Genomic DNA, 288,358 nt, shown 5'->3' on the forward strand with positions numbered 1-288,358 from the left:
TGTCTGGGCTGAGGCTCTTAGACTTCTAGACTCTTTTTTAGTGAATAGAACAATCACAGTGAGGTGTGGCGACTTTAGAGCTCGTCCATTTCAACTGCCCTGTGGGGTACCACAGGGCTCACCCCTCAGTCCCACTTTATTTAACCTTCATGTCGCTCCCTTGGCACAGCTGGTACGCTCATGAGGCTTCATTTTCTTTTCCTATGCAGATGACACCCAAATTATCATACCCATGGTAGATGGTTGTGACGAGGTGGCTGAAAAATTCAGGTCATGCATGGCAGAGGTCAGCACTTGGATGAAATAGAATTGGTTAAAAATGAATGGTGAAAAGGCAGAAATTGAAATTTCCGGAATAGCCGTTGGTGGCCTGACTCGTTTGGGTCTCTCCCTGCTCCGGTGAATGCAGCACAGAATTTGGGTATATTTTTGATAATACTCCGACCTTTGACATCCAAGTTAATAAAACTGTGAGCTCTTTCATTTGGATGATCAGGACTTTGAAAAGAAAATCCTTTCATACCGGAGGTGCTCAGAGTGCCAGTGGTCCTAGTGCTCATCACTTGGCACTTGGACTACTGTAACTCCCTCTATTCAAATACTAACCAGCACTATCTCAACACACTTCAAGTTATTCAAAATGATGCAGCATGTCTAGTCTTAGGCTTGGCCAAAAGTTGTTTGGTTAGGTAGGGCTTGAGAAATCTCCACCGGCTTCCAGTAAGCAAGTTAGTTTTAAGGCCTTATGTATTGTGTTCAAGGCCCTCTATCAGCAGGGCTCTCACTTCCTTCAATTGCTGCGCTCCCAGCAGATCGTTGAGATCAACAGGGCACAGAAATGTGAAGGTTCCCAGGTTGAGGAGAGCAAGATGGGGGAAAGAGCCTTGATGGAAGTAGCCACCTGGCTATGGAATAAGTTGCCGGACTCCATCAGAGGAATTGATTCCTACCTGACTTTTCGGAGGCTGGTGAAAACCTGGTTGTTCTCGGCAGCTTAATGGCTGGTCAGACTTAGTTTGGTTTTAACTTGCATCTTTCTGTTTCTGCCTCTCTCATTTCACCTGGTTGCCTTAGAACTTTGATGCCTTTCTGTTTTAGTGTGCTTTATAAATTCATATACAAATGCCAATACAAATAAATCCAAGTCAAAGTAGCAGTAGAACCCTTTGTATAGAACATTTGTTTATCAAGACGAACCCTTCAGGTTTATGGTGCGCCCAGACAACTATATTGTGAGCATTGGGCAACTGAAATCAAATTCCTAAAAAACTGAATATGATGAAAAAATAAATGAGAGCATTATGCTGAGATATTATAAAGCCATCATGTCTCTAAATGGCTTAAATAGACCGTTTGGTTTTAAATGTATGTGTATCTATTCATATGCATGTTGGATGTGCGTGTGGGTGGATCTAGAGAGATCCTGAACGAATAGACAAACTTTTGTGCCTCCCGTGCTTCAAATCCCAGGTGAACTCTGACGCTGACATAACCATGCCTGACTGAGAGTCCCTGGACCCAAGTACCTAATTGAAAATACACTTTTAAGGGGGAAGAAAAACTCTATACCCCTCCACCCTGCTTGGAGTTTCTATTAAAAATAAAACTCCACTTGTCAGGAAACCACAAGCCCACCTAGTGTATAATGCAAAATAGCAAGCAGCAGGATGAAACCGGTACTAGGTTCCTTGTGTTCTGGTTCAGGGAGGACCCGGCCTGGAAGTTCAGGCTGGACTGTTTTCATGAGGAGCAGGGTCAAGACTGATTTCCATAAGGCTGTGTCTAAACTGAGGTGGAATGGTGGGCCAAAAAAAACGATGGATTGGGATGTGGCTCGAACAATTGCCAGTGGCTGAGATTAATTCAAGCATTCCATCCATCAACCTGTTTTTATATTTGTCACCCAAGTGCACTGGGTATGCCTAGACATGGGTCCAGGGCTCACTGCGCTACTGGAACCAATCTATACCTAACTGAAGAGCCATAGCTGGGGCAAAACCAGTCTTAGGTTGCTTGTGTTCCAGTTCAGATAGGACCTAGCCTGGCAGTTTGGGCTGGACTGTTCCCATGAGGAGCAGAGTCAAGACTGATTTGCATATGGCTAGGTCCAAACTGAGGTGGCATGGTGGGCAAAAAAAAACGAAGGACTGGGATGCAGCCGGAGCAATCACCAGCAGCTGAGATTGATTCAAGCATTCCATTCATCACCCTGTTGTTTTTGCTTTTGCTGCCCTAAGTGTGCCAATATGCCCAGACTTGGATCCTGGGCTCAATGTGCCACTGGAACCAAGCTATATCTGCCTGAAGATCCCTAACTAGGGCAAAACTTATCCTAGGTTGCTAGTTTTCCAGTTCGGGGAGGATCCGGCCTGGAAGTTTGGGCTGGACTGTTCCCATTAGGAGTAGGGTCAAGACTGATTTGTATATGGCTGGGTCGAAACTGAGGTGGCATGGTGAGCAAGAAAACGATGGATTGGGATGCAGCCCTCAGCGATCACCAGTGGCTGAGATTCATTCAAGCATTCCATACATCACCTTGTTGTTTTTTTCATTTGCTCTTCCTAAAACACACCAAGCAGTAGTGCAAATGACAACTTTTCTTCAGAAGATGGGTTTCAAACTGAACACTCTCAAGTCTCACCTTCAGCCTCTCCAGCAGAGACAAATAATTGGGGCAGTGTTTGACACACAGAAAGCAGCTGTCTTTCTTCCATAGAACATAATCAACACTCTCCTGACAAATGTATGGACTCTGATACTTTTCCATTCAGCCCCGGCCACATTTAGGTTGAAAATTAAAGGTCTAATTGCAGCAACTACAGCGGTGGTCCCATGGACCTGTTTTCATCGAAAACCAGTGATCAATCACCTGCTATGAAACTGGAATCCAGCCTCAGACAACTATGAGACTCAGGACCCGGTGACACCGGCCATTGTCCAGGACTCAAGTTGGTGGTTGCAGAAGCCAAATCTAGAGAAGGGTATCCCGTTTTCCTGCCCTTCTCCTCTGCAGCTCACAACAGATGTGAGTCTCTGTGGTTAGGGTGCACATCTGGGGACCTAGAAGGCAAGGGTCAGTAGTCAGAGGAGGACAGGTCCCACTTTTCAAAGTGGACGGAACTTGCGGCAATTTGGGAGGCTCTCCAGTTTTTTTAATCCCACTTACAGTATACCAGTCGTGTAGTCTATATGGACAATCAAGTTACATAAATCGCCAAGGAGGGATGAAGAGTTTCCGGTTGAATGCATTGGCAGCCCATATTTGTGCCTGGGTGGAGCGGCATCTCTTGTCCTTGAGAGCAATTTATCTACAGGAGGATCTGAATTTCCAGGCATACAGTTTGAGTCACAATCCCCTCTCATCTATCCTCTATCACCTGTCCCATCCTCTCCTCCATGAGATCTACCATCGGTTCAGGGACTTGTGGATAGACATGTTTGCCTCCTTGCCCATGCAATGGTTATGAGTTTTTGCACAGAAGAGAACTGTTGAGAGGCTTGGCCTGTGGATGCTTTAGTGATCCCATGGCCCCTGGGTCTTCTTTACGCTTTTTCATTGATTCTTTTCCTTCTGGGTGCTTCAGAAGATTTCAGAGGAGAGGGTTTCGGTGATCCTGATAGCACCTTTCTGGCCGAAATGCCCTTGGTTCCCCTTGCTAATGAGTCTTTCCAAGGGCAACTTCTTCAAACTACCCCTCATTCTATCTCTTCTCCAATTTTCAACTCTGCAGATCAGTCATCTTCACCACCTCAAACTGACAGCTTGGAGCTTGAGAGAAGGGCCTAAGAACAAATGGGTTGTTCTAGAGGGATAGCAAGAGATATTCAATTATCCCCCCCAAAAAAAGTTAATTTTGTCTTATAGAAAAAACTGGAATTCCTTTTCTAAATGTCCTTCTCTTTATGGTTTGGATCCAGTGGCATGGGAATCCGTTCAAAATTGTTGAACGTTTGAAGAAAGGTTTCATTGAGAACCTGCATCTTCTAATCTGGCTGCTCAGTAGGCAGTTATAAAAACTTTCAGAGGTACTAAAAGGGAATTTGATAGCTTGGCCCCTTAGATTTCAAGGCTTTTGAAGAGTTTTCAGCTACACAAATTGGCTACTGAAGTGGCTCATCGGGATTACAGGTGGCACCTTTTGAACCTGGGTTCATTCCAAAGGTCAACTCAAAAGACCACTTGGGGAACAAGATAATTCTTTGGTTTTCCGGGAGGAGGACCTTCAACAGGTTCCTTCTACACTGAATGTGAGAAGGTCATTATTGATTTACCTACAGCAAGCTCAAGTTCAGATTGCAAAATTCACTTTTTTGTTTTTTTTAAGGGAAAACTGTATAAAGGGAAGAAGGTGACTGCGTACACTTTGACCAGGTGGGTCTGTCTTCTATTTGTCAGGTAAATAAATCAGTTAATTCATCACCTCCATCCTAGGCCCAGGGAAGCTTGACAAGATCCGTTTCTACATCTTGGGCTGAAGCAGGGGGTTCCGTCAATGAGACATGAATGGCAGCCACGTGGATGTCTTGCCATAGTTGTGTCGAACCATTACAGGTTAAACATGATTGATCTGGTTTCTGACAATTTTGGAAATATGGTTATCAAAGCAGCAATGAAATAATTGCTGCTCATAATAAAATACTAGTTACAGAGAACAGTGAAAAACTTAGTCTGGTTTCATGCTTGTGATTTCTTAACTACATCATAACTGGAACGAGGAGGACCTAGTATTGGGTAACAAACCCATTACTTACTGATAAACTTCACTACCCCGATTCCGATCCTCCTTGTCCCAGTCAACACTGCTTCCTCCCCTCTCACACGTTATGCACCTCCATTCAAGTATTGTTACTAACAGGAGATGCAGGAGGGAGGAAGGGGCCTTCGCTTAAGGTTGCATTAAAGAGTAAAAGGACTTCTTGTTACCAGAGCTTTAAGTGTGCCAGGTCTGTCCGGGTCTTCAACCTGGTAGTATTTTAGAACGGACTTTGAAACGGGTCCCTAACTGGCCCTATATTCGTGTGCTTAACTTTATTAGCGGAAAAAACTGACAATTTCTGAACAGCGAATGTAATACATGTTCAGGTGATCTGTGTCAGTGATTTACATCCAGTTTATGTTTCACATGTTTTACGGAATCTTGTATTTGTATTTGTATTTGTAGAGTGCATTCCGGCTGAAGCATCGAAGGGATAAGCAGCAACAGGTAGAGAGTAACAAAAAACACCAGGAGAAGGAACTGGAAGCTACTAAAAGAAATAGCAAGAATTAATGTGAAAGGAGCCAAGTTTTCAGCTGCTTCCTGAAAGCCATAAAGTTATGTTCCTTAGTCATGGACAAGGGGAGAGTGTTCCAGCATTTAGCTGCTGCTACTACAAAAGCTTTGTCACCCCACCTAGCCTTACGACTATGAGAGACAGCGATCAGATGGAGTCCTGCTGACCTAAGCTACCGACCCAGCACATACCATTGTAAAGAGGAACGGAGGTATTCAGACGCTACCGAGTGAAGAGCCTTATGCGCTAAACAAAGGATCTTGAAAGTAATGCGCTTCCCTACAGGTAACCATTGCAACTGCTTCAGAGTGCCGCAAGACGAAGCTGAGCGTGGGAGATCTAATATTAGATGGACAGCAGAATTCTGAATCAACTGCAATTTGTCGAGCTAGTCTTTATCAATGTTTAGCATCAGAGCATTACAGTAATCCAGTTTGGAGATCACCAAGGCAAGAGACACAGTAATTCTAAGCTCCTTCTGTAGGTAAGGAAAAATGATCTTCAAGGTTTTGAAAATCGAAAAGCAGGCTTTGGTGGTGGAATTTACTTAGGACTTGAAGGACAAAGACTTGTCAAACATAATCCCCAGATTTCTGGGAGAGGCTATGGGGACAGGCAGGTCGCCGCAAGATGGCGGCCACCAACATGAGCTCCACAATTCCCTGCTAGAGCCCAAAAAAAGGATCTATGTTTTTTCGCCATTTATTTTGAGCCTGTTATGGCCCATCCATTTATTGATCTCACTCATACAGAGATAGAATCTATTTGCAGCTTCCTCCCAGTTCTTGTTAACAGGAATAATTAGCTGAGTGTCATCCGCATAAGAGGTGGCCAGAAAGCCAAATGACCGGATAAGTCTAGCTGATTGGGCAACATAGAGATTAAACAAAGAAGGGCTGAGGTAGGAGCCCTGTGGGACTCCACAAGGTAATTGATATGGGGGAGCTCTGAAAACACCACAGCTTACTGTGGTAGATCTTCGCATAGGAAGTACTTCAAAATACTCAAAGCTTTACCTCTGACACCTGCTTGGTGGAGATATTGTGCCATTAAGTGTGGCGAGATGGTATCAAAAGCAGCAGATAAATCTAACAGCACTAAAATAGCTCCATCCCCTTTATCGACTAGTCTGCGAATAGTATCTGATGTGGTGATAAGGGTGGCCTCAGTGTTATGAGCTTTCCTAAAGCCATGCTGAGAGGGATCCAGGCCCCCTGTGCCTTGTAAAAATTGAGCTAATTCTGTATTAAGATGTTTTTCAAAAAAATTTGCCTGGAAAGGCAGCAAGGCAATATGCCGAAGATTTTTTAGATCGTTCACAGCTCCACCAGGTTTCTTTTTCAAAGGAACAACAATCTGTTCCTTTCATGATGGCGGAAATTCTCCGATGTTCAGAGTCTCCCGATACTCAAGTACAAGGGCCGAGGACATTAACTCTGGAGAAAGCTGCAATATATGATGAAGGCAGGGATCGGTGGGAGAGCCTGATTTATTAGTCCCCATAAGCTCTTTAATCCTCTCCATCCACAAAGGCTCGAAGTTATTAAGAGAAGGAGAGTCGCTGCTTACTGAGCTATATAAGTGCTCATAAGGGTCTAGCACCCCTGAGAATTGAGCAAAACTAGCTTGAATTTGGACATTTTTTTTTTTTCCAATTAGCAACCTTATTGCAAAATTCTTGTGAGTTTTCCAGTTCTGGAGGGGCAGTAGGAACAGTGAGAGAGTGTACCACTCTAAAATGTTCTCTAGGGACATTCTTAGCTTCCTTAATTTTTCCTGAGTAAAACTCGGTTTTAGCTTTATTTATCCCTTCTTTATAGACATTGAGCACAGATCTGAGCTTTTCTTTTTCCTTCGGGTTCTGATTTAATTTCCATGTACTTTCCTGTTGTCCGTATATTCTTTGTAGCTCTTAAGGTCTTCAGTATACCAGGGTCAGCCAGCTTTTTTCCTGACCATGGAGCAGGGTGCCCTTAGAGGGGCCAGATAGTCAATAGCCATTTTGACCCCAAAGGTAAATCTGTCAATAGCTGACAAAAGTTGTTCCTTTGCTGTTCCCCAGCCTAGGGGCAATGCCAGGATAAGGTTCTGTTCCTTTATTCTATTCCAGTGTCTAATGGCCTTTAGAGAAGCGGAAGGTGAGATGGAGACAAAAGCTTTGTCAGCCTAAAGGTAAGAAGATGGTGGTTTGTCCATTCAAGGGCCCTATTCTCCAAGAGGGCACAATTATCATATCGAGCAAATATCCCATCCAATCAATGGCCAGCCTGGTGAGTGGCTGACGTGACCTTAAGCTTCCAATCTAAATTCTCCATGAGGTTCAGAAACTCACCAGTGTGGGGGTTCTGAGTGTCCTCAAGATGAATATTAAAGTCTCCCAGTAGAATGCACTTGGAGGCCATGGTAATAGGCTTGATTATGGCTGGCCAGTGCTGAAGAAAAATGTTTTTTGGTCCTGGAGGGCGATAAATCAACAGACCCTCGAAGAGCACAATGTTTTTCAGACGAATCTTAAAGTAGAACAGATTCCTGGTGTAGCATTCATTGCTTCCCAGTGACAACAGAATATTGACTTCAAGATAATAGCTAAACTACCTCCTCTGCCATTGATTCTATCAAGTCTGGAAAAGGTATAACTGGGTGGGGAGGCTGCTATAAAATCAGGGCCCGAATCTTCTTTGGCCTAAGTCTCGGTGATTGATAAGCAATCTAGATTCCGGCAGGCAATCCTGTCTTCCATTTCGATCCTATGTTTGACCAGGGAGCACGCATTAATCAGGGCACATGTTATGAGTTTAGTTCTAGTGTCCTCTTTCCCATCACAGCTCCTAACAGATCATGCTGAGGGGCATGTATAAGGTCTATGTGAGACGTCACCCCGAGTGCCCAATTACATTTATCACAACTCCACCTGTCTAGTTTATCTGGGGCAGCCCTTACACTGCCCTTACACTTCTGTCTTTCAGCTAGAGTGCAAAGAGATTACACTTGCACTCCAGTAGAGTTAGCTATTCCCAGGATGTGTTTTTGCATTTTTTTTCTCAGCACATTACTCTTGTGTAATGCATACAGCACGGTTGGAAGCGTTGGTGTTCAGGCTCAAGGCAGTCCGAGTTTCTTGCAATGCCTGTGGTTGAGACAAGAGTGTGTTCATAGTACATGGTCATCCAGTCCTGGGCCTCTCTGCAGAGCACACAGAGACTATTGACAAATTGAACAGTCCAGGGTGGTGTTGGGTGTATACCAGTTGTTATCTGGATACAATAAAAGAAAGCTCAGAGAGAAAAACAGGTCTGTGGCCTACTATGAAAATCACAGATGCTTAGTTTAAATGTTTAAGCATGCCTTTAACTACACAGGACACGCCGCTCTTAGCGACCCCCACTTTTTTCATCCCAATTAAAGCCCTGCGTGTTGTGATCCTGTCTGTGAGCTGGTACTAGAAGGACTGAATCGGGGTAAGATATTTCCCTTGAAAGTTCTATGCTCAGCATTGTGCGATTTGTGCTTCTGCTCAACCTTTTATCCTTGTGATGTCGATCAAACGTGGGTCATTCAGTTGGGTAACAATAACATCTTTATTGTACTGCTTTGATACATATGTGATAAAGCGGTTTAGCAATTTGTTATAATTATATGACTGAAAAAGGCCTCTGCTGGGACTTCCAAACTACCATGGTGGTTTCTGCGTTTGCGGGTGTGGCAGTCCCAGGGAACTGCATGGGGCCTGCCAAAGGCTTTTGACTGAACAGCTTCCAGAACGCCCGCAGCGCTTCTCAATCAGTTACTTACATTTTATTAGAGTCATCATTTTATTAGACGTGTATAAAGTACCCTAGAGGTTGACGTGAACCGGTACTCATTTTAAGAGGATAAATCATGACTTATCACCGTGGAGATTCAGAGGACAGATGCAGGAAAATTAGATGCTCTACGAGGAGAAGGTGAAAGGAGGATAAAGCGGAGGGGGAGGGGTGTTCCGTGTTTGGGGGCAGGGAGAGCAAGCAACAGCGGATTGTACACTGGCCCCGCGGAGAGAAACTAGGTGAAGTAGGGAGGCCTTGAGTTGGAGGACGGATGCTGACCACAAAAGAGATGCAGGTGGGTACCGTGGATACAGATGGACAACGATCAGAGAAATAATAATAGAGGAGATCCAAAGCGGAGTAAAGAAAAGGTGGCAAGAGATGCAGCGATGTAGGCAGTAGGAGGAAAAGAAGAAAGAAAATGATCGTGGGCATTAGCAGGGACGCCTAGAAACGGAGGGATCCACCAGTCAAAAACGGAAAATGCTAATATGAGAATAGCAATGCCCTGTCTACATTTTGGGACTGTGACCCGAAGCGAATGGTGTTTTAAGAAATTGAGCCCTCGAAATGGAGAAGCACGTGGGTTATCACATAAATCCCTTATATTTCATTATGTGGCCATCCGTCAGTGACACAGCAGGGGTTCTCCTGACGCTGGTGCAAATATGGGAAGTGGTTACCCTGACTGATGCTTGGTTCGTAAAATACAAAAATAGTCTGGGCGCAGTAAGTTATCTCCTGTCGTCCGTTGCCCCCCCCACCCATTTGTTGCAGAGGAAGCACATTATTTCACTTTATGCAAATGGGCTTTGCTACCTTTGCAAAGGAAGCCGGAGCGCTGGGTAAGGCAGGTAGTGCAAAGTATATGTGGTCAGAAGTAATAACGCCAGAGGCCTTGGGCTGACACCCGAACATCGGTGTACAGTTCAGGGATGGCTGGTGATTGCTGCTTTGTTCCCACCCCATGCCTGAAGTCTGTTCTGCACAAGCTGCTAGTATATCTCTTGGTTCCCCTTGCACCCGGCAGCCGATCTAGACTGTGCTCCTCCCTCCTCTGTTCCTCTCCCCATGTATGAACACTGCCCTTCTCCCTCCAGACACTACGGTTCCTCCAACCTGGAATGGACTCTGTGCTGCTCTCAGCCACCAGACACTGCACTGTACCCGGCTCCCTAGACCTTGTAATACTCTCTTCCCTTTTGAACATTTTCTGCGCTGCTTCGGTTCCCCTTTGGGCCCTCCTCTACTGTTACCCACTTGGCTATAGTGGTGGCTCCCCAAACTCTACCCCACCTTTTCATGTTCTGTGTCCTCCGCTAAGCCCTGAACAGTTCCCCCTTGAATCTGCACTATCACTTCCCAGACAGAACACTGTTTCCGGGTCGTAAACCGGACATTGTTCTCTATGCTGATCCATTCCCCTTTAACCCGTACTCCTCCCACCATCTTGGCCCTTGCTGCCCTGTACCCCTTTGGACCATGTGCTGCTCCGCCCTATTGGACTCTACACTGCACACTTCATTCACCATCTGCTACAGTTCAAGCTTCACTACATGTGGAAAATCATCTCTCGTTGCTGCTATCCCTTTGCCAGTATTACTGAACTAACCATAGAAGGCTCCTTCGCAATGGCGAAGGAGCTTCTCTCCACTGGCTGAGCCAGCAGCTGAAAAATAAAATGATACTTTACTATTGTTTTATTTTTCAAATGCTGACTCAGCTAGCATGTGCAGGGAGGGGCAGGACTGGGAGAGGGGAGGAGGAGTGGAGTGCACTAAATGCGCATGTCAGTTTGGCTGGCCGTCTTAGGCCAGCCAAACTGACATGTGCACTTGGGTTTCTCCAACCCAGCTATATTGCACAGCCGGGTTGGAGAAACTGCACAGACCCCAGTGCACTGTCTGAGAAGCAGACCAAGCGGCTCAGACCAATCCTGACGCTGCTCTCATGTTAGGCATAGCATGAGAGCTGCACCAGGATTGCATGGGGAGCCTGAGCTGGTGTCTGAGGGACTGCTGGGACACCAGGATAGCTGAGGAGCGAGGCAGCAGGCAGCGGCGGCTGCAACAGCAGCAGGGTAAGTTATTTTTTGTAATTATTATTTTATTACCCCCCCCCCCCTCTCTGTTTCCCTACAGCCACTCGCCCCCTTGAGGTTTGCGGCAGCTGCTGCTGGAGCTAACGAACATCTTTTCAATATGCAAGTGCCAAAAGGACTGGTATTGTCAATGCTTTTAAAGTGTGGCCTAGAGACATCTTTATTTGTCTGTTCAACCTCACTTAATCCAACAAATCTTAAAAATAAACACACACATTTTAAGCGGCTTTAGGTCAGGCCTCTCCCTTGGGGCATAGCTTGGTCAGTATGATGGGGGAGGAGGTAAGCTTAACATTTTCAAACAATTTCACTGGCATATAAAGTAAAAACACATTATATGACAAGCAGGGCACATGTGAGGGACTAAGGGGGCAGTAGAAAGAGAGACGAATGCGGATTGGAAGTGGTACTAAGTGAGAGAAAATAATATTTTGTAAAATAACCAACATTTCTCAACACTTTGAAAGAAGCAGAGGGCGAGAGTGTGTGTGCGATTTTGTCTGTGTGTATGCAAAAAGTGCTTGTGAAATCTGATAGACACTTTAACATACCCGACTGAAAGCACCTGTACCCAACTGTTTTCCAGGAAAAGCATAAATGAAGGGGTGTCTCACCCCAAACATCCCACCCCCAAAGTTAGGCCCCTGCCTCTCCCTCCATGGTTTGTTCATCTGTCACTCTCATTTTGCTTACGCCTACCTAATCATAAGGCATGGGGTAATGTGTAAGCCGTTTACAGTCATTGGCTGTCATGGATTTTGATCGACTGCATTTGGTCTAAACATCCACACCAGCCTAAAAAGACATGCACTTCAATATCGAGGATGGTCGGACAATGCATTTTGCTAATGATTTTTTTCTGTCCATTATTTGGTCTGGCAATATGCAAAACCTTTACATTTTACCAAAATTATATATATATTACACAATGCAGCTTTGGAGTAGCCGCCTTCATTCATTGGTCTGTACTGTGTATTTCACAGTTTTCTTCTTCCCACTAAGCAAACAGCTTGGGGCAGTCGCTCAGCCCACTTCAGCCATTGGTCAACTTCACTGTGAATAACAGCATTTGACATTTTAAAAAGAGTACATCCACATGCAAAGTAGTTTCGTTCATTGCCATGGACAACTATGGCAATGTATGTGTTTTGACACAGAAAAATAATTGTACTGTTAGTCATTTTTACTAGATTGATGCGGGACCATAAAGCTGCGCAAAAACCATGGCAAATCAAAACAACGTTAACAAACCCAAAAGACTGGCAGTTAACGTCAGACCATTTGGCTTTGCTAGTGCTTGATTATTTTTGTAGGCATCAGGTAAAAGTAATTCAAAGTTCTAAGTACATTTCTTTGCACCTTTAGGAATCATATTTTCCTGTAATGGTTATTTAAACTAAAAAAGGTTTCTGTGCTGTGCATAAGTCCATCTGCCTGGTAGGAAGAATCCATAGTTTTTTAAAATTCAACATTTTCATTGAATGTGTATGGCTGTGATGTTGCATGTTTTCATTTTTTTGTGGCATGTGCAAACAATAAAAGAAAATGTAGCCATCATTCCACATTGCCAACGTCCCTACCCCAGTAAAAAAAGAATATTCAACCTCTTTTTTCAGGCAGGGTGGGTACACAGGATTGTGACAAGGAGGACTAGAGTTTGGAGTAATGAAGATTACTGCAACATAGACCAAGCATTACTTCCTTTCCCGTCTTCTGTGTCTGAGGATGTACTCATGTCCTGTAGCAGGAGCACAGGACTTACTTTAACAAAAAATATTCAAAATACCAACATTAATGCAATACCCAGTGCATTTTATTTAGGAGTAATACAGACAACAAAAGATCCTAGACAAATTAAAATCCAAAAGAATCCTGGCCATAAATTGTGGCATAGGTCATAAAATCATCCCGTTTGTACAAATTTTGAGACAGTGTTAACAGCAAAGCAAAGCACCCAACTCTCCAAGTCGCTGCAAGTGAACAAACTACCTCTACAAACATTACTTTAACCATGCAAGGAAACTCCCACAAAGAAACTGTGTGGGGGTTAAAACGGACTGTTCTGAAAAACCTTAAAAACTAATGGGAGAGCCTACAATGGAACTAGGGAATGGACCACCAGTCATCTGAGAAAAATACTTTTAAGGAGTCTGGAATCTAAGAGAGCTATCGAAGATGCGTCAGAACTTATAAAAACTTTAAAACCTACAGATTGGAAATGTAAACTAGGGACAGACCATCCAAAAAGACATGCACCTCTAATGAAATCTAGAACCATGGAAAAGGCACAAGATGCTGCCTTAAGACACCCAGCATAACACTAGCAGTTAATGTTTCCCAATGGTGAGCATATACTCTCTGAAAACTTTCATTTCTAGATTCCTGAATCCAGAGGGCAACTTCCCCAGAGCAACCCTGGGATTCAAGGTTCAGTTTCTCAAGCTGCACACCACGTTTAGGCAAAGAAGAGTAGACCCTGGAAGAAGAGGAAACTTCAGCGGAGAAGGATGGGCGGCAAATTTTGAAGAAGGGAAGACTGAAGGATTTTGCAACATCAGATACAAAGGTCTTCTGGGACACTGCAGGGTGACTAGAAGAACTTCACACCTTCCTCCTGAATCTTTAAAATGACCCAACTAACCAGGCAGGTGTGGATGAAAGACATAAACAAGTCCTTTTAGCCAGGAGAGGGACAGAGACCCTAAGATCATGGGAAAGGAGTCAGAGAGCAGAACAGCGGGAGTAGAGCATCCAGTTCGCTCAAATAAACTGTCCAACAAAGCAAGATCAAACATTTCAGAGATTTTCCGAAAGAGAGCAGGACAAAGACATAAGAAGAGAGAGGATGGGAAGGTCCTGTTGAAGCAATACACAGGCCCATTCTCTGACCAAAGCATGTGCACTGCAGAGAGTGAAAGGAGATTTTGCTGCCCTGATCTCTTGAGCTAGTAAAGCTAAACTTGGAACTCTTGTGCCAATTTATAAAGGCTCTGGCCATCTGATTATGTATTTTCACTCAAACAGCTAGGCCTTGCATCACAGGAGAAAAAAATTAGGAAAGTACACTCGATTGCTACTAATTCTCTCCAATTGGAGGACCAGACTGACTCCTCCTTTGACTAAATTCCATGGACTGATGAGTCACACAATAATCGTTCCCATCCTTTGCTGCTGGCATCTTCAGTTAATTCTAGCTTAGAATTCTAGCTTAGAAGAAAGGGACATAAACGCCCACTTTTCCAGATGATTGGGATCTAACCACCACTGGTGGTCTAGTCGAATTGGGGGATCTCTGGAATCATTGCCTTGTAATTCTTAGTCAGAGAAGTCTAATGTTTCAGATAATGCAAAGGCGAGGGCTGAATGCGCAATTGAGATCAGGATACAATTGTCAGAGAACCTACCAGGCCCCCTGAGTCCAAAGCCAATCCCTTGTTGCGGCCTTATTCTGATCTAAGAGAGTCACAAGGTGAACCATTAATTAAATTTTCCTTGACTGGGGAAGAAATCCCTCCCCAAACCTATTTGAAACACTGCTCTGGCAAACTTGAGGGACTGAGATGGTTTTAACTGCATTTTTATTTTGTTCAATAAAAAGCCATGGGACTGTAGTTCTTCACATGCCAGCTGCACATCTTTGCATCCTTTAGCGAAAGAACACATCAAACAGTCATTCAAAAATAGGAACACCTAGACTACCCTAGAATGCAGAAAATCCATCTGAGGTGCAGGAACATTGATGAATGCCCTGGATGCTAAGACAAACCCAAATGGGAGAATGTGGAACTGGAAATGAAGTCCAATGATAGAGAACTGTGATGTTCTTGGAAACAGGATGAACTGGAATGTGGAACTAAGTGTCTAAAAGATCTATGGCTACTAAATAATCTCCCCAAAACATTGATTTAGGATACACTGCAATGTGACCATCTTAAGCCTCATGTGCAGAATGTACCGGTTCATCCATTGTAAGCCCAGAATCGGTGTGAAAGCTCCTGAGGTCTTGCTAATGAAAAATAGGCTGGAGTGGAATCCCTCCCTCAGCTTGCTTATGGGCACAGAACTATCATAGCCTTCTGTATAATTTTCTGAATTCCCAGAAGGGTTTCTCTTTGAAGAGGCGAGGAGATGAGAGAAGAAATTGTCCCTAGATTTTCCAAACCTTTGTAGCAAGTTTTGATTCAATGCAACACCAACCAACATGTAATGGAGGCTTCCCAATTTTTTTAAAAATGTTTTAGCCTCCCAACCTCTGGCAGAAAGTTGTGCCACTCATAGTTATGCTCTAGGGTGAGCAAGCTTGTCAGGAGGAACAGTTTAGGATTTATCAGAGCTGTGGGCCTTGCAGCCATGACCTATTCCTATAACTGGTAGAATTAACCCCCTTGCAGCTAAAGAGGGCCCAAATGCTACCAATGAACCAAGTGTCCTACCCCTATTCTGAGGGTAAGCAGGTGCCAACAGCTTTCAATCCTCCACAGAACGCTTAACCAACTCTTCCAACTGTAGTCCAAAGTTCCCCCTCTGTAAAAGCAGGAAGAAGCAAAAGATTTTTTGACAACTGTCTGCCATACAAGACCTCATCCACAAATGCCAGCGAGCTTCAATTGAGGACCTTGGTGATAAAGCTGTTGTACAAAGGCGGTCGAAGGAGATATCTGACAGAGAGAAAACTTGTTGTTCCTTAATCGAAATAGGAAAGGAACAGTCCATTACCAGCAACATCTCCTGAGATATGGCCTGGAAGTCTTTGAGTAGAGATTGAGCATTATATGCAGCATTAGTTCATATGAAGAGGTTAGAGGCGGAAGAGTCCCCTGTCTTGTCCATCTTATCATATGGGGAGGTGACTTGTCACATAATAGTGCCCTGAGAAGAGTGCCATGAATGAGTTAACTTTGACATTGGAGGGAAACTCATCACAAATTTAGCTAACGTTCTGTTAGGTATCTTAGAAAGATAGATTTCTTCACTTCCTTTAATTCTCTTGTGCATTGCAAATTGACCTGTGCAAGGGTAGGGATTCACGATCCTTCCTTCAATTCTAATGAAAGAAAATCTTTTCCTCTTGATCTTGGAATGGCTAATGTGCCTGTCCATTGTGCAAATCCTTAGAGAAATCAGAGCCTTTGATACGTCTTCCTCTTTGATCTGTATCAGGAGCAAGGTCAGAACCTAACTGTTTATCTCTTACTTGCTTAGAAAGGGGGTATGGCTTTCACAGCTTTAGCCGAGACTGCATCAGCAATCAAATGTTGCTGTACTGCAATAGAAGGAAGATCTAAAGGAGGATCTGAAGGAGTCAGTAGACCTTCTCTACTCAAGAGACCAAACCAAATCAGATCCTAGTACTCTCATTAGACCACCACTCTGAAGAACACAAGGAATGGTGGCAGCCATGCAAAAGAACCTCAGAAAATGGGATCCCAACATTCACACACCTCTCCTCCATTCAGCAAAAGAGTGAACACAAGAGCTTCACAAAGACACAGAAGTGGATCATAAAAGCATCGATCCCACGGCCTACTCCATCAAAACTCATCTCCTCCAAAATAAAACATGAGGATGATGGTAGCATTAAGGAAGCTGTGGAGTAAATACTACTAAAGCAAGTCTACTGCAGGTCAGTCTGCCTAAAAAGGGATGAAAGCCCCTATGAAGGCTATAGTGCAGCCATAGGTACACTAAAAAGTCAGAAACTAAATGCAATAATGATCTTGTTATTTATAATCTTAACTGACCCTTCTCAGGGAAAAGCTTTCTAGTAAACACAAGACAGAAAAGTCAGAGGGTCAGATTTATCAACTTTTTGCACCAGTCCAAAGTCACCAAAAATGATGTAGATTGGCACAAAATGTTGATTGTGATTTACTTCTCAGGGCAAAACGTGTTTTGTGCTTAAAGTTTGTCTAAAAGTAACACTCTACTTTGTGTCAAAGAGGAGCCTCATGGATAGTGCATGGGTATTCCCATGCAACAACCCACGCTGTTTGATGCAAAGCACTACTTACTAACATTTATAGAAGGGACTTTGCACACAAATATGCCTCCTAATGGCAAGCTGAAAGGAGAACATTTTTCTTTTCTTCAAACTTCTCTAACTAGGCAGCACACATACAAAGTGGGAACAGTTTAAGAGAAAGAGCCTGATTATGACCTTGGCGGATGGGATACTCCATCACAAACGTGACAGATATCCCGTCTGCCATTTTACAAGTTCCATTATATCCTATGGAACTTATAAAATGTCGGGAGGGATATCCATCACATTTGTGACGGAGTATCCCATCCGCCAAGGTCGTAATCAGGCCCTAAGTCTAATCATATTTTGTACTGAAAAGGTATACTTCCAAAACAAAATCTATGCAGGACACATGCATATATATTTGCAAAGGTATATTCAGAAGTGTGGGAAAAGGCCTCTTTTGTCATGGTTAGCCACCTCACGTTTTGCCTGATATTTGATGTGGTCTCAAAATTGTTAGTGCCCAGGGCCCCTGCTAACCAGCTTCCCTGGACAGATCTCTTTCCCAAAACTGTTGTGTTGCACTGGCACAATTGGCAACATGTATAGCTGCCACTATAAGTCCCTAGTAAATGGTACTGAGGTACCCAGGGTATGGGGTACTAAGGGTAGGCCCTGAGGGAAGCAGCACAGATTCTGCCACCCTCTAGGGGCATGCATTCAGATGCACCTAGCACTGCCATTGCAGGCTGAGTGTTCTGGTGCAAGCCTAAAATGTAAACTCAACATGGCACACCGCCTGTGTGCCGTGTCTACTATACACTGCATGCAATATAGGTAAGTCACCCCTTTGGCAGGCCTTCTAGCCCTAAGGCAGGGTGCACTATATTGTATGTTTGGGCATAGGTGCATGAGCATGGTTGCTGGCCGGTCTCAACCAGGCAAGATCTCTGTGGTGGGAGATCCTGCTCTCTGGGTCCCAGAACAAAGCTCTTCCTCAGCAGCTCTTCCTGGACAGAGGTGTTATCACACGTCCCCCAAGGAATGCCCTGCTAGCGAGCTTCAAAGGGCTTACCGCCCTTGAAACTCAACCCCCAAGCCTGCTGCTAGCAGCAGATGGCCGCCCCCATTCCAAACCCCCACTTTTGCCTGGAGCAATGGTGGGAAAACACACAAAGGACAGGAGGAGTGGTCAGTCCCAGCTTGCAGGGTGGTGTATGGAAGGGAAATAGCCAGTCAGGTGTAGGGAAGTGACCTTTGCCCACAATAAGTGGTCACTTATTGGGTGTAGCCACCATAAGGTAGATGACCCATTGGTAGCTACTAGGTATTCCCCTAAATGCCCACTAAATACAGTATTTAGTGAGCATCCCTAGACAAGAGAATCAGATTTCAAGGACAAAACAAAGTCCAGCAACAAAGAAGACCCAAGGCTCGAGAACTGAAGCCCTGCTGTACCAAGAAAAGGTTCCAAAACTAGCCTGCTGCACCCAGGGCTCGACAATTGCTGCTGAGGGGCTGCTTGGACACTGGACTTACTCTACAAACCCCCAGAGGACCTCCACACTTTGAAAATCGTTGAAGATCTCCCTCCAGAGCAAAGGCATCACTCTCTTGCAACAAAGACCACATCAAATACCAGGAAAAGTGGGATGGGGGAAGGGGCTAACCATGACAAAAGAGACCTTTTCTCACAATACCCACCTTCTCCCAAAAGAAAGAGGATGAGACTACCCTTTCCCTAGTGAGTCTTCATCATCTAAGTGGAAGAACCTGGAAAGGCCATCTGCATTGGCATGAGCAGTCCTAGGTCTGTGTTCCACTTGAACGTCAATTCCCTGTAGGGAGATGGACCACCTAAGCAGTTTGGGGCTTTCACGTTTTCATCTGTGGTAGCCATCCGAGAGGCCTGTGGTTAGTCTGAACTATGAAGTGGAGAGCCAAACAGGTATGTCACCAGCTTCCACAGGGCACAAACCACAGCAAAGGCTTCCCTTTCTATAGCATTGCGTTTTTGTTCTCTAGGGAGTAATCTTCTGTTTATAAAGCAACAGGCTGGTCATGTCCATCATCATTTTTCTGGGCTAAGACCCCTGGTTCTGAGGCAACTCTTTGGACAGCCTGGAGTAGTCTGGAGTGTGTAGGACTGGAGCAGAGCACAAAGCATTCTTCAGAGAGTCAAAGGCCTTTTGACAACTCACTGTCCAGTTAACCCTTTTGGGCATTTTCTTTGAGGTTAATTCTGTGAGGGTGGCAACTATAGTGCCATAATCCTTCACAAATCTCCTTTAAAACCCAGTCATGCCAAGGAATGCCCTGCCCTGTGTCTGGGTTGTGGAAGCTTCTCAAGCCAGAATAGTCTGAATCTTTGGTTGGAGGGGTAGGACTTGGCCTCCACTAACCAGGTCGCCTAAGTAAACAACTTTACCCTGCCCTATCTAACACTTCCTGGCCTTGATAGTGAGGTCTGCCTTCTGCAGAGCCTCAAGAACCTTCCCTAAGTGGACCAGGTGATCCTGACAGGTGGAGCTATAGACAGTTATGTCATCCAGGTAGGCTGCACTAAAGGATTCCAGCCTAGAAAGGACTTGGTTAACCAACCTTTGGAAGGTGGCAGGTGCATTCTTTAATCCAAAGGGCAGAACAGTGAACTGATAATGCCCACTATGAGAGGAGAATGCTGACCTCTCTTTTGCTGCCGGGGTCAGGCCAATCTGCCAGTACCCTAACGTTAAAACAAAAGTACTCAGATACCTGTCTGCCCCAGGTCTGTCAATGAGCTCATCAGCTCTTGGGATTGGGTGTCCATCAGTTTTTGTCACAGAATTGAGGCCCATGTAATCCACATAAAACCTCATTTATTTTTTCTCTCCTTTTGAGTGAGGTTTGGGGACTAAAGTTATTGGGCTAGCCCAGGGACTCTCTAAGGGTTCAATGACACCCAAATCCAACATATTTTTGACTTTTGCTTGTATGCTTTCTCTGACATGGTCTATATGTAAAAAAAAATTATGACAGGCAAGCTGTCACCAGTGTCCACAAAATGGGTACACCAATCAGTCTCCCCAGGAGTCAGGGAGAATAACTCAGCATACTGGTTGAGGACTTGCCTGCAATCATCCTGCTGTTGTTCTGAGAGGGTGTCTGATGAGACCACTCCATCCACAGAACCATCTTGTGGGTTGCTGGAGAGGAGATCAGGGAGAGGCTCGCTCTCATCCTCCTGTACCTCATCTGTAACCATGATGTTTAATTCTTGTGGGATTTTTCCAGCTGCCTAAATCCACCAAATAGGTGACTTCCTCTTTCTTTTCAAGAATAGGACAGGGCCCAGACCACTTGTCCTGGAGAGCCCTTGGAGCAACCGGCTCCAACACCCAACGTTTCTGTCCTGATGTGAACTCTACGATAGCAGCTTTTTGGTCATTGTAGTGGGTACCAGAGGTACTTACACCTTGTGCCAGGTCCAGTTATCCCTTATTAGTGTAGAAGAGGTGTTTCTAGCAGCTTAGGCTGATAGAAGGTAGCTATGGCAAAGCAGCTTAGGCTGATCTAGGAGACATGTAAAGCTCCTACTATACCACTGGTGTCATATGCACAATATCATAAGAAAACACAATACACAGATATACTAAAAATAAAGGTACTTTATTTTTATGACAATATGCCAAAAGTATCTCAGTGAGTACCCTCAGTATGAGGATAAGTTATATACACTAGATATATGTACACAAACCAAAATTATGCAGATAATAGCAAAAGGAAGTAATGCAAGCACTGTAAAGTTACAGTAGATTGTAGTAGGAGCACATAGGAATAGGGGCAACACAAACCATATACTCCAAAAGTGGAATGCGAACCACGAATGGACCCCAAACCCATGTGAGCTTGTAGAGGATCGCTGGGACTGTAAGAAAACAGTGAGGGTTAGAAAAATAGCCCACCCGAAGACCCTGAAAGGTAGGTGTAAAGTGCACCTACAACCCCCAGAGAGCACAGAAGTCATGATAGGGGGATTCTGCAGGAAGAACAAACACCAGCAATGCAACAACAGTGAATTTCTGGACCTGAGTACCTGTAAGACAAGGGGACAAAGTCCAAGAGTCGCGACAGTGTTGAGAGTGGGCAGGAGCCCAGGAAATGCCAGCTGAGGGTGCAAGGAAGCTGCCACCTGTTGGAAGAAGCTTGGTGTTCTGCAAGAACGAAGAGGACTAGGAACTTCCCCTTTGGAGGATGGATGTCCCACATCGTGAAGAAGCTTGCAGAGGTATTCCCACACAGAAAGACCACAAACAAGTCTTGCTAGCTGCAAGGGTCGCAGTTAGGGTTTTTGGATGCTGCTGTGGCCCAGGAGGGACTAGGATGTTGCCACTTGGAGGAGGAGACAGAGGGGGCACCCAGCAAGTTAGGGAGCCCTCACAGAAGCTGGCAGCACCCGCAGAAGTACCTGAACAGGCACTTAGAAGAAAAGTGAACCGGAGTCCACCTGAAGTCACAAAAGGGAGTCCCACAACGCCGGAGGACAACTCAGAAGGTTGTGCACTGCAGGTTAGCATGTCGGGGACCCAGGCTTGGCTGTGCTTGAAGGAAATCGTGGAAGAGTGCACAGGAGCCGGAGCAGCTGCAAATCATGCAGTACCCAGCAATGCAGTCTAGCGTGGGGAGGCAAGGACTTACCTCCACCAAACTTGGACTGAAGAGTCACTGTACTGTGGGAGTCACTTGGACAGAGTTGCTGAGTTCCAGGGACCATGCTCGTCGTGCTGAGAGGGGACCCAGAGGACAGGTGATGCAGTCTTTTGTTGCCTGCGGTTGCAGGGGGAAGATTCCGTCGACCCACTGGAGATTTCTTCAGAGCTCCTGGTGCAGGGAGGAGGCAGGCTACCCCCAGAGCATGCACCAGCTGGAACAGTCGAGAAAGCCGGCAGGATGAAGCGATACAAGGCTGCTAGTAGTCGTCTTGCTACTTTGTTGCGGTTTTGCAGACGTCCTGAGCAGTCAGCGGTCGATCCTTTGGCAGAAGGTGAAGAGGGAGATGCAGAGGAACTCTGGTGAGCTCTTGCATTCGTTATCTGGTGAGATCCCCAAAGCAGAGACCCTAAATAGCCAGAAAAGGAGGTTTGGCTACCTAGCAAGGAGGATTGGCTACCAAGAGAGGTAAGAGCCTATCAGAAGGAGTCTCTGACGTCACCTGCTGGCACTTGCCACTCTGAGCAGTCCAGTGTGCCACAAACACCTCTGTTTCCAAGATGGCAGAGGTCTGGGACACACTGGAGGAGCTCTGGGCACCTCCCCTGGGAGGTGCAGGTCAGGGGAGTGGTCACTCCCCTTTCCTTTGTCCAGTTTCGCGCCAGAGCAGGGCTGGGGGATCCCTGAACTGGTGTAGACTGGCTTATGCAGAGATGGGCACCATCTGTGCCCATCAAAGCATTTCCAGAGGCTGGGGGAGGCTACTCCTCCCCAGCCTTCACACCTATTTCCAAAGGGAGAGGGTGTTACACCCTCTCTCAGAGGAAGTCCTTTGTTCTGCCTTCCTGGGCCAGGGCTGCCTGGACCCCAGGGGGGCAGAAACCTGTCTGAGGGGTTGGCAGCAGCTGCAGTGCAAACCCTGAAAAGGCAGTTTGGCAGTACCCAGGTTCTGTGCTAGGGACCCGGGGGATCATGGAATTGTCCCCCCAATGCCAGAATGGCATTGGGGGGACAATTCCATGATCTTAGACATGGTCATGTTCGGAGTTACCATTGTGACGCTGTACATAGGTAGTGACCTATGTACAGTGCACGTGTGTAATGGTTTCCCCGCACTCACAAAGTCCGGGGAATTTGCCCTGAACGAAGTAGGGGCACCTTTGCTAGTGCCAGGGTGCCCACACACTAAGTAACTTTGCACCCAACCTTCACCAGGTGAAGGTTAGACATATAGGTGACTTATAAGTTACTTAAGTGCAGTGGTAAATGGCTGTGAAATAACGTGGACGTTATTTCACTCAGGCTGCACTGGCAGGCCTGTGTAAGAATTGTCAGGGCTCCCTATGGGTGGCAAAAGAAATGCTGCAGCCCATAGGGATCTCCTGGAACCCCAATACCCTGGGTACCTCAGTACCATATATTAGGGAATTATATGGGTGTACCAGTATGCCAATGTGAATTGGTAAATTTAGTCACTAGCCTGTTAGTGACAAATTTGGAAAGCAGAGAGAGCATAACCACTGAGGTTCTGGTTAGCAGAGCCTCAGTGAGACAGTTAGGCATCACACAGGGAACACATGCATATAGGCCACAAACTTATGAGCACTGGGGTCCAGGCTAGCAGGATCCCAGTGAGACAGTGAAAACACCCTGACATATATTCACAAACAGGCCAAAAGTGGGGGCAACAAGGCTAGAAAGAGGCTACTTTCTCACAGTCATGCCATAGCTTTTGCAGCTTCTGCTTGACCTGAAGATTTGAGCTTGCTTTCTTTGTGTACTCTGCCATTCTTGAACACAGACCAGGCACATAGTTTACGGTGTCTTGCTTGGGCTCTTTAAGAGGTTTCTCCCAGCCTTCCCTGACAAGAGTTAGTGGCTCCCTAACAGGATGCTCAAACACAAGTGCAAATGGAGAGAATCCTACTCCCTTTTGTGGCACTTCCCTGTAGGCAAAAAGCAGACATGGAAGTAAGAAATCCCATCTCCTTCTGAGTTTTTTAGTGAGTCCTATAATCATGTATTTTAGGGTCTGGTTAAACCTTCCAAACAACTCATTTCTTTGAGAATGGTATGGGGTAGTGAACTTATAAGTCACACCACACTCCTTCCACATGTGTTTTAAGTATGCAGACATGGAGTTTAAACCTCTGTCTGATACTACCTCCTTAGGGAATCCTATTCTGGTAAAAATACCCAGGAGGGATTTTGCAACTGCAGGAGCAGTAATGGTCCTAAGAGGTATAGCCTCAGGATATCTAGTGGCATGATCCACTACCCCTACGATATATCTGTGCCTTGATGATGTTTGAGGGTCAAGGGAGCCAGCTATGTCAACCCCTGTCCTTTCAAAGGGAACCCCAACCACAGGTGGTGGCATTAAGAGGTCCTTTCAGTGTCCACCTGCCTTGCCACCGGCATGGCAGGTAGTGCACGGCTGGCAAAAGTCCTTCACTTTTTGGGACATTCCTGGTCAGTAAAAGTGGTTAACCAACCTACTCCAAGTTTTATCGTGGCCCAAATACTCAGCTCGGGGAATGTCATGGGCTAGAGTGAGGGGTAACTCTCTGAAATGCTCAGGTACTACCACCCTCTTAGTTGCACAAGGCTTGAGGTCTTTGGCATCAGTGAACAGGAGCCCAACCTCCAAATAAACCCTGTGGGTACCACTGACACAACCCTTTTCTTCCAGTGCAGCTTGCTGCCTCAGGCCTTCAAGAGCAGAACAGGTTCTCTGTCACTGGCACAGACCCTGACTAGAGGGTTCCCTTTGGCACAAGAGCTCTGGGTGATAAGGCCCAAGCTCAGTAGGCCCAGTTCCCTCAGGGAATGACAAGTTCTCTTCCTGGAAAGAGAGGTTCTGACGTGTGATCTGATTTGAAGCTGGTTCCCCAGTCTTCTTGCCCTGTCTCTTGGGAGGTTGCTCCACTATTTTGGGATCCAACTCTCCTTTTTCTCTCTGATGTTTACTCTGTACCCTAGTCTTCACACAGCCCCATTCTGGGATCCCAAGCATGGCTGCATTTGTCTTCAGTCTACTTCAGCCCAGGGTGAATGCTCCAAGTCATTTCCATAACAGTGTGCCCCAGTGTTTTTCTCAATTTCCCGCCCAATGCAGGCTCTTTCAAAAGCAGAAAACCATTTCACTATATCATCCCCTCTGATAAGGGAACTCCTTTTGGGAGTTTAAGATTGAAAGGTCCCTCTTTCAATACTTGAATGTTCCACCAGAGATGGGTCCCAGGCCCAACTCTTTTCTCTTTTGCTCAAGTACCAAAAGCTGAGCCTCCAAGGCCAGTCTTTTGATCGGCCTGGCTAAGACCAGGTTTTCCTCTGTCGGTGCATTAGTGCTGGGACTAGAGGAGCTGCCCTCATCCCAATTGTCAACAATGTCCTCTTCTCCCCCAGAGACTTTGTAATCTATTTCATCTGGGGGGTGCTCTTTTTCATGCTGGGCCCTCAGAAGCCTAAGCTTATCTGTGCTGGTTCTTTTTCCAGCACGACTCTGGGTCTCTGTATCTGTCATGTTTATTTTACTAAAGCTGGGACATTTTTATAAATTTGGAACCCCTTTTCAGATAAGGCCTGCAACAAAAACCAAAGACCCAGTGAAGCCCTGCAAGTGTGCTAAGTTTGGTGGCACTCCACCCTCTAGCTGCTGAACTGTACCATTGCCCCTGGAAGTGGTCACTTAATGTCGGACACCCAGAAGGGCAGTCCATTCCAGACTGTTGAAGGACCAAGAGGGAGCCCCAGTTGAGTGACTTCAGAAAACATCAGGACCTCCCACCAGAGTACCCCTGCTGACCTGCAAATGACCATCAATATGACCTACCTCCTGCGTCCAAGGGCACCTAGGTGCATAGCTCCTGGCTCACCGATTAGCTCTGTACCTGGCTGCCCTGTGCCCTGCACCAAAGAACCAGCTCTACCCTAAGGGTCCCCTACTCCCCTGCGACCTTGACACTTCAAGGGGACCTACTGAACTTACCTTCAAGTTCACCTCTGCAGTGCTTTTCCAAGTGGTCCCCCGCAGTGTCCTGGCACCAGCTTCAACAACCTTCTGTAGCTGCTCCCGACAAAACCCGGAGCTGCCCAAACTTCTCCAGCTGTTCCATAGTGCCCACCGATTACCTTGACATACCTGCAAAAGGAGACATTGCCTGATTTTATATACATTTTTTAAGTATTTCTCCATTGATTCTTATGGTGTAACTACGCACAGAAAGACTATTTTTGCTCGACTTTAAAAATTAATAACTTAAAAAGTACATATGTGATTTTGATGATCTTGGTCTTAAAAGTTTTATAAAAATCTGAAGTATGTTTGCAAATTGGTCTCAAGTTATTCTTTTGAGTGTGTGTCTTGCTTTATTGATACTGTGAGTACAACAAATGCTTTGCACTTCTCCAATATTAGCCTAACTGCTCGACTAAGCTACCATAAAAATTAGAGCATTAGGTGGTCTAGTTTTTACCTCTGTAAACCAGCGTGTGGTTGCCCAGACCCTCTACACAGTGTGCCTGGTTTCGCTCACCACATCGAGGGCCAGCCTCCTACAAGAAGCCGCTACCCCAGGGGTGTGCCAAGGAGTTGACCCACTGCCTCACTCTGCCACTACTGGTCAGTGTGTTACATCTTTTACATGCAAAAAACTATCTCACTGATCGTTTGTTTCCATGTAATAGCTGTAATATTACCATGCGAGCAGAAGTGAGCTCCACTAGCTGTATCGTACATGTCAGGTAGGGGATGTTACAGCCCGGCCTCACACAGACACAATACATATCTGGCATGCTACTCTAGCATCACACAGTGCAGCGTGACAGATAATGGAGCTTCAGGGCTTGTCAATCACATGCCCCCTTACAGTATCAGAAGATGGAATAGAGAATAAAGGTCTACCTCTGTACCTCCAACCCTATTCCTGCTTCTAATTTGTTGGAAGCTTGTGGGTCTGCTACTGGTAGGCTTTGTGTTTAAAAGCCTGAATGTGTGTTTGTCTGTGTGCTGGGGAGTGCTCTGCATGTCTGTGTGACTGTCTTTGCATGCGTGCCTGCAACTGTGTGTGTGTGTATGTCTGGTTGTATGCCAGTGTGCATTTATTTAAGAGTATGTGTGTGTACATATGATCTGCCAGCCTGGCCTGGGGTTGGCAAGGCCCAAGACTAGGTGTTGGATGGTACCTTTGAGCTCCTAAGGGTCCCACCACTTCCATGTTCCACCAACTGCCACTGGATGAATGTGTGGTGCTAGGCAGACAGAAAGTGCACCAGTGCTTGGAGGAGAGAAGCAGCGCCAAATCTTTGTAGATATGGTGCTGTCCTGCTCTCTCCCTCTCAAGCAACGAGGCGCATTGAAGTTGTTACGTTGTGTACTTTGAGAAAGTTGAGATGTTAATACATCTTCCCTATCATGTTAATAGGGCATGATGTCACTTTATTACTTCTGTGAGGGGGGCGTAGTACAGGATTCTTTTCAAACTGCGCTTTGATAGCCTAACTTTCATCAGTGTGGGCAGAAAGACCTCAATGACTGGGCGAGGAAGACGGTGGAGAAAGTAATGTGAAGCTGGAATCTGCAAGTGCTTGCAATGAAGCAACAGAATTGATGAAACAAAAAGGATTCTAAAGTCTAAAATAACACCTAGGGTTTGAGCTGCAGAGGAAGAAGACGTTAAGGAGTAAGGGATGGAAGCAGTAGGGAGATGGTAAAGAGGGGATGGTATAGGAAAAAACAGGATTTCCACTTTAGCTATGTTAAGATGGAGAGAATGGGTAGAGACGTTTGAAAATACTGTTGCATAGTTCAGAATCCCGTGATGAAAAAGAGGAAAAGACTAGGGGTGGAATTGGTGCAATTTAGTGACTCTACATTACTCTTGCCAATCCCCGCGTGGTGGAATGTTTTTCCCGCAAGGCTCCAGAAATGCAAGCTGGTGAGCACGAGCAAGATTTGGCGTCCCCTAGTGCGATTTTCTCATGTGGTCGGTCACAGGCACTCACGAATAGTTAGGATCAGAGGGCTGCTTCTCGAGTAAATTTGCTGCCTCTCTAGTAAATTTTGTACTCGAGCCGCAGCAAAATCAACTTGAATAGCAATGCGCTCTTGCTCACCGCATGGTGTGGTTCACACTGATTTGTCAGCGCTGCTCACGCTATCAGTGCTAAATTGCAGCATGAACAGTGTGGCATGCATATTTTCCACCTGTTGGCGAACTTTGCTGAATCCCACAAAGTTTTTTATGTACTCCATGGAATTCCGCCCAGTGAAACTCTGCAAGTTACCCTCTCCCCTAGAAAAGACTTAAGGAGCATAAGCATTGAATGGACCTGCCAATAATAAAAACAAAATTATAGAAATGGGGTGTATGTAGGTTGAGTGTATGCAAAAAAGAGGAAGAAACCCAGGACAGATCAATCTGTACAAAAGTGATGATAATAGTACTTTGTTGTGTAGATAATACTTGCTGCCTGTCCTGTGGCTTCGTTGGACTATAAATAGCAGGTGTTATTGTTACTCAACGTAGTGATACTCATTTTATAGGTGTAGGAAGGAAGGGTTCTGAGCCTGTCCCACCAGGACTCTAGCCTGTGACCGTCCTGTTATACAGAATCATTTTAATCCGAGAAGGAGAGAACGGTGCCACTGCACTGTCGCACTTAGAGACAGCAGCACAGGGTGAGTAAAGGAATTTTAGTTAATGAATTAATGAATGCTATTAAGTGAAAGATTGGCAGTGAGTGAATAATGATAATGATAATGAGTGAAAGAATGATAGTGAATGAATGCCACAGGGTGAATGATTGTTAGTGAGATTATTAATTTTAGTGAGTAAATGAATGAAGGTATGTGACTGAATGTTGATGACTGAACAAATGGTAGTGACTGGATGAATGGCAATAAGTCAACAAATGCTAGCAAGTGAAATAATGATAATGAGTGAATGGCTGCTATTGAGTGAATGAATGTTACTGCCTGAACTAATTTTAGTAATGAATGCTAGCACGTGAATGAATGTGGAGTGGAAACATTTTAGGGAGCAACTGATTGCTAATAAGTCAATGAATATTACTGAGCGTAGGAACGCTCGTAAATCAATAAATGTCAATGAGTGACTGGCTTATATGTCTATTAGTGAGTGAAATATGTTGAGTGAATGAACGATAGTGAGTAAATTAATAAATTAATGCCACCGAGTGAATGAATGTTAGTGAGTGAACTCATTTTAGTGAATAAGTGAATGCTACTTTGTGAATGAATGTTGATCACTGAACGAATAACAGTGAATTAAGGAATGGTAAAGAGTACACAAATGCTACTGAATCGGTTAACGATAGTGAGTGAATGTCTGTGATTGAATTTTAAATAGTGGATTAATATTATTGTGAATAGAGTTTAATGAGCAAATTAATGTATTTGGGTGAATTGGTATTAATGAATGTTAGTGAGTGAGTGAATGATACTAAATGAATGCATGTCAGTGAGAGAGTGAATGCCAGGGAGTGAACGCATGTGTCCGTGAGTGTTCTCTTCCCCGCTCACTGTTTGCAGCAGTGCTGCCCAGGCGCTTCAGACTGGCCTGCGAGCCTACACATCCGCCGCTGGTGAATGATTGACATGGATGAGTTAAAGTATAAACTGCTGTTTCCACTGACGGTGGAAACTCTCGATCAGCCCGGCTCGGGGTCACGTCTTACTCATCAAAAGGGCACATAGTTTAAAACTATTTACCTGGTACTTGAGACGACAAATTCAAGTTCAAAGTTCAGATGCTGATCATCCGTAACATATGTCTGCATAAGGACGTCAGAAGCCCTCTCCTGCAGGAGGACATGCCACCTCAGGTGAACTGAACTATAATGAAACCAGGGCATTTCCCTGCTGTCTGGAGACCTGATAGCCCAGTGCTGGGCGCACAGTAGGCTAATTTTTCACAGTATCGCTAATATATTTTATAATCCCCCCCTTTATAGATCGACATGTTTGGGTATTTTCAAAAGGGACAAAGTTCATTCCATAAGTGGCTCTCCTTTCGAGATTGCCAACAACTTTTCTCGCCCTCAAGTTGCACTATATATGTGTATATATATATATATATATATATATAGGTTTGTTCGTGAAAAAAGAACCTAATCAAAGTTGAATGCGCGCCTTCTAACCTTGGACCCCGGTGACACTGCACCTGCTGCACAATTGATGGCTAAGCCCCTGCCTTGACCTCATCAAGGAGCCGGGAATTGCGCAGGCTCTTTTGTAGTTTGATCCTGTTATTCTCGAGTCCTCGGCCTTGGTTCTGTGGTATTTCGATACACTTTACAACAGGTAGGTATACACTTTACAACAAAGGAGGCAGAATGAGGGGCCTCCGGGCGACATCCAGCGCTTCACCAACCAAACCTAGCATCACGAGGAGGACATTACATCACACAGACACTCTGTGCTAGCCCTATCGGGCCCTCATAAAAAGAGTATACACACCCCAGGGACCTCTGTCCTTGTTTGACCCATGTGGGCGGCTGTCTGGTGCGCTGAGCAGGCTGCTCTGCACAGAACCCATTTTATTTTAGCAGGCTGCTTTATGTCAAAATCCACCCCGGGTCAGGCTAGTTGTGGTAGGGTCTCTGGGTGAGGCAGCAGGCTGTGACGTAGCAGAATCTGCGTGTGATGAGCTGGCATGGTCCTGGTGACTGCCAATGACGTAATCAGACTGCGATGCAACACAACCTGGTCTAGGTGGCAAGAGTATTCTCTTTGAAAATCTGGTTTAGTTGACCAGGGAGCGCTGTGGCAGGATCTGGGTTGGTGCAGCGGGCCTTGTGTGGCCAGAATAAGGTGTATTTGAACATGTTGCTTTGGTTAATAGCATTTTCTTGCTCAAATGCTGGTTTGGTTAGCCGTTTGACTCTGGTGAGAATTAACCTTTAGAAGGTAGCATACCTGCAGATTCTGGCTTGGTTGAGCTGGTTGGCGCTTTTTTTCATTTTGTTGGTAGCAATTAGTTCTCGAGCAGCTCCTGAACTGATTAAATTGCCTGACTCTGTTTTTTTCATTTGGTTTTAATGGATATTGCACATGTAACTTCCGGTTTACTTAACCAGTCTGACTCTGTGAGAATCCGTTTTTAGAAGGAATCAGAGCTGCATTGTTTGTGTACTTAAGCAGCCTGTTACTGAAGTGAGGATTCGTTTTTGGGATTAGTACTGCGCTTGCAGGTTCTGGTTTGGTTATTATGGCTGGCTTTGGAGTTTGATGTGGTTTTAGAAGATAGTGCACGAACAGAATCTAGTATTGTTTCCTCAGTTGCCTCGAGTTTTTGTTATTCTTGTTTACTTGTGCAGTATCATTTTTCGAGCGTAACTAGTTTTTAGTAGGTTGTGATCCTGCGGATGCTAGTTTGGTTAAACTACTTAGGTTTTGTTTCGTGTTTAGCTTGCGGTTTGGTTATGCAGGCTCACTCTGCTGTAAGAAGCAGGTTTTCTGCAGGTATTACAATGGCAGATTTCGGTTTTTTCAAAGGAGATTACAAATTATTGGCCAGGTTCTGCTTTTTTAATATCTTGTGCCTGATTTTGTAATTTCTTTGAATGTTTCATGCAAACTGTATTCCAACTCTGTCTTTGCTTTTCCATAGTATTGCTATGTAGCTTACAAAATCCCTGTATGAGCAGAAGCTGCCAGACCTGGCAACCAGGCACTCGTAGATTCAGAACTGAAATGATCGGGCTGGACAAGGTGGCAAACGCTCTGCGGACACTGAGCATTCCTGTCCCACTGTATCCCAGGCAGAGCGCTAAGATCCTCCACCCACACATAAACTCTTAAAGCACTAGAAACCCTACTGACTGGGGCTGAGGCTACTTTAAATAGAGGTGACTATCAATGTATGTATGTGATGCCTTATAACGGCTTGCCCCTTCATACTTCCAAAGTCAACAGGAAAGAGAAGAGAAGCCAAGGGAGATAAAATGATTTGGCCAGGATCACACAACTTTCTCAATTGGGAATTCCGTGACTCGCACTCAGGTTTCGAGCTTCAACGGGCAGCAACGTTTTCACTGGACCTGCGATCGCATGTGGGCTTGCTTGGGAAGTGCAAAGTCAGTGATTATTAGGGAATAGTAATTAAACCATCTTAAAGTGAAAAGTTCCAAAAATAACCCCCGTGTCTGTCACAGTGGCGGGAAACCACAAATAACAATTTGCTGAGAATCGCAGACGCGCTCCGTTGCCTTTCCTCCTCCGATGAAGAGACACAATGAATTCCTCCTGTGGATCCTTGTTCATACAGAGGCGAGGGCTCGAAATCCTTCTACAAACCATTGCTACACTTCCACGCGAGTCGCGAGGGGAGGCCCCTTCCCCGTCCCCTTTACATCGGAAAGAATAGCCGTGTCGACGTTGAAACTGGCAGCGCCACTTTAGAACATTGTGAATTTGGCTTTTGGGCTTGCGAAGTGCGCCAAATAGCACAGCACCGGCTTTTTCACTGTAAAACGCGTCATGCATGTGGCCTGTATATTGCCCAGCCAGATACTCTGGAGAGGGCTGAAAATAACTCTGTCATCAGGCCTTCGAAGAAACACATGTACCGCAGATGTCCGCTCTCAGCCGCATTGCACGTCTGCCAGTGGTTCAAATGGGAATACTGAAGTGCAGGCACTCACTTGTCAAGGTCCCTGTTTGCCCTGTGAAGTGCTCGTACTCTCCCACTAAATGTGTTGCAGCAGCGAAGGGCAGGTACCCTTCCTCTGAAATCAAAGAAACGCAGGTACTCAGTAATGGAGAGTACCTGCACATTCAAACCACTGCCGTTTGTGAAACTAAGTATCCAAACCGGTTGTATCCTGGTCACAATAGGACTGGTATTTTTACACATGACACGCTGCCGAGGAAACTCTATCCTGGCGTTTAAATGATGTTTGATATACACCGACCATACTCATTGTATCTACCTCGGAAGGATGAAAGTCTGAGACAACTTTGCCAGGATTCTACGCTGCAAATTGTAGATTATAAACGGATTTCTATTACTCTTTCAACCCGTACGTGTGAACTGTACGAAAAGAAGGGAGAGCTGGACCGAAGAGCTGAGCCTGAAACAGCATCGAGGGGGCATGGTTCATCAAAAGCCTTCTCAAAATGCATTAACAAATGCATGAATGAAGGAGCTAACGCACGTGCGAAGGCAGCTCGCCTTCAGAAACTCGAGTGACCTTTAGTCTTGTTACCATCTCCCCCTCCCTACTCCAGCGCCTAGAGGAACCGACTGCAGGGCGTACTCAGGTGCACCTGAACATTACAGCATCAGGCCTCCCTCCCCCTCGCCGTCCCCTCCCATCCTCCAGCTTTGTGTCACTGCTCTCCGTCCCGAGAGGGCCTCCTCCACTCAAGAGGGAAATTCCTTCACCTAAACAATAAAAAAAAAGTTCTGAAGAGGGCTGGGCAGCAGCAAAGATAAAAAGATCCCGCAACAGTCTGCTGCCGTTCCTCCTCCTGACAGACAGCCCAGCTCTCATTTAAATGTCTGGAGCACACCGGCTGCTGGCTCCCTGCGGCTTCCAGCCTGTGCACGGCGGACCGGGGGGCAAAGAGCCGGCCTCCAGCGCGAGGACACTGGGCACATTGGTGCGAAGCCTGCAACTTCACTCTATCTTCAGGGCCAATTGTTTCTGCTGTTTCCCGGGGAAGTACCTATGTAGTTATTTTTTTTACTTTACTTCAGGATAGACAAGCCACAGCGAAAATGGAAAAAAACTGTTGTGCGTTACCTTTGACCTTCAGTGCGTGAAGAGTGCGTCGAATTGAGCAGCGTTGGATTAGGTTGAAGGACAACCTGTAGCAGTTTTAGGACGAGACCAAGTCGGAACCTCTGAGGAGGCAGTGAATGTCGCAGACTGTGTACATTTTTGGGGGAAACATGCTGCCAGGACGCGTCAGGTGGCCCTGACCGGGGACACGGGAGATCCATTTGCCACCCTGTCGCATGGAGGCTTGCTTGACACACTTGGTCGTGACTTAGTATCGGACTCCGTTGACAAGCAGAATTAAGCACGCCGCATACATATTTGGTCTTGACCTAGAGCATCACCTGGATCCTCGGCCCACCGTCGTGGAGCAGGTGGACGCGTGGGCGGGGCTTCTCACGGCGGCTGCCTCGCCCTGCTAACGCAGGCTATGCCGACGAGGTCTGGCGCCTCGCTCCAAGAGCTGTCAACCTGGGCCTTTGACAGGTAAAAGCGGCAGGAGGGGGTCTCGTGGATGGACCGGCCTGAGACGGCCCCCCCATGTCTGCGCTGCTGCTGGCCTGCGCTCTGCTCCTGCGCGCAGGGGTCCACGGCAGCCCGGCCAGAGGATGGAAGTCGTGGAGGCCCTGCACAGGTAAGAAGTGCTCCTCTGTCCCAGGGACCCTGGTTTAGAAGGGCTTGAGGTGTGGCGCCTCCTGTAGCCCGCGCTGCTCGTTTCATTGTGTGCCTGTGCCCCCCTACCCCGACAATGCCAGTGACAACTAATGCATTCGAGCACAAGTCCGAGCAGCCAGCAAGGATAAAGCACTGATTCACTGCCACGCTGATTCTAATTTAGGAACTCGCATAGCACCCAAAAGCATCTTGGTGGAAACTCGGGGCATTGACCTGTGAAGCAACCCAACTCATAACCTAATTTACTTAAGTGTAACATACCGTAGTCTCCCGTAACCGTTCCCATAATATAAGTTAAAGCTGTATGTTATCATTGGTTATCAGGTTTAAGAGCCAATGGTGTGCTCCCCTGCTGGAGTCACAGGTGTGACTACCGATGTATGGCACAGTCTTTAATCCTTCATAGGTTGATACATGTGTACCACACAGCAGGATAAGCGCTAAGCAATGCATTCTCTGTGTAGCTTGCTTTATATGTGTGGTTAATATCGTAATTGTCCTTTCTGACATTTTAATACCCCGCCACGAGATATTGAGTTAATGCAGCAATTCTTTACTGACTGCAGATGATTTCGAGATTATTTTGAGTGCACCTGCGGGGTGAGCGGGGAGCAGCCGTTGAAGAGAACATGCTGCCACTTGAGAGCCTCTTGACTTGGAAAATTGCCTGCACTTCCACATTGCAAAGAGCTCCCAGCAGTTTGTAGACACCTCTGCTCTAACAGCTGGCCCTACAGCAATTTATGCGCCCAAGCCGAACTGCGACCTAACTGGATCAGTCTGGAGGAATTTACTTATGGCGGAAGTGATTCAATACAGAAACCCAGGGACCTTTATAGGAAAGTAGGACAGAACCACCCAAACCCCAAATACGTTTTACTTGGAAAAAAAACCACGAAAAACATGGGTAACAGTTTCCTGTGATAAACAGGGAAACTTTAGTAATTGCCTGACATTTTACAGCTTCCATCGCCGTCTTTCACAGGGTTTTGGTTCAAAATGACAGGCCAAGCTCTCCTTAGTTTGTTTTAAAGACAGACATCATTCCCATATAGTGGTAGTCTCAGTAATGCCCGGGGATGACCAGTGGCATAATGCCACATGATGCCCCCCCCCCGCAGAACGTGGTGAGGGGTCCCTGACTCTCACATATCTCACAGATCGATATCCTTTGAACTTCTGTTGAATGGGCCCCTGTTGGAGGGTTGGGAGACCCTTGGAGGGTTTCCCCCCCCCCTCCACCCTGAGTCGCAGGTGCCTGTGTTATGCCCTTGGGATAGACAGCTAATTTCAGTACATTGAGAGTTACTGCTTCTGAAGAAATAGGCCAAACCTCCCCAGTAGCATCGGTAATAGACTCCTCTATTACATATGGAGACGATGTGTCTGGTGTTGACTTTGGCAAACCTTGTTTCACACTTGGCCAAATTGTGAGATTCATGCAACCCCCTTCAAATCTCTGTGCGTTGATTCCCTTGCCTGTAACCCTTAGTAGAACCCCCTTTAATGAACCTAAAGCCAATTGTGTCTGCTATGGGAGAAACAACAGGAGAAAGGTCTCCAGGGTCATATTGGTATATTTGGAACTTTCTCAACATACTCCGTTTGCATTCACACATTCTCCATCACATTGAAGGTCCAGGTACTCTGATCCAACCCTTTGAGAATAGTAAGACTACCACAGATGTGAGATGTCATCGTGTATCCCAGTCTGCACAATGGTAGCGGGGCTGACTGCATTCTGTCCCAGAGTAAGGCCAGGGTAGGATCTCGGATGCAGAACAGACCTTTAGTCCACAGCAAGGGACGTGCATCTTTTTTTGTTTCTGGGATGAATCACGTTTATTTTTAGAAAACTTCCTAAACTGAAGCCTGAGATGTAAACTGTTACTTGTGGGAGACGGACTGTGACTAGAAATTCTCTTTTTACTCTGTTTTGCCAAATGGGCCTGTTTGGGATTACCAGGGAAAGAGGAGCCAAGTGCGAAACCTTCTAGATGCGCAGCACCTGCTTGTCTGGAGCAGATTCAAGAATGCGTTACAGGATAAAAGACTCATGCCTCCCCAGACAGCGCTGGAAGATTTCACCTGCCAGAGTTATCATTTATCAACGTGCAGGTCGAAAGTCACGGATTTTTTGTCGAAACATCTCTTTCTAGTTTTATGTCGGTTTTTTAAAAATGGTAACCTCAGATGGGTTTGTTTCCAGATAGCCCTCTAGATTACAAAACACAAAATTACAAGCATTCTTACACATAAACCGATAATAAACATTCCCCCCCCCATACTTTCAGCAAGTTTTTGGCGGTCAAAGATTTCGCCAAGCGATTATTACTCCAAGCATTATTTTCAGGTGGTTGACTTTGCTGGCCTCACTCCAAAGTGGAGATGCTTGAATCCTGGCATTTCCACTTGCATGCAGTGTGAGCTTGTGAAAAGTCACATAAGCACGGACGGAGGCCTCTTTGTCCCAAACCGCAGGACATGTAAAGGCAACTTAGGGGCCCCATTATGAACCCCACTGTACATGTGCACAAGTAGCGGATTCAACATGCCAGTTTTCACATAAATTACACTGTTCACAGTACATACTCCAACATTTTAACCTTACGAGTTAGTAACTCTTAGGCCTTCGTGACAAGAGTCTAGCAAATCCTGATTCAGGGTGAAGTCAATGTTACTCCCTGCTTTTTGAGATATGAGGTAAGACTCACAACTTGGCTTTTTCCTTAACCCATTCCACCTATTAAAAGCACAGAGAGGCAGATTTATCAAGGTTTCACACAATGAAATTTAGGAAATCAACTTGCAGCTCTGCATGAAAGGGCAGGATTGTGCCATATTTACCAATATATGATGCATTCCTGCTCTCTGTCTGCACTGCCACACTATTTTCTGCCTAGCGCCAACACAGGTACCCCTACGCCATGGTGCAAATTGCATGCTTTGCAGACAGAATTGTTTTTGTTCAGGAATGGACATTTTTCTGCACAAATACCATCCTCTAGGGCTTTTTCCTCTTTCTCTGTGTGATGCAGATTGCAGCAGACATAAGAAGAGGAAAAAACAAGAAGAAGTAAAGCTACTTTTCCTTGTTGCTCCTCCCCAGAAAGACATAGCCTTTGACGCATTCACAGGTGTACTTGTGTTGGTAAATCTGGGAATGCATCATAATCCAAGGTTGGATGCCTCGGAACACCCATGCTCCACCTACGGAATGTCTTGCGACTTGCTCTACCTTGCGTTACTCCAGATTTACCAAGCAATGCAGGGCCATGCATGAGAGCCTTGCGTTGGTTGGTAAATCTGATTTAGGGATTACGTTGCCCTTGTGACACCCTAAGAGATGCACGGGCGACAAAATCCCTTGATAAATCTGGCCCGTAGGATATATATGGGGACAAGTCCTTATAATGACAGGGAAACCTGTTTAGATTGTTGCTCAAACTCAGATGCCTGTGGACATCCCTTATTCCAAATGGGAAAACGTGTAATAGTCCGGTAGCACGGCAACTGACAATTGCCATTCTCTCAGCATCACCACATTGGTTTTCCTGTGTACACTGTAATCAATTCCTCAGATATATAGGAAAGCATATGCGTTGAATATAGCAAAATGTCACGAAAACAGGTGCATGGCCCCATCAAATAATGATGAGGACTCTGCAGGAAGGACCCCTAACCTTGGAGGGTAAGCAGAGTAACGAACTGAGACAGCAAGGCAGAATCTCCGCTTACAAAGACACGTAATACAACATATTGCACATGTCAGACATCCTTAAGGGCACGAAAGTTCCCCCTTGACAGTGAAACACAGATTCTAAATCACAGAACCAGGACCTGGTGATTTTTTGTGACACAGCTGGCATTCCATAGAGTTGAAGAGGCACTGGGTGGCCAGGTTTGCTGTAGTCACATGTCTGGTTTGGTGGAACGTGAGTGCTGACAAAACTGGAACTTTGTGGCTATTCACAAACCTTTGTAATGCATTTTGCACACTAACTGCACTCGTAAACGCGTGCAAAAAAACAAAGAAAATTACACAGTTCGTAGGTGTACAGTTACAACCGTGTGCACTTGCTATATTTTGTGCCTCTCGGTGCTAGAATTTAGACCCCACCAGGCCTGCACCAGTCACACTGAAGTGGTGTGAGAAGTGTAAATTCTCTATCGAATAGTTGCAACACAGCAAAGCACATCATGGCGTACCGTTGCATAACACTGCCCAGCATCCCATTACAGGAAACATTGCACAGAAGAGCAAGGAAAACCTCGCATTAAGAAGCGCAGCACAGGACAGCATACAGCGTGACCTTGCATAGCATAATAGAGCATCCAATGACGGCATAACATTGCACACCACAGAATAACAAAACATAGCGCAGCAAAGCATAGCATAGCGCGCCAAAAGTACGAATACCGTTAGGTAATATTAAGACCTTTTGTTTATGCCGTTTTAAAACGTTATTTTTACAATGTAGCATGTTAACATAGCACAGGACAGCATAGGAAAGCAGGGCATTCCAGATAATAACATAACACGAAGAGCATCAGGCGAAAAAGGTACATTTTGTATCTGTTTATGTTACATATTTCGAGCCTGTCACCCGGGATTACCGGCTATACCAATTTATATCTACAAATAATTCTGCATTCACACGCTGTTCTGAAATCAAAAGCCTTAGGTCTGGAGGCGCCATACACAGGGTCGTTAATAATAGGTTGGGCTGGGCTATCTGTTTCAGGGTTCCCAACAACTATGCTGGCAACCCATGTTAAAATACATTTTAAGAGGAGCAGTGCAGAAGCAGATTTTAAGGGACAGTGGAAAAGTACCGGAGAGCAGAATGTAAGGGTTTCTTAAAACAGAAAATGTTGGAAAAAGACAACATTCTTCAGACCTCAATAACAGAGATGACAGTGTGTGTACATGCGTTTTTGTATGTGCGTGTGTGTATGTGCAAATCCCAGGGGAAATCTACCAGGCACCTCAATTTACCCGACAAAAAAACAAAGGTACCCAGCTATTACCATAGAATATATTGTTGGGGGGGGGGTAGTGCAACACCCCCTCCCCCAACCCCGAAGCTACGCCCCCGGCCGTACACGGCAGAACTGCTGCTATGCAGGCACACATTGCGTGTAGAAGTGATGTCATTCAACTGGTATAGGGGGCGCTGTGGTCCCTCATCCCAGGAGCCACCTGGACATCGGCTCCAGCGGTCCCCTCGCAGGCCACCGGGCTGGTGGGGTGAAGCTGCCCCTGCCAGTTTCCCTGTTCGTAGTACAACGTGAGCGCCCCCCCAAGGGCGAGGCATGTACCCTGAAGTGAAAAATGCTTTGCACCTCTCCCCCGTCGTGTCATCTTCTGGCCAATGTAGCGCCACGAGGCCGTCCGACGGCTACAAAGTACCTATACGGCAACCATCATATGACTAACATGCCACCGCCCCAATCTCATTATTCCATCGTTCGTCCCATTAAATATATTACACCAGTAGCTACTTGTAATCCTCCAAAATCACGAACTCATGGTTTTAGCAGCCAACAGGTGTTGTTGTTATATATATAATTTTTCACAGAAGCGCACGTCTTGAGCCTTGTTTTCTTCTGGCGCGCAGTATTAAGAGCGAGGGCATTTAACCCTTGTTGCATACTCGGTTAGCAAATAGACAGACACTGACTTCGTAAATTGTGTGTGCGTGCCTCTTTTCAATAGCGCTCTTGCTTTATACGTCTAGGCGCTAGTTCTTTATCTCTAGGCCTCGTGATGCCTTTAACACGGAACTTCGAATTGTATTGTGCAGTTTACACAGCGCTTTATACCGCTGACGGGTCTTGAAGCACTTACGACAATGTGTCCTCTGACCTTTCTGCCACAGGGTGACTCATGTCTGGGTCTCTGAGCAGCCAGCGAGATATCTGAAGAGAGCAGTAAAAATCCCAAAAATGAGGAAACATTCAGTAGACTATGAACGCGGGAGTCCAGTCAGGAATGAGTCAGGGCTTCAAATGGCGCTTCTTGTTTTTAAAGGGGCAGTGGAAAGGCGTCTCTGCATCTCGCAAGGCTGCAGCGACCCGGGAAGGAAAGGGACAACCGAGGCATGTCTAAAGAGTGCAAGAAAGGACCGAGTGAGAGCAGACACTCGGAGACGTACATGACAAGCATTGCCATAGCCCGTGGGGCTTGCTTTAGTATGATTCAACATGCAATCAGTCACGCATAAATGCTGTTTGCACCTACTGCACGGACAAATGCTGCTTATCATGTTTAAGCTCGATATAGTAGATGTGCCAATACTTAGAGAAAAGTAACAAAAAAATTGCTTTCAATAGGATGCCAATTGGAGACAAATAGTTGAATGTGACCATGTCACTTTTGAGTGTACTCTTGCTATGTAATATAGTCCTCATGCATTCTAATCGAAGCACTATCGCAAAGACAGTGTGATGTATCACACTTTATAGCACATAAGGGGAAAAAAAGAAATATACTCTTGGGTAAGCTAAAGACTAAGGGCTAAAATATGTATATGCTAAGGAATAACTAACAATCGCATGAGAAGCAGCTTCATTGTCGATCCAGACTAAAAATGTCTGCGAAGGAAAGTCTGAAGAAACTTATACCTGAATTGCAAGGTAACTGTACAGAAACAACCCATAGGTGTATACCAAAAGAATGTGTCTTGAAACCCACTGAGACATTAAAAAAGACCAGAAAAACTAAAGGGACTTAGGGCTTTATGTACTAAGAATTTATTTGCAAAAAATGTTTGAATACTCATTAGGCAGGTCAGAATTTGCAACCCCTAGCAGTTCTCCACAATCACAGGGATGGTGGTCTGCATGGGACAGCAGATTACCATGTGTGTGAATGTTTAAATAAAGAATTTATTTGTTAATGCATCCAGTTTTCCTTTAAGGAAAGAGGACTGCGTTAAAAAAAAAAAAAAAAAAAAAAAGTTAATTGGCAGTAGCCCCTGGGACCACTGCAAACCCGCCTGAAATATTTTAAATCTTCACAAAGGGAAATGGATTCAGAGGGTATCACTTCTTCTTTTCAAATCAAATATCACTCCCCCTAAGGTGTCAGTATCTGATACATTTCAGTCACAAACCATTGATACATTCCTCTCCGACTCATAATTGGGGGGGACACCCCTTTCACACTCCTCATTTTAGCAATTCAGCTTAGGGATGCAGAAGCCCTTTTGCTCTTGCAGTTCCTGTGATTTCCCAAGTCACAGGGTTTGCAATCACAAAAGGGCTTTGTACATGAGGTTCTTGGATGGGGCTTTACACACATGGCAGTCATCAGCAGAACTGCTCTGTAAGAGCCAATAGGTGCACAGCAAATACGTGCCCCTGACAGAACCCACCGAAGGGCAGCAAAGACTGGTCTGATTGAGCGATAGATGGACATAGTAATGCTGCTCTGGACAAGCCTATAGATGGACAAAAAAATTACTGCTTTGAAAAGATCTTTAGATGGACAGCGCCAACGCTATTCTGAAATAACCTGTAGTGGGTTAGCCAAGGCGGTGGTTTGTAACAGCCTATGGCTAAACAACAAAGGATCTGCTCTGAAAAGACAGCAAGCATCATGACCTGAAGGAAGCTATAGATTGACAGCAAGGACACTCATTTGGAAGAATGCATAGATAACAATGAAAATGCTACCCCGAGTGAACATATAGATGACAGTGAAACGCTGCTTTTGAAACATCTCATATATGGAAAGAAAAATACGCTGCTGTGAAAAAAACATCTGGACAGCAAAGCAATGTTCTGAAAGAACCTATAACGGGACAGACAAAACACTGTTCTGTAACAGCCTGTAGATATCCAACTAATACACTGCTCTGAAAGAATCTGTAGACGAAAAACTAACACGCTGCTCTGGAAGACCCCGTAGATGGCAGCAAGAACACTGCTCTAAAATAACCTATGCTGACAGCAACGGTGCCATTTATATCATCCTAAAACTATACTACTCTGAGTGAACCTGTAGATGTACAAAAAGTGCTCTCAAAGAACTTGTCTATGGTTAGAGAAAACAGGGCTCTAGGATGAAAGAATTTAAAAATGAACAGCAGAACTGCTTTCTTGAAAGAACCTAAAGATGCCTAGCAAAACACTGCTTTTAAGACCCCGCTGAAGCACTGCAAAATCATTGCCTGGAAAGAATCTACAGAAAGCAAATACATAGCTCTGAAAGAACCTGTAGATGGATATCAAATACAATACCCTCAAGAGGCACAGCAGAGCCTGAAAAGATATAATTCTGGAAGAATGTGGAGGTAAACAGCAAAGACCCTGTTCCTTATGAATCTCTGAATAAAAAGCAAAAATATACCAAATACACTGCTCTGAAGGAAGGTGTACAGAGGCAGAAAATTGACTGCCCTGAAAGACCCCCATACATGGATAGCAGGGATGCTGTTCTGAAAAGCACAATACGTATCCAGCCAAGAGATTGTTCAGTAATAACCTGTATATGGACAGCAGAGACATAGTTTTGAAAAAGTCCCTGAAGGGAAAGTAAGGACACACTTTATAAAGAACTCAGTGTCTCGTGTGTGATGGGCTTTAGTGTTCAAAAACTCTCAGACTTGGTAAATCAGAATGCTAATTCTCTTTTTTCCTATGTACTAAACTCATTTAGTGGTTTGGAAAAGTATTTCTGAACTGAAGTATGTTTAGAAACAGATACCGATTTGGCATTTGAATGGGGCTTGTTGTAAGTGTCCCTTCCAAATGTTGAATCAGTATGCTACACATCAATGTTCTGCAACTAAAATTGCCTAAAAAAGAATGAAAAGTTACTGACATGTCAAAGGAGGTGGTAACACATTTGCAATGGGGTCCTTTTATGACCCCTTCTCTTTTGTGAATGTTGAAAAAAAGTTTGTTGAGGAGTAGAGAGTAGTCCAGAGGGCCACTGACAACTCTCAAACAAAAAAAATGTTTCTTTTTAAAAGCAACATATTTTCCACTAAGGAAATTTGTCTTCATTTTTGATGGTTTGCTTTATTTTAAAAACAATCACAGACATGGTGGTCCACTGACCCAAGGAGATCACCATTCCTGTGTTGGTCTCCAGAGTGAGTCACAATTCATGACCTACTCCTTTAATATTCATGAGATAGTTCGGATTAAGACCATCCTCTGATTTCTTATTTTGTGAACTGACCTATTTGTACTTAGGTTGATCCACAAAGAAATCTAGTGATCACAAAAATCTGGTGCAGAAATTGAGTCTGCTTTTTGCATCCACATTAAAAACACATGAGGCTCTTTAGAGAAGAAGAGCAATTGTATTGCTCCAAAAAAACTTTACAGAGGCATCAAGATCACTTTTCTAAAACAACCTGTATAGAGTTAGCAAATACATTACTCTAAATGACTATTATAGGTCATCAAAGGTGCCATGGACAGAACAGACACTACTTCAAAAAAGCCCATTTGTAGACAGCAAAGACACTGCTCTGAAAAAGCTGTAGGTAGACCAGAAGAAAGTGCACTTATAAAGCCTGTAAATAAACAACAAAACACTAATCTGAAAGAACTTACTGAAGGTCAACCAATAGCATAGCCAGTGTGCCATGGACTTAGCGAAAGGAAGGGAATAGGCCCCTTAGCTGCTGTTTAAATGATACAATCCAGCAATAAGCACGGTTCAGTGGGGCCCTCAGGTCTCTGGACGCTGGTGCCACTGCACTCGCTTCACCAACTGGAGCTATGCCCATGGGACAAGAAAGACTCCTCTCTGAAAGACAGGACAAACTATTCTCTGAAGGCACCTATAAGTAGACAGGGAAAGACACAGCTGTATAAAAACCTATGGATGGGCCTCAAAGACATTGCTCTTCCAGAGCCTGTAAATAACAAAAATATTTTTTCAAAGAAATTATAAATTACAGTGCTTAAAAGTAGAAAATAATTAGAAAGAGAAGTTCAGAAAGAACATTTAGAAGGACATCTGACATTGCTCTGAAATAACATACAGAAGGACAGCAAATATACTACTTTGAAATAATCCATAGATAGAGAGCCATTGCTGCTGTGAAAAGGCATTGACACGGTCAGTAATTATTCTGAAAGAACGTATATATAGAGGACAAGTGAGTATACTGGTCTGAAATAACTTATTGATGGACAGGATATCTAAGAGTCTGCTCTCAGAGAACCTGTAGCTACACACCAAAGACACTGCTCCGAAAGAACCTATAGATAAGCAGGACAGCAAAGGCTGCTCTGAAAGAAGCTATTGATGGACAGCAAAGGCACTGCTCTGTAGTAACCTGTAGATGGAAAGAAAATACACTGCTCTGAAGGAGCCTGTAGATGGAAAGTAAAGACACTGCTCTGAAGGAACACGTAGATGCTGCACACACTGTCAGTAGAGGACCTGCAGTTGATTTTCAAAGACACGGCCGTGAAAGAGCCTGTAGATGGAAAGTAAAGACACAGCTCCGAAGGAGCATCCGGCTGTTCTGCAAAGACTCTGCTCTAAAGTAACCAATAGAGGGAGGACAAATCGGGTGTTCTGAGGGAAAGCAAAGCCATGATTCTGAAATAACCTGCACTAGGAGACAGCCAAGACACTGCTCTGGGGGAACCTAAAGAGCAAAGACTGCTCTGCTCAGCGTTTATTCAAGAAGCAAAGACTGATCTCAAAGAGCGCAAACACGGACAGGAAATACACCTTCCAGAAAATCCTATTGACACAGCAACTACACAGCTCCGGAAACCTAAACAGGAGTAGCACAGTCAATTATGCAGGAATGCTTCGAGAGAATGAATAGGCAGTTCTGCACGGATACATGAAGGCACGGCCGAGGGGCTAAACTGAAGGCACTCTTCCCCGCAGGACTGCTCCATCAACGAAAGGAACCGCCAGAGCGCCTTGCGCAGGGCCCCGGAGACACAGAACTCGAGAGCAAAGCGGCTTCCGCAGCACTGCAGCCTCCCGGGTTCCAACAAAGGCAGGCGGACCCGGCGCATACTGCTTGAAGGCCGTGGTATAAGAAGAAGTGCAGGGACAGCAAACTGCAGGACTGCACAATCCACAGAGTAACAGTAAAGGTACCCGTACGCAACCGGGTAATAGTAAATATACCTGTACAGAACAGAGCATCAGTAACTGTACCCTTACAGAACAGAGTAACAGTAAAGGTACCTATACAAAACAAAGTATTACTAGAGACAGAACAGAGTAATGGTAAAGCTGCCTGAACAGAACAGAGCATTAGTAAATGTACCTGCACATAACAGAGTAACAGTAAATCTACCTCTACAAAACAAGGTAATACTAGTGAACGTACCCGTACAGAAGAGAGAAATAATAAAGATACCTGTACCAACAGAGTAATAGGAAAAATACCGGGACAGAGCAGAATAATAGTAAAGATACCTGCACAGAACAGAGTTATAGTAAAGGCACCTCTACAGAACAGAGTAACAGTAAAAATACCTGTACAGAACGGAGTATTAGTAAATGTACCTGCACAGAACAGAATATTAGTAAATCTACCTGTAAAAAACAGAGTAATAGTAAAGATACCTGTACAGAACTGACTAATAGTAAAGCTACCTGTACAGAACAGAGTAACACTAAAGCTACCTATGCAAAACAAGATAATACTAGTAAACGTACCCTTACCGAACAGACCAATAGTAAAGATACCTGTACACAACAGAGTAATACTAAAGATACCTGTACAGAACAGAGTAATAGTAAAGCTACCTCTATAGAACAGACTTATAGTAATGGTACCTCTACAGAATAGAGTAACAGTAAAGATACCTGTATAGACCAGGGTATTAGTAAATGTACCTGCACAGAACAGAATGACCAGATCACCCGTTCAGAACAGATCGATATAAGAAATAAACGTACAGAACAGAGTAACGGTAAATGTACCTGCACAGAGAAGAGTATTAGTAAAGCTACCTGTACAGAACAAGGTAATAGTTAAGGTATCTGTACAGAACTGAGTAATAGCAAAGCTCCCTGTACAGAACTGAGCAATAGTAAAGGACTGGTACAGAAAAGGGTAACAGTAAAGGTTACTGTACTGAACAGAGCAATGGTAAGGTACCTCAACTGAACAGTAAAGATACATGTATAGAACATCGTACTAGTAAATACACCCTTACACAACAGAGTAATAGTAATGCTACCTCTACAGAACTGAATAACAGTAAAGGTACCCTTACAGATCAGATTAATAGTAAAGGTACCTGCACAGAACAGAGTAACAATAAACCTCCACAGAAAATAACAATAGTAAAGGTACTTGTAGAGAACAGAGTAATTGTAAAGATACATGTACAGAACAGAATAATGGTAAATGCATTGCACAGAACAGAGTAATGGGAAAAATACCTGTATAAACAGAGTAACAGTAAAGGTACCTGTGCGGAACAGAGTGACTTTAAAGGAACCTTCATAGAACAGAGCAATAGTAATGGTACCTGTACAGAACAGGGTAACTGTAAAGGTACTATTATGGAATAGAATATTAGTAAAGGTACGTGTATAGAACAGCGTATTAGTAAAAGGTACCTGTTGGTACATGTACAGAACAGAGCTTGTGTATGCCAGTCTGTTTATTTGCCTGCTCCCTTCTGCTGATGTTTTATTAGACATTGCAGCTGCCCCTTTTGTTACAAATACTCAGTAGCGTAGTTTTATCCAGTCGCGGCTCGCGACCAGCAGAAGGGCTGGGGGAGGGCGGGTTGGCGTGCAGGGGGGAGGGGGGCAGGAGTAAAAATTAACTAATTAAATACAAAATAATTTTAAAAAAACTTACCGCCACCGCTGTTGCCACCGCCGCTCCATCTGCTCCTCTGCAAGCACAGGATCCCAGCCTGCCCTGCGCCAATACTAACGCTGCTCAAAGCAATGTCAGGATTGGGTGGGAGCGCCAAGCCAGGGTGCTCCCAGGCAGACTGGGAGCCTGTGCCTGCACTCTCCAGCCCGGCAACTGTGTTGCTGGGCTGGAGACAGCCCACTGCGCATGTGTGTTTGGCCGGCCTGAGACGGCCAGCCAAACCCACATGCACTCTGAGGGGAATGCTCTGTGCACTCCGCTCAAGTGCTTGTCACCGCCTGTGGCCTGCCCGTTTTCAAGAAAACAATAATAAACACTGTTTATTATCGTTTTCTTGAAAAGGTTTGCAGCTGCTGCTGCTGGCGGGGGCGGGGGGCGATGTTCCTCCGCCCTTATGGAAGAGCCGCCCATGGTTTTATCTCCACATTTTCTACCAACTCATCATGCTATAAAATATTTTTAATTATCTACAAATGTCGCACAGTGTGCTCTGCATCTCTTTCAGAGATCTCGGTGTAATAAACATGTAAAATGTCTGGATGCCCATACAAGCAGGTTAGCCTGCCATGTTTCAGCAGTTGATAAAATGTGTGCAATTCAATTGGGCAAAAGTGAAATCCATCCTTTAAGTACTTAGGGCCTCATTTACAAAGCACTTGCACCACCAGTGCGTCACTTTTAGCTACACTGCGGTGGCGATGTGCCCTTTTCCACATTTACAGGGCCACGTTAAGCCACTTTGCATGTCTTAATGCTGTCTTGAAAATATGGGCCCCAGATGCAGTTTTCTGTGGCAGAGGGGTGTGCAATGGGTGTTGCTGTGGGCGTTTCCACGCAATAACCATTGTTTTTGACACAGTCTCAGGTTTACGAGATATTGTAAATGCAGCACACATAGAAGTAACAAATCACCATTATTGATTGTTTATGTGCAGGAAGGGACAACTTTCTGCACATAAACAATCATTTCCGGCAACGCAGGCACCCTTGCACTATGGCACTGGGTAGCTAATTTAGTGCTGGTGCAGGGGAGAACACATGGATGCACCGTATTCTTGTAAATATGGCGCATCCCTGTGTTCTGGATATTATGCAGCGCTGCTCAGCAAAATTGCTTGCAGCACCAAGCTGTGTCATTTCCTAGTAAATGAGGCCTTTAGGGGCTCCTTTACTAAGTACTGGTGCAGCGCGGCCCCTCACTAAATTTGACAGCGCTGCGCTGGGCTGCGTCACTTCAGAAACCTAGGTATGCGCTGTATTTAATACAACATGTAACACCCCTGTGATTTCCCTAGTGCTGGCACAAAAATTAGCTAGCTATGTTGCAGGGAGTTATTGTTTATGTGCAGTAAGGTGTACCTTTCTGCACATAAACAATCAATAATGTTGATTTGTTAGTCCTATGTGTGCTGCAGAATGCAGAACACATGGGAGTAGCAAATCGTCATTATTTAATCATTGTTTATGTGCAGGAAGGGGCACCTTCCTGCACATAAACAAATCATTAATGGCATTTTGCTCTTGCTATGTGTGCTGCATAGGAAAAGCAAAAACGAGGAGAAATAAAAGTATTTCTCCTCATTGTGCTTTGTTAACACCACCCCTTGGGTGGCGTCGTTTTTTTTATGAATCCTCATAAATCCAGGGCAGCGTCAAAATGCAACGGGTGTTGCAGTGGAACGCCCACAGCAACATCCATTGCATGCCCTTTTCATGCAAAGTGATGCGTGTTAAACGGGCCATAGTTACAGAGCAGTGTTAAGCCACAAAAAGTGTGAATATAGAGCAGGGCATTGCACCATGGGAACGTAGGTAAAAGTGACGTTTGGGTGGCGCAATGCCCTTGTAAATGAGGGCCTAAAATCAATGCAGTCTATTTGCTTGCTAATAGTTACATGTAAAACAAGCATTGCAATGCAACAGGTCTTGAGTTAGAGCTATTAGCATTGTAAACTCCTTACCGGACTTTTCTTGCCACATAAATGATGAAAAGCAAAACAGTTTCACACAAGCGGAGCTGATGGTCACCTTGACATGCAAAGTGCCCACCTACGTCCTGCGCGAGTTCGCGCTGCGTAGGAAATGAAAAGATAAAGTAGTCCAGAAACCAGCTGAAATCACAGAGCCTCGTATGTTTTCAGTAGTTTACTGGTGCGCTCGGAAAAGGTATGCATGCCTTTCACAAATGGAATCAATCGATATTTAAAAGGCAAGCCCACAAACTAATGAAAGTGACGGGTGTGACATGGGCGCGGTCAAAAGCCCACAGAGAGATTACAACGTGGTCCACAGCGCTTGCGCACGCTCGACCCTAAAGACATTGAAAGAATGAATACCTGATCAAGAAAAAAGAGAGGAACGAAACAAGGAAAGAAATAACCAAGTTTTTGCGAGTTTGAAAGAGGAGTTCGCAAGAGGAAGAAGGAAATAAAAAAAGAGAGAGGAGTAGAAAAAAACAGTTGAAAGAAAGAGCGAATGTGGATTTAAATAGCTGGAAAGAGAAAAGTAGGGGAGAAAGAAAACATTGAGAGTAATCAGAGTAAATAAAAGAAGGGAGTGAGATAGGTGAAACAGACCCTCCCAAATAAAGATGGCAACTAAGAATACATTTAATTGGCTCCCCCACGTCCTCAAACAGAAGTCAGAGTGTGAAACAGCAGGGGGCACTGCAGAACAGCAGGAGGTGCATTAGCAGAGTTGAATGTGAACCCCAATATAGCAATATTGGGGTGCTTCAGATCAGGATTGGGGGCATAGACAGAGCTGTATCCTGGCCCAGTGCTGGAATAATAGAAAGGCAGAGGGTGGGGAATGAGAAAAAGAGAGCTGTGTAATTCCTGGTATTGGAATAACGGAGCACTGCAGGTTAGGGTTGAGGTGCACTGAGAGAGTTGGATGAGGGCTGCAGTACTAGAACACTAATGGGTACACAAGATCAGAAGTGAGGTATGTTAAGCTATGTGTAAAACCTAGTATTGGCGTGCCAGTTTTGCTGAGTGTTAGTCTGGAGGTGCCTGGTGAAGCTGTGAGTGGGGCCCAGCATGGGAGTTTCATTGCCTCTGAAGCACAGAAGCCTGGAGTCCTGAGATGAAATATGCACTGAATGTTAGAATTGATGGAGTCTGGCAGAACTGTGGAGGTTTCCATGAACAGTGGTGTTGGATGTTAGACTTGAGGTGCACTAGCTTAGCTGTGTTTTGCTTTTTTGGGTCCAGTATTGGCTTGACAGTGGGACTGAATATTAGATCTGAGCTGCTGTAATGGAACTGTATGTGTGTGGAGTCCCAGTATAGGAAAGGAAGTGACCTTGCAAGGATAGAACTGAGGTGCACTTATGAAGCTGTGCTCAATGTCCCAGCACTGAAACAGCAGAGTGTACAAACTGCAAGAACTGAGGTGCTCTGACAGACGGCACGTGTGGAATTCCTGGCACTGGCACGGCTAAGGGCTTGGAGTGTGTGAACTGAGATGCACTGGTGGAGCTGTGCCCGAGGTCACAATACTGGAACAGCAGAGTGTACCGACTGCAAGAACTGAGGTGCTCTGCCAGGCAGCGCTTGTGGGGTTCTTGGTACTGGCATGGCTGAGGGCTTAGAGTGTGTGAACTGAGGTGCACTGATAGAGCTGTGCCCGAGGTCCCAGTACTGTAGCAGAAGAGTGTACTGACTGCAAGAACTGAGGTGGTTCAGCAGACAGTGTGTGTGCGACTCCTGATACTGTCACGGCTGAGGGCTTGGAGTGTGTGAACTGAGGTGCACTGATGGAGCTGTGCCCGAGGTTCCAGTACTGGAGCAGCAGAGTGTACTGACTGCAAGAACTGAGGTGCTGTGTCAGACAGCACGTGTGGGGTTCCTGACACTGTTACGGCTGAGGGCTTGGAGTGTATTAACTGAGTTGCACTGATGGAGCTGCGTCTGAGGTCCCAGTACTGAAGCAGCAGAGTGTACTGACTGCAAGACCTGAGGTGCTCTGGCAGACAGCGCGTGTGTGGTCCCTGGCACTAGCATGGCTGAGGGCTCGGATTTTGTGAACTAAGGTGCACTTATGGAGCTGCGTCTGAGGTTCCAGTACTGGAGCAGCAGAGTGTACTGTCTGCAAGAACTGAGGCGCTCGGGCAGACGGCGCATATGGGGTTCCTGACACTAGCATGGCTGAGGGCTTAGTTCTTGTAAACTAAGGTGCACTGATGGAGCTACGCCCGAGGTCCCAGTACTGGATCAGCAAAGTGTACTGACTGCAAGAACTGAGGTGCTCTGGCAGGCGGTGCGTGTTGGGTTCTTGGCACAGATGAGGACTTGGATTTTGTAAACTGAGGTGCACTGATGGAGCTGCACCTGAGGTCCCAGTTCTGGAGCAGCAGTGTACTGACTGCAAGAACTGAGGTGCTCTGGCAGAAAGCGCGAGTGGGGTTCCTGGCCCTGGCACAGCTGAGGGCTTGGATTTCGGGAACTGAAGCACTCTGATAGAGGTGCGCATGAAGTCCCAGTACTGAAGTAGCAGAGTGTACTGAATGGAAGAACTGAGGTGCTCTGGCATACAGCGCATGTGTGGCTCCTGGCACTGGCACGGTTGAGGGCTTGGATTTCGTGAACTGAGGCGCACTGATGGAGCTGTGCCCGAGGTCCCAGTACTAGAGCAGCAGAGTGCACTGGCTGGAAGAACTGAGGTGCTCTGGCAGACAGCGCATGTGGGCTTCCTGGCAAAACTGAGGGCTTGGAGTGTATGAACTGAGTTGCACTGATGGAACTGAGAGTGGGATCCCAGTATGGAGCAGAAGTAGGTACTGTCTGTAAATATTGTGGAGCCCTGGTAGAGCTGGGTACCTACGCTATAAGCAATTACAAGCAATCCACCCCCCCTCCCCTTGCTCCCAGCACCCCAGAGGCTGGCACACTCGGTAAAAAAAATCCAAGCCAAGGAAGGGCTGGAGCCAGGCAGCTGAGAGATGGTGCAGAGAGCCCACAAAGACCAAATGTGACCAAGATAACAGCCTGATTTATATATCTTGTTTATAGCTAATCTCAGAGAAAGAATGCTCTGCAAATGAAGAGGGAAGCATCCCTGGACAGCAGCAGGAAAGAAAGTAAGAAAAAGTCCCCTACACACCAGATAAACAGGACAAAGTGTAATTATACAGTAGTTGGACCCTGCTCTCACACAGAAGAAGGAGGGACAAAGAGTCCTGACTGACCACTAGCAAGCAAGGATTTTTAAATTACACTGAAACTAACAAATTAAATAGCTGGAAGCTCACAGAAGAAGCAGAAGAAGTATACAAGAAGTCCTAGTTTACACTCGACCTAAAAAAGGTTATACATTTATGTGGAAGGTCAGGCTTCTGTGTTTTACGCAGAAGAAATTTAAAGGGTTTGTGTTTATGTGCACAACATTCCAGGATGCCAAACATGTGAAAACTAAAAAGGGAGTATCTTTTAGCCTGTCTGATGAAAAAACATAATTCTGCTACATTTTTCCTTCAAAACGATCAATGATTTCACTAATGTTTGCCTGGAAAGTTCAGAACCTCTTTGCATGTTTGACCAATTCGAAAATGTTAAAGACTTTCTGTGTATTTTTAAAAGATCAGATGACAAATGAAATGCAACTTGAATTGCGTACATTTTGGTAATAGAAACGCCAGTTTCTGTTACATACTCACAATCACTGTCTGTACCCTCTTATTTAAGTATTTCACCCCAGAATAACAAACACACGCAGAAGCATTAGACTAAGCATCTGCACGAGGTAACTTTAACTTTTTTTTGTCCTAAGGATTACGGGCACAAGCTAAAAGTGCATTTATAATCTAAATACATTGTCATTTACATGTCAGATTTTCATTCAACGTTGTACATGTCTCAGAGATGCCAAACTATCACAGACCTGAATGGTGCAGTTTGATGCCCTTTAATGCACAACCTCTAAGAGTAATGAATCTCAAGGGGTGACTAATACTAAATATCCCGACATTTTGGTGCCACCGAACATTCCATGAGACGACCTACAAACCGAACAATACCAGAAGCCTTTGAACATGGGGTTTCACCCCAGAAACAGGGAACACCCTATTTTAATTCACTACCTGCTGAGGTGCTGTGCATCTGGTGCAGGCAAGGGTTCAATGCAGGGTGATTTTAAAATAGTGAGCAACACATTGCTGTGTAAACATTAAATCATAAGTTTAAAAACACACAAGTAAGTGAGCGCACTGTTAAACCAGCAGTAATCATTTGCTGGTGCAGTTCATTGTTTAAGTAGTCCGCCTTCTCTCCATATGGGCTTGCTTTGCATTACGGACCCTGCAGTTAAGCCTAATACAGTTTATTTTCCTCTTCTGGTACCCTCTCTTAGGTTTGGTCCCACTCTTGGGTTTAGTGGGCCATGCCTTTGGATTTTGGTAACTGTAGGAGTACTTACAGTGATACAGATCGTTGGACTTCCTGGTGTGTGTTTCGCTCTGTTTGGAGCTCTTCACATGAGTTTCAAACTAAGTGAAATGGCCCTAGAATTGTACCCCCCAGTACCTGCCACCTGCGAAAATACTGGAGTTACGGTCTCCAGCTGTTTGCCGCCTCTTCTATACCTCTCCGCTGGGGCAGAATCTCTCTTCACATTTCTGGACCCAATCTAGTTAAGCTAATCGACCCTATTCCTAGCTGAGCATCTTGTCATGCAGGGTGAGCTTGAGCACGCCCAGATCATGAATCATCGTTCAAGACATGAATTTGTGAAGTGGTTGTAGTCGTCTAGCTCCGGGTTGAAATAGCTGAAAAAGTCAGACCCGCTTTTAAGTCGGAAAATGGTTACTGCTGCGTTGTGAAGAGCAGGATCTCCCTGAGGAGGGCTCACCAAGTCTTGTAACTATGATTATCTGGGTGGCCCGTTGTAGGGGAGGAGGGAAGCAAAGAAATATTTGCCTGAGGTCATAAACGCTTGAGAGACCCGGTTGGAGCCCGTGTGGTCGCCAATTACTCTGACTTAGAGGCAAAGGAATGCAAAATATTTATAGGTAACTTTGTGTACATAATACAGTCCTGGGGCCTAAAACGTATGAATTACATCAAATCACACCATTTTTGGCTCTCGGTAAGACAACACCGCTGGTTGCTACTGTTCAGAAAAAGAAAACCTCATCCACATTCCACTCAAAAACCCATATACCAGTGGGAATCCAAACACCCTAACTCATTATTATCAGTGTACACTCTTCAGCCATCCATACTGCTGACATTGCCGGTATAATAGCGCAACACAACTTACATGCACACTTCATAGAAATATGGAATGCACCTTCCTCTTCAACATCCTTGGCATCCTCGTTGCTATAGGTAACCACATCCAACACATAGACCGCAAGGCATGTGATGGACTCACTACATTCACAAACCAATTTGCTCTGCACGCTCCATAACCAATCAACGCACAATTCGTTTGAGCTCCCCGTCTGCTTCTTTCCATGCTCATCATTGTCCACAGCCTCCTTCAATTTTAGCCAAATTCAGCCCAAATTCGGCCCAATATGTACTTTATGGTGGACTAACCAACCTTCTTGCCATTGTCACCATCAGCACTCCACCTCCTTCATCCTTGGAGGCTTCACTGTCCTCAGTGACCCCAAAACCAAAAGAATCCTTCAGCACTCTCTTCGTAACTCTAAACATCATGCTTCACATCATCAAACTCAACACCCACATAAAGCAACACTTTTATCTGCATCGTGCCTGCCTCAACTTCAATCTACTGCAAGTGACTTATACCATTAGACTGAATGGACCACCAATCTGTCTTCTTCTCCATCCTCAACCATCCTCATACAGACCAATCAAATTTAGAACAGCAAACCAAGTATTTCTTAAAAGACCATTCTATAGATGTCTTTGAAAAGCAACTCATCATGCTCTCAAATACACAGCAGCCCACCTTAGATGTCAACACTATTCAAGGAACACAACATACCAGTGCATCACTGAAAACATGCTCGCCATACAGTAAATCCTCTGCACCATGATAAACAAAAGAACACTGACAAAAAATGTCCCCTATGAAGATGAGAAAAGGAAAGGGAGATGAACTAAAGCCTCTGGTGAACTCACCCACCTCGACGCACTCTGAAAAACCCATAGACTAGTCATCAACTCTTCCAAGGCTCCTTCTACAAGAATACCATCAGCAAAGTAATCAACAGAAGAACTTCCCTCTTCAAGGTGTTCAAGCACTGCATCAACCCATTGTCAGATCCTACCTTTCCACATTCAGTCCACAAGTGCAACTTCATCAACCACTTCATCTCCAAGATATCACCAACAACTTCTATGATGAGAAGATAAACAAGATCAAGCTCCACATCAATACATCAAAGCAGGTGTCCACTTCACTTAAAATCCCACACCATACTCTTCCCAAATGGAGAGCCGTTGAGCCGCCTCGGAATACTGAACTACCCAACATCATAAAAGCATTGAAAACTACCTCCCACAGATGTGACATTCTGTCATCATCCATCATAAAATCTTCATGGAAATGCCCTAAACCCATTCTCAACCTCGTCATTACCTTTCTCATCCAATGGGTTTTCCAAGATTACCTCACAAGAGTACAGATACGCACAGTGCTAAAAAAAAGCCTACTGTGGACCCAGAAAATCTTTGCTGATTACCGATGCTTCAATTTCTTTCATTTAATTGGAAAAATCATTGAGAAAGAAATTGCTGTCAAATACAGGATCAGATCATCCAAAACAACCTCGTACAGATTTTCATATCAGGCTTCAGACTATGCCGCAGTATGGAGAGAGCATCTGCGAAAATTGCTGATGATGCTTCTGTCTTCGATAACAAAAAGGATCCCTGCCTCCTGGTTTGACTCAGCCTCAGAGCTGCCTTCAACAATGTCAACCATCAAGAACTGATCAACATGTATTTATTGTGTTTGTGTTTTGCTCACATGATTCTGCAATGATTCACTTCCTACCTTACTGACTGCCACTAGCTCATCTAAATTAAATCCTCAAAATCCCAGAAGTTCCCTGTTTCCCCTGGAGCCCCTAAGGAATCCATCCTCTCCCTAACCTTCTTGAAGTTCTACATGTAAGGCTTGGACGCAATACTCTCCAATGACAACTTCAGGATCCACCAATACACTGACCAGAAACAAGTTTACCTCGAAGACTCCTTATTGGTCAACACAGAGTGGCTTAAAAGTAGCCTCTAACTTACTTGAATTTGATGTCAAGCACCTTCTTAAAATTCAACCCATTTAACACGGAATTCCTCCTGTTGCCCATTAGTGCCAAACAACCTCTGATTCAGGTCTGGCAAGTAGACTTTGCCCAGCAGCTGTCAACTTATTCAAAAAAACTTGAATTTACGTTTGACAAATGCCCTCTCTTTCAAGGAACACGTTGGCTGGAAAACCGACGGTGTGATATCAGTTTGTCGTTTGAAACAAGTAATTTCCTTCCACTTGAATCCAACTTTAGATCAAGTGAAAGTATTGGTTCTCTCCCAACTGGCTGTAGGCATTACTCTGCTCAGTCGCCTCTCTAGCCTATGTGCCATGCAGTGGCAAGCCAACACTAATAAGAGAATGCTTCCACCTTGTTGAGGATTCACAGTATTATTTTAGGGTAAATTACTGAGTACATGCCTGCCAGGTGATGTGACCTCTTGATGCTGTGAAGCTACTGCCAGGATAGATAATGTCAGAGAAGGTAATAGGTCTTAGTAATGGAATACACTAAACTTTTCTTCTTCTGGATCATTAAGTGATCTACCAAAGATCCCATTGGCATGGGCAATCTAGCCCACAAAGAAACTTCTGACACTAAGGATACTCTGTTAAGAGCGGTCTTGAACCTAAGCAGCAACATGGCTGAGTAGAGTAACTGACACTTTTGGAATATATTAACTGAGTTTGTTTGAGAAAAGGTATGCCTAGTCCTTGCCATCTCCAGTGAAAAGGGCTGCAAGAATGCAGTTTGCCTCATAGTAAATTCAGGCAGCTACATGGAAGCCAATGGCTAACTGGGTGACTGGTGGTCTGTGTGTCCCTGTATGCATTTTGTAAGCAGGTGGCCTACAACATTATCCACTTTTTAAAAACACCTACTCAAATACTCACAAAAACACAAGTATGCACCATGACAACACCAATATTTGCACAGCTTGAGGAAAGGCACACACCTCTATGAAAAATTAAAAGTTGTGAAGACAGAATTCCTCCACAGCTTAATTCAGACGGTGTGAGAGAGATTCGGATCCATGATAATCTCTACCTTTTTCTCTGAGGGGAAAATACCCTTCTTCGAATGTCCCCTGAGAAAGCCTGGGCACACTCAGCAGTCCTGGAAGCTAAAGCAGGGCAAGCATTCATTGACTCTAGTCACAAAGCTGGTGTCCATTCATTCACATGTTCAGACACAACAGCAATCCCTGTCTTATCAGGATTAGGTTGCAGCTTTTTCTTTGCCATCCAAGATCCAGTTAGATTCATACATAGCATGTTCTGGCTGCCTATCCACGATCTGTTACTGAATTTCAAGGTGATCTGGTTATTCTGTGTTCAACTTTTTCACCCAAAAAACAGTCTAAGGAAAAATATCAGGAAATACACAGAAGTGGGAATAAAAAAGTTAAGGGACCAAAGATCATGATACTGACAAACAGTCACAACCTCCAACAGACCACATCAGACACGACACAATGCAGGCATCAATAACAGCTCAGGGTGCCCTAAGGGTGAACCTCACTGAACTCACAGCACCGACTCTTCATAAAACAAAACAAAAATCCACAATACACACCGCATTCAGCCCAACACCCCACAGTTAGTCTGGTTAAAAAGGACACTGTGGAACCTTAACTTTACACCATACTTTACTTATCCCAGACACACTTCAGTGTGGGCAGTGCTTAAACTAACTCACCCAGGCGTGTACCGGCATTGGTGGCCCTCTGCTACCACTCCATACTTCACTAACCACTGTAACACACAAATAACAAAATAATATACATGAAAGCGTACATGAACCACAACCACACTATTGATGACCCACCTCAAACAAACAGAAATTAGAAGGCTGTGGCCTCACATTGAATCCTCAAGACTAGGGGTCAAACTCAGTCTGCATGTCCATATCAGTGCATCACACACGCTATACAGATCTCTACAATTTATCAAAACATAACATAAAAGGGATTAATGTGTTCAGTCTGTCTGGGAATAAATAACACTCTTTGGTAATTTAGACCTACGTGATTTTATTTGTTGCAATACAATTCTGGCTCATAAATCATTTTAGACAGGTGTCAGGTGTACTTTTACACTTAACCAAAACCTGTGCTCTACATAGTGCCGAATAGTTTTGAAAACAGGCTTAGTACCCACTTTGCATGCAGAATTACCCCTAATGCAATGCTTTGAATGTGCAATTACCATCACTTAGGGTTTAGCGGCAAGTGCTGCCAATGCACAGCAGTGAGCTCCGTTCATATTCATGTTCCAATACTGCAAGTTCTAACATGGATGTAAATACTGTTTACACCCATTTTGGGTACCTTGGTCTAAATGACGTGTACATGCATGTATAAAGAGGGAAGCACTTAATAAAACATTAGCAAAGCTGAAAGCGCTGGCTTCCATTATGTGCTCCGGCTAAAACATTAAGCCTGCTGCTGTGAAAAAGTTAAAAATAAAACAAAATAACATTTGTTTGCCATACACAATGCCTCCAAGATATAAATAACTGAATGTGAGATGATTACATTTACATTTAAACTGGAAAATAATGCCAGTGCAATGTCAGAACCCCATAGGAGACAGAAGGATACACCAACCCAACCATCAATAGAATGAGATGAGAAAAGCCTATGTATAGTTTAAAGTTTGAGAACAATCGGTCAACATACAGCTGCACTGTCAAGCTACATCTAAAAATGACTTCTTTACTCTAACAAATATTTAAACTTGAAGCAAACTGGTAATAGAACCATACTAGCCACAGACATAGTAATCCACTCTAAAGGATGGAGGTTGTGGACGGCCATCAGTATAAGTCTCAAGCATAACCTTGGTACAGTAATATGTATATTACTGCCGTGTTGTTTGTTGTACCAAGAAGGAGTGGGATTTCTGTTGCAATACTATGGCCATGGTTCCTGCACCACAGCTGTGGATGGGACACAGTGATGTAGCGGAAGAAAATATCTTATTAGTTATAGCTTATAGACAACAGCACAGAAGTCAACCTAGATAACCCACAGAGTCCAAGCGTATTGCATGATGATCCTGGGCGCCATTTTACATTAATATGTAGTAGATCCGGTCCAGATTATGGAGTTGACATGCTGACTTGTGTGGCTGGGGAATCAATAGCAACTGCTCCTGAACCACAGTGGAAGGGTTGAGCATGATGACTCCAGGCGTCTTAAGCACGTTATCATTGTCATGGCTCCTGCGCCATAGCACTGAGTTGGAGTCCAGGGTTCGGCAGTTTCCCTGAAGTCAATTCTTCGGTGTTTGTATGACACAGCCCATGACTGATTATCAAGGAATCTGCTGACATGAATTCACCCTTCACATAATCTCAGGTATCAGCATTCTCCATATTCCAAATAGGTCATTTTGTCCCTTTGATCATGTAGTATTCCAAATTCACTGTTACAGGATACTAGACTTCACTTTTAGAATAGATGTTGGCAGCACTTTTATTTCTAATTCATAATTAGGTCAGATTTCAGAATCTTTCTGAGATCACACCCACGCACAGTAATTTGTTAGAATTCAGGAAGTACCCTACCTTTCTAAACTTCCGCCAGCACGGACGTTTGCGTGACGTCCCAACAGAACAGGTAAAAGAGCAGGGGATGTCGTTGGCCAGTCCTTGTCACACCTGAGGTAATGCTTCCATTTTCTTGCGATAATGGCATTACTCCTAGTCCTACTCCCTCGCCTTCGTTTTAACCAATGAGGCCTCCCGCCTCCCCCCTAGACCCTCCCTTCCCCTTTTAAACCCCCCCCCACCCTTATCCCCTCCTGTACAAAAACCAAGCCCAAGCCGCAACTCGGACAGTCCGTACCGGGAGGGTGGGAGGGAACGGAAAAGGAAGGCGAGGGAGTAGGAGTAATGCCATTATCGCAAGAAAATTTAAGCATTACCTCCCGTCCCTCCCTCGCCTTCCTTTTAACCAATGAGACATAGCAAGACAACACACAGGAGACGGACACTGAGTTGCAAGACCATTATTTAATATCCTGCACCAAGAACACCAAAAATCCTACCCCCATTACCTCATAGAGGATAAGACTCAGTGACCTAATACTGACTCCAAACTACCCAAGTCCGACAGCCTGTAATGACGCACAAACGTCGAAGGAGAAGCCCAAGTGGTGGCCCTGCAAATTTCCACCATGGAAGTCCCCTGAAGCTCCGCCACCGTAGCCGCCAAACCCCTGGTAGATCGACCCTGAATCCCTTGAGGGGGAACCACCCCTTTCAATGAATAGGCCAACAGAATTAACGATCTCACCCACCGACTCAAGGAAGCCGTGAAAGGCTTCTCACCTTTGCGTGCCGGACCAAAATTAACAAAAAGCGAATCCCGCTTACGAAAAGGAGCCACCACCCGCAGATACTCCAACAAAACCCTGCGTACATCCAACGAATGCAAACGGACCTCCTCCCTTGAGGAGGGATTTGGACAAAATGAAGGCAGGATGACCTGACGCGAATGGAACGAAGAATTGACCTTCGGAATAAAGGAAGGAACCGGAACCAGAACCACCCTATCTTGAAAAATCTTACAAAAAGGAAAGGAACAAGCCAATGCCCCCAATTCCCCTAACAGACGAGCCGAAGTAATGGCTCCCAAAAAGAACGTCTTCAAGGACAGATGGCGCAAATCACAGTCCCCCAATGGTTCAAAAGGGGCATCCGTCAACACATCCAAAACCAAAGAATGATCCCATGAAGGAAAAGAACGTACAGGGCGAGGAAACAAATTAAGAAGACCTTGAAAAAATCTAGGCATCAAGCGCCCTTCATCCTGAAGATTACGCCATGGCCCTCTGAATGCCTGAATAGCCGCCCACTGCACCCGTAGAGATGCCACCGACAACCCCAAATGAGCACCGTCCTGGAGGAACTGCATCACCTCAAAGATAGAAGCGCAGGTAAGATCCAACTCATGACTCAAGCACCAAGAAGAAAAAAACCTTCCACTGTCTACCATAAGAAAGTAAAGTGGAACGTCGCCTGGAAGCCAGTAAGGTAGAACTCAAAGCCACAGGCACCCCCAGCCCCGTCAAGCCCCGTCGTTCAACTTCCAGGCCGTCAAGTGTAACCTCCTCAATGACCCCAATGGGAGGCAGGGAAACTCCAGGGGAGACGGACAAAGAGGCAGAGGCCACATCCTCCCGTCTGCCATCAGCCTCAACAACGGGAACCAATTCGCCATCGGCCAAAGTGGCGCAATTAGGATAACCCTGGACCCCAGATCCCTCACACGTAACAGAAAAGACATGAGCAGTCGAAACGGTGGGAACACATACAAAAGGCCCCTCGGCCAAGGACATGACATCCCGTCCACCTCCCAGGCCTGGGGACACCGAAACCGGGAGCAGAAGCGAACCACCTTCGCATCCTCTGCGGACGCAAACACATCCAGCACTGGAAGACCCCAAAGCCGAACCAGATGCTGAAACAGAGACTTCCGGAGGGAGAAAAGTTGAGAGGAAGGAATCACTCTGCTCAGTAGATCCGCCCGAACATTGACCACCCCCCGAATGTACGTAGCCCTGAGAGAAGGAACCCACCCCTGAGTCCATACAAAAATCTCCCTGGCTAGACTGAACAGAGCCCTCGACCTGGTCCCCCCTTGCCGGTTGACATAAGCCTTGGCCACTAAGTTGTCCGTCCGAACTAGAACCGCCGCTCCCCTCAGGGAACCCTGGAAATGGCCCAGAGCCAGTAATACAGCTCTCAAATCGCGCCAATTCGACGACTGACTCGCCTCCCGAGGGGACCAAAACCCCTGAATCTGAGCCGACCCCCTCCACGCACCCCAACCGGAGAGGCTGGCATCTGTAGTCACCACCACGGGTCTCAGAGGTGACAAAGAAACCCCTACCCGCAGACGGTCTGCATTTAACCACCATTGCAACTCCCTGTGAATCAATCCGAACCCCGGAACCCTGCCCCTCAGAGAACCGGACCCTGGCGCCCACCTTCTCAAGAACCATGTCATCAAGCACAGGAGATGGAAACGCGCCCAAGGAACCAGAAATATCACAGACGCTAAATGACCCTGCAGACGCAACCATAGAAGAGCTCGGGTGCAGACAGTAACAATACCTTCATTACCAAAGCCTGGAGAACACCCAACCTTTTTTCTGACACCGTCACCAAGCCTAGAAGAGTCTGAAACCGAGCCCCCAGAAAAACCAGATCCTGGGACGGAACTAAATCTGACTTCTCCCAGTTGATTAAAAACCTGTGGTTTTGCAGGACCCCCAGAACTTGGGCCACCTGCCTCTGCAACAGGCCTCGTGATTGGGCATGAATCAAGATGTCGCCCAGATAAGGATGCAGAAACACCCCCTCTGAATGTAGCAAAGCCACCAGGGGGGCCAGCACCGTCGTAAAAATTCGAGGAGAAGATTTTAGACCGAAAGGTAGAACGCAAAACTGATAGTGCTCCTGCCCCTTTCGTCCAGCGGAATGCGGGAATTGGCCCCCTTGACTAGCAAGTCCCGCACTCCGTCCAATAATGCTCTTCTCCGTGACCCCCCTGAAGGTAGAGGGGTGGGACGTACCCCCGAATCCGGAGGTGCCACCACAAAATCGATGACATAACCATAGGCCACAATGTCTAGTACCGAATGATCGTTGACACTGTCCTCCCAAGCTGAAAGAAAGTGACTCAGTCTTCCCCCAACCGGCCCTATGCCAGGCCCACAGTGATTGTCAGGATCCTCTCTTGAAACCACCCCGGGCCGCAGGAGCAGACTTTTTAGGTGAAAAACGTGGCTGAAAACGCCGTTTCCTAAATGAAAAGCGTTTAGCATCCCTATTAGGAGAAGATCGGGAATGTTTCTTCCACCCTTTACCCGAAGTAGAACCCCCTTTATAAGGTAAGGCATGCTTCCGTTCCTTAAATGCTTTGGAAAGCATGGATGGCAATTGCTCTCCAAACAAGCTACGACCTTCAAACGGCAGTCTCAACAAGGCCGCCTTTTTCCCTGGGTCAGCCTTCCAGGAACGTAATCAGAGGGCCTACGAGCCCCAAACAAAGCCCCAGAGGCCAGAGCCGAAGTACGGACCACATCCGAAGACACATCAGCCAACAATCTGGCCTGCTGCTCCATACCAGCCAGGAGCTCTGAACATTCCGCCCCTTCTTGAACAGCCACCGCCAGCTTATCAAAGTCTTGTACCAACGACTGGGACGCATAAGCAGAATAAATCCCTGCCCTCAGCGCCAGAATCTCAGCAGCAAATGCCTTTTTAAGACCTGAATCCACTTTACGGTCCGTGGCATCCGTAGGCACACAATCCTCCGGATTAACTGCCGTTTTGCCAATCAGAGTAGCTAAAATTGAATCCAGGCGTACCAAAGGAGGCAATACCTCCTCACCCTCAAGCAAGTAAAGTTTCTGAAGGAATCGTGGAACTTGAGCCTTATCCACATCCTTCCATTCACGAAACACCATATCCTTCACAGGTCCCTGAAAAGGCATGGCAAACTTAGAAGGTGTCTGATATTGAGGAAATAAGTGAGAATCCGAGTTTGCAGGCTGAAACACTGGGAAACCCAAATTGTCCCGAACATGTGCCATCACCTCCCACATTTCTTCTCTGGAAACATATTTCCCCCCAGATGACGTAGATGGGGCCTCATCCTCACTGTCTGATGAGGACTTCCTTGCCGCTACCGATGTATGAGCAAGCTTAGACTGACCAGTCCTGGCCATGCCTGCTTGAAGAGCCCTGGTAACAGCCACCTCAATCATATCCTGCACCTCCTCTCTGGTCATGAGGGGAGTACCCCTGCCCGGTAACTGTGAGCTCTCAGGAGTAGAAACGCCAGCCGCACCTCCCTCCTCCGAGGAGGAAGAAGAAACAACCCTACGTCTTTTCGCCGGAACTTTAGGCATGTTTAACATCCAAATAACACTGTCTCTCACCTAAAATCACACCCCCTATATAGGAACCTGGTAAAAACCATAAAAACCACGGGCAGAACGCCCGTCCTACCTGTAGAGCTCACAAATCGTATTCCCTCAGTTCCCCGCGGCTCTGCGGCGCGGAAACCCGGAAACCGACGCCCCAGCCACAGAGGGCCGGCTGACCCCGTCAGCCGGCCCCCAGTACACGCCTCCCGAGCAGCCATGCTGCTCGTCAAAGACGCGACCAGCTGTAGCACTCCTCGCGGAGCTCCGCGTCCCGAGGAGTGCCTCCATCGTAGACCTCCAGGCCCCGCCGTGCAGGTAAAAGAGAAAGAAAACGTCTAGCGTGGGCTAGACAAAAGAACAGGAGGGGATAAGGGTGGGTGGTGGATTTAAAAGGGGAAGGGAGGGTCTAGGGGGGAGGCCTCATTGGCTAAAAGGAAGGCGAGGGAGGGACGGGAGGTAATGCCCTATGAGAACCGAGTTTGTTGTAATTGTAAGGGTTGCCCTGCATTCTTTTGACCGAGAACTTTGGTCTGACAACAAAACAACTTGATTTGAAAAAATCAGTTTTTGCTTATTTTTTTTCCTTGTATGGAACATTTTAGTTGTACCGTGACTTTCGGTAACTTATGTAAGGTAAGTAAGGTAACTCACGATAATATACGGTAATTTATGTTAAGTAAGTAAGGTAACTCACGGTAACTTACGCTATCCACGAGTCAGTGGATAAGGAACTTTCTGCACTTGTCCCTTTGACCGTCTTTCATGCGGCCCTTGCCGCAAAAACATCTATGCGTTCACTGTTACTGTTGTTACACGCACTGCCTGGGACTGCTCGGTGAGTTCTTTCTACTAATGGTGCTTCCTCATTGTATATTATAACATGTATTCCGTTCCATGCGCGTGGAACATCTAAAGGTGCGAGGAGTAGGGTACTTGGGGGTGGGAGATGGACTGGAGGAGGTTTCACACATTTTCCACAATTCTATAGGTAAAGCGGTGCATGCCTTGCTTCTATTTTGGAATAAAGGTATTTTATTTTTTCATGGGTTTCAAAAGTCGGTGCCTTCATGTCGTGTGACGGCCCGCCAAGCTTTAAATGCGGAGAATGAAAGAGATCCCGCCTTCGGTTCAATCACATACTGCAAACACAGGGAGATAAAGGGACTGCGTCGACAATGGGCCCGAGAGGAAAGAGACAGAGCTTGGAAATACTACCTGGGCCGGCGGTCTCTGTGAGAGTGGAAGAGGCGCTCCCTCGGGGTAGGCAGACTGGCCCGACCATCTGTCTCTCTGAGCTTGGAAGATGTTCCCCCTGGGGAGAGAAAATGAAGGGGCCGGTAGTGAAAGAAGTGTTTCCACGTAGGCCGAGAGAGGGAGAGACGGGCCTGGTCAGATGTCGGTGTGGACATGGAAGAGGTGTTCCCTGCGGTGAGTAGATGAAGAAACAGACCTGACCTATGTGAGTGTAAAAGAGTTGGATTTTGGAGGATGAAAGGCTACATTGAGACAGCCTGGTCAGCTTTCTCTGTGAAAATCGGAGTGCTGAAGTTCCTAGAGGAGACTTGAAGGCGAGAGTGGTCAGATGTCCTAGTAGATGTAAGGTGACTGCTCCGGGAGGTGGCTAAATGAGAGGAGAATTGAAACAAAGGGCCTGATTTAGAGTTTTGCAGAGGGGGTTACTCCGTCATAAACTGGACGGATATCCAGTCAGCAGTATTACAATTCCGTTATAGCCTATGGAACTTGTAATACTGCGGACAGGATATCCGTCGTGTGAAATGGAGTAATCCCTCCACCAAACTATAAATCGGGCCCAAACTGTTTTTAGTTGGGTGGGAGGGATGTTCACTAGGTGGGGACACTCGTGAGGCCATTTGTCCTTGTGTATGTGCAAAGTATTCACCCTGTGGGTAGTAGATGAGAGAGGTCTAGCTGCCACACCAGAACTGTGATAACATCTTGAGGTTCTGGATGTCAGAAGATGGATGAAATAATTGTGGCCTTCTCTCCTTCTCATCTCTTAAGTGGTGCATTCTGGGCATGGCAAAATACAAAAAGAGGTTAGACCAGCGGTATTTACAAACACTAAACTCATGATTCCATTCGCATAAGCACAAAAATTATCCCATCCATGCTACATGTCAGTGGTCTACAGCTCTACAAAAGATGGTGGTCTTCAGTCAGTTTGTGACCTGCTTCCCAAACTCCCAAAATGTAGTGGACAGGCTGGTCTGTCTACTTCCTTGGATGCTCTCATGGATTGCAGAAAGATGGGGAGGGAGTGGAGAGGCCTGTGGAAGCAGCTGAGAGTTTTCAGGGGGATGGGAGACAGAGGGAGGGCCACTCTGCTGCCCTTCTAGACTACGAAGGGTTGTACCTGGCAGGGAGCTTGAGATCATAGTTGTGATGAGGAAAGTCTCCTGTAAAGGATGGGGGAGGGCACCCTGGGGGTAGGTAGATAGCAGTTATTTCCTGCAGATGTCATGGCAACATTGACCCCTCCTGCTCTCGCATGCGGCACTCTCACATACCCTTCTCACCCATACTACGTGTCAGTCCCTCTCCCTCACACACATGCTTCCCAGGCATACTGCCAATACTCACGTTCACAACACTCTGCCTTGAAGAAGCTCCTACCAAGAACCACCCTAAGCAATAAGTAAAACACACCTCAGCATCACTGCAGCAGTACTCACCCACTCTTAGCAATTAAACCCAGCTGCATCATCAAGTGCACCAAACTTTTTGCCTGCACGGACAGCCGCATTAAATAAATTGCTGTTGAAGCCTCCTGTCTGTTGCTCAATGCACATTTAGAATCCACAATTTGACTCAACAAATAGACTCTTCTCTCACATGACAGATGTTGGTTCTAGGACTTCTCACCACAGGATATTTGCTGCCACACACAAAACGTTGGTTACTGTCCTGTGGCAAAGTCAATTTTGTGTTAGCCAGTCCCGCCCTTGTGTCTTTTTTTGCTACTCCTCACTTGTCCGCAGAATTAGTTTGCAATTTTGGGGAAGGTTCTCAACACAGACAGTGTTGCGGGTGGGCTGTTTGCTCTGGGAGGAGGTTTGTTTCCATGGTCCACTTCCTTGTAACAATCCTCTTTTTTTTCTCCATATTTTTTACATGGTGGGTGGCCCCCATTGCCGTTCCTTTTTATTAACGGAATGGGAGTTGGGGGCACCCATTATTTTTCTTTGTCCTCCCCACTCCTGATGCATGTACACCTTCTGCACTATAGGAGGTGCAATCTGTATTCTCTATACATTAAGATAACTAAACCAGGAAGCGGTTGAGATGCCACAGCAAGACCTTGACCTAGTCTCCCCGAGACTAGGCCAAAGCCATCAACCTGTAGGCCACACGCAAAGCCTTTGGCCAATCAACAGAAGGACAAAGGCAATATGGTTCAACCATAACCTCAGTAAGACAGCTATGCACAAACACTCATTTGGAAATGATTCAAACACTACAGTCCTAACGAAAAACCAGCTTGCAAGAGACAATTCAGGCACCAATAATCTGCAATCATTAATTTGCAGTAATGTGCAAAGCAAACGTCACATGCTTCTCAACCTGAATACCCAAGTCACTCTGAGCGGTAGAATGCAGACTTATCACCAGGGTGTAGCGAGGGAAGCGTTCAGCAAGAGGAGATGTTTCTGCATCACAAAATACCATGTGCATTACACAACGTGTTTTGAAGGACATTTTTTGCTTAACAGAAAGCACATGGAGATGAACTCTTATTGAAGGAATAACTTGATCACAGTTTTGCAGCTTGCTTACAAACCAGACTGCAAATTGCTAAACCCTCTGAAGTTTTGCCAGTGAGGATTCTGGCAGGCCCAAGTAGAGAAGTTTGCTCAATCCTAGAAAGAACTGCGAAGGAGACAAATTCACCATGCTACAGAAGAGACAGAAATGGCATGATTTGGTCCAGACTGAAAATGTGGAAGCACGGTAAGGAACCTACATTGATCTGGGCTGTCAAAGAGGATCTCGATCTAGCATGTCTCTTAAAGTTTTCACCATGCAGGTGGGGGAAGGGAGGCTTCTCCCAAGTTTTGGGGCCAAATGCAGTTATACAGTTGTTCAATAGTTTTCCTGTTAGTTAAATATCAGTGTTGGTGGCATCAAGTTTGAGAAAAATGCTGTGACATCCACAGTTCATCTCCTGACAGACAGGAGATTGCCTGGTAGTAACATGAAAAGCCTAATGGTTGAGACATGTGATCATCTGTGTATCAACCACATATGAAATTGCAAGGTAGCCAAAGCTATGAATACTTGCGCTAAGGGGTGCATACATGTTAAACAACTTTGCAGAGACAGAGCAACCCCACAGGAGACAGGTGAAGAGGAAGATGGTGGAAGGGCCACTGACTGTGTCCGCCCCTCAAGAAAAGATGAGAATGAGGCTAATATGAAATCTTTACTGCTGACGGTAGTCAAGTAATAAAGATGTATTTCATGGTCCACGGTATTGAACACAGTTGACTGTTTGAGTATTAACAGAGCAGCAGAATTGCCTTGATCCATGGTGGCTTGGAGTTCATCAGCGTCAAGGGCTGTGTCACTTCCCCGCACAGAGAGTAATCCAAGCCACCAGGGTTCGAAGAAGTTGGTTTCTTCCAGGCAGTGAGCAAGTTGTTTTGCTTCAGTGTGCAAGGGATGCTAGGTAAGTTTTCCAAGAACTGGAAGAAGGCTGCTGGGCCTCTAGTCTTCAATCAGAGCGTCCAGGTGGTCTTTTTGTATGAAGGAGAATCCCAGAACAGGGAAGCACTCCGATAGCTGGTCCATAAAGAAAAACAATCAGAGAGCTGGTCCATACTAAAGTGAGATGTGGAATACAGCCACTGCCAGAATCACTACTACCCTCGTTCCTTTGTTAGGTGGTATCCTTAAAATGGTGTCTACTATCAGGAAGGTTAGTATGTGTTGTACTCAATAAATGCTCTGATTATTGAGCATGCACGTACCATCCGAACATGTCCAACAAAGCGATTGGACCCTACTCTTCCTCAGTCCTCACTTCTCTTCTTAACAACTGCCAAAGAGATCAATGCCAGACCATGGTAACCAATAGCAGCTGCCCCATTAGGTTATGGATGGTGAGAAAATGGGCTTGCTTGAGTTCAGATCATCCAATTAGCAAAGCAAACATACACAACCACCACACACGTGGACCGATTGCATGTTTTATCAAGCGCCCACATGCACAATGTCATGAAAGAGCAAGGGAAATGGTAGGGCCAGCACATATACCAACAGTGAGGGGTCTGAATGGCTGGGCCTTCGGCACTGGCAAAACTGTGCCAAGGTTCAGTGTCTTCCCCTCCCCGACTGTCAGAATCTGAGAGACAGACTGCCAACTCCGCCAATTAAGGGATTAGGTAGGGACCAGGGCGAGACAGCGCATAAGCTGTCACTCAGCTGCTGCTTGTCTGTGCTGGCTTTCCTTGTGCTCTGTCGCGCAGCTGCGCCTTCTCAGAGCTCGCACTGTCAGTGGTGGTGTCGAGAAAATAAATACATTTCCTGAACGTGGCAAGCAGATGTTAAGGAGCAAGTGAGCTTATTAGCAGAAAAATAAAAAATACACATTTATAGACAAAATCAGTGCATTTATAAAACAAGCTACTGCTTAGGGACAAACTGACTTATTTACTGAAAGGACAGTTGGATTTTGGAGACAATGCCTGAGTTTTCAGAAAATGGACAGCTGTTGGTAGGTGTAGATTAAAGCAAATGATGTGTCACATGTTAGGCTCATGGAAATAGCATGCCTTAAAGGTACAGATTATATAAACGAAAAATGCTTTCGAAGAAAGTAATATCAACAAAGATTAACATTACCATACAACACAGCCATGTAAACATAACAACATAGGGCTTGTGCCTGTGGGTGTTTAATGGATGTATGTGTAACAACGTAAAACAAGGACCAGCCTAACTTGAAACTGAACGATATCAATTAACAAGGTTCTGGCATATAGTGCTTTAACTGGTGAAAACGCATATACTTCTTCAAAGTATAAATATGGAAAATGAGGTAGATAATATCTCTGGTTATAGCCAGTGGCGGCTAAACCTTTGGTGGTGCAACCAACCAAATATTTAGGGTACCAGCGCATGTGGGCAATCCTTGTCACAAAGGTTCCCCTCTACCTCGGAGTCCCCCAAGTACAAAAAATGGGATGAGATCCATCCACGGATGACTGGCAATGCTCGACAACAATGGACTATACGTATTGTGAACAACCCCAGCACTAGCCCTACATGGAGGGAGGGAAAATGAAAACTAAAAATGTGCTTACCTCCACTGGCTCACTTCCTCTGGCCCATGTGCAGTCCCTTGGCGCTCCGATTGCAGCAATTGAAGTCCCACACCAATCTAGACGCTGTTCTCATGCTGCTGATAATGTTAGCACCACGAGAGCAGTGCCAGGATTGGCTGGCGCGGTCTGCCTCAACGCTCCAGCAGACACTGGGGGCCTGTGCCTGCTCCCCACCTAGCTGAGTGGGGAGGTTTACAGTGTGCATGTCAGGCTGGCTGTCGCAAGACGGCTGGCTAAAATCACATGTGCAGTGTAAACTGGTGGAGTGAGCATCACTCCCCTGGCTGCCAGTCAGCAGCAGTGGACCCGTCCACTAAACATGGCTCAGCTCAGGATGTATTTTATTATCATTTTATTTTTCACCTTTTTAGCAGCGCTGGCAGCAGTGGGGGGCAACACTCCTCTGCCCCAAGGGAGCGGCCTCTGCTGGTTATAACACCCAAAGTGTTGTGGTGTTTATGCAGCTACTGAAACCTTTCCTTTGAGATATGCCTGACAAGTCTGTGACCAACAGGCTAGAAATAGGCATGGAATGGCTATTTCTAATATTGAAGTGAAACAGTTAATTTTATTTCTAGCAATACATTTAATACAGTCTTTCTCCTTTTTGACTGGAATGGCCAAGTTGTTTTATAATTTATGATTTATCTAACATATTATGGCGAGGCAACAGTTCTGTACCATGTCCAGCTCCCTAATTCACCTCTCCACTCTCCCTTTACCTCTCTCGCTGTCTCTCTATTTGCCTATTTGCCTCTACCTCTCTTTGTACCTACTGCTCTCTCTCTTTATACAACAGTTCTCTCTCTAAATATCACCTCTTTTTCTCTACCTTACTTATGTCTCTCTTCTCAAGCATCTACCCCTCCTCTCTAGTTCTCTCTGATCAGTCTCTTTACCTGACTTGTCTTCCAATATTGCTTCACTTCCCCCCGTATCCTACCACTCGTTCTCTACTTTGCATATCCCTGTACTTCCCTCTGTCGTTACCTGACCCATATGTGCACCCTGTCCTCCGCCCTCTCTCTGCCTCTGTGTCTCCATAGCTTCAGTTCTCTGTACCTCACTCTGAAATCGGACCTTTCTCTACATCTCTTTCTTTTCCAGCCTCCTCCTACCTCTCTGTATTTTGTTTCCTGGCTACCTTAAATTTTTCTCTTTATCTTACACCTCTCCCTCCCTTGCCTTTTTCTTTACCTTATCTCTAGCTCTCCCTGCCTTTGCCTCCTCCTTCTACTGTACCTCTCCCCTCTCTTTGCGGTTCACTTTTACCTGTCATTTCTTTTACTGGTCACGGTTTAGTCAGAGAACTGGACACACAGAAAGAGGAGAGAAGAGGCAAAGCCGAAGAAGAGATTTAGGGAGCCAGTTGTTGTTGAGTGCATGGCGTCTGCTGCTATCTCCCTGGGTGGGGTGGGGGCAGTAACTTTCCTTCCAACTCTTTCTTTATTAAAGATGTAAGGATGGCCTCCACTGCTCTTTACTGGAGCCTCGCTTTCATCCTGCATCGTCGTCTAAAGCAGGAGGCAAAGGGCAAAATTCACTTAGTGGCCTCAGCGAACAAATCAACCCAGCACACTTCAGAACCTCAAAGAAGCCCCATAACAAGACCTGCCACTCTATACCTCTTACAATGTGCATTAAAGTGCGTGGCACAAAAATTACATTCTGCCTCCTAATGAGTTTATAAATGTGCTCAAGTGAGGACTCTATACATGTCGCCCAAAAGAAGGAAACACCCATTGTGAACTCATTTTTTAGATTAAAAATTGTGTTTCCCATTTCTGTAACAGGTGCAATTTTGTACTGCATTTATATAGTATTTAAATTCAAATCGTTTTTGCCCAGAGTCTGATTGGGGTTGTAAGTTGCTGGCATACCCACACTATATTACATGCATTTTATAACTTGACAATTTTATTGCACCCAGTACAGCATTATACCACTACAATGCTAGGTAAGTATAGGGTACTCCCCCAAAATATTGCATATAGGGTACCCCCCAAAAATATTGCATGCATTATACTGCTTTACAAAGTATTTAATCCATTACATGTACCTACCAACTATATTGAACAGTAAGTATAATGTAAGTAAAGGTGGAGGTAAGAGTAGTAATTATATACTTAGCTTGGCGATGTACTAGATATAATAACGTTTGTCCGTCGGTGTTATCAACCTCGATATATAGTGCCATGCAACCAAGAACAGGTACGTATAATAGATGAATAAATTGTTAATTGGGTTAGGTAAATGGTGTAAAGATAATAATATTAATAACATACTACCCATGATGATGATGATGTAATGAGCGGATGTATTGGATGCAATATAAATAAAGGTCAGTATCATAGATTTTGATATAGTATCTGACAAGCATGTTGCCATATGTGGTATTAATCACCTAGTGACCATGTAAAATAATATCTTATTTTTATACAAGTCCATATCGCAAAGTGAACATGCATCCATGAATACTGGTAGTGTATATTCTCCTGTTAATTTAAGTGGGGTTGTTTAACTCACTTGACTCACCCTCTTCCTGGTGGAACTCCATTGGATCGTCTTTCAGGCCCACACCATCATCAAGACGAGCTGCATCATTTCAAAGCCATCACGACCAGCATCCTCACTTATCTTGCAGACATGTTCACCATCCCTGGGCGTTCTCAGCACACTCGCAGCCGGGACACCATTAGACCACAGTTTAAGAAGTGTGAAAAAGGAAAAAACAAGGCCTTTTTCATCTATGCTCAAGGATCTGGAACACATTAGTATCACCCCATTCTGCTTCATTTAGGAAAGAGTTGAAGACGCAGCTCTTTAGCAAACGATACATCACAATGCATTAACAGACCACAAACCATATACCTCTACTACCACTCATTGACTCTATGCAGGACTTAAACCGTGTACAGCACTCCACTGCCTTTTGGCTAGGTTTGCACTCTAGAAATACCACATTCATACATACCTTCTTTTCAGCAATATTGGTTGTTTACTATCTAGAAATAGAGTGATGACAGATGAAGCCCGCACTGGGCCTTTGAGTTCTCTAGAAGTCTCCTCCCTGTGTCCTTTGTAAAGGATGAGGCATTTCAGGGATATCCTGACAGACTGGCATAGAGGCTATTAAAACGCGTCTTTTTATTATATTCACCTGCTTTCAAAAGTATGTCCGATGGCAGAGGTGCCATTAATACAAAAACTGTATCGCTGTGCATATGTATGACGCTTTACAGCTATTAAAATCAGTGGAACTCATTTTATCGACCTCACAAAGATGAAAGGTTGAGTTGGACAAATTGGGCTTAGAACAGGTGACCTGCAGATTGCACGCACACTTCTACGGCAAATGTTGTTATCAGAGAGCTAAGGTGCCTCTCGATCCTGCTTTTCGACAGCACCTCTGCTGCCACTCGTCCTCTGAAAAATGTGGCTCCTTTTTGCCATCTTTCGGCAGGACGTCGAAGTGAAAGCCCGGCGCACTGTTTTGGCAACACCAGCAGATGCATGTCTGCAGCCTGGACCGAAGGAATCCTGCAGCGGTGTCCCCGGGAAACCCAAACAAGGGCTCACATCACCCCTGTGGTAGAAATAAAATATCCTCTTTTCGCGCTTCCGGCCCCAGAAATGTGACAGGCTCTCTCCATAAACGGCTGCAGCTGTGTCGTGCCCCCCGTGCGGTGGCACCCGGCTGACACCCAATGCCGTCTGTACAGTAAATAGCGCTTCTGAGAAGCCATTTAGGACCCCGCTCTGCGGGGCCGCCAGGTGAGTACAACAAAGTTCAAAGGACGGGGCGCGGGCCCGGATCAAAGGCTCTGTGGTGACTTTGATGCAAAAGTCAACATGGGCCGGCTTTAGGCAGTTGTGAGTAAATTTGACCCGGTGCCGATCCCTGCCAGTGAAGGTAGACGCTAGGTGTGCAAGAGGAGAGTGCTTAGAAGCGCCCCATACGGAGGATGTGGTCGAAACAGCTGTGCGTGAAGGAAGTGCTGGCTTAGAACCAGAAGCAGCACTCGCCAATGTAGCCCTTTTGTTTTCATATTGTAATTCCCGATTAGACACATGGTTTGCCAAAGATCAAGCTACGTGAGAAGGCTGAGTCGCGATTTATTATTCTCTTTATTTACTGGCTAACTCAATACGTTGATCACGAGACATTGTGTCCTCAAGGACCACAGAAGTCATACCGTGAGCACAGTAGTATCACAAAGTACTTTACTCGATTGTTAAAACCATCAAAACATACAGAAAGCAAAAAACAAAACCAACAACAATAAGCTACACATATGCATCACATTTATAAAGTAAACAAGCAATGAATAAAACATTTTTAAAATGTAGTTGCGATTATTGGAAATACGGGAACATCCATGGACTATGCTAGCAATATCAGCAAATATTACCGTCAGAAGCTTGTCGAGCAAAGTTTCGAAGCTAAGAGCAGATTAAAAGAACAACGTTTTCCCATAAAATCTTTCAATATGTATTTACAGTAACGAGTCAGTAAAACCAACCCAGGGCACAGTATCTTCGCGATTGAGCTCTCTACAGTCTTTTGTACTGGGAGCAAGGGGCACGCCTGTAGTTGTGAATATCATCACTGCGGGGTTAAGGAACAATGTAATGGGGTCTAGTAGCCTCACAATGGAATTCAGCGACGTCACATTAGTGTCTTATAACATCACACAACACTTTAATGACATCATAAAAGTGCTGGGTGTCGACGTCTTTTTCCTTTTTTATTTCTACTATAGTGGTAAATATTTGTGGCAGCGTTCTATATGAATACAATCAGACCCATGCCACTAGAAATATTTTCCCTGTGTTTTTGTATTTTCAAAAACATGTCAGACATTTGTATGGTTGTAGAACACACGTTTTGCACCCCTGTATGTTTCTGCTGCCTGATCATAGGATTATTGGTAATGCAGTCACCCCCCTACCCTTTTAGTGTCACCCTTAGGAACCGGACATCTTGCTGGTGACTCTGGGGTGATCTACATTTTGAGTTGATACATTTCAGGGTATGCAGAAACCTCTAGGGTCACAAGGAGTGGCAAACCCTCTCCTGAAGTCCACTGATTGGGAAACAGAACTTTCTTTTTCTGGTGTGCTGTGGTTGTGGGTAGTTTCAGAATATCAGCGAAGCATCTTCATTTGGATAATTTTTGGTGTCCTTGGTTATCATAGCTACCGATATGCAGGGTAATTTCCAGGCGCAATAGTAAGGCCTCGTAGCTCTATCGACTGTCTGAGTGGCTTTATAAATTCTCATTCACTGTAATCAGGGTGGACTTGGCATCAGTGTCTCTGATCTTGAGTATTGGCTCTGTTTAGTGCAGTGGTTTTCAAACTTTTTAATGCCGAGCGCCACCACAGTGGGAACACAAATAACCTCCCCCGATAATTTTTCACAATTATTCTATTAAGTTGGTAATGTTTAAATATGTCTAGACTTATTTAAATCTTGCAGGTAAGTTCTGTTACCTTTTTAAACATGCAATGCATTTTTTTCTGTTTAAAACAAAGGACTGTTATTTGCATAATGCTCCTTTTGGCCCGAGCCTGGCACCCACCCTGAGATCACTGGAGGCACCCCTAGGGGGGGCCTGCCCCCCAGTTTGAAGACCCCTGGTTTAGTGTTTAATTCTTGAGTGGTGCTGCAGCATTAATCATTTCTACATGATTTTGGTGATTCTGCGGTGCCACTGTTTCCCAACAGTGGGCACTGCAGGTTTTATTGTCTTAGCGATTGTTTTCATCTATGCTCTCTGTTTAGTGCAACTTCCGCATTTGTCAATTGTTCTCAGTATCCTCTCTGTGAAGTCGCTAGATGCGTCTGTGAGGACATCTAGAGGGCATCTAGTAGTGCAGCCTTTCTTCTCTTCATAATCTTTGTGAGCCCAGCTTATTGTATTGCCGACTGCGGTTGCTGTCATATGTGAGGATGCCAGCAATGTCTTTTGTGATAACGTGTGTTAGGTGATGGGTAGTGCATTGGAGGATTTTTGTTTTGCCTGGAACGCCATAGCTTGGCAATTTTAGTTGGCTTTTTTGTTTTAGGTCATATTCAGTTTGCCTTTTTCCTTAACAGAAGTTACTGACAGCTCACATTTATGCATATATTAACGTACAGTCATGAAATTCAAAAGTTAAGGTACTACCATACTCTCTCATGTGTGACTATTGGAAATGAGTTGTGAATGACAATCTGAAGGAATATGTTGGGAATGTATGGTCGTTTTCCACTCATTTGTAATTTAAAAGTGGGATTCCATCCGCAAGTAATCATTATTGTTTTAAATAGGAATATCATAGCTTAGATTACGTGGTACTGTATTTGTGAAATAATTAGGGCTGGGCAGAGTTCATGGAGTTGCGCTACGCAGAGCTCCGCGAAGTACCCAAAAAACTCAGCTGCAGTATGCGGAGTTCCGCAAGAGGCGGAGTGCACTAGGTCACACCGTTCACGCTGATTTTTAGCGGCAGGTGTTTGTCCAGCGCTGAAAAATCGGCATGAATGGCTCCCTGCGCAGCACAGTAGGGCACTGCTTCTTTTCTGCTGCTCGAGTTGATTTTTTACTTGAGCTGCAGCTACCTCAACGCAAACAGAAGGTTTCTCAACATGAGCGGTCGCAACCATACTGCGACTGCTCGCATTGAGAAATCTCGCCGGGAGGTGGCCTTGAGTAAGATTTTCCTTGCTCGCGCTCACCAACTCACCATTGACGAGTGTGAGCGTGGAAAAAAAGTCCGCTCAGCCCCACTACTTGTAATTTTTCAGAACTCCGTGCTTTACATGGAGTGGGAATAACTTTGCAATCTCTGCGAGCGGAGCTGAGTTCACCGTCCACCCCTAGAAATAATGCATTGAATGTCAATACTGCCCATATTTAATTTTATTTCAGACCTCTTTCTTTCACCATCCTACACTTCCTGTCTCTTCCGATCTCTTTATTTCCCTCTTGCAATTTCTTTTATATTTCTGCTTTTTCTCTTTGTCACTGTTTTATTATCTCCCTCTTTTCCCTTCCTTCTCCCTTTATTGCCTTTCTTTCTCTTACTCAGGGTCAAAGTCTCATGATGAAAAATATGCCACAGTCCCCAAAAATGAGTGCTGCTGCCCACTACCTGCAACCACTGGTCCAAATTAAACACAAGTAAGTAATGGGCTATAATGTGCCCAATGGTTTCGTAGGCATTAATAGTTTCAGATGTTTATGACTATTAACTTTGCATCACTCAGAGTACTTTGGGGTTTAGTTGGCAGCCCCTCAGCTTGCAGAAGGCGGGTGTTGTAGATTTCGATACCACAGATGGCCAGAAGTGGCGGGAGTAATGTATTATACTCCATCCTTGTGCAAGTGTGTCAGGTTGTGTATTTGGTTGCTCCCCTGCATTGCCCAATGTTGGAGGTATTTAGTACTCCATCTTGCATGAGGGTCCTATGCCGTAACCAAGGACGAGTGGGATATGTCTTTGCTCACCCCTCCCTCCACCCCATTCCACCTGGCCAAAAAGGGGAGGGGTGTTTCTTTGTTAAGCTGCCCAGCTTGTCCAAGGGTGGACGGTATGTCGTGCCCCATGTTATTTTTGCCCAGTCTTGCTCATCTGCAGGCTTATTGATCCTCCACATCTTTAAGGGCAAGAGGGTCTTTGTTTGCCCCCACCTTCCTCACAGACTGGGAATATTGGGTTGTCTGCCTCACTGCTCAGCTGCTTGAGTATTTGGTGTCCTTACTCGCTTGCATTGCCTAAGGTGGTGAGGCTGTGGGGTGTCTTTTGTCGCCTCCTTTTTCTTGTCCAATCCAAGCAGACTTTGGTTGCTCCCTACCTTTGCCAAGATTGGTTGGATAGTTGTGCTGTCTACCATGCCCAAAGATGGAGAAAATGTGGTACCGCGGTCGTGACCGACACCAGCTTTTGAAGCAGGCTCATGTGGGTGCAGCGCGTCTCATGCTTAAGAGGTGCAGGGGACTCCGGTGGGCCACTGTGATCTTCTTGTTTACTTGTCTCATGGCGTCTGGCCCGTTGGTGTTGTCCTCAGCGCCTTCACTCTGACCCTGGGGGCTTGCTGCTAGAAGTTACCTTGCTTACCACCATATTCCCAGTGTTTCTTCCTCCCAGAATTCCCAAGGACGGATGTGTATTTGCCCAATTCAGTAGGATGGCCATCCATAGTCCTGTGTAATATCTTCCAATCAGGGTTTCTCCTTTCTGATGTCGTTTCCTGAGATTTTTGTACCTAAGGAGATCAGAATTGCCTTGCCCTTAATCACAATGCTCATCAGTCATGTCATGGGTTTCTTCTCTTCCGAGCTGTTTTCCTGAATCCTGTTACCTGTCCTGCAGTTCTGCTTGGATTCTGTCCAGCTCCTGCTTCTGCTTTCTCCTGTATTCCAGTACCTTCTCCAGCATTACCACCATCTGGAGTTTTGTTGCCAAGTGGGCTTTCTCCTCTAAACAGGGGCTTTTTCTGGAAAGCACCACCGCTTAGGCACTTTTCTAGTATTGGTGGCATTGTGGCTACCATAAGGGGTCCCCCATACCTCTGGCAGACCAAGATCATGAAGAACTGGGCTATCTGCTCACACTGAACTCGAAGGCCTTTAGCCAGGCGTAATTCTCCTGAGCCTGACAGAAAGAGGTCATGTGCTTTTCTTTAACATCCAGGCCCTTTTCCTAGGCTGGTATGTGTTTTGAACCTGCCATGCCAGCCCTGGCATTAGTACTGGCCAGCTGGGGAAGGGGGAATCTATTTTTAAATCACTCTCCAGCCTGCAACACAGGATGCACAAACAACTTGATAAGTCTCTGAGTCAATGTCTGCACTCTCATGCATACTGGCTCTCCACGAGGTCTGTTTTTAAAAATGTTTTCCGGCAATTAGGAACACCAGGATGTTTTAGAAAAAATTAGGTGTTTTATCTAAAACAAAAGAGGATGCCTTGTGTAGCGTGTTTTTGAGGTTCAAACAATCCATTTGAGAATATATGTTCACACACATCCCCCCCCACACACACACACACACACACACTCACATACAACATGCAAACCATAACGTGCACACTAAATGCAAGGTATATTAACTCAGAATATTATTTATATCAATAAATAAATAACACACCTAAAAGCTAAAATACTTAAATAACAACACACTCAAAAAAATAAATAATACTACATTCATAGTTTTCTCTTTCATTGAGTGAATAATAATGTAATAATTATCAACACAGAAGAATGAGGGACGGAGTACTAAAACTTTTTAAACACTCCCCAGTCACAGATCTGTGTTTAATCCACCATTCTTTTGCTCACCACACCACCCCAGTTTGGACCTAGCCATATGCAAATCAGTCTTGACCCTGTTCCCTATGAGAACAGTCCAGCCCATACTGTCAGGCCAGGTCCTCCATGGACCGGAAACAAGCATCCTGTGACCGATTTCCGGGTATCACCCTTCATCAGCCTGGCTAGGTTGAATCCAGTGGCATAGTGAGCATGGAAACCACATCTGGGCATACTCTTCCCACCTAGGGCAACTTTAGCATCACAAAAGGATGATGGACGGAGTGCTGAAACTTTTCAAACTGGGGGTTGAAGTGTTTGAAAAGTTTCAGTACTCTGTCCATCACCCTTTTGTGTTGCTAATGTAATATTTATCACATCAGTCACTTTATTTACAACATTTGTAATTGTACATGAGCATTGCATTTGGTGTATGAGTTGTAGTTTGCATGGCTATTGTGTGAGAGATCAACTGGAATCCTAAGCATAAGTTGCAAACGTCAGTGGTTTTGTGTTGCTCCCGGATGGACATTAATTGAAATGAGAATATGTGACCTTCATAGCCTACTATATGTTGCTTCGTAGAGGTCGCTTCCACTGCGGCATTGCAGTAGTTAGGGATAGTCCGCAGCAGGGCCAAGGGTGGGCCAGCTTTAGGGTGGTGTGACTGGTGCGGTCACACTGGATGCTGACCTGGAGGGGGGCACTGACCTGAGGGTGGGGGCACTGTGTTGAGGAATAATTTATGATTTGAAAGCATCTGATGCAGAGTTCCTTGTGCATCCAGCTTTCAGGCAACAATAAAAATGTCACAATAACTCTTGTGATTAATGTTCCTGCTAAAGAGAGGGATGGGAGTTTTGTCTAGTGGCAGCTTTGACTCACCATAAAGTAGCCAGCTGCACAGAACAGATCTGTAGTTTAATGTGGATAGCTGAATGGATTAGTAAATCCGCCCTTAACCAGCGCTGTAAAAAAATGAAATGTATGTGAGAGAGGGGCTATGGAGGTATGAGTGGCACTTTTGCCAAGTGGTAGTGAAGGAATCCAAGGTGGAGGTCATGGGCGGTGGGTCGCCAAAAATGATTACTGCACCAGGAGCTACCAGCGCTAAAGCCAGCCCTGGCTAACGGTACATATGTGGCCTTCTCAGTTGCATCTGCAATCAGTGGCGTAGCGTGGGGGGGGTGCAGGGGGGGCCGGCCGCACTGGGCGCAACATCTTGGAAGAGACTAAATCCACGGGTTAGGGGGTGCAAATTACTTGCCTTGCCCCGGGTTAGGGGACGCAAATTACTTGCCTTGCCCCGGGTGCTGACAACCCACGCTACTCCACTGTCTGCACTGCCTGTTTCCATTGACATGCAGCACGTCGTACTAGGCAGAGTCTCTCACCTTGGCACAGATTTTATTAACCTGTAATAACAGATGACCTGCAGCAACCGTGCACAGAGCAGGAAGCCCGAGTGAGCAAATGTACTTCAAGCTGAGGGCTGCAAGTAAGTGTGAAACACAAATACTGCGCCGTGTGAATCGGGACGCACCTCATCCGATCAAGAGTCTCAAATCCCAAAATACCCATCGTCATTTCTCGCAATTTAAGCCACTCTGCCCCGCCCTAGACATGATCAAACATTGCAGAAAGAATGGAAAAACATACTTGCTTTTTAACAAAGCTAGACTAAAATTTAAAATTGAAATACGTCACTCCGCCAGGCGGTGAAAGGGCTCAGTATTTCATAATTGGCTAATCCCACTGGAAAGTCTGAAAAACACCTAACAAGCAGGTGCATCTCGGCCCAGGACACCCGAGGGCAGAAACAAGCACTGCTGAACAGGGGTGGCCCTGTGTGGTGGCGCGTGCTCTCCACTTTTCAAATTCGCGTGTGCACAGCCGCTTACCTGGTTGTTAAAAATAACCCCCAGCACAAAGCGTCAACAGCGACACCATTGATGCATACGTGTTCATACCAGTCAGTAAGCAATGGTTATATAAGGTAATATTCGTCTGGTTTTAAATTGTTAAATTATTTTCTACCTACAAGAGTAGAGGGAGTATATGACTGCTCCTTTTCGTAAAGTTCATACTTTAGCTAAAGTGCCCTCATTAGCATGACAATACTCATAGGTATTGTCACGGTAAAGAAAAAATGCCAGAGTGCTGAGCGAGACTGACTAACTAGTTGTCTCGACCTACCATTAAATAAAATATGAACGTGTTAGAAGTTAGGTCATGTTTATTAATTTGTGCCAAAATATATAGATCTGAACACTGATTATTTGATTTTTTTGTATTTATTTTGCATATTTTGTGGCAGGAGGTTCAATCGTGGTAAATGATGTGACTGACCTTGACCAAGCCTTTCTGGCATTGCAGTAGAGGTAGGAGGCCATATCCTACAGGCTAGGCTACCGCAGGCACATTACATTGTAGTATTGTGATGTGTTATGGCCATCCCAGAACCCATACATTTTTGCACTGTCATAAACACCTGACAACTGCTCTCCTTCAAAAGGCCCCCTCCCCAGGGGCACCCAACAGGCTTTTAATATCCATGCAATCTCTTTTTCACAGATTTGCGCCCTTTGGATCTCCTATCGGAAGTGGCTCCTTCTAGGCCGGCACCAAGTGGGATACGGATGATCCAGGCACAGGGGGCTCGTGGCTTCCGCTTCTCCACTTCCGCACATACTCTCAGCTTCCCAGCATCCCAGCTCTTCGTGCACTGTGATCTTTTCCCAGAAGAATTTTCTCTTGTCATTACTGTGAAAATTGACAGCATGCCTGCTAAGGTAGAGGTGCTTCTTGTGGATGTGACGCTTTAATGAGAATGGCATGTACACCTATGATGACTTTAATGGAATTGGGCTATATCCCCATGATAAAGTCAAATCTGTCTCGAAATAGTTGTGGTCTGGGATCAACAGTTTAGCCTGATGTTGCATGACTACAACTGCTTGGGAATGGAAAGTTTGTATCGTAGACTCTGTGCCCCTTCTGTCAATGTTCACTTCTATTGAGGAGTGGCTTCTGGAAAATGTGTATTTACACTTATAATAAGGTGCTTCTTTAATGTTTTAGCGGTATTAACCCAGGGCATATACAGACTGTGATGAATTACTGGAGCTTAAAGATGTGCTTCATGATGTACAAACTCCTAAACCTGTTTACACCTTGCCCTACAGAAGAATGAATATATATTTACCATGATCAAAGAAGGAAGCAAAAATGTCCTGGTTGGGTTGCGGTACTCCTCGAGCAAGCTCCACTTCCTCTTCTGGAACCAAGACCTCGCCAATGGCTGGCAGACACGGGTAACCTTTCGAGACATCAGCTTGGCAGATAACCAGTGGCACACACTTGTGCTGGCAGTGTCTGGGTATTCCTTTTCTCTCACCATTGACTGCAACATGCCTTTAGATGTGTAAGTTCAGTTCGGTACATTTAATGGTGCAGGGCTCTATTTACTAATTTCAGTTTTAGGTGCATATTTCGCATATATTTTTTTGTGTTAGGTGTTCCCCAGGGTGGATGCCTAATGAATCCCCTAACCTGATAAAACATCTTCTTCGCCCCTGTTTATTTGAATAGTGTGAACTTTAAATGTGCATATAAAGCTAGATCAGTGATTGGAGATGCAGTCAGTTCCCAACCAACATTTTTGGCAAACTCAAACGTATCACAACCAAACATCAGAGAGCCGATGCCAATCACATAGCGATTAGTGGCAAACATATACAAGGCAGTGGCACACATATTCAGGTTACTAACAAATACTTGTTAATTGGTGAAAAACAGAGTTGAGTGGAAAAGTTGCTCGAATCCTTTTGGAAAAGGAGTTAAAGTCACTGGCGAACACAACCACAGCATAACAAAAATAGAGGTCGCAGGCAAACACATAGACGTCAGTAATAAACACATACTGGTAACTAATAAGCGCATCAGTGTCACTGACAAAACATACAGACACCTAATAAACACATGCAGGCCACTGGAAAACGTGTAGATGTCAGTGAGAAGCACATACAGATAACCAACGAGGACACAAATACCACTGGCCAATCTGATGCTCTCTGTTACAACTCCTGTGTCAGTCAATAGAGATGGGTAGGGCTGATTATCACATCCTTTTCTATATGCTTTCTTCAATGACCAAAGTGTCCCCTACCAAATACATGCAGATAGCCAGAAACCACATGTGACTTACATTCAGGCTACCAGCAAATACACACAAATCACCACTAAACACATTCCGGTCTGTATAAATTCTATATTTGTCTCTGGTAGTCCATCCACTCTTACAATAACTCACCACCACAAGCCCCGGCAACCACACCCAAAAAAATGCAATTTGATGTTGTTATTCTAGTAGTTTTGTGTTCAACTCTGCACAACACAATTTGTTATCTTCTTTGTTCCCATAATTCAACCACTTTAGCATCTGTTACTCTTTGTGTAAAAACCCTATCGGTATTTTACTTTGTGTTCACTTGTTACGATGCAGACCACTTAATAATCACTATAAATACTCAAATAACCATTCTTTTTACAGCTCCTGGGTGGCAATTTACAGATCAGTTAAAGGGTGATCATAGGTATGAGGACCATGGGTTAGTCCTAAGTAATGCACATTTATGGGTGAATTAACTCTTTAGTTTACATGTGTCAATTAACAAATCTATGTGAACCAAAAAAAAAAAAAAATTCTTAAACTTAATATTAATTCACTCGTGTCCTCTTTTGCTCTGTGGTGGTCCTTTATCTAACAAATTCACAAATATAGTACATGTTAACATCAGGGCGTCCACTTAAAAACATAAAAAAACATGTAAATTCTAAAAAATATACAATCTTTCCTTTATAAAACCAGTTTATTGACATTTTAGCAAAATTTCAGCCTCCAGAGAAGAAAAAGATCTAGTTTGATGAATACCACACACGTATGTGGCATTGAGGCTAATAAACTTCCCCTGGTAGTCTTCACAAAGCACAATGTTAAAAAATGACGACAAACTCTTTCCATATTTTGTAGCTTGTGTCATTTGGGTTGAAAATGTATCTTGTCCTTCCTGTACACACAGGTCTTTGGCACACACACATAGTCTACACACACAACCAGAGCCACTGAAAAATCATAGGTCATTTGTACTTAGATAGAAGCCAATGTCTACATTAATGTAAAGGATACTGGCAAAGACAAAGATACTGGCAATGTCATCCACATAGAGATCACGGGCAAAGACACCCAGACCCCCTCCAAAAACACAACCTTTACTGGCTAAATAAATATAGCGCACTGGCAAAGACACAGAGATCCCAAAACGCACAACCTTTACTTGCAAATGCATTCATTTAGGTGTCAGTCGCAGATACTTCTATAGAAAATATACAAGTCAATGGCATACCATGCAGACTGTGGGATGTATACAGGCAGGGCACAGGTCCTAAAAAACAGACGTGGGAGGGCTAACTAAGTTAGGCAGTATACTAGTGACATCACAGCGCTTGACATCACAGCATGCAACATCATGGCACATGACATCACACACAGCATCACAGGAAGTGACATCAGAAGCCATGACTTCACCGGAAGTGACATCACAAGAGGTGACATCAGATCTTAAGACCTCGAATATGTGTTTAGCAGGTTTATCATGAGTACATATGAGTGCATTACAATACATAACAAATTGGATTTGCGTCACAGTTATGCCAAAAAAGTGACGCAACCTGAGCTTCAGCTTATACATTTATTTTTTAAAACTGTGCCACAAAGACAGCAAGTAGAAACGTCAGAGTAAATCTGTTCTACCTAATTGGTTGCAAATTCTGCATTTTAAGATATCTTAAGGTTTCAAGACACCTGACACAGAGATCTTTGTGTGCCGTAAATCTCCGGGAATAATAATAATGGTAAAATAACTCTGGAGGTTAACATATTTGCTAGATTATATCTGTATCTTGTCTAGTTCCTGTTTGAAATCAAAGTAGCATAGAGGGTTAATATGTCTCCTGCAGAGCACATCATGTACCATGCAGATGACAGAGTTTATTTTATGTGATGGGTAATAAATTGTAATCCTTCTAATATAGCACAATGAGCTATGAAGGATATGTGACTCCTACACCTTGGAACCTACATTGTCTTATGTAACACATCCTTTCCATTGATTTACACACATTGGGCCCAATTAACAAAGAGGCTCCACAGTTATGGCGGGATCTCTGCAAGAAGAAACTGCACTGCAGAGATCCCGCCACAAGTGCAGAGGCTGTTTGTAAATCAGGCCAAAATGATTTGTTGTCAATGTATAATGTGTACTTGTAATGTAAAGTGCGCTGGTCCCTTGCATTGGGAAGAGCATTGCTATAAAGGAAATAAAACAAAATAGGAGTACTTAAATTGTTATTTGTGTAAATACTGGGACAGAGCAACACATCTAACCTTGCAGTGCATGCATAATTCTTATATACAGGGATTGAAAAACAGTCAAAAGCATGCCTCTCTTAAGTACTTGTGAATTAACAAGCAGTGTGCCTTTGTTTCCCATCCATTGCATTCATACGATGTGTGAGGCTCCTGATAGCTTCCGGCCAGGACAGTAACACAAAAGGAGGCCTGATGGTCCCTTAAATTCTGCCTTTGTTTTGGGCCCAGCTAGAATTGAAAATAACAAAGCGCCCTCACCTGCATATTGCTACTCAGAATGAAAGCAGACAACATGCAGGCACTGCTGGATGTGTCCCAGTGTCTAAAAATGACACCGGGACGAGTTCTGCATATTTCGTTAGGGCCAACATTTTTGGCAGGGGAGATGGCATCCACTGTGAAAAGAGTGGGTTGACACCGCCTACGGTCTACCCACGTGTACCCTCGACTTTTACCCTGTATACAGGTAAGGCTCACAAACGCTGAGGGGGAAGAAGGGCATCTTCTAAATGAGACATTAATAAGTGGTCATAAAATCAGCATTCATTGTTTGATTAAACCCTCTACCCATTGGGCTAGCACAATGACACGTGGGCACCATTTCGCATCAGGAAAAAGCAGGACAGGCTGAACACCAATGGTTTTCTGGGGCTCTTTCGAACAAGAAGAAAATGAGAGCAGATAAAATGTCTCTCAAAAATATGCTAGAACTCTTGTGTCCGGAGAGAAGGACATCTTAACTCACAAAACTCATAATATTAGGAAATCTTCAAAGCAGGAGTGTTATAAATGCCCCCACTTTGATATAAGAGTCGATAGAAATTTAGCAGCATTATTGTCAGCAAATGTTCCATTCATCTTTCTGTTGGGTAACGCTCTTGGAAACGTCCGCTATGTTACTCACAGTGCATCGTCTCTATCCACATCCCTGCTTCACATTGGACTTCCTGTACGTGATTCACCGTGTATTTCGGAGCAATGCATTATAAACTGTTTGTCACAATTCAATATTTTGCTAGAAAATATCTTTAAATATTTAGGTTGATCTAAATGTCACCAACATAGGTTTTATCGGTATCTTCCATACTAAACGCACTGTTTTAAACCTATTTTCAGATCTTTTCCTCCTATTCTCTTTTCTCATATCGAAAATATATATTCACAATAGGCATTTGGCTTGTATTTAACACTTTACCGCGCGCACTTGGTACTTACGGAAGTCGATTGTTTACTGTTTGAACAATGCATGTGATTGACTGATCTCATGTGGTATCTGCATCAATGCATTTCAGTGGCTGGTTACATGCTTGCCACTGCTTTGTTATCTTAGCCTCAATAGTACACATAACTATTATTGTTGTTATGTTTGCTTTGTAGAGTCGTGGGTACATCGTTTCCAACAACCCTCAGTACTAAGGGATCGAGATTCTACATTGGGAGCAGAAAGAGGCGGAAAGGATCCTTCACTGTGAGTATATCACAGCTGAGACAAGTTTGTCAGGGAATCAGGAGGTTACTCTGCAAGTTGGTGGCATTAAAGGCTGGTGGGTTGGGATTGTCACATCGGGGCAAAGCTGAATTCTGGTTGATAAAGTAACAGCCCCAATATGTTTTCACAGACATCAGCCACTGCAAAGCAAAAAAGATTTATATAGTAGGCCTAGTTAGAATTGCGATTATGCCTGAGTAATTTCGTGTTATTCTTTGATGCAGAGTTACCAAAAATTACGCAAACTTCTCATCTGTTAATTAGGAGTAATTGGGGCAGAAAATCCTACTGAAAGTTAGCTCTCCGTTTGTGTTCTGTTGCACTTAGCTTTGTTTTTTGGTGCAAAATCCATTCTTGAATCCATTTTAGATGCAAGGGGGAATTTTTACACAAAGAAATAGTGTTAAACGCAGAATTACTCATCTCGCCTTATCAAGCATAATTTTGTGGCATTCTTAAATAATTCCACATGATTACGGGAGTTACGCCCACCATTAGTTTATATAGCTGACCCAGATATGTATTGAATTGGTCCAGCAGGGAATGGGATCCACTTGAGAATGCTAACACATGTGAAGGGGACATAAAAGGGCAACAGCGTATCCTAACACATGAACATAGGCAAATCCTGCACTCTTGTCCCAGTGCTAAATGGGAGAACCCAATGTTGAATCGTGCCACATTATATGAGTAAGGGTTCTACATCTGTGTGCAAGTGGGCGTTACATATGGACATGGTGGTAAACGGATAAGGATGAAATAGGGGCTGCAAAACAGTCACAGAAGTTCTGCAGGGAGGATATGTGACAGTTTGACTTAATAATCCCTCCCCCGACTGTTTAAAGCTAGTTTAGTTTGCCCCTGTCGTTCCTCTTTGCTCATCTTCTTGAAAGCTCACTGTAGCACAGCGCCACATAGTGGCTGACACTAGACGCCCACCTGAGAAAAGGGCAATGTTGTTCTGTGTAATTGTAATTAACATACTTTTGCAGATTTTGAAGTTAGTAATAGGAAATGGGCAGAACATAAAAGTGCACGAAATAGACCCCCGAATCTAATAGCCCGTTCTGGCGTGGTGTACATAAGACAGTTATTTCGGTACTTTAGGTACTGAAGCCCCGCAGAGACTCCAGATTTTCACTACCTCTACAGTTTAGACAAGCTGAATGACTCAATGGCTAAGCAGTTCACGTGCCGAAGCAAAGCCTTTGCACAACAAAGGTCTCATGGCTTTCACCCTCCTGCTCGACCCCACGCCATGAATGACGAAGTAATTAAAAGTAAGATAAAGATGTCTTGTCTTGATGCTCAAATTCATGCCTTTACAAATGAGTGTTTAGTAAAGCGATAGGCTTATATATTGCTCATTTTGTATACATAAACGACACAGCTGTATAAAAATCCTTCATAACCTAGCCAGAAAATTCTATACAATTCTATACATATTAGTGTAACCCAGACAAGGCACGTTCTATTTAGTCAGATTTCTCACTTGAGTCTTTCTTCCCCCTAAAGTTTATTAATTTATTGTCAACACTAATTAAGGTTCGGAATGTAAAAAAGTTAATTAACTTCTTACAATCCAGTGCCTTGAATACTCCCACAGCTGGAATGTTAGAGGAGCAAGGAGGCAGCGCTAGATACAACTAGTATTAATTATGGCAGATCTTGAAGGTGCCCTGCGTTGGGCAGACCTACCTCTGCCAGTTGGTCACATTTAGGACGATTCATCCTTTGCATGTGTTTTCAGTGAGCTCCAGTGTCGGCCCTCTAAGTCGGGGATTATTGCCCTTCTCTGTTTGCCAAAAAGACATGCAAAGGACTCGATTTGGCCCCAGGTCTGGATGATCGCGAAAGTAGGGAGAGTTCACTGGTGGCACTACGGTGGATGAGAGCTTTCAGGCAGTCCTGAGTGCGTTGGTCTGGGCCGTGACTACAGCGGACATTCTTCTCTTAGCCAGCAGGAGAGCAAATGTGGTGTACTTACCTAGTGCTGCTGGTAGTTTATGCAAATAGCTCAACAATGCTGTTAGTGGGGTAGGAGAGAAGGTAATCATAAGTATCTCTGAAAGGTTATGGAATACCAACAACCAGTATGTCGATACAGCATGACTAGTCCACGCGAGGTGCAAAAAGTCTGCCTCGTGAGCACTGCTGTAGTCATTCCATGCAGCCGCGAGTAGCCCCTTAATTTGGGCACCTTATGTACAGCTCATTCTCTGGTGCATCTCTTACTTGGCACAAGGGAGTGCCGAGGAGGGGAATGTCCGAAAGCACAAGCACTGGGCGAGCCCCTGCTGCTCAAATATACAGATGGAAGGGTGGCCTGAAAGGTTTTTGAGAGCAGCACCCAGATCTGTGACCAGGATCCTCGGGCCAGGAGATGCAGCCACGCATTTAATGGACACCAGGAGCAGTTGTTGCTTCTCCGAGTTTCATCAGCTATAAAGGGCTAACGAAGGCAGTGGCAGAAGCCGTCTTTAGTTTCTGGAGTTTCCATTCTGTACCTTTGCTCTAGTCTGTCAGCAGCGGATAGGGAGCTGTTAATGGGCCAAGGATGTGATAGGGGTTCAACTCTGGATTGTTAGCTGGAGCCAAAAAGTGCCTAATGTCACTTCTGTTATTCTTGGTATTTTGGTGATTTTACATCCATGACAAATTTCCAAGGGGCAACAAACCTTCCTGGTTCACTATAAGTTCATCAATGTAGATTTTGTCGTCTTCGGAAATGTTAGCTAGGATAAGGTTCTGTGGTGTCTATAGGAGGAAGCAGAAATGCTTACTTTACTAAGGGAAGTTGCTTGGAGCGGACCCAGAGTCTATTTTGTAAACGTACCTTCAGTTATTAGGAAGAAAACAGGAGCTCACTGGACTGTGAGAAAATATGATATTTCTGGACAGACAATTGGATGTTAAACATCACCTGGGCTGGGGAAAAGTTAGTTATGGGCCATGTATAAACCTGGCATCCTGTGGGTGTTTTTTATTTTCTTGTCAGAGCTGGCACCCCATAGTAAACCGCAAATGAATCAAAATGTTTGATGGGGGTTGGTCACACAAATGTATTCTCCCCACTCAGGAATTAATGAATCTGAATAATAAATTATTTTATTTCTGGGCACAGTGTCACACAGTGGATACAATGAATTGTTCAGAAAGATGCGTAGGTGAACAATGTAGGGAAGTCAATTGATATGTTTATCCAGCTCCTTATAATGCCTATACGCATTTCAATTGTATTATTTTCTTTTTAGGGCTTATTAAGGCAGCTGGTTTTAGTACCAGGCTCTGACGCTACAGCTAAAATGTGTCCCAGTCTCCGCCCACATCTGGCAGTACTGGTTGTCCCTCCGGTGCTGATAGAACTGCCTATAAAGTTGGAGAACAATGAGATTCAGCTGACATATCCCTACGGTGAGGATTCTGGAACAATTAGATTTATGAAACTATAGGAAACTTGAGTGAGTATGTGACTGACTGTGTCAGTTGGAGTGTATGTGTGAACTAGTGAGTGTATGTTATTGTGGAAATGTGTGTGAATGCTATTCTTTCACTAACTTACATATGCAAGGAAGCTTACATTCAGTGCACGGAAACACCTTGCACTTGAAAACACACCACCCCACTAAATTGTTCAACCTAAAAGTCCCATGGTAGCTTACAAGTCCTCATGAATGCCAGGAAAGCTGAGCATCCCTGGGCGCTCTCAAAGTAGTAGTATCCAAAGGCAGTGTACATTTGCTATTGCAGGATATATAAAACATGTGCTCGCAGTCACGGGGGTGAATGCCATTTGCATAGGGTTTTGCCTGGTGCAAATGAAACTGCACTCAATGGAATACCACTGCTGTCCGATTACCATGATTCTTTTATGGGTACCGAAAAGGCCTAGTCTTCCTCACTGCAGTGCTGAGTGCACATTAGTGAATTTGAGCAAAAGGATGCTTTGCTATTTTGTCATTGCTTCTCTTGTAGTTCAATATGAAGCAATATCTTGAGTTATGGAATGTGCCAACTTCACAGGATCCATTTCCAGCACTGTTTTCTTGTATAGCCTAACCTCACAATCATAAGCAAGTTCAGTTATACCCATTGGGTCTTAGCTTTGTGTACATCTGGCCTATCACCAATCTACAAATGAATGCAATGGAAGTGTGAATTGAGAGTGTATAAGTCTTAAGTATGATGTGAGCAGATAAAATGGTGTAACTTGCTTGACACCACTGACCACCACAAGGCAGATGTGAACAAAGTAATTAACTATAGTTGCAAGCTCTGAGACCAGCTTGATCCCAGCTATACTCTATGTAACATTTCCTAAATTGAAATGACAGACCAGTAGGTAGAGTAGTTAAGGCAGTTCGTTTGTGATGTATTCTTTTTCTAAAGCAATCTACAGGGAGTGCAGAATTATTAGGCAAATTAGTATTTTGACCACATCATCCTCTTTATGCATGTTGTCTTACTCCAAGCTGTATAGGCTCGAAAGCCTACTACCAATTAAGCATATTAGGTGATGTGCATCTCTGTAATGAGAAGGGGTGTGGTTTAATGACATCAACACCCTATATCAGGTGTGCATAATTATTAGGCAACTTCCTTTCCTTTGGCAAAATGGGTCAAAAGAAGGACTTGACAGGCTCAGAAAAGTCAAAAATAGTGAGATATCTTGCAGAGGGATGCAGCACTCTTAAAATTGCAAAGCTTCTGAAGCGTGATCATCGAACAATCAAGCGTTTCATTCAAAATAGTCAACAGGGTCGCAAGAAGCGTGTGGAAAAACCAAGGCGCAAAATAACTGCCCATGAACTGAGAAAAGTCAAGCGTGCAGCTGCCACGATGCCACTTGCCACCAGTTTGGCCATATTTCAGAGCTGCAACATCACTGGAGTGCCCAAAAGCACAAGGTGTGCAATACTCAGAGACATGGCCAAGGTAAGAAAGGCTGAAAGACGACCACCACTGAACAAGACACACAAGCTGAAACGTCAAGACTGGGCCAAGAAATATCTCAAGACTGATTTTTCTAAGGTTTTATGGACTGATGAAATGAGAGTGAGTCTTGATGGGCCAGATGGATGGGCCCGTGGCTGGATTGGTAAAGGGCAGAGAGCTCCAGTCCGACTCAGACGCCAGCAAGGTGGAGGTGGAGTACTGGTTTGGGCTGGTATCATCAAAGATGAGCTTGTGGGGCCTTTTCGGGTTGAGGATGGAGTCAAGCTCAACTCCCAGTCCTACTGCCAGTTCCTGGAAGACACCTTCTTCAAGCAGTGGTACAGGAAGAAGTCTGCATCCTTCAAGAAAAACATGATTCTCATGCAGGACAATGCTCCATCACACGCGTCCAAGTACTCCACAGCGTGGCTGGCAAGAAAGGGTATAAAAGAAGGAAATCTAATGACATGGCCTCCTTGTTCACCTGATCTGAACCCCATTGAGAACCTGTGGTCCATCATCAAATGTGAGATTTACAAGGAGGGAAAACAGTACACCTCTCTGAACAGTGTCTGGGAGGCTGTGGTTGCTGCTGCACACAATGTTGATGGTGAACAGATCAAAACACTGACAGAATCCATGGATGGCAGGCTTTTGAGTGTCCTTGCAAAGAAAGGTGGCTATATTGGTCACTGATTTGTTTTTGTTTTGTTTTTGAATATCAGAAATGTATATTTGTGAATGTTGAGATGTTATATTGGTTTCACTGGTAATAATAAATAATTGAAAGGGGTATATATTTTTTTTTGTTAAGTTGCCTAATAATTATGCACAGTAATAGTCACCTGCACACACAGATATCCCCCTAACATAGCTAAAACTAAAAACAAACTAAAAACTACTTCCAAAAATATTCAGCTTTGATATTAATGAGTTTTTTGGGTTCATTGAGAACATGGTTGTTGTTCAATAATAAAATTAATCCTCAAAAATACAACTTGCCTAATAATTCTGCACTCCCTGTATGTTTAATTCAGTTGTGATGAGGTTTCAGTTTACTTGTCCAGGATTTTCTACAGATGTTTTCAATAGGCATAAAAGACACCCTTAACTTTCCACAAGGGAAGAGTGCTTGTTGGTTTGAAACAAGTAGTTGCTACACAACTCCTTAAAGAAAAAAATAACTGATGCCCAAGAACAAAACCAACCAGCGGCTAATCTTAAATCTTTATTTTACTAGTTTCAACATTAACTAATTAAGAGGTTTCATGTACAAGATTGGGACTGTGTGTCCCTTCAAAATGCTTAGTCCAAGGCTAATAAACAAACCAACGCAAAACAAGATTCTAGGTTAAAACCTTATGGGTTTATTAAAAACTATGATCAATACAGGAAGCAATAAGTAAATAGTCAATTAGGAAACAATATAAACAAATACATTAAAGTATAGTTCTGTAAGAGGACGAACATGAGGCCTGTCTCTGAAGAAAATTCAAGGAAAGACTAAATACAAATCAGTAAACAGACTGACATAAAGCCTGCTCTATCAGCAAGCATAAAAATCAAATTGACAGACTGACACAGAGTCTGGTTCCAAAGAAGGTCCAGAAAGAACATTGGGCCAGATGTAGCAAAGGATTTGCGCGTCGCAAACGTCGAAAATCGCCGTTTGCGAGGCGCAAATGCCTCTTTGCTATGCAGAAATGCATATTGCGAGTCGGGACCGACTCGCAATATGCATTTCAGAATCGGAAATAGGAAGGGGTGTTCCCTTCCTATTTGCGATTCGGAGTGGCATGCAATACCATTTGCGACCGCATATGCGGTCGCAAAGGGTGTCGCAGTTACCATCCACTTCAAGTGGATGGTAACCCACTCGCAAATTGGAAGGGGTCCCGATGGGACCCCTTACCCTTTGCGAATGGACCCAATACTATTTTTTCAGGGCAGGTAGTGGTCCAAGGGACCACTACCTGCCCTGAAAAAATACCGAAACTAAAGGTTTCGTTTTTTTTTAAGTGCAGCTCGTTTTCCTTTAAGGAAAACGGGCTACACTTAAAAAAACAAAAAACTGCTTTATTGAGAAAGCAGTCACGAACATGGAGGTCTGCTGACGACAGCAGGCCTCCATGTTTGCGAGTGCCTAGACTCGCTATGGGGCCGCAATTTGCGACCCACCTCATTAATATTAATGAGGTGGGTCATTGAGACCCCATAGCGACTCGCAGATGGTGTCTGAGACACCGTACTGCATACCAATTTGCGAGTTGCAAATTGCGAGTCGCTTTTTGCTACATCTGGCCCATTGTCTCTTCTCCAATATAAAGCAGCTTTTATAATGTTTCAGGGTACAGAAGCCACACACATTTCATAGTATGATATGACTCAATAAGGTTTGAGCAGTGTGGCTCACACATAAACCACTGTTTTGGTAAAGAATATATCTCTAGAGGCACCTACTTTGTGATACATTTTATTGGTTATATTATGCATAACCAATTAAGGAAAGGAATTGACATTTTATGTAACTACGCAAAACAATAGCTTGTTCGGCTAATGAAATGGCATACACAGGACATCTGCAGGCAGCCTTGGAAAGTTACTAAATAAAGGAACAGCCTGATCATTGCTTTTTGAGAGAACACATATAATACATGTTATGCTAATACAGACCCAACAGTTGAGGCTTAATTTTCCGGAAATAGAATAAAACACAAGCACATAGAAATAGCGAAAGGCTCAATCACATAAAAAAAACATGCCCTATTATTCAGAAAATATAAAAAGCTAACAATGCAAGCTAACTGCAGCCTAGGCATTCTAATTGAAACATGTTTAAATTAGGCATTATTTTCTAATATGTAAAAACTCATGTACACCAAGAATGATCTTGAAAAGGCAATCACATATCAGGTAACTGCTAAAAAAGAGCACTAGAACGTACTCCATTGCCATTAATATGGATTCATGCCCATGAGAGGAATGACAGCCACAGTAGGGAATATCAGGGAGGACCTCTTTGTTGCCCTTACTGAAGATCATTAGGCAGTTCTGACTCTTCTAGATCCAGCTGCAGCATGCTTAATGATAGGCCATTGCATCCTACTATGGAAATTACAGACACAATCAAAAGTGTACCCAACTTTTCCTTAACAATGTAAGCCAGAATAGGGCCCAGAGACACTATAAGCCTAGGGTCCCAAATGTGTCCTATATGAGTCACCTTTAACTCCACTCATATGCATTTAACCAGATAACTTTACAACACCAGCTGCTATTTCAAATGTCCACCTAAGGCACACAAACTCCATCTGGTCGGTAAAATTGGAAGTCAAACTAACAATACAAATAGCCTGAACCATAACCACCTTTCGGTGAGGGAAAAATTATTTTGCTGTTGAATGGTACCAAAATGCACATTTTAACAATACATGTGCAAAAGAGAGAATTATCTCATTTCAATGACTGTTCTTCTTTGGGAAAAGCCCAGTTCCAGCACACAGTGGATAAGTAAACATTGTGGTCAAAAGGTCCAACCACTCATTACTACTTCAAAGAAGTGCTGCAGGACAGGTCTACTGCAATGTTGTTTATATTTGCCACCTGAAACAATTTATAGACAGACTTCCAACAGTATGGAACCTGACTCCAAAGTCACCCTCCAATTGGAAGAAACATGACCATATTTAACCGTCTTTCAATATAGCGTAGTGGCTCCCAGTAGAAGTCAGAATTACATTCAACATGTTATGAATAGCCCATAATGGCTACAGGAACAATGGGTCAAGTTATAAAGGAAGCAGGCTTATTTCATTCCTTGAAGAAATTCTCCAAGAAGGCAACTCGCACAATTCGCTGATAAAAAAATCAAATGGCAATTACATGGCATCAGATCTATAGGAATAAAATGTTCTGGTCACAAGAACACCTTCAACCTAACCATGAGAGCAAAAACTAGCTGCCCTTTCGTCATGATATTTAGGAAAACAGAACCTTCCAAACAAATCCATAGCTAAGAAGTGGGACAGCAAAATTAAGTAATGCCAGATGACTGGATTCCATCTGCTTTGGCCTACAGAAAACTGTAGCCTGTTATCAACATGAGATAGCCAAAGCGCAATCATTGCTACTTATTAGTTACCTCAGAAAGAAACGTACTGCTCCTCCAAACCAGAGGACAACCAGAGTATGTTAAGCGTGCATCCTAAGACTTACTCAATACCCCATGTTAATCCTCAAGTTACCTGTTCAGTTTGCAAGATGTTAGTTCAAAAAGTTGCTCTGAAAAGGTCACCGGATGGCATGTGCAGCACAGCACTACAGAAAACTACTCAATTAACGGAAATCAATATGTGGTTTATGGTAATTGTGTAAAAAGTAATAATACAAGTGCCATTGCTAATGAAACACCAGAGAAATGTACACATTAATTGAAAACAAGAACCCCTGGAAATAACGCAAATGCTGTAGAAATTACTTATATTATAAACAAACTGTAATCTTAACAACTGACCCGTGCATCTAAAGCAGGAGTAGTAAGGTGTATGACATAATAGATTTGACTTCAGCAAGTACAGGTTTGAGGAATTGATGAATATATCAAAATATATCAGACTAACTAAGCCTTGAAAGCAAAGTCTATTCTTCAATTTAGGTGAAATTATATTCCGGGACAGTTTGGCTTTGAAATTGTGTCTATGTTTCACTGTAAGTGTTTAAGATTCTCTTTACATTATATTTTCTGTGTTTCCACCCAGACATTTTAGTTTGTCTGTTCAAACTTCCTTTTGAATCTGATATTTGCTGTTGTCTTACCTCTTCATGCTTTCTGTTTTAACTATATGATTTACATAATTTATTTCAGTTGATAGTTAATTCTACTATTAACTCTGTGGTTTTGCTAAACCTGGCACTTTATCAAACCTTCCTTTGTGTTCTAGGTTTCTACGTTTAAAAGTATGTTTATACAGTTTATTTTCTAATCACAAATTCCTACATGTATTTTATATGTATGTTTGTCCATAATCCAGGGCTTTTAATACCATCTTTAGCTCTAATTGTGCTTTAAATTGTTTATAGATAATGGTCTTCAACTGGGATCTCTGCTTTATACCCCACATTTTTATTTTTAAATCTTTAAACCAGTTATGTTTATAAACCTGTTTATTTATTTTTATGAGCTCAAGCTATTACTTTTATGTGTCTGTTGCCCTTGTTCAGAATCCTGTTTTTAAATTTTACTGTTGATAGTTTTTTGCTATTTTTAAAATCTGTTTTTAGATTCACATCTTAATGTATGCATATTTAAATTAATTATTCATGGTTTATAATTCTGCATTTAATCACTATATTTAAAATACCACTTTGAATTCTTTTTAGGTTAACAATTTTGTAATCCATTGTTCAAAATATTATTTCTGTGCTACAGCTCTGCTTTAAATTATATATGTTTTTCTAATCTTTCCATGATGTTTTCGAGATTTTTGTAAAGATAAAGACTTAAGTCCCCTTGACCTTGAACATGCCTAAATGTCAAATTATTCCTCTTTGCATATCTTTGTGGACAGAAGCTGATATGAGGGTGACACTTGGCACTCGTCCAATTTGCACGAAAAATGAAAGTGCTCAGTTTTGGCTGGACACATTTGGAAAAGGACTCTTTATCTGCAATGGCATGGACTGGATTTCCGTCCTGGAAGGTGCAGTATGTAATTGTTGATATGTCCAAGATAATACAGTAGTTTCAAACACCAGAGCAGCCCCCCAGAAGTAAAGCTCTTCCTTTTTTAGGGACTTTTACTTGAACCTTTTAATAACCTGTAAGAACTTTGAGAGTTCCAGGCAGATTTGTTCAGTAACCCAGATTTGTGATATATATATATTTTTTAGGGGAGATACCAATGTGATCTGTGTTCAAAAAGCATCATTCCCTTGTTACTAGAACCCCTGAGAGGCCTTTTCTAAGCAATCTAATTTCCAAAGGAAGAATATCTCTGTGACCTATGGCTGAGAGGTTGATTCCTCTATCCAGTTCTCTAACAGAGGGAGATTTTTCCAGGGTCCTCTGCCTCATGGGCAGATGTCTCCAGTAATGTAACGGCTATTGATTTCCCTAGAGACCCAAGGTTCTTTAAGAGGTTGCCTTAAGAACTTTAATTTTTGCTTATTGTGTATTGACTTTCTTTGAGTTCATATGAATGCCCCTCTTTTCTACACTGTCCCTAGCAATCCATGTTGAAGAAAGAATTGATTCACTTAAGGGTCTTCTTTGTGACTTTTAGACTAATTCTTACTATTTGTTGGCTTGTTCTTGTTCTGGGCTGGATAACGCTAGAGTTTTGCCAGATGTTAAAATAAACACCTTTTGCCTGTTGCTACATTATTCTGATGTTTTGAGGATCATTGTTTTAGCCTAACCATTTTAGCATACTTCAGAGAGACTGTTAAGCTGTCATTCATACATATTGTTTTTTCACACCTGAGCTGTATCTATAGTGATGATTAGTATGTTTCTGGGGTCACGGATTTCTTTTCTGAGACATACATCTGTTACTGGAGTCAGGGCTGGCTTTAGGGTGGTATGACTAGTGCGGCCGCTCTGGCGCTGACTTTGAGGAGGGGCACTGACCTCGGGAGAGTGAGGAGGGGTGGGGCAGGGGTTACTGCTTTTAGCATAATTTACAAACAAAATCTCTAGCTTTCAGGCAGCAATACAAATTTCAAGATAACTCTAGTGATTAATGTTCCTTCTAAAGAGAGAGATCTACGTTTTGTCTAGTGGCAGTTTAGACTCACCATAAAGTAGCACAGCAGGTTAATATGCCTGCTGCAAAGAACAGATCTGTATTTTATGTGGATAGATGAGTGGATTAGCAACACCAGCCTTAAACCAGAGCTTTAAAACAAATGAAATGTATGTGAGAGAGGGGCTAAGGAGGCATGAGGGGCACTTTTGCTGGGTGGTAGTGAGAGAATTCAAGGAGGAGGTCATGGGGGACACCAAAAAAGATTGTTGCACTGGGTGCCACCAACACTAAAGCCAGCCCTGACTGGAGGTGATGGGTAAAGTTTCTGAAAAGACTACAATACTTGTGGTGATGAGCGGAGTACAGAAGAGAGATAGTCAGGACTGCACTATTTGCATGCTTTGTTTGGTGTAGGGAGGCAGAGCTCAATGATGGCTCTGTTTGTTTGATGTGTTCCTATATGCAGGCACCAAGCTCCTAACATAGCTCTATTGTGGTATGTTCTTACTATTGGCAGGCAAACATAGAGGATAACTTGGGCACTGCATCCAAGGACTTCTTGATATGTGAAATGTTGTCTTTCAGGACTTCCTATCATGTGCCATGATACCCTTCATTCCGATTTAAATACCTTTACTAGTACACTCTGAAGAACCAGCCATGAATGGATTTGGGCTGCATGTTCCTACAGCAAACAGAGAACATGGCAGATACCTTTCTATATACCCTTAATTAGACTGCCGGTCCTTCCCTTTTTCTGTTGTGATCCTCAGAAAAGTTAATCTGGTTTAATGCATTCCAATGTATATTAAGGTTTCAACCCCCCTTTAAAGTAAATCAAGACAATAGCATGGGCTTGTCCACCAAAGGTCAAGGAGGGCTCGATCCGAGCTAGATTTTCAGAACATATGTAAATACCTTTCATTGCAATTTATAATATGTACTTTTTTCTTACGTGTACATCTTGAAAATCTGGCATGGCTCGGGCCCATCATGGACCTACGTTGGACACCTCGCAATAGAACATTGGGAGCTGCAAAGGGGAATTTGGGAACTATAATGAGATATTGGGGATTAGTATGGGAATATTGGGAGCTGTGATGTGAGCTATTATGGCAACACTGGCAGCTATGATGTCAAAAGCTATGGAGACAGACACTGCTGGACGCCTGGTAAATTCCATTAATGTTGGTGTTTCCATTTCAGCCAAAGAGAGGTTGGACTATGTGGAGGAATATCAGAATCTGGCCACCGGCTCAGAAACAATGGGTCTTGAGATCTTCACCATTCCCAATGCTGGACTCTTTGCAGCTACAGCCAATAGGAACACTCGTCCCGGATCTGCCATCTACAAGTGGATCAATGGAAGGTTCGAGCCCTACCAGTACCTGAGAACATACCAAGCTCAAGCATGGAGGCACTTCACCATCGGCAAAAAGGTACTTTGAATTTTGTTCTGAAAAATGCTTCAATAACGCAATAGGGCTCAAAATAGAGATGCCCAATTGTGTAACACAATGGTGGATCTTCATTTGTGAAATTTGTTTTGTTTTATAATATGTGATTAACTGTCGTCTCCTTTCCTGGGAGCCTGCCTCGTTAAGACACCTCCAATTTCCCTGTACAGCTGTCTTTCCTGGATAGAGTTGAGAATAAATGATGTCCAGCAATTTATTTTTTAGTGCCCAAATGAAAAGGACACAACAGTACCTTAAAGTGATAACCACATACATGCAATCCATGTATAGGTTTCAGGATGGACAGTGTCTGTATCTGTTTCCACACACTTCAAACCCACATTGTCTCCGATTTCTTCTTTTTGATAAAGGAATGATGCATATTAGGTTTTTCTGAGTTTTTAACAAAGAACAAAGAAAACTAATTTTGGATCATCAGATGTGAAATACTTTAATTTTAGATTGGAGATTTTTACAACACGATCTTACCCCAGGCTCAAGTAACAATACTGAAGGAGTTGCCTGCTCAGCCTTGTTTTTTGAAGTATCCAGGCTCCCTTTTTCTTGTTTTGCTCTCTGCAGCAGCTTCCTTTCCTATCTTCGGTTTTCTCAGAAAATGAGAGGAAAAGCGTTTTTTACGGTTTCTCCACTTAAGTTCTTCTGGGCTTCTCTCTTTTCATTTTTGCCTTTCCATTTAATACTTTTCCCTCCAAACAACTTACAGCCCCTCAGTTCTGCAGGAAAGTAGCGACAAGCTCAACAGAGCGGTCTGCACTTTTCCCGCCTTCAAGGGGATGGATATCCTGTCTCCCCCACCCTGTTAAGCTTCCTGCACTAACCGCATCACTTCAACAAGGCGGAAAGTAGCCCCAGAGGTATCTCTAGAGCGTACAGATGGTTAAGAGCCAATTATTTGATGCAGATGGCATCGCTTTTTTAGAAACATGACTGAGTCTAATGCGCCCCTTGGCACTCTTCTTCAATGAATGCTTCAAGGGCCCTGGCAGACAAGAGGCGTGAGTCAAGACAAGCACAGCAGCTCATCACATTGGTGCATTTCTTTTAAATATAGCCTATGGCAGAAGGCGAAATCACTGCCACCAAGTTAGATTATGAAGGGTGCGGTAGCATCCTGTCTGTCTGTCCTAACTGTACCCTTGGATACATTACCATTCTTTACTTTGCATGACGTCAAACTAAATCAGAGTTTCCAAATGTTGTATATTTTACATATTTACACTATGCCTAGGCATTGCAAGCTTTATACAACACGATAAGTTTGAATTTTCAAAGAAGTTATGTGAAGTAAAGTAAATAATTAATGAAGGAAGTAAAAGTGCAGTACAAAAGTGCACTGTGAGAAAAGCCTAACTAATCTGTTGGGCTGTGTTCTGTTTTTTTAAAAAGAACGAGCTCGGTTTTAATGACTGGTCCAGCAGAAGGCAAGAAAAGCGCTTATGTGAGTAGAAGCATAGATATTACCTCTTGAAAAGTGTTATCCTCTTTATATTCCAGGAAAGAGAATAATTATGTATCAAACAGTAAAAACATTAATCACTTCAGAATTATTAGACTCCAGACCGCATTTATAAAGTTAAAACGCAGCATGGGAAAAAAATATACATTAACTTATAAACAGCTGTGATGAGATCAATAATACACTGTAGGGGTAAACCTTCAAGTGACGTGAGATCAGCTAGACTTAAATTATTCATCAGTTTTTCCATGTTGCATAAAGGGTGCAGGGTGGAACCATGCAGAGGAATGCTTTTCCTTCTGTTTCTTCAGTGAGTAAGTGCTGTACATTGGCACATCGGCGACCCACCTTGAACCTAATAAACACAAATCAGTGGGAAATTACTTCTATTGGTTTACTCCTGCATGATTACCTTTCCAGTATCCACAAAGGTTTCCAGTGTAGTTGTAGGAAGCCGCAACTGTTGGCGTGTTCCCAAGTGCACTCCTGGAATTCTTCTGTGAATTGTGTTTTCATATAATTGGATGGACGTGTATATTTGCTGATGACCAAATGGAGATTTACTTACTAACTTTTTTGATTTTTGACCCATAAGGAAAATATTTGTCCACCCCCATTTTTTAAACTGTCTTTCCCTTCAACCTCGTCAGTTGCAATTGTGTTTGCTTTCCATTGCCAACCTGGAGTAAATCTGATCGTGCCCAGAGAGGGAATGTGCTTTACAAAATGTTGTGAATACTCACATACGTGAGCTTGTTGTTCCTTACCTATTTTGCAAGCATTCCTACCCTGGGATGCTCATTTCCTGCCTTTTAGAGGAGATTTCCTCTGGTGTAACTTTACACCAGACTGGTGTAATACTTTGTGTGATGTAACGTCATATTTTGTTTATTGTAAATATAATTTTGCACTTCTAAATAATGCGTTTTCCACACCTAAAGTGCACCTTGGGGCACCAATAAGCATTTAAGGTGGGGCCTGAGAGTACTTTTGGGTCCCTGAAATGCTGTTCGGGCACTGGCAAGTAGGAATCATCTCAGAAGTCTTCCCTCTGCCATTGAAAGGAGTATATAAGAGTGTACTCCTAGGGTGGGAGACTGCCTGTAAATGATAAACTGCACCATACTCCTGAACAGAGGTGCATGGTGAAGTATGCCAATACTGGTTGCTTGCAAAAGTATTCGTTATTGTTTTCATAGTGCTACGATCCCTGGTGCAGTCAAGTACTTCTTAACATTATCAGTTGTAAGCCTCAGGAGACGGTAGCTAGCACTATGAACAAGATTGCTTTTTCAGTCTTCCTGAAGAGAAGTAGGTGCAGTGAGCCTTGTAACTGTGGGAGGCAATTCACTAAATATTTGCCTTTGTTAAAAGTGTGACCACATGTTTTGACTTTTCGTTTTAGGAGACGGTAGTAGGTTCGTACTACTTGATTCTAGCATGCTTCCTGGTGTAAAGATCTATACAGTTTCTAGGTCAGAGATCTTCCATATACTGCCCTTTTCATTAACAGAAGGATTTTAAATGTGACCCTGTCCCACATAGGAAAGCAATCCATTTCTCTCAAATCGTGTAAATTGCAGTTGCTTGGCTGGAGAAAATCAACACTCCATTCTTCCCGAAGACTTCAGGCTCACTAGTCATGCCCTGGTACTATCACACCCTAGTGGTAGAAATGCCTTTCCCACAGGCATCCCCTAGGTTAATACTGCCCTTCTCATACACATTCTACACTTGGCTGCCTGCCTTATCAGAGGCGCAAGGAAATTCAATAATTTCCCCCACATCTTGACGGTCCTCCACTGGCTGCCCCTAGATAGTAGAATACAAACTTCAAATGGCCTCATCACCCATAAATCTGTACACATAGGATTGCCCACTTACCTGAAAGACTAACACAAGACCTCTGGAGGGCCGAGGAGTATGAGAAACCAATCATGAGTGAATCTGGAAATCCAACCTGAAATTAAGAAGGTTCAAGACCCTCAACCACGCTTTCTCATGTTTGGCCCAAGACACTGAAGCAATGTTCCTGAAGACCTGATGACTAACAATCTTTTCTATTTCAGAAAAAAATGGAAAACTCACTGTTCAGGGCTGTCTATATTCCCTAGTCACCTCCTTGAACACCTTTTTTTCCTTCTATACCGGATATATTCTCCCATCCCTTGTTATCTATCTCACCCATGTAATGTATTTTTGGGTTATTTATTAAACACTTCCACACCCATGTTGCTATGTCCATGCTTTAAAAATACAAGCTATAATAATTATGAATAAAAGGGCACCTATGGCTCCAGCAATCTTAGACCTATTCCATTCATTCAGGAGGAAGGGATGCTTCTTAGGGTCGAGCCTGCGCTAGCATGCGCTTGCGAGAAGCTGTAGTAGTTAGAAAAGGGCTCGGAGCCCTGTCCATGTCACTTCAGTGTCTTTCATTGGTTCGTGGGCTTGCCTTTTAAAATCTGCTTGCTTTCATTAGTGGAAGGCATGCATACGTCATGCCTTTTCCGGTGGTTAACCCTCCTTGAGCGCAGCGACCAAGGACTGAAAACATACAAGGTTCGCTGATTTCAGTCCAATTTGTGGACTACTTTCTCTCTTTTTTTTGCAGCGTGATCTCGCTTGGCAGAAGCCGAGCACTTTGCATGACATCAACCCTGTTACATAGTTAATTACACTTTTGCCGGTTACGTAGATAATTGCACTTTTGCCCATAGGTTTCACTACGAGTGACCTGGAGCAGCGCGATCGTGCTCTTTTTTTCCTTTTAATGAGGCAAGAAAAGTCAGGTTGGGAGTTTACAACTGCTAATAGCTCTAACTTGGAGAAATGCGAGACCCGTTGCATTTCAAATGTTTGTTAATACCTGAAAATGAAAATTACATGATGAACCCACCACTTTCACGAGTCTACAAATAATCCCAGATTTTAACTCTGTTTTAATGTCTATTTGAGTGCAACCTAGTTTGAATGCACAGTTTAAATGGCAAGGTGAATTTGCTTCTCATTGTACACTTATCAATAAATAAAACAACATAACTATAAAATAAGCTGTTGTCTCTCTTAGTGTAGCTAAAAGGAGCCCTAATGGGCTCTAATTCGGCTCAGTGTGGTGGAAAGCATGGGCAATTGTTGATGTGAGTGATAACCTATCGCCATCCTGTGTGGAGAATGTAAGAATGGAACTGTTAGGAGTCAGTTAGCATAAGGAGTGTGTGCCAGTGACTGGCTGATCACATCTGTGTATGTCTGCTACCAATGAGGCATGGTGGGTGGTCTGACTACATCAGAAGATGACAGAAGATGACAATGAGGTGGTGATGAAAAAGCATACGAGAGATACATTTGACCAAGAGGGCCTCCCTCCTTGGGGTTTATGATGTGGGAGGTGTCTTCTTGTTTATGAAGGGTTTCCAAAATCTACCTCAAGGCAGGATCTAACCTTGCCAGGTTAACCAGAGAGGTTTAGCCTGGGGTATTGAATAAACCAGAGATTCCTGGAATAGCTGAGATCCTCTTGCGATACAAGTAAACGTAGCGTAGCATTGGATATCATGCATAACACACCTATAATAAAATAGACAAATGGTTCCTAGAAAACTACCAGCCATACGTTTAGTTGATGCCATGTGCCATACAAACTCCACTTTGGTGGTCCATTGTAGAGTTCCTGGTCAAACGAGTCGTTTTGTGCTACGTTTGGTGCCAATCTTGAAACTGCAGTACGTTTCAACTTTCACAGATTAGTGGATTTCAAGTAAACTTCTCATTGTAGGTCACTTTCACATATTCTCCATCGAAGACATGCAATAATGCGGTAACATCTGGAGGTGTACCACACCGGGAGGGCAGGTTTACCAACAAACCAATATCATATTTTTTGTCCGTCAAGAGCTATGACTCAAAGGTACGTTTGTGCACAGAGAGAATGCTACATTACGGAAATGAACTGTATATTTTAACTCACTATCCAGATATCGTTTAGAGGAGTCAGTTGAAGATAGATTAACCTAGGAGATAAAACAGGTCTCATTTAACATGGACTTTGTGGACATCAGCCAAAGCATCAGGTTCATCTTATTTTTTATCAAAAGAGGAATAATGGTAATAATGATACTTAATAATTATAACTATTAACAGCAGCCGCAATGGCCAGAGTACTAATATTAATTATCATTATTATTATTACTCTTAATACTTCCTGTGTGTTTGCACCTAACAGTATCTCCATGTTCCTGATGATGTTGCTCCTAAGTGTGTTTTTGCAGCTAAAAGTGTTTCCACCCTCCTGCTAATGTCACACGTAAATATGATTATTTGGGAACAAGAAATAGAGCACAGGCATATGAGGCACAGAAAGAGGCAAGTTACACAGACACAACAGTCTGTGCACATTTGTGTACACTTGTGTTTGCATTTGTTGCCATATCAAAGCAAGAGCCTGGCTTCACCAATGCTTGTTTATCTTGTTTTACCTCTTGCTGAGTGTTGGTCACTGTTATCACCTGAATGTGATCTATCTTAGTTCCAGATTGTTTCACCTGCTACACTTCAACTCTTCGAAGAGGCTGGTACTTGGCAATGATTCACTTTGTATTTCCCTCCTCCCCCTGTCATGTTGGATGTGCCTGTGGTGTGGTGCAAGCAGGGAACAACCCTGCTGAGAAATGGCTATACTGGCCTGACCGTGGTGCACATCGTAGTTGGGCCTACGGGTAGCCACCTTTCTTGTTGGAATGGTCCTTTTTGCTTCGGAATGAAAGGATCTTTTAAATTGTTCTGATTAACTAACAGCAATCAACTGCAGAACCACAGACCTGCTGGATTCTGCTAATTTCATTACCTGGGATGACTCCTAGATTTTTATTTTGAGTGAGGAGTCATGGACGTCAATTCACCAAAATGCCAGGGGTAGCGGAAGTGACATCACACGCCCTTTGACCTCCACTTTCACTCACAGACATACTTACACATACATGCAAATTCACACTTAACCTCACACTCTCCCATAAACACAATCTCACCCACAAGCATGCACACACCATACATTTAAACAGATTTTTACTTACCTCACCTGCCATGGAAAGGCATATTCCAGCTAATTGTATCCCCTTTTTACTACACTATTAATGAATGATATTTTATAATCTTTTGTTATTCGCTATTAGTACAATACAAGGTGACAGAAAACAAAGAGAGTGGAGTTCCGACTGACATCGACGAATAGGGGAGCTGCCACTGTTTTTCCTGGCACTGAATTTGCCTCCTCTGAAGTCAGGGGTCGCAAAGGCAGTGCCCGGGGTTGCAAAGGGCAAGCCAGGGGTCGCACTAGCGACCCCTGGCGACCCCTAAACAACGTCCATGTGAGGAGTAAGGACGTTTTCTCAAATAAAGTCAATAGGGATAAGCTAACGGGACAGATGTCTCGCTTCATTTAATTTGTTTGCTTTCAATATTCCAATTCATTCAGATAATCTAGGAAGGTGCATCATATTGAATCTAACTAGATGACCCATCTATTGTCTTACAGAAATGAAAGCTGCCAGTGCCTGATTGCAGGTTTGGGGGGGACACATAATGAATAATGCTAAGGAGCACAGAGGCCCACGAGGGAACACGCATTACATTTTTGTAATAATGCTGTAACCGGACCTAGATCACCAATTTTTTTTCTCTTTGGGGAAGCAATCTAGTTTCACGATTTTACTCACTAAGGAAAATCATGGAAATAAGATCTCACGGGCCACATTGGCAAATGTGGTGGACAGACCCAGCAAAATTAAAAAACGAAACATGCTTTCCTATTTCTGCATACTCCACCACATTCCGGTTGGTGGTATGTAAAGACCACTGTAGGCAGCTGCCTTGCAGCACCACCATAGGGCACATACGAGAGTGTCAGATTGCAAAGAATCGCTTAACAAATGTCCTTATTGTTCAGGGAGGAAGAGCATCTAAGTGAAGAACTGTAATTTTGCAAAGGGCTCTGAATATTATTCACCAGAGTGTATAACTTTGGCCCGAAGAACCGACGAGCGTTAGGCTACCACCCATTGCTAATAGGTTTATGAGGGTTCTGAATCTCTGCGTTTATGGACTGAATAATGCTATTGAAGAAAGAAGATGGCATACAAACAAAGCCGTTCAAAAAGAGCTGAACTAGCGTGCATGGTCAAGATGGCCTTAGTGTTGCTGACATGTACTTTCATATTTTTGGAGGATTTTTTAAATAATTTTCTGGGTATCCTAAAACATTACCTGGTTACAGCTTCTACCAGCATCACTGGCTTTTGTCTGCATTTTTCCTACAAATACCTGGTTTGTATACTTAGGCCCAGATTTATACTTTTTCACGCAAAACTGCGCTAACGCAGTTTTGCATGAAAAGGTTTACCGCCGGCTAGTGCCATTCCAAGACACCGGCCTGTCGTCATATTTATGGAACAACGGTAGCTGGCAGTAAGGCCCTGCTAGCATCATGAAAAAGGAAGCTACCCATTTGGGGGAGGCGTAGGAGGAACAGGAGATTTTGTGCCAAAGGATGACGCTAGTCTGGTTAGAGGCATAAAAATGACGCTAGTCTGGTTAGATGCATTTTTATGCCTCTAACCAGACTAGCATCATTTTTTTACATACAACCCCCATGGACATGACTTATTTCTTCGTAAAGACAGGGGTAATGCCCACCACCACAATGGCCATGCCCAGGGGACACAAGTTCCCTGGGCATGGCCATTGGGCCCTGAGCCATGTAGGGGGGCCCAAGTTAGGCCCCCATGGCACTTTAAGAAAAATATTGAAAATACTTACTTGTAAATAATGGCTCTAAGCAAGCTTTGCACCGTTATTTAAGGCCCCCTTCCCCCATGCATGATTTTAATGAAGGTCTGGATGCACAAAAAGATGTAGAACCGGTGTTTGTAATCCCAAACCTGGCACTCTAAACATTGGCAGGTTTCACAATTCCAAAGCTCACATTGCAGTGTACAAAAATGAAGCTGTGAATGACAAATGTCTTTTCTACTTGATGTCAACACTGTACCTATTTGCGAATTGCACAGTAAATATGGCATTAAACCTTACTTGCAATTCTTACGGATATTTATTAATGGTTTGTGACTGCACCTAAACATGATTTGAAGCATGAGTACAAAACTGCCTAGAGAATTGACACAATAAATTTTGTATATCACCTACGTAGCTATTTAGATTGGTATATGAGTTCAAAACTATTGTGAGATACAATTTTGTGTCACAAAATATCATGGGGAAGAATATATATAAAGGCAAGAATATCGTTCTTTTAAGTCTTTCATCTAGCTTTATAAAATATAGTTGTGCATAATATTTTTTGTAATTATTTAGTGCTTTTTTATTAGAAGTTACTATTATTTTAAATACGTAATATTAGAAATATATATTTTTAGTTTTTTAATAGATAATTTAAAATTCTATGGTTATAATATTTTTAATTTATAAATTGGTTAATGAGATACTTTTGTCAATTGTGTAATTGTGTTTAATAATGTCAATATCAAATAATGATATCATGTTAGTGGTAATAGTAGATCTGACCCCTACAAAGATCAGCTCTTTCCCCACTTTTGCTTATGTTGGCGTGGGAGTAGTAAATCTGACCCCTCCATAGCCCAACACTTTCCATATTACTGCTGGGGATGGAGTGGGAATCGCAAATTGAGCCTGTCCAAAGTCTAACACTTTCCAATATGCCTACTCAGGAGTGGGAATAGTAAATCTAACCCGTCCAACACTTTCCCTACTGTTGCTCAGGTTGGAATCGAAATAGTAAATCTAACCCCACTAGAGCCCTACAGTATCCCTATTGCTTCATAAATTGGAGTGGGAATAGTAAATCTAACCACTCCAAAGACCATCACTCTTTCTACTATTGCTCAGGTTGGAATAGGAGAAGTGTATATGATACCTTCAAGTCTAAATTTTAATCTGATTTGTTTTAAAAATACCCTTCAATACAGATATTTTTTGTTTTCATTTTTAAAAACTAGTTCAATGTAAATCATTGTTTATTATTTAATTTTTGTAGTAAAGTTTTTTTTTAAACTATTTTCATGTTCTTTTATTCTTTTTTTATTTTTTAATATAAATGTGTTCTAATTATAAACAATTTTAATGCTATTTTATGTATGTACAAATTACATATTTAAAAAAAAAATTATAATTGTTTTGCAGTTATAGTAAAGTATGGTATAATTTTTATATATTTTTACATCATAAGTATATTTTTTACAATCCAGTATTATTTGATAAACAGACAGACAAAGCAACTTTATTCGGCTGACACAGCCATAAAAGCATATAGCAAAAACAAGTTAATTTCAATAAAACATAAATTCCATGAACATAAATAAGATAAAACAAATAAAACCAACTGTAAAAAGTCACACGTTATTATCAAATCATTAAAATCAAAGCATACTAATAAAAGCAACTAACACAAATGTAAGACAGACGGCAGATACAGCATTGGAGCTCCGCAGGATGAATAGACAGCCTAAATAGATACTGTAGTTACTCGGAACACATAGTGCTTCTAGAATGCACCGCCGCTCGCAAGAACAAATTTACACAATGGCTGGTTTCCTAATACTTTAGTTTTAGGAGTGGGCAATAGGCCTGAGCACCGTGTATAGAGCTTATTATAACCACAAAAAATAAAAAGTGGATCATGGATTGCTTAGAAGAGTGTTTACATAGGCATATACTGGAATCAAGCTTAGGCTGAAAGCCTAACGGGAAGCACAAATATTATTGCATTATACCTGCCATAAGACAAAATAGCAAGACTTGATCCCAACTGCTAATGGTATTCCATAAATAACTTGAGGCAGGGACCTCTATAGTAAATTGCAAGGACCTAGCAACAGTCACTTTCTTTCCCTCTGCCCTAATTCTCTCTGACTGCGCACGCTCAAGTAGTAGAGCATATGTTTGCTTTTTATGAGGGGAAGAACCAGATGACATAGCAGAAAAGGTATCCGTGAAGTCAATTTCTTCCAAAGATTTTTTCATGAAAGCCAGTCGAGGCGTAGAAAGGCCTTTCGTCACAAGCCAGGCATTCAGCCACTATACTTCTTATTAAAGATGCCTCTTCTGTGTGTAAAATAGAAAACCACAGAAGAGGTGGATGGGTGTGGATGTAGCCATGCAAGTAAATTAACCTAATTACTTATGGCAAATAAAGTGGAGTGTTGATACCAAGGTTGATACATTCTTCTCAAGAACCCGTTCTCCTCCCTTTGTAGAGTTAATGGGTCACTTATGCCCAAATTCCTGCCCCATACATCGCAATAGGTATGCACTGGGAAGAATACATCTACAGAAGCTGTGCAAGTGCCCTCCCTCCCTTTGGGGATGGTAAACTAAGGACAGAGCCAACTGCCCAAGAGAACTTAACCCTGTTCTGTGTGATATGTGGGGACCACGTGCCATTTGAGCTAAAAGTCACCCCCAAGTAAAGAAAGATGTTAGCGCTGGATAAAGTATTCAAACCAACCTTAATTGAGGACACCCTAGCTCTTTTCACCCAGCAAGACATAATAAAAGACTTCAAAAGTTGTCATCAGGTCAGGATTTGCCAAAAATTGCACAAACGATTGAACTAAAGTACATAAGGATTCAGGGGAACGTGCTAATAAAACTGCATCGCCCACATACAGTAAGGCAGGGAGGGGAGCGCCATTTATCATTGGCACATCGGATGTGCTCCTGATAAGCTCCAAACTAAGGTAATTTACATGCAGAATGAATAACAATGGAGCCACCACACATCATGCTCAGTATTAAAAATGTCAGACACTTCCCCTTTATCACTGAACCTAACCCGTGCCATCGTACCAGCATGCAAACACCCCAATAAATGAATAATCACCTGATCCATACCCAACTTAATGAGGACCTGCCAGAGCTTTCGAGTGGTTTACGCAATCAAAAACCAACAACAGGTCCATGAAAGCTAAATGGAGTGGGGACTACTTCACCACAGTTTATTTCCCGATAATAAGGTGGAGATTTAGGCACTGCTCTGATGTGCCTAGTCACCTACGAAAACCAAACTGATAGGCTGTTAAATGTTGTTACCATTTATCTATTCCAATATTCGATTATCAGCACTCTGCCAAGGATTTTAGCTGGAATAGTGATTAGGAAAATCAGACGGTATAATTTTGCTTCCAAACGATTCTCTTTTTTAAAGAAGAGAACGATCATCAAGGTTACCCAAGAATGAGGAATTAGTGAGGGAGCTAGGCTATCACATACATTTGTTAACAGAGGTGCCCAAATAGTCATATCACATTTAATTAAATCAATTGGGACACCATCTGCTCCCAGCGCTTTACCCCCACGCTTTCCTGAATAGCCACTATGACTTCCTGCAAAGAAACATGGGGAAAGGATTGAAAATGCCTCAGTATAAATGCCCCACCCACGATGTCTGCAGCTACATAAAACCTCCCAAAGTGTAACACCCAATCCGCCCCGTTTATATGGCACTCAATAGAAGTTCCACCAAGATTCATAGTGTGCATGTGAGACACAGCCCTCCAAAAGGTCTGGCTATCCTTGGTACAGGCCGCGTCAGCCAATACAGCCCAATGGGGATTAACTACGGCTTTCCTGTACTTAGTTGTAACTGCTTTATAATGCTTGCACTGTTCTGTAATCAAAATCAGATCACGGGGCCTCATGTTTAGAGCTCTCCACAACAGATGATTTGCCTGTGAACATTCATGATCTAACCAACAATGGGGCTGGTGTGCTTGTTTATTGGGTGCTAGTAATGACCGTCTAATCTTTTCACGAAGCGGCAAAAAATACCCAACACCAGCTCTGCTCCTATATTCTCTGCTAAACATCCTATAATTACAGCTGTATTCTCGGCTAGCATCTTGTGCAGAGATTGTGGAGGATTTGGTAATTCCAAACGCAGTCTGAGATTATCCATAGATGGTACAAATCTCTGAGAGCGGGGGCACCATGGAAAGTCTCTCACAACGGTACTTGGAACATTATTTCAATTGGGTTATGATCCCCAAAATTAAAACTAATGATGGCACTACATTTCAAGAAGCTACCCAAGTTCGGAGAGATAAAAATGTAATCAATTATTGTGGAAGCATTCCGACCCCTGTAAGTAGGCATACAAGACGCCTCCCCCTCCAAAACATTGTGCAAATCAAAGCTGTCAGCAAATGCCTCCAATTCTCTCCCACTTACTATAGATTTGGTGGCGGCCACCGACCCAGTCCCTACAATATTAGAGGACAGACTAGCGTTGAAATCTCCAGCTAAACAAAGATACAGTTGCTGTCCTTTTAGTATTTTATGCACACCATACCTGTTATAAAATCAAATAGACCGAGGAATTTCTGATTGGGCTTACTGAAGAAGTTTTAAAGTGATAGCGTCAGTCCCCCCTTGAACCAAACTGCCTGGAAATCGCCTCCAGGGTCTTAACTAGATCTACACTCCCCCAAGCAATAAGTTGAACCAGATGGATAATATAGGCTTAGAACCCGCCATAGCGGGCTCTACCGGCTATTAAAGGCCCGCTCCCCGCGTTAAATGCCCGAGCCGAAGGCGAGGTCATTTAACAAGGGAGAGGGACTTTAATAGCCGGTAGAGGCCGCTACGGCGGGTTCTAAGGCTATTAGAACATTCTGCCACACAGGGCAGAATGTTCTATTAAAAAAAAAAATGTTCACGGAGCCCGAGGGGATTAAAATCCCCTCGGGCTCCGTGAGGCTTTGTTCACAGCTGTTGCTGTGAACAAAGCGAACATTGGAATGTTGGCGCTGCGGGCTTTTACCGGCCTGTAAAAGCCCGCAGCACTCCATTGTTTTCAATGGAGCCCCCAGCATTCCAATGTTCTAATACACCAGAAGCTCGACCAGAACGTGCTGGTAATGCCAGTGAGCTGTAACATGCAAAGCCTTCAAATGCTATCAAATTTGTTTCCCAGGTCTCTTGCAATAATACAATGTCATATGACCTTATAAATTGAACCCACTCCGGGATAGAAAGCTTAGAACAGAGTCCAGCAATATTCCAATTTAAGATTTTTAGCAAGGACTGTTTGACTGGAGAGGGCAAGGAGACTGATGTTACAAAAGGGCACCCCAATACAGATGTGGCAGTATTGGACAAACCGATTGCTAGGTGAACAAACGCAGGGGTGGTGCTAGGCCGGTCCAACTCTATAGAATTACTAACAGCCACTGGAAAAGGAGAAGGGGCTGCCACTTTCTTTGGCGTGACATTTGTTTCAACATCCACTAGAGGTAAACTTCTAGCAGACGGCCTACGCACTAACTGTCAATCAATGTAGTTTGACTCGCTAACGGTGAGAACCTGTTTGTACAAGGTATTCCCCACAAAGGCTCAGGTCCCAGGCCATGATGGTGTGGTTTCCTCAGGTGGATGGGTGGTTTATAGAAATGGCCCAGGGGCAGGGTAGGAATCTATGAACTAGCTGATGCCCCCAGTACATAAGGCCCCAAAAGATTTCTCATGCTCTGAGGGTGCCTAAAATTAATAACAACGCAGTCTCCCACAATGTTTTTTCTGGAGGGGCCAATCCACCCAAGCCTCCGTCCCTTAGAATATCTCGGTTTCTTGCTGGATTAAACTTCCTATGAGGGCTTAACCTGTGAAACACTTCGTTCTGTAATGCAGCCCATGTCTCCTCCTGATTGTTTTCCACAGGCGGAACACCAGCCAATATCAAAACCATGGATCTCGGTTTTTTTGCCTATTCGGCTGCTTCCAGCATCATTATGAACTGTGTGAGCTTGCCTTCGCACTAATGATTGAGAATTATTACCAGTATCCTCCACTATGTGGGCAGCCATCGACAAATCCTTGTTGCCTTTCTCATTCTGTGTAGGTAAGGTGGGTGGTAGAACCACTGAGGACCAGCAAGAGGCCCCATGCTGGTTGAACCCCCCCCCCCCCCGATTAGGTAAGCTAGAGACGTGTCATATTAGTAGTGGGACAATCCGATTCTATGGATGTAGCAGAGTTTTTAAACGAGGCTGTTATTAAATTTTTAATTTTCAATTTTCAACAGACTCTAGCCGATCCCATATTGGTTTTAGTTTTACTTCAAAAACAGCCGAAATCCTGCTATAAATCTCCTCTGTATTATTTACTACTGGGGCTATGCATGAAGCCTTCTTGGTCGCCAAATGATTAGATTGGGCCCTTCCCACCAATACTCAAATACACTGTTTTTTACGCTTAGTTTGGGGTTTAGCAGGAGGAGAGAGGCTATTACGCCTCATGGATACTGAGGCAGCACTGGGGGTTATTGCATTAATTGTTGGTCGTAGCAAAGTAGGAAAGACTTGATAAAGTACTATGCCCCCTTCACATCCAGCGGTGCTCGCTTCCCTGGATGCATTACTTTCATTAAGAACAATGAAACTCCCCTATCCAAGATATAGCCTACGCTCATATAGGGCAATTTTAATGATGCCATCTTGATCACCTGCTCCAGCATGGTAGCTATGCTAGTTTGATGTGGGGTTGTTGACAGTGATGCTGTACATCCTGTTAGCTTACGTTTGCCCATTTTAGTTAGGGTACAAAAGAGGAGGCTCACTAAAGTTCTGTGATTTAATCGTACACCTCAGAGGGGTGGCCCAGGGGTGGCCCACCCTTGGCCAGCCGTGGATGGGTGCAGATGGGCGCGCTCTTTGACCAGTCTTTGCCCAGGCATGAGCGTCCTGTGCCATGGATGAAGGAATCCTCGCTTGATGTCTTTCACACAGGTGCGGGTGACCCCTCCTCCACACACCGATTCTTAGGCTGCAGGCAGGCTGGCAGACGCCGGGTGCGTTATGGAGTCCACCTGTGAGTCTAAGCTTCTAAATATTGCTTGTGAAGGTGATATATTGTATAATAGTTAAACATTGATACACTTACCTATTTTTTATGATATTGTAGTCCTCTGTATTTTCGTTATCAACATTTTTGACTTTACATGTATGTAAAGTCGTTATTTGTATCCTCATTTTTTTTTATGGCGATATGATTGTTGCAGGTATTTTTGTTGGACATATTTTGTCATATAACCTTTTATATCACCTAGCATTAAGCAATCAGCCCAGGGGATATTGGAAAAAGGGCTTTCCTGAGTCATCTTAGAAATCGTCTAACATGAGTAGTCTTTGAGCTCAAGTAAACAACGTTAATGGTCAATGCTGACCCCAAATTTTGTAGTGCCCAATATATCGCCTCTTGCCACTGGTGTCACCAGTATTGTCATGATCCCCTCACTCTAGCTACTAAAGAGTAGGGGGCATATTGTCTGTTGGCCCACTGTGTTGGTTATTTGTATCCTGAAAAGGTTTTTCATTATGGGCCTCTTCAGACTAAAAAGACTACATAAGAATGCCATGACAGAGGTGAAGTGTGTAGGTAGAGGACTGTCAAATGAAATGAGTATAGTCCAAGAGACAGAGAATGATAAGGAATGAAACGGGGGTTCGAAGACAGAGAGAGACAGAAATAGATAGAGAGAATGAGAGAGAAAGAAGCAAGAAACAAGACAAAAAAAGGAGGGCGGAACAGAAAGAAATATGGAGAGGCGAAGCTTGGCACCGGGGAGGATGGCGGCTCTCTGTTAGAGCTCCTGGAGGACAGAGACGGTGGAGCGGGCCATACAATGCTTTCCTGTTTTCTTTAGTAACGCAGCATCTCCGTTTGCACCACTGGAAAGGATGAAGACATTGTGAGTCTTGATCTAACCTTTTACCGACTCATACAAACGTTTGCAGCAGATCACGCGCCGCTCGAAGCAAAGTAATATGGCAGTCGATGGACATGGAGGAAGAGTCTCTTTGTTCTCGATGGGGGCATACATTTCTTTTCATTAATCTAACGCTGGAATACTGATCACTTCCATAGTGTCATCAACGCTTCTACATTTACTGAAGATTTCATACGTGCTGGCAAAAATTGACTTGCAGATGTTTTTTTTTCTTCGTCCCCCTTTTTTTCCTTTTGCTTATGTATCTCCTGAGTTTGCTGATTACATCAAGGCATTAGCTTTCACTGCATCACTTTTAGCAACACTTGTTATGAATTGAAAACTGCGCGTATGACACGCATGTTTTTACTGTTCAGTGATTAGAAATCTGCAGTGCGTGGTGCTGTGTGTAGGGGAAAACTCTCTTTTTGAATCATTACACTATCATGTAGCTCCCAGTTTAATGAGCAACTGATATCCCCTGTGCTGAAGCTGCTTTACATGAGGACTGGATGGCAATTCATGGGAAAGATAAAGAATGAAAGATACTGGAATGAGTGACTGTCAATCTGATTGGCAAAGAGAAAACAGTTTATAGACATGGAAGCTAAAAGTTTAAGAGGATACTGTAACAGATAAAAGATATTGTTCTCAATCTCATCTTCATCATTCCAGAAACGATAATAAAATTGAACCCTCGGTGAACAGTGGATATATATTATATTGAAACTGGTCACAATTCTAGATGAGACAATAATTTTTCAGGTTGTTTTTCATGCCATAGATTACAAAATTACATAATTATTCAGATCTACAAGAAAAATGTCCATGTCAACCCCTAAATGTGTTAAACAACTATCATACAGTGCAGTTTTGTTGTCTAAATCAGTCTCTGACGATTCAAAGTGTACAATGGCAGAATCTCCAGAATTATCATCCTCAGCTAGGGATACCATCCTGAAAGAACAGCTGGATATTAAATCTTCACTTACATCAATAAGTTATGCTGTTTCTGCCAATACTATGGAAGTTCAAGGTTCAAGAGGTGAAGTTAATAAATTTCAGTCCCGTATGCAGACAATGGACAGTCGTATTGCTGATATTGAATCTCGTCTTGATAAGTCTCCTGATACAAGTCATGACATATGGTATCTACAACAAAAAATGATCGATTTGGAGGATCGAAGTAGGAGGAATAACATTAGAATTATAGGTGTTCCTGAACAATTAAAAAAAGACTATGTGTCTCATTACAACTTCGGCAGTCCTTTCACAGGACCGCCGAAGCCGCTGCAGGCAAAAGACCGCCAGTACTGGAGGTCTTTTGCCTGCCATATTAGGAGTGTTCTGCTGGGCTGTGGGTGAAAACAGTGTTTTTGCCTGCTGGCCCAGTGGAACACTCACCACAACATTGATGCCGGCTCATAATTGAGCCGGGGGCAATGTTGTGGTGCGTTGGGTGCGACAGCACCCGTTACGCATTTCACTGCCCGTAATTCGTGCAGTTAAATGGGTGATGGGGCTGTGCATGGGGGCACCTGCACTGCCCATGCAAAATGCATGGGCAGTGCAGGGGTCCCCAGGTGCCCCTGACATACCCATTCCGCCAGCCTTTCCATGGTGGTGCTTACCGCCATGGAAAGGCTGGCGGATGGGGACTCGTAATCCCCAGGGCAGGGCTGCCCTGGCGGATGGCAACCGGCGGGACCGCCTGGCTGAAGGCTGGCTGCAGCCTGGCGGTGCCGGCAGTTGGACCGTGGCTGCTCTGCCATGGTCATAATGGGGCGGTTGGACTGCCCTGTCTGCGGCGGTCTGACAGCCATCGCGAGGCTGGCGGTCTTAAGACTGCCAGCCTTGTAATGAGGCCCTATAGGTTAAGTTTCCTTACTACTCTAATTTCTACTTTGATGAACACCACCTTCACTCCACCACTTGAGTTTCATCGTGCCCATCGTGTCCGCTCTCAGTCTTCTACCAGTTTGTCGCAGCCCCGTCGCAGCCTGCTGCTTATGACATCAACAAGCTTGTCAAATTATTATGGATGCAAGGGAAAATGGTCAATATACATATGACAAGTCACAAGTATCATCACTGCTGACTTTACGGGACCCACCAATCTGAAAAGGAAACAATTCTTTACACTCCTTTATAGGCTGAAGAAGAGAGACATTAAATATGGACTTCTAGAACCGCCGACCATGATTGAGAAATTTCAAGGGAAAACCAAAGAGCACATTGATCCACATGACTTAGAATCATTTTTAAATGACTTAGATAAAAAAGACTCAGAGATGGAACATAAATCTTCTTCTCCTCTGCCAACACGAGGCCCATCATCTACCCCACCCTCAGATGCTGACAGTCGTGGATATTGGAAGACAGTTCCGCGAACCTGGTCCCATGGTAATAAATTAAAGGCATGGAAGAAAAAACAACCTAGAGATAAATCTAGCTCACCCTTGAAAAATTGATTAAGATTGATAGATGTTGTTTTTTTTTATATCTCATTGATACATTTTTCCTTTGTAAAATTGTGTGCTTTGTTACATAATACATGGAAATAGCATGCTTAATTTTCTTTGTTTCAGTTTCCCTCGCTCTTTCCTGTACTCCTTCTTTCCTTACATTTGGACTCAGGGTGCCTTTATATTTTATTACATTTACAGTCATTCATATATATAATTCTTTTTAAAATTCATGTGAGATTATCCATGTGAGATGTCGGATATTCTATTTGTGATTTTTTTGTTTTTTATTTTGTGTTGTTGTCCTCGTCTCTGTCGTTCATTCCATGGTTTCTATCGTCTACTCCCTCAGCTCAAAGATTTAGTTGGTTGAGTATACGTCGTTGTCCTATCACGTTGTGATGGACAACTTAATTTATATTGTTTGTTATAATATATAATTGTTTCTTGTATATTTTTCTTTCTTTTCTTCTTTCTTTTCAATTGGTCTCTCTTCATTACTTTTTTCTTTTCCACAAATAGTTTCTATTTCACCTAATATGCAATAACCCTCTATACAGTTATATTAAAGAGGAGAGTAAATAGAGGGAGGAGGGAAATAATTTCCGTATCATTATTATCCTATTATTATTTCATGTATATCTCAATTTGAGATCCTAAGGTCCTCATATTTAGTTTATCATTTATAATAATACTATTTTTCTATGTTTGTTTTCTAGTTTCATATATTCCCTTCAAACGCTTCTCCTTTCTTTAGCTTATGACTCTTCTTTGTCTTGTTTCCTTCTCTTTTTCTTTTTTTTCTTGTTCTACAGTGATCTGTACTTCTCTTCAGTATATAATCTGTTCTCTTTGCCTTCTCCTTTGCTGTCTTCTTAGTCTTTCTCTATTTCTTATTAGGTTTTCTTCCCCTTTTTTCTTATTTTCGTTATGCAATCCTCTATGATGGAACCTATGAAGATTGTTTCACTGAATGTCAATGGTTTAACACATTTTATCAAGAGAAAGAAAATACTTAATTTTCTTGGCCAACATAGGCCTGATATTGCATTGTTGCAAGAAACTCATATTACTGCTTTAGAAAGTGAACAATTGAAAAGAGATTGGATATGTTATGTTATACATGCCATTATCAACTCTAACAAACCCTCTGATGATAATAACCCAACCTGTAAATGTGGTGTCACCATTCTTTTTCATAAACGTTTACCATATAAAGTTACACAAACATGGGTAGACGCGGATGGTAGATATGTCTTCGCCAAAATTTGCATACAAAATTATCTTCTGACCGTTGTTTCTATTTATGCACCCACTGATTTATTTCTCAGATTAGTAGATTGGTATCCTCTCTAGGTCCTACTCAATTGGTATTGGGGGGAGACTGGAGTGTGACCATGGATCCATTTATAGACAGATCAGGTAAACCAGACACTCATCATACTAGTGATAGACATATTATAATTGATCTCATTAAAGATTTAGCGTTACAAGAACCATGGAGATTGTTACATCTGGACATTATGCTCACATTTAATTTGTTCAAGGATAAATTACTTCTTGACCTCTTCTGCACTTTTACAAACAGTAACAAAAACTGGAATTACTCCTTGTAGTTTTTCTGATCATGACTTAATAGATATTCATATAAACGTAGGGCTATCACAAATCCCAAAACCAAATTGGAGATTTAATACCTCCATATATAAAATGCCTCAGGAGAAACAGAAGTTATGGCAACACTTTGAACAATTTCTTAAAGAAAACAAGAATTTGGTAACTACAGCTAGTACATTATGGGGTGCGGGTAAAGCCGTAATTAGAGGTATGATTATGAAAGATTCAGGCCATCTAAAAAAAAAATTAAACATTGATAGGAATGCCCTGGAAAAAGAATTCTCAATCCTTACTGATGTTATAACTGAACAGAGTCTCCTGAGGCATTAAAGAATCTACTGTCTGTCAAATTTAAATTTAGTAATCTCTATGCTGAAAAATGTCTCTTTCTTATTCGTCAGCGTCACTATGAAAGATGGGAGAAAGCTGCTCGACTTTCAGCATATCAATTGCGTTAGCAAGAATCCTACAAAACTATGCCTACCGTTAAAAACTCACACTCCCTCTTGAAATATTGTCACAATTTCAAAATTATTAGGAAACCCTACTCCTTAAACTCTCTAAAAACTAAAGAGAAGGTTGATTTTGTTTGCAAATATAAATATCCCAAAAACAAAGAGACCATTTAGAAGGGGAAATCACAGCAGATGAAATTATGAAAGCCATTGATTGTTCTGCTACCAGTAAGGCCCCTGGGGAAGACGGTTTTCCTATTGAATGTTATAAAATTACCAAAACTCATACAATCCTCCTATTGCAATCTTTCTTTAATGAAGATCTACACGTAGGGCATCTTCCCAATTATTCTTTACGTGCCCCTATTACTGTTCTTCCTTAACCTGGTAAAGACTTACTTAACTGTTCCAGTTACAGACCAATTTAGTTAATTAACTTTGATGTTAAAGTTCTGACTAAAATTTTGCCCATATGACTTACTTCAGTTATTACGTCGCTTACTCACGCTTTTCAAGTTGGCTTTGTCACATCCGGATCTTCTTCAGATCAACCCTAAACTTATTATGGCTTCAGAGAAATAAAAAGAAGAAAATGGTTTGCTGTCCCTGGATGCAGAAAAAGCTAGCTTGTGATAGAGTGGAGTAGGGATACTTGTTTAGAACAATGAAGAGAATGGGTTTTGGGAAAGACTTTATTGCTCTAACCAAAGGGATGTATCATTCCCCAATAGCAGCAATTTTGTGTAATGGGTTAACCTCTTCTTATTTTAAGATTCACCGTGGCACAAGACAAGGGTGCCCCCTTTCTCTTTGTTATTTCTCCTTGCTTTGGAACCATTGGCTATTGCCATCAGACAAAATGCCAATACCAAGGGTATAGTATATCCTATTGGTGAAGTGAAAGCATTTTATTAAGCTGACAATATTTTGTTGACTCTTTCTATTCCTGAATCTTTGGCTGTTAGAGATGTCATGAGCTGGACTGTGATAGTGTTCAAATTTGATGGGAATGTTCCAAAATTCATCCGTTCTGGTTACAAATTGAAAATGATCTAACAAAGTCTGTATCCATTCTTGTTTCTCTTACACCACACTTATCTCTATTGCATGATATCACTAATTTGAGAAATGTCTCTACACATGTATATAGATGGTTGTCCTCAGCTCTTGGTCTGGCTAAAATTCATATTTTACGTTACTGGAAGTTAATGCAACACAACGATTCAGGCTTGGCTAAAAGATATGTTTGAAGTAGCACATTTTGAGAAAATTATATATATAAACTGAATTTACATCAATTTGATTCTATTTGGGGTTCCTTTTTAGAATTGTAACATTTATTTTATATGCATATCTTCTGATATTCAAGTTGAATACTTTGACGGTTATTTTTTTTTTTAATGTAAGCATTTTAGATGACTGATTATAAGTTTCTTTTGATTATTATTTTATACTTTTGTAGAATGTAATTTTCTATATTTCTTCTACTTGCGTATTTCTTGTTTATTAATATTTTCATATTCTGAAAGGATTGACATTTTTAATTTGTACACTCTAGATTTATGTATCTTTTGTAACAATTTCAAATGTGACTTTACTTCTGTCTGTTTTTGGAAAAGTTATTAAAATTGAAATTAAAAAAGAAAGAAATATGGCTAGATGGGAGACTAAAGAAGTGGGAGATGGAGGTAACAGTGACAGGAAATAGTGAAAGAAATTAAATTAACACTAAAGGACGCAAGATTGGAAAGAAAGGAAGGGTGTAAGTGTGGAAGCATGATCAAAGAAAGGAAGAAAATTAAGATTTGATGAATGTATGGATTTATTGACAGGTGAAAAAAACTATGGAAAGAAGGATCAACACATGAGTGAATGATGGGAGGAAGAGCAGAAGGAATGATGGATAGACGGATGGATAAAAGAAAGGATGGATGGATGGAATGTTGAAAGGATGGGGAGCGATCAGCTAGATGAAATGGGTGGATGGATACATAGATGGAAGATGGATGTAAGTGTAAAGGTCAAGGGAATGTTTCTATGGAGTCTCAGACATTCTTAAGTTACGTGCTGATGCTTTTACGGGAATACATCAAATCAAGTTGGGGGTATTACCTTTTTCTAGCACTTTTCTTGGCTGTAACAAAGATAAAAATCTAGGTTTACTCAATGAACATCGATGTTGCCACTGTCCAATGTCAACTCTATATTCAGTAGGTGTCCTTCCGCCTTGACAATATTATGAAGGTCTGCCACATCCTCCATCATCTTCCTCCACTCATTCATGTCACAGGGAATAATCTGGTCTTCTATCATCTTATAAAGACTTGGCTAATCCCTCTGAAGTAGCTTTTTAAATCCACTTCGTGAACGCCAATCCCTAGCACTGCAGATATCCTGGTCCCCAGGGGTCATGAGGACAACAGCGGGAGCAGAAAGGAAGAAAGGTTCCATGAGCCCTATTTACTTTTATTTTCCACTCATTGCCCATGCCTTACTGCCCTTAACAGCAAACAAGCTTGAGATATCCTTGAAAGCTAAGGGTGCAGATTGTCACCTGCGCTGTCTCTGGTATTTTGGTGAATTGGCCTCCATGGTGAACTTGGGGTAAGCTGAGGTCTGAGTTTAAAAGGACCCTTCAGTGATCATCAAGGTCAATATACACAGTTTAACATAACATAACCTACCCAGATGCATTGAGAGTGATAAGCAAAAATCTTGAAATGAATAGAAGGGCCTTTTTAAATTGGCTTCATACGGCATTACTTGCCAGACCTACTTCTGTTCATTAAATTGCCTCAGGTCCCTTAGCATACTTGTTAAGTTTCAGATCGCACCTCTTTCTTGGGAGCTGGTTTGGCAATTAGCACTTCCTATTTGAATATGAACTTATAATGAAGCATGTTGACAAGGGTATCGATCCATGGACCTTGACAGAAAATAAGATCCTACTCCGGTTGCGTCTAGTCTGCCAATTTTCCTGCCTGTCAATATATCTGGGCATTATGTTGTCTCCACGTCTCAGTTTTAATCTCACACTACTGACACACACCGGTGCCTTTGCCAAACATTTTAAAAATTATTGTACTGATTTTGCCACCACTAACCTTGTTCAGAGGCATTTTCTTCAGTTTAGTCCCATATGTGTGAAGAAAGTAGATATTCCATGTTATGTTCTTGATTTTTCCCTTGTATTACAGTGCTCAAATTATAAAAAAAAAAGTAAATCCCAGGGACCAAGGTATTTCTTAGGTGCCAACTGTGGCCGGCGACATCCTCTGGCCTTTGCAAGAGCTACTGAATGCCTGTTTCAATGCCAGTCACTGGCCATCACATTCATTTTTCATTCATTCCAATCTGTTTTTAATTTTTTGTTTAATCACAGTAGGTTCACTGTAAGATACAAAAGTGGCATAGAATGGGTATGCTCAGCTTTGTGGACTTTTTACTTGGATGATCTGCTGTGCCAGTCTCACTTTGTATCCCTACCAATTACTGCACTCACATAATTGTGTGAACACTTGTGTACCCACCTCCAGATCAATATTGAGTTTAAGTGCAAAAACGTTGCAGTGCGAAGGGGTTGTAGGGATACCATAAATATAACCTTGAGAATATTCATACATCAGCACACCCCCATGTGTCTACACACACACTTATGCAGCAGGTGCTTTAAACCGCCAATCTAGGTTACTGACATCATAACTTGTACATACAGATCACTGCAGCAAGCACTCAACCTCCTGAGCTCCGTCACTAGCACTGAAGCTTGTAAACTACAGACAACAGTTTCTGTGGCTCATCTCACCAACCTATTGACAGCTTTTGTTTTCTCAGACTCTGTCTACATATCACACAAACAACTTAAGGCCAGATTTATCAAGGGCTTTTGTTGGCTTTGTGTCACTTAAGGTGATGCAATACAAGTCCTTAAGTGAAATTTACAACGCTGAACAGAGCCATGTTGTGTGGCTCTATGTAGCTTAGTAAATCTAGGGTAATGCAAAGCTGTGCAAGTTACTGCCTTGTGTTACTCCGCCCAGGGAAGGTGTTCCAAGGGTGGAGCATGGGCATTTGCATGCATCCACCATGGTTTTTGGCACATTCCCAGGTTTACTAAAACTAGTAAACCTGGTAATCTGTCAAAATGCTACGCCTTCCCAGGGGAGGGGTGACGAGAAAAAATATGTTCACTTCACCTTGTTTTTCCCTCTTTCGATGTGTGCTGCTGTCTGCATCACACATAGAAAGAGGAAAAAGCCTCAGAGGATTGTTTTTGTGCAGGAAGTTGTCCAATTCTGCCCAAAAACAATCCTGCCTACAATGCAGGCACCTTTGCACCATGGTTCAAGGGTGCCTGCAATGCCGCTTGGCAGACACTAGTGTGCCAAAGCTATGAGAGAGCATGAATCCACCATATCTACTAAGATATGGTGCATTCCTGACCTCCCCATTTGGTGCAGTGCAGCAGGTTGTCTTGCTGCATTGTGCTGCGTCGATTGTTATTAGTTCTGCCCCTTAATGTTTGGCTCATGCTGCATACTGTCCCAGAGCTTCCGTGTCACTTCATGCCACTTGGGCCTGTGTCCCTTGTCCAACTTCCAACCAAGTTGTCCTAGGGAGAAAAAACACTGATACAGGACAGTCCATTTTTGATCTCAGGTGTCGCTGATTGAAATTGAAAACCTGCTGCAGGTCCCGGGGTTGAAGCCTTTCTATTCATTTCCTTTCCTTAAACGCAGATAATTATAGTCACCTATTCCATATATTTTATCACTTTCAAAGGACCAGGATTGATGGAAACAGGTTGATTTTTCTTCGCCTGAAGCAAGTAATAATATTTTACAATTTGGGTATGGTCTTGTTGTCTTTGGTATGACATTGTAGACCACTTCAGGCAACATCATACTGCAAAGATCACCCAGACCTGCCGGCTCGACTAGAGGCTGTGCTGTAAGATCACGTGGAGGGTATCTATAAATCTATGCTAGAGCTTAGAGATGGGGGTCAGAGCTAAGCACTGGCCAACAGCAGTACAAATTAAGCACTTGGTACACAGCCCTGTGCATGCTGCTACTCAAGTGTTTATGCATGTGTTGCGAGCTCCTTCTGGGGGGGTGACACAGGGAATATCATAAAGAGGTTTTTGCACACGTGGGCACTGGTTGTGAGCACTCTGCTTATTTTTATTCAATTTATCTCCAACCGCTAAATGTGTTGCTAAAAACATATCCTTTAAGTCTGAGTATGCCAGTAGAGAAGGGTTGTCAGGCCCACCACTTTGCATTCATCTCCACAAATACTTCTTTACTATGTGTATTAGATTACACGCAGGACCGCTGGGAGTGTGCAAGTCAGCAGCTCCAGCGTCTTGTGCTTAAATATATATTTGACAAACTTTTCACGTAATCCATCGCCCTTTCCATAATTTGCTGACATCCTCAAACAACATGTTTTAGGCTGAAATGGGTCACTAATGGCTTAAACGTTGCACATTGAAATCAGCGTGCACTTTCGGACACCTTGTAAAAGTCAACTGGTCGCCTTTCACCTGTTGTTGTATTAAGGCATCATAGCGATTAAAATGATGCCCAGATGGTGCTAATTCGCCCACCTTGAACTGCAAAACAATTGACCGCCTGAGCAAAAGAAAATTTAAATTCTTAAAATGTAAGTGCAGTTCAAACAGGATAGAAAGTATAGACGCTACTTTGTCTCAAATGAAGGAAATTCATGTTTACACGAAGCCGCCTTCAAAGCAGAAGTTATTTCACAATCCCATACATTTGGCATCTCGTTTTACAAAATAAGTCATAACTAGTACTTTTCTGTTTTTATTTTCTACACTTATTTTTGTACTTGTTCAAGGAATGTAGACAAATGCAATATTCTATTTCTATTATTATAGTACTGAAAGTAACATTTGGATAAGCTAGACAGACTGTCTGAAAAATCGCCTAGCCTCCCTGTTGGCCAACCTACCTATGAATTATTCTGTTCTAAGTATCACTGGTTCTGTTCGCCCATAGAGCTGGGAAAAGCAGAGAGGCAGTCAACATAGAATATTAATGTTACATCTGCGTTCTCAGATCTTCCTCGTTGTGGCCAACTTTGAAGAGAATGGCCGGGGTGAGGAGTCCTCCGTCATCTACAAGTGGAACCACTGGAAGCTGAAATTCCTGGTCTATCAGAAGATCCTCACGCACAGTGCCAGGGACTGGGAAGCCTTCCAGATTGACGGGGAGTCCTTCCTTGCTGTGGCTAACCATCGAGAAGGTAAGATACTCCGAGGACATCTAGAACGACACATTGAAAGGTTGAGTGGATAGTTCCTACAAAGTTGAATTAGATACTAATTAGAACTTTGTTTTATAAAGAGTGTTGTACAGCACTTAAAATGTTACATTTCACTGTGTACTTGTTAAGGAGTCTAATTTCCTCTGCCTAACGCCAGTTTGCATTTTCAGTTAAATAAAACTAAGCTCCACTGTTTTAAAATATAAACACAAAAGGTCCCAGTCACAACAGTAAGTTTAGTGCGGATATATCCTCACCTGTAAATCTACACCTCCCCCAGCGAGATCGCTCTGCAGAAAGTAATACAGATTTCTTCGAAATTCTTAATACAAATAATTTTGTGATTAAAAAAAAATGGAAACAAATTTCTATAATTCGTATCTGCCTAACACTACGAGAGTAACAAGGAACAGCACACGTGCAAGAATACTTAACATTATATGACATATTATCTTAATTTATTTTTCCAAATGTTTATTTACATTATTTTTTTAAATTAAATTAAATTGTAATTCCACCCCAACCAGTAAAGTATATTTTATGATGAATATTGTCACAATCTTCGATGCAAGTTATGTATTTACATATTATTTAATTTGTGTTTTAAATTTAAAAAATATCATTTACAGTACATTATATTTAATGTGTTTATTAATTTAACATTTATTTATTTTACAACATATTTAGTATTAAAATTGACAATATTTTAAAGAACAATTAATTTAACATGATATTTAATTTAATATATTTGATATATTTCCATGTTTATTAGTGTTATTGCCTGCCTCTGTTGATTTCTATGGTAGTGTACTGCAGTTTTAGTGATTGGAAATATGAGGTGCTTAAATGACTCTAAGGAGTATTTTTACTAAGATTTTGCACGTGTTTGCGTTGGAAAAATGATGAAAATCCACGCAAAATCTTTTCTTTCCAATTTACTTTTTTTTTGCACTGGGAAATCAATTGAAAATAACACAAAGCAGCGCATAGAGCTGCTTTGCATTACGTAGCTCCAAGGGGGGATTACCGTAGGTGATGCATGGGTGTTCCTATGCAACCACCAAAGGGTTTTGACGCAGAATGATATTCACTAAAATAAGTTGGCAGGGTTTTGAGCAAAAAAATAGTGCCCATTTCAAATAGGTGCAATCATGGAGAAATGCTTTTATTTTTCCTTTCTTTTTCGACTTTGCATGTGTGCTGCACTGTACAGCACACACACAAAGTGGGAAACATTTTTGAAGTTCGTCTAAGCATAGTATGTTGTACTGGAATGTAAACCTTCAAGTCCAAAACCTATGCTAGACTCACACACTCACCCTTGCACTGTTGGAAGGGTGTGTGCATAGCAGACTGCTGCTAATTTCTGCACCAGCGCTAGGGAGCGGGGAGGAGAGCGCCCCATCTCTGTACATATGGAGAGCTCCTTCTCTCACCTTCTCATGCAGAGCAGCATTTTTGACTGCTGCGCTGCGTGAAAAAGTAGTAAATCTGGGTCTAAGTCTGTGCTGTTGCACTCTTAAGCCTGTTTTGTCATTAGCATTACACAAGTGTATATGTGTGCACTTTGTAAATGGTAAGTGCTTTACTAATTTGTGGGTAGAAAATCAGATTTGTGAATAGATCCCAAAATAGCAAAGACTGGAATTCAAGATGTACTATGCGATAGGCCAGCACATTGACAACCTTTACAGTGACACGACTGTCACATTGACCAAGCGTTTGCTTAAACATGACCATTGCCTCGACCTTAAGCGTAATATAATTGCAGAAATTAGTTAGAACTATGGCACACCCAAACAGGAAAATATTCATGAAAGGCAGAGTAGAAACACACTGCTTATCCTGTGGGTATAGGCCCAAATTATCAGAAATTGCAACAATATCAGTCAAGAAGGTCTGGTTACAAGAATACTATAACAAGTGAAGTTAAAAAAGGGGAACCTACAATGGAATTACCAATAGCCAAAAGCTTTGGTTGGCTGGTTTGCTGTGCCGACTCCAGGCTTAGCAGTTTGGCCACTAGAATTTGAAGTAACTGCCAATGGTTATAATGCTCATGTTGAGGTTAAATTTTTGTCTATACGAAAGTTTGACACTGTAATGGTTGTTGTTGTTATATGGTTCACTGCAAAGGCACCACCACCTAGCACTGTGATATTGCTGGACTTCTTATGGAACGTGTGTATATTATAACATATGTATTTGTATAGTTCATCGAAACCATTACAAAACAATTCTCTTATTCAAATGTGTATTTGTAAAGTAGCTGCTTTCAGAAAGTTAAAAAAACGTGCTTCTTTTGAAGAGATGTCACGGGACAGGAGGCAGTCTTGCTTCTCGGGTCTAGGACCAAAGAAAATACCTGTGCCAAGTCCTTCCACAGACATTTTGTAGTGTAAAAGCTTCCATTAAACTAAACATTGTACTTCCTGTGCAAGACTCTGCATGTGCTCATCTCCATGCAGACAGGTGACACCTTTTTTTCCCTTAACGCAGAGCTCTCAAGAGAAGGTGTATTCAGTGGTAACAGGCCTACCATCAATTAACCATGGGCTGGATCCTCTGGCTTGTCTCAACACAGAGTGGGCAAGGTCTTACACGTGTCCTTGTTTTCTCCTAATTGGCTTGCTTTTCTTCCCAGCACATCAAAACATTCGAAATGTTTATCAGTAGTCTTCAGCCATAAGAGCAGACTCAGTAAGGACACCACACCCAAGCAGTGCTACCTATAGATGAATGTCCTCAATGTCAATACAAAAGAGACACATCAAACCTTTAATGGTGTTCTAAAGACTCCCCTTGCCTGGGTGGTTTCTCCTGCGGCACTTCCTCCTAGTTCCCACTTCCTCCTTTACCCCCGGTCTGTTTGTGCTCTGGGTTCCATAGAAAGAGCCTTGATGGATCTTAATGTTGTTAATATAAGCACAGCATAATCAGCAAGGTACAGGGTCTTTTTTTCTAGAGCAGCTTTGTAAGGTGTGCACCTGAATATTGAACTAGGAATCTCAATGGCATCAATATCGGGGACACAATACTGAAAGACAAAATACTGAAAGTTAAATATAGATTTTCTGTACCAAACTCCACATGCATGTACCTTGTCGATATCTTTAAGGTGCATAGATGTGGAGCTAAGAACAGTAAATCTTTACTTCTGTTTGCACTTACCTTTTGATATTTTGTCCCTCGATATTCTTTTCATGATATTAGCGTATCTTGATATTCCCAGCCCCAAGATTCAGTAGTATATTCATTCCTGAGTGGTTGTCTTTGTCAACCTCTTAGGAATTGGAGGCAAACACCCCCTACATACAGGATGACAGTGTTTTGCAGGATGTCTGGAGTGATGCACACAAAAAACGTAGAAGAAGGACTTTGAGACATGCCTGCCACGAGAGGAAATGGCTATTTCCTTCACCTTTAAAATGATTGAGTGTGTTGTAGGCTGGGTTTTATATTCTGCTTACAAAGCACGCTGAGGATTTTTTTTGTAAGCTCACCCCTAATTTCTTCTGCTAATATATGCTAGTGAAATGAGTGTGTGAGATAGCTCCGTTGTACAGAGGGATACTGTGTGATCTTTGTAGGGGCTGTTTAATAGGCTTCTCTTGCTTCCTTCTGCATAACTGCTTATTCCCTGCAATTTTCCTCCTCCCACCCACTTGTGATATGCGATTTTGTTGCTGTTGTCCTGGCAACTTCTACATGCATCTCTTACCTCGTCATGTACAGTTTATTTGCTACCTGAAATAATTTTATTCTCTCCAGCTCCACTTTCTCTACATTCGTCCTCTCTTATCCTGGCACTGGTGTACTCTTGGCCAGTGTATGTAAGACCAATGTGATGCTTTTGAACTCTTCATTGTTGTGGCTTATACTTTTTATATTCACTGACACTAATCATATGTCTGTATTAAATGTACACGTCAGTTTTGCTGTAAATCATTACATCTGCAAAAGGTGAGACAACCGTATCTATGCCCTAGTTGTTTACTCATACGCTACCACAGTCAATATGGCTGGCTCTATTTTAAAACATGCCTTGTACAGTACTCTGACATGTTGCTAAGTAGAGTATTCACTAAATGAGACAATTAGTGAAGACGTACGTAAGTAAATAAATAAATACCCAAATAAAAATGGCCAGAGTTTAGGGACTGTTGGGATGGTAGTCACAGGATAAACTGCTATGATGACAGATATAGGCAGTCAGACTTGGAGCTCTTTCTCCGAGCGCTCTTTCCACACTGACACACTGAGATCTTTGGCCCAGATGTATCAAGCATTTTTCCAGTTGCAAAAGGCCCAATTTGCAGAATCGGACATTTGTGACCTGAAAAATCAATTTTGGTATGTATTAATCTGAAAGTACTTTTCGGTAAAGTTACCAAATCCCAGTCTGGAATTTTGAATACATGCCAATTTGGAATTTGGAAGGGGCTAGTTTAGGGCATCTCTTCCAAATATCGAATCATAATGGGATGTATGAATGTTCTGCGACCAGATTACTGTCGCAAAACATTCGCACATTATGACGACCTCAAAGTTGGTGGTAAGCCATTCGCAAATGGGAAGAGATCCTCTTGGGACCCATTCCTCTTTAAGAATGTCTAAAAAAACACCTTTAAGAGCAAGTAGTGGTCTCACAGACCACTGCCTTCTGCTAAAAAATAAAAATGAAACTTTTCATTTTTTTCTTTTTTAAACACATTCTGTTTTCCTTTGATGAAAACAGCTGCATTAAAAAAAAGATTACTTTATGAAAAAGCAATCACAGACACTGGTCTGCTGACCCCAGCAGGCCACCATCCCTGTGATGGCTGCAATTCCTAATGGGTTGCAAATTGCGACCTACCTCATTAAAATGCATGACTTCGGTCTATTTGTGACCCACTAGGAATCACAAAGGAAACTCAATAGGGTTTCATGACTTAGGTCTATTTGCGACTCACTAGGCATCGCAAAGGAAACTCAAAAGGGTTTCATTCATTAGGAGTACCGATTTCCTAATTGCGATTCAGAGAGAATCGCAAGTAGGATAATCAGTATTCCTAATGTTAGAACAGCTGGCCCATTGTGCCTTACTGTCAGAGTTGTAAATTTAAATGTCTTAAATGTTAAGTAAGAGCTGATGATGTCGGAAGTGTAACTATTGATGGCAGAAAAAAGATAAGGAATACTGGGACATCAGCTCCTCTCCTTTTCCTTCCTGCCAACACTCTAGACTGAAGTTAATTCCCATTAACTTGTTTACTCTTACTTTGTTGTCTTCCCTATTTCTGTATCATAACTTTTTTGATCCTGATTTTGCCCCTTTGATACCTGCTTCAAGATGACCATGAGGCGGTGCCACGTTAAGGACTTCAGGGGCCCGGGAAAACTAATATTTTGGGGGTCATGCATGGAACAACTTTGAATTTTGTTACTCATTCACTGGTAAATCAAGCCCTATGTTACCAACCAAGATTGAATTATACATCAGGTACAGAAACACGCATAAGTGAGCTACATAGAACGTTTCCTTTCCCATTGGTGCCCGGTAAGGTGGGGGCCTTGGGCATTACACACTTATGCCCATGCCTTAAAATGTCTCTGCCACGAGGTCTGAACCTTAGATTTTTGTATTATACAGAAATATCAGAAGAGGCCCTCTACAATTCATCTGCAAAACAGGCTTTTATGACACTATTTGAGATGAAAAAGTCCATAACGAAACAATAACAATAATCACGGTAATTGTACAGGGAAATACACATTTTATCTGAAATGACTCAGACAGCAGACACCGAGCAAAGACTATGTGCAGTGATAACCCACTCTCAAATTGCATATTTTGCCTGTGAGTTTGAAGCAGCAGGATCCGTGTGGGCAGGTTAATGACTGAGACAGAAATGCGTCCTCGCCCAGCAGGAGGACACGATGTGATTGACTTCTGCTGAGACAATCTCCCCTTGCAGCGCTCTTCCCCTCGCTCAGGAAACAATTTCCTGAGATAAGTTTAGACGGAGGGCCTCCTGTAGCCTGACCTTGTATCATGAGGTGCGCGAGGGATGACACACTTGGCTTTGGGATTTTGACTGATTATGTCCGGCCAGGTTTCTGCCCTGAGAGGATAGGATTAAATAGCCCACCCGCCCGCCCCACTGTGCTGGGAATGAAGGCTGGTGTTGTGCTTGAGCATCAGTGTGGCGAATTCCACTCAGCTACAGTATCAACATATTCCCCTCCCCCATCCTCTTTCCTTCAGATGGTACCACCTATAGCCATTGTGTGCTATTCCTGCGCTGCTCGGTGCCCCACTGATGAAGAATCACTTTTGTTAGGTCTCGTCTAGGCAGCACGTGCTGTCTTTTTCGAGACATGGTGTATCTCATCTATGGACTTCAAACATGCCCAGCATTTTAGGTGGTTCTTTTTTCTGCTCTTTGGAAATACTTGCTTCTTAGTGGGGCATTGGCTTTATTTGTCCCGCCTTTGGATGTGTTTTTCATTTGCTGGCTATTTCCCCTGTTACATGTCCTCCTAATCTTTCGTTTATTTATGTCTTTTTCGGTGCACTCTTTTTTTCTTTAGGCTTATTGTTTGATGTGGGCTGTGTTTCCTGTGTGCGTTAACCGAAGGGAGGTCAATCGTGCCAGTACGGATTTTATTTGTTATGAGTTTATTTGTATTTGTTGTGATCAATGTTTTTTATTTTTGTAGAGCTGATGCCAAGATTCGAACCGGTTCCCCAGTATCAAAGTAGGCAGCTCTGTATGTTACACCACATTGCTAACTTGCATTTATAACAAGCACTTCTTAGAAGTGCCTGTGCCTTTAACATAGACGTAGGACTGCACTCTCTGGTACCAGAAAACTTTCCATATTCAGTCCCTGCTTCCGGACACAGAGTGCGAGACGGGCACCTCCCAGTGGTTAGTGCATACCACTATCTTTAAGTTAAGTGTCTTCCATTCTTCTCAATAAACGCAACTCGGTTATTAAAATGCATGTACAAATATACAGTCATACTTTCAACATTTATAACAGAGGTTTACGTGCTCAGTGGATGCACACACTGCACCCCCTACACGGAGAATACAAAGGGAACATGCCCTTCATGTATCCTTCCAAACTGTGAGCATACCTGTGTACCCCAGTGTACCCGTGTGTGGTCTGTGCCCTGTGTACCTGCATATGACCTCAGTGGGTGTACCCCATAGCTTTCTCCCTTTTATTTTATAATCATAGAAGAACAATCTTAATGTTATCCACTTCATCCTTTCAGATAAAGTTCACCTCGTTTGATTACCCATTTAGAGAACAAAGGAATTTCTATTTTAAACTGTATCTGTTTTAGTGAGAAAGGCCAGTGTTGTGACACAGTATAGAACGGGCACTGCTAAGACTAAAGCAGCAACTCCGAAAATAAATGCCTGTGCCCGCCTTTGCTGTTTGAAGAACATAGAGTGTTATTTTAGGAAGTCTTGAAAGGAGTAATTGCACTTGGTTTAGTGGGATTAAAACTTCTGCATTAACAATAAGGACACACGCAAATAATAGGGTGGGGACCATTCAGACTCAGAGGAGCACATAAATGCTGGGCACCCATGTGAGCGACCCTGCCCTGTGCCCTGACAAAAAGCCAAGCTTAAAACAACACGATAGATTGCAGGGCAGCAGATATACTTCAATAATGCTCATGAACCAATACCTAACGAATCCCCTCTTTTTGTCTTTGTGTGCCTCCCCTGTCTCGCTGCACGGTGAATGCAAATGGATTACGACCTACAGATATCCTTGCGACTTGTGTACGTACCTGTGTACTTATCCTGCATGTTGTTCTCGGGCATCTCTGTGACTGTCACCTGTATGTGTCTCTTCTAACAATGCATGACTCCCACCTTCGCGTACCGCCATAGTATGCCCACGTTTGTAACCCTTTGTGTTTTTTCCAAGTTGGTGTGTACACACTCCTTGCGTGTACCTCATACCTATGTATTATTTGCTTATCTTTCCTGTTTGCGCATCTTTTCTAGCTCAGTGTGAGTGTGCCCCATTTTGTGTATTCTCACCCGGGCTGTTATTCCCTGGGACTGGGAGCAACGTTTAGTAGTAGCCACATGTTGTACGGGTGGTGGAGGGCCTCGGTTCTTGTTTACAGCAGCCGTGTGTGATCGAAGTGCAGTGACATGGCTTACTTTGACATTCACACGCTTTTGGGCATTAACAGCCCAGTACAAAGCTCATGGTTCCCCTCTCCAGTAAACATAGATGAGCAACAACGGCCATGAGCAGAAGGCTGCTTGTTACAGTCTGCAACACTGTTAGGTACATACTGCTCATATGCTTTTCTGGGTACACGTTGCTTATGAACCTTTCTGGATGCATGTTGCCAGTTACATACAGTTGGTACAAATAGTTGGGCCAACACCACCAGCATAGCGCACACTGCTTAGATGTGATTAATAAGCACTGCGTTTATTTCATGGGGCATATTAGTGCTGATTTAAGAAGTTAAACTAAACCAGGAAATGGAGATTAGTAAACTATAATGCATTGTATTAAAAAAATCACAAGAGAATAAAACATTCTCAGCGCTTCCTAAACGCAAAAAGATGTTATTCGCCATGACACATAATTCCACTTCACAAATCCACTACACACTACACAATTCCACCCCACATAATCCCACAACTAACAATTCCAATACAACCCACATAATTCCACTCCACACACATCCACTCCAAACCAAAACACATGGGTACAAAATATTCTAATTTACAGCGCCAATAGCTCTAACAATCGCAAAGGCGAGACCTATTGGCATTGCCGATACTTGCTTTGTAGGGCACGCCCTATGGCCTATACTAGTAGCATGTGTGCTGCATAAACACTGCCGAGGTAGGCAACAAAAGTAAAATGTAGCGCTATTTGGTGCAGTATTTATGACACGCACAAAGCGAGGTAAAGAGTACGTAGCTCAAAGGTCACGTCATGACACTGTCAGAAAAAGCTGGATGGGACAACACCATATTTGTCAGATGTGTTACCGATGATAGGCACCACAGAAACACAGATTGAAACCCGTTACCTGCTAGGATGCCTACAGTTACCTCATCACAGAATTGTAACGTTTGGAGTTTACGAGGAGGTTTTCAGATTGTTTATGTGGAATCAGGGCAAAGGAAAAACAAGATCAGTTGAATGGGCTCTGCGAAGTGTTTGGGTTTTTTCGAGGGTAATGTGGTATGCTGAGTTGTAAGATAGTCTACTTAGACTCAAGTAGAACTTTTGCCAAGAGATCCAGTAGCTGTTCAGGCCAGGTAAAAAAAAAATGGAAAACTGTGAAAACTAGTTCCTCAGAGGGATAAATGTATAAGTTGACACCACATGTATCTTGTACCTGTGACCCAAATTCTCTCATTTTTGGGGCATTCCAAAATACAGATATTCCAAGTACTCATGAAAAAGGAGATATGGTTTAGGGAGAGACAACTCTTCGGACACTGCTTCTGTTGTAAATTTCAAACCACTCATGCTACACTGAATTGTAATCTGGAGTATATTGATTCAGTTCCTGTGGAGGGTGTTTCATGGTCACAGGTTGTACTGCAGCAACTGTTGGATAAGGATGTGAGCACAGCTCTGGCTGACAAAAAGGTGTAAAATCCTTCGGGAGAAGAAGATCCCACAGATGTTGACATTCTAATATATAATTATATGCTTTTGCATCTCTCCATCCATTGGGCAAAACGAGCATGGCACTGTGATAGAATGTTCATAAAGAAGAATTGCTGAGAATTGTTCCACATTAAGACTCAACTTTTTCTTGAAGTTGAACCAGTGATGGCTTTACCTAGGATCTATTTCTACAATATCAATGCGCTTTTGCTCTCAATCTCCAATAAGACTGTGCACTAAATGATAATAAATAAAAACAACAGACACGATAATGAGAAAGTGGAATGAACTGTACAGTACCTTGTTTCCATGTGTCTTCTGCTACAAGTATGTTTTGGAGACTGCAGAGCCACACTTTCCCATAGAAAAGGACTGAGTAGAGGACTTTGAGAATCTCTCAGCAATGATGCTGGAAAGAGAGGATTGATCCAGAATCTTGAAATCACAGGCTGATTCTTTTGGAGTCTGAGGGCATCCATCTGGGTGGCAGTGGCACAGCAGCATTTATGGATCAGAAAATGGAAGGCAAACACTGTAAAAGTGGCCCAAGTGTCAGTCCCCAAACAAGATTAGATAATGACCCAGACACTGAAGGAGAGAAAATCCACCTTGATCTTCTGGGAAAGACCAACGTTTTCAACCCAAGGTATTCATTTTAGCAATAAATGGTTTCAAGGCCTTGAGTATGCATTTCTGTAATTCTAGAACTATGTGCGCACACCTGCTTTCACAGAGAACACAAATACATGTGTTTTTTAGGACGCTTGCTCATTACTGAGGGTGATAAAGACTGCCGGCCTGATTTACAGACTACACTTTGTAGTGTGTTTTCTAGTACTACAGTAGTACTACAAAACTTACTAGAAAGTGCTATTCAAAAACTGCACTTTTGTTGTAACTTACACTTTCGTAGTAACTTACACTTTTGTAGTAACTCCCTACCTCCATTTTCTATATGAGACTATTGCAGTACCAGTGCTTGGCCATGTTTAGTGCTGAACTTACTTCAAACAATTAAGTTACTTCAAAGGTGTAAGTTACTACATAAGTGCTGTTTGTGAGTAAATGTACTCAAAAGTGTAAACTTACTCAAAAGTGTGCGAATCAGGCCCTGCACTTTCAGATTTCCCCCAATAAATTCGATCATACCTGCCAAAATGTAATAGGGAGCAAAGCCTTGTTAAATACTGGGGCATGCAGGTTTAGTGTGCAAAATGCTGCCATCGATATGTTATGCCCCATTAGGAGAGTTAAACTTATGATGGGTGATACCCCTTATAAACTCTGATTGGGTGTGATTAATATTGTCTACCTCTCATAGACCCTAGTAATGGAGTTGCAAATCTTTTTGCTTCCTGGTGCAAAATGATTCGAGTAATGATGTCCACCGAAGTGAGCTTCAGTGAGAGCTTATTTAGAAACTGTAAGGACTGTAATGAGGTGAGACACGAGGCAATAGTGGTTTGATTATTTATTAGAAATGTCATTGCTCCCTGTCTCCTTTTCTTTTTACAACTATTACACCCCTGTTTCTCTAGGTGGATCACTCTTTTGGCCTGATGAACACAACTTCTTAATTAGAATGTCTTTGGGTTTGGTGGTCTTTCACAGGGTCTCCCATTGGGAGGGCATATGAATAAACATTTTCATTGGTTAAATAATAATGGATTGGATATGTGAAGACTCACCTTGAAGCATTAATGGCTGTGACGAGAAAGAGATAACTCGAGAGAATTGATGTGCACTGATTTTGGATGGTATACATGGGTATATATTGCATTTGTGATGTTTGTAGGCAAGTCATACAGGTTGTGCTGCATCAAATTTAAACGTGTAGTCATTAGACATCGGCCACACATTCCAGTGCTGCAGTAAACTTTTTATGCATTTCTATGAAGGTGGAACACTTTGAGAAAGATAGGTAGATGATTTGACCATGGACACTTTTTGGACCAGGACGTGGGATCTAAAGCTACAATCATCATTGCTGAGAGTGTAAAATGCTAGGTCTCAATCTAACATCTAGTCATTGGCATATTAAAACAGTATGGGCCTAATTCATAAAAGTAAACTAACACTTGTTTGGTATTCACAAACGGATTTATGTGTAGGGCAGTCCTATCTTTTTTGTGAGGAGACTTCGCACTTGTAAAGGTACTGTTCATGAATCCCTTTGTGAATACCAAACATTGTAAACTTACACAGAAGTGTAAGTAACCTTTGTGAATCAGGCCTATGTTGACGACATGTGTAGCTGTAGATACACATGGTCTGCATACTCCTCCCATCTGGTGTTGGGATCGGATGTGCACAACTTGTTTTTCTTCGAAGAAGTCTTTTGAGTCACAAGGTACCGTGACTCCTTCTGCAGTTGGCAATACTCATGGACATTAGCTTGTTTGGTGGATTGTTTTATTCCTCTGCCGGGTTTGGACCTACATAGCTGAAGCTCCAAGTTGATGCCATGTAGTGATCGTCGTTGGAGGCTTTGGGTTCTTCCACTCCCATTGGCAAGAAACAATCTCTTTCTTTGCTTTCAGTTCACCTCTGTTGTGAGCCTGTAATTTCTGCAACTGGTGTCTCCTTGATGCCCCATCTTAGGCACTCGGCTCTCCTGGGGCCTTCTCATTGGACTCTGTCCTCAAAAATACAGACATCATCATATAAAGAACTCCCTTTCAGTACTGTCTACTGTGTCAAGCAAAGCACCTGTTGACAGACCACCACCAGGTCTGCAACCTCTGTATATCCCTGGAGCATGACAAGACCTTCAGTTCCACCTGCCTCTCCTTCCAGTCCGAGAAGACCCCCAGGTACCTTGTGATCAGCAACTGGCTCCACACGATGACTCATCTGCAGGACAATGACAATACTGATTTCTTCAGCAAGGATGTCTAAGAGGAGCTGCTGGCTGGTCTTTCAGATGACCTGCCACTTCGCTTCATACTGGAACCGGGTTCCCCTTTGGGCTTAGGGATCGATGACCAGTCCAAGGCAGCACAACTCCATAAAACAGAATTTGCTAGTACGGTTCTCCAACCTGCTACCACGGACCTCATTTAGAGGCTGAACACTGCCCGTTCTGGGGGTCAAGCATAGAGCCCACAACCTCTGTAAAAGCCTTTGGGTTGCCACTGCCTTCCAGCCATGGCTGGCACAGACCTACGGCTCCGGGCTGACACAAACTTCACTCCTGGCACTGAAAGAGCCACACAACCTCTGGCGTTCCTCAGCACTAGCAGTTCCCTCGACCCCTACAAGGCCCTTGATTTCGGTGCCAAAGGCCTCTTCAGAGCAGAAACACCACTCAGTTCCGAGACCACCATTGATACCGAAAACTCCCTCGACATCAACTCAACTATCGAAAACTCCTTTCTCTGCTGACTCTGAGGAGCATGTGCATCCTATTGTGCAGTCACTCCAGGAGGTTAGATGCCTGGCAGAAAAGACTGTTTATTCACCAGCAGACATGCAGAATTTCAGCAAAACACCTACCAAAGGTGCAGCTCCTTCTTCCTGAAAAAGAGAAAGCTCACCTTTGAAGAACAACTCACCTTGGAGCCATCACCACCTTCAAAACTGAAGAAACATCAGGACAGGGGCACCAGTCCTTTACCTTCTCATCTCCCTCCTCCTTCTCTGCCTACACCTCCTCATCCACACCCTCCCCCTCCTCCTTCAGCATCACCTCCTCCTCCACCACCCCCTCTACCACTACCACAACCACATAGATCACCTCCGCCACTTTCACCAAAAGGCTCTCCACATTTATTTTATGGGGGGATAGCCCTTCATATCCTTTGGACACTTATAAAGCTCCATACAACCCTGAGCCCAAGGATGATCCATGTGATGACTATAACGTTGTCCTCTCAGGGGACAATGACCCTGACCCTGACCCCACAAAGTCATCTCCTTCTGATAGCACCACTTCTTATCATGAGGATATGCACAGGGCAGCCACCTTTCAAAAGGTTGACCTACACACAATACAATTCCACTCCAGAGATCATGAAAGACCCAGTGAAGGCCAGAGTGGCCACTCCGAAGGTAGATAAAAGGAATAAACCCTTTCCCTCAGACCCACTTACATATGGGCCCACCTCCCATGGGACTCTCTGGTAGTGCACACTGCACAAAAGTGAACCAATGTTCAGGGTACTGGTGACACCCTGCCACCAGATAAGGAGAGTAAGAAGATTGATGCTGTGGATAAAAACATGGCTTCACAGTCAGCCAACCACTGGGGCATTGCCTACTTGGTGGGCTTACTCTCCAGCTATGACAGGGACCAATGGGATGAGATAGGGGACCTGATCCAACACCTCCCAGGCCAGTATAGGCAGTGATGCAAGAACTAGTTTCCTAGGGCAAGACTATCCCTAATACCCTCATTAGGTGTGCCCTAGATGCTGCTAACATTGCCGCAACAGGAATCAACACTAGTGTTCTCATTCAGTGCCACACGTGGCACCATGTCTCGGGTTTCGAGCTGGAAGTCTAGCAGCATCTGATGGGGAACACCTTTTTAGTTGACCAGGTGCTGGTGAAATTTAAAAAAGTCAGGGACACTGCTAAAGGGTCCCTGTTTGCCTTTAGGTCCTTTTCGTATAACCCCGTTTTGTGACAGTTCCCATGCCACCTCTCTGGACATTTACACACCTCTTATCAGAGGCAGCAGCAATATCAGTAGCCCTCCTGGGGTGTCTGTAGAGGTAACAACTCAAAATGCAGGGGCAGAGCTGGTGAGGCTAAGAGAGCCGCTCCTCCTAAACAGTGACTCCCTCTCCTTTCCCCCCGACCCCACAATGCCTGCAAGGGGAGGAGTGCAGGAGTTCCTCTAATGATGGCAAAATATTACCTCAGATCAATGTGTCCTGTTCATTGTAGAACACAGTTACTGCCTGAAACTCACAGCCCAACCACCAAGCTTCACCCTCCACAAAGTTTCTGTCTCTCCAGAGCACCCACACCTCTTATACAAGGAAGTATAGGCACTCATACTCAAGGGCGCCATAGTGCCTGTGCCCCTACAACAGCTTGTCAAAGGGGTGTGTTCCCTGTACTTTCCCATTCCCATGAAAGACTGGTACCTCAGTCCCATCCTCGACATCAGGAATATCAGCAAGTACATTCTTTTGGAGCACTTCCACATGGTCACACTCCAGCACATCATTCCTCTGCTGCAATAAGGCAACTTCATGATAGCTTTTGACCCAAGGGATGCCTATTTCCACATCTCAATCCATCCTGATTAAGGCCGGTCTCTTAGGTTTGTGGTAAGTGGACAGCATTTCTTGTTCAAAGTACTGCCCTTCAGGGTCACTACGGACACCAGAGTCATTAGCAAATGCCTTGCTGTGGTAGCTGCTCTTCTATGAGGGAGTGGTACCCCTGTGCTTCCTTACCTCGATCACTGACTTGTAGGAGGAGTCAGTATACCTTGTGACGCAAGGGATGTCTCTCTGTACCTACAGCAGCGCATGCCACAAACAGATGCTTATAGGGTAAGTAACATTTTCCTTGCTCTATTTTCCATTTTTCAAGTCACTGGGGGTTCTGTGAGAATTTTATAATCCATTGGGAAATTCCAAATAACATTTAAAACAAATGTGTTATCTAACTGTAACTTTGTAGCGTATAGTGAAGTACTTTAGTAAACATAATTATAAATTAAATATTTCTTTAAATTCCAATAGTATTATGTTGAGTTGCTTTTAGGTCTCAGTGGAATTCTGTGAAGCCGGAGTTCTGTGGCCCACGGAGTCCTCCTGAATGTGCCCCTCTCAGAAGCGCTAAGAAGGGTGGCGTCTGGTCAGCCAGACCCGACCCTGCATAGCGCTTCCGAGATGGGCACATTCAGAAGGGCCGTGGGCAGTGAAAGCTGCTGCTTACGGCCTCTTGTGCACTGGTCTGCCCCGTATGTAGTGCACACGGGACAGGCCGATGCACAAGAGGCCTGAAACAGCAGCTTTCTTTTGCTGCGTACGGCCCTGACCTGAATTCAGCTGCCGTTTCAGTCTTTGTTTGCACAAGTGTGCACAATCAACGACAACCAAAGAGACAAGGACTTACGTGTGTCTTCCCGGGGGACCTCCTCTCCTCGTTGTCCAATGGCAAGGACGAGTCCTCGTCATCCGACAGTGACGACGAGTCCTCCATTACAGCAGCTGCCTCCCTCCTCTGCTCCGGTGCGCGCTGCAGCCCAGTTATGGGCTTCACAATGCAAGTGCAGACTGTCTGCGCTTGCGCTGTGCGGTCCACACTGGGCTGCAGCATGCACCTGGTGAGCTCCACTCCCCTGGCAGGGCTAGCTGAGTTTTTTGGATAACTCGACGCTCCAAGAGGAGCACAGAGTTCCAAAAACTCTATTAGCCCGCCAGCAGAGCGGAGCTCCCTGCACAAGACTAGTTGCTTTATGAGTGTGTTGAAGTTCACAATGCTGTAGGTTAAAGCTTTCAGCTCAGATAATACATTTTCCAATGTTCTTCTTCTACCAGCAGCTTCCCGGTTACTTTTTGTAAAGTCAGTCAAATGGATCTCACAGACTGCCTGGCCAGACCTCATAGAGGGAATTGCCCTAAAGTTTTACTGGAATAAATGAACAAGATTAAAAAACAAATACTCTTTTTGCAGTCCTTCCTGAAGCTTGCCCTTGCACACAATGGCTGGTCCTTTTGCTTCCATATCGGATGAAATTGCAAGGTTAAAGAGTCTTAAGCCTCCAACTTGTTTGCACTGTTGTTCCTCGGGGGCTGTCCTGTCTTCTGCTTCCAATTTTTGCATTACTTGTGTTTTTTAGGAGACAATCACAACATTAACAGTGTTGTGTACAAATGGAACCCCAAGACACAGATGTTCGAGGTCAACCAGACGATTCCCACCTCTGGCGCTTATGACTGGGAGTATTTTACGGTTGGACCATATTCCTTTTTGGTAGTGGCAAACACGTTCAATGGCACCTCTACACGGATTGACTCCCACCTCTACATCTGGCTCGGTGGAATGTTCAGGCTCTTCCAGTCAATTATGGTAAGGAATCCCTGCTAGAATTCCTAGAGAAGTAGCATATTTGTCAAAAGGAGCAGCTTAATAAGTATATTACAAACAAGGCATTCATACTATTTAAAACACACATCTTGTAAAACTAAGTCATTTATGGAAAAGGAAGCTAGACAATAAAAGTTTTAAAAAAGCATGGGAGATGGTTGAAGTGAAGTACAAAACAGTTACACCGGTGGTTGAGGTCACCCTCATAAATTCTATTATCCAGCTAGTGCTCACAATTTATTGGATTATTTTGGTTGTTTCTAAAATCTGTGTTTGAAATGGAGACCATCGTTAGAACCCTGCCAAGTCCTAACGACCTTAGTCATTACAGGTTGATATGAGTAGTGGAAACGCTTGGTATGAACAGAGAGACCAACCTGCAAGATTGTGGTATTAAATACTATACAATACAATCTATAACAACAACATAATAATATTGGCAACAATAGTAATAGCCTTTTCATAAAGTCTGTAATACCACAGTTTTTGCACTGTGAATATAGCCTCAGAGCCCGCCGTAGTGGGCTATACCAGCCATTAAAGGCTCGCTCCAGTGTTAAAGGCCAGAGCCGAGGGCCTTAAACAAGGGAGCTGGACTTTAATTGCTGGTATAGCCCAACTTTGAAGGGCTATAAGGCTATTAGAACATTCTGCCACTAGAGGGAAGATTGTTCTAATAAATAAAACAAAGTCCTCATGGAGCCCGAGGAGATTTGGGCTCTGTGACCCCTTTGTTTACAGCTGTTGCTGTGAACAAAGTACATTGGAATGTTGACACCCGGGCTTTTACCCACTATTAAAAGCGCAGAGCACTCCAATGTCTCCAAGGGAGCTCACAACATTCCAATGTTCTAATAGCTGTTTAACATCAGGTGTTTCTATTACCATTACCAGTTTTAATGATATTACATTTATGGCCTTAAGAAGGATGGGGGGCTGTCAGCAACCAGGATTCAAACTTGTGACCTGCAGACACACTAGATATCAGCAGTAAACTCTTAACTCGCTTAGCCATGTATATTCTCAGAGAATTTACATGTAATTTAATGTGACTGCTGCAGCTATTACATTTTCATCTGTAGTGATCAAGGACTACACTGATGCATTTGTTCGAAAGCCAACTGGTCCAATGTTCAGCAGTCTGCACAGTTTGGAAACAGACTATTCCTTGCTGATGACAGTATGCTGAGATCAATGTTTATTATCACTTTTTCCCTAGACCTTTGGCGCTGCAGACTGGGAGGTGTTCCGCATCCATGACCGGATCTTCTTGGCGGTGGCCAATAGTCACAGCTACGACAGTGGTACCCTGGTGCAGAACAACTCTTATGCCATCAACTCAGCCATTTATGAGCTCAACATCACGGCGCAGATGTTTGTCAAGTTCCAAGACATTCTCACCTTCAGGTAACCACTGCTTCTCAGACCCCGCTCTGAAGACGCATGCAAGCTTGCCATCATGGTGGCGTTTGGCCTGCATTCATGCATCAGAGGTAACTCCTCTTCCGCTTGCATCTACCACCTCTCTCATTCAAACTAGAGGTTAGTGGGACTGAGGCTTAAATGGAATAAATAACCCTTACAGGGACACTTAACATTTGCATTTTTCAGATGCTTTCTGCATTTCTTTTGCTATTTTTTTTCTTGGTAATACTTTGGGGGATATTTAAGAAAAGTGGTGCTGCACACAGTGAAGTGCCACTTTTCTTGCACCCCTTAGTGCCCTCCTAATTCCACCACGTGTGCGCCATATGTAAAATACGGCGCACCATGGTGGTAGTTAGGGGACTAGCATCAGACTTTTTTACGCTAGTCCGGCGCTTTGCAGGATTAGTTTAAAAGATTCTGACGCTAATCCTGCAAAGCACCCATAGGGCCATTGTAACCAATGGAAGCCTCCTTTTAACGCCTGCTCTGAGCGGACATTAAAAGTGCCAAAAAAACATGGCACAAGGTAATCTCTTTCCTTGCGGCATTTTTTTGGCCCTCCAATGGGGGAACACCCCCTTTGCATACATTATGCCGGCGCAGGCATAATGTAGCGCAAAGGGTTACAAAGTGGCACAATGCATACATTGCACCACTTTGTAAAGATGGCACAGTGTTTTTGGCATTCTAACGCCACATTACATTAGCATCATAAAAATTATGCTAATGTGGCATTGAAATGGAGATAGGGGCTCATAAATATTCCCCTTTGTGTTTATAAGCTGTCTGTTCCAGCAGCATCAATTTATACCTTAGTTGCTAACATTTTAATAGAATTTACTCATTCAATTTCTTTGTTTTTGTGAATTCTGGGGGTTGTTTTCCAGTGTCTTCAAAACTTGTAAATATCAGTGGTTATGAGTGATTACATTTTTTTGCACAGTATTACTATGTGCTTTGTGAACAAACATTGCATGATGTGCATGTATTGTATGGAAATATTGCCCCGGGCATGGGCATGCGATACCCCGCCTCGTCTTCTGCATGGTCCTTAAAAAAGTCACAGGGGGAGGTGTTGGGCACAGAAACAGCGGGCCATTTGGTGTGCTTTGCCAGTGGCTCAACTACACGTGTGTTCATTCGGCTGTTTGAGTACAAATTTCAAACCCATTAGAGGACTCCTTAGAGCAACAAGAAGGCATTGTATGCTTTAAACAATTATTCTCCTGGGCTCATGGAATACAGCTGCCAATAACTGAATAACACTAAGACAGGGTCACAACAAGACATTTAAGAAATGCAGGTTTTGGCCGAAACCAAAGAGGTGTACAGTCTTTTGGATGATACAATGTTCCATTCAATGATGGACTTCATCAAAGGGTACAAGTGGATGTTGTACTGTTTAACTAATGTGGTAGGCTTAAGGCAGCCAATGAGTTAATTGTAACTAAAGTGGAGGATCAGATGTTGGTCACTTCACGAGGCCATGCAAGACGTCTTCCTTTGTACTTACTGTAATGAAAATGCTGCATCACTGTGCATGTACAGTACCCAACCAAACTCCTGCCCAGTGAGTTATCTATCGCCCATGATAAATAATGACGCCACAGGGTATGTTATTTATTGAGTGCAATAAATAACACCTGTTCTGAGGTTATGGGGAATAGCATGCAGAATATGGTGTTTACCGCACCAAAATCTGCATGATACTGTAAATACCATGTTTTCCTTTTTACATTTTGGCAGGTTTCACCTGCTGAAATTTAACAGATGTTGGTTTACGTAACACATCCAGTAATTATTGGATTTGTTAAATACAACCAAACTCGAAATTCTGTCCTGTGCATAAGCAGTGTTTGCAATTTAATGAGTCACTCATAATTAGGCCCCATATGGAACATTCATAGGTTATTGTGAACTCCAAGCATGCCATGCTACCTGGAGCCAGAGCTCTGGGTGTCCCACTTGCCTTCTCCTTGGCTACTGCTGCTTATTCTCTTGTCAAAGGGCAGGGCATGATGCAGGTAGCAAACCCAACTGTCAACTTTGAAAAGCAAACACAGACATCTAGGCTGAAGCCTCTATTTTGTCACTGTCAAAACAACTTAAGTTCCTTCAAACTCAGCCTGCAATTCGGAAAAATAGAAAGACAAAATACAAACATCCTAATTTCTCCTCCAAATAATGTCCATTTTGAATGTGTGATCTGAACCATAAAATATGCCAAGAAAATAAAGACACTATTTTTCTGATATGATCTTGCAGATCCTGCCCGCATACTCAACTTCTTCAAAGCCACCTTCTACAGAGATGATTTTGTTATACCCTCAATTGTATCCTACACTCTATTCTCAATTGTATTAGGGTATTTTGTGTTGTGTAATGGTTTGGATGTCCTTGTGCACACTGTATACCCCGAGCTGTCTGTGTAGTCTGTATCTCGGGTGACAGCAGTTGCTGATCCAGGTTCAGAATGCAGAACACTGGTTCGTGATCTCTATTTCTTTATTTCTACTTTCAATAAATTCGGTTACCTGAAGAATTCAGGTTCCTGTCATCAGTGAGGTGCTGACCTATGAACGTAACAGTTGTCTCAAACACATCCTTCATCAGTGTTCACTCTGGATACCCATACAACACCCTGATGACCTTGTCAACCTCCGGCCTATTATTCATCTACCCTTCTTTGACAAGATCAGTGAAAAACAGTCTACTGTCAAGTCCAAGATCACATCAAAGCCAACCATCTTTGCATGGCGTCCATCTGGCTTCAGATCATACTGTACCTCAGAGACAGCTACCTTACACATTATAGACAAACCCTTCACATGAAAATGGCCCCTGCCTCCTATGTTTCAGCCACCGTTGACACTGTTGACTATCCCAACATCAGCCAAATCCTGAAGTTTTAAATGGGAGGGATGTACTGGCAAAGTGCTTGACTGGTTCTCCTACCAATTCAACCAACACCAGTTTGTTAATATGGGTACCAGAAGATCCAAGGTTCCATCCTGTTGCCCATCATCTTCAAACTCCATATGGAGCCCCATGGGGCTTTTCTTATTGATAACCGCACCATAATTTATGTGCAGATGATAAACAACTCTCCTTGAAAGTCTATCTTGCTTCAGTCATCCAGTGCCTCAAACACTGCCTAAACATCCAGACCTGGATGTCTGCAACATATCTGAGGACCAACCCAGTAAGACAGAATTCTTGTTAATTGCCAAGGTCAGCATGCAACAACTAGTGCAAACCTGGCTCACTGACATGAACCTTGATGGCTTTGAATCACAACTTTCACCCAATGCCAGGTAACTTGAATTCAGCCTGGACGCCAAATACACATTGCCAAGAAAACACATAAGACTTTGTAACAGCTCTCTCTACCACAGTCAGTGAAACCATTTCTCTCAGATGGTGACTTCAGAAAAAATGTTCAAGCTCTCAAACTCTTGGATTGTGACAATGCCCTGCTTCATGGCCTCCCAGACTACACAGTGCCCCACCTTCTTAAGGACAATTTACACATAGGAAATTGCATCCATGGTTTGAAGAAATATGATCACATCACCCCCATCCCAATTAAACTCTACTGTCTTCTCTTGCCAGCCAGAGCCATCTTCAAAACCAGCTACAACATCTACAGAAGCCTTCATGAACAGCACTTGCCTATTGGGCTGACAAGCTCACATCTCCTTTGGCTTTTGGTACACCCACAGCCAGCACATTGTCAGACTGGAAGCAAAGAAGTGTAAAAAAGAAAAACAGGGAAATAGACTTTCTCCATCTATGCACCCTGGATCTGAAGCACCATTTCACAGGATCACCCCAGCCTTCTGCATTTCAGGATAGAGTTGAAGACAAAACCCTTTAAAGAAGACTACATCACAATGAGTAACAGTATGCTTCTGCTTCCAAAACCCAGGTAGCCTGCACTTATTGACTATATCTTTGCCTTTGAATATATACAATGCTCCACTGGCTTTTGGCTAGGTTTGCACTATACAAGTACCACATACATACATCCATACATACATACATGATGAAGAGCCTTACTCGTCATGCTGCTTTTGGAACCTGCAAGTCAGGGACTACATACAGAAAGTTTTATTAAAAAGTGACTCAGTAGCCAACCGGAATGAACAATTCTACCATTCTACACTAGACCAGTGTCCTATACCTACTTACATAGTGGGATCAATAAGTAATCATTTACCTTGGTAAATAATGCCTTTTTCTGTTATCTGGGTAACACCTGCTAATTTACCAATCAGGCACACCTCCCATTAGAGCTACAAGGGGAAACCCTCAGGTTATGCTGGGAATTTCATATCGGTAATTTATTGCCCATCTTGTAAGCACCCAAAATTGGGGCCTAATTTGGAGTTTCATCGCAAACACAACAGGTGTACCCTACTCTGCAAACTCTCGGTCTTCCCACCCTATTTTGGGTTTGGCAGATTGTCAGTATCCTGGTGACAGAAGCCCTGTTGGCTCCATCAATGGAATACTCTTCCGACTGCTAGATGGAGTATGGGTTGTCATAGGGAAGACCCTATTCAGGGTGGCTGATGTAAAGACTTTTTTGGTGCCCATCAAAACCAAAAACCCGGCAGTAAGGGACAGAAAAATAAATTGACCCCCACACTGCGGGAGAAAAGTCTCTGGGTGTGAGGCAATTAATGTTTTGTTTAAGACAAACTCCCCCCTGGGGAGTTTGTTTTAGGAATAGTAAAAAACATTTGAAAAGTTTGATGTCAAGCTGTCATGTCTGATGCTACTGTCCTTCAACCGTTTCATACATTGACAGTAACCACTGTTGTGGCAGTTCCTATCAATAAACAGAGTTGTCTGCTAGGCCGTCAGGCAATTTTAAATTAGGCAGACAGGGGTTGCTCAGGATAGCAGAGGTAAGTACCGACAAACTCTTAATCAGGCTCTGAATCTTTTGTGGCAGTGCGAGTAATTCATGATTCCAATTCATAAATTGTGAATATCTAGGGACTCTACTACCAAGGCAAAACCTGCTAACGCCGCATGCTGGTAAGGCATAACAACTTCTTTTAAGCACTGAACAACAATTCAGTTTGTGGCCTACATCTTGCGGTCAAGATTCTGAGGTTATTCATGATATGAAGGAGGATCTTGTTGTCTGTCCTTAAGTCAAACAAAACACGTCTCCTTGACTGTATCCTTGACCGTCTCCTTACCTCCTATTTAACTTGGTTATCTTTAACTCATGGCACTCATTTCATAGGAAAATAACCTTTATACATTTTATCAGAACAGTGCCAGGTACTGCCTGGGCATCACTTGGCATGCATTTCTCTCAGAAATGTCACTTGATTCGGTTTGATTGCCCTATAGAGTTGGAATGGGGATCAAGTGAGGTATGTGCACAGCTGAGTGAGGATCTGCCACTTGTGGTTATTCAGAAGGACAGCAGCTTGTACCCTTCAGAGGGGGAAATGTGCACACACAATATGACATGCAGCCGCTATCAGCATTCACCACATGCCCAGAGACAGGCCAGTTTGTGGTGTGGGGTTACAAACATAACGCCACAAACTCAGAGGCAAGACAGCATATAAGGTGCATGTTGCAGTTAACATAACAGAACATATCTCCTAGAGTCATAGACACAGAGCACATGCATGCTCCTGTTATGGCGAGAAGCACAAAAACATACAAAGTAGGACTTGAGAAAAGAACATAGTTCACCTCCTAGGAGTATGTTGCATCAAGTTGATTAACAGAGCTTTGAAGGTATAGCATGTCAGTTTCGGCCACCTCCTTGGACTGGTGGTGAATGGGGGGGAGGTTTGAAGACTTGCCTAAAGGGCAGTCATGCAGTGCCAGAAGGGCTGCTTTGAAAGGCCAGTGTAGGTGCAGGTATTTGACTGTTTGGGCCTGTTTTATGGGTTTGCTGGGCCGGTTTTATCTGTTGATATCCTTGATATTACAACAAGCATTACCTGCAGCAAGTACAAATGCAAAGCAGTCTCTTAAAACCTTGCAAAACACCTATACAGCATGTCTTTGCAAGTTCAAAACTGCCCACTGCCTTGATTTGCAAATCTGGGCCACTTTTTTTTAGGTCGAGAATAAGCTCTCTTGTATACTTTTAAGTATACTTCTATGGGCTTCCAACTATTTCATTTTTTAGCTTCAGTGTCATTTAAAAATCCTTGCTTGCTAGTGGTCAGTCATGCTTCTTTGTCCCTCCTTCTTCTGTGGGAGCAGGGACCAACTACTGTATAATTACACTTTTTCCTGTTTATCTGGTCTGTGTGGGACTTTTTTTTAACGTTGTTTCCTGCTCCTGTCTGGGGAATCCTCTCTTTTCAGTTGCAGAGCAGTCTTCCTCTGAGCTTAGGTGTAAACAAGGCTATAAATTAGACTGTTATCTTTGTCACATTTGGTCTTTGTGGGCTCTCTGCACCCTCTCTGTTTCCTGGCTCCCGCCCTTCCTTGGCTTGAATTTTCTTTACCAAGTGTGCCTGCCTGCAAGCTGAGAGCAATGGCGGAGGAACGCTTGTTATTGCTTATAGCCTAGGCACCCAGCTCTACCAGGGCTCCGCAATCCTTAGAGACAGTGCCCACTTCTGCCTCATACTGGGATCCCACTGGCCGCTCCATCAGTGTACCTGGAACCCCACACACTCTGTCTGGCAGAGCACCCCAGTTCTTGCAGTAAGTACACTTTGCTGTTCCAGTACTGGGACCTCAGGCACAGCTCCATCAGTGCACCTCAGTTCAGACACTCCAAGTCCTCAGCCATGTCAGTGCCAGAAACCCCACACACGCTGTCTGCCAGAGCACCTCAGTTCTTGCAGTCAGTACACTCTGCTGCTCCAGTACTGGGACCTCGAGCGCAACTCCATCAGTGCACTGCAGATCACACACTTCAAGCCCTCAGCGTGCCAGTGCCAGGAACCGCACACACACTGTCTGCCAGGGCACCTCAGTTCTCGCAGTCAGTACACTCTGCTGCTCCAGTACTGGGACCTCAGGCCTAGCTCCATCAGTGCATCTCAGTTCACACACTCCAAGCCCTCAGCCGTGCCCGTGCCAGAACTGCACATAGGCTGTCTGCCAGAGCACCTCAGTTCTTGCAGTCAGTACACTCTGCTGTTCCAGTTCTAGGACCTATGGCACCACTCCATCAGTGCACCTCAGTTTTACCCCGGCAAGGTCACTTCTTTTCCTATACTGGCACCTGCTCACATATACTTCCATTACAGCAGCTCAATTCTAATATTCAGTCCCACTGCCAAACCAATACTGGAATCAAAAGACCTAAAAACAGCTCAGCCAGTCCACCTCAAATCTTATCATCCAGTGCCACTGTTGAAGGGAGCCACCACAGCTCCGCCAGAATCCATCAATTCTAACATCCAGTGCTCATTTCTTCTCAATACTAAGGCTCATACACAAGCCCTTCAGGACTCCTCGCTTCTGTGGTTTAGAGGCAATGCCACTCTCATACTGGGCTCCACTTGCAACTTCACCAGGTCACCTCCAGGCTAATACTCTTCAACACTGGCACGCCAATACTAGGTTTCACACATAGCTCTATTAACATACCTCACATCTGACCTTGTGTGCCCATTACTATTTCAGTACTGCAGGCCACATACAACTCTGTCAGAGCACCTCAACCCTAACCTGCAGCACCCCATTATTCCATTACCAGGAATTACATGGTGCTCTGTTTCTCATTCCTCACCGCTGTCTTTCCGTTATTCCAGAACTGGGCCGGGACACAGCTCTGTCTATACCCCCAATCCTAATCTGAAGCTCCCCCAATAATGCTGTGTTGGGGTTCACATACAACTGTGTAATTGCACCTCCTGCTCCCCTGTTGTTCCACACTCTGACTTCTGTTTGAGGACTTGGGGGAGCCAATTAAATCTATTCTTAGCTGCCATCTTTATTTGGGAGGGTCTGTTTCACCTATCTCACTCCGTTCTTTCCTTTACTCTGTTTACTCTCAATGTTTTTTTCTCCCCCACTTTACTCGTTCCAGCTCTTAAAATCCACGTTAACAGTTTCGCTCTTTCTTTCAACTGTTTATTTCTACTCCTCTCCCTTTTTTATTTCCCTCTTCCTCTTGCTACCTCTTATTTCAAACTTGTAAAAGCTTTGTTTCGTTCCTCTCTTTTTCTTCATCAGGCTTTCCTTCTTTCACTATTTTTTCTCTTCCCTTCATTCTTTCTTTGTCTTTTTTATTTGCTCTTTCCTTTGACTTGGTATGAAAAGTCCAGTTATGAATTTACAATGTCAATAGTTCTAACTCAAGAAAATGTGAGACCTATTGCATTGCAAATGCTTATTTAACTATCTGATCTGCTAACGGGGGCCAATCTCTGTCAGTCTGACACAGGATAAGGAGGGGTGAAATGTGAGCACCTACCCGGTCCTCTCATAAACGAGCCATGGATTAAAGTATGCCCAAGTTCCCTCATATGTGAGGGGTGGAATGAAGCATCCCCTTCCTAATCCTCTCAAATGATCCCCTCATGATGGAAGAGTGGAGTAAAGCTGATCACAAGGCCCCTTTACAACAGCCTTTTCTTGGTGGGGAAGCTGCCATGAAAAGCCTAGTGGAAAGCCAGTGCTGGGGCCCACATGGGGGCCCCTGCACTGCCCACTGCCATGTCCTGGGCAGTGCAGGCGCCCCCCTGCCCAGCATCCTCGGAAAGCGAATGTCTGCTACGCGCCCTCTATGCGATGGCATTGGCCTCAGCTCCATGAGGAGCCAAGGCTAATGCCGCTTCACTCTTTCCACTGTGTTGACTGGCAGAAACCTCCCAAACTGGAGGTTTCCGCCAATCAGCCCAGTGGAAACATTGTCATTGGCCGAGGGTAGACTGCCAGTTCTGCAGTTGTCTCCTCCCCAAGGGACTGGCCCACCAGTCTAATAGTGAGGCCCTTAGTTATAGCAAAATTGAAGACTTACCATAGGCTGGAATTTCTCGATTTTCTACATCTACAGACGTGTAATTAAAAGTTCTCATATCGCTACTTATAACGGAGATATGGAATTGAGTACAGTCCAATCCCCTTCAGTAGAAATAAGGGCAATCGAGAAAGCACAGCTCTACTCACTGTGTAAAGAGCTGTGAAAAATCCAACAGCACTGTTCCTGTTCTCTTGAAAGGGAGATGTGAAAAGAAGCGAAACCCTAATTCCCAGCTCAGAGGTCTCACCTCTATTTTGGTATCAGGATTGAGCAAACGTCACAACCAGGTCAAAGGTCAGCTTGTACCTATGGCTTTTTTTCTAGGAGTGTTGCAACCTGAGTCAGAAAGAAGGATGATACATGAGGTTGAAGACCACTTTTTCAGCTCAGAAATGCCAAAGCTATTTTTTGTGTGATTGTTTCTTCCACCATACTAGGTCCCTGATTCCAAGTAGACCGGAAGAGAGTGAGGTATTTACAGAACTTGGTTAATACATTTACTCCAGGGGGAGGTATTTACCATGTCTAGTAAATTTCCAGTGAACTCTCAAGGTTTTAGTAGGAAAAGAATGAAATGAGGTTATATAACCTGCCAGAAGCATCGTAGGCTACTATCAGATGATTACCAGGCTACAAGAAGCTGATATTTAAGGCTCACTCAGACACTGGCCTTTATTAAGGGGTCCATTTAAATTCCAGTGAGGACTGGTAACAGTTACTAGCATCTTTAGAACTATTCGGTCTGCTCTTGCAGTGCTGTGCTTGTTTCACCTGAAGTATTTGATTGCCGAAATCTCCAGCTGAAATTCAAGAAAAAACAAGAATTACCAGGGAATCTGATCCGGAATTACTGATTTCCCCAGTATTTACTAATTTGTGAGAGGAGCCAGGTGCCACATTTGTAATTCTCAGTAACTCTGGGGGTATCGATACAAGTATCCCAAGGGTAGGTCGCTCCCCCTGCCGCTGCAGCTCCTCCAGCTCCTCCAGGTTCCTGAGTTCCTGAGACCCACCTCACAGTAAGTACCCCCCACCTCCCAGCCCCTCGCTCTGCCCCGCGCTACTCACCCTCTCTCCTGCTCCTGCTTCTTTTCTTCTTTTCTTCTTCTCTGTTCTTCCTCCTCGCTCCTCGTCTGTAATCTTCTTCTGTACTCTTCTTTTCCCCGTCTTCTCTCTTCTTCTCTCTTGTTCTGTGTGCTTCTCAGCCTCTCCTGTCGCCTCTCTTCCTCCTCATCTTCTTCTGTGGTCTTCTGCCCTCTGTTCTTCGTTTTCTGTATCTTCTTCTGTGTTCTTCTGTGTTCTTCTGTGTTCTTCTGTGTTCTTCTGTGTTCTTCTGTGTTCTTCTGTTCTTCTGTTCTTCTGTTCTTCTGTTCTTCTGTTCTTCTGTTCTTCCGGTCTTCTGTCTTCTATCTTCTGCCTTCGGCTCTTCTGCCTCCTCCGTCTTCTTCTCCCCGCGCCTGCCCTCCTGCTCCTGCCTCATCCCCCTCCCTCACTCGCATCCCCCTCTCTATCTCCCCTATCTAACCCGTTCACTATCTACCTCCCTCACTCCTCCTATCTACCTATCTCTCTATCTCTCTATCCCACTATCTAACTACCTCACTCTCCACCTCCTCCTATCTTCCTATCTCTCTATCTATTTCTCTATCTATCGATTTCTCTATCTATCTATTTTCTCTATCTATTTTTCTATCTCTCCCCCCCTCCCGCCACCCCCTCTATTACCTATCTTCCTATCCTCTCACTCTACCTCTCACCCTCACCCACCTCTACAACCCCTCTCCCCTATCTTCACAACCCTACTCCTATCTTTCTCCCTAATCTCCTAAACCTCCTAACACTCACCCCCCTCCACCGTTAAACCCCCCTCCCCCAGCTCTTCTCACTCTACCTGTCCCCCCCTCCCTCGCGCTTTCCCGCCGCGACCTCCTGCACGCCCCCGCCCCCAGCTTCCATTCGCCCCCAGCTGACCCCTCCCCCCCTCCTACCTCATATGGCGCCAGTCCACGCCTGGCCCGCGCCCAGCGCCATGACCCCTGGTCCCCAGCTCTCCCAAGCCCCGCTGATCCGCTACGACCCCACCACCCTCCACGCCCTCAACCCAGGACGCTTCAACACCTGCTTCCAAGCTCACCCCAAACGCACCCATGGACCCTTCGCCTGCAACTCCTGCAAACGCATCTTCCACCACGCAACTACCACGACCACAAGCCCACGCGCCATCAACCACCTCCAGTGCATCCTAGTCAACGCTCGCTCCGTCCACAAACACGCCGTTGAACTCTGGGACCTCCTGGACTCCACAGCACCGGACGTCACCTTCATCACGGAGACCTGGATGAACGCCTCCTCTGCTCCAGACATCGCCACCGCCATCCCCGAAGGCTACAAGATCTCCAGGAAAGACCGCACCAACCAAGCAGGAGGAGGTATCGTCATCGTCTTCAAAGACTCCATCAGCGTCACCACCTCCACCGAAGACACCCCTCTCGCCGCTGAACACCTGCATTTTCAGATTCGCACCGACCCGAGGACCACCCTCAGAGGATCCCTCGTCTACCGTCCTCCCGGACCACGCGCCCCTTTCAGCGACGCCATCGCCGACTTCATCTCCCCGCACGCCCTCGCCTCACCGGACTACATCCTCCTAGGCGACCTCAACTTCCATCTGGAACAAAACAACGACCCCAACACCACCACCCTGCTCGACAACCTCGCCAACCTCGGCCTCAAACAACTGGTGAACACCGCCACCCACATTGCCGGACACACGCTCGACCCTATCTTCTCCGCCAGCAAACACGTCTTCTTCAGCCACACCTCCGCCCAACACTGGACCGACCACAGCTGCGTCCACTTCACATTCCGAAGCGAGACCCACCACCTCCGCACTCAACCCATCCCTCGTCGACAGTGGAACAAGATCCCTGAAGAGCAATTCCTCTCCGCACTCGCCGCCAACCAACCCACCCTCACCACCAACCCCAATGACGCAGCCCTCAACCTCACAAACTGGATCTCCAACTGCGCAGACAACCTTGCTCCCCTCAAACGCACGCATCGACAGACCAACACCAAAAAACCTCTCTGGTTCTCTGACACCCTCAAAGAATCTAAGAAAACTTGTCGCGCCCTTGAGAAAGCCTGGCGCAAGGACCACACCGCTGACAACATGACCGCCCTAAAGAACGCTACCCACGAACACCACCACCTGATCCGCGCTGCCAAAAGGAACTTTTTCACCGACAGACTGGACAAAAACAGCCACAACAGCAGAGAACTCTTCAGCATCGTCAAGGAGTTCTCCAACCCCAGCGCCAACGCCAACGCCGTCACGCCCTCACAGGATTTGTGCGAATCCCTCGCCACTTTCTTCCATCGCAAGATCAGCGACCTCCACGACAGCTTCGGACACCAGACCCAACCAAACACCACCGAACCCGCATCCCCGGCCATCACCCTCAACAACTGGACCGACATCAACACGGAAGAAACCAAATCCATCATGAACTCTATCCACTCCGGCGCCCCTTCGGACCCCTGCCCGCACTTCATCTTTAACAAAGCCGACGACATCATCGCCCGCACCTCCAGACCGTCATCAACTCTTCTTTTTCTTCTGCTACCTTCCCCGAATGCTGGAAACACGCCGAAGTCAACGCTCTACTAAAGAAACCTATGGCTGACCCGAGCGACATGAAAAACTTCCGCCCCATCTCTCTTCTGCCTTTCCCAGCCAAAGTAATAGAGAAGACCGTCAAACAGCTGACCACCTTCCTGGAAGACAACAACCTGCTCGACCCCTCACAAACCGGATTCCGAACCAACCACAGCACTGAAACCGCCCTCATCTCAGTCACAGACGACATCAGAACCCTGATGGACAACGGTGAAACAGTCGCCCTCATTCTTCTCGACCTCTCGGCTGCCTTTGACACCGCCTGTCACCGCACCCTAATCACCCGCCTCCGCTCCACCGGGATCCAAGGCCAGGCCCTGGACTGGATCGCCTCCTTCCTCGCAAACCGTTCCCAAAGAGTTTACCTCCCTCCGTTTCGCTCAGAACCCACCGAGATCATCTGCGGCGTACCTCAAGGCTCATCGCTCAGCCCGACACTCTTCAATGTCTACATGAGCCCCCTCGCCAACATCGTACGCAAGCACAACATCATCATCACCTCCTATGCCGACGACACCCAACTTATACTCTCCCTCACCAAGGACCCCGCCAGCGCCAATACCAACCTACAAGAGGGTATGAAGGACGTCGCAGATTGGATGAGGCTCAGCCGCCTAAAGCTGAACTCTGAAAAAACGGAAGTCCTCATCCTCGGCAACACCCCGTCCGCCTGGGACGACTCCTGGTGGCCCACGGCCCTCGGCACCGCACCGACCCCCACAGACCACGCCCGCAACCTCGGCTTCATCTTGGACCCTCTTCTCACCATGACCAAGCAAGTCAACGCCGTGTCCTCCGCCTACTTCCTCACCCTCTGCATGCTCCGCAAGATCTTCCGCTGGATCCCCGCCGACACCAGAAAAACCGTGACCCACGCCCTCATCACGAGCCGCCTGGACTACGGCAACACCCTCTACGCCGGGACCACAGCCAAACTCCAAAATCGCCTGCAACGCATTCAAAACGCCTCGGCCCGCCTCATCCTCGACGTACCCCGCAGCAGCCACATCTCCGCACACCTGAGACACCTGCATTGGCTCCCAGTCAGCAAAAGGATCACCTTCCGACTTCTCACCCACGCACACAAAGCCCTCCACGACAAGGGACCGGAATACCTCAACAGACGCCTCAGCTTCTACATCCCCACCCACCTCCTCCGCTCCTCTGGCCTCGCACTCGCTGCTGTCCCTCGCATCCGCCGCTCCACGGCGGGTGGGAGATCTTTCTCCTTCCTGGCGGCCAAGACCTGGAACTCCCTCCCCACCAGCCTCAGGACCACCCAGGACCACTCCGCTTTCCGAAGACTCCTAAAGACCTGGCTGTTCGAGCAGCGATTAACCCCCCCTTTTTCCCCTAGCGCCTTGAGACCCGCACGGGTGAGTAGCGCGCTTTATAAATGTTAATGATTTGATTTGATCCCAGGAATTAGTAAATCCAGATGTCGAATTTATCAGGAGGATTACCGGCCAGTCATAATGAGGACCACTTCCTTCCGCTAATGCATGATTTATTCTGAAATACAAAATATTAGGTTTCCTGTCCTGCTGATGCGCAGTGACGAAAGACGCACATTTGGTGCAATTGCTTGTTGGCTGTACTTGTCAGTCTGCCTTCCCTCCGGACCACGCTGCTGCTCGCATGGCAGGGGTACAGTGATTGCCCAGCATCTTTCTCCCTCGCCTTCATTTCATAAAAGCAGAAGCTACTTATTTCTAATATTAAAACAAATAATTGCTGCACCCGGGGCACTTGAATGGCATTCACGCTGAGCCAGACGAGAAAGGCAGCGCTAAGAGTCTCCTGCTGGTTAGGAACCTCGTCCTGCATGCAGACGTGCACGTACACCTTACGCATCACACAACCCACGTAGACATGCACAGGCAGACAGACGTAAACCAGGCGTCTCAAGGGCAATATCTCTTTTTGCTGCAGGTGGTACATGTTTACGCCACCTTTCTAAGCACCCCTCTTGCTTGTCTGCACACCTACCCCCAAGTTCCCAAGTATAACTGGTCCCCCAGTAAACAGGGTGTTTTTTCCTGGCTCTTTTCCTTATCCCCTGCCGTGCATCAGCCCTCCCTTTTTCCACACCACTTATGGCCCTCCTATCCTATCCCATGACCTGCCACTCTTGTCTGTGTTATTTGGCCCCCTTTTTAGGTTCTTTGCCCCAGTCCCTCTCCTGGACCCCCGCCTTCCTGGTCTGCCCCATTTTTCTTTGCAATAGGGCTACTCCTCAGCTCTTACTCACATATCCTGTGACACCTCTTTCATCTCCTCCTGACCAATAGTCACCTGAAATACCAGTTTGGAAGAAAAGACACTTCCAAAGTAGTGTAGGGTTAGGCTTGGGCAAGCTTTCAATTACGGTGGAGTAATTGGAGTAATTTTGGTAATTCCGCTTTGCTCTTTGACACAGATTTACTAAATATAAAGCAATTACTCCAGCTTGCATAATTAAGAGCAATATTGGGGATAAATCCTACTGTGAGAGCACATTTAGTGAGCGCAATTGGCTGCTCGCACTCGCAATTTGGGCTGTGCTGCATTGACGCTATGGCTTAATGAATCCTTGCACCAATTTTGATGTGGGGCTGCATGTTGCGCTAACAAAATAAAGATTAAATGCAGGGAGTAATTCTACCCAGAGAGCACATTTAGCAAGCTTGACCCACTGCTCGCACTCGCTATTTGTGTTATGTTGCATTTAGCGATATTTCTTAGCACAGATGCATCCTTCTATCCATTTCTGCGCTAAGAAATAGAGCTAAACGCAGAATTACTCTACTTGTGCAATTATGTGGAATTATTTTTTAGGTAATTCCGTGTGATTATGCTTCAGGGAATTATGCAAGTTATGCCCACCTCTAATGGAATTACAAAAGGGGGAGCAGGTATTTTGACAAGCATCGCCTATAAACTGTAATGCATGGGTGCTGGTATGTACCCTTCCATTTGGAATAGGGCATTTTATAATTAGGGAATTTTTTTTCCACATTGCCCATTATGGAAGGAAGCACATCCACGTGCAGGCGCTAAAAGCACTGAATATTTTCCATGCCCAGGGTACGGACTTTTAGTATGCAAAATAAGGGTAGGTATGAATAGTTGCAAGCACCCTTCTGGGCATCACGTGGGGGATTTGCTCATCCTTGTAAAGTCAGGCTGAGCAATTCATTCAACGAATTTTGTTGTGGCCACGTGGCTGGATTTTTCCTTGAGCTTTCTGTCCCCACTTAGCCCTAGAAGGGGAATTAGAGTAGCTCTATTCTCACTTCATGAACTACTGGACAGTAAATGCCTGCTTTGCTCTATTAACCATACAAACTCTCTCCCTTGTGTTGTACCCTTTATGCACTTTTGAAGAGATTTCTATTTTTCTTTCCTATGCATATCTTCGGTGCTGGTTTTCACTCTGTTGGCACTCACTGTAATCTGAGTGAGCATTTTCCTTTCAGAACTTTGCTGTCTCTTGTATATTCAATGCTAACCACCAATGTTACCGCTAAGGAGTTTCCATGTGATGTCATCAACAATGCTGTTATCAATGTAATCTACAATTTTCTTTTGCTCCCTACGGTTTAATTATTCCAAAATTGCTTAATCATCTGTATAACTATATCACCGCTGGAAGAAGGGCTTTCAATCAGTATTTGTATATCGGTCTGTTAGTCTGTCTGTTTAGGTATTGATCTGTAACCCTTCTCTGTCTATTTATCTGTTTATATCAAATGAGTGACTAAAAAGCTTTTGAAAGCACACTAAAAGCACCATTAATTAACATGAAAAATAATGGTAATAATATCGCTGTCATGTAACTTGTTTTTTTTTATTTTAAGATATATATCTGGTCCTTTCAAGAGTTTGTCCTTTAACTCACATTGGCTCGTAGGGTATCATCTGCTGGGCCGGCATTTTAGAGCCATTGCATGCATTCAAATATCTTGCATAGTAGGGAATATCGCACAAGGTAACCGTCTATGTGCTAACAATGTAGACCTGACGCAATGTCGACCTGACAAACAGTAGAGAGGGGTGATAGCATGACCTTCCAGAATCCACACAGCGGGCTAATATGCTGAGCCACATATTAGCAAAAGCATTCCTATAGGCACCCAACCTCACCAGCTGACATGTCTACTTTCTTTCAAAAGAACTTTGAGAGTGACTTTTGGCCGTCCTTCCAATCATGTATTTCTCCATTGTTTGGTGTGTGCTTTCCTTGCAGAATCTCTACTGTTAATAACATTCACGAACATCTAGTTCATTGTAGATTCACTCAACCCTTGCCATTTTCTTTCCAGTGCTGTGGACTGGGAATTCTTTTCGGTGGGTGAAGACTCCTTCCTCGTCGTGGCCAACTCCTTTGATGGTTCCTCCTTCTTGGTGAAGAGTGTGATATACAGGTGAGCACTCGATCTGTCAAACTGTGCACCAGAGGAAGCACAAAAAGTAACCTGGAGCCAGTATATGCAATGATGCAGACCAGAGAACTATAAATTGTTGGGTGCGTAGCCCTAGTGATCTGTGGCTGTATTTTTGGGGGACGCAATGCCTCAGAAAGTGTTTTGGTGGAAGCATGCAAAATCTCATAGTGAAAGTTTGCCCCAAATAAGGAATTACCTTGTGAGTCACACTCGATTCCTCCAGGACTATTTCATTTCTTAGGGGACCTTCAGGGGTCTAGCTCATAAAAAGCCAGTTTTTCTCACTGCATTTCTTGAGCCACTTTAACGAGGGCTTACGTGTTTCCTGAACTGCGTCTTTCCACATTAAAAACATTGCAACCCAATATGTGTTACCTAGGTTGTGGTTGTCCAGATTTATAGGCACTACTATTTACAGAAGGTGGAGCTTAATGGCACACCTTTTCTCTCCTCTTGTGGATGAGCACAATTAATTGGTGAGAACCATTGTAAATCCCTACAGAAGATGCATATAAAACCCTTGTTCTAGGATACATACGGGGCACTGGTAGCATAGTTGTGGCTGGGGTGGGTGAGAGCATTCATCAATATGATTTTGTTTTTAGAGGTAGTGTAGACTACAGCATATGCTTCCATATCACTTTGAAGGAAGAAGCTATAGGATGTCACACTTTAGACCATTTGTGGGTGTGTAAATGGTTACCACATGTATAAGGAGTTCTTTGTATACTACATTTCTATATTGAAATCAGGCATTTCGATATGTGAAAAAGTCTGTTTTCATTCCCCATTGAGAAATGAATGGGAGTTCATTAGAACTTGGTTACAAAATTGATTTTGAAACCTAAAAGTTAGTCCTGAGTCAAAACATGTAAGTTTTGAGGATTATGACCTGTGTACACCAACTCTAGCTGAGATTGCAACTCATGAAAATGTGATTAATATAGTATATGTTCAGTACTGTTTGATATAAGATAACATATTATTATGTCAAAAGAATCTATTTTTCCCTGAACCAGCAAGTGGTTTAATCTTCTCCTGGGTTAGATATGTTTACTGGTGTGTGGTTGAGCACAGGAAAGTAAAGTGCTATACTAAACTATCCTTAGAAAATGAGCAGAATATGACAGTGATGGTAATTATTTGTTTTTCAGGTGGCAGGGATACGAAGGATTTGTGGCTGTCCACCACCTCCCAACATTTGGCTGCAGAGACTGGGAAGCATTCAACACCAGCTCCGGCTCCTACCTCATTTACTCCAGTGCAAAGGAACCTGTGTCCAAGGTGCTAAAACTCAAAACTGTCTGAGAGGGGTCAGTGTGCCTCTGTGTAAACTTGAGATGGACCACTTGCCAAACACAGACGATCCAGCTTCTGCCTGACCTTTACATGGATCAGCTGCAGGACAAGAGGAGTAGATGGTCATGCACTACAAAGTTGTGAAGGATGCAGTGATCTTTCTTTGACTATGAAAAGGGTCCATTTCAGATCCAGCAACTTATTGATGTGCCCTTAGTAATGTTTATAAGCTATTCACTTTAGAAACTCAAAGGAACTTTGAACATTTGGACAGGATTCATCAGAAGCCCTTTGATTTGACAAGAAGGCGAACTTTGATCTAGAGTGCCTCTGAACTTGTTTAATTCACCTTTCTTGAGTGCACTTGTAATGGAAGAGCACATTTTCAAAAACAATTGCTTTCTATTTTTGGGAGGAGGGAGAGGTTTGACTTAATGATCATCATTGTCATACTCCGGAACAGGCTGATGCATATTTCACTTCCTATATCCCACTGGGATTAAAATACCTGCTGCACAGGATTTCTTCTCTGGTATCTACCTCTGCATACTCAGTGACTAATGTGTTCACGGTCAACTTCTTATTTGGTGATAACAGTGACACGTTGATCCTACTTGAAGGACTTCAGGACTTAATGCTCCCAGCAAGCTCCTTTCACATCACAAAATCTACACAAAAAACGAAATCAAGCACCTCAGAGTTATTCAGCTTGCAGTGTGTAAAATACTTCCATCACTTGCGCACTTACACACTCAGTCATGTCTACCGAATCTTAGGTTCTCTCCACTACCTGAGTGCCATCACGGTGCAGAAGGAATACTTAATGATGATTTGGTGTTTAAGAGCAGTGCTGCAGATCACTGACTCTGTATACTAGCGTTGCATCTCAAGAGCTTTTCTGAAACAGCTTACTCTTCATGATAGGAAACCATTTTAAGAGCACACCCAAGGAGAGAGGAAAAAAGACCTTTGCACACCGTTCTTAGAGACAACTAAAACACATAACAGATACTAAAGTCTTGTAAGAAGAGGACCCAGCGATAGTATCCTCTTTAATGATGCAGATGCCCTCTAGACATGACAAAAAAAAATTATCAACCCTAAAACGAGGTTATAAGCAAAACCTCAAGAACAGGTATGAGAGCCTTAGGCTTCTTCTAATTGCTTGGTATGAATGCATACTAGGAAGGGTTAATAAGAGCACTGAAGAAGGCTTACCCAAATGGGATTACCCCTTTTGGCATGTAATCAGACTAAAGCATCTTGCAATATTAAGGATAGATGAACTACTGCATCCTAACAATAACTTTTAATCTTATCTGGGGTGGTCACCAAATAAAAGGAACTCCTCTTGGTTATACCCTAAGACATTTTTACAATACATCTGAAACCCTGTTTGTATCTATTTGAAGCTTATACAGAACTCCCAGAACTGGCTGAGTCTGTTGAGATGCAGGGATCACCAATGATGAAGCATGTCCCAATATACTGTGGGTGAGGTGACCTCTCCAAATTTCTTTAGTTGCCTGCACAGTTAAAGAGGATACAGTGGTTGAGTCCTCTTCTTACAAAACCTTAGCACCTACTGTGTGTATTAGGAAACCATTTTACAACAAAAGTACACCGACTATTCCTCTCTACTTGGCATAGAACATCCCAATGAAAAACTTGGTAATCTATCTCAGAAGTGGGTAGGGTGCAAACATGTTTTCTGAAATGTATTCTACCAGAGAAGAATGATATAATACTTAGTGCTACCAGCAGGAAGCATTTAGGTGCTGAGCCTACAAACCTCAGGATGCTCAGCTGGTGATGCGGAAAGTGCTGCTGTTGCTTTCCTGCTCCAAGGGGCTCAGATGGTTTCTCTGTAGGCTAACCTTTTCCTTCTCAGGTTTAAGAAGATACCAACCTGCAGTTCACTCTCTTAGGAACAAAGTGTGAAGGACGTGACTCATGATGTGAACCCGGAGTAGGTGCATTTGTATCAGGAGTGTGCCATTCCAATGCAGAATGCGGCACACTTAGAAAGACAAAATGATTAAAAATAAAGATATTTCTCCTTGCTTGTGCCTCTATCAAGCAGACATACAATTTTAAACTATTCCCAGGTTTAATACTCTTGGGAAATATGGGAATGTGGCAAAAAGCATGGTGGATGCGTGGAAATACCCATTCTCCACCCATACAAGGCAAGGGAGTGTCTTGCATTACTCCTGATTTAGTAGGGCAAGCAGCGCCACACACAGTTGTTTTGTGTGGCTTGGTAAATATGACTTAAGGATTGTGTTGCCCTTGCGTTACCTTGCAAGGGCAGTGAGTTGATCCTTTGATAAATCTGGGCCTAATTGTCTAATGTCATTGATTTGTCTACCCTCGACCTGGCACAGGCCCAGGCTAAGTGCACAAATGTTTCTGCTTGATTCCTTAAATTTTGGAGCTGAATTGATTATGTTATACAAAAGTGGAAATGCGCTGCTTAGTTTCTGCACATTAACTTTATGGGTGTTGATAATGGTTTCGGAAAAAATGTTCTGTCCTGCTCTTGAATGGGTGAACTTGTAGGAAATGTCTGTCTTGTAGAATTTCTTGGAAATAACGCTTTTGAGGGTTCCATTAGGTTATTGTGAAAGGCTGGAATTCAAAATATGCAAGCTAGTGCGTCAATGCTAAAAAAGTTTGTTGTTGTTTTCTGTATGTGTGCCATTGTGAGATTGCGCAAACATTTTGAAAAAATCATCAGAATATTCTGCAGATTGGTTTTGAGCAATTTTGCCCAGGCGTAACAGTAATGTGGCGAATGTATCATCTTTATGATATGCTCAACTTTTAAAAACCATAACAATTGGACAGGCAGAGGTGAACAATTCCACAAATAAAGCTTGAGCAATCTGGGGAAGACGCAGAGCTTGTGAAGCCAACATACGCAGAGAAATGGGCAAATTGGAAGCAAAAGGGCAGATTGGAAGCAACAGGGAGGTCTGAGACATCATTAAATTCGATGTGTCTCTTTCCGTTGTTTGGTTCTGCTCGGGCTAGCATTAAGGCTCTGTTCACCATTGTGGCTCAAAATACTATCCTTGTCCACAAAATGTAGGATGACTTGAAAGAATTAATTGTGGCCACTGACTGTGTAAGCACTTTTCTTAATAATAATTATGTCTTTGAAATGTACGAGAACAAGCCACATTCATTTTAGTCGCATGCCTCCATCTAAATAAAATACGTTCTCTACAGTATTTACAATTCAGTGCCTGTGGCACATCCCATTTCTTTCATACTTTTCAACTAAAAGTCTTCCCTTTGTAGATGCCATATGGTCAAATGGGTTTCACTCTAGACACAGGGAATTCGGACTCAAAAGCCTTAGCAATCCCCAAGCAGGACACCGTATATCACTTCCAGGGGAAGAGGGGCAGGGCAAACTGGAAGTGCACCGGAAAGGTGCCTTTTAGGTGCAGGGTAGCACTATGACGTCACGGTGGATGACAGGCTCCCTCAAGAAGTAAAGGAAGGAATATATCAGGGATGGCAAGTGTAAAGAAAAAATGGTACAGTGGTGTCTGTCTCACTCTTTGTACAATAATCAAGATTTAACAAGAGGATTCCTTGCAGGACTAGTGCACTGCCTTGGTCAGCCCTGGCAGATTGTCTCTTGTCCATTATCATCATTCTGAGGAAGTAGTCAATAATCCTGGCAAGACTCTCCTATAAACAATGGTAACAAAACTTAATGTTTTTTCCTGCTTGACAAACACCTGAAATAAGCCCGAAATTCACCCTGTGTGCAATATTTCACTAAGTAGGTGAAACACCCTTAAATATAATTTCTTCTCTGCAGTGAAGAGCATGAAAAGAAAGCATAGACTGCAAAACGTTTGTTTTCTAGCTGGAAGAATGATGTTGTTTCCTCATTCTGTGTTTCACTAGAGCAGTTAACCTTTAACCATGCAGCTGTCCTCATTACAAAACACCATACTGGAGCTCATATGGTCCCTTGACTTATATAAATCTAGTTTTATGAGTAACTGTCATTCATCACATGCGCTGGCAGGTGTGGCACATGTTTGTGGTACCACTGACTAACCAACCACAAGACTGATTGTGAAGATCAGTGGTTTGGCCAACAATGGCACACTGCACGTGCGGGAGAAGACTCCTTGCAGATGGCCACATGTGCATTGCAGCTTACGGCTTGTGTAACATAGCCTTCTCTCCTTTACGATCGAGAGGGGAAAGGCTGAGTCACACAAAATGGAAGGCGACGGTTGGACTAGTGGTGAATGCATTCTGGTTCCATGAGTGCACATAGGAATTCTAGGGGCAAGAGTTGCTGCACCTGCCTGAAATTGAGAGCCACTGGGCAAGAATGGCCTGGCTTTATGGGGGCACTCCAAGTATCTCCATCATACAGACTGTCTTTGGGGATACGGTACTGCCAGAGTCAATACTAAGTTGTAATTGGGTGGCCAAAGCAAAGCAATCAAAATAGTGCATAGGCGCGTCCGAGAGAAAGCAGTTACCAAAAAAATATATGGTGCCCACTAATATTCTGAATTATGTTACACAGTCAATATACTACACCTTCTGCCCTTTTAAACTGTCACACTAAAGCCATGATAAACTAAAAACCACACTGAGTCCATAAGGTTGCTGGCCAATTGTTAGTAATCACTACCACTCACCTGCCTTGCACTTTTCTGACTTCGTAGTGTTTTTTTCCCGACTAGTTTCCGTCCCAAAGTCCCAGTGAGAGAGTCCCTCTGACAGAGCAGCAGGAATTCGAAAGTACTGTACTAGGACACTGAAATAGTGTGCAAATCTGTTTTTTGTAATTTATAGGTTATTTTTTCTGTTAATCAGTTCAACATTGGATATTGCATCAACATATTTTTAAATATTAGGCTGTATCTATGTTATGTATGCGTGAAATATTTATAACGGTACCTCTTCTACTGGCATATTATGTATTTATAATATTTTATTCCACTTTAGGTTGCAAGGATGTTTCATACGTATGTAAATAACGGAGGTTAATAGATTATTTGAAACTAACTTGCCTTTCAGTGTACTTATTTATGACATCTGACTTGCATGTCCCGTATAAACTGAGAAAAGGCTTGGGGTTCAGGCCTGGAAGCACGGATCTGAAATGGTGAGGCAGAAACAATTGAGTCCGGTGCAGCCAGAGCAAAAGTGAAGAAGCACGACACAGTGGATAACAAAGATCCAAGGCAGGATCACAGAGAACATGTTGGTTCAAAGAAGCAAGTTTGAGGAACTTTAACAAAATGAAACACAATGGAAGAGGCAACTTGTAAACAGCCCCACGCCCCAGGGCAGTGGGAGGTCAGCATGCGTTAGAGGATGGAAGACCCAGTATGAGGCAAATGGTGGAGGATACCAGTCCTGAGGGAGAAGTTAGGTGTGAGAAGGAGAGGTATCTGCCAGAGAAGCAGTAGTTTCCAGAAGGTGTAGTTCCGGCTTCAATGATTGAAGGTGTCGACCAAAGAGGCATGTCACAAGGACCTGAGTGGGCAGGAGATTAGGCATCTCTGTCACATCATCAAGGAGCATACTCACTAACATAGAATCCATCTTGGCCAGCAGAACAGGCAGAAACAGTACCAGGGGCAGCCCAAATGTGGAACTTGGTGCTCCAAACAAACATCTTACTCTTCATTCAAAGATTCTTGTCCTAATGGGTAGAGGCTCCAGAGCGATCTCAGGAGGAATGACGACTCGTCAATGCAATGTGAGAAAGCGAAAGGGACAGTGAGCATAAGGACAGTGCAGGAAGAAGAGGTGAATATGACGTCATTGCAACCACAGTCTTCAGAGAGGAACACAGAAGTTGAGGGGCACAATTGGAGGAGATTGTCAAAGGACATGGGTGGGAGTTCATAGTGAAATAAGATCAGTGATGATGATGGACTACAATCGAGAAGAAAGAAGACAGAGTGTACAGCAAAGGAAGGGGGTGATTGTGGGGAGAGTTGCAAGTGGTAAAAGGACAGGTTTGAGGGATATTGTGGAAATGGAAGAGGAAGCAGATGAGTTTGTCTGTTAGCATGATGGAGGAAAAAAGCAAAGGGAAAATCACAATCCCCATCGGATCAAGAAGATGATGGGAGGAGAGAATATGCAGAGGAGAGAAGGGAAAGGTTTACAGGAGAAGTACAAGGAAGACCCAATCGTCAGGTGGGCAGAAACTGGATATTCAACGAGGCAGCATAGAATAGAAGTCAGAGATAAGAGAGATGCTAAGTGGGACAGCAAAGGGTGGCAGCAGATAAGTAGCCAGAAACTGACCAGAAAAGGAATGGCAAACAGAGGAGATGCACACCTGCCTGAGAGTGAGTATCAGGTTGATTGGTGGCCTGGGGAAAATACAGTGATTGAGACAATGAAGAAGCACAGAGTAAGGTAGAAGAAAGATAGAGATTATCAGGAAAGGACATGTTGGTCAGTTTCAGAAAACACTTTTTGAGTCATGGGTAAAATATAAGAAAGACAAAAGTAGAGGAGAGGGTAAAAACAGTAGAGTTAGCAGCTTGTGGTGGTAAGGGAGTGGGAGATCAGGAGAGACAGTAAACAGAGAATGCAATAAGAAAGGAAGGGAATCCTAGGATTTAGGTGGGAGAAGGGTGAGACAAGGGTCCCTGGTTAAAAGAAAAAGACAACAAACACAAGTATAATGAATGGGAGGGAGACAAGAAACTATGGAAGTAGAGATTGCTTTGGTTACTCATTTGTTGGTAAGTACTAAATAGAAGATATGGGAAGATGAGTACATTGAAATATTTAAAATATTACATAGAGAAACAAAATGCAAGGGAGGGTCAAAGGTGAAGGAAAGGTGGCTAGTGAAAAGACAAAGAGTTCCTACAAATATAGATACGTCGACAGCGGCTTTCAGTATCGAAGCACGCATTAAGAGGCATATTTATCAAGTAGTTGTGTCTCCCTTGTGCCACATAAAGGGGCTCAAGGGTGATGCAACTACTAAGTTAGATTACCCACTGGCAAGATACAACAATTACAGTTGTTGCCAAAATATGCATTTAACTAGGAGCAAATGTGAATTGCATCTAATTCAACAGATATTAGGAAATTTCAACTTTGTGTGTAGAGTAATAGTACCAGGCAGAGCTTTTACCAGGAACTTGGGTTTTACAATGAGAGGGGTGTCTGGACCACGTCACAGAGTAAAGGAGGATTTAAACATGTGGCAACACTTTTTGACAACATATAATGAGGTGACTGTGGGGCAGCTTGATGACCAGCATAATTGTATTCTTGAGACATTTTGTGACGCCTGCAGAAAAGGGGGATTTGGGCTGTATAAGAAAGGAAAATGGTGTGCTGAAAATTGGCCGGCAAATTGAAGGAAAGAGAGTTGCAGCAGTGTTTTTATGGAGTTGTTTCCATCATTGTTGGTGATTAATTTATGGGGCAAAGCGCTGCCAAGGAAAAAAGTTCTATTTCGTATAGACAATGACTCAATAGTACATGTCATAAATCGAAAAACTAAAAAAGATTGATGTGTTCTTTATGTATTAAGTGAGTTTGTCCTTCTGTGTTTTGTAATGGAACATTTGGTTCACATTGAAACATATTCCAATGTTACTGTAGGAAAGTGACTCTTTTGACATGGTTAGCCCCCCACTTTTTGCCTGGTATTTGATGTGGTTTCAACGTTGTAGTACCCAGGGCCCCTGCTAAACAGGCTCTCTTGGCTAGATCTCTTTCCCAAAACTGTTGTGATGCATTGGTACAATTGAAACGCCTCTGGCAGCCACTATAAGTCCCTAGTAAATGGTACTTAAGTACCCAGGGCATGGGGTACTAACGCCAGCAGCACAGATTGCGCCACCGTCAGGGACCATGCATCCAAGTGCACCTATGACTGCAATTGCAGGCTGAGTGTCCTGGTGCAACCCTAAAATGCAAATTCGACATGGCACACAGCCAGTGTGACCTGTCCACTACATACTTCATGCAATATAGGTAAGCCACCCCTCTGGCAGGCCTCCCAGCCCTAAGGCAGGGTGCACTATCCTGCATGTGTGGGCATAGGTGCATGAGCAATATGCCCCTACTGTGTCCATGACAAACCTGGGACATACTAAGTGTACAGAGCAACCATTTTGAATGCATGTGCTTGACACTGTTCAGTACGAGTTTCAAAGGTAAATGATGGCAACTCTGAACCCTGAGTTGTTTGATATCAACTGGTACCAGTATTGGAATTGTTGCAAAATGTACCCAGAGACACCGTAGAGGTGACACCTTGAAAAGGTTAACTTACCCGGACATGGTTGCTGGGCGGCCCTAACCAGTCTGCCACCACCAGACAAGATTCTGGATCCATGGGGTGAGGGCCTTTGCTATCTGGTACCAGAAAACAAAGCCCTTCCTTGGCAGAGTTCTTACACCTCCTCCCCCAAGAATGTGCACTGCCCTGCCTACGAGCTTCAAAGGGTTTGCTGCCCTTGAAACTCGACCCCCAGCCCTCCTGTCAGCAGCAGATGACTGCCCCTATTGCAAACCCCCACCTTTTTGCAGGAGCAACAGAGGGAAAATGCACAAATGACAGGAGGAGTGGCCACCCCCAGCCTGCACCACCCCTGAGGTGTTTCAAGTGAGGTGACCCTTTGTGAGAAGGTAGCCTCTTTCTAGCCTTGTTACCCCCACTTTTGGCCTGTTTGTGAGTGTATGTCAGGGTGTTTGTCACTGTTTTCACTGTCTCACTGGGATCCTGATAGCCAGGCCTCAGTGCTCATAGTGAAAACACTATGTTTTCAGTATGTTTGTTATGTGTCACTGGGATCCTGCTGGTCAGGACCCCAGTGCTCATAAGTTTGTGGCCTATATGTATGTGTCACTGGGGCCCTGTCACACAGGGCCCCAGTGCTCATAGGTGTGCATGTATATGTTCCCTGTGTGGTGCCTAACTGTCTCACTGAGGCTCTGCTAACCAGAACCTCAGTGGTTATGCTCTCTCATTACTTTCAAATTGTCACTAACAGGCTAGTGACCAATTTTACCAATTTACATTGGCTTACTGGAACACCCTTATAATTCCCTAGTATATGGTACTAAGGTACCCAGGGTATTGGGGTTCCAGGAGATCCCTATGGGCTGCAGCAATTCTTTTGCCACCCATAGGGAGCTCTGACAATTCTTACACAGGCCTGCCACTGCAGCCTGAGTGAAATAACGTCCACGTTATTTCACAGCCATTTTACACTGCACTTAAGTAACTTATAAGTCACCTATATGTCTAACCTTTACCTGGTAAAGGTTAGGTGCAAAGTTACTTAGTGTGAGGGCACCCTGGCACTAGCCAAGGTGCCCCCACATTGTTCAGAGCCAATTCACTGAACTTTGTGAGTGCGGGGACACCATTACACGCGTGCACTACATATAGGTCACTACCTATATGTAGCTTCACCATGGTAACTCCGAATATGGCCATGTAACATGTCTATGATCATGGAATTGCCCCCTCTATGCCATCCTGGCATAGTTGGCACAATCCCATGATCCCAGTGGTCTGTAGCACAGACCCTGGTACTGCCAAACTGCCCTTCATGGGGTTTCACTGCAGCTGCTGCTGCTGCCAACCCCTCAGACAGGCAGCTGCCCTCCTGGGGTCCAGCCAGGCCTGGCCCAGGATGGCAGAACAAAGAACTTCCTCTGAGAGAGGGTGTGACACCCTCTCCCTTTGGAAAATGGTGTGAAGGCAGGGGAGGAGTAGCCTCCCCCAGCCTCTGGAAATGCTTTGTTGGGCACAGAGGTGCCCAATTCTGCATAAGCCAGTCTACACCAGTTCAGGGACCCCTTAGCCCCTGCTCTGGCGCGAAACTGGACAAAGGAAAGGGGAGTGACCACTCCCCTGACCTGCACCTCCCCTGGGAGGTGTCCAGAGCTCCTCCAGTGTGCTCCAGACCTCTGCCATCTTGGAAACAGAGGTGCTGCTGGCACACTGGACTGCTCTGAGTGGCCAGTGCCACCAGGTGACGTCAGAGACTCCTTGTGATAGGCTCCTTCAGGTGTTAGTAGCCTTTCCTCTCTCCTAGGTAGCCAAACCCTCTTTTCTGGCTATTTAGGGTCTCTGTCTCTGGGGAAACTTTAGATAACAAATGCATGAGCTCAGCCGAGTTCCTCTGCATCTCCCTCTTCACCTTCTGATAAGGAATCGACCGCTGACCGCGCTGGAAGCCTGCAAACCTGCAACATAGTAGCAAAGACGACTACTGCAACTCTGTAACGCTGATCCTGCCGCCTTCTCGACTGTTTTCCTGCTTGTGCATGCTGTGGGGGTAGTCTGCCTCCTCTCTGCACCAGAAGATCCGAAGAAATCTCCCGTGGGTCGACGGAATCTTCCCCCTGCAACCGCAGGCACCAAAAAGCTGCATCTCCGGTCCCTTGGGTCTCCTCTCAGCACGACGAGCGAGGTCCCTCGAATCCAGCGACACCGTCCAAGTGACCCCCACGGTCCAGTGACTCTTCAGCCCAAGTTTGGTGGAGGTAAGTCCTTGCCTCACCTCGCTGGGCTGCATTGCTGGGAACCGCGACTTTGCAAGCTTCTCCGGCCCCTGTGCACTTCCGGCGGAAATCCTTCGTGCACAGCCAAGCCTGGGTCCACGGCACTCTAACCTGCATTGCACGACTTTCTAAGTTGGTCTCCGGCGACGTGGGACTCCTTTGTGCAACTTCGGCGAGCACCGTTTCACGCATCCTCGTAGTGCCTGTTTCTGGCACTTCTCCGGGTGCTACCTGCTTCAGTCAGGGCTCTTTGTTTTGCTCGACGTCCCCTCTCTCTGCAGGTCCAATTTGCGACCTTCTGGTCCCTCCTGGGCCCCAGCAGCGTCCAAAAACGCCAAACGCACGATTTGCGTGTAGCAAGGCTTGTTGGCGTCCATCCGGCGGGAAAACACTTCTGCACGACTCTCCAAGGCGTGGGGGATCCATCCTCCAAAGGGGAAGTCTCTAGCCCTTGTCGTTCCTGCAGTATTCACAGTTCTTCAGCCTAGTAAGAGCTTCTTTGCACCAACCGCTGGCATTTCTTGGGCATCTGCCCATCTCCGAGCTGCTTGTGACTTTTGGACTTGGTCCCCTTGTTCCACAGGTACCTTCAGACAGGAATCCATCGTTGTTGCATTGCTGATTTGTGTTTTCCTTGCATTCTCCCTCTAACACGACTATTTTGTCCTTGGGGGAACTTTGGTGCACTTTGCACTCACTTTTCAGGGTCTTGGGGAGGGTTATTTTTCTAACTCTCACTATTTTCTAATAGTCCCAGCGACCCTCTACAAGGTCACATAGGTTTGGGGTCCATTCGTGGTTCACATTCCACTTCTGGAGTATATGGTTTGTGCTGCCCCTATCCCTATGTTTCCCCATTGCATCCTATTGTAACTATACATTGTTTGCACTGTTTTCTAAGACTATAATGCATATTTTTGCTATTGTGTATATATATCTTGTGTATATTTCCTATCCTCTCACTGAGGGTACACTCTAAGATACTTTGGCATATTGTCATAAAAATAAAGTACCTTTATTTTTAGTATAACTGTGTATTGTGTTTTCTTATGATATTGTGCATATGACACTAAGTGGTACTGTAGTAGCTTCACACGTCTCCTAGTTCAGCCTAGGCTGCTCTGCTAAGCTACCATTATCTATCAGCCTAAGCTGCTAGACACCCTATACACTAATAAGGGATAACTGGGCCTGGTGCAAGGTGCAAGTACCCCTTGGTACTCACTACAAGCCAGTCCAGCCTCCTACATTGGTTGTGCAGTGGTGGGATAAGTGCTTTGAGACTACTTACCACTCTTGTCATTGTACTTTTCATAAGAGAAAAATATACAAAACAAGGTCAGTGTATATACACATAGCCAAAAAGTTTTGCATTTCCTCTTTTCACTCTTTTCTAAGTGCTGAAAAGTACTTCTAAACTTTCAAAAAGTTCTTAAAAGTTTAAAAAGATTTTTTCTGTCTTTCCAAAAAGTTCTGAAAACTTTTTTCTCTTTGTCTATCACTTTAACTCTCTCTAAAAATGTCTGGCACAGGCCAAAAAGTTGAACTGTCCAAACTTGCATATGATCACCTTAGCTGGAAAGGAGCAAGGAGTCTCTGCATAGAGAGAGGTTTGAGTGTAGGGAAGAATCCTTCCTTAGAACTGTTAATTAATATGCTTAGAGTACAGGATAAGGCCATAAGTGCCCAATCTGTAGAAAAAGTAGCTAATGGTTCTCAATCTGATCCAGGGACTCCCCCAGGAAAAGGTTCAGGAAAGAAACTTCTCAGCCTGCCCATTACTAGACAGTCTAGCATAGTTGGTACAGAGGTTGAATCACATCATACTGATGATGTGCTCTCACATTATGCTGGTAGCCAAGCTGTTAGGGTGCCCTCTGTAAGGGACAGGTCTCCTTCTGTTCATTCCCATCATACCTCTGTATCTAGAAATGTCCCTCCCACCCACCCTGATGACAGATTGTTAGAAAGGGAGCTCAATAGATTGAGAGTGGAGCAAACCAGACTGAAGCTCAAGAAGCAACAGCTGGATTTGGATAGACAGTCTTTAGAAATAGAGAGGGAAAGACAGAAGATGGGTTTAGATACCCATGGTGGCAGCAGCAGTATTCCCCATAGTCATCCTGCAAAAGAGCATGATTCCAGGAATCTGCATAAGATAGTTCCCCCTTATAAGGAGGGGGATGACATTAACAAGTGGTTTGCTGCACTTGAGAGGGCCTGTGCTGTACAGGATGTCCCTCAAAGGCAGTGGGCTGCTATCCTATGGCTATCATTTAGTGGAAAGGGTAGGGATAGACTCCTTACTGTGAAAGAAAATGATGCCAATAATTTTACAGTTCTTAAGAATGCACTCCTGGATGGTTATGGCTTAACCACTGAACAATACAGGATAAAGTTCAGAGAGACCAAAAAGGAGTCTTCACAAGACTGGGTTGATTTCATTGACCATTCAGTGAAGGCCTTGGAGGGGTGGTTACATGGCAGTAAAGTTACTGATTATGAAAGCCTGTATAACACAATCCTGAGAGAGCATATACTTAATAATTGTGTGTCTGATTTGTTGCACCAGTACCTGGTAGACTCTGATCTGACCTCTCCCCAAGAATTGGGAAAGAAGGCAGACAAATGGGTCAGAACAAGGGTGAACAGAAAAGTTCATACAGGGGGTGACAAAGATGGCAATAAGAAGAAAGATGGTGAAAAATCTCAAGATAAGCATGGGGATAAGGGTAAAACCAAAGATCCCACTTCAAATCTTAAACACTCTTCAGAGGGTGGGGATAAAACTAATTCTTCCTCTTCTTCCCAACCTGCACACATTAAAAAGCCTTGGTGCTTTGTGTGTAAAAACAGAGGCCATAGGCCAGGGGATAAGTCCTGTCCAGGTAAACCCCCTGAGCCTACCACCACTAATACATCAAGCTCTAGTGCCCCTAGCAGTAGTGGTACTAGTGGTGGGACTGCTGGCAACAGTCAAGCAAAGGGTGTAGTTGGGTTCACTTATGGGTCCATAGTGGAAACTGATGTCATCAGTCCCAAGACAGTTTCTGTCACACCTAGTGGCATTGGCCTTGCCACACTGGCTGCTTGTCCCCTTACAATGGATAAGTACAGGCAGACAGTTTCAATAAATGGTGTTGAGGCCTTGGCCTACAGGGACACAGGTGCCAGTTTCACTTTGGTGACTGAAAACCTAGTGCCTCCTGAACAACACATCATTGGACAACAGTATAAGATTATTGATGTCCATAACTCCACTAAGTTTCTTCCCTTAGCTATAATTCAGTTTAGTTGGGGTGGAGTTACTGGCCCTAAGCAGGTGGTGGTATCACCTAGCTTACCTGTAGACTGTCTCTTAGGTAATGACCTAGAGGCCTCAGGTTGGGCTGATGTAGAGTTTTATGCCCATGCAGCCATGCTGGGCATCCCTGAGGAATTGTTCCCTCTCATTTCTACTGAAATGAAAAAGCAAAGGAGAGAAGGCCTGAAAACTCAGGATCCCTCTCCATCAACAGGTAAAAAGGGTATCACAGTATCCCCTAACCACCCTACCATTCAGGATACCATTCCTGTGGTGGGAGAAACCTCTCCTGGGGTGGCACCTGTTCCAAGCGAATCATCAGCTGGCATAGCTGGACTCCCTGAGGTAGAAGTACCTCTCTGTGGGATAACTAACATTGGTGACAAAAAGAGCACCATTTTAGTTAACATGGAGCATCCCTCCAACCCTCCCAGAGAAACTTTAGTGCAGAAACCCTGTACTGCCGCACAACACTTAGGACAGCATCCCTGCCCTAGTGTGGAGCTCATAGGACAGCATCCCTGCCCTGCTCCAACTCAAGAGAAACAGCATCCCTGTTCTCTCTTCCAGCCAAATGGACAAAGTTTTTGCCCAGCTATGGCTTTTCTGAGACAGCATCCCTGTCTGGCATTTCCATCACTACAAATAGGTTCAGTGGACAATTCCCACTGCTCTAAACTAAAACTTACTGATAGAAACTCTGAAAATACATCTTCACATTGTTGCTTAGCTAAAAAACTTCAAACAGGGTGGTTTACATCCCCACAGGGAAGTAACCATATAGTGGATGATAAAGGGAGTAACCAGTCTATTGCAGAGCTACTCTCTACTTATCACCACTTAGACAATAAAGTCTCAACTGGCCAAGGTTAGCCTTATTGTCCTTCGTTTGGGGGGGGGGTTGTGTGAGAAGGTAGCCTCTTTCTAGCCTTGTTACCCCCACTTTTGGCCTGTTTGTGAGTGTATGTCAGGGTGTTTGTCACTGTTTTCACTGTCTCACTGGGATCCTGATAGCCAGGCCTCAGTGCTCATAGTGAAAACACTATGTTTTCAGTATGTTTGTTATGTGTCACTGGGATCCTGCTGGTCAGGACCCCAGTGCTCATAAGTTTGTGGCCTATATGTATGTGTCACTGGGGCCCTGTCACACAGGGCCCCAGTGCTCATAGGTGTGCATGTATATGTTCCCTGTGTGGTGCCTAACTGTCTCACTGAGGCTCTGCTAACCAGAACCTCAGTGGTTATGCTCTCTCATTACTTTCAAATTGTCACTAACAGGCTAGTGACCAATTTTACCAATTTACATTGGCTTACTGGAACACCCTTATAATTCCCTAGTATATGGTACTAAGGTACCCAGGGTATTGGGGTTCCAGGAGATCCCTATGGGCTGCAGCAATTCTTTTGCCACCCATAGGGAGCTCTGACAATTCTTACACAGGCCTGCCACTGCAGCCTGAGTGAAATAACGTCCACGTTATTTCACAGCCATTTTACACTGCACTTAAGTAACTTATAAGTCACCTATATGTCTAACCTTTACCTGGTAAAGGTTAGGTGCAAAGTTACTTAGTGTGAGGGCACCCTGGCACTAGCCAAGGTGCCCCCACATTGTTCAGAGCCAATTCACTGAACTTTGTGAGTGCGGGGACACCATTACACGCGTGCACTACATATAGGTCACTACCTATATGTAGCTTCACCATGGTAACTCCGAATATGGCCATGTAACATGTCTATGATCATGGAATTGCCCCCTCTATGCCATCCTGGCATAGTTGGCACAATCCCATGATCCCAGTGGTCTGTAGCACAGACCCTGGTACTGCCAAACTGCCCTTCATGGGGTTTCACTGCAGCTGCTGCTGCTGCCAACCCCTCAGACAGGCAGCTGCCCTCCTGGGGTCCAGCCAGGCCTGGCCCAGGATGGCAGAACAAAGAACTTCCTCTGAGAGAGGGTGTGACACCCTCTCCCTTTGGAAAATGGTGTGAAGGCAGGGGAGGAGTAGCCTCCCCCAGCCTCTGGAAATGCTTTGTTGGGCACAGAGGTGCCCAATTCTGCATAAGCCAGTCTACACCGGTTCAGGGACCCCTTAGCCCCTGCTCTGGCGCGAAACTGGACAAAGGAAAGGGGAGTGACCACTCCCCTGACCTGCACCTCCCCTGGGAGGTGTCCAGAGCTCCTCCAGTGTGCTCCAGACCTCTGCCATCTTGGAAACAGAGGTGCTGCTGGCACACTGGACTGCTCTGAGTGGCCAGTGCCACCAGGTGACGTCAGAGACTCCTTGTGATAGGCTCCTTCAGGTGTTAGTAGCCTTTCCTCTCTCCTAGGTAGCCAAACCCTCTTTTCTGGCTATTTAGGGTCTCTGTCTCTGGGGAAACTTTAGATAACAAATGCATGAGCTCAGCCGAGTTCCTCTGCATCTCCCTCTTCACCTTCTGATAAGGAATCGACCGCTGACCGCGCTGGAAGCCTGCAAACCTGCAACATAGTAGCAAAGACGACTACTGCAACTCTGTAACGCTGATCCTGCCGCCTTCTCGACTGTTTTCCTGCTTGTGCATGCTGTGGGGGTAGTCTGCCTCCTCTCTGCACCAGAAGATCCGAAGAAATCTCCCGTGGGTCGACGGAATCTTCCCCCTGCAACCGCAGGCACCAAAAAGCTGCATCTCCGGTCCCTTGGGTCTCCTCTCAGCACGACGAGCGAGGTCCCTCGAATCCAGCGACACCGTCCAAGTGACCCCCACGGTCCAGTGACTCTTCAGCCCAAGTTTGGTGGAGGTAAGTCCTTGCCTCACCTCGCTGGGCTGCATTGCTGGGAACCGCGACTTTGCAAGCTTCTCCGGCCCCTGTGCACTTCCGGCGGAAATCCTTCGTGCACAGCCAAGCCTGGGTCCACGGCACTCTAACCTGCATTGCACGACTTTCTAAGTTGGTCTCCGGCGACGTGGGACTCCTTTGTGCAACTTCGGCGAGCACCGTTTCACGCATCCTCGTAGTGCCTGTTTCTGGCACTTCTCCGGGTGCTACCTGCTTCAGTCAGGGCTCTTTGTTTTGCTCGACGTCCCCTCTCTCTGCAGGTCCAATTTGCGACCTTCTGGTCCCTCCTGGGCCCCAGCAGCGTCCAAAAACGCCAAACGCACGATTTGCGTGTAGCAAGGCTTGTTGGCGTCCATCCGGCGGGAAAACACTTCTGCACGACTCTCCAAGGCGTGGGGGATCCATCCTCCAAAGGGGAAGTCTCTAGCCCTTGTCGTTCCTGCAGTATTCACAGTTCTTCAGCCTAGTAAGAGCTTCTTTGCACCAACCGCTGGCATTTCTTGGGCATCTGCCCATCTCCGAGCTGCTTGTGACTTTTGGACTTGGTCCCCTTGTTCCACAGGTACCTTCAGACAGGAATCCATCGTTGTTGCATTGCTGATTTGTGTTTTCCTTGCATTCTCCCTCTAACACGACTATTTTGTCCTTGGGGGAACTTTGGTGCACTTTGCACTCACTTTTCAGGGTCTTGGGGAGGGTTATTTTTCTAACTCTCACTATTTTCTAATAGTCCCAGCGACCCTCTACAAGGTCACATAGGTTTGGGGTCCATTCGTGGTTCACATTCCACTTCTGGAGTATATGGTTTGTGCTGCCCCTATCCCTATGTTTCCCCATTGCATCCTATTGTAACTATACATTGTTTGCACTGTTTTCTAAGACTATAATGCATATTTTTGCTATTGTGTATATATATCTTGTGTATATTTCCTATCCTCTCACTGAGGGTACACTCTAAGATACTTTGGCATATTGTCATAAAAATAAAGTACCTTTATTTTTAGTATAACTGTGTATTGTGTTTTCTTATGATATTGTGCATATGACACTAAGTGGTACTGTAGTAGCTTCACACGTCTCCTAGTTCAGCCTAGGCTGCTCTGCTAAGCTACCATTATCTATCAGCCTAAGCTGCTAGACACCCTATACACTAATAAGGGATAACTGGGCCTGGTGCAAGGTGCAAGTACCCCTTGGTACTCACTACAAGCCAGTCCAGCCTCCTACACCCTTCCATTTCATTTTCCTCCATCTTGCATGGTAGGAAAATAGCCAATCAGGGATAGGGTGATCTCAGCCCACAGGAAGTGGTCACATCGTGGGTGTAGCCACTCTAAGGTAGATGGCCCATTGGCCACTATTTGTTACTCCCCTAAATGTCCTCTAAATGCAGTATTTAGTGGGCATCCCTAGACCTGCAGAAGAGACTCAATGGACACAAGAAGGCCAGCAACAAAGACAACCCAAGGCTTGAGAACTGAAGTCTTGCTGCAACAAGAAAAATCTGACAGGCCCTGTCCGCTGCACCTAGGACTCGACAGTCACCTCTGCGGGGTTGTTTCGAAATCAGACAGGCTCTAAGAAACCTCGGAGGACCTCCAACCTTCTAAAAATTGCCAAGAACCTACCTCCAGCGTGAAGGAGTCACTTCCTGCAAGCAAGAAGCAGAAACCAGTGAAATCCAGTTCACTGACTGGCTGCTGACCAAGGAACCGGACATAGCTGCCAGACCAAATTCCACCTGACAGACTCGGAGGGCAAACTCTGCACATATGCCAAGTTTAGTGGCACTGTAACCTCCAGTGGCTGAATCGTGCAATAGCCAGGGGTACTGGACCCCAAATGTTGAACACCCAGAAGGAAAGTCCACTCTGGACTTTCGAAGTACTAGAAGCAAGCACTTTGTCGAGTGACTTCAGGTCACTTAAGAACCACTCCCCAGAGTAGCTTACTGACCTTCAAACCACCACGTCAGCCAGACACCACCATGCTTATTATGATGCAAAAACAGGTGTGGCGGTGTATGGAGAAGAAGCGCTGCCGGCGGACCTGCATCCAGGGAGCCCGTTCCCTCCCTGAGCAGCGCCACGGAAAAGGTAAGTTCTGTCCGAGAGGGAAAGGGGGTTGAGGGGGCCTGAATGGAGGTGGGGGGTGGGGTATGGTGAGGGGGGCTCGGGGAGGGCCTACAGAGAGATCGGGGGGAGGAGGAGTGAGGGTTAGATTTTCAGGGGAGGGGGTCTAGGGGTTTGGGGATGGGTGGGGTTTGTGGCAGTGGGGGGTGGGCCTGGCGTGTCACATACTGGTGACAGGAATGAGTATTCCTGTCACCAGTATGCTTTCCTCCAGGGATTACATGGCGGTATATCCTGCCTGGAAATCCCTGGTGGAAATGGGATCATTATCCCACCGGCAGTCTATGGTCGAAGGTGGCAACCTTTGGCCTGGCGGTCGACTCAGCCCTGGCTGTTTTTCTATTTTTGTATCCCTTGTTCTCTCTCTCTTCCTTCTTACTTACATTCCTTTCTTTCTCTTCCTAGTTTCTTTCTTTGTCTCTTGCTTCTATCCTCTGTTCCTTTTTTCTTCCTCAAATTTCCTTTTTCTTCCTCTATTTCCTTTTCACTTCTTCCTTTCCTTCCTTTCTCTTTCTTTGTCTTCTTTCTTTCTCTTACATTTGTCATTTTTAATTCCCTCTTTCTTCTGTTCTTTCTTGATTTATTTGAAGAGTGCCTATCTTTTTAATGCAATCTCTTCATATGTTAATTTGTGTGTCATGATTGTGTGATTGCTGTACAGCATGCCAGTCACTGCCAAGATTTGTTTACTGGTGGATAGGTAAGAAGTCTGCAGGGACTTCGCAAAATGTATTATTGCTAATGGTCCTTCTTGCCCTCACTCTCAAAATGAGCAGTGTCATCTTATGTATTGCACAATAATGAGCAAACAAGTCTAAAGGCCTTCTTTAAATTTTGGCAGTAACAGTCCCGCCATTGACTTTTCAACTGTAAACTCACCTGCTGTGGCAACAGTCTGCCCACCATATTCAGACGTCGGCGGACCCATAGACGAAAGACCGCATTCGAACCTCCGTTTTCTCCAAAAAACACCAGCTTTGTTGATGGTTGTCAAAGGGAAAAGGTGTTGCAGGCAGGAAACCAGCCAGCCTTCCCGCCGTGCAGATTTAGATGTGCCTTACCGCCAAGGAAAAAGTGCCAGTCCAACCTTCAGTCCTTAGTTGGCAGATGGGGGAAAAGGAGTGCAAACTCGCCTTTTTACAACTTTCTGCCCCCATCTTCGACTGGCCATGACTGGACAATACCTGCCATTGCTACTGCCACCGACCCATAGAGAAAACACCCCCCGCCATCAACGGACTACAAGATAGGGATGATGCATTGCCAGGGTACATTGAGTTGGCTCAGCGCTAGAGGAGGGGACCACTGGAGACATATACATGTCACAGTAATTTTTTAATTACTGTGACATACATATGTTGGGGACACAAGTGGGTCAGACACAGGTGGGGGCACACTGGTACACAACATATATCACACACATACACAACTGTCATTGTGGTGCTAGTATTCAATGACAAATGAATGCTGGCACCACAATGATGATACATTCACACCTGTCAGCTGTGTCCATGGGTGCACATTGCCAGAGGACCTGTACCTGTCATGTTGTGCTGCTAGTTGTGTGTAATGTGTGTATGTGATGTGATTAACATGGTGAGGTGCGGGTATGTGTGAGTGTGTTTGTGTAGCTGATTGTGTAGTTTTGTTGTTTGTTGTGGTTTTGTGGTGTGTGGGTCCAGTGTTAATGGTGTGTGTATGTTGTGTCATGGATGTTTGTCAATATGTGCTTACACCATGTATGAGTTGTGGTGTGTCAGGCTGGCAATGGGTAAATGTGTGTATCTGTTGTGTAGTGAGTAGTGCGGGGGCACCTATGGCTAAGGGGCAGTGTGTGTGTCAGTTACCTCCCTTCCATAGCCGCTGCCATTGTTTGAAGTCCATTGAGTTCCACCGCCATCTCCCACCGCCATCTCCCGCCGTCAGTGAACGGCCACCAGAACACCGCCTGCAGGACTGTTACATCTAAATACAGCTGGCGGAACTCCACAGACTTGACTTTATCAACAAGATGTAAATCATGCCCCAAATTAGACTCTCTCTCTCAGTGTGATTCACACACAAAGGGCAAAACAGATCTTTGGGACCACATACGTTAACATGCTACATCGCTTGAGTGGCATTCATGCTATATGCTCACTGGAGCAGGGCTGGGATACTCCAGGGGAGGTGTTTAAGTTACGTGGACTTCATGTAACATATTAGGCATTATCTTATGATGCTTTTTATTGATCAAAAGTAGTTATTACTACTGAAAATGTTGGAGATTCCTGGTTTAGACAAAGACACAGGTTATGCAGAAGCACCACCTAGAGTCAGAGGTTAAGAGGCAAGAAGTGAACAGAAGGCTGAGGGGCTTTGTTCATGGCCGACCAAGCCTCCCATGCGTGAAAAGCAGAGGGGGACTTGGACAAATGGCAGATGAGCCTCAGGGAGGTATAAGGACAGATACGCACGGAAGAGGTAAGACATAGAAATTTAAATGGGGGGTAGGAACTGTTTTAGGGGGTCGGGAGAGGTTAGTTTGTTCTTATTTAGTTCACTGCTTAGGTCAGTTTTTTTTTTTTTTTAAATATATTTTTATTAGAAACATGGCAAGCAAAAGGAAAGCAAGTAGACCACGCACCATCATACATTGGCATTGCAACATTAGGGATTTCAGAGCATTAAACAATATTTGTGTTCCCCACTGTTGTCCCCCTACATCACTAACCATTTGAGTGATTAGAGAGCAATCAGTAAGAGCCAGCCAGAACAAGGGGAATACAAGGACCCCCCCATGTAGTCATTCCATTTCCCCCCATGTTTTCACCCATTTTTGTGGACAGCCCGGCCTCCATATATCACTTTACCAGCCAACATGCAACAGTCCATGTCCCAATTCCAGTCCCCCAATTGTGGTGCTCGTGCCACACCCCATAGATGCACAAAGTTGCGTTTGGCTATTGCTAATCCCAAGGTCATCCAAGTCCTCTCCATGCGGTTTAGATCAGTCATAGCCCAGATTTTTAATAGACACCATTTAGTAGAGACCCCCATGTTACTCCCAAATAGATCATTCATGCAGGCAACCATGACTCCTAAAAGTGTTGTATTGCCTGGCAGCTCGATTTGATGTGGAAGAAGATCCCCATCTGGCTGCACTCTCTACGGCAGCCAGCGTGGGATTCCCTACCCATTTTTACCATGGTGGTACACACAAAATAAGAACTGTGGAGAATTTTCAGTTTCTCTAGGCGAAACCCATGATTAATTTCCACTTCCCTTGGTGAGCGCCCTGGCTTCAAGCCCCTCATCATCCTCTAGACCCTCTAGGTCATGCTCCTATTGTTCCCTCAAGTGTTTTAGAGTATCTGGCGAGTCGTTGATCAGCTTTTGATATGTGAGGGAGGTCGCCCTATGGGGCATCTGGTCATCCAGCCACCTGTCCTCCAGGGGAGGGACCCAGGAAGTTTCGCTCCTCTAGACAGTGCAGTTTTGATTGTGTGTTGTATCTGTAGGTATCAATAGGTTTCAGTGCGGGCTAGTTGGTACTCCAAGTCAACAAAAGGGATGACCTCTCCCTTTGACCAGAGATCTACCTTGGAAAGACCAATGAGGTCCCACTTTTCAAACCCAGGCTGCGTCCTTAGGGTAACCAATTTCTCAGAGTCCCAAAAGGGAAGTGGCCCATGTTATCTTGCCTCTCCAGCCAATTGCAAGAAGTGTTGTGGGCCAAAGGCCATCCTTTACTGCTGTTGGACCCATGAGAGTAGTGTATCTCAGGCCAGCGTAGATGGCCCTAAGGTATCCCCGTGGGTGCATGGTCTGTCAATCCATACGATAGTTCGTCTGCAGGGAGGTGAACCCAACGATTGACGCCAGTGAGTTGCGCCACCTAATAATATTTTTGAATGTCAGGCGGGCACTCCTCCATCATATTTCCCTCTAGTTATTGATTGCTATTTGTGCCAGACCACCATCCCAGAGCAATGTTCTATCTTCGTTCTCTATTGCTTAAAAAAAAATAGGTTACAGGGACTGGATAGGGCGTATTATGTAGGGTGTAGAGAAAGCAGGGTAGATCCATCATTTTGAAGAACGCATCTCTGCCAAGCAGTGACAGTGGTAGGGTCCTTCAGTGCTGGACATCACACTTTAATCATGCTTGCGGCAGCCTTAGGTTATTGGTACAGAAGAGGGCAGGGTCAATGGTGACGTGGATTCCCGAGGTATCAGAACCCATCTTTGGCAATCTTTGCCTCACACCTTTCGGGCAAGCACAGTGTCTATCCACTCAGGATATAAATCGGGGATTTTGTCCAGTTTATAGTATAACCTGAATAGCGGACAAACTGGGTATGTTATTCATGATTCTGTCAAGATTAAGGACAGGGTCTCCTACATGAGCAGAATGTCATTTGTATAGAGCGATAGTCTGTCCTCCCAATGTTTGGCTCATGGCAGACCTCAGACCAGCAGGTCCATTCTGATCCCGGCCTCCATATGAGAGCAAAAATTAGTGGCGAAAGTAGGCATCCCAGTCTCGTACAACTTTGGAGGCTGAACTCCCGGGAAGATCCCACATTGACAGTTACTTGCGTCAGGGAGTCAGTGTAGAAGAGCCTTATTCACTATGGTTTCCTGTTTCCCTATAGCTCAGTCACTTACACCAGCATATTTTTGTAGCGAGTTATTCTGGGTAGATGTTTTTCAAATTATTTTTGTCTTCTTTTATTTTTGTTTTTGCCCGCATGTGTTAGCCCGTTCCCACACCTGCCAGTCACAATTCTGGTGAAATCTGAAAGTGATTGTTAAAACTGTATTTTGATGATTTACTGAAGTCACCATCATCTGCTTTGAATTCTAATAATAATATTCATATTGTGTTGATGCTAATCTACATAATTATTTTGGAGTGTCTAACAGTATTGATGTTTAGTAGGCTGAATCTTTTGAGACGTTTTAGTCAGCCTACGGTTTTCATGTATGTTTATAACTTTGGGCCTGATTACAACCTTGGCGGATGGGGTACTCCTTCATAAACATGATGGATATCCCACCTGCCGTTTTACAAGTTCCATAGAATATAATGGAACTTGTAATATAGCGGAACTCAGGTCATAGTCGGGCCCTTAGTTTTGTGCACCATTTGTGTGGCTATAATTTTGGGATTATAATAAAGCTTTGAAACTTTATTCGGTTTTGAGTTTGATTTGGAGTTACATTTTTTATGGTGTCCAGAATTGTTTATGATATAATGTCATTGATTTGTGATTGAATGATTCTGACTACTACACTCTTCGCCAAGTCCAAAGATCCTGTCGACCTCCATAGGTGAGAATTGTGATGGTGTCTCACCTGCAGGGTGGTTGTTGAACCCAGAATAGGACAGTATAAAACTCCTTTCTGGGGCTCTGGCGGCACTCCAACAGTTTTGACCACAGTAGCAATGAGAAGAGAAGCAGTAGAAGGGCGGGCCTCACCAGCTGTAGGGCGCACCCTTGACAAACACAGACAGAACTAAAAACAGCCCCCTTGAAGAAAACATTCTTCATGGTGTTATGGGTCCAGTCTAGCGAAGTGAAGATACTAACAGATTTGGAAATGTACTTCAGACTGACCAGGATTAATCCCCCAAATGAATTGTCGAAAGTATTGGTAGCCAGATCAGTTATTTTAGGGAGAAGCACGTGACCATGTAAAGCTTGGTTCATAATTGAGTCTGCGCCTAACTATGGTCCAGTACCCACAGTGAGCTTCTACTGAGCATTTCACTTTTTTCCCCTGGCCCCAGTAAAGTATTTGGGGCACACAACTTTTTAACAAAAGGGTTTGCTAATTAAAATTGTGTAGTGTTAGGTAAATTATTCGTTTGATTCTGAACTCCCTAACATAAGGTTAACATGTGTAACATAGTGCTGTTACATGTTTCTGCCCTTAAACAGCCAGTAAAATGGCCAGGGCAGTCATCTAGACAGGATGATCCCACATGTCGTAGACTACTGTAATCTTTCATAAGTACCACGTGTGATTTGCTAAAGGTAGAAAAACATACAACCTCGAACACAGCTCAGATTGCACTTGGTCTTCTGACCGGGGGCAACCACACAGATACTTACCCAAAATGTTCATCAATAATACCATTACCAAAGCAACCCAACATGGAAAACATCGCATTATTATAAACATAGCAACGATATCTCATTTCTTTCTTCTTGTGCATTACACCCTCAATGTTAACCACCGCCAACACAGCTGCACACTTAAGTAAGCATGCATAAAATTATTATTTCAGTTAGTGTCATGTATTTCTTACCAAGGTGGGTTGATACGATTCTTGGGAACAGGGGACAGCATATCTATATAAATTGTCACCAATTTGGTCATAACTTTGTGCATCTTATGGTATTGTTGTGCTCTTGTATTTTCAATTTGAATTTTCGTTTTCTTTCCATACAGTTTTTATTGTGTTTTATCAAAGTGTACAGCGATTGCCTTATACATTGTTTGTTTTTTCTGGTTGTCATTTGTAAAGTTTGTCTGAAGTCTTTCTTGATTTTATGTGTTTACACGCACTGCATTGTCTACAAGGAGTTTTATGACAAAATATTGGGCCCTAGACTTTAGTGGTACAATAATACTGTGGTCAAAGCATTGACCACAAAAATATCAACTTCACATACTTATTGTTAAGAGCTGGTCTTCTTGGCAATGCTTGATAAGTCTTCTTCGTTCAGCAGTATGGCCTACTATCTCCAGATGCAGTGCCAGACGTCTAGTTCTCCAGAAAATGATATGCAGCAGGAAGGAGATAACTGGGAATTAGAAAATCCTTCCAACTTTCCAGTCCAAGCAGCAAGGCAAAGAGGGAGAATAAGGGAGCAGAAACTCGAGAAAGCAGAGATTCCACGAACTCCAGTGAGCAAGCAATTATGGAGAAACAATTGTGACACAAAATGGACTCCCCTTTTGAGTGCTAAGCAGTGTGTAAAACAGTTCAGAAGGTGGTTCGTCTGTCTTGGATTGGAAAAAACTATTCAAAATCATAACGTTTCAGCAAGAAAACAGGCAAATTATAGTTTATATCATGGTATACATTTGTTCTAACTGTGTGCCCGAAACGCTTTGATTGCAGTATTCTTCCTGTATGTCATGTACCATCGAGCCAACATGCAGGAGAATTCCCTCCGGAATCCTCTGCGTGCTCGAGTGAGCCAAAGCGTGCTAGAGAACAAGATGAAATACATGATCAACACGGCATGCCGGAGGAGAAGAAGCAAGATGCAGGCTGAAGCCCACGGTAAAGAAGCGAGCCGCAGTGAGGGGCAAATTTATACTTGTTTTGTGCTGAATTTGCATAATTTTTTTACCGCAAATTCGGTGCACAACTATCTCTATATTTATACTTTGGCGCTAGACCGGTCTAAAGCCTAAGTTATGGGGTTAAAGTCATTATTTTGGATGTGGAAACCTACCTTGCATCAATGAGATGCGAGGTAGGCGTTCCCATGCAAAAAATGACTCTATGGCCTTAGCGCCATATTTATCCCCGGTGCTAAAATCATGCACGGGGGAGGAGGGGTGAAATAATGGTGCAAAGCTTGCTTTGCACCATTATTTAATGCCTGGGTCAGGGCATGCGTTAGGGGACCTGTGGGCCTATTTCCATGGTGGATTACCATGGAATAAGCCCACAGGTGCCCTCCCCAGGCCCAAGGGACACCCCCACCAACACCAGAGGGACAGCAGGGGATGGGGGTCCCATCCCAGGTAAGTATAGGTAAGTACAGGTAAGTATTTTGTTTTTAAGTGCCATTGGGGTCCCTGAAATGGGCCCGCTACATGGCACTGGGTGCAATGGCCATGCCCAGGGAACCTTAGTCCCCTGTGCTGGCCGTTGGGGTGGTGGGCATGACTCCTGTCTTTTTTAAGACAGGGGTCATGTGGTATGGATGGTTTTGTGTCTGAAAATGATGCTAGGCTGGTTAGAGTCATTTTTTTTGTCTCTAACCTGCCTAACGTAATTTTTTGGTGTAAAACCCCCTTCTCCCATACCGCCACCCCCACCCAGCTAACGTAATTTCTTTTTAGGATAGCCTACCCTTTGCGCCGGCTTGCACCATTCCATAAATATGGTGCCCGTATGGCGCTCAAAAATAGTGCAAGTCAGTGCAAAAGTTTTGATGCAAAACTGCTTTAGTGCAGTTTTGAACCAAAAAGTATAAATATGCCCCTGAGTTGTGGCAAAAAGGTAAGGGTAGAAACTTACATATATTAAGCAATGTACAGAAACATCACCTACACAATATTCTTTTCCGAAAAATTTAGATTGTAATGGTATGCATCTTTATTTAATCGAAATTAACATTTTTTTAATTTCAAACATATCTAACATGAAAACATATACACATCCATGTAAGTAGAAAAGCATTTTTCTTTTAAATATGCATAACTATAAAAGCATTTAGCAACAAATACAAAAATAAACTGTTAGATTAAATAATAAAATAAAATGAATGTATTATAAGGAAAAGATCTTCCAAGAGTAGGACACCTATCAGCTTCTGTGCTACTTTATGTGGATGACGCGATTATATTGGCAAAGGCAACTAAAGGTTTGCAACATCTTTTCACCACTTTCATTGTGTTTATGAAAAATAGAGATTTGAAGGTTAATTTAAGCAGATCTTTTAGCAGGATCATTGAGCCGAGCAGGGTGAAAATTCGCAAGCACAATATTTGTGGAGTTCATATTAATACAGTATTCACTTTTTTATATTTAGGGGTACAATTTGCTGCACTTGGTATTTGGGTGCAACTCAAGAATATAGCAGAGTCATACAACTTACAAAGTTTTCGGATTTGCGGCCACGTTGGGTAATAAACCCATTAAATAAATATGTGCAATTTATAAAGCGAAAGGGAAGATTTACAAACATTTTGCGCTGGGTTAGCGTCACAAAATGCTAACCAGCGCAAAATGTTTTTTTCATAATTTACTTTCCAGCTCAAAACTTGTTTTGAGCTGGAAAGTTCCCTGCATTACTTAACGCCGAGGTGGCTTTACACAGCTGGTACTTGGGCTTTCCTATGCAACTACCCATGCCTTTTGATAGAAAACAGTATCTACAAACAATATTAGACAGGGTTTTGCGCCAAAAGTTAATGACATTTGAAAGCAGGTGGTAAAAGTAAAAATGTTTTAATTTTGCCTTTCTTTTCTTACTTTGAATGCGTGTTGCACTGTGCAGCATGCATACAACGTAGAAACTGTTTTAAAGTGTGCCTAAGCATAGTACTTTGTACTGGAAGGGCACCCTTCCAGGGCAAAACCCATGTTAGACTCACGCACACACCCTTGCACCATGCCACAAAGGGATGTGGGGCGCACAGCAGCTGAAATCAGAGTCAGAGCTAGGGAGAGAGGAGAGTGCCTCATCCTTGTAGACATCGAGCCTCCTGCTCTCTTCATGTCACGCAATGCAGCCCCGCCTTTTTGGCTGCTGCGCTGTATTGCCTGGTGGTTTCGTAAATCTGGGCGTGTCTGACAGCATCTATGTATGGAGCAGGCGTCTGGATCTATGAAAGTAAGAATTCCATTCAAAGGGGGGAGAATTGTTTTATAAAAAAAAATAAAAAAAAGCTTCTAGCAATTTACCCATCTACCTCCTCTTGTGCAATACATAAACGGCTAGGATTGTCACGGAAGGCACCTTAAAAATGCAGCTATTCATGGCATCCCATCTGGTCCAAAACCGAAACTACCCTTGCCTCGCCCTTGACTATTTTTCTAAACATTCCCTGTTTTGATTATATTAAAATTTTTCTGGTGTTTTTAAAAACTCTGCGAGCTGATTTAATTATTTGCATATAGAGTAATAACCATCGCCATGCAGAGTACATTACTCTCGCCATGGCGAGGGTACTAAATCGCTGTATTTAGAGATGCCTGCTGTCCCTTCGGACAGCTCTGCCATTTCCAGGAACTCCAAGCACGGGGGTTCTTGGAAATGAATTATAAATGTGCTGGACTGCTCCGTCAATATGACGGGGCCTTACATCAAACTTACAACTTTTTGTGAAATATAAAAAGTGCAATGGCCTCCTAGCCATGGGAGCATTCTTGAATGGCCAGGTGAAGGGAGTCATTTAAAAGTTTTTACTGCCCCTTATCACTACATTTTTCATGGCAATGGCAAGCAGTGAAAACCGGGCAGGTCTGGGCGGTCAGACCATCGGTGGTGTATATAGACGGTAGAGATGGAGGAGTCTCTGCCATCTATACACTTAAGGTCCGCTTAGTCTAAATGAGGCAGGACGATCTTCTGTTTGGCAGAATGGGTAGTCTGTCCCCGTTTCGCCAACATTTAAATCAGCCCCTCTGTTATAGTTGAAAATCCAGACTCAATCGTATATTACTCAAAAAATAAACGTAGGTACTTGATTATGAATGATGACATAAAGACTACAAGACAGAATGATAAGTTGACAGTTAAGAAATATTTCTGTCTCAAACCCGGGGAAGGAATCCAATTGGTTCTCTCTTTAATTGTCCACCATCGCTTTAGACAGGCTTTCGGTTGAACACGATTCATCATATAGTAACCTTTCACCGCATGGGTAGTTGAAGTAAGGAGAGCCTTTCTGTCCTTGTGAGGGTAGATGCAGCCAGTAAACTTTGCATTTTGCAGTTTTTGTAAATTTTATGCAACTTTTAGAAAATTGTTTTTAAACCCTATTCTTGCATTTAAGAATTTTTACAATTATTGGATGGCTTTTCTGTTTTTTTCATCTTGAAACTGATATTTTTTTTTACTCTGTAGTATCTTATGTTTCAAATGCAATTTGTAAAAGGAAAGGCCCTGTTCATTTTGATAGCTTGAATTATGAACTGCTGCCCAGCTGTGATTAAACATAATTTTTATTACTTTTTTAATTGTGCATTTATGGTATGTAATATATATAAACCAAATACAATCTTGAATGGATTACTATATAGTAACAATAAAAATGATTATTAACTAAAATATATTAATAATTTATAATAAAGAATAAAACACAAGTTAAACAAATAACTATTATTCTTAAAAAAAATATAAAACATATTTTACATTTATAGAGCCATTATTGATTATATTTCAAAATACAGAACAGCAATTTATATTGTTAAATTACTAAAGTCATCAGGAAAATAGTAAATAATTTGCAAAAAATCACAATAGGAAAAAACACAAATAAAATGAAATAACATGTAGTAACCTAACTCCAATCCAAAACCAATAAAAAATACACAAATGAAAAATAAGTGCAGAACACTATTATAACCACAAGCCTATAAACATCGTTGAAAATGCAACCATTATAAATTCCCCTTTGTAAATCTAGTCTAACATTGGGGAAAAACAATCCTTGGGCAGGGCCAGATTTACTATTTTAACTAAAGGTTGAAAAACATTAGCTAAAGTGTATACATTGTGGACGGAGGGTGGAGAAGTCAGATTTATTTTTCTATCTCCAGTGTAATAAAACTGCAGAAAGTGCATACATTGAGGGTGGGGGGAGGTTTACTATTCTATCTCAGTCTAACAAACCCTGGGGAAAGTGCATTCTTGGGGGTGGGAGATCAGATTTAGGGCCTGATCATGAGTTTGGTGGTCTGGGGACTGTCGTGGTGGCAGCCTGACCACCGCAGTGTTGGCGGTCCGACCGCCATATTACCCTACATGTGGTTACATAGACAAAGACCGTCGCAGTCCTACCCACACTGCCTGCACATCTAGACACAGCATTGGTGAGATAGGTGAATGCGTCTATCAGAGGGTGGACCCAGTTCAACTGCCGTCCCAATCACAATGTTGCTTTCCAATGACGTGACTGTGGCGGTCCAACCACCACATTTGAGCTGGCAGAAATAGAGGGATATAAGACCACTCACCTGTAGCTAGCGTCACACATCCTGTGCCGCCATGTAGCCGACCCTACATGTCCTTTCACTGCTTGTGCTGCTAGATGGTGCACAAAATCGATGCCATTGTGGACACAACCAACAATTAGTGAGACACTTACCCGTTTCCTGCAACTCCACAGCAAGTTGACAGGCCACCATTGACCTGGTATATGGGCTGTGCTCCGTAGCCCAAGTATAAGTTATGTACCCTGGTTCGGAGTTGTACACAACTTATGTCCAAATCACAGCCCCATGGTGCCCCCTTTGGCTAGGTCACAGACACTGCACCGCCACACTCTTCAAAACTTGATATGTGTGCACATCTCAGTTTCAGGGATAGCGATGTGTTCATAACATTGTTTCACACTGTTAGAAATGGGGTCTGTAGTCGGCGGTGAGTTTAAGCCCTATCCATGTAGAGACCCTCAATCTAGTCAGGGTAAGGAGATACACAGGTCAGGTAACCCCTGTTTACCCTGTTGGTAGCTTGGCACAAGCAGACAGACTTATCTCAAAGGCAATGTGTAAACTATTTGTACAAACACACACAGTAACACAGTGAAAACACCACAAAAGCACTCAACATCAGTTTAGAAAAATAGCCAATATTTATCTGAGTATAACAAGACCAAAACAACAAAATTCCAATATATGAATGCAAAGATATGGATTTTAAAAGATTAAGGCCCTCATTACAAAATTTGCAGCAAATGCCGCCTACCGCCACAGCGATGGCCGCCAACACACCATCGCCATGGCTACTGACCATCGAATTATGACCATAGCCGGAATTCCACCAGAGGGCTGGCGGAATGCCGGCTACGGTCATGGCGGTGGACAGCGGTAAGGTGGCGCTGCTGCCAGTAGCAGCGCCATGCCAGCAAAACGCCGCCTACTGTATCATGTCCCATGATACAGTCTGGCGGTGTTTTGCTGGTGGACACTGCTGCTGGGAGCAGCGCCACGTCCCATCTCCTGCCGGAGGACCCCCTGCAAGCAGGTAAGTCAGGTTCTCTGACAGGAGAGGGGGGTGGAGGGTGTTGTGTGGGTGTGTGTGTGACTGTGTTTGAATGCGTGCATGCGTGTGAAATGCTTGTGTGCATGAATGTGTGTGTGTGTGTACGTGCATGTTGTGTCATGCGATTGCGTGTGTGCCTGGATGTATGTTCATGAGTGTTGCTGTGCGTGTGTATGAATGTATGCATGTGTGGGTGATTGTGTGTATGCATGTGTGTATGGGTGTTTATGTATGTGCATGTATGTGTGTATATGGGGGTGGTCGGGAGTGGGAGGGGGAGAGGGCTCTGGGGAGGAGGAGGGAGGCAGGGGAGAAACCTATCAGTACCAGGGAATTCCTTCTCTGGCACTGGTACTGCCTACCACCAAGGTTTACGTAGCGGTACAGAAGCCACGGAAACCATGGCGGTGGGCGGGGTAAAAAATTCCATGGGTGGCCTGTAGTCTCCAGCCCGGCAGTCGTTACCGACGTGGCGGTCGGTGTGTTAACTTGGCGGCTTGGCTTTTGTCAAACCGCCAGTGTAATAATAGTGGAGGTATGTACTGCCAGCCTGTTGGCGGTACTACCGCCACTATTACACCGACCGCCGGGGTCATAATGACCCCCTAACTCCCAATAAACACACTTAGAAACACTATAGCTCCAACTGGGGCTTTAACAATGTCATTGATGGAGTTGTTCCCAACAGTCCGGAGCCACTACTGGGGGAGGTAGCGCCGATCACAGAGTGGCACGGATCCCCAGGTACAATACCTTTGGTAACAAAGGAAACAAGCCGGTGGATGGAGTCGGGGAGATTAGGCATCACTGGATCAGGTGCAGCGTCGGTTCCTTACTGCAGAGCAGGGGGGGTGATGCTGCGTCAGTACGAGGCGTCGGTTCCTGATGATCGGGCAGGGTCGATGAATCCACCGGGTCAAGATGCCCTGGGCGACCTCACAGGGTCACTGTTACGCCATGGGGATACAGGTGCCGTGGTGGAGTCCGGTGTCACGGACATCGGTGACACAGCACTTCGGGAATCATGGAGTCAAGGAATTTCAGTGGGGCTGCGGCGGCATCGGCCCTGCGGTGTCAGTCGGGGTTGTCGCACCCCAGTGGGGACCACGGCTTCGGATTGGAGGCTGTGGCACAGGGTCGTGCAGCAGCACCGGTTCTGGAGTCGGGGTGCATGGATCTTCTTGTTTTCTCACCAGAGCTCACTTCTAAGGTCCCAGGAACAGGATTGGCACCACTTGGCAAGTCAAGGTCCTCAGCAGGAGTAACCAGGTGCTGGCAGGTAAAGTCTTTGGTGTACCTGAGACTTCTTAACAGAAGGCAAGCTCAGTCCAAGCCCTTGGAGAAACTTCATATGCAGGATTTCAGAAAGCAAGGTCCAGTCTTTTCCTTCTTAAGGCAGAAACAGCCCGGCAGTCGTTACCGACGTGGCGGTCGGTGTGTTAACTTGGCGGCTTGGCTTTTGTCAAACCGCCAGTGTAATAATAGTGGAGGTATGTACTGCCAGCCTGTTGGCGGTACTACCGCCACTATTACACCGACCGCCGGGGTCATAATGACCCCCTAACTCCCAATAAACACACTTAGAAACACTATAGCTCCAACTGGGGCTTTAACAATGTCATTGATGGAGTTGTTCCCAACAGTCCGGAGCCACTACTGGGGGAGGTAGCGCCGATCACAGAGTGGCACGGATCCCCAGGTACAATACCTTTGGTAACAAAGGAAACAAGCCGGTGGATGGAGTCGGGGAGATTAGGCATCAATGGATCAGGTGCAGCGTCGGTTCCTTACTGCAAAGCAGGGGGGGTGATGCTGCGTCAGTACGAGGCGTCGGTTCCTGATGATCGGGCAGGGTCGATGAATCCACCGGGTCAAGATGCCCTGGGCGACCTCACAGGGTCACTGTTACGCCATGGGGATACAGGTGCCGTGGTGGAGTCCGGTGTCACGGACATCGGTGACACAGCACTTCGGGAATCATGGAGTCAAGGAATTTCAGTGGGGCTGCGGCGGCATCGGCCCTGCGGTGTCAGTCGGGGTTGTCGCACCCCAGTGGGGACCACGGCTTCGGATTGGAGGCTGTGGCACAGGGTCGTGCAGCAGCACCGGTTCTGGAGTCGGGGTGCATGGATCTTCTTGTTTTCTCACCAGAGCTCACTTCTAAGGTCCCAGGAACAGGATTGGCACCACTTGGCAAGTCAAGGTCCTCATCAGGAGTAACCAGGTGCTGGCAGGTAAAGTCTTTGGTGTACCTGAGACTTCTTAACAGAAGGCAAGCTCAGTCCAAGCCCTTGGAGAAACTTCATATGCAGGATTTCAGAAAGCAAGGTCCAGTCTTTTCCTTCTTAAGGCAGAAACAGCAGCAGCAGACCAACACAGCAAAGGAACAGGCAGAGTGTCAGGTCCTTCTCAAGCATCAAGGCCTTCTCCTTGGCAGAGTTTCCTCTTGATCCTGAAGTAATCTATAGTTGTGGGGTCAGCATTTCTTTACTGACTTTGAAGTAGGCAAACTCCACGGTAAAGTCTTTGTAGTGAACAAGACCCTTCCTTGCCCTGCCCCAGACACACACAGGGGGGTGGAGTCAGCATTGTCTGAAGGCAGGCACAGCCCTTTCAAGTGCAGGTGACAGCACCTCCCTCCCACTCTGGCTCAGGAAGACTCATCAAGATATGCAGGGCACACCTCAGCTCCCTTCGTGTCACTGTCTAGAGTGAATTCACAAACAGCCCTACTGTCCGTCTGCCCAGATGTGTATTCAGCAGCCAGACGGAGGCACATAATGGTTAAGCAAGAAACTCCCCACTTTCTAAAAGTGTCATTTGCAAACAGATAATCTAAAAAACAACTTTACAAAAAGATGTATTTTTAAGTTGTGAGTTCAGATACCCCCAACCTCCAAATCCCTGTCTGCTCCCAAAGGGAAAGATATTTAAAGACAATCCCCATGTTAACCTATGGGAGCGATAGGCCTTGCAATAGTGAAAACTGTATTTGGTGGTATTTCATTATCAGGACGTGTCCTACCTTTTAAATACACTGCACCCCGCCTATGGGGCATCCTAGAGCCTACTTTAGAGGTGACTTACATGTAGTAAAAGGGAGGGTTTGGGCCTGGCAAGTGGGGACACATGCCATGTCGAATTGACACTACAAAACTGCACACACAGACACTGCAATGGTAGGTCCGAGACTTGTTTACAGGACTACTCATCCACCCATGTGGCACAATCAGTGCTGCAGGCAAACTAGTAGCATTTGATTTACAAGCCCTGGGCACACATGGTGCACTATACTAGGGACATCCCAGTAAATCAAATTTGCCAATCATGGATAACCAACTACCAGTATCATTTAGACAGAGAGCATATGCACTTTAGCACTGGTTAGCAGTGGTAAAGTGCCCAGAGTCCTAAAGCCAGCAAAAACAGGTCAGAAAAAAAGGAGGAAGGAAGCAAAACATTTGGGGATGACCCTGCAAAAGTGGTCAGGTCCAATACACACAACAGCAATTCCTCATCAATATCACGCCTACAAATTGAAGTGACGCCCTCACATTGTTCACATGCCATGGCCTATTGTGACAGAACATATACATCTGTATGGATATGTCATTGAACCCAAACATACCTTTCCTGCAAAAACCTTGTAATGGACTCACACATATCACCCACATTGCAAGTTATTGTAAAGTAAATGGGGTGACAAACATCCAAAGCACACAATGTAAACAATCTCTGCAGAATAGGGAAGGTGGGATCAGGGGGACCCCAGGAAGACTGCTGCCCTGGGACTCATTTAACTTTGCACATGCCTCGAAAACGGTATTCGCACATGAACTGTGACTAATGAATATCAGGGGCACCACTAGTATAAACAAGTGTCATGCCCATGTGGCAGATATGTAAGTGCAAGTCTAGAAAGCAAATACATTAATAACAGCATGGGCCATACATTTAGATAAAGTAGGTGTAAGGTACACACAGTAAAACTGACACATGACCATTCAAATATATAGGAAGGTAGCACAACTGAGTACCCTCCATGTGTGCAAAAACACACCTCTAGCTTGCACACATTAAACAAATATCCAATCTACATCAGGGGAGAAATGTACCCAGTAGATGTTGACATTGGGCAAGCCAATAAGAAATTCTTACCATATTAAAAAAATACCCAATGCAATGCCCAATGCAATGCCACCTGAATTGGATTACATCCTCAAACATTTTCCCTTGTCCTGGCCGACTCCAGCACTTGTTTCAAAGTCAGATATTACCAACCACATCAAATGGATCATCAATCAGGGTGAAACAGACACAACTGTAGTCATGCATCACAAATTATTCATAAACATCAAAAAGGTAGAAAGTAATGGCAGGACCAACGTGTAGCAAAGCAAACAACTGAACTTTACTTACAACACTCCAAAGACACAGAAAAGGCCAAAAGCCAGTCCTTGATAAAAAGTGTGTAGAACACGCTGCTGTGCCCCACAACTTGCCTCACAGACCCCTGCCACAGGAACCTCCACAGGAAGGGGCATCTAATGGGCATTCCAGGGACCTCGAGATCACCCCTTGGGGTGGGGTGAGGTCAGGTTTTTGTTCAGTGGGTTTGGTCTTGGGATGGGCTTCACTTTGGGAGGGGTGGGCTTCTTTTTGGGTATGGGTGGGATGTGGCTGGGTCTGGGGGGAAGTGTCACAGAGTAGGACTTGGACGTTGAAGGGATAGATTGGAGTGTGGATAGGGTCCTTTTCGTTTTGGGAGGGGGATTCACAGGGGTAAGAGCAAGGCCAAACAGGAAACTTTCTTTGGGAAAACGGGGAGGGTGTACAGGAGAGATTAGGGGTTGGAAGGTTGCGAAAGTGTTTGTGTCAGTTGTGACTTTGGGTGCTGTTGGTGCTGGTGTGTGTGTGTGTCAGAAGTATGTTTGGGTTTTGTTGGTGTCTGGTGTGTGTGTGAGTGTGGGTGTTTGCGCCTCTTGGTGGGCCGCAGCGTGGGTGTGATGGGTAAGGTGGGGAGGGTGGATGTTTCTGTGTGGGTTGGGGTGGTGTCTGGAGGCATGGTAGGAGTAGTGGCTGTGTCTGTGTGTGTTGGGATGCTGTCTGGGGGTCTGGTGTATGTGGTGGTTCTGTGTATGTGGGTTTTGGAATGGTGTCTGGGGGTATGTTGGATATTGTGTCTGTGTCTGTGTCTGGGTGTTAGGGTGGTGTCTGGGGGCATGGCAGGTGTGGTTGCTGTGTCTGTGGGTATTGGGATGGTGTCTGGGGGTATGGTGGATGTGGTGACTTTGTCTGTGGGTGTTGGGTGGTATCTGGGGTACAGTCAATGTGGTGGTAGCTGTGAGTGGGTTGAGTGACTATTAAGTGCTTGCATGCTTGTGTGTTGTGGTGTTTATGTGTGCTGCTTGTGGCTGTTTAGGTGTGTGCATGCGTATGTGTAAGTGTGTTTTGGACAGGTATGGGAATAGGGAAATTGCATGGGAAAGAGGAAGGTCGTTGGGGGATTGTGGGAGGTGGAAGGCTGCTGTGAGGGAGGAGGCCAAAGCCTGAAAAAATCTCTTTAGGCCAGACATAGCACTGTGAATGCCTACCAGGTAGGCAACCATCTGTTGGAGCTGGGTGCCCTGAATCTTAATGGCATTCAGAATGGCAGTCTGCCCCACAGAGATGCTCCTAAGGAGGGCAATAGCCTCCTCACTCTGGGCAGTAGGGTTAGCAGGGGCAGGGGGTGAGGTGAATGGTACAAAAGACAAAGGAGAAAGCTACCCTCTTGGGGAAGTGGGCCCGGCCAACTGGGTGGGGAACAATATGGAGGATAGAGATGGAACTGGGGGTGGTGGACGAGGATGGAGCAGGTATAGGTCCTGAGTGTTCCACCGCGACAATGGACTGTCCACTGGAGGTTGACTCAGAAGACTATGATGTGTAGCCGGTCTCCTCTGTGGCACTCCCTTCACTCTCTGGGCCACTGGGTCCCTCTGTGTCTGATGTTTCTTGAGCGGCGGTACTGTGGCTAGCTGCTTCTCACTGATGTAGGCCCTGTCTCCTCCAATTGCTTGTGATGATGCTGAAATGACTAATACAAATAGGATCATTCCATGTGCCTGAACACACTTGAACAACAGCTTTGATTACAAAACACTACCAAAGTACAGTAGCCCCCAGCCACAAGGTCCTTCAAAGTGCCTCCAACTTTTGCAACACCACATGCATGTATGCTACATGAACTATAATCATTTTTGCAAAGGAAAATCAGAATCACAGAAAACTTCAATTGCGTGAGTGAAGTTGTCCAATCACAATACCCAAAGATCAAGTAGGAGTCCTTGTCACCTTGAATGGTTTGGCTCTTGTAGCACCCCTCACTAATCTGTTGGCATCAAAGATAATGGCAATGCCAAGGACACTCTAACAGTCTGCACACAAGGCCCTGCAATCAGCAAATGTTCCTATACGCTATATCACATTATGATGAAATGATGGGCAAATAACCCAGCCATGTTGCAGTGAGAAGTACAGTAGCCGGAAGAAGTTGAACTGGAAACACCCATGTCACACTGTAAAAACTCACCAATGGTAACTTCACAATATGTACATTGTCTAAATGGTCTCATCAAAGTTGTACTAATGTTGCTTTGCAAGATACATCTTTCACAGAAACATAAACTGGCGACAATCTGGTTAAAATGTCTGGTAGATTTGTCTGTAAACATCCACAGCACAATGAATCAGCTAGGCCTAGGGAAATCACCTGTTGTGACTGGTACTGCTGAGAACACCCTTCTATCATTGCATAACTAAAAGGCAACAGTCCATTGAATGTTGTAGCTCAGTGAATCTCCAATATCTGAAGAGGACCTTTAACACGTTTCTCAATGGAAAGCCCCATCTCTGTATCTTATTGTCATACAAACACAGATTCCATTGGATTACTGAACAGATTCACAGATGTTTCCAACAAATCTGCATGTCACTCTCTGATGCATGTCAAGAGTCAGGTAATGATTCTTCACCAATTAACATGTGCCAAGCATTTAGCCAAACGATTCAACATCAATGGCACGGAAATTAACATTGTAAGTAATTACTCTAGGTCTACCTGTAATGTCCTGCAGTGCTTCTGCAATTGTTCATGATAAATGACATGAAGTAACAGGTTAGAGTATGTGTGACCCAAGAAACAATGTTGACACACTCCTGTCTGTGGTGCCACATGAAGTGCATACCCATCATATAAAACTATTCTCCAAGAGATTTTGGCATGCACATATATGTGACAGAATCAGACATCATTCTATGAAGACAGGTAGATGATGTATGAAACAGTAGTGAAAATGATACCACAAAAGTGCAAGGTACACATGCTAACATATAGGCACAAATACTGATGCCAACAGTAATGCCACCCAAATCATCTAACTGTACATTCCTTATTTACCAAGGGAAAGTATTGCTCAGTGACTGCACACAAAGAACTAGTTATGCTATATCATATGTATGATGGCCACCATCACATGAGAGACAGTAGTGAGGCACCAGCACTCATAACACACTAAAGACAAGTGGCCTGTTGGGTACAGATGCCAATATACTCTCCTGAGCAGACACATGGCTCAGTACAGTGATCTATTACCCCATGTTGTTTGATGTTGGGCTATCATACTAAAGGCAAGTGGACTGTTGGTTACAAATGACACCCACAACATGAAACAACATTAGATTATTGACCACTGCACTCAGCCATGTGCCTGCTCAAGAGAGTATATTGGTAGCGGACTGTACTCTGTTATGTCCCTGGTCATGAGGACAATATGAAAGGCACATCACCATGCACCAACTACCATACCTACACAAACTCATCTTGTGTATCGCACATTATCCATCTCCAATATTCATGGGGAGATGACTGCCTCTAACTCATCAACCTGACAATGTAGCATGCATGAATCTGCCCAGGACTCACTTCTTTGTAGCTGTTGTGCTCCCCTCAAACAGCTATCAAGCTCAGTGTACGCAACTCACAGTATGAGGCCATCAGGAGGGTCAGCATCCAGCGTGCACCCCGCCCATGTTGGAAGGACTGCCCCAGCTGGACTTCTTCAATCTTCCAGGCCCAGGGACTAAGGCCCTCCCATCTTTTGAGACAGTGGACGATCTGGCGGCGATAGATTCCCAGGGTCTGCACCTTCCGGGCAATGACTTTCCAAATCCCTTGCTTCTGATGGGCATTGACCTGTATAGATGCAATTGATAAATTAAGAGGTCACAACTGCACTTTTGTAGGGTAACTGGTTGTTCAAAACACATTTTGGAAACACCTAGCACAAGCATTTTGTAACTGGCAACACACAACAAGCGTAATAATTACAGGGACATAATTACACACTTTTGGAGTCACCTGCTGACTATCCACAAACCAGGTCATAGCCTACACTGACTATGTAATCTCACCTATATCATGTAGCCCAGGGCCAAGCAACATGTACTATGATCTGAGCCACTAAGAAACACAACACACCATTGTGACCTTCTGAAGGGTAAACTACTTGTGCATGACTGCACAGACACCTTTACATCCAGGCACATTGACTCGCTGCACACGGTCCGTACAGGCAACTACCATGTTACAGACTACACTCTAAAACTTAGGTGACAGTGAAAGGGCTAGCATGGGTGCCACTGAAAGCTTCTTCTCTGTGGATGTGTGGACATGTGGTCTACATAATGGAATCTCATACCACTTCTGAGTGGGTTTGTGTGGTATGTACTGGTATCACAGGAGACACCTCTTACTGTGGCACTCCTACGGAGATGACATTCAACATACCAAGATATGTTTCTCTTGGTTGCATTTAACAAAGCTAGTGATTCACATGTCATGATGTTCCCTGCTTTAACCAATTATTTGTACTGTGTGTTAGTCACTTGTGCAATAGGCTTGTACTGTACAAACATGACTTCTGGAAAGGTGACAACAGACCTGTGGGAGTAAGGGGCCTGTCATTAGCAAATGACACACATTGACAGTGAGGGTCAATGGAAATAAGTACCAGGTCAGGTGGTTACCTCAGTCCCCATTTGTAATGTAATCAATGTAAACGCATTCAGGCCAAAGCTTGCTGTTGAAGAATGAATTTGGACACATCCAAGGATCAGAAGGTCTACAGGGAGTTGACCCAATGCCTCAGTTGCAAAGCCACAGTCACTTTGCACCAGCCCGGGCTATGTCCGATACTGTGAAAAGGGTTTGACCAGCCGTACTTTTCCAGGATGAGCATACACAACCTATATGAATATCACATTTCCATCACTTCTGTGCATGACAGTACATCATGTGACCATTTTATATGTGATTTCAGGATTGTGTGGCACTCTGAAGGGATCAGTGAGTCTTACATTGGTCTCGTACCACAGTTTGCCAAGGTTTGATCTGGGCTGAGTGATCTGTGGGACTTTACACATTGCTAACAACATCCTCAATGGACTCAAACTCTATACACACACCTCATACTGTGACACAAATACATTTACTGTGTTATTTGTCATCATTAGATATATAATTGTTGGCCTGTATAGTTTACTTGCATAGATATATGAATGCAACACGAGGAGGATCTAGGACTTATCACATCACACAACACAATGGTCATTTGAAGTCCTCAGAGTACACAGCTCCACAATCTATAACCTGCACATCCTATGTATTTACCACAGTTTGTGACAACAGGCACCCAAATATCTCACTGGAACTGAGAGGTACATGAATGTGAGATAGTTACCTGTTCCTCTGGATGAGCCCTAGAGCTGACCATATAAGGGAAGGACCTCTTCAACAAGTTTCTTCAGCTTCTCAGGAGAGAAGGCAGGGGCCCTTTCACCTGCTTGGCTTGGCATGATTGCTCCCAGAGGCGGCACACAGCAGCTGAAGTGGTGGAGGTGTTGATGGCAGCAGTGTCAGGAGGCAAGTGAGTTATTTTCCAAACTGCGGCGTACATGTAGGCCATGTATGCAGTCATCACAGTCAACAGACTCAGCCAGTGGGCGCAACCGTCACAGTCAAAAACTTTAGCCTATGGCTGTGTCAACCGCTGTTGACACCGCCCACCTCGCGGGCATCTTCCGCCACTGGCTAGAGATTCCTAAATTTCAACGAGTGAGGTCAGGCATCCCCCATTTAGGCAGTTGAAACTACAGGTTCCTTGAGTGTTAAATGCGTCACAACATCTATTAATGTGTATTAACATCTCAACAGATGTAAAGCTCCCTTGATATGTAGATTCTCCTACACAATCATCAGGCTGGTGTGTTGTTGTCACAGATTCCAAGTAACCGCAGTGCACTGTACCCCGCTGGTGACTGTATTTTTGGCGATCCGAACATACTTTACAATATCAAGGGGCACAAGAGGAGCAGATTGGTGAGGTATTTGCACACGTCTAGACAACCATGGGGATCAGCGCTGGATCTTTAGTAGCAGACAGTTTGGATGTGTGATGGGTGCAATGTATTTTCAGTCAGTAATGTTTTGTAACACGTTTTGGTCTTACTCATCAGATATGTTGGTCTGGACACAGTGACTAATGCTCCAACTCATTTGATCCCACAAATAGGTAACCTGGGAGAGGGAGAAGACGACATTCTCCAGTCTACTGTCCATTTCCAGACCTTCAAACCATGCAAGAGCATGACATAATAAAGCAGTTTGGTGTGAATGGGCAATCAATCCAAGATTTATGTTGTCAGCTGGAGCCATATCTCGTGCATGCAAACACTAATTTGACATGTATACCACCTGCTGTGAGACTTATGGCAGTATTACACATCCTGGGCACAGTGTCCTTTCAGTTTACAGTGGCTATATCTGGTGGTCTGTTACAACCTATGTTCAATGGTGTATTAAAAGACACGCTATCAGCAATGACAAAACCCATTGACAGTTATAGCAGGTTCCCCGGACGAGAGGATTTAGACAATGTGAAGGCTGGTTTCCATGGATTTGGTCACATTCCACATGTGGTGGGAGCCATTGATGGCACACATATTGCATTGGTGCCACCACATGCCAGTAAACAAGTCTATCGAAACAGGAAGCACTTCCATTCTATCAGGGAAAAAGCCATTACAAAGCGGTCAATACCACGCATATGTGTTTACCACGCTTATGCGTTTACCACTCATGCCTTTACCACAAATATACCTTTCCCACGCATGCCCTCACCACGAATTTTGTTGTAAAGGCATGAATGGTAAAGGCATATTAGTAGTAAAGGTTTTAAAGGCAAGTATTATTTTTAAATTTAGTAAATGCATGAATGGTAAATGTGTCTGCGGGGTAAAGGTTTTGCAGTTAAGGAAAAGTAAGTAGGGTTTAGGGTGTGTACTGTTTTTTTTTTGGCAAGGGCTATGGGTTTTTGAGTGGTAAGGGCTTTTTTACGGTTTTAGGGTGGATATGGGTTTTGGGGTGGTAAGGGTTTTTAGGTTTTAGGGTGGGTATGGGTTTTGGAGTGCTAAGGAGTTTTTAAGTTTTAGGGTGGGTATGGGTTTTTGGGTGGTAAGGGCATTTTTAGGTTTTAGGGGGGTATGAGTTTTAGGGTGGTAAGGGCATTTTTAGGTTTTAGGGTGGGTATGGGTTTTTGAGTGATAAGGGCATTTTCAGGGTGGGTATGGGTTTTTGGGTGGTATGGGGGTTTCAGGTTTATGGGTGGGTATTGTTTTGGGTGGTAAGAGCATTTTTAGGTGTTAGGGTGGGTATGGGTTTTTGGATGGTAAATGGTTTTTAGGGTTTAAAGTCGTATTGGTTTTTGGGTGGTAAGGGCATTTTTAGGGTGGGTATGGGTATTTGGGTGTCAAGGGTTTTTTAGGGTGGGTATGCTTTTTGGGTGGTAAGGGTATTTTTAAGTTTTATGGTGGGTATGAGTTTTTGGGTGGTAAGGGGTGTTTAGGGTGGGTTATGGGTTTTATGTTGGTAAGGGTATTTTTAGGTTTTAGGGTGGGTAGGGTTTTTGGGTGACAAGGTGATTATATATCTATATAGAGACACACACATATATATCTATTTAAATATATATATATGTATTTTTTTTTTCCACACACATATATATGTGTATATATGTGTGTGTCTATATATATATGACGGATGTGGACTGATGGACGGATCAGGTTGTAAAACTTTCGAAGCGTCTTTGAGAAATCTCCTTTTGAGTGCCGACTTCCAATTGGGAGAAAGGAAAATACAAGGGGAGGCCGTCCTCTCCTGTCGGCAGCACCCACCGTGTGAGAGGTGCAACAATGTTTTGGCAGCTTAAGAAACAAGTGTATGTGGTGCCACTTTCCACACTGGACGTCTGCATTGGAAGATTAGCGACAATGTGGAGACAGCACATGTGGATTGTGGTACACGGAGCCAGAGTCCATAACGTCTGAAGGATCGGGTGGGAAGACACGTGGAAACTGATCAGTGGACACAGTGAGTACGATAGTTCCTGTCAGGGGAAACAGCTGTTCATATCCATTTCCAACATCGATCGAGAACGGCGATCTGTGGAGAAAGTGACACATATTTCAATAGACGTTTAGACCACATCTGTTTGGATATATTTTTGCATGACTAAATTCAGAACTATAACCCCCATGTAACCTTTGTTTTTTTCTGTGAATTTCAATGTTTTTTAATGTAAAGTAATTTAATTACTATACGTTATTCCAAGTGGATCTGTGAGTGGGTGTGTGAGTGGGTCTGAAAGTGTGTGTGTGAGTCTATGAGTTGGTCTTAGTGGGTGCATGAGTGTCCGGGTGGGTGTGTGAGAGGGCGCATGAGTCTTTGAGTACATACATGAGTGAATACATTATTTTATTCAATTTTGTCCCAAATTCGCTACTATTTCGCAAATAATTCTCAAAAATTCATAAAAACGCAAATATTTTCACAAATATCACACATGGTGATGAAAAATTATTTTATACCCAAAATTTGCCCCTAAAACACACGTATATCACACCCTTACGGTCAGGGTACCTTAACCCTGACCTCTTATGACACTTTCAAATTGGATTTTCACCCCCCGGGGAAAATGTAACATAAAATGAAATGGTGGCCACAACTTTCTAGTCAGGTTGTAGTCAGCCAAATACAGTGCTTCTTTTTGCATTATTTGCGAAATATTCTCAGTCAGAGATATACAAGTTTGGATTTCCTTTAATATCTTGAAAACTACAGAACAGATTTAGTACCATATATGCAGAAGCACAATCGGCGTACTAAAAGCTAGCATTCTGCCAAATTTGGTGTAATTCTGTCTAGCGGTTCGGGCTGTATTTGTATTCAAAAGTCATTTTTTTGGAAAGTTTTGTGAAGATTCGTCAAACGGTGCAAAGATATAGGCAAGTAAAAAAGTGCTTTTTCTATGGAAACAGGGTCCTAACTATAACTACCTAGTGGCAACGGCCACTAGTTAATATATATATATATATATATATACACATATATATATATATATATATATATATATATATGTATATATATATATATATATATATGTATATGTATTCTCTGAATAAACAAAGGTTACAGGGACGTAATAGTTAGGTTCTGATTTTACTCGTACAAAACCATATAAATTCAGCAGATATAGTTAGAGTTATTATAAGTAACAGTAACAATAACTCATGCCTTAAGGTAACTATAACTTGTGCCCTCGCCATGCACATTTTCTTTAGCAATAATTGTATTGTAAATGTTGCAGTCATAATATCAAAGATGCCATACAAGATCTCATCAATTATATAATATATGGAATAATTAGCTGTGCATGACGAAGGCGCATAAAAAAACGCTTTTTCTATGGAAACATGGTCCTAACTATAACTGCCTAGTGGCGACCGCCACTAGGTAATATATACATATATATATATACGTATATATATATATATATATATATATATATATATATATATATATATATATATACGGGATATACTTACCACTTTACTTTTTCCCACGCATATGCCTTTACCAACCATGCATTTACAACTAAATTGTCGTGGTAAAGGCATGTGCGTGGTAAAAGCTTTTGTTGTAAATGAATGCCTCGTAATGACCATGCATTGCAGTGACCGCGTTGTAAAGACATGCGTGGTAAATGCATGTGAGGTTCCGTCATGCATCCTTCTATCAAAGTGTAAGTTGTCTGCTTTTCAGATCTATACATTTCCAATGTCTATGCCTGGTTCTCAGGTTCAGCCCTGGAGACCTGGAACAGCACCATACCTCAGCTGAGCTCACAACTGCAACCGGAGAGGGCCTGGCTTGTTGGTAAGGCACATCTGTCCTGATCTTGTGTGTACAATGTCAGGTGCTACAATCAGGAAGTCATTTTAGCACCTATGTCTCATTATAAAACAGAAGACTCAGCATATCCCAGTTGTTCTTGGTTGTTAACCCCGCTGAGGAATCCAACTACGCCAGTAGGCGCATGGAAGAATACAGCACCAGTGGAGTGGGCTTTCGGGCTCATGAAGGCCAGATTTAGCTGTCCGGAGAAGACTGGGGGAGCCCTCCTCTACTTACCCGGGAAGGTGTGTCAAATCCCCGTGGCCTGCTGCATGCTCCATAACAAAACATTGCCCTGCAAAGGAACATCCGTTACATCCCAGAGGAGGAGGAGCCTGTGGTGGTACCTGGTGAGAATCCTGAAATGACAAATTAAGATGATAGTGGTGAAGAGGAGTGTACTGACTTGCAACAAGATCTCATTGACAGCTTCTTCTCATGAGTGTAAGTATGTCATGGGCTGTCTCGACTTTGACTGTTCAATTAAATCTCATTGTAATCATGTGAGGAGCATGTTTGTTGAAAATGTTAGGAAGCTGAAGCTCTGGCAAAATCTGGCAAAAGGAGTTTGGTGAGTAAGGTTCAGAGACATTGCCATTTTGTTGATGTTGCTTTGTTTATGTCAGATGTTTGTCATGAACTGCATTCTCTAGAAGTCTGCTATTCGAATTGTGTCATATGTATGGTTTCATAGGTAAACTCTTTGGGGAATATTTATAAGCCCCTAGCACCATCTTGCGTCACATTAGCGTCATTTCTTTTACTCTAATGTGGCCCAATGAGACTGTTAGACTTTTCATCCTTGGCGTGGTCTCCCTTAACTTTTTGCCTCTGTTCCCCAGGTTGTTGATGTGTGCTGGACTCTGATTTCACTGTTTTTGTTACCCTGGGCATTTTACCACTGCTAACCAGTCCTCAAGTGCAAGTGCTCCTTCACGAAATGTGTATGTGATTGGTTTATCCATGATTGGCATATTTGATTTATTAGTAAGTCCCTAGTACAGTGCACTAAAGGTGCCCAGGGCCTGTAAATCAAATGCTACTAGTGGGCCTACAGCACTGGTTGTGCCACCCACATAGGTAGCTCTGTAATCATGTCTTAGACCTGCCACTGCAGTATCTGTGTGTGCAGTTTTAACTGTAAATTCGACTTGGCAAGTGTACCCACTTGCCAGGCCTAAACCTTCCCTTTTCTTACATGTAAGACACCCCTAAGGTAGGCCCTAGGTAGCCCCAAGGGCAGGTTGCAGTGTATGGTTAAGGTAGGACATATAATAATGGGTTTTATATGTCCTGACAGTGAAATATTGCTAAATTCGTTTTTCACTGTTGCAAGGCCTGTCCCTCTCATAGGTTAACATGGGGTCTACCTTTAAATCTGATTAAAGTGTAGATTCCCTTTGGGAGCGGATGGACATGTGGAGTTTGGGGTCTCTGAGCTCACAATTTAAAAATACGTCTTTTAGTAAAGTTGATTTTAAGATGTGTGTTTGAAAATGCCACTTTTAGAAAGTGAGCATTTTCTTGCTTATACCATTTCTGTGACTCTGCCTGTTTGTGGATTCCCTGTCTGGGTCAGTTTGACAGTTGGGCTGGTTGCACCTCACACTAGACAGTGACACAAAGGGAGCTGGGGTGTAGCCTGCATATCCTGATGAGCCATCTGTGCTAGGACGGAGGGGAGGAGGGGTCATTCACACCTGAAAGGGCTGTGCCTGCCCTCACACAATGCTGTCTCCAACCCCCTGGTGAGTGTCTGGGGCCTGGCCTGGGCAAGGCAGGATTTCACATTCCAAAGAGACTTTACTTTGAAGAAGGCCTACTTCAAAGGAGAAATTGGGTATAAGAAGGGCACCCAAAACCACAGACTTTAGAAACACTTCTGGAACCAAGAGGAACCTTTGCCTGGAGAAGAGCTGAAGAGCTGAGGAAGAAGTGCTGCCCTGCCTGTGACTGTGCGTTGTGGAGCCATCCTGCAGATGCTGCTTCTGCCAGAGTAAGAGGGCAAAGACTGGACTTTGTGTGCCTTCCATCTTGTGAAGAAATCTCCAAGAGCTTGATTTAGAGCTTGCCTCCTGTTGTTTGAAGTCTCAGGGACAGCAAGGACTTCTCACTGCCAGTATCTGGAATCTCTGGAGAGACTCCTGCTCTGAGAAGCGGTGCCCTATCCAGTCCCTGGGCCCTTGAAAGGAAAGCTGGTGGAAAGCCAAGGAAATCAACTTCGTACGACTCCGGACCGACGCCGCTGCTGAATCCGGGGACGCCGTCTGCACCCAACGACGTGACCTTCCCTGGAACGCGACTCTCTTTGCAGGGACGATGCCGCTGCAGCCCAGCTGAAGTCCGAGACTCTGTGGAAGTCGCCGCACCACGTCGTGACCGATGCCGCTCGAAGTGCGCGGATTCAAAGTTTCGCATAGACGCCGCGATCCCCGACTTCACGCATAGGTTTGTGCGACTCTGTGTCCGGCGCCGCTGGTGTCGGCTTGTTGGGAACGACTCCGCCATGATGCCGTGTTAACACATCATTGAAGCATTTTTGTTTCTAAGCGCTATTTTTGAGTTTAATCTTTAAAAATTCATAACTTGACTTGTTTATGTCGGATTTTTGTCGTTTTGGTGTTGTTTAGATAAATATTTCCTACTTTACACCTAGCACTCTGAAGTTAAGCCTACTGCTCTGCCAAGCTACCAAGGGGGTAAGCAGGGGTTAGCTGAGGGTGATTATCTTTTACCCTGACTAGAGTGAGGGTCCTTGCTTGAACAGGGGGTAACCTGACTGTCAACCAAAGACCCCATTTCTAACTGAGACCAAAGTCCTCACGCCATAGTCACCCTTTGTGCTACATTATGCGTGCGCCAGGCAAAATGTATGCAAGGGGGCTTTCCCTCGTTAGGGGGACCCAAAAAATGGAGCAAGAAACTCTAACATATTTCCTTGTGTAATTTTTTATGGCACTTTTAAAGCCTGCTCAGAGCAGGCGTTGAAAGGGGGCTTCCATTATTTTTAATGGGCCCCGATGTACTCTGCAGGAGTAGTGCCAATATTTTGGCGACACACCTGCAGAGCACATCAATAGCGTCAATAAAAATTACGCTATTGCCCCCTACATTGCGCCACGGTGCGCCATATCTAAGATATGGCGCAAACATGGTGGCAGTATGCCTCTTTGGTTTTGTGTTTTGTGGGTACCTTCACTTTGGCATCTTCATTTGGCCATTTCAGAGTTTTGACATTAGCTGGTATATGATGCTGTTGGGACTGGGAATGTATGTCACAGACTTTGGGTGTACACAACCTATGCCAAGACAGCTTGCACAGTGATAGAATGGAAGTTAAGGAAACTCCATTGGACTTGTTCCTTGTCATGTGGTGATCAAAAACTGTTGTACTGCCATCTGTCCGAGTCTTGCTTTACATGATGTTCAATTCCTTTTGTGAGGTAGGCGATATGGCTCCAGTTGCTGACACCAACCAAATTTTTGCCTATTCTACAGGACATCTGATATATCCCTTCCTTCCATGTTCTAGTGGTCTGTATCTGTAAATTTGATCACTTTCACAGTATAAATCAAACAGGTATGGTTTTCAATGTTTCTGACGTCTTGACAGCCTTTGATTGGAAGAATGTAATACAAATCTTCTTAGGCAAGACACTTTTATGTATGTGTTGGTGTGACATAGTTTTGTTCCCAAGCTAAACATTGCGTACATGCAACAAATCTCTGCTTCCACAAGTAGCATTTTTTTTATTGCTTGGTTCACATGTTCTTACATATCTACATTGCAAAATGTGAAATTTAAGACAGCTGAAAATGTGTTTGTGACTGGTAACTTTATTACAGTGCTAAGGGTGAAAACAAACTTGTGGCAAAAAGTTACATAAATGAAAAGTGAAGGGGTCAATCATGGTTAATGAAATCATAGCAGTAGGTGCCACACCATCTTAAGTCCAAAGATCAGAGTACTCCTCCTATCAGAAATGGAATGGAATTTAGGATCAGTCCACAGAGTGAATGTGTTACGTACAAAGGAGGACATTAAGGATGAGGTTAATTGCTGGCAGTGGTGGGTGTCTTGCCATCAGCACCTCCTGGATGTTCACATGGACGACCCTGTTTGCAAGGGCAGGGGTGGTTCAGCTGCTGCAGAGGCAGGGGTGTCTGAGGGTGGTTGGTCCTTTGGCAGGGCCTCCCTTCTTGTGGCTGCCTCAGATGTACTTGGGCTTGATGTAGTTGGCCCACAGGAAGGGATAGATGGTGGTGGAAAAGCCCTGCTCAGGGTTTTATGGATGTACCTCAGCACCCCTGTTAGGGTGCCCATGTTGGAGTTATGGGCCTTCATATGGTCGTTCATGTCCCTCTGCAGCTGCTTGATTTACTGGAGTTCCGTTAGCACCTGGCTCATCACGCCTTAGGACTCATGATAGACCCCTAAAACTTTGCTGATGGTATCATTGTCGAGAGTGGCCCCAGTGGCCTCACTCTGCTGGCTCACAGCATTCCTCCCACTGACCCTACCCCATGAGTTTATTCCCTTGGCACAGGGTGCCCGCTTCAACTGGGTCCTGGACCCTCAGTGTTAGGATTGTTAATTTGCACCTCAGGATCTAAGACTGGGGGCACAAGATGTTAGCAACTATGCTATTATTATTTTTACTATTAGCTGGGGTTTATAAAGTGCATGGCTAGCCAATCAAGGTTTTCCCAGTGCTACATCACAGCACTGGAATTTGGAGAATGCCCAATTGTTGATCCTAAAATATATGGCTAAAACATCCAGGTTTTAAGCTGTTTATGGAAGAGTGAGAGATATCTCAGCTCAGGGGAGGGAGGAAAATTCCACAGCTTTGGATCTATGAAGTAAAAAGCATGGCCTTCTTGCCTCTTCCTCTTAACTCTCGGAACTGTAGTTAAAGCTGCATTACTGGAACACAAAGATCGAGGAGATGTATAAAATGACACCACAGATTTTAAGTAGGGGACCGGAATTTGAGAGATATTTATATACAGAGCAAAGTGCTTTAAATATCACTCAACGCCCAATTTGAAGCCAGTGCAACTAACTAATGTAATAGATGTCTGGCGGCAGCATTTTGCACAACCTGGTGTCTTCTACGAAGATATTTTGGAACCCTCACGTAGAGAATATTTCCGTAATCAAGACTTGATATGACTAGGGCCGGAAAAACTGTTCTCTCTGTCGGAAATGGAAGGCAGCCTACAATCTTTCTAATGCATTTAAGAATACCAAAGCAGGACGCCAACACTTTAATGCTTTGGTAGCACATAGACAGATATCATCCAACCAGACTCCAAGATTCTTCATTAATGGGACTGGAGTTCATAGTGTGCCCATTACATCTGGCCATAGATAGGACCCCCAGAGATGGTGACCATTGCCGAACAGTAGGACCTCCGTCTTTTCTCCATTTAGTTTTAGAGAACTTGTATTCATCCAAATACACCCTTGACTGAGGCAGTTCGTCAAGGCCTCTGCAGTGTTATTCTCCGGCATGGGAAGTGAGACCACAATCTGTATATTGACCACATAAGACAAGAGAGTAAAGCCTTATGTCTCTGCAATGTCTGCAAGTGGCCTTACATACATTTAAAAAAGCGTTGGGCTCGGGGTGGAGGCCTGAGGGACTCCAGATGGTAAATACTGCAGTACTGAGCAATGATGTTGTGTGCGCACTTCAAAGACAGGATCCTTACGACAATAGCTCAGTGAGGAAAGAGCCAGATCCTACAGCCCCATCTCAAGTCTCTGCAGAAGAATATTGTAGCTCACTGTATCAAAAGCTGCACTAAGATCTAACAGAATCAGAGTGGCTGAGCCCCCACTATCAAGCTGTTACCGTAGGTGCTCTGTTACTACCAAGAAGGCAGATTCTGTACTGTGATCTGCTCTAAAACCAGATTGTGAGGAGCGAAAAAGGCCATTAAATCCCAGATAGGCCATGAGTTGCTTATTGACATGCTTCTCTAATTCTTTGGACAGAACAGGCAGAATAGAGATAGGCCTATAATTACCCCAACTGGAAGGATCCAAGTTATGTTTTTTAAGTAAGGGCTTAACCATGCCATACTTCCGTGTACTAGGAACCGTGCCCTCCATAAGTGAGGAGTGAGAAGATGTGTGAGAAGGTCCAAAGAGAAGGATTCCAATTTACCAAATATTAAAGGAGGGCACGGATTGAGTGGTGAACCAGATTTATTAGACGAAAGTAAAGATTTGAGAGTTGCAGAGTCCAAAGGCTGAAAAAACCTAAGCGGATAGGTCATATTGTGAAGGCTGTATGGCAGAATGCCTTCCATTATGGAATGCTAGGTATTATGGAACGCTAGGTGCACAGGATTGCTGTTAAAGCAACTGGGGTGTGAGGAGTTGTTGTGGGCACAGTGAGACTCACTGTTGCCATCTGACCAGGAGGCCCTAATGGGTCAGGATTGTCATCCACGTCCACATGTCATGGAGTGTTCCCATCACTGAGGGCTTCATCCAGTGGTGGATTGGGAGTCTGGTCGGTGGACAATGTCTGCTCAGGTGCTGTGCCAGCTCGACCTGTTGTGAGAAATGGAGTACATTGTTATTGGTTTAAGTGTGTAATCTACATCCAGTTGTTTTATGCCATTATAAGTAGAGACCTTAGAAAATCTTAAGTGGTAGGTTTGCTGATTGTGCTATGTTACCATGGTATTGAAGTTGTTGACATGACATGTGTGAAGCTTGCAGAAACTATTAGACTCAAGCTGCTCATTAGATGTTTTCATCAGTTGCACTTTAGATGAGGGAATGAACATCTCTTCTTAGAAACATTTAAGCCAACACAGTGGAGAGGAAACGTATATTTGACTATTCCAAAGCTTAGTTGTGTGAGATACAGTTGAACACACAACTTTGCTGTATATGTAGGTGTAGCCATTATATGAGCAATGCAGAGTCATTGTGTTAACAGGCACTACTAATCTGATGAAGCAGCTTAATGCATTAGGAATACTTGATGTACAAACGTAGTAAGTTTTTATTCCTGTCCCCAATAGTTTAATTTTGGGATACCAGGACAAAAGCACGATATCCAGACAGACGCATTTCTGAGTTGTTTTGAGGTACAGAAACAGGGCCTCCAGGTAATTGTATTCATGTCACTTGCTGACTCCCCACACTACACAAATGCTAAACCCCCCGGGGAGGCTACATCATTTGAGAGATGGCACACAGGTGTATTTGGAAAGGGCAGAAAGGTCTGTTGGTTTGAGGTACAGACACTGGGCCTCCAGGTAGTTGTAGTCATGTCACTTGCTGACTTCCCACCCTTCACAGATGTTAAACTCCCATGGGAGGGTACATCATGTGAGAGATGGTACATAGGTGTATTAGGGCAAGTACAGAAAGGCCTGTTTGTTTGTGGTAGAGAAACAGGGTCTCCTGGTTGTTGTAGTCATGTCACTCTCTGTACTTCCCAACTCTTGACAAATGTTTATTCTTACATATCGTTTGCCACACAGCAGTTAGGATGGACCATACATTTACATGTTGATACATACCATGGGTCTTTGGATGATCTTTTGATCACAGATCCCATTCCAACATATGGCATGCAATAGGGATTCATGCATGTGATGTTATGTATGATAATGTACATTGACAAGCTTACATCTCTGCTACTCTGGGTATTGCATGTTGGGAAAGTAGATGAACAACATAGTAGCAAAAGGTGAGATATGAGCAAATAGGACATTGAATATTTGAAACAGTTTTCATGTTGTAACTTACCAGACTCTACTGAGAGAAATTTGATATTTCTAAAGCACATTCAGACCAAAGTCATCAAAGAGCTAAGTGGCTTGAGAAGGGCAGTATGAATACTGCGGAAAGCTACTATGAGAAAAACCAAGTTTTGAGTTGCTTGCGAAAAAGTATGTATACATTCAGGCCTCTAATCTGGACTGGGAGAGTATGTCAAAGCTTAGACGCAGCTGCTGAGAAGGCCTGGTCTCCTCATCTAACTTTCTTACAATGAGGTACCAGAGCCATACGGAGGCCTTCAGATCTTAATGGGCAACTGGTAGTATAACTCTTTAGGTTGGATTGAAGGTTTCCTGATCCCTGGGAATAAATAGCCTTATGAGTCAAGCAAAGAGCTTTACAAGATATGTGTTTCCTTATGGGTAGCCAGTGAAACTGTCTTAGACCCTCCCTGGTAGAAGGTAGCTTTGGTAGTCTTAGCACCAAATGAGCTGACGCATTCTGAATAAGCTTAAGCTTATTCAGAGATGATTGACTAATATTCAGATACAATGCGTTGCAGTAGTCCAATCATGATCTAATCAGAGCTAGGACCTCAGATACTCTAAGGCCCTCATTATGGTATTGGTGGTAAATCCCACTTACCGCCATGCTGACTGCCGCCAACTTTCCGCCGCCAAAGTGGATATCAGTTCACCATATTATGACACACATACACCAATCCGTCACTATTTAGCCACAGACACAATTCCGCCACACCAAAGGTCAGTGATAAAGTGGCAGTTTCAAAACCCAAACCGTTACGCCAACAGAACTACCACCACCACATTAAAACCCACGAATCACTACGGCAGACATTCAACGGCGGTAAACCATTGGCGGTACATACCGCCGCGCTCAAAATACACACCCCAACACATCACCCTACACTCCCTCACCTACTCACCTCACACAACATCCATGGCACCACAAAGACACCCCTGATTCACAGAGGAGAAGCTAAGGGTCATGGTGGAGGAAATCATCAGGGTAGAGCCACAGCTATTTGGAGCACAGGTGCAGCAGATATCGATAGCTAGGAAGATGGAGCTATGATGGAGAATCGTGGACAGGGTCAATGCCATGGGACAGCACCCAAGAACTAGGGATGACATCAGGAAGAGGTGGAACGACCTATGAGGGAAGTTACGTTCCATTGCAGCAGGACACCAACTCACTGTACAGAGGACTGGCGGTGGACCCCCACCTAATCATCCACAGCTAACAGCATGGGAGGAGCAAGGCTTGGCAATCCTGCATCCTGAGGGCCTGGCCGGAGTAGGATAAGGACTGGACTCTGGTAAGTCAACTCCATACTACTACTACCCCCTACCTGCATGCCATCACATACCCTAACCCTCACTACCATCACTCCACTACATCCCACACACTCCACCATCACAACTCACTTATCCCAATGCCAAGCCCCGCATGCCATGCCAATGCATGGACACCACTCACAGCCCGGCATGGACACCTATCATTAAAGCATGCACACTAGAGAGAATCAGTTATCCCACCATATACCACCTTACAGAAGTGAAAGCTGGCAGTGCAAATACAACCAAAGTGGGCAAGCCATGGATGCACAATATGTCAGACACAGAAACAATAACACATCATTTACATCCCCACGGGTACCCCAGCCAGTGTCAGCGGTGAGGAGGTGCCAGCAATATCCAGTCCCCCAACAGAAGAGGCCCACAGTGATGACAGCAACTCTGGTCTTCAGGATCTGGATGACCAACCTGGCACATCAGTGACCTCTGGACAGCTGGTTATCCAGGCCCAGTCACACCCCACCACAGAGCCTCCCCCATCAGGAAACACCACCACAGCACCCTCGCAGCATACCCATACTTCTGTCCCCAGGACACGTCAATCAGCAGTGTGTCCACCTCTACAGAGAACCCAGGGCAAACCTCACCCACAAGCCAAATAGGGATCTGGGGTCAGTTGCAGTGGGCACATGGTTCAGGGGACAAAGGCACAGGCCACCAGGGACACTGGGAGGACTGCTGTGTGCCAGGGGGACGACAGGCCCAGGAAACTGACTTTCCAGGAGGCACTTGCAGAGATCCTGGGAGCATATCAACATTCCCAGGACACGATGGGCCAGATCTTATACAATGTGCAGGAGAACAGGCGGCTGAGGCAGGGACACTACCAGGGGATCAGGGAGGACTTGCAGGCCATCAATAACACCCTAATCTCTATAGCAGGGGTGCTGGCAGACATGGCTAATATTATGAGGAAGGCAGTCTCACACCAGCGGGCCCCTGCCACTTGCCAGATATCTGAACAGCATTCCACCTCCGCTGCCGCTAGTGGCCAGTAGGCCCGCCACAGGACCAACAGGCAACCAGCCGTCCTCCCCCTGCAGAAGGTGCACCACCCCGCAAACGTTCCCTGCGATCCAGACAAAAGCCGGAGACACTTGCCAAGTCCCCGCCAGGAAATTACTCTCCTGATTGTCACCCTTTTGTCCCACCCTGTCACCCTGTCCACCTTGAACTGCCATTGCTCCCCTTCCTATGTCCCCTTGGACAATGCACCTGTGCTACAAACAGACTGGAACAATACCCTGGACTTTCCTCTATCATCACCCCACCCCATTGCACTAGCCCCTCAATATTTTCGTACTTCAATAAACACCCTTGGAAAAAAAGAAGTTTGGAGTATATCACATTTTTAAAGTTTGTATTCATTGAAACAGGTTCAAACATTGCAATTTAATGGTGCAGAAAATGAGCATAAGTTTATGACCTGTAGCTGGCTGCAGGGATCACACCAGGAGCATATGTGAGGTCACCAACATCTGTAAAATGAATTGCCAAAGGGTACAGTAAGTGGGCATAGAAGTGGGAAATAACAGCATGCCAGTGACACAGAAATTCCAAAAAACTTAATTGAAATGTGAAGTAACACTGTCTTGCCTGTGTGTCATTGGAAGTATTGTCTGATGACTGATGTTCTGTTGTCCTCATCCTCATCCTCTGCCTCTTCATCCTCACTGTCCGCAGGGTCCATTTCTGTCACACGGCCATCTCCAGCCTCCTCCTCCTGCAGAAAAGGCACATGGCGTCTCAGGGCAAGGTTGTGCAACATGCAGCATGCCACTGTTATCTGGCAGACCTTCTTCAGTGTGTAGCACAGGGATCCACCTGTTAGATGGAGGCACCCGAACCTGGCCTTGAGGAGGCCAAAGGTCCTTTCTATTCTCCTTCTGGTTCGCTCATGGGCCTCATTATAACGTTCTTCTGCCCTTGTCCTGGCATTCCTCACAGGGGTCATCAGCCATGATAGGTTGGGGTTAACAGAGTCACCTGCAATATTGAGGGACAATATTTAGCCACAAAATATCCCATATGGCCCACACAATACCCATACACCAACATACACTGGGTGGGGACCAGGGCTCACCAATTAGCCACACCCTGTGTCTCCGTAGTTGGGACATCACATTTGAGATGCTGCTATTGCTCAGGACAAAGGCATCATGCACCGACCCAGGACACCTAGCATTGACGTGGGAGATGTACTGGTCCGCCAAGCACACCGTCTGTATACTCACAGAGTGGAAAGTCTTTTGATTTCTGAACACTTGTTCATTTTGACAGGGGGAGGACAAATGCAATATGTGTTCCATCAATCGCCCCATTTATGTTGGGGATATGTCCCATTGCATAGAACCTGGCCATCACTGTGGCTAAATCTTCAACCTGGAGAAATACAATGTAGCTGCACATGTGTTTAATCAGGGCAGACAACGCTCTGGTCAGCACTATTGAGAACATTGGCTGTGACATTCTTGCTGCCAAGCTCACTGTCACTTGGAAAGAACCAGTTGCCAGGAAATGGAGCACTGATAGAACTTGCACAAGAGGGGATATCCCAGTGGGGTGACGGATAGCAGATATCAGGTCAGACTCCAATTGGGCACACAGCTCTGATTGTGGCCCTGTCAAGTCTAGAGGTGAGGATGATGTGCCTGTCCTCCATTGTTGCCAAGTCCACCAGGGGTCTGTACACAGGGGTATGTCTCCATCTCCTATTCATCCGCAGCTGTAGCAATCTATGGGGCAAAAGAGTGAAGAGCTGGTCACAAACTGAACAATGGGGCTACAACAGAACTTAGCATGCTGTTAACTTGTAATGGGTAAGTGTGAATTGTCCAGTATGTCAAAATTTCACCAGTGAAGCAGCAAATATCCAGGACCTGCCCCCCAAATGGTGTCCGCCTGTCCTGTGTGGAGGGACAGGTGGAAGTGAGGTCATTCCTCTGACGTTGTGCTGCGTTGCGGGAGGTGGTCAGGAACCGCCGTGCAACTCCTCATTGGATATTATTGGGCCATATGGCTTACAGTGGCCAATGGTGATCCACGTCGGCGGTGACGGTATGCACCGCCGCGGACGTGACAGCCATTTTCTATCTCATCTCTCACTTGCTACCTGATCTTTAACAGGAGAGGACCTACACTGCATGTGCTGCTGTGACTTATGTCTGGAACATACCAAGGCCCGTGTGACTGGGGAAAGGGACCCAGTCTTCACTTCGGAGGAGTCGGAGAGACTGGTGGATGGGGTCCTACCCCAGTACAGACTGCTGTATGGGGCTCCAGACCAACAGGTGAGTACACTGTGGGCACAATGCATGTGGATGTCCTCTGGGAGTCGTATTGGTTGTGTGCTGGGCCATGTGTGTGGAAATGGTGATGTGAAGGGGTATGGTGGGCCATAAGTGTAGCAGGAAGGACTGTTTGACTAATACTATTTTCCTGTGTGCATTTCCTCTGCAGGTCAGCCCCCATCAAAAGAAGGGTTTACGGCGTGCCATCACCAGGGAGGTGCGGATCCTGAGGGTCTGTGGCAGGCGGAGCGCCCACTGTCGGAAACGGTAGGAGGACCTGAGACAATGGGCATGGAAGACGGCGGAGGCCCTGCTGGGGATGGCCTCCCAACGAGGAAGGGGTACCTGTCGAACCCTGCCCCCCCCTGATGGCCCGCATACTGGCGGTGGCCTATCCAGAGCTGAAGGGCATCACAGCAGCCACAAGGGGGTGAGTACAGTGCCCATCATTAAAACTTATGCATGGTAGGGTGGTATCCGGGTGGAGGATGTGTGTCAGTGGGTGCCCCTAGGCCAGGCCTGGCATTGCAGCGAAGGTCCCCTGGTGGCTAGGGTTCTGAAGGGATAATCCTGCTACCTCACTCTTAGGCATCCACTACTGGTCAGGGGTGGGTGGGTCCCCTCCCAGGTGTGCTGCATTTACCGGTATGTGCCCTTCCCCATGGCTTGGCTGCTAACTAGTTCTCTGCCAGTGCAATGGCATATTGCGTAGGGCCGTTCCCTGTGTGTGAGGGTGCTGTGTACGCCAGCAGTGGTTTTGGTGCAGCCATGGACCCTGCGTATCCTTTGTCTCCCTCCCCCCTTTCTTGTTTTGTCATCCTGTCCTTATGTGCATTAGCATCATCTGGCGGAGGAGCACGTGCACCGGCGACAGAGGGAGCTGCATCCCACAGGACCCAGGAGGTAGAGTCCACCGACTCTGAGGGCTCCAGTGGGACAGAGAGCAAGGGGAGCACCAGGGCGGAGATAGGAGGGGACAGTTCTGACACAGATACCTCCTCTGATGGAAGCTCCCTGGTGGTGGTGGACACTTCTGTGACCACCCCAGCTACAGGTACATCTGCCACCCCCGTACCAGCACCGCCCTCCCAGCAGCCCCTCATTTAGTTGGCCGTGCCTGCTCACCCAGGAGGGTGGGAATCTCCTTTGCCCCAGGCACCTCAGACCCTGTCCCAGTGAGCCCTGCTCCTCTGAGTGAGGAGGCTATTGACCTCCTGAAATCCATCTCTGTAGGGCAGTCAACCATTGTGAATGCCATCCAGGGGCTGGCATCACAGATGCAACAGGCTAATGCATTCCTGAAGGGCATTCACACTGGCTTTGCGGCCCAACAGAGATCGATCCACGCTCTGGCCTCCTCTCTGATGGCAGCCATTGTCCCTGTTTCCCCCTCCCTCCTCCAACTTCCTCTTCCCTTTCCCATTCTCCTCAGCCCCAACCTATCCCAACCACACAGGCAGACGAGCATGCACCACAAGACAACACACAAGAGTGGTACGGGAAAACACAAGCACCACACTTCATCCAACAGGTGCTCACACAAACACCATCCAGATGCAGACATACCAACATCCACTATTTCCATTGTCTCCCCCTACTCCTCCTCCTTCACCTCCCTCCCAGTTCCGTCTACACTCATACCAGCATGCACTACATCATCATCCTCTACCAGCATCACCACCACACCAAGCAGAACACACACCTCACTGGCAGACACCTCCACAACAGCCATGCACATGTCCTCTGTGTCCTCTCACACTGTGTCTGCTTCCCCCCTTAAGGTACACACACACAAGCACCCAGACACCCAACAGCCATCCACCTCACAACAGCATCCAGCCCATGTACCTGCACCCAAAATCAGCAGACAGACACATCCAACAACCACTCCCTCTTCCTCCACTCCCAAATCTTCTCTTCCCACCCCAGTGTCCATAAAAAACTGTTCCTATCCACAATTGACCTCTTCCCTACCCCTCCCCTGCATCCTGCATGTCTGGCCAGGGTAGAAAGAACCCAGCCACGCACCTCATCCACCCAGTCCACGGGCCCAGTCGTCACCACACCCACTTGTGGTGGAAAAGGATGCAGGGCACATGTCCTGAGGGTAAAGGAGCCTGCAACAGGCAGCCTCAAGGGAAAGGAGCCTGCCCAGCTGCTGCCAGGAAGACAAAGGAGCCTGCCCCAGCTGCTGCTAAGAAGGGAAAGGAGCCTGCCCCAGCTGCTGCTAAGAAGGGAAAGGAGCCTGCCCCAGCTGGCAGGAAGACAAAAGAGCCTGCCACAGCTGTTTCTAAGAAGGGAAAGGAGCCTGCCCCAGCTGGCAGGAAGGCTAAGGAGCCTGCCCCAGCTGCCAGGAAGAGCAAGGAGCCAGCACCAGCAGGCAGGAAGAGCAAGGGGCCTGGGGCAGGTACTGTGATGGAGCCCCCATCACCAACCATGGTTGTGCAGCCGTCCGAGGTTGCAGGGGATGGGCAGGAGCCTCACCACCAGCAGCAGCACCACCACCTCCAGTGAGCAGCTGACTGAGGTTGCTGGGATGGGCAGGAGCCTTTCCCCACCAGCAGCAGCACCACCACCTCCAGTGAGCAGTCGTCCGAGGTTGCAGGGGATGGGCAGGAGAATCCCCACACCAGCAGCAGCAACACCACATCCAGTGAGCAGCCGTCGAAGGTTGCAGGAGATGGGCAGGAGCCTCCCCCCACCAGCAGCAGCACCACCACTGAGCAGCCGTCACCGCCGGCGGATGGCATGTATGTATGTAATCCTGCCTCCATGGGCTGCTGTGCGGCCTGCCACCTGCACAGCCAGTGGGTATGACACCCACCTGAGAGACTATGACCTTGCACTCCCCAGAATCTAGAGCACAGGGCATGTTGCCCCCTCCAGAGCAAGTGGGCAAGTCACCCACTTGAGAGACTGTGGCCTTGCACTCCCCAGGACTAAGAACAGGGCATGTTGCCCCCCTCCAGAGCAAGTGGGCAAGTCACCCACTTGAGAGACTGTGGCCTTGCACTCCCCAGGACTAAGCACAGGGCACGTTGCTCCATCCAGAACCAGTGGTCTTGTTCCATCTCCCTGCTGAGGTGCCCCCCCCCCCTCTCCCATTCCCCTGAGGTGCCGGCCTATTTCCCAAATGATGCCCCTGCAGTGTTCTCTCGGTGTTGATGCAGGTGCCATTTTTGGCCTTGGGCTTTGGCCTGTGGCCATGTGGACTACGTACATTGTGGACTGAGATGTGCCCCTTTTTGTGTACATATGTATATATTTATTATCTGGCCTAACTTATTTTTCTTGATGTGTTGTACTCATTACATTCACTTTTTCGAAATTGTTTTGTCGTTGCATAATTCATCCGATGTACAGGGTAAAAATGTTTTAGTTATGCAACTGATTGTGTGTATGGTGTTAGGGGGGGTGCGTGTGTGTGTCACTGTCGTTTTCCTACCTGCCTCCCTTATGTGCTAGGCAGCTGTACTCACCGTTGCCGTCTTCACCAGCGTTGGTGTTCGTGGTAGAGCAACACATTGAAAATCATGGGCAAGACATGCAGCTCGGGCTCCATGGTGGCATGGTTGTTCCCTGTGTCTCCAGTGGTGAGTCCTTTCCCCTCTGAGGTCTGTTTCCGCCAGTTTTTTGATGTAGTTGGTACCGCCCCGGAAAAGGTGGCGGTTTGGCATGTCATAAGATGGTGGGGGAACATTGACTTCTGCCTGGCTGTAGGCGGCTACCACTGTGGTGGCTGTTGTTTCCACCCTGGCGGTCGGTGTGGTATATTGGCTGTCTATCGGAGATCTTTCCGCTAATGTCATAATTTGGCGGTAATTACCGCCGGCCTGTTGGCAGTATTACCGCCACTTTATCACCAACCGCCATCGTTGTAATGAGGGCCTAATTTCTTTGGATACAAATAACAGGACCTTTTTTTGGATTTTAACCACCCAAAAACAGACCCTTACTGTTCTGTTAACCTGCATGTCAAATATCAAGGAGTTGTGAAACATAACCCCCAGATTCTTAGCTGCTGTTATGGGGGAGGGTAAAGTCACACAGGACTCATGCCACCAGCGATAGCTCCAAATCGACCGATCTACCTCAAATACCAAGATCACTGTTTTTATCCCCATTTATTTTCACTCAATTGTGACTAATCCACCGGCTGACTTCCCTCATGCAGTTAGAGAACCTATCTGTCACCTCTTCCCAGTCGTCCCCAGTGGAAACAATTCGCTGAGTATTGTCCGCATATGAAGAGACCTGGAACCCGCAGGAACGGACCAGTTTTGCCTTAGGGGCCACATGCAAATTAAAAAGGGTCGGGCTGAGGGAAGACCCCTGGGGCACTCCTCAAGGAAGCTGAAAAAGGGCTGCACTGTAGTCACCACAACTGACTGTAATAGATCTAGCACACAGAAATGAGTCCCAATGCCCCAACACAGTATCCCTCACCTCTGCCTGATATAACCACTGCACCATCAGCTGGGAGGAGATGCTGTAGATGGCTGCAGATAGATCCAATATAACCAAGATAGAAGCCCCCCACTGGTCCACATGTCCGCGTATGGTATCTAAAGTGGCGATGAGTGAAGATTCAGTACTATGATACTGCCTGAACCCATGATATGAGGGATCAAGACAGCCATAGGCATGAAGATAATTGGCTAATTCTTGGTTGATGTGTTTTCAAAGAATCTTGGCAAGAGCAGGCAGGAGAGACATAGGGCGAACATTTTTAAGGTTGCTAGGATCACCGCAGGTTTCTTTTTCAGAGGTATAACAATCGTCCGTTTCCAAGTTGAGGAGAATACCCCCTGACTCCATCACCTCTGCAAAAATAGTTTCAATCACCTAAGAGATAGATTCTGGGGCCAGCTGTAATACCCTTGGCAGACATGGATCTTCCAGTGAACCAAATGTAATCCCAATAAGATGGGACTGCTCCCCCAGCTATTCCTGTTCAGCCCTCAGGATGCAGGATGGCCAAGACCTTCTCCCCCCAGGTAAAGAGTTGTAATGGGGCACTGGGAGGACCACCACCAGTCTTCAGGGACTCCAGGTGTTGCCTGGAGGCCAGGGAACACACCTTCCCCTTTAGGTAATTCCACCTCTTCCTAATATCCTTCTTTGTGCACCAGGTGGTGCCTACAGCATTAACGCTGTTGACTATCCTTTGCCACATTTTCATTTTCCTGCTGAGAAGAGTAGGCTAGACTTGGGCTCCAAACAATTGTGGCTCTACTCTTATGATTTCACCCACCATGACTCTCAACTAATCTTCAGAAAACCGGGGATTTTTGGGACGTGACATGGATGTAAATTAAAATGGGTGACAGTGACTTACTTAACAAAAAAAGTGAAAAAAGAGTAAATTGACAAAAGTGTGTGAAAGGTGTTAAATGAGATGGTGAAAAAGGGGTGCCTTATCTATCAATGATGAAAGAAATATAGTGGGCTCTGGTCTCTTTCTTGCAATGGAGAGGCAAACTATCATGGTCAGGAAGGTGTGTGTTTTATAGTGTGATTTACAGGTGTGTCCACTGGGCCATTGTAGGTCAGCTGTGTTGTTTTTTAATCCATCCAATGGGCACTTGTCTGTTGCTTTGCTGAATGCGTACTGTGGCAGGTGACTGCCATCAGCTAACCGCGCAAGGAGACAACCACGTAGACTGTATTTTTGTAATGTGTTTGATGGTTCCCCGCAATCATTACGGTGACGAAGTGTGCACCTCCAGTAATGCAGACCGCCACGCAGCTGGCGGGTAGCCATTTGCTTTGGCGGTTGGCAGTACAGCCGGCATACATCATAATACGGAAGCCGCCTGCGCAGCATTCTTCTTGGGACCGCCACCACAGCTGTCTCGCAGTGCGACCACCAAACTCGTAATCAGACCTTTGGTATTCTAATTACCATACATCAAATATTGGGTAAAGTGGACACTTCAGTGGTCAGATGTGATATTCTAATTACCATCCAACAAATATTGGATACATACCCTACTTCTGGGGCAGGAGGAGCAGATTTACTATTCTAACTCCAGTTGAACAACCGTTAGGGATTAAGCAGGGTCAAGTTTACAAACACTGGGGTAAATATATAATGGGGAGGGCAACATTACTACTGTAACTTCAGACTACCAAACTTTGGGGAACGTTAATACATAGGGCAGTGTCACATTTTCTATTTCAACTCCAGTCTTATTGGGGTAAGTGCATTCATTGGTGGGCCAGATTTACAATTCTAAATCCAATGTAGCAAACATTGGAAAAGTGCATGCACTGTGAGCCCAGAGGGTATCATCATTCACTTTTTCCTTTTAATAAATAAATTATATTTAAAATAAGCAGTATCTTTCACCCCACTCCCACAAAACTCACAAACATAAAAGTAATACAATTATTTATTACAACAAAATATTGGAGGCGTAAACTCTATGTAGTTTGTGAATAGCACGTTGTAGTACGTTTTGTAGTATTACAACAAGACGTACTAAAAAGGGCAATTTGTGAATCAGGCCCACAGAGTCTGTTAGAGTGTTAAAATGAGGAGCAGGTTAACACATGGACATAGCACCTGGGACCTTCGAAATGAAATCCAGCTTAGTAACAAAGCCCACTCTTGCGTTTAAAGCTCTTTATTTAATGGCCACAGCTGCTTCTCAACTTCGCCATCCTTTTTTCTTCCTTCTTCAGACACAGTGGAGGATGGGGTGGCGGTAGGGGAGGAGGAGTGCATCGCTTGGCCCACAGGGAGCAACCATCTCGAGCTGTGTACTTGTCAGTCACGACGTCGGCACACAAAAGGCCCATCGTTCAATAGGCGAGTTGAGTGCTCAACAAATGGCCCTGTCTTTTTTTTAGCGATAATTATTGTGCATTTCCTCTTGCTCTGCCGCAGTACAAGCCTTTGTCCACACTGATGGTTATTTTCGCAATGGGGAATGTAGGAAGCAAAGAGCCATCCGCCCTAGACCTATTTTTTCTTACCAAAAGACTAACATTTTTCTATTAGTTGTACAAGTGAACCATTTCTATTTTAAGACACCGTACTATTTTCTATTATATGACATGACGTGTTTACACTCTACAGCTATCTCTGCTTCTCACTGATATCCTCGGTACTATCTTGTCATTTTCTTCACCTGTCAATACAGCTCAGCGAAATGAGCAAATGATTCAGCAATCTGAGCCTTTTATCCTCCCCAGGCAGATACATTGAATACTAATGACTTAGATATTTATACGACGAATTATCTAAGCCCACGAAGACAATTGTTTGTTTACTGTGCAGACGTGCCTGCAAATGTAGTTCAGGAAAAAAGGAAAACTACAAATCTCAGAATGCAATGAGTAAACGGAGAGCTGCTACAAATGGACAGGGGAAAAATGTAAATCATAAAAAAGCATTGGCAAAGCCCATAGGTCTCGCCTATGTTAGAGCCATTTGCTTTCCCACTGTGTTTTAGCCATGTTGTACTCTAGCGTAGCTGTTTTTCAGCACAGCTAAAAGTTAGTGGTGTAGAGGAGAGGTGTGTGGAGTCGTGCGGCGAAGAGTGGAGTAGAATGTCATGGAGTGTGGTGGAGTTGAGTGTTGTGGACTGGAGTTTTGTGGAGTGGAGTATAGTGGAAATGAGAGGAGAAGAGTGGAGTGGAATAAAATGGAGTAGAATGGTGCAGAATGGAGTGGAACTAAGTGCTGTAGAGTGGAGTAGAGTGTGATAGAGTGGAGTGGCATAGAGTATCATAGGGTGGAGTGGCACAGAGTGCCGTACAGTGGAGTGATGCTGAGTAGAGTAGAGTGGAATACTGTGTAGTAGAGTAGAGTGGAGTGGAGTGGCATAGAATAGAGTAAAGTGGCACCAAAGAAGTTGCGTAGAGTGGAGTAGGGTGTCATAGATTTAAGTGCAGAAGAGTCAAGTAGAGTGGCATAGAGTGGAGTAGAGTATCATAGAGTGTAGTGTCGAAGCATGGAGTGGCATAGAGTGAATTGTGAAGTGTTGCAGAGTGGACTGGCATAGCACAGAATGGAGTAAAATGTAATAGAGTGGGGTGGCATAAAGTGGAGTGGCATGGAGTGACGTAGAGTGGTGTAAAGCATCATAGAATTTAGGACGTAGAGTAGATTGGTGTGGTGTGAAGGGCCATCGAATGGAGTAGAGTGTCATAGAATGGAGGGCATAGAGTGTCACAGAGTGTAGTGTCATGGAGTGGTGTAGAGTGGAATAGGGTGTTGTTGAGTGGAGTGTTGAAGATTGGAGTGGTGTAGAATCAAGGACATAGAATGGAGGGGCATAGAGTTGAGCAGAGTGCCATTGAGTGAAGTGGCATAGAGTGTCGTGGAGTAGAGTAGCATAGAGTGTCATAGAGGGGATGGTTGTAGAGTGGAGTTGTAGAGTATAGTGGGGTGGAGTGCCATGGAGTGGCACAGAGTGGAGTGGAGTGCTGTAGAGTGGAGTGGAGTATATTGGAGTATACTATAGTGGAGGGTTGTAGAGTGGAGTGTCATGCTTTAGAGTGGAGTGTGATAGAGTGGAGTAGAGTGGAATGGCGCAGAGTGGAGTAAAGTGCCATGGAGTGGTGCAAAGGGAATTGTCTACAGTGGAGTAGAGTGTTGCAAATCAGAGTAGAGTGGCGTACAGTCGAGTGGCGCTTAATGGAGGAGAGAACTAGAGTGTTATGGAGTGGAATAACATAGAGTGTAGTTGAGGGTCGTGGAGGGTTGTGGAGAGGAGTCCTGTATAAAGGAATGGCACAGAGTGGAGTAAAGTGGTGTGGAGTGGCATAGAGGGAAATGTCTAGAGTTGAGTAGAGTGGTGGGCCATAGAGTGGAGAGGCATAGAGTGGCGTAGAGTGCTATGAAGTGGACTGTTATAGAACTGAGTGGTGTATCTTAAAGTGGAGTGGAGTGCTGTGGAGTAGAGGGTTGTAGAGTGGAGTAAAATAGTGGAGAGTATAGAGGAGGGCTTAGAGTGGAGTGGTGTGCATAGAGTAAAGTGACATAGAGTGTAGTGGTGTAAAGTGACATATAGTTTAGTGGCAGAGAGTTGGGTAGAGTGGAGTGGTGTAGAGTTGTGGAGTGGAGTGTCATATAGTGGAGTGGGGTACAGCGGCATAGAGTAGCAAAGTGTGGAGTAGAGTGTTGTAGAGTGGAGTGGGGTAGAGGTGAAGTGGACTGACATTGAGTGGAGGCATAGAGTGGAAGGGTGTGGGAGGGAGGGTCATAGCATAGCACAGGGTAGCGTAAAATGTTGTAGACTGGGGTAGAGCGAAGAAACAGACAGTGAGTGCCGTGGAGTGGAGTAGAGTGGACTGGCATAGCAAGGAATGAAGTGTCATAGAGTGGAGTAGCATAGCATTGAGTTGTGCAGAGTGGAGTAAGGTGGCATGGAGTGAAGTAGAGTGGCATGGAGTGTCATAGAGTGGAGTGTCATAGAGTGGTATGAAATAGAGTGGAGTGGTGAAGAGTGTCATAGAGTGGAGTGTCGCACAGAGGAGTGGCATAGAGTGGAATGGGGTAGAGTGGAGAAGAGTGGCCTCAAGTGAAGTGGCATAGTGTGATGTAGAGTGGAATACAGTGGAGAGGCATAGAGTGGAATGTCATGTCGTTGAGTGTTGTGGAGTGTCGTGGAGTGTCATAAAGTGGAATTTGGATAGAGTGGCATGACTTAGAGTGTCATAGAGTGGAGTATTGTAAAGTGGAGTGTCGTAGAGTAGGATAGGGTGGAGTGGCATAGAGTGGAGTGTTCATGGTGTGGTAGTACAATGCCATTACAGACTACACATTTTCAATTGAAATGACCATTACATTTGTACACACAGTTTTACTGATAAAACTATTCAGTGCACAAACAAAAACATGTGGTAACGGTATCACCTAATATTTTCAAAGTTAACTTACAAAGATTTGTATTTTGTAGTGTGCTAGAAGAAAGCCTTTCCTTTCTCAACCCCAGAATCCAGAAAGTTTGATTGTAAATTCTCTCATTTTGAAGTCAGTAAAAAAAAAGTAAACACCAAGATCCTTTGGAAGATAGAGGCTGAGATTTGACCTGTGTCTTGGAATGCACAGCAAATGTGACAAGATAAAAACAAAATGTAAAGGCCTGTTTACAGAAAGCGAGCACTTGTGGAGGAGCGATGATAAACAGGCTATGGTCTATGGGAGGGGACATGCTGGACAGGCTAAAACAAATAAAGCCAGCAAATAGAAGGCAAGCAAATGTGCATTACAATCCACAAAGCCAAAGGTAAGCAATGGGTAAAATGCATTCTCTGGGAAGCTTTCAGAATGTTCTCAAGAAGTATTTTCTCAACCAGGAAGCTATGCTGTCTGATAGGCTTCAGTTTAAAAACTTAACAAAGGAAACTACAATTTTGAACATGGCTTAGGAAAGGCATGCTAATTGCAAAATCTCTAAATAAAAAACTTACAGAAACAATTCTAAATTATATATTTTCCTTACATTGTCCTAAAGTACTTCATTTAAAAAAAAAATCCTAAAGTCAGTATAAATATATATGTTAATTTAAAAAAAAATCAATTTTCTTGATTTGCCGTGGTTTAAAGCATTTTTCAACCAGTGGTTACAGAAAACAAGAATTTGATGCATGGTGGGAAAATGCAATTTTTGGTTGAAGGAAGAAGTCAGTGAAATTAGAGTAGATGAATCATGCCATGAAGTAGAAGAGAAGAAGATGTAAGAATAGTGGTAAGCAAAACAAGTATGAGGGTTTAGGTCCTTGAAATGAAGGAGACCATGTAGGATAATGGGCAGTAACGCAACCATAATCCAATCACAAAAATGGGAGAAGTTACTCATTCCTAGTTTGGGGTGATACCAATTCACAAAAAGGAAAGGTCCCTTTGAGATGTATTCCCGTTTGTGAAAGTGTTGAAGTGTAGTGAGTGATCCAGAGGTCCACTGCCAACTCTCAATCAAGCTCGGAAAAACAAGTGAACTTTTTGTTGAAATGTAGCACTGATTCCTTATACAGGAAGGGCCACATTTAAAAAAGTTTACTCAAAGGTTATCACAGAGATGGTGGTATGCTGATCCTAGAAGGCCACCATCGCTGTAATGGCTACCAATTGGAATGTGACACAGTGTGCAACCTAACTCATTACTATCCATGAGGTAGGATGATTATGACCCATTCCAAATAAAAATTTTGCTAACTGACCTATTAGTACACACTTCTATGCTGGTTGCCAAAATCTTGGTTGCCAGTTGTGATCAGTGTTTTGAAACAAGTATTTGATATACCTGACCTTTAACTCTGTAGGGAAGAAGTCACAAACATCAATAGTGAATGATACTACTAACACTGGTAACGGTTTATGGCAACTGGTGAGTAGAGGCATCTTAAGGATTTTGGAGGTTCAAGCCACACATAATTTTGGACCCCCTGCTCGGAACAACTTTGAATGTATTATCTATTTTCAACTCATTCACACAATCAGCAACTATGCTTGGATCATTGACAACCCTCTTCATCTCTCCCTGAGCCTATATCTGGGCCAACACTGGAACAACCAATCGTTCTCTGGCTGTTAGAAAAAACAGAAAAACCAGCAACTTGAACAAGTCAGCTTCATGTTGCCAGTAGGCTGGTGCCTCCCCTTTTGAGTTTGTGCATATGGAGAGTGTGTTTTTTTATTTACTGCTGTCCCGTATCTGCTCTGTGAGAAATAGGGCTACTAAGTAAAATGGCACTCAGGTGTGATCGCACCATCCCAGTAGCAGCTCCACAGGGGCAGTGCAATCTCAGAGCCTACCATCAACCCTACCTTGGGCAAGCAGTCACCAGCTGGACTGTACCAGATAAGCAGAAAGACTAATGATCTGACCAAGCCTTCTATACACAATGCGTGTGGTGCTAGTCTGTCAGCACCATCCTGGAAAATAGTCCTGAGGGGTGGTTTTGTTAATTGAACTGCCTGTCTTGCATGGGAATGGTATTCAGTGTCAGGTGACAGTAGACTACTATCAAAATGGTCTGGCAGCTGCTCCACAAAGACAATATATTCACAGAGGAGTACGCAATGGCTACCTTTACTGCACAGTAAGTGTCACAAGATGCATAAAGGCAAAGGCCTGTGCAGTTGGGTATAGCCTTTGCACATTAAAAGGTTAAAGCACTAACTGAATCTAACCAAAACCTAATAGGTATTTTTTTTATCCCTCATTATCTCTCAGGAGGGGCCCTGCTGGCCAGACAGCCTGGGCTGGCTCAACAAAATAAAGGAAAGTAAGTACACAAACGATTTGTCCATCCACCAAAGTAATAATGCTATTATTCTATTTAGGTCCGGTAAAGTTTTCACTAAATTTAAACCTGAGCCTAACCCCTGGTAGCTATGGCACAGAGCAGACAGACTTAAGAAAATGTGTAAAGCATTTAGAAGTACCAAAACAGCTAAAAAGTCAACGACATAGCACAATAAAAATCTCACTCCAATTTGTGAAAATCGAGAATATTTTAATGAACAAGATTACACTAAAATTATAAAGATCCAACAAGGGAACTAGAGATTTAAATTTTAAATAAAAGTTGTGTCCAAAAAAAGGCATTAAGTGCCAACCACAGTCATCTGGTTGTACTTGATCGCTATCTAGGTGTGATTTAAGGAAAACCTTGATGGAGTGTGGGTTAGATACAGAAACCAGGTTTGTCTGGTCTGAAGTTTTCCCTTCTGACTTAGGACCCGATTTGTATATTGGCACCTGGGCTGTCCTCTGACTTCCAATGGAGTATTTTACTTCACTACCCTGGTTGTGGTGCCAATGGCTAAATTTATAAATGTCCGGCAGGCCAATTAACATTACATTTTTTTTTAGATGTCTTTATTAGCATTTTATATAATACACTGGAAGGACAGCAAAAGTATGCAAATACTTAGTAGCACTGTAATCCTTACATCAAGTGGTAATACAGTAATGCACACACAAATCAATGTATACACGTGACTAGTAACTATAGAAAGACCCTGTTCCCGTGGTGTGGTGGCTCAGCCATTCGTCATCATCCTGTTTTGTTTGGGTGTTGACATAGGCATATATGTTTAGCTTGTATGTAAACCAAGCAATAAAAACAACAAAGAACAGGGTCCTTTAGGGGTGGCAACAGTCCGGAAGGAGATTCTATCTACAATTACCATCTAGTGAACAGAGAAGAGAGGTGAGTCTTAGGTGTCAAATAGGGAACTGATAAATATGAGGACTGTGGTAGGCACAATGGGCCTCAGTCTGGGTACGGCCGGTGACAGGGGTGGCCTCTTTTAGCCTCAGATGGTGGGTAGAATTATGCGGGGACTCACAGTTTGTCAGATAGTGTGAGTACATATGTGCCTCATAGCGTGGCATATCTGCATGCCTTATTTCACAGGACATGGCGTTCATCTCCGCCACCGCTCACTTATGTACCACCTGGAGTCAGCATGTCTTGGAAGGGGACTGTGATGCCTTCCACAACATTGCTATCTGCTGTTTAAAGAGGAACACCGTGAGATCCACTAGTTTCAGATAGTGTTTAGTGTACTTCGTCCATTTTATGATTCCCAAAAGGCACAAGGGGTCTGCGGACAACTACCCATCTGTCTGCTCTGAGATATGCTCCATTACTTATGTCCACTTCTGTGCTAGTACCTGGCAGTCTCTTACCATGTTTAGGAATGTTGCATCTGCATTTCTGCAGGGTGTACATATTTGGGCTACTCCAGGGGAAATCTTGTTGAGCCGGAGTGGTGTGAGGTAGGTCTGATGCAGATAGTTATATTGTGTGAATTTCAGGTGGTCATTGCTAAAGACACACTTACCGTGCTCAAGTGCCATCCCCCATTGTTTGACCATCAGGGCCAAACCCAGGCACACATCCCACTTGGACTTTCTACAGGCATTTGACTCCGGTCTGAAGCTTGTTGGGCAGTATGCAACACCGTAACGCCCTCTGGCCTAGCCCATGAGTCAGGGCCCACTGTTGTCTATAGTACAGCTGTAGTTTTCCCACCCCAATCCCAAGCATTCCACACCTCTAGTACAGCAGCGCTATGTGCCAAGAAGAGGCCCACTCTCAGATCATATGCAGTTTGTAGTTTCTGAAATTATTGTAATCCACCATCAGTATAAAGGTTGTCCATCTGTGCCACGCCCACCTCCTGCCATGGCATTGGGTCATGGGCATCCAGCAAGGCCGTCTTCTCTGGTACGCTCCATAGAGGAGGCAACTGCAGTGCTTATGGCATCCGTCTCCACCAAGGCTGGATGTATTGTTTCAAGCAAACCTTTGCCACTTGTGCTAGTTTGCTCAGATCCTCTGTTAGGCCACCTCAGGTCAACAGCCAGCCGAACACGGTAGTGCCCCAAAGTTCATTTCTAAATACTCTGCTTTCTGCCAATGTATCTCCAGCCAACCACTGCAAGGGCCACTGTAGCTGTGCTGCAGAGAAGCACAGCTCGAGGTTTGTCATCCCAGGCTCTCGTCCAACAACAGACACTGTAGTGTGGCCATTGACTCTCTTTTCCTGTTCCCTTCACAAATCCAGGTCGGGCACGACTCCCCTCAGATCCACAAAGAAGGATCGTGGGGTACCACCAAGAGAACTATGAAGAGATATAAGAGACACCGTAGAACTAGCACTGATATGGATGTTCGGCCAAAAGGCGACAGAAGGAGATGCGTCCAAAAACTCAAGGATTGATGTATCACCTTCAGCGCCCTGCCACGATCCCCATCTAGTATGTTTCTGCCAGTCTGGTATACATTAACACTAAGATAGCAGAAGGTCTCAAAGCACCAGGGACACCTCTCAGGCTATACCTCTGTCATTGCATCCTGCCTTACACAGAGTATGGGGGAACAGACAGGACTTAACCCATTTATTTCTAAGGTCTGTCCTATCGCCAAAGAGTACATAGAGTTTGTACAGTTCCGGCAGCACCCGCCTATAATCTTTTAAGTAAATCAGAGCATCATTGGCAAAAAAGATGATATGCCAGCCAGTCCTAAACACAAGACCTCAGTCTTGCCGTCTGGTCCTGTGCATCCCAGAGAGGGGTTCCATAGCCAGTGCAAAACGTATGGGTGAGAGGAGCAGCCTTGCCGGGTGTCCTGTTGTCCTGTCTTCACTGTGGCCCATGTAGAGTAATCTAACCCAAACAAGGAATATGGGTCCCATTCTGAAGGCCTCTAATACTAGTAGCAGGAAGGACCATCCCAGGGTGCTGAATGCCTTCTCGATGTCAAGAGACATTACCACTGAGAGGTTGGTGTGTCTTCCATTGCCCCCATGATATGACATAGCCTACTAGTGTTGTAAAAGGTGGACCTTCGACGTGTGAATCTGCAGTGGTCGGGTGTGCCATTGTGTGTAGCAGTGGGAGCAACCTATTTTCTAGCACCTTACTGAAGATTTTATCGTCAATGTTAAATATTGACAGTGGGCAATAAGAGCTAACCTCCATGAAGTCTCTACCAGGTTTAGGCAGTACAACAATAATGGCTTCACGAAGGGAGGCAGGAAGCATTTCCTGTTGGTGTGCCTCTTTGTGTTCTTCAAGCAGTTTGGTGGCGAGGGTCACGCCATAAACAGCATACAATTCTATGGGAAATCCGTCAGTGACTGGAACTTTATCCTGAGCCATCGGGAGAATTGCAGTTTGCACTGCTTCCAATTGAAGTGGCTTTTCTAGTTCCATAAACTGTAGGGGCATCAGGTGGGGAAAGGCAGCAGTCCATACATACTACCACACACTGTCAGGTGAGGTCCCAGGAGGAGAGTACAACATCTCATAATATTCCAAGAGGACCATATTGATATTGGCTTGTGTATTCACTGTGTTGCCAACTGCATCTCAGACTCCCCCTATCAGGGTTCTAAGAACGGCTGATCGTATGATCCATGCAAGGGTTACAAATGGTTTGTCGCCGTCCACGTGTTGTCAAGCTAGAAAGGCCTTATAGTCAATGTTTCTCAGGTGTTGCGACTCGTCTTTATGTTGAACACATAATGCCGTCAGTCTCTTCCAAGCTTTGACCACCTCTACTGTGTCCTTTTCAGCTACCCTCATTTGTGTCTCTAGGTCTGACAAACTGCGGAGTAGAGAACCCTTCATCCCACAGGTGGTCTTGATGCAGTGACCTTGCACAACCACTTTCACCACGTCCCACTCTAGTCCCCTTAATCCCACTGAATACTTGTTCTCCTCAAATTAGTGGAGCAAGTGTGTACTAATCTTGTCTTTAAAGACGTGTCAAGGACAGCCTCAGGACGAATTCTCCATGTCTGTATCTGAACGCACGCTCCTCCCTGCCTCAATGTGACTCAGAGGGGGCTGTGATCTGATAAGGTTCGGCCCCAGTACTCTGAGCTGAGCACCATGAGCCAGAACTCAGAGGAACTGAAAATATAGTCTAGTCTGGTGTGGGTTTGGTGACCTGGGGCGTAGTATGAGTACCCTGTTTTCTCTTAGAGACCTAACCACCATATGTCATGCAGCTGTTTCTCCTTTGTCCAGCGTCCAAAGTATTTTGTCACAAGGATGCCTTGAGTGGGGGGGTACTGATTGATTTATCTCCGTGCAGTATATACTGTTGAAGTCTTCCCCCCTGAATCCCTGGAGAGCGAGGGTCATAGCTGGGGATCTGGGGTACAGGGTGTTGCGAAATTCCCCCTGATGATTGTTGGGGGCATACAGGGAGTCCACTGCCAGGGGATGGCCATCCAGCATACCCTCTAGGATTACTTATTGGCCCTCCATGTCTATTAACACTCTACTGTATATGAGGGATACCCCAGGGCTCTTCAGATGAGGACCCCACAGTCCCACACACTTGGCCACTCAATCATCTGGACACCTTTTACAGTTCCCCGCCCGTGAGATGCAGTTCTTGGATGCATGCAAACTGTTTGTGCCTAGGTCTAAGATATGAGTACACCCGGAGTTGCCTTGCATGTGTCTTCATTCCTCTAATGTTACAAGTAAGTGTATTGTAGGTTGTAGCCATATTATCTCTGAACAGTATCAGATGTGAGCATCCATGTCTGTCCCCCTAGTTCTCCCCCTCTGGGCCCTCTCTTTCCCCTCAGCATCACACCACCCCATCGGAACATAAACGTGTAACTGTAAAGGAACAATAACTCCCATATCCTTTGCTTGAATGCTAACATGCATCGTGCCATAACACCCCTTTCACAGTGTCAATCAGCTAAGTCTTGACCCAGTGCTAATATTGTCCTTGCAGAAGTCTATGGGAGAGTGAGCCAAGAGAGACACCTGACTGTCCATGGTTTGCAACCTGGCCCTGTAATGCTTAAGTTTGGAGCCTGTATCCCAGTGAAGCCCACCAGACCCTTTCCTTCAAAATTATGTCCAGTTAGTATTGACCCCCATCACTCACCACCACACCATTAGCACTGTTCCGGCATCTCTCTCAGAGGTGATCTCTCTGATGTGCTTGTGGTGTCTACCTCTGAATAAGGAGCCCACAGCTCTGATTCCAGGTCTAGGACCTGATACTTGTTCGCACCATGTAGGGAGACCTCACCACTAGCTGTGCTCGTTCGTTGGGTGCTTGTTCCTCAGTGGGTTGTGATTGCAGGCGTTTGTTCCCACAGTGACAGGGCTTTCCCTTGGATCATCCTTTGTGGTCCTTACTGGATCGTCCACCCGCTTAGAACACAACCATGCCCAGGCCTCCTCTGGCACAGACAAGAAGTAAGTCTCATCCGCATCCACCACTTTTAAGCGCATAGTTATAAAAAGTACGCAAAAACTGTGCTAACCTAGTGCCATATTGATAAAGTGGCACTAGATCTGTTTAGCACCACTTTTCCTTGGCTTGTGTAATTTTTTTAGGAGAGCTGCTTTACGTTGTGCAGTTTATCGACAATGATATGCAAAGGAGGCGTTCCCCCCTATAAAATGCCGCTAGCCTGCTAGCGCTGTTGTGTAGGTTCTCATTATCCTAATGAGACTACTTGATTCGGGCGGCAGAATCACCTGTACTGCATGGGACTGAGTCTGAACCAGCACCATGTGACACCTGTCAGCCTAATCCGGGTTTTGTTGCGGCTAACTAGCAGTGGCTCATCTCCACCCAAGAGCAGGGATGACTGGGGTAACCGGGCGCCTGACATAAATGACTTTTCAGGGGAATCGTGGTCACTCAGATCTCATCCGTTTCTCTCAGTTACATTAGTCTCACGTATGCAAGGACAATCAGAGGCAGAGTACAGTTCAATAACGTTTTATTGAAGTAATTGCATCTTAGAAAACAAAGCATGTATTGCAATAACTAGGACGATGAAGCACAACAGGATTAAAATTGTGACAAGGAGAGTAAAACACAAAAATAACACTACTATGTTGTCACTACGGTTTTTAAGAATAGTTCCTATCTAGGCTATGTTAGAGCACAGCATGCTAAGCTCTATTTCTGCCCTTCAGGTTCCCCCTGGGAAGACATCATCCCTCATACCTGGGCAAGAGGCCTGTAGTATACATAGGCAGCTGCAGTGAAGCAATCAGCAATCAGCAATCAGCATACGTGGTCAGCTGGCTGGAATCTCCCTCTAACGTACATGGGTCAAAGTAGTGTTTATATAATAAAACAGCTGATGTTCCAAAAAAAGATCCCCACGTAAGAGTGTGTATGTTTCTGTGAACATTGGAGACAAGGTGTACCACTTTTGCCAGCAACCTATCTTACTGCAGCCTTGAGAAGAGCACAGAGGGAAAGAAATGTCTTGTTTAAGAATGCAGTGATGACCTAGGCGAAGAACAGCTAAATAGAAAAAACAAAACAAGACCGCAAAGGTGGCTACTGTATAATATAACAAAGCTAAAATAAAACATATCTAGGTTCAAGTGCACAGCGGCAGGCCTAGTTTTCTAAAATAATGTGTATAAAACTATAGCTAAAATGGCTACACAACACCCTCCCCTTGCCGGTTCAAAGGTGGTTCAATACCTAATTATATAAAAAAGGTACTACCAAAATTCAAACCAAATTCAACCTAAGGCAGATATATGGGAATGCCAATAATGACAAGTTAAACACACTTGAACACCTGAGACACTTGAGCATGTATTACCTGAGTCTTCTCAACTTGTCAAACTTCACATTTTAAGTAGCGATATGGGGCCAAATCTCAGCTACTTCCCTCTGTTGTGTAGGAGGAAAAAGTATGTTTCAGTAGCAGATAACAATTTGAGAGACCAAAACGACATAAACTATTCCAGCTTGCATCCCACAACAACTCTCACTATTGAGGAGTACATGGCTGCCAATCGTGAGCACCTGGAACACAGGTTTAATCAAGGGGACTGGGACTCCCTTCAGATAACAAGCTAATTTTGCTGCTGAAGCGTTACACGCCCAGTGCAAGGACAGCTGATTACAAACCATTGAATGGCTGACAAAAGTCTTGCTTTCACTACCGCTAAGAAAGACCTCTTTCATGCCACTGAGACATTTGTATAAGAAGGTTAGGTCCCACACCTCATAGATGTAGTTATCTCCTAGACTTTCATATCTGCCCAATGGAATGTGTTTTAAGCAGGGCGTGAATTGAAGTGTTGTAATAGGCAGATTGATGACCCCATGTTTTAACCACTCAGCAGATGGTATTTCAGCCACAGTAAAAGGCAACTTTTCTAATTTCTCAATGTTTAACATGTCATAAGTAGTTTATATTTTTTTGCCATTAGTTGTTGTCGCGTTAAATTTAATGAGGAAAATATGTCCCTCACGCTGACGTGTTGTCAGGGAACGCGACCCGCCTTCAGTGTTTGTGGTGTCCAACCTAACTGCATAATGGATCTTAGTTGACTCTGTCACTTTGTATTATGTCTATTTCAGAAGAAACTATGGGGGTCATTACAACATTGGCGGTAAAAGGCGCTTGCGCAGAAGCCCGGCTGCGGAATTCCGCCACAGCTGTTATGACCAAAAATTCCGAAAGAAGGCCAGAGAGAGACACCAGTCGACAGTGCCCAACTATTCTCTGGGCACCAGTACCCCTCCAGAACCAGTGGAGACCCTCATCCACTCTGTCTGTCCTGCACAGGATGAAGCACTCTGGGCACCAGTCCCCCTCCAGAACCAGTGGAGACCTGCATCCACTCCGTCTGTCCTGCACAGGATGAAGCACTCTGGGCACCAGTCCCCCTCCAGAACCAGTGGAGACTGTTATCCACTTGAGAGACTGTGGCTTTGCACTCCCCAGGATACAGCAGTGGGTAACCCACCCACTGTAGAGACTTGAGAGACTGTGTCTTTGCACTCCCCAGGATGGTACAGTGTGCAAACCACCCACTGTAGAGACTTGAGAGACTGTGGCTTTGCACTCCCCAGGATGGTACAGTGGGCAAACCACCCACTGTAGAGACTTGAGAGACTGTGGCTTTGCACTCCCCAGGATACAGCAGTGGGCATGGAGCCCTCTCGTGGATCTGGCGTCGTGCACTCATCCGGCTGAGGTGCCCCCCCCTCCCTTCCCCCTGAGGTGCCTGTTGTATTTCTATCTGATGCCCCTGCAGTGTTCTCTCCGTCATGTTCGGGATCTTGTGTGGGCCTCGCCCATGCATTTTGGGCCCAGTGGTCCACGGACTATGAATGGTGCAATACCTGGACTACTATTCGTGATGTATATTTTGTTAATAGTGTATATATGTATATATTTGCTAACTGAATTTTTATATATTACAATGGTTCCACTCATTTCCTTTTGTCTTTGCATTCTTCCGGGGGGGTGTTACTGTAATGTTTGGATATGCATTGGTGTGTGTGTTGTAGTGGGTGACTGTGGAAGTGGGGGTTGGGGTGTTGCGTGTGTGTGTCCCTGTTTTTTGCCTCCCCCCTCCCCTATGTCGTAGGTGCAGTACTCACCGTGGTCTTCGCCGCCAGCGTTGGTGCTCCTGGTACAGGAGCAGGAAGACTAGTGCAGGAAGAATATGGAGTTCCGGCTCCATGGTGTCGTCGTTCCTCATGGAGTGTGTAGAGGTGAGCGTTTTCCCTTCGAAATGCCTGTTTCCACCATGTTTTTATCCGCGGTGAATCCGCCCCGGAAAAGGTGGCGGATTGGCCTGTCATAATAGTGTGGGCGGTACATTGTCCCCCGCCTGTCTGTTGGCGGTGACCGCCGTGCTGTTTGTACCGCCGTGGCGGTCTGAGTGTTAAAGTGGCTGTCTTTGTTGGCGGTTTCCGCCACGGTCCTAGTTGCAAATATTTTACCGCCGGCCTGTTGGCGGTCTTACCGCCGCTTTAACACCGTCTGCCAGGGTTGTAATGACCACCAATGTTGTTTAAGGTGTATATCCGGTCTAACAGGGTATTAATTCCATTATCTACAACAACTAATGCTTTCTGTAAATTCTCCTGATCTATTTGCCTTAACCGGGCAGCAGCTTCTTGTTGAGAAAGCTTCCAAATGTCATTATAGACCGCATATAAGAAGCGCTTTCTGTGATGTTTTCTGGGGCCTTACAGGAAATCTTGTAAGTCAGTGTTATTAGACAGGAGACTGAGGTGTTCTCTAACAGCATCTAGTGAGGAACTCTTCAACCATTGCTGGCATAGCTTCCCTACACTGTATGTTGTTACTATACCCGCATGTTCAGATGACACATAGCGAGGGTCTGGCCTACTTATTCTAAAAAACCCTGTGGAGTTTATGAAACGTTTATGACACCCATTGGTATCTATTTGCCACAATAACCACCCACCAGGATGTGAAAGTGAGCATTAAATGTGCCTTTCCGGACCCATTCATCGAGCTGATCTTCAGTTGCATTTATATATTTTTGCCATTTGTAAAATTTTGCAGGGGCAGGAATACTGGGCGCATTCAATTCCTTCATTTTTGTTAAGCTTGAACAGCTTGTCTGTTTTACAGTTTGATTCAAAAATATCATTTGAACAGGTATCAGGCATGCTCTGAATAAAGCTTCCTTTCCCCTTATTTGCCAGCTTTTTGTTCCCCACACACTTTTTAAGTCAATCGACTTCAACCAATATTCATGGCCTTCTATTGCCAACCGGGAAACAAAAGAATCAGAATGAATGAATTTCGCATCTGTTTATTTTTTTTCATGAATCTGTTTATTGGCATTTGATCACAACATTGCATCATAATTATAAACCATTGACATTTAGACATAATGCATTGTGTAGTTTCACTGCATTTAGATAACCACTCGGCTGGATAAGAACATGACAGTTCAACAGATCTGGCAACGTGGCTAATTATAGTCTGGGTGTTTGGCACGTCCTTTGAATCAACTACAAGTTGGGTCCCACAGCACACTCTTATCAGGAATACCCCACTGATACTAACATGGTTTACAGCTGCGGTCTTAGAGGATAAGAAGCTGCTAAGAACCTGGGAATTGTCGATTACCACCCTCCAGTAGGAGCACAAACTAGGGCTGGACCACACCATGTGCAGCAGATCTACGCCCGCACTGTGGCAACGGGGCAAGCCACGTCCCGGCGGGCCAAATATTTATTCACGAGGGCCGGAGTAAGGTAGGATCTGTGAACAATGTAGAACTGAATTAACTGAAATCTGGAATTACGGGGTATGTTAATGTGGCCTGAAAGAGCTAACTTCCACTGTGCCTCTGCAATTGGACTACCCACATCCTCCTCCCAGGCCACACGCAGCGTGTCACTCTCCAGGACAGTATGAGTTTGCAATGCATCTGCGAGCCAGCTAATCAAGCGTCAACCCCGAACCGTCACCTGTAAGAATTGAATCAGCAGATGTGTGGGGGGAGCCACCGATATATCTCCCCATCCGGACCTCAGGGCTCTCAACAAGGAACTGTACAGTAGAAACTGTCCAGACGGCAGCCCCAGTTCCTGAAGCCTGGTAAACGAGAGCAACTGGCCATCCTCGTAAAGATCACCCAGTGTACACAGCTCCACCTCATGCCACGCACGTAGTTCCGAGTCTGATGTGACCCTGGGACCCTGCGGCATCCCCGACAGCACAGGGCCGGTGCAAACGGGACTACCCACCCTGTGAGCCGGAGGGATCTATGAAAACATCTATAGGCTACCTTGAGGAACAGCTGTCGCGGAGTCGGTGCACGCGTGAGTGGATGGAAGAAATGCAGAATCTGCAGCAGTGACCAGGGACCCTGCTCAGATGTTGTGTCAGTGAGCTGCACACCCGCCAGTCACCTGGACACCCACTGAAGCTGAGCTGCCAAGTAGTAGTGCTCCAGATTAGGGACTGCTAGTCCGCCCCTGTCGGGGAGTAAGTACAACTTCTTTAGAGCAACCCTGCATCGGCCGCCGTTCCAGATAAAGTCCCTCAGCCCCGACCCCAGGGCTCTAAAGAAACCAGGGGGGACATAGTGCGGGAGGTTGGAAAAAAAATACAAGAGGCGCGGCAGGACTACTATCTTCAAGAGTGCTATTCTACCTGCCACCGACAACAGTAGCGTCCTCCAAAAGGACATTTGAGATTTGATTGAAGACACCGCTCTTGTGAGGTTGCCATCAACCAGATCCTCCTCGCGATGGTAGATTCGGAAGCCCAGATATCGGATTGCCATGGAACAGGACTCCCAGCCAGACTGAGCCCCGGATCCGAGAGCCCAGGGTCAAATGGGAAAAGGCACGACTTAGACCAGTTGATCTTGAGGCCGGATGTCATCGCAAAGCACTGTAGGAGCAACCCAACCTCTGACGGGATCTGCGTGACATCCCTAAAGTACAGGAGAAGGTCGTCAGCATACAACAACACTATATGCAGGCCGTCCCCTAGGGTGATGCCCCAGTCATCCATGGCGAGTGAAAACAACAACGGCGAAAGAGGCCAGCCCTGTCTCGTGCCCCTGCACACTCGGATCGGCTCCGATATCATGGACCCCAGCTTCACCCGGACCTGCTGGCCTGGTGTATAACAGTTTCACCAGCCGAAGGAAGGAAGACCCCATACCACACCGCTGCAATACCCTAAACAGGTAGGACCATTCTAGAGAGCCAAAAGCCTTCTCCAAATCTAGGACAAGGCAACCCGCCCTCGGCCAATCCCGCCTCGGGTACTGCATGACACGGAACAACCTTCTAATATTATGTGAGGTGTCTCTAGCCGGCACAAACCCATACTGATCTAGGTGAACCTGGTCTGGCACACTCGGCGCAAGACGCACCACCAGCGCCTTGGCTAATATTTTATAGTCGGTGTTCAACATTGCCAGGGGCCAATACGATCCCATTTCCTTTGGGTCCCTCCCAGGCTTGGGAAGGGACACCAACAACGCCTGCCTCTGAGAGGCTGACAGACAACCCCTCCGTTCAGCTTCCTCATACATACGAAGTGTGAGAAAACAGGGCTGATTGCAGAGGCCCCATAACTTTTTGCCCCCATTTTCCACTTTTTGCTGGTGTTTTCCTGACTCTGATGGGGCCCTGGGTACTGCTAAACAGTCCCAGGGCCTGTGCTCTGTGTAAAATGGATATGCAAATTACGCTAATTATAATTGGCTAAGTTAACCTACCTATAAGTCCCTAGTATATGGTAGGGCATGTAGGTTTAGGGACCACAGCATAGGTGGTGCACACCTAGGTGCATTGCTGAGGTGCCCAGTTTCATTTTAAAAGCAAGCCTGCCTTGCTGGCTGCTTTTAAATTAAAGTTATATGCAAATTCGACTTTGGAATTAAAGGTACTTCCAAAGTCTTAAACTACCTTATTTTTACATATAAGTCACCCCTAAGGTGTGCCCTATGTGCCCCTAGGGCTGGGTGCCATGTAACTATAAGCAGGGACTTTATAAAAATAGATTTATAAGCCCTGGTGAGGTAAAAACAGCCAAATTCGTTTTTCCCTCATTGAAGTAAATGGCCTTCATAGGCTAGAATGGGCAGACTTTATTTTAAATTTTAAAGTCTCCTTAAATGTTACATACCAAGAAATTGGTATCAAATTGATTGTTGTAATAAATCCCACAACTTCCAGTTGTTGGATTTAATATAACTTGTCCAGGTAAAAAGTTTAGACTTTACCTAAAAAGTTGCCAATTTCAGCTCTGCATTGTTTTTGCTGCTGTGCTCTGATTGGCCAGCCTGCAGCAGCTTCTGCCAGGCTGCCTTGATTAGGTGTGAAGTGGCCTGACTTCACACAAAGGAATGTGCTTGGGGGAGAGAATCTCCCCTCAGCAGATGGTGAGGCAGGAAGGGGGAGGGCTGCCAAACTGGTCTTCAAAGGCAGAGAAGGACATTTGCAGCACCCAGCAACACCCCCACATCCTGCAACCCCAGACAATTAGGTGCCCCCTTGATTAGATTAGGAGAGGGCAGGAGAGGGGTGTGTTTATGATTTTTAGCCACACCAGTGGGTGGGCTCAGCCAGATGTAACCTCCAAAAATCAGATTCATCCATGTTGGATTTTTAGAGACTGTTGCCTTCTGGGATGGATTTTTGCCACACTTCCCAGGAAGTGGTCATCACAGGGGGACGACCCTGTCCCTGATTGGAGAACCAGGGCCCCCCTGCTTTTCACCCAGGAGCAAGGATAAAACTGGCAGACCTGCCCCCACACCTCAGATCCCTACCAGATTTCAACAAGAAAGGAACTAAAGGAGAAGAAGGACTGCCCTGCTGGACCCCTGGCCTGCACCTGGAACCTGCACTCAGAAGGACTGCACCAGCTGCACACTTGGGCTTCACCACAAGAAGGACTTTGCCTGGCTTCAACTGGTTCAAGGAGGGACTCCCTGTTTGCTACAGGTGAAAAATTGCTATCCAGAGTCCCCTGCACCAACTCCTGAAAAAGTGACCAGCTGACCACTGTCCAGTGGCCAAAAAGGAGTTTGCGCCAGGTGCATTCTGGGAGTTGAAGTCCGCACTTCCCAAGGACCATCACAGAACTTCTGGACCCTTGGGGTGAGCTGTGGACCCCAAAAGAACCTTGAAAGAACATCTGGGTGAAGCCCCAGAAGTTTGGAAAAGATTGGAGAATTTTTGAAAAAAAGCTCCATAAAGTGACCGACCCGACGCGGAAATTCTAGCCGGCTTGCCTCAACCGCGACCCGGCCTGACTTTGTGGTTCGTCCCGGTAAAGAAAAACATCCAAAAAAGAGACTAAGTCCGAAGGTAAAAAGTTGACCGGGACCTCCCAGCCATGGAATCCGAGAAGGGCTCCACGGACGTCGGATCAAGATCCAGGTTTACCCCGGTCGAAGGATTTTCATCTCGAAAAAACGACTAAGTCCGAAGGTAAAAATCACCACCGAGGAAACCGACTTCGCGTATCCGGACAAGGGCTCCAGGAGGTCGGATTCAACTGGCAGGTTCGTCCCGGGGAAGAAAAACATCAAAAAAGAGACTAAGTCAGAAGGTAACTTTTTAACCGAGGCCTCCAGCGACTTGTAGCCGAGCAGGGCTCCATCGCGGTCGGCCTGAAAGTTTGACTTTGCCCCGGTCCTGGTGCAACCAGATGACCCGATTGGCGCTTTTTGTTTCTAAGCGCTAGAAAATAATAATACTTTAAAAATTCATATCTCCGGTTCCCCTGAACCGATTTTAATCGTTTTTGTGTCATTTTAAAGATAAAAATATAAGCTATTTTTATAAATTGGTTTTGGATTTTTAAACTGTTTCCTGTGTTTTATTTAATTACTGTTTTGTGATATTTGAATGCTTTACACTTTGTCTCCTAAGTTAAGCCTTAACGCTCGTTGCCAAGCTACCAAGGGTTGAGCTGGGATTAATTTACTGAGACCTAACTGTACCTACGTGGAGGTTAGTGGCTTGTTGCTAGGTGTAGGTACCTACCTGCCCTACCAATAACCCATTTTCCAACACGAAGCAACCTGGGCGCCAATTGTAACGTGAATGCCTTGTAGAAGTCAACAGGCAAACCATCCGGGCCCGGCGTTTTATGGATGCGAGCTAACGAATACTGGACTTTATCTCCTCAAGATCAAGAGGCGCTTCAAGTGCCTCCATCTGTTCCTCCTTTAAATACGGAAGCTCTACCCCAGCGAGAAATTTGCTGCAGGAATTCTCCATGAGAGGCACCTCCGAGGCATAGAGCGCCCTGTAATGCTGTAAACTCAGCCTGTATCTCCCTGGGTGCGTGTACCAGTCCCCCCGCCCGCGAGCAGGTCTCCACTATCGGTCCCCTCTCACAATCACGTCGGATCAACCAAGCCAGCAGCTTACTCGCTTTAACGGCCAAAGCATGCGTTATTGCAGAGTGCGCGGCGTAGTACAAACAGCGCAGGTGCTCAAGCATCTACAGGTGTTCAGCGCGAGCCGCCGATAACATCAAATTTTTGGTCTGACTACCAGCCACCTCCCTTTCCGGTCGCAGCATAACTCGCTCCACCCGAGCCAGGTCGCGTTCAACGGAACGGCGCAAGTTACATTGAGTTCCCAAGTAGTGCCCACGGATAAAATCTTTTAATGCATCCCACTCTACCAAACCCGACGATGCAGTGCCATCCTTGGGCTTGAAATATTCCGGGATCGCAGCGCACAGTGATGCTCTGAAAGCAACGTCTTCCAACAGTTCCGGCCACAGCCTCCAAGTGGGAACAGCCGGACGGGAGGACTCCCAACTCAGGCCCACAAGCAGCGGGTTGTGATCCGAGTGCGTGCGCCCCAAGTAGTCCATATTCACAATTACTGAGGCCAAGTTCGGAGTGCATAGCATTCTATCTAAATGCACATGTAGGGAGTGCGGGCAGAGTAGAAGGAATAGACCCTGTGCCCAGCATGCTGCTACCGCCATATATCTACCAATTGCCATTGCTGAGTCCAGGTCACTAAACCACACGTGGCAGCCACGACCGGGGACGTGGGCAACGGAGGAAAGGAGCGGTCCAGATCAACATCAAGCACACTGTTGAAGTCTCCGCCCAACAGCCATTGAAAATCACTCGAGCCCGCCAAATTTTGGGACAGTCTGTGCAGAAAATAGGTGTGGTCCACGTTTGGAGCATAAATAGAACCCAGTACTACAGCATGACCTGCCAGCCTCCCCCGAACCAGAACAAATCTACCCTGCGGGTCTGCGATCTGCTCCTCCACCACAAAGGGAGTGCCCGCTCTGATCCAAATCAATGCACCCCCAGCATACGCTGAGTGACCTGCCGCATACAATTGCCCTCACCAGCATCGACGCAGTCGGTGGATCTCCACCCGCACTAGCTGCGTCTCCTGCAGAAACACCAAATGGACTGAGTGCCTTCTAAAATAGGAATAGATAGCATATCGGCGCTTGGGGGTCTGTATGCCTTTCACGTTCCAAGTAATCGCTGTGTATGAAGACATGTCATAGATAGCAAACTACCCCTCATCCACCACCACCCTGCCCCTCCGCACAGCGCCACATCAACATTAACATTCTCCCAACCATCGATCGGGTACTAGTAGATGCCCTCCAGCAGAACCAAAACATAACTAATACCATCAGAGCAGATAGACAACAGGTCATCGCGAAAACCCAACAACGAAAACAGTAGCGTGCAACCACACAACCACACATTATGTGCCTCCACTAGTAGGAGTATGGGGTAGGCCAATCCCACAGAAAAGCAATCCAAACGCAAGTCATACTGTCCGGCTACAGCAGATAACAGAAAAGGGGGACATAAGAGGAAGATCACACCTGCCAACCGCAAGGGCGCGCAGCGGGCGAGGGCAGAAACAGCGCCAGCGGCAACAAGCGCAGCCACCCAAGGTTAGATGCCCACATTCAACAACCAGATCTGCCATCAGCTCACTTCATGAATCATACTAATTAAAGTCAAGCACACACTACAAGCCAGATGGTCAATTCCAGCAATGTACAATTTTCCAACACAACTTGAGCATCCCTTAAAAGAGTTCGTCCGCAGTGGCTGGCGTCACAGGCGGGAACCCAACAAGGCCCAACTCCGAGAGGCAATCCGAAGTGACAGGTCGGTCACTGGGCGGCTGCAAAAGTTTCGTGTCCGACCCTGACGCCAGCGGGGACGCGCTGATAGCCACAGCAGAGTGAATCGCTTCCCTCCTCTCTTGCATTAGCTGCTTCAAGTCTGGTGCACACGTCACAGGACCAGCACGGATTTCACTGCTCCTCCGGACGCTTCTGGCACGGCAATGCTTGATCTTGGGACACCGGCACTGCCCGCTCTGTAGCGCCACCCGAGGCCAGGCCCGTTGACTCAAGCCATTCCCACGCTGCCTCAGGTGTGGCAAAGAAATGCAACTTGTTCTCCGCCACGACGCGCAGCTTGGCGGAGAATAGCAAAGAGTAATTTAAGCCAAGAGATCTGAGCTTACGTTTCAAAGGCAGGTAGGAGGCCCGGTCCCTCTCTACCGCTAGGGTATAGTCCGGGAACAGTAAGATCTGCGCACCGTCCACACGAGGAGGCGAAGCGGCCCTCACAGTTCGCAGTATAACGTCTCTGTCTGCGTAGTGGAGTAGGAGGATGATGAATGGACGAGGAGCACTCCCCGGCGGTCTCGGCCGCGTGGGATTCTGATGTGCGCGCTCCACAGAGAAGAAAGGAGTAGCCCGCCCCCGGCACCAGCCCCCGCAGCCAACTCTCCGAGTAGGCCACTGGGTCCTGGGCCTCGGTGCCATCCGGCAAGCCAACCACTCGAATATTGTTCCTCCTGGAGCGTCCCTCCGCGTCTTCCACCTGACGCTCCAACTCCGCTACATGGGCCTGCACACCCTCCATCTCCGACTTCAGACGGGAGGCTGTCGCATCAGTTCGTCCACCTTCACCTTGATCTCACCAGTTTTGTCCACCAACTTGCGATGGTCAGCATGCAGTAAGACAAGGTCGCTAACCACCTTGTCTATTTTGACTTCCAGCGATGTGCGGGCACGCTCCAATGAATCTCCAATGCGTTCCACCGCAGCAAGAACTGCATCTAGTGTCTGGCTGTCCTGTACCACCGAGTCCTGCGACCTTCCAGCTCCGGCACCAGAGCGCAAACGCCCCGTCCCCGCCTGCTCCAGGTCTCAAGAAGTTTCCACCTGTCCCCAAGCCGCCATTCACCGCCTCGCCACCTGCTGCATCCGTTCCATAACTTTAATTGGCCTCAGTTGGGGCAGAAGGACCAAGCAACTAACTTGCCACCAAAGGTATCACCCTCTGACGCCAAGCAGGACAGACAGCGACTGCTCCCAACTCCGCACCACTAACACCTAGCTGCGACTGCAGGAATCAGCACCGAACGTGGTCCCCTACGTGGCGCCTTCCTCATTGTTGGCAAACAGCTGGCTACGAAGATCCCCACAGGCCCTCCTTTCTCGCAGTCGCCCAGGATAATGGGACAGGCCGGGCCCGCTTGCCCCGGCCACCAGCTCGCCACCACACGGCAGCACGAGCAGCCCAGCCCACAGTCTCCTCACCTCCAGACTCTCACCACACCTTCCAGCCTCACAGGTCCCACCATCAGCCCATGGGGTCCCAGCAGGTCAGCCAAGCCCAGAGCGGGCACAGGCGCAAGTCGGCGGCCCCCTCCGGGCCCGACACGGCCCGACCACCCCTGACCAGCAACACTCTTGGTGTGACCCAAAACGGGGCACCAGTCCTCAGGAGGGCACCTTCCTCCTGTTGTCTCCGCAAACGGGCTCCGTCCAGATGCTGCCGGGGTCCTGCTAGGTCTCAGGAGGGCCCCGCAGGTCCAGCCCAGATCCACCACTGGCCCCCAGGAGGCCTGCGCCGGCTGCTCGCCCGCTCCGCACTCCTCGTCCTCCCCCGGTGTGCTCCGCACCTCCCTGGGGAGCAGCGGCCGCAGGAAAGCCGCGCTGCAAGAGCACCCCAGCTCGGGGACCTGGTCTCCGCCATGCGCGCCGCACCACTCCGCACGGCCACGCCACCTCTCGGCCCGAACCAGCAGGCCTGACCCACGCGGTCACGGCCCAGCTCCGCCGCGGGCCACCGCAGAAGGTCGGCTCCCGGCCCCAACGTGCCCCTAGGCTGCATGGGCCCCAATCCGACTGCCCGCAGGTCGACACAGCTCCTCTGTCCCCTCAAGTGGCGACGGATAAGCCGGGCGCAGCGCAGAGCTCTATCAGCTCGCGTCCGCCATGCTCGACGGCTTGGCCACGCCCCCCATGAATTTCGTATCTGTTAATAATATATGTACATTTGCCATCAATGTCAATTTGAAATAATATGACTCAACATTTTAATATTGTGCCCAGAAAAATATGTACATTTTTCAGAATATGTTTTAGAACTCCCATGTGGTGGAATTGGAGAATGCAATGATGTCCATAATAATTATAGCAAAACATGTCACCATAATTCTCTTTGGATTGATAAACATCCTCGCTTTCAAATATAGTAAAATACTGCAATTCAGACATCACAGAATCAACTGTTTTCACATCCCAGTCATCAAAAACAACTCCAGTTGTCTTACATTGTTCATAGAAAGTTTAAACACATATGGTATTTGAATGACCTCCGTGGGGGGCGTATATATCAAATGTAACTTTATCCCAAACAATCCCATCAGGAATTGGTATAGCGGAAATGTTCACGAAAGACAAGTCTCTGCGGACCTTGTGTGAAGAAAAATTGGGTTTTAAAACCTGATCCACCAGCTCAACTGTTGATCTTTCAGGAAGGTAATGACCATGTAAACGATGCCATCCGTCTGGGTAGAAGTTGAATCAAATCGATCAGCAATTTCTGTGTTGTTTGTTGTAATAGATGTTAGTGGACCTAATGCAAGATAATTTTACACCCTCCCCAAGCTCAGAGAGGTGTCAGCGTTGCTGATCATAACTTGGAGAAGGACATCTTGACCAGTAGTGAGAGGGATTCAGGAACTAGTAGTTGTTCCTCTTGGTCTTCTATGCAGGAACGGCCACATCGTGTAACATTGTAGATGGAGACAAAGCGGTTTTCTTTAGCACCAGGCAACTGTGGTAGAATGACAGTTCTGGTACTGTGTATTCCTAGGGCTGGAACCAGCACACGAAAGGAAGGACCACACTCCTTTTTCACAGCAACTTTTTCACATACTAGATACCCAACCTTTGGAATCCAGCCAGTAGGTGTCAATGGTACATCCTTAATTCCTACAGAGGCAGCACTGGCAGAAGCAATGTAGTCAGAGAACGGTTATAATTCCTACAAAACAGTGACACGTTCATTCATGTCAAAAGGTTTTTCTGCCGCCTCCACACCAGGAACATCAAGATCTGGAAGACACATTTAAGTTCCAAACAGGCACTTGTATGAAGTACGACCCCCCCAGGGACCTTCTAGGCAGATTATTATGTGCTCTCTGGACTCCATACAGGTGATTAAGCCAACTGCAACCCGTATCTAATACTCTGGCGGTTAAGGATTGCTTTAAGTCACAGTTTCGTCGCTCCAGGACACTATTTCCCTAGGGATGAAATGGAGACGAGTAATGGAGTTGGACCCGTAACTAAGCAATGGTGTCCCTGAATGCCCTTGAGGCAGAAGCAGGGCCCTGGTCCGAATGGAAAGCCGCAACTGCATATGTGCCGATAAAGAGTTGCACATCTATAATAACAGTTGGAGCGTCGGCCGAGAATTGTGGCCACACCCACAGAAATCTGGAGCAGGAGTCAACAGTGACTAAGATGTATTTGTATGCACCATCTAGTGTTAGGGGACCACAGTGGTCCAAGTACACACATTGTAATGGTTTGTTTGAAATTAGGAGGGGTGTCTGCATCGGGCGTTTGACGGTGGACCCCTTAATTTGTTGGCAGATATCGCAACAAAGGACATACTGCTTGGTCTGTTTGTATAGACCTGGCCACCAATAACATGCTTGCAATAATTATATTGTAGCTGCCACACCAGCATGGGTGGGGGCAACCCCCTCATGCGCTGCTTTAATCAACTCTGGTCTTAAGTCTTTATTGGGAATTACTCGAACCCCCACGTCTGGTATTTTTACTTCTGCGCGAAGGAGGACTCCCATGCGGTAGGAATATTTAGCAGGAAATGCTTTTGGAAAGGGCATGCGTTCAGCAGTGGCTTTCACGGCAGCCCTTATGTAATCGTCCGGTTTTGTTCTAGAATGAGTTACTGCAGCAACAGCAGCCGTGGCTACTGCTGATTTGGCTGCTTCATCAGCCAATGTATTTCCACCAACGTGTAGTCCAACGCGCTGGTGTCCAAGTGTATGTACAATGTTGACGTGTGTTAGCATTTCCTTCAAATCTGCTACTTTCCCCCACAGAAATCTATCTTTGATGGTGTTACCTTCAGAATCTCTGAAACTATTCTTGCACCAGTAATGAAGATATTCATGGAAGGACCGGATACAATAGTTTGAATCATAAACAATCAGTGTTAACTGTGCAGCATCCATATGTTCCAGTGCCATCACCAGAGCCTTTAACTCTGCTAGTTGTGCAATCCCCTAGGGTTTGTGTGAAAGTATGTTATGGATAGAATTTATTACCCTCCATATAGCCGCTTACAACCGCACAAGCAGCGGAGTATTGATGTTTTGTGCCTATTGCAGGTTGTGCTGAGCCATCGGTGTACATGACTCTTTGATATTGATCAATAGGCAATGTATTTGCCAGAACTGGGCATTCTAGTTCATATTGTTAAAAATTCTTGAGTTTGTAACTTTGGGTCGAAAATGTAGTCAAAATCAGTGGCTGTCTGAGACATTGTCCATTGGATCCAAAGTGGATGTCATGCTTTAGCATTTGGAACGCTGGCTTTGGTAACAGCCTTGAGGGGTAGGATCAGAGATACAACAGTAATGCGTTTCCCCTGGGCTGGTGATCTTTCTTTAATGACGGCCATCTGAACAGCAGTGAAAATGTTATCAGTGGGAGCAAAGCGTTGTTCTGCTGCTGAATACAAATGTGTGATTTGTATGTAATCGGGACCGTCTCACCCTCATTGAATGTTACATAGGTGAAACCAATGGCACTAGCAATTACTCTGATGACCAGATGTTTTTTATTGTCCCTTGTGTTGTGCTGCAAGCATTTCTGTTTGTGAAGCTCTGAGGATGTGTGTGTATTCAACTTTCCATAATTTACTGGAAAAGTCAGGACGTATCAAGTCATATAAGGGTTTGATGCGTGATGCTTAATCTGGAATGTATGTCCTACTAAAATTTTGAAAACCCAATATGGACTGGAGTTTTTTCATGGTATTCGGAAGTTGTAATTGTGCGCATTTTTCTAAGAATTGTGGCACTAGGCTCTTTCCTTCACTTGATAATTTTATCCCAGAAACAGGAAGGCTATTTTTGTTTTCTTGAAGTTGAATTTATAGCTGAATTCGGCAAATCCTACAACAATGCAGGCTCACCGTCTTAGATGTTGCAGTAATTCATCGTCTGTAAGGTAGATATCATGTACATAGGATAATGCTTCAGGGTCAATGTCGTGCAATATTGAAGTCACACGAGCCTCAAACAGTCCTGGACTTTTCTTGTGCCCCTGTGGTAAACAACAGAATTTGTTTCTGGGAGCCTAGTGCGCTGAAAATTGTTAGGTCTCTACTCTCAGGCGCTATATTTTGGCAGAAGAAACCATTGGAAATGTCCAATGTTGTTTTCTATTTTTTTTTGCACTGTGTTCTTCATAAGTGCTGTGAGAGTTTTGTATAGCATATGTGCATGTGTGACGGTTTAAGTGTCTGTAATCTAAGACTATTCTGTATGAATGGTCCGGTTTAGCTACAGGGAATAAAGGATTATTCATTGATGAGACACAGAGTTCGATTACGCCTTGGTACTCTAGTTGTGGGTGGATTTCCCTCACAGGTGCTTTAGTATCATGTTTTATTGGATATTGGATATTGGGGTTGAGGTTGGGGTTGATTCTTAATTGGAATTACATGATAGGGGGAATTTTTATCCCACCATACGTGGTTGGGATATAACACGGGTGCCTGCACCAATGCCCAATCAATGCCGTAGGATTCTGCGAGCTCATCAGGAACAAGCGCCAAGAAAGAAGGTTTGATAATCTCTTCCCCATATGGGCAAGTATGAACAAATTCAGGTGGCCAATCCGTTTTGGCCAGTAGAATATCATATATGTTTACGAGGTGGTCCCAAAAGATTGCGTTGATTGTGCGTTCAATGTCTCCTTCTAACTGTAAAGTTACTTTCTACACCCTATCAGGCCTGGAGACACGCATGTCTGCAGTTTCAACTTGTAAGAAGTCATCAGTTGCTTTCACCTCCAGAAGCTCTTGAAGATTGCGGCAAACTATTATGACCTCTGCTGGGCTTTCTAGCAGAGCTAGTGCCCACTTCTTGTTCTTCAATAGAGCCCTCTCCTTTGAGTGGCATGATGAATCGCAACTGTTGCCACTTTTTTTCTTTTTAAATTGGGTCTTGTGTTGGGGAAGTTCCTCTTCTTTTTTAACAGAAACCTCTGTAGAGCGTTGTGATTCCTGTCTCGGTTGCACATACTTAGTTCTCCGTTCTGACCACCCACCTCTCTCACTGCGTTTTTCCTGTGAGTCCTGAAAAGAACGAGATTGGCATGTATCAGTATATTGATATCTGTGAGGTGTTTTTATATTATCCCTATTTCTGAGGTTAAATCTATTCTGTGGGGTCTCCATATGCGGAGATTCTCCCCCTTCTTTTTTAGGTGTTTGTTGTTTTTTTGTCCCAGTGTTTCTTAGAACCCTTAGGACCTTTCTTGGTAGAATCTTTATTAGATTTACCCTGAAACTGGGGTTTTGTGGACCTGGTCCCCAGACTATCTCGACCAATACTAGAGTAGGGCTCCGCAATAATCTTTGGCAGCTCACGTTCTTGCTCCTGTGGAGGAACGTCCCAGAGCTGTATGTGTACTGCTAGTGCAACTGCTTCCCGTTTAAGGTTACTTAATATAATTGAAGATAAAGTGGCAAAAGTGCCCATAATTTGCATCCCCAAGTCCAGGGCCGGGGAAGCCGCGTATTCATCTTAAATTTGTTTTAACCGTTCCGGTAAATTGGCAAGTGTTGGTGTACTGTGTGCGGTAGTGAAGCGAGTGGTAAATACTGTGCCCCTTGTATTGCAGTTGTCTATTGTGGGAACCATCCAAAATGGCAAGCACATAGTTAATATTCTATGTTTATCCTGACGCCCCATATAGGGAAATACTGCTTCCCGTGAGTGCATTTAGTTTTTTGAGCTAACCAAAACGGAATCTCTTCTCGTTTGGCGGGTACTTTACCCATGATCGAATGTACAGTCGCAGGATTAATGCCTGGTGTTACTGCATGTGGTTGCGCCTGGGCAGCACGTGCTGGGTTTGGATTTAATGTTTGCATTACAAACTTTACTAATCGCCTGTATATTGCCGTAAGCTCAGTATATAAGCGATGGACTTCAGCTACCGTCAAGGTTGCTGCAGCAGGTGTATATGTGGCCAATAAAGGCCAGGGAGGACCATCATTACTTAGAGGACCTAACCTAACGTGTAGAGGTGTATGGGGCAGTGCGCCATCAAGCCAATTATTATGTTTTTGATAAGATAGAGGTATTTCTAAATATGAATATGCTCTGTATTGTGCAGGTACACTTGCAGGTGTATAGTGTTCCCGTCAACTGCTGGAAATGTGACCCAAGAATAGAACATTTCTGTTCTGTAGGCTGGATGAGCCTCAACAACAAGTGTAACAGGACCCCCCTGGGCCGTTAGGCCATGTGCCAATAACCCCCTGGGCCGTTAGGCCATGTGCCAATAAATGTGCAGTAAGGAGTGGTCGCATATTGACTGCAATTGCTACCTGTGGCGGGTTCACCATAATGAATGGTAAATTTTGTTCAGAGATAAGCACACCAAATAGGGATTATCCTTTTCGGGTTCAAGTTTGAACAACCTACAGTGTTAGTTAAATACTCCCTACTTAGCGGAAGAGGAAAATCCTCAATACCACGGACGTCTCCGTATATAGTACTAAGGTGTCTTTGCATGTAGTGAGACAGAGATACTCAGGAGGATCCAAAAATTAGTGCCTGACCAAACATTGGCAGCGCCATGTTGCGTAGGCTCTCATTATCCTAATGAGACTATGGATTTGGGCGGCAGAAGCACTTGCACTGTGGGGGACTGAGTCTGAACCCACTACAGGCCTAATCAGGGTTTTGCTCTGGCTAACTAGCAGTGCCTCATCTCCGCCGCCTTAGAGCAGGGATGATTAGGCAACCGAGCGCATGACACAATTGACTCCTCAGGGAAATCGTGGTCACTCAGATCTCATCTGTTTCTCTCAGTTACACTAATCTCACATATGCAAGGACAATCAGAGGCAGAGTATAGTTCAATAAGGTTTTATTGAAGTAACTGCATCTTAGATAATAAAGCATGTATTGCAATCACTAGGACGATGAAGCATGACAGGATTAAAATTGTGACAAGGAGAGTGAAACATAAAAATAGCGTCTCCATATTGTCACTAAAACCGTTAAGAATAGCTCCTACCTAGACTATGTTAGAGCACAGCATGTTAAGCTCTAATTCTACCCTTCAGGTTCCCCCAGGAAGACATCATCCCTCATACTTGAGCAGGAGGCCTGTTGTCTCCATAAGCAGCTGCAGCAAAACACTCACCAATCAGCATACATTCATGGTCATCTGGCTGGAATCTCCCTCTAATGTACATGGGTCAAAATAGTCTTTTTATAATAAAACAGGGGATGTTACAAGAAAGGATCCCCACATAAGAGTGTGTATGTTTCTGTGAACATTAGAGACAAAGCGTACCACTTTTGCCGGCAACCTATCTTCCTGCAGCCTTGAGAAGAGCACAGAGTGAAAGAAATGTCTTGTTTAAGAACGCAGTGCTGGTCTAGGCAAGGAACAGCTAGATAGAGAAAATAAATCAGGACCGCAAATGTGGCTATTGTTAAAATAATAAAAACTAAGCTGAATAAAATATATCTAGATTTAGGTGCACTGCGGCAGGCCTAGTTTGCTAAAATAATGTGTATGAAGCTGTAACTAAAATGGCTACACAACACCCTTCCCTTGCCGGTTCAAAGGAGGTTCAAGCATAATTATGTATAAAAGCTACTAAAATTCAACCTAAGGCATATAAATATGGCTATGTCAATAATGACAAGTTAAAAGACACTTGAGCTTGTATTAGAAGGACAATTTAAAATTTTAAGTGTGGCGTCAAAAAAGGCTGAATTTCAAAAGTCAGAGTCATTTTGGAAGTTGCTAATTGAATCTGGGATAATTGAAGACAGGAAATCTTCCACTTCGACAGGTGGTAAAGTAAGAAGTTCATCGCCAAGGAAAACCAAGGAGCAGTCGTGTTCAAAGCTTGAGCTCCAGCCAAGGCAGTAGCATTCCTTGGTGTGCTCAACAGTGAGCTTAGAGCTGCATAATCCACAAAGGGCAACTCATAAGCCGCTTCCTGTAGCAAACGCACCCTCAACGCACATGTCTGGTAATGAGCCCTCGGCGAGAACATCAATAGATCAGCGTCCAATGAAAGCAAGCGCTACATAGAAAGGAAAACTTTCAGTGCATGTTTGAACGAGAACCAGAGGCACCGAAACACCGGCTGCACACAATGCAAAACTGGTCAGAATGACAGAGACCAGACACACTACAATAGCTCGAGAAGTGATGCTCCAAAGTACTGCATCATGCGTTCACGACACAGCTGTGCTGTAGGAAGCGCTTTTAGTCCTCCTTGTTGTGACAGGACAACCATTGCGCAGAAAAAGTAGCAATAGCAAAATGCCACCTATGATAGCTAAAGTTATCGGAAATCCCCTGAACAGCGTTTGGGGTGAGCTTCCAAGCTCACCCCAAACGCACCCATGGACCCTTCGCCTGCAACTCCTGCAAACGCATCTTCCACCACGCAACAACTACGACCACAAGCCCACGCGCCATCAACCACCTCAAGTGCATCCTAGTCAACGCTCGCTCCGTTCACAAACACGCCGTTGAACTCTGGGACCTCCTAGACTCCACAGCACCGGACGTCGCCTTCATCATGGAGACCTGGATGAACGCCTCCTCTGCTCCAGACATCGCCACCGCCATCCCCGAAGGCTACAAGATCTCCAGGAAAGACCGCACCAACCAAGTAGGAGGAGGCATCGCCATCGTCTTCAAAGACTCCATCAGCGTCACCACCTCCACTGAAGACTCCCCTCTTGCCGCTGAACACCTGCATTTTCAGATTCGCACCGACCCGAGGACCACCCTCAGAGGATCCCTTGTCTACCGTCCTCCCGGACCTCGCGCCCCTTTCAGCGACACCATCGCCGACTTCATCTCCCCGCACGCCCTCGCCTCACCGGACTACATCCTCCTAGGCGACCTCAACTTCCATCTGGAACAAAACAACAACCCCAACACCACCACCCTTCTCGCCAACCTCGCCAACCTCGGCCTCAAACAACTGGTGAACACTGCCACCCACATCGCCGGACACACACTCGACCCTATCTTCTCCGCCAGCAAACACGTCTTCTTCAGCCATGCCTCCGCCCTTCATTGGACCGACCACAGCTGCGTCCACTTCACATTCCGACGCGAGACCCGCCACCTCCGCACTCAACCCATCCCTCGCCGACAGTGGAACAAGATCCCTGAAGAGCAACTCTTCGCCGCACTCGCCGCCAACCAACCCACCCTCACCACCGACCCCAACGTCGCAGCCCTCAACCTCACAAACTGGATCTCCAACTGCGCAGACAACCTTGCTCCCCTCAAACGCTCGCAGCGACAGAACAACACCAAGAAACCCCTCTGGTTCTCTGACACCCTCAAAGAATCAAAGAAAACTTGTTGCGCACTTGAGAAAGCCTGGCGCAAGGACCGCACCGCTGACAACATGACCGCCCTCAAGAACGCTACCCGCAAACACCACCACCTGATCCGCACTGCCAAAAGGAATTTTTTCACCGACAGACTGGACAAAAACAGCCACAACAGCAGAGAACTCTTCAGCATCGTCAAGGAGTTCTCCAACCCCAGCGCCAACGCCAACGCCGTCACGCCCTCACAGGATCTATGCAAATCCCTCGCCACTTTCTTCCATCGCAAGATCAGCGACCTCCACGACAGCTTCGGACACCAGACCCAACCTAACACCACCGAACCCACATCCCCGACCATCACCCTCAACAACTGGACCCACATCAGCACGGAAGAAACCAAATCCATCATGAACTCCATCCACTCCGGCGCCCCTTCGGACCCCTGCCCGCACTTCATCTTTAACAAAGCCGACAACATCATCGCCCCGCACCTCCAGACCGTCATCAACTCTTCTTTTTCTTCTGCTACCTTCCCCGAATGCTGGAAACACGCCGAAGTCAACGCCCTACTAAAGAAATCTACGGCTGACCCGAGCGACCTGAAAAACTTCCGCCCCATCTCCCTTCTGCCTTTCCCAGCCAAAGTAATAGAGAAGACCGTCAACAAACAGCTGACCACCTTCCTGGAAGACAACAACCTGCTCGACCCCTCACAGACCGGATTCCGAACCAACCACAGCACTGAAACCGCCCTCATCTCAGTCACAGACGACATCAGAACCCTGATGGACAACGGTGAAACAGTCGCCCTCATTCTTCTCGACCTCTCGGCTGCCTTTGACACCGTCTGTCACCGCACCCTAATCACCCGCCTCCGCTCCACCGGGATCCAAGACCAGGCCCTGGACTGGATCGCCTCCTTCCTCGTAAACCGCTCCCAAAGAGTCTACCTCCCTCCGTTTCGCTCAGAACCCACTGAGATCATCTGCGGCGTACCTCAAGGCTCATCACTCAGCCCGACACTCTTCAATGTCTACATGAGCCCCCTCGCTAACATCGTACGCAAGCACGACATCATCATCACCTCCTACGCCGACGACACCCAACTTATACTCTCCCTCACCAAGGACCCCGCCAGCGCCAAGACCAACCTACAAGAGGGTATGAAGGACGTCGCAGATTGGATGAGGCTCAGCCGCCTAAAGCTGAACTCTGAAAAAACTGAAGTCCTCATCCTCAGCAACACCCCGTCCGCCTGGGACGACTCCTGGTGGCCCACGGCCCTCGGCACCGCACCGACCCCCGCAGATCACGCCCGCAGCCTCGGCTTCATCTTGGACCCCCTTCTCACCATGACCAAGCAAGTCAACGCCGTGTCCTCCGCCTGCTTCCTCACCCTCCGCATGCTCCGCAAGATCTTCCGCTGGATCCCCGCCGACACCAGAAAAACCGTGACCCACGCCCTCGTCACGAGCCGCCTGGACTACGGCAACACCCTCTACGCTGGGACCACCGCCAAACTCCAAAATCGCCTGCAACGCATTCAAAACGCCTCAGCCCGCCTCATCCTCGACGTACCCCACAACAGCCACATCTCCGCACACCTGAGACACCTGCATTGGCTCCCAGTCAGCAAAAGGATCACCTTCCGACTTCTCACCCACGCACACAAAGCCCTCCACGACAAGGGACCGGAATACCTCAACAGACAGCTCAACTTCTACGTCCCCACCCGCCCCCTCCGCTCCTCTGGCCTCGCACTCGCCGCCGTCCCTCGCATCCGACGCTCCACGGCGGGTGGGAGATCTTTCTCCTTCCTGGCGGCCAAGACCTGGAACTCCCTCCCCACCAGCCTCAGGACCACCCAGGACCACTCCGCTTTCCGGAGACTCCTAAAGACCTGGCTGTTCGAGCAGCGATAACCACCCCCTTTGTCCCTAGCGCCTTGAGACCCGCACGGGTGAGTAGCGCGCTTTATAAATGCTAATGATTTGATTTGATTTGATTTAGGAGAATATTGAGTGGATGGCTGAAGGTATTAAGCCGAATATAGAGGAGAAGGTGTGAACAAAACCAGAAGCAACAGCCTTAAAGAAATTTGCGATTCCAGCAATAGTACTGGATGCATTAAATATTTGTCCCACAAGCTTACCAAAGTGTCTCGGAAAGTATCTCTGCTGATGACCTTGCAACTTGTGGCGCATATGTCTCGCGTGCAGATGAAAGCGCCACATGTTTTTGAAACAATAAAGCCTTAAGTCTGCTCAACTTGTCAAAATTCACATTTGAAGTAACGATATGGGGCCAAATCTACACTATTTCCCTCTGTCGTGTAGGAGGAAAAAGTACATTCCCGCAGCATGTAACAATCTTAGAGACCGAAACGACATAAACTATTCCGACTCGTCTCCCACAATAGTTCTCACTATTGAGGAGGGCATAGCTGCCATTCGAGAGCACCTGGAACACAGGCATAATCAAGGAGACTGGGACTCCCTTATAAAACAAGCCAAATTTGCTGCTGAAGCATTACACGCTCCGTGCAAGGACAGCTGTTTACAAACCATTGAATGGCTGACAGAAGTCTTGCATTCACTACCGCTAAGAAAGACCTCTTTCATGCCACTGAGACATTTGTACGAGAAGGGTAGCTCCCACACCTCATGGATGTAACTATCTCCTAGCCTTTAATATCTGCCCACTAGAATGTGTTTTAAGCAGGACGTGAATTGAAGTGTTGAAATAGGCAGATTAATGACCCCATGTATTAACCACTCAGCAGATGGTATTTCAGCCACAGCAAAAGGCAACTTTTCTAATTTTTCATATTTAACATGACATAAGTTGCTTCTTTCTTAACCATTAGTTGTTGTTGACGCGTTAAGTTAAAGGTGGATAATATATCCCTTGCGCTGACGTGTTGCCAGGGAACACGACCTGCCTTCAGTGTTTGTAGTGTCCAACCTAACTGCATAAGGGATCTTAGTTGACTCTGTCCACGGTGTTAAGAAGACAAGTCACTTTGTATTATGTCTACTGCAGAAGAAACAATGTTGTTTAAGGTGTATATCCGGTCTGACAGGGTATTAATCCCATTATCTACAACAACTAATGCTTTCTGTAAATTCTCCTGATCTATTTGCCTTAACCGGGCAGTAGCTTCTTGTTGGGAAAGCTTCCAAATTTAATTATAGACCGCATATAAGAAGCGCATTCACCGATGTTTTCTGTGGCCTTACAGGAAATCCTGTAATTAAGTGTTATTAGACAGGAGACTGAGGTGTTCTCTAGCCAGTATTTAGTGAGAAACTCTTCAACTATTGCTGGCATGGCTTCCTTACACTGTATACCATTACTATACCTACATGTTCAGATGACACATAGCAAGGGTCTGGCCAACTTGTTCTAAAACCCCTGTGGAGTTATAAAACATTTATGACACCCATTGGTATCTATTGACCACAATGACCACCCACCAGGACGTAAAAGTGAAGAATTAAATGTGCCTTTCTGGATCCATTCATCGAGCTGACCTTCAGTTGTATTTATATATTTATGCCATTTGTAAAATTGGCAGGGGCAGGAATACTGGGAGCATTCAATTACGTAATTTTTTTAAGCGTAAACAGCTTATCTATCATAGAGTTTGATTCAAAAATATCATTTGAACAGGTATCAGGCATGCTCTGATTAAAGCTTCCTTTCCCTTTATTTGCCAGTTTTTTGTTCCCCACACACTTTTTCAGTCAATCAACTTCAACCAATATTCATAGCCTTCAATTGCCAACCGGGAAACAAATGAATCCGAATAAGTGAATTTCGTATCTGTTAATAATATATGTACATTTTCCATCAATGGCAATTTGAAATAATATGATTCAGCACTTTTAACATCGTGCCCAGAAAAATATGCATTTTTTCAGAATATGTTTTAGAACGCCCTTGTGGTGGAATTGGACAATGTTCCCATTGCATGTTAATAAAAATAGTTTTTGGGGTACTTGCTCTGTGAATGAAATGGTGTCCATAATAATTATAGCAAAACATGTCAGCATAATTCTCTTTGGATTGATAAACATCCTCACTTTCAAATACAGTAAAATACTGCAATTGAGTCATCATAGAATCAACTGTTTTCACATCCCAAAAACAATTCTGGGTAGTATTACATTATTCATGGAAAGTTTAAACAAATATTGTATTTGAATGACCTCCGTGGGGGCCGTATATATAAAATGTGACTGAATCCCAAACAATCCCATCAGGAATTGGTATAGAGGAAATGTTCACGAAAGACTGGACTCTTCTTGTACCCCTGTGGTAAACAATAGAATTTTTTTCTGGGAGCCTAGTGCGCTGGAACTTGTTAGGTCTCTACTCTCAGGCGCTATATTTTGGCAGAAGAAACCATTGGAAATATCCAATGTTGTTTGTATTTTATGCGCACAATGTTGTTCATAAGTGCTGGTGCTGTAAGAGCTTTGTATAGCATATGTGCATGTGTGACTGTTTAAGTGTATGTAATCTAAGACTATTCTGTATGAATGATCCGGTTTAGCTACAGGGAATAAATAATTATTAATTGGTGAAACACTGGGTTAGATTATGCCTTGGTACTCTAGTTGTGTGAGGGTTTCCCTCAAAGGTGCTTTAGCATCATGTTTTACTGGATACTGGGGTTGATGTTGGGGTTGATTTTTAATTGGAATTACATGATAGGGGGAATCTTTATTTCACCCTACGTGGTTGCGATATAATGCGGGTGCCTGCGCCAATACCCAATTAATGGCGTAGGACTCTGCGAGCTCATCAGGAACAAGAGGGGAGAAAAAAGGTTTGATAACCTCTTTCCCATATGAGAAGGTACGGACAAATTCAGGTGGCCAATTCCTTTCGGCCAGTAGAAAATCATATATGTTTGCGCCACAGTCCCAAAATATTGTGTTGATTGTGCGTTCAATGTCTCTAATGTCTGTAACGAACGAGTTACTTACCTTCGGTAACGACTTTTCTGGTGGATACATTAGCTACCTGTGGATTCCTCACCTCATGAATACTCCCATGGCGCCAGCATTCGACGGAAATCTTCTTACTAGTCTCTGCACGTCGACGAGGACGTCACTGTCTCGCACGCGACGCCGTCTGACGTCATACAGGCAATAAGAGGTCCTCGACGACGTGCAGACGTCAGTACCAATCATTTTTTACGTGCATGAGAACAACCAGGCAATGCAATGAAAGAGCAAGGCAACATCCATTATATTGTAAAATACACCACATTGTAGGAATAACTGTAAATCTTTTTATGTACATATATATATATATATAAAAAACTCTCTCTTTTAAAATATATACACACACCAAGTATATACATAAAGATATATACACATATACATATATATATATAAATATATTATATATACATCTATTGCACCCTCAAAGACCAAGAGGAGCGCACTCAAGGATTACTTGGCAAGACCATAAAGGCAACGGGGAGGCGGGTGGGACCGTGAGCAATCCACAGGTAGCTAATGTATCCACCAGAAAAGTCGTTACCGAAGGTAAGTAACTCGTTCTTCTGATGGATACAACTACCTGTGGATTCCTCACCTCATGAATAGAGTCCCAAAGCAGTACCACGCCCGGCGGTGGGTGCCTAAATGGTCAAACCAAGAAATCCTGCAGCACTGACCGTGCAAAATGGCCGTCCCTTCTAACCTCAGAATCTAAACAGTAATGTTTTGCAAAAGTGTGAAGGGACGACCAAGTTGCGGCCTTGCAGATGTCGACCACAGGAACACCTCTGGCTAAGGCCGAAGTGGCCGACTTAGCTCTGGTGGAATGAGCTCTAATGCCCTCAGGAGGATCCTTCTTTGCCAAAGAGTAACATATTTTAATGCAAAGAACAACCCACCTGGATAGTGTTCTCTTGTGGACTGCCTTTCCTCTCCTCTTGCCCACGTATCCAATAAACAGCTGATCCTCCAGCCTGAAATCCCTTGTTCTATCGATAAAGAAGCTCAACGCTCTCTTTGGGTCCAGACGGTGCAGTCTTTCTTCCTCTTTGGAAGGATGAGGCGGAGGATAGAACGTGGACAAAGTAATTGCCTGAGCCAAATGGAAGGGTGAAACAACCTTCGGAAGGAAAGCAGCCTTGGTCCTCAACACCACCTTATCCCCATAAAAAGTTGTATAAGGGGGTTTTACTGATAAGGCCTGCAACTCACTCACTCTCCTTGCTGATGTTATAGCTATCAGGAAGACTGTTTTTAAAACCAAATACCTCAAGGGGCAAGAATGCATAGGTTCAAAAGGGGACCCCATAAGGAAAGTCAGGACTAAGGACAAATCCCATTGCGGCATAACGAATGGCTTTGGAGGATATTGATTTAGAAGACCTTTCAAGAATCTGATAACAATAGGGGATTTAAATAAAGATGGTTGGTCTGGAAGACATATGAAAGCTGACAAGGCCGATAAATAACCTTTAATGGTAGCCACTGCACAACCTTTCTGCGCCAGAGATAGAGCAAAAGACAAAACGTCCGATAGATGAGCATGTAAGGGATCAATCTGCCTCTCTCCACACCGCGCAACAAATTTAGACCACCTATTAGCGTAGATAGATTTAGTGGAGTGTCGCCTGGCCGCTAATATAACATCCACTACCTCAGGCGGGAGAGAGAAGGAACTCAGGTTGCCCCGTTCAATCTCCAGGCATGTAGGTGCAGACTCTGGAGGTTGGGGTGTAGAACCTGCCCCTGCGACTGTGAGAGGAGGTCTGCCCTGAAAGGGAGATGGAGCGGCGGGCACGTTGAGAGTTGGAGAAGGTCGGAGTACCACACCCTCCTTGGCCAATCCGGAGCTATTAAGATTACTAGAGCCCGGTCTTGGCGAATCTTCCTCAATACTCGAGGAATCAAGGGTATGGGAGGAAACGCGTAAAGCAACTGGCCGCACCAGGTCATTTGAAACGCGTCCCCCAACGCTTCCTGCATCGGATACTGAAGGCTGCAGAACAACAGACAATGCGCGTTCTCTCGAGTGGCGAACAGATCTACCCGAGGAAACCCCCACTTCTGGAAGATTAAACGGACTTGATCTGGATGGAGACGCCACTCGTGGTCTGCCGAGAAGTGGCGACTGAGACTGTCCGCACGCACGTTCAAAACTCCGGCCAGATGGTTTGCTATCAAGCAAATCCGATGGTCCTTTGCCCAGGACCATAGTCGAAGAGCTTCTCTGCAGAGAAGGTACGACCCCACTCCTCCCTGCTTGTTTATGTACCACATCGTGGTAGTATTGTCCGTTAGGACCTGTACCGACTGACCACGAAGGGAAGGGAGGAAGGCCTTGAGAGCCAGACGTACAGCCCGTAACTCTAACAGATTGATGTGAAAAATCTGTTCCTCTGGAGACCAAAGACCTTTGATCTCCAGATCCCCCAGATGAGCTCCCCACCCTAGAGTGGAAGCATCCGTTATGACTGTGGCCACTGGTGGCGACTGCTGGAACGGCTTTCCTTGTGAAAGATTGTTGCTTGCAATCCACCACTTCAAATCCACAGCAGCATCTCTGGAGATCTTGACAGTACCCTCGAGATCCCCTCTGTGTTGAGACCACTGCCTTCGGAGGCACCACTGAAGAGCCCTCATGTGCCAGCGAGCATGCGTGACCAACAGAATGCAGGAGGCAAAAAGACCGAGCAGACGAAGGACCTTGAGGACTGGAACTACCGCTCCATTTCGAAACATTGGAACCAAATCCTGAATATCTTGAATCCGCTGAGGCGGAGGAAAGGCCCGACCCAATGTTGTATCCAGTACTGCCCCTATGAACAGGAGGCGCTGAGAGAGCTCTAGGTGAGATTTGGGCTCGTTCACCGAAAAGCCCAGGTCGAACAACAACTGGGTTGTTGACTGCAGATGACGCAACACAAGCTCCGGGGACTTGGCTTTGATCAACCAATCGTCCAAGTAAGGGAATACTGCTATCCCCTTCCTTCTGAGCTCTGCCGCAACCACCGACATCACCTTCGTGAAGACTCGAGGTGCTGAAGTAAGACCAAACGGAAGGACCGCAAACTGGTAGTGTTGCGATCCCACCACAAACCGGAGATACTTCCTGTGTGACTTGAGTATCGGGATATGAAAGTAAGCATCCTGCAAGTCGACAGACACCATCCAGTCTTCCATATTCAACGCCAAAAGCACCTGTGCTAGGGTCAGCATCTTGAACTTTTCCTGCTTGAGGAACCAATTCAAGATCCTCAGGTCCAGAATTGGTCTCAAACGACCATCCTTCTTGGGAATCAGGAAATACCTTGAGTAAACTCCTTGACCCCTTTCCTGCTCCGGGACCAACTCCACCGCGCCCTTTAAAAGGAGGACTTCTACCTCCTGTTCTAGCAACAGGAGGTGTTCTTGTGAACAATACGAAGGGCGGGGCGGGATGAGGGGCGGAAACTCCCGAAAGGGAAGGGTGTAGCCTTTTCCCACAACACTGAGAACCCAAGTGTCCGACGTAACAGTCTCCCATTTGGTGAGAAAATGCTGTAATCTTCCCCCTACAGGAGAGGAGTGAGTGGGAAATGGTGGAAGCCTAAGGCTGCTTCCCCTGCTGCACCCAGCCAGAGGATGAGGAAGAGGCAGAGTGCTGCTGAGAAGCTCCCCTGGTGCGGACCCTACCCCTCCCCCTAAAAGATCTATAGGGATGGGAAGAGGCAGGTTGCTGATATCTTCCCAGAAAGGAAGAGGAGGAAGAGCCACGCCCAAATCCACGAAACCTCCTGAAGAATCTGGAAGAGGCCGTGGAAGAAGGAGCTTGGAGTCCCAACGACTTAGCCGTGGCCCTGCTCTCCTTAAACCGTTCCAAGGCCGAATCAGCCTTAGCCCCAAACAGTTTGTCCCCATCAAACGGGAGATCCAACAATGTGGACTGTACATCTGCCGAAAAGCCAGAGTTACGGAGCCAGGCCTGTCTCCTTTCCACCACAGTTGTGCCCATTGCTCTGGCTACCGAGTCGGTGGTATCCAGTCCCGTCTGGATAATTTGGGTCGCAGCAGCCTGGGCATCAGAGACAAGATCCAAAAGACCCTGGGGAAGCTCTGTAAACGAAGAGGAGATGTCATCCATCAGAGCATGAATATACCTCCCCAGGATACAGGTTGCATTGGTGGCTTTTAATGCCAGACTGCAGGACGAAAAAATCTTCTTCGACTGCGCCTCCAGCTTTTTTGAATCTCTGTCCCCAGGCACCGTCGGAAAAGAACCAGGCGCTGACTTGGACGAACAGGAGGCCTGCACAACCAAGCTCTCCGACGTAGGGTGCCTAGATAGGAAACCAGGATCAGTTGGAGCCGTCCGATACCTCCTGGCCACGGCTCTGTGAACTGCTGGGGAAGATGCCGGCTTCTTCCACACCTCTAAAATCGGATCCAGCAGAGCGTCATTAAAAGGTAATAGAGGCTCCGCCGCGGCTGAGGCCGGATGCAACACCTCTGTCAAAAGGTTTTGTTTCGCCTCCACCACCGGCAAAGGCAGGTCCAAAAAACTAGCTGCCTTCCGTACCACTGTATGAAAGGAAGCAGCTTCCTCGGTATATTCCCCCGGGGACGAAAGGTCCCACTCAGGGGAAGTGTCCAGCCCACTGGCCGACTCCAGTCCACGCAGCCCATCACCCGAGTCCTCTAGCTCTCCTTCCTCTAGGGCTCGTTGGTACTCCTGCTCTTCTAGTACCCGGAGAGCACGCCTCCTTGAATGCAGTCGTTGCTCAATCCGCGGAGTCGACAATACCTTCGCCGAAGTCGGAGATCGGCGCCGATCTTCCGAAGCCACCGACGCCGCATCCGGCGCCACAGGTAACTTCGGCGCCGACTGAAGAGCAGTTGAAACGGATGGACCCACCGGAGTCACAGGCCGAAATCTCGACGTCGACGGGATGGAAATCCCTGGGGCCAATCCCTCCGAAGCCACCGGAGCGGCCACCGGCGCCGACACTGGCGCCGAGCCCACGTTCCCAAACGGGAGAAAGGGCATAAAGGGTGCCGGCCGAAGAGGCGCAGGATCACCCAAAGAAAAGGCCAAAGGCCCAGCCGGAGCACCCCCTGGAGCCATCTGTTGGAAGATGGCATACATCGCATTCAAGAATGAGGAACTATCGGCTCCAGGGGTGGGAAAAGCCGGATACTGGGGTGCCTGACTCGGAGGCGACCCCGACGCCGGACTCGGCGTCTGCGCCGGAGAAAACACTTGAGGCTCCAATACCTCAATCACCGACGCCTGTCCAGGCGAAGTTGGAGACGCCGGAGAGGGCAACGGCGTCGAAGGGTGCGGCGTCACCGTGGGGCTGACCTCCCATGTCCTTCGGCGCCGATCCGGAGACCTGGAACGAGCCTTCCTTGAATGACGCCGAGATTCTCTACGGCGCCGGGAGTCTCGATGACGCCGATGTCTTGGAGAAGACTTTTTCTTGTGATGCTTCTCCTTTGACTTGGCCATAAACAGCTTCGCCTCGCGTTCTTTAAGGGCCTTCGGATTCATGTGCTGACATGAATCACAAGTCGAGACGTCGTGGTCGGAGCTCAAACACCAAAGGCAATCGGAATGAGGATCCGTCACCGACATCTTGCCTCCACACTCACGACAAGGCTTAAATCCAGACTTTCTCTGCGACATTATTTCCACAGAGAAAGAGTACGCAGCAAGATATACACTGTAACCGCAAGAGTAACAGTTGCTCCCTCGAAGATAACCGTTTCGAATGCACGGAAAAAAGGGAACTGACGTCTGCACGTCGTCGAGGACCTCTTATTGCCTGTATGACGTCAGACGGCGTCGCGTGCGAGACAGTGACGTCCTCGTCGACGTGCAGAGACTAGTAAGAAGATTTCCGTCGAATGCTGGCGCCATGGGAGTATTCATGAGGTGAGGAATCCACAGGTAGTTGTATCCATCAGAAGTTACTCCGTACACCCTAACAGGCATGAAGACATGCATGTCCGCAGTTTCAACTTGTAAGAAGTCATCAGTTGCTTTCACCTCCAGATGCTCTTGAAGATTCAGGCGAACTATTGTGGCCTCTGCTGCGCTGTCTAGCAAAGCTAATGCCCACTTCTTGTTCTTCAATAGAGCCCTCTTCTTGAGTGGCATGACGAGTCGCAACTGCTGCCACTTTTTTCTTTTTAAATTGAGTCTTGTGTTGGGGAGGTTTCTCTTCTTTTTTAACAGAAACCTCTGTAAAGCTTATGATTCCTGTCTCGGTTTCACATACTCAGTTCTCCGCTCTGACCGCCCACCTCTCTCACTGCATTTTTCTGGTGAGTCCTGAAAGGAACGAGATTGTTGTGTATCAGTATATTGATATCTGTTAGGCATTTTTATATTATCTCTATTTATGAGATTATATTATTCTGAGGGGTCTCCGGGTGCCGCGATTCTCCCCTTTCTTTTTTAGATTTTTGTTCTTTTTTATCCCATCATTTTTTAGAACCCTCAGGTGCTTTATTAGATTTACCCTGAAACTGTGGTTTTATGATCCTGGCCTCGACCAATACCAAAGTAGGTCCCCGCGATAATCTTTGGCAGCTCACGTTCTTGATCCTGAGGAGGAACGTCCCGGAGCCGCATGTGCACTGCTAGTGCAACTGCTTTCCCTTTAAGGTTACTTAATATGATTGAAGATACTGTGGCAAAATTGCCCATGAGTTGCATCCCCAAGTCCAGGCCGGGGCAGCCCCATATTCATCTTGAATTTGTTTGAACCCTTCCGGTAGATTGGCAAGTGTCGGGGTACCGTGTGCGATAGTATAGAGCGTGGCAAATACCGTGCCCCAAGTATTGCAGTTATCTACTGTGGGAACCATCCCAAATGGAAAGCACATAGTTAATATTCTATACTCATCCTGAGGTCTCGTATGGGGAAATACTGCTTCCAGTCCATTTTTTCTTTCTTTAGCTAACCAAAACTGAATCTCTTCTCATTTGGCGGGTAGCTTACCCATGATCAAATGTACAGTCACAGGATTAAAACCTGGCGTTACTGCTTGTGGTTGCACCAGGGAAGCACATGCTGAGTTTGTATTTAATGTTAGCATTACAAACTGTACTAATCATCTATATTTTTCCGTGAGCTCACCATATAAGCAGCGGACTTCAGCTTCTGTCAAAGTTGCTGCATCAGGGTGCGGTGTATATATGGCCAATAAAGGCCAGGTAGGACCATCATTACTTAGAGGACCTAACCTAACATATAGGATTGTATGTGGTAGGGTGCCATCAAGCCAATCATTATGTTCTTGATAAGATAAAGGTATTTCTAGATATGCGTATGCTCTATATTGTGCAGGTATGTTTGCAGGTGTATAGTGATGAAATGTATTTGTGTTCCCATCAGCTGCTGGAAATGTGACCCAAGATTAGAACATTTCTGTTCTATAGGCTGGATGAGCCTCAACAACAAATGTAACTAGACCCCCAAGTGTGTAAGGCCATGTGCCAGTAAATATGCAGTAAGGGGTGGTCGCGTATTGACTGCAACTACCTGTTGCAGGTTCGCCATGATGAATGGAAAATTTTGTTCAGAGATAAGCCCACCAAATGGGGATTATCCTTTTAGAGTTCAAGCTTGATCAACCTACAGCGTTAGTTAGGTACTCCCTACTTAGCTGAGGAGGAAAATCCTCAATACCACAGACGACTCCGTAAATAGTACTGAGGTGTCTTTGCATATAGTGAGACAGAGATACTCAGAAGGACCCAAAAATTAGTGCCTGAGCAAACGTTGGCGGCAACATGTCACGTAGGTTCTCAATATCCTAATGAGACTACTGGATTCGGGCGGCAGAATCACCTGTACTGCAGGGACTGAGTCTGATACCGCACCATGTGACACCTGTCGGCCTAATCCGGGTTTTGTTCTGGCTAACTAGCAGTGCTTCATCTCCACCCAAGATCATGGATGAGTGGGGCAACCGGGCGCATGACATAAATGACTCCTCAGGGGATTAGTGGTCACTCAGATCTCATCTGTTTCTCTCAGATGATGAAGCACGACAGGATTAAAATTGGGACAAGGAGAGTACAACACAAAAAAACGCTACCATTTTGTCACTACGGTTTTTAAGAATAGTTCCAATTTAGGCTATGTAAGACCTGGGAAGACATCATCCCTCATACCTGAGCAAGAGGCCTATAGTCTACATAAGCAGCTTCAGTGAAGCAATCAGCAATTAGCATACAGTCGTGGTCATCTGGCTGGAATCTCCCTCTAATGTACATGGGTCAAAGTAGTGTTTTTGTAATAAAATAGCTGATGTTCCAAGAAAGGATCCCCACGTAAGAGTGTGTATGTTTCTGTGAACATTGGAGACAAAGGGGTTGATTCTGACCCCGGCGGTCCTTGACCGCCGGGGCCAGGGTCGGCGGGAGCACCGCCAACAGGCTGGCGGTGCCCCGCAGGGCATTCTGACCGCGGCGGTTTGGCCGCGGTCAGATGCGGAAAACCGGCGGTCTCCCGACGGTTTTCCGCTGCCCTGGGAATCCCCCATGGCGGCGCAGCTTGCTGCGCCGCCATGGGGGATTCTGACAGCCCATACCGCCATCCTGTTCCTGGCGGTTCTCCCACCAGGAACAGGATGGCGGTATGGGTTGTCGTGGGGCCCCTGGGGGCCCCTGCAGTGCCCATGCCAATGGCATGGGCACTGCAGGGGCCCCCGTAAGAGGGCCCCACTTTGTATTTCAGTGTCTGCATTGCAGACACTGAAATACGCGACGGGTGCGACTGCACCCGTCGCACCTTCCCACTCCGCCGGCTCAATTCTGAGCCGGCGTCCTCGTGGGAAGGGTTTTTGCACTGGGCTGGCGGGCGGCCTTTTGGCGGTCGCCCGCCAGCCCAGTGCAAAAGCCAAAATACCCTCAGCGGTCTTGCGACTGCGGAGCGGTATTTTGGAGGGGGGAAGTCTGGCGGGCGGCGGAGATGACCCCCAAAGTGTACCACTTTTGCCGGCAACCTATCTTACTGCAGCCTTGAGAAGAGCACAGAGGGAAAGAAATGTTTTGTTTAAGAACGCAGTGCTGACCTAAGCGAAGGACAGCTAGCTAGAGAAAATAAAACAAGACCGCAAATGTGGCTACTGTTAAAAAAATATAACGAAGCTCAAATAAAACATGTCTAGTTTACAGTGCGGAGCGGCAGGCCTAGTTTACTAAAATAACATGTACAAAATTATAGCTAAAATGGTTGCACAACATTTATGAGCCATCTGAAAAATGGCGCATGCCCGGATCGCCTAGGAAAAATGGTGCAAACTCTGATTTGCATCACAATTTTAACACCTGGTCTGACCAGGCGTTAATATGAAGCACAGCCATAAGTATATAAGGAAAACTCAGAGAAGGCACTCTGGAAAACAACAGGACAACAATGGACTTGCTACTGCTCCTGCTCGGCACCCGGAGACGAGGACAGCGATGATGCCAAGTGCCACCGGCACCACCTCAGCACAGTGAACCACCACAACAGCAGCCACAAAGGCAGCACAGAAGGAGAGTGTGAATATTTAACCAACCTCCATTACATCCATCCTTGGCCTCAGGGAACAAGAGGTATTCAGACACTAACATCTGAAGCTGGAGTCCATAGTACGCCTGCTCTACCTCATTGCTCCCGACATCACGGCAAGAGTGGAAAGTCCAACAACTATAACACATATGACCAAGTTACTGGCAGTGCTCCACATGCTGGCTCTGGCTCATTTCAGACCACTGCAGTACGAGTGGGTATCTCTCAACCATCCTTTTCTGCCTTCCTCTCTACGGTACTGAACACCATCATTCGCCTCACTCCCCACCACATCTTGTTCCCCAACACCCAGAAACTGCAGCAGGAGACAAAACAAGGATTTTACCAGATCGCTGGTTTCCGCATGTGTGGGGTGCAATGGACTGCACAACTTGTCCCTCCTGCTGCAACTGAACACCTTTATAGGAACAGGAAGCACACACACTCCATTAACCTGCAGACCATTGTGGACCATCGTGGGATATTCACCAACATCCTCGCTAAATATCCTGGCAGCGTGTATGATGACTGCATTTCAGGCACTCAACAATAAGCCAATGCTTACAGGATGGACAATAGGGCAATGGTCTACTCATAGGTAAGCATGCAGCAACTACATAACACATACAATATACAAAACATATAGGGCAAACAATACACATGCCACACTCCACACACATGGACAGGGAAGCATGAATGACCGCTGAGCAGCACATATGCAATATGCATCACTCCACACATCCACTACAGATCACCATCACATACAACCTCATGGACAAGCCTCTTGCACCACTGGACTGTCACTTTCAATTATGCTCTGGAGGAGCAATGCCCTTTCTGCATTTAAAAGGTGGTGTCAAGACACCTCATGTGTCTTAATGCTGCCTTGAAAACATGGCCCGTCACTCCAATCACTTAGTGTAGAAGTGGTCTGCAATGGGTTTTACTGTGGGCATGCCACCGCAACACACATTGCATTTTGCCACTGCCCCACATTTATGACAATCTGTAGCACCAACAAATAATGCCACCCTAATGGTGGCATCACCATTGTCCAGTGAAGACAAATACTTGATACTCTCATTGTGTTTACTTCTACTATGTGTGGTGCATACTACAGCACACATGGGAAAGGAAATTCCCATCATTGATTGGTTATGTGCATGAAGGGACACTTACTGCACAGAATCAATCAACCCCACAAAGCAGGCATCTTTCTACCATGCTGCAAGGGTGCCTACATTGGAGCTTGGCAGCTGATTTACTGACAGTGCACTTGTAAAGGACAGACGTGCACCATATCTAGTAGATATGACACACTGTTTGCCTTTACTGGTGGTGCAGGGCAGTGCAACTAAACACCTCATGCCCTGTCATGTGGCACAAGGGGATGTAAAGTAGTCACATACATGGTAATAGATCTCAAGCTACTATGCCACACCTTGCATGATATCTACATATACACATGCATGCTAACCAGGAAATATCGATAACAGCTCTGTGTGCAAGGGAGGTGCACAATGTCAAAGGGTAGGGGGGTCACATGCAACCCACATGGCACAACACCCATCTCATGGCATACACCACACAAAATAGGTTAAAACTCACACTTCATGGCTTTTTTGCAGGTCATAAATTATAGGACAGATGCACAATAATCTGTAACATCACACATATCCCACATGGGTGAACTGTCATGCAACACAAAGCATATGAACACCATGACCCTGAGGCTGTACCCTTGACTGGAAAGTGCACCACCACACACCAATACAATCATGCATGCAAACAGGAACCCACACAATTCCAGATGCAAGTCTGATTCTCAACTTAATTGACAAATATTGTGCCAGGCCAGTTAGAAAGAAGAAACACAAGTTCAGGTTTGACACTCTCTCCTCTTTCTTTGCAGCGGTCAAGGTTACGGCATCCAGCCATGGGTCATGACCACATATGGAAACCCCTATACTGATGCAGAGAAGGCTTACAATGACACACAAAAGGACCAGAAATTTAGTGGGAAGGACATTCGGCATCCTGAAATCCAGGTTCAGATGCCTTAATGTACCTGGAGGAAGACCTTTATATGCACCACCCCTTGTGTGCAAATTAATACTAGTCTGTGCAATTTTGCACATCTGTGTTCACACCACTGTCCCCTGGAAGAAACAGGTGGCGGTACCCAGGGAGGAGGGTGTTGCACGACAAGAGGATGGGGAAGCACAATATTCTTCTGCTGGATGATGCAGAAGGGACAATATTGTGCACAACTTCTTCACTTAGAGACTATTCTTTATTCATCACTAAGCACAAATTATTAAATTAATCACTTGAACACAGATTTGTTTTGTAGTACTTTTGTCACATTCGCGTGCCTTATCAACTCACCCATATCTTGGAAAGCATGACTAGGTTACAATAGCTGGAAATCAATAAGGAACACACTCAGGAAGAACAAACAACTATCACAATGCACTAATACATGAATGTACTGCTGTAATGTATGCATTGCCTGTTGAATGTATATTTTACATAGCAACACACATATCACACAGGTCTGTCTGGTTGACATTTGGCCAGTCAAATTGAAAAAAACATGTGATGACTGCTGTTCAGATGTCTGGCCTAGGTAGGTCAAGATTAGTCAGTACCTACAACAGTAGGTCAGTGTCTGCTATGTAACAACTCAATTTCGGAATGTCACGATCACAGATGACAACTTACAACATACCCCTCAGTGGCACTCACATGTATGACTAATAGTGAGTTAAATACTGAGGACAATGCACTTGTATGTCTAGGTCTGCCAGGCTCAAATCAGTTGTTATCTTGCATGCATGTCAAGCAATGTCATAGCAAGTCACAAACCCTTGACAAACTTTATGTGTGAATAAGGATACAGACATGTTGAAACATGTATGTTCCAGTTATAGCTGTCAGGACTATTCACACAATCCTACCACACTTATTGTGCATGTGACAAAAGATGGTGACTGCAGCTGTGTGCGAGTGCTCATGTCAAACAAACAAATGTGGAAGGACAGCTGAGACACTCCTCAACTTAACTGGGCCAGCCAATATGTAGAGGTGACTCACAGACTACACAAGTGCTGTGGCTGGAGTTGAGAGATGTGTGGGTGTCAGTCACTCATCTTCCAAACAATGGAAATAGTATGGCAAATAGTCCCTAGCCTGTAGAAGAAGCAATGTCCTTTGGTAAATTTCACATGTATGAAATACTATGACGTGCATGAAGGACTGGATAGTGAGGATGAGGAAGATGATGAACAAGAATAAGTTGCACAAACAGTGCCAGCAACGTTGCCCTAAAAGCCTACAGTACACAATCTGGCTTCAATGTGTGGAAATGATTACACATTGGCAAAAACTCACTTCACAAAACAACAATGTAGTCATGTAACTCCATCCACATAATCACACACATTTTATAGTACTGTAAACATCCCAGTCACATTTTCAGCAACCCTCCCTGTGTGCTTGGCCAGCACAAACAAGTATGAGTAAGGGAAGTGGGAACTGACACTATCTGTACCCTGGGTCTGCGGACATGCCCCTGTTCTACTATCTTCCAATGGCGTACCAATGCACAAGAGGAACAAGTACCAAACAAAAACATAGTCATGTAAATCCTTAGTATATGATAAGACAAGTCAAACATAACCAACATAACCAACCTGTAGGTCCCTAGTACATAATAGGGCAAAGCTGACAACAACAACAGGTAAGTCCCTGGTACATAATAGGACAATGAAGTGTAGTTGTGCGGTTGGATTCCTGCACTTAACTGTGCGCTGCAGTGGCTTAACAAAACATGAGGGTTTACCCCTGCAAAGTCCCCTGAGGAGGTTCCATCCACTTTTTACACAGTCAGGGGCATAATGCCCATGCACAGTGTACTGTGCTGAGGGGCGCCCTTGAGCTCAGGGCCACACCAGCACCAAGTGCCACTGGTTCATTGATGTGTAGCCTGCCACTCCTGTCTGACACCAGCCCTGCCATGCAGCGTGTGTATTTACATTGGTTTTTGCAACACTACATGCAGATAACATATACAGTCAAAATGTATTTGCAAAGAAAATTGTTACAAATTGTCTCAATTGTCATAATTGTCACTATTGTCACTGTCCCCCCTATGTGCCCCAGGCTTTGTGTGGCCCAAAGCATAGACAAATGCAAAGATGCATTATAGGGACTGGTCTTTCGTGGAAACCACAGCCTCACTATTTCATACAGTACAAATGTATCTACAAAGGGTAACATGTTCCACAGTGATATGAGCAACATATTGGCCAGAAGGAGCACTAAGACCCATGAAAGAATACCAAAGACTTTAGAAGTGACATAACTAACCACACCACTGTAGTAGGCAGAAGGAATTACACATGAAGAACACATACCACTCACATGCATGTCATGACCAACACATCCATGGTACATGCCTGTCCACCACATCCCAACACTTGCCAGCACGTGGAACTGGAAGTAACCCATGTTATGTGAGAGCCTGATGAATGACCCTTGAGACTCACATCAAATTGTTACACCAATGAAGTGCCATAGGGGTGGGAAATATGGCTACATTCAAGGGAAAGTCATCAGCTTCCCTGGATGCACATTTAACAAGGGTATCATGTGTATAACCCTGTTGAGCACATGGGTCAGCTATCCTAAGCTGTGTGGCAAACCAAACTGTTGGATTTTGACATCTGCATAGTGTCACCCCATAATGCATGTACTTTCACATCTGTACATTCACAGTACACATATTGTGCATATGGGTACACAGGAAGGTGGCAAATAGTGAAGTTCCTGCAGCGCTAGCGGCTTGTAAATGAGACCCTAAGTATCACAACACTTGCCTGCAACACACATTGTAACCTGCCCCCCACCCATCCTTGTGTGACAGCCTGCTCTCTGCATATTGGTATGCACCACATATTGTGTGACGTGCACAGTCCTACATGTGGGGGTGTACAGGCCACATTCCATGACCAGACCATGGCATGCATTGAGGTGCCAAAACATAGTTGACACATGAGGCAACTCTTTGAAGTGGTTGTGTTACTGATTCATATGAGATTTGGGCTATGCAAGTTCTTATCCTTGTAAGCCATGTACCATCACCCATGTATATTAAAACACATACATTGGACGGATGTACTGAGAGGAGTGTGTGTGCAACACCAATATTCATAGGCAACACAACATGTAAAAGTATTTTCCACATGATACCATACATCATCACACATATAACAGTAATTATGTCAGAAATAATGACGCATTGTACCAATGCGTGTTTTTTAACCCATAGCATCTGCCAGAAAAGACGCATACCATTTTATGCTTCCAAACGTTCTCATGTTGAGTTGTCAAGCGACTGTAAAAAATGACGCATTACCGCCTAGCATCAGAAAAAATGCACATAATCAAAAATGTGCCGCATCACCACAGGAAGTGAGGTAATGGAGCTGCCATGCTGCACAACAGGAACTACAAAGTTAGTTTCACTTTCTTTTACAGGCACAGTCTTATAGTCTGTCTTAGAGTGAGGTTGTGTGGATTTGGAGCTGGGACTTGGAGTGCTTTTGGGATTTGTTTTGTTCTGTCTTTTGTTACTGTAGGGTCCCTTGTGTATATTTTGTCCTATAGAATTGTGTATTGTATTGTTTTGTCATAGTTTTGTGGGATGTAGTTACATAAGGTGGGTTAGGTGGGGGTAGTTGTGGGTTATTTCTTTCTTTGGGAGGGTGATGTGCATTGAGTTGTGTGTCATGTCTGCGAAGGCAAGGGCCCGGCACAACAGTCCGGAGGAACTGGGAGGGTTCATCTTGCTGGAAATGCATTTCCTCCCACATATGGTGGCCACGGGGCCGAGTAATACAAGGATGCGCTATGGAGGCACGCAAGCTACGGTGGGGCAAGGTCCTGTCCCACATGAACAGAGTCTACAATTGAATCGCACTGCCCGGCAACTAAAGTGCCGCTGGGCAGACATCATTGCACGGGAACAGGACCTCTTGGACTACCTTGGAATTGAGGTGGGTGGAACAGTGGGTGAGTACTCAATCCATGTGGCTGACTCCTGTTATGGAATTGCAAGCACATGTTTGTCGCCCATAGGCTCTCCTTTACAAAATACAGAGCAGGGGCAGTGCAGTTAGTATTGTGTCTGTGCAAAACAGCATCCACGATGACAGCAGAAATCTACCATTACTAAGACAACTGGCATAGTCCTGTCCTTGAATGTGTATTGTTGAGAAGTGTGATGTGCACCAATTCCTACACAAATGGGTCATGGATGAAGGGAACATGGAAATCTTGTAGATTTCACTGTGCCATTTTTGCAGGACTCCCTGCTAAGGCCGTGTAAATATGGCCCTTAGTGAAACAAAAAGACCACTTGTGGCTGATGTTATGCAGGAAGGTGTCCCTTTGTGCACAACACCAACCATCCCCACTACACAGACACCATTTCAGCATGGGCATAAGGCAGAAACTTGTGCAGCAGCGAGGATGGCAATAACAGACATGCCTCATATGATCTGTGTACATTACATTTGTGCTCAATCCCAATGGTGCAGGGAGGCATATCCCAGTTTGTGCTGCCCACCCTGTGCAGCAGGCCTTGTACATGATGCCCAATGAGAGTTGCACATAGGCAGATGGTGCAGTTGCCACAGTGAAGGAGTGGTGTGAGGATTGAGAAATGGTTTATTCATATGGGGAAGGGGGTCAGTGCACATTACATGTGTTTAGCCATTAGTGTGCTCCCATGCAACTCTTTCCCATGCACATAATTGGTCCTATGTGCCTCCCCCTAATTCCATTTGTTAGTTACAAAATTGACTGTGCAGCGACTTACCCTGCATTTGTTGTAGTTCTTGATACACTGCACTGTACTGTACCTGGACTCCTATCACTAACTCCTCCGGCATGACTGCTGCCACCATCTCCTCCAGCTCATCCAGCTGCTTCTGGGGTGCAAGACTTCCTCCTCCGGTCTGCAGTGGTGTCTTGTGGTTGGTGGGTATATTCTCTTTTGGTCTGCGCTTGCAATCATGCCAACGCTTTTTACAATCGGTGACAGTCCTCTTTACCTCTGCCACACTGTTGACTTCATCTACTTTGGACTGCCATATGGCCCCCTTCATACCTACTGGCAATTGAGAGGTGACAAAAAGCTGGTGTTGGTGCTCCATCACCTCTCTGAGCTGGTGTTGTCCTCCTCCTCACTAAATTAACGCTTCCTCTTCATTTTCCCCTTCTCCCCTTCTCCTGTGAGTCTGTCTGTCCATCCTGGCTGATACTAGGCTCATTAGGGCCTCTCTGAGGTCTCTCCTGTCCTGCATTCTCCATTTTGGGTCCTCATGGCTTCTGTCTGGCGTTTTTGCAGGCTTTTTAACGATTTTAGTGCAAAAATAGTGCTAGCGCGATTTGAATAAAAAAAGTGCCATAAATCATGCTATTGACATTTTTGCGGCATTAGCATCATTTTTCCTTGCGACATGCCGCAAAGCCTAACATCATTTTTTCTGATGTTAGCCTGTTCTTAGCGCCATTGTGTGCTGTGTTATAAATATAGCAGACGCATGGTGCTAAAAAAAAGTTGTTATGTGGCGTTAATAATTTTGACGCACAACTGCGTCTGGAGCTCCCTCCGATCCCTGCACCCCAAAAATTATTTGCAAAATAGCAGACATTGTAGCAGGTCCTCTCACTAATCTTTTCAACAGCATTATTCTTAAGGGCCAGTTCTCCAGGGCTTGGAAAAAGACATCTATCCATCCACTGATAAAGAAATCTTCCCTTGACCCTCTTGAGACAAAAAGCTACCGTCCTATTTCATGCCTACCCATGCTTGCAAAAATACTCAAAAGATCTTAATTCTAAGCTGCATAGATTCCTAGAGAACCATGATCTTATAGACACAACACAAAATTGGTTTTAAAAAAATCGCTGCACCAAGTCAGCCCTGAAAGCTTCCACCAAATAAACTAGATCAGTTGTTGACAACAGAGGAAAGGCTGAGGTTATCCTGTTGGATCTATCTGCAGCCTTTGAAACTGTAAGTCTCACAGTGCTCATCAACCGCATTGGAGGAACGGCACTTGAATTACTGCAGTTCTTTCTTTTAGACAGAGAAAAGTCCGTCTCCATGGGGGAGTTTACATCACAAGCTTTTTCTTTACCCTGAGGTGTCCCGCAGGGGGCGTCTTTGAGCCCCATCCTTTAAATGTTTACATTGCTCCCTGCGCCTGACTGATCTGCTCTTTTGGATCTTCCACAATTGCGTATGCAAATGACACACAAATTGTGGTGTCAATTTCTACTGACATTAATGACAGTTAAATTATTTAAAAACTGCATGATTGAGGTTGTTAGTTGGAGGAGATATAATTTTGGTGGACCCTACATTTGGGCCCCCTCCCCGTGCCGGTCCAGAAAGTCAGGAACCTCCAAGTCATCTTTGATGTAAACCTGACTTTCTCCGACCAGATTCTCACCCCACCTGTTTTTTCTACTAAAATCTTTGAGAAAGATTCTCCCGCTTATTCCATTTGATCTGCAGAAAACTCCATTACTGCAACACACTTTACATGGGTGGCCAACATGGAATTTTGGAAAACCTACAGATTCTCTAAAATGCAGCTGCCCACCTCTTAATGAGAATACCCAAATTTAAACCATTCCAACACACATTGTTGCAGCTACATTGGCTTCCTACTAGGAAATGAATTGCTTTTAAGGCACAATGCATTCCCCACAAATCTCTCCATGAGACAGGCCCGGAGTATCTAAAAAAATGTAAATGGTAGACCCTCAGTCGAGCCCTTTGCCTTGCTACATCAAGAACAGTTTTAAGTCCTGAAGTGCCCCGGGGGTGAGTGTCAATCAGTGATATCTTGTCCCAGAATGGGGTGCGGTCAGCAACATTCGCTGACCTCATCCCACTCTCTGACAAGGCAAAGATTGCTGCTTCCCCTCATTGGCTGACCTATGGTCAGTCAATGCGAGAAGGTGGCACTCCGAGAACCTCTGAGGCAGAACTGCGTAGGTAAGTGTGATTTTTTGTAAAGTTTGGTGTGTGTGTATATGAATGAATATTTGGGAGAGAGTATTGTGAATGGACGTGTGTGACAATGCATGGGTGTAAGTGAGTGTGTATGTGTGTCCCATCCACCCTCTCTCTGCAAAGTTACCGGCCACCACTGGTACAGTTTATGAAGTAAAATTACACCGAAACAAAAACCATTTTCAGGGGTGGTAGCAGAAGTCCAGCCCGACACAGCCATGGGTTCCAAGAGTTCCAGAACAGCACTTGGGGTCAGGACTCACCTCAGAAGAGGCCTTCAGCAGGGTCCAGGTCTGGTAGCTTTTGTCCCCACTCCTCACATCAGCCTATTCCAGCTACATCCCGAATGTACTACCTTTTTCAGAAAAATCACATTGAAGGCCTTCTTCAGGGAAAACAATGATGAACCACAGGAGATCAATACCGGTCTACATAATCCTTCCATATTCAATTCACCATCCTCAAAGAAGTCCTGACCTTCAAACAAGTTGTCCTAAAAGAAGTCGCAGACCTCAAAGAAATAATTACCTTCCCTAACGTAACAAATGAAAGAAAACTATCAACACCCTATTTAGTGACAGATCAATCACCATCAAACAGCAGATAAAGCGGGAGCAATTGTGATTATGAATACAGAAGACTACAGGAATAAATGTACGAGTCTCCTCTCAGAAAAAAAGAAGTACAATTACAAAAAATCAAGAGAAATCCAACACCAGACTTGCAGAAGCAGATTATGTCATTCGTCCACAAAGCAAAATCCATGGTGTAGAATACCCCCAAGGAGGCAGATTTAAGGGCAGTGTAGGGGCCCCCTGTAGACTTCCGCACTGGCTTTCCGCACTACTCTTCATGGCCGGGACACCCGTCATGAAAAAGCTGGCGGAAACTGGACTTGTGATCAACATGACGGTGCTGAACTCAGTGCTGCCTTGTCTGACCACGACTCCGACCACCACCACTCCAACGGGATTCATGATCCTGGCAGTGGTGGTGAACCAACCACCAGGATTGTAATCTAGTGGTCGGAGTCAGTGCCAGTAATGTGGCAGTCCGACCGTCAAAAGGAGTTTGGCAGTCATAAGCCTGCCAAACTCGTAATGGTGTCCATAATCTTCATTACAAACAGAAACACCACACTAATAAAAGTATACTTTGGGATCACTACACTACCAAAAACAAATCCTTGTGGATCTCCAACCTGCAATAGAGTTTTTTTTTCTATAAAACACATACAACCACTATTTTGCACAAAATATTAATAGAGTAGTTATGACACAGAACTTGTGTCTCTCAACTAGATTGAATTGTCAAATAATCCTGTCTTCCTTATAATACCATGGACCAGAAAGTATAAATATTGCTAAAAAACATCTGTGTCCTGTTGGTTATGATTGCATCAGCCATGGTAATTGGCATTCCTAGAAGTTGAAACACAGTTAACAACTATCTCTGTTTATCCACCATTTGAATGTGAATAAATAATACAACCGTTCTATATTGGTAAATCTTGCCTAATTTTGTCACTTCTTCCATGTATTTCAAATAATATGAAATATTATATACATCATACACAATAATAACCTGCAGTGTGTTAAGCAAACATAGTTCTTTTCTTAACTGCACCCACATGCAAAGTCCTTTAAAAAACACCACAGATATGAATATACCAGGCCTGCATGCACCATTACAGGATGAGACCCATGTTTACCCCCAAGCACTGACATCACTTAGGTCACACCCCGAGAATGTGGAATTCACTGCCCTAGAAGAAATCTCCCATGGGTGAAGGGCATTTCCAGAAACCTCAGAAGCAGAGTAAGATTTCCACCATGTCCCCCAGAAGATGCAGACCCATTTCTGACCACCACTGTGGGGAAGGCATCTTTCTGCTTTGT

General features: G+C 45.0%; 1 protein-coding gene across 1 annotated transcript; it reads left to right on the forward strand.

Moving 5' to 3' along the window:
• Nucleotides 1-33,161: 33,161 nt before the first annotated feature.
• TSPEAR (thrombospondin type laminin G domain and EAR repeats) lies at nucleotides 33,162-169,638 on the forward strand. The gene is made up of 12 exons (XM_069225716.1): nucleotides 33,162-34,217; nucleotides 82,485-82,702; nucleotides 83,096-83,334; nucleotides 87,718-87,808; nucleotides 91,084-91,243; nucleotides 98,332-98,463; nucleotides 100,717-100,949; nucleotides 127,862-128,048; nucleotides 144,538-144,767; nucleotides 146,005-146,192; nucleotides 163,165-163,266; nucleotides 164,442-169,638. Exons 1-12 carry the CDS (start codon nucleotides 34,124-34,126, stop codon nucleotides 164,593-164,595), a joined length of 2,028 nt encoding a protein of 675 aa, XP_069081817.1. The 5' UTR covers nucleotides 33,162-34,123; the 3' UTR covers nucleotides 164,596-169,638.
• The last annotated feature ends 118,720 nt before the right edge of the window (nucleotides 169,639-288,358 follow it).

Source organism: Pleurodeles waltl, chromosome 3_1 (genome assembly GCF_031143425.1).
Source record: "Pleurodeles waltl isolate 20211129_DDA chromosome 3_1, aPleWal1.hap1.20221129, whole genome shotgun sequence".
NCBI classification, from domain to species: Eukaryota; Metazoa; Chordata; class Amphibia; order Caudata; family Salamandridae; genus Pleurodeles; species Pleurodeles waltl.

Bases quoted from the DNA above. Each gene is read 5' to 3' on its own strand.
- TSPEAR (XM_069225716.1), top strand. From the start codon at position 34,124: ATGTCTGCGCTGCTGCTGGCCTGCGCTCTGCTCCTGCGCGCAGGGGTC. The intron at 87,809-91,083 runs GTGAGTATATCA...TTTTCTTTTTAG, and splicing joins GGCGGAAAGGATCCTTCACT to GGCTTATTAAGGCAGCTGGT. The intron at 163,267-164,441 runs GTGAGCACTCGA...TTTGTTTTTCAG, and splicing joins GTGAAGAGTGTGATATACAG to GTGGCAGGGATACGAAGGAT.